At 39.6% G+C, this 223,755-nt stretch overlaps 14 protein-coding genes and 5 pseudogenes across 16 annotated transcripts; 5 read left to right on the forward strand and 14 right to left on the reverse strand.

The window, feature by feature from the left end:
- Positions 1-1,911: 1,911 nt before the first annotated feature.
- Positions 1,912-9,616, forward strand: ywhag2 (3-monooxygenase/tryptophan 5-monooxygenase activation protein, gamma polypeptide 2). Its single transcript, XM_014973225.2, has 2 exons — positions 1,912-2,354; positions 6,576-9,616. Exons 1-2 carry the CDS (start codon positions 2,268-2,270, stop codon positions 7,230-7,232), a joined length of 744 nt encoding a protein of 247 aa, XP_014828711.1. The 5' UTR covers positions 1,912-2,267; the 3' UTR covers positions 7,233-9,616.
- A 23,100-nt stretch (positions 9,617-32,716) lies between these two features.
- On the reverse strand, positions 32,717-44,614 carry camkk1b (calcium/calmodulin-dependent protein kinase kinase 1, alpha b). 2 transcript variants are annotated; one of them, XM_015003440.2, is made up of 17 exons: positions 43,000-44,614; positions 41,633-41,959; positions 41,501-41,548; positions 41,369-41,422; positions 41,236-41,287; positions 40,477-40,610; positions 40,272-40,308; positions 40,162-40,183; positions 39,978-40,066; positions 38,956-39,155; positions 38,824-38,877; positions 38,661-38,734; positions 37,630-37,717; positions 37,370-37,498; positions 35,523-35,626; positions 33,478-33,522; positions 32,717-33,156 (listed from the first exon to the last, which is right to left on the reverse strand). In XM_015003440.2, exons 2-17 carry the CDS (start codon positions 41,885-41,887, stop codon positions 33,075-33,077), a joined length of 1,467 nt encoding a protein of 488 aa, XP_014858926.2. In that variant the 5' UTR covers positions 41,888-41,959; positions 43,000-44,614; the 3' UTR covers positions 32,717-33,074. The 2 variants fall into 2 exon arrangements, with proteins under 2 accessions (XP_014858926.2, XP_014858928.2); XM_015003442.2 differs by lacking the exon at positions 33,478-33,522.
- Positions 44,615-44,684: 70 nt separating this feature from the next.
- LOC106927699 (dicarboxylate carrier UCP2-like) lies at positions 44,685-50,601 on the reverse strand. The gene is made up of 6 exons (XM_015003443.2): positions 50,067-50,601; positions 48,308-48,515; positions 47,581-47,784; positions 46,354-46,455; positions 46,086-46,266; positions 44,685-46,017 (listed from the first exon to the last, which is right to left on the reverse strand). Exons 1-6 carry the CDS (start codon positions 50,190-50,192, stop codon positions 45,894-45,896), a joined length of 945 nt encoding a protein of 314 aa, XP_014858929.2. The 5' UTR covers positions 50,193-50,601; the 3' UTR covers positions 44,685-45,893.
- A 1,452-nt stretch (positions 50,602-52,053) lies between these two features.
- c2cd3 (C2 domain containing 3 centriole elongation regulator) lies at positions 52,054-76,276 on the reverse strand. Its single transcript, XM_015003434.2, has 33 exons — positions 74,055-76,276; positions 73,197-73,466; positions 72,730-72,887; positions 72,054-72,232; positions 71,814-71,959; positions 70,875-71,007; positions 70,659-70,796; positions 69,121-69,268; positions 68,937-69,046; positions 68,658-68,861; positions 68,454-68,569; positions 67,628-67,746; positions 66,579-66,710; positions 66,049-66,492; positions 65,423-65,574; positions 64,657-64,900; positions 64,197-64,380; positions 62,955-63,138; positions 61,519-61,691; positions 61,283-61,418; positions 60,810-61,078; positions 60,601-60,675; positions 59,925-60,512; positions 58,566-58,907; positions 57,923-58,061; positions 57,784-57,848; positions 57,495-57,700; positions 57,275-57,405; positions 57,040-57,204; positions 55,928-56,118; positions 54,323-55,010; positions 53,759-53,867; positions 52,054-52,286 (listed from the first exon to the last, which is right to left on the reverse strand). The coding sequence occupies exons 1-33, from the start codon at positions 74,104-74,106 to the stop codon at positions 52,146-52,148; spliced, it is 6,531 nt and encodes a 2,176-aa protein (XP_014858920.2). The 5' UTR covers positions 74,107-76,276; the 3' UTR covers positions 52,054-52,145.
- An 86-nt stretch (positions 76,277-76,362) lies between these two features.
- On the reverse strand, positions 76,363-90,907 carry p4ha3 (prolyl 4-hydroxylase, alpha polypeptide III). Of its 2 annotated transcripts, XM_015003438.2 has the most exons (14): positions 90,569-90,907; positions 89,022-89,176; positions 88,698-88,921; positions 84,164-84,313; positions 84,044-84,095; positions 83,317-83,474; positions 82,764-82,943; positions 80,893-80,957; positions 80,624-80,783; positions 79,457-79,519; positions 79,094-79,162; positions 77,388-77,484; positions 76,860-76,936; positions 76,363-76,765 (listed from the first exon to the last, which is right to left on the reverse strand). In XM_015003438.2, exons 1-13 carry the CDS (start codon positions 90,754-90,756, stop codon positions 76,866-76,868), a joined length of 1,632 nt encoding a protein of 543 aa, XP_014858924.1. In that variant the 5' UTR covers positions 90,757-90,907; the 3' UTR covers positions 76,363-76,765; positions 76,860-76,865. The 2 variants fall into 2 exon arrangements, with proteins under 2 accessions (XP_014858924.1, XP_014858923.1); XM_015003437.2 differs by having other exon boundaries at positions 76,363-76,936.
- A 2,070-nt stretch (positions 90,908-92,977) lies between these two features.
- LOC106927691 (odorant receptor 131-2-like) lies at positions 92,978-93,920 on the reverse strand (annotated as a pseudogene).
- Positions 93,921-96,298: 2,378 nt separating this feature from the next.
- Positions 96,299-97,693, reverse strand: LOC106927695 (odorant receptor 131-2-like). Its single transcript, XM_015003433.2, has one exon. It carries the CDS (start codon positions 97,691-97,693, stop codon positions 96,758-96,760), a length of 936 nt encoding a protein of 311 aa, XP_014858919.2. The 3' UTR covers positions 96,299-96,757.
- A 3,151-nt stretch (positions 97,694-100,844) lies between these two features.
- LOC106927690 (odorant receptor 131-2-like) lies at positions 100,845-101,777 on the reverse strand. Its single transcript, XM_015003428.2, has one exon. The coding sequence runs from the start codon at positions 101,775-101,777 to the stop codon at positions 100,845-100,847; it is 933 nt and encodes a 310-aa protein (XP_014858914.2).
- A 2,514-nt stretch (positions 101,778-104,291) lies between these two features.
- Positions 104,292-105,227, reverse strand: LOC106927689 (odorant receptor 131-2-like). Its single transcript, XM_088011420.1, has one exon. The coding sequence runs from the start codon at positions 105,225-105,227 to the stop codon at positions 104,292-104,294; it is 936 nt and encodes a 311-aa protein (XP_087867546.1).
- Positions 105,228-107,143: 1,916 nt separating this feature from the next.
- On the reverse strand, positions 107,144-109,114 carry LOC106927694 (odorant receptor 131-2-like). The gene has a single exon (XM_015003432.2). It carries the CDS (start codon positions 108,931-108,933, stop codon positions 107,998-108,000), a length of 936 nt encoding a protein of 311 aa, XP_014858918.2. The 5' UTR covers positions 108,934-109,114; the 3' UTR covers positions 107,144-107,997.
- A 2,929-nt stretch (positions 109,115-112,043) lies between these two features.
- LOC148155911 (diablo IAP-binding mitochondrial protein-like) lies at positions 112,044-113,894 on the forward strand. The gene is made up of 6 exons (XM_088012085.1): positions 112,044-112,360; positions 112,462-112,561; positions 112,669-112,794; positions 112,893-113,003; positions 113,116-113,212; positions 113,317-113,894. The coding sequence occupies exons 1-6, from the start codon at positions 112,245-112,247 to the stop codon at positions 113,520-113,522; spliced, it is 756 nt and encodes a 251-aa protein (XP_087868211.1). The 5' UTR covers positions 112,044-112,244; the 3' UTR covers positions 113,523-113,894.
- An 851-nt stretch (positions 113,895-114,745) lies between these two features.
- LOC148155912 (odorant receptor 131-2 pseudogene) lies at positions 114,746-115,681 on the reverse strand (annotated as a pseudogene).
- A 4,708-nt stretch (positions 115,682-120,389) lies between these two features.
- Positions 120,390-122,241, forward strand: LOC106927688 (diablo IAP-binding mitochondrial protein-like). The gene is made up of 6 exons (XM_015003426.2): positions 120,390-120,707; positions 120,809-120,908; positions 121,016-121,141; positions 121,239-121,349; positions 121,462-121,558; positions 121,663-122,241. The coding sequence occupies exons 1-6, from the start codon at positions 120,592-120,594 to the stop codon at positions 121,866-121,868; spliced, it is 756 nt and encodes a 251-aa protein (XP_014858912.2). The 5' UTR covers positions 120,390-120,591; the 3' UTR covers positions 121,869-122,241.
- A 605-nt stretch (positions 122,242-122,846) lies between these two features.
- Positions 122,847-123,770, reverse strand: LOC106927687 (odorant receptor 131-2 pseudogene; annotated as a pseudogene).
- Positions 123,771-127,811: 4,041 nt separating this feature from the next.
- Positions 127,812-130,008, reverse strand: LOC106905614 (odorant receptor 131-2-like). The gene has a single exon (XM_014970536.2). The coding sequence runs from the start codon at positions 129,529-129,531 to the stop codon at positions 128,605-128,607; it is 927 nt and encodes a 308-aa protein (XP_014826022.1). The 5' UTR covers positions 129,532-130,008; the 3' UTR covers positions 127,812-128,604.
- Positions 130,009-132,248: 2,240 nt separating this feature from the next.
- Positions 132,249-133,178, reverse strand: LOC106905612 (odorant receptor 131-2 pseudogene; annotated as a pseudogene).
- Positions 133,179-138,717: 5,539 nt separating this feature from the next.
- LOC106905611 (odorant receptor 131-2 pseudogene) lies at positions 138,718-139,861 on the reverse strand (annotated as a pseudogene).
- A 4,995-nt stretch (positions 139,862-144,856) lies between these two features.
- On the forward strand, positions 144,857-148,119 carry LOC106905618 (diablo IAP-binding mitochondrial protein-like). Its single transcript, XM_014970538.2, has 6 exons — positions 144,857-144,958; positions 145,225-145,342; positions 145,417-145,539; positions 146,785-146,895; positions 147,007-147,103; positions 147,378-148,119. The coding sequence occupies exons 1-6, from the start codon at positions 144,915-144,917 to the stop codon at positions 147,584-147,586; spliced, it is 702 nt and encodes a 233-aa protein (XP_014826024.2). The 5' UTR covers positions 144,857-144,914; the 3' UTR covers positions 147,587-148,119.
- An 8,605-nt stretch (positions 148,120-156,724) lies between these two features.
- Positions 156,725-219,014, forward strand: nectin3a (nectin cell adhesion molecule 3a). Its single transcript, XM_088012086.1, has 6 exons — positions 156,725-156,936; positions 192,161-192,511; positions 199,467-199,766; positions 202,508-202,625; positions 206,634-206,785; positions 211,592-219,014. Exons 1-6 carry the CDS (start codon positions 156,849-156,851, stop codon positions 212,245-212,247), a joined length of 1,665 nt encoding a protein of 554 aa, XP_087868212.1. The 5' UTR covers positions 156,725-156,848; the 3' UTR covers positions 212,248-219,014.
- The last annotated feature ends 4,741 nt before the right edge of the window (positions 219,015-223,755 follow it).

Below are 223,755 nucleotides of genomic sequence, written 5' to 3' on the forward strand. Positions count from 1 at the left end.
GGTGATTTTAAATTAATCAAATTTTCTACTTTACCCTATATATCAAAATCAAACGATGACAAATCTTGATGACCTAGAGTTGTAATTGAGGCTTAAAATCAAAATTTTAAATAAAATGAGAGATATTAAATATTCTAGTGAGTAGTTGTTCAAGCTGAAATCTTTTATAGAGGTTTACAAATCAGTATCTCTAACCCTGAGTCTTTTTAATTTTTTTTTTTACTTTTTGGTCAATGTTTTGTATTGTAATTTTATGTCACAGACCAACAAAATATGACATCACCTCAATGATAGCTGCAAATACTTTTTGGTAAGTCTGAAGAGTTAACTGAATGGAGAGTGTATGCAAACTAACATATGCCAGTGAATTAATCTAAACTGTCCCTTTGTTCTAATTGTTCTGCTCCTGTAAGGTGAAGTTCTGCTCCTGCTCAAGTCTCAAGTCATTTTGAGCAGGAGCTCAAGAGACTTGAGGAGGACATTATTGGAAAATCTGTCCAATAAGCAGTTTTGTTTTTCAGGACACAACTAAATGTAGCTCCAATCTTCCCATTAAATCTGAAACTTGCTGGGATCTACATGGTTGATTTTCCTCCACTTGTGGTGTTTTGTATGTTGGCCAAAAACTTTGATGTTGGTCTCATCTGACCAGACAGGCTTCTTCCCCAGGTTTACCGTTTCGTCTATGTAGCTATGGGCTGGGATTTTTTTAGATTTAGAATGTCTTTCTTCTTGCTATTCCTCTATATGGATCAGATTTTGAGAGCAAGCAACTTATTGGTGAACTCTCAGCAAATTTTCTTACCAAAAGTGTGAATTTCTGCAGTTTCTCTACAATAATCAGGGACCACCCTCGTGTTATTTAAATCTCTTCTTAATGAGTTGTGGAAGGTTTGTATTTGTGGTGTTAATTTCCCATTTTGTGGCATATACTTTATTATCTCGGGACATAACTTTACAACCTAACTCTACCTTAAACTCCTCCGTAACGTCCTCTCTGACCTGTCTGCTGTGGTACTTGGTCTTCATGATGCCATCTGTTTTCTGATGTTCTCAGACAACTGTTTTTATACTGAGGTTAAATTACACACAGGTGAACTCTGTCTGCTAATTATATGAGCTCTGAAGCCAGTCAGTTGCACTAAGATCTATTTAGATGAGCGCCTGGTTCAACAATCCTGAATCAAAATGGCTCAATTACTTCCTTGGTATGCAAGTACCCAGGCCTGTTGAAGCACATACACAGTGCAGTTTCTGATATGGGTGACATGGGCATCCGTCCAGGGCGACATCTCATCAGGGTCAGCATGAGACCTCCACCCCCTCGAATCCCCGTAACGCCACAAGGCCTCACAACCACACCCTCTTTGGTTGAAGTGAACTCTGCTGTGAACGCTGTGGTTCAGCGTTCACAGCATATGTGAACGCTGAACCACTCAGCTAGAGTTCAGGGCATTCTGGGTAAATACAGCAAGTCTCGCGCTAGCAGGAGAAATGGCTCATGGTCTTTCAGCAAAGACAAAAAGAGAAATTCTACTACTGCTAAAATCGGAGGCCACTCCATCTGTTTACATTTTGTGAAGAAAGGAAGTTGTGCTCATATCTTCTTCAGAGGTTTTCCTCTCGTTTCCTTCAGTGGTTCTTGTTGCAGCGCCACCACAGGCGAGGAGGGGAACATATTTTTCAAAGGGTCTCAAAGCTGAAAATGTAACAAATATTACTGGACTACCAGTGGAGAAAGAACACCCTATAAATGTATTTTATGTTCGATTATGTCTTATAACAGCTTACCATTCACTGTCAGTTGATTCCCTGCTTTCTGCACCAGCATGCTGCTGCCACTTCAATAAACTCCATTTCCCAGAAGGCCTTCAGTGCCATCCATCCCCATCCTCCTGCTCATGTCTGTCTGTCTCCCATGTATGGAGTGTTACATCATTTGCACAGACACCCACCTTCCCGAGTGATGACGCAGCCCATGGAGAGTGTGTGAAGAGGAGGAAGAGGAGGAGGAGGAGAAGGACGAGGAAGGCATGTAGGGAGGGGGGTAGAGAGAGGAGAGAGAGAAAGAGAGGGAGAGGAGAGAGGGTGTCCCGTCTGCGCTGAGCCTCAGACAGACAGCAGGGAACAGCTGCAGCACTCGCTTCGCCTAGGATTTCACTGCATTGCGATTTCAAATATCAGCCGTTTTCATCCACGAAGCCCACGTCGCGCAGCTCGACCGAGCAAAGCCCCCCGTCCCCTCCCAGCACTAACCAGTAGAGAAAATGGTCGACCGCGAGCAGCTGGTGCAGAAAGCCAGGCTGGCCGAGCAGGCAGAGAGATATGATGATATGGCAGCAGCCATGAAGTCGGTAAGTCCAATCCAACAGCAGGGGGGGATGATGATGATGATGATGATGACTGAGGGATGGGTGGGAATGTGCTTCTGGTTCTTGTTAGCTCCGTTTTAACAGCTACCACACTCAGCAGCTGCTGTAATATAGCTGTAAATCTCTTTATTACATTGTCATCAGCTGGATTGCAGCTCACCCCCTCAACCCCCATTTGTCCTCTGAGTTGGGTCCAGCCCCCCCGCCTCCTCCCCCACCCCTACCCCTGTCCTCTGAGTCGGGTCCAGGCCTTGTTCTGCTACTGCCGCTGCTCACTGGGCGGTGCCTTTCTGTCGACTCAGAGGATGTTACAATGAGAACGTGTGCAGGCCCTGATGTTCATCTGTGGACTGAGACAGGAGCCCGGCATCAGAGTGACGGTGCTGCTGCAATGCATCAACAGATTTCTTAATGTCGTATTCATGATTTAATCTTCCGGTACTGCTCTGTCTCATTTTCCTCCGTTTTGGGAGGAAGAGGTGCTGGGAGCAATGTGAGTTTCCTCAGAAATAAAAAAAAGAAAGCCTATCATCTGCTGCTGCCTCCTCCTCCTCCTCTTCCTCCTCCACCATCTCCATCACCACCTCCCTCCCCCCACCTTACTCCCACACCTCCTCCTCCTTCTCCTTGTCTTTGTCATTAATTATACACTACTGCTCCTTTTCAACATGTTTTATCCAACCTTTTACTCAAACACACCCAACAGGAGCTGCTCTCTCCTTTGAAACAAAAGGTAGGATTCAGCAGGTTCTCTCTGGAACATTCTCTGTCATACTGCAGTGAGTCAGTTTGAGCAGATTTCTTCCTCTGCCATCTCCTCGGCGTGCATCTGATGCAGCAATTCAGAGTCGTTTTCAGGTTAACAGCTCCTGATTTAACGGTGTAATAGCTGATGTGAAGTGGATGACATGGATGGGTTGTCTCATATTAGCTCCTCAGCTTTTATTGGTCAGTGCTGAGAACAGATCCTTTGTCTGCTTGCCTCTCTTCCTCCCTTTTTCCTTTTTTCTTCTCCTGCCTCCTTTTATGACATATCAGGATTGAAAAAAAATCGCTGTGTCACTGGTACCGGCAACATTCTTGAGCTGACACCCAGATTAAAACCATCTCTGCTAATTGAAGAAACCGTTTCACTACCTCGTGCATCATTTATCATTGCAAGAAGGGATTCCATTCCCTTCTGTCCAATCTGCTGTGTCAGGCAGGTCCAAACTGGGCCCAAACAGCCTCTAACCAAGGGAAATCCCTATGCCATCGCGGCCCACGGAACGGGGAGGCCCTGTCGCCTTCATGTTAGCCTCATGAGAAATATGCTCTAAAACTAAAGCATATTCACTTGAAATCATCAAAAATATTGATACCAGCACATTTTCTTTTACAGAATATTAAGAATTGAACCAATCAATGGTTTGTTCCTGAACTTAACACTGAGGAGTCGAAGGAAGCTTGGACGAGTCCATCCCCTCTCCACCCACTTGCTGTGATGTCACCTTCCTCCATCCTGAGCACTGAACAGTAAATGAGAAATAATTGCTCCTCCCATAGCAAACAGGCATTACCTGTGTTTTCTGTGTGATCAGTTTTAACCCGACCAGATCTACGGTCCGATCCAACCTATGCAGTCTAAATATAAAGGCTCGGCTCAGAGTGATGTCACTAAAGGTAAAAAGGTCATTTTGAGCCAGAGAGAAGGTCACTGGGACATGTGAACCGCCCGTGTAGTCACGGTTTTCACTTACACTGCAGCCGCCCGCCCCCCCCACCTCCCTGCTCCAGTCCCCGTGAGAGCACATTAACCGTCTCTGTCCCTCCTTCTCTTGCCTTTCCTCTCCCTTCACCCTGCAACCCTTCCTGGTAACCCCCCAACAATCTTGAATATCATTTCTCGCTAGCTGGCATTAGCTGCACACGTGGCAGCTGGAACTACTGGTGCACTAAATGAATGGATTGCCATGGAAACTGGGAATTGCGCATGATGAGTGAAATATTGTTCATCCTCTTTGCCGTGGAAGAAGGACGGTCGGCAGCCAAATGAGTACAGCTAGAAAAATCTAATGATTGCTTCCCTCCAGTGAAATCATTATTAAAGTTCATTCTCAGGGATCTGATTTCATTGGAATCAGAGGAAAAGGAAGCTGGAGGGGAGTTTTTTTCCCCTCCTAAATACATTGGAGGGCTTTGAATGTTCTATAGCCTTTTTAAGGGTGTTTTCACACCTGATAGTGCTGTAGACATGGTTCAACTGGGGACCAAAATCGCAACTTTTGTTACATTTTCAGCTGGTACAGTTCATTTTCACACTGCATTGTATAAAACCCCCCCCAAACCTTTAGAAAAACAGTTTCCCGCCCTTGCCTGTGGTGGCGCTGCACCAAGAACCACTGAAGGAAACACTGGGCGCAAGCTCCTATAAAAAGAAATTGAGTTACATTACACGACTCTCATATTTGTTTTATTTGTATTTACCCAGGATGCCTTGCGGTACAGGCTGCTTCATGCCTTTGGAGTGGACTCTGGTCCGCTTGGCGTTCACATATGCATTCAAACCGCACCAGAGTTCACTTCAACTGAACAGAAGCCTAGGTTTATTAGTGGACCTTTTTATTGGTCACATCACTCCAAACAAACTGCATTTTCTAGGCAAATGAACTAGAGTTGAATTAAAGTGAACTAAACAGGGCTGGTGTGAATGCACCCTTAGTCACTTGAGAAGATTGAGGTGACCCTACTCCTGCCATGGTTGCCAAAACCCCATATCGGCCAACGGAGGTGGAGGTGAGCAGGTTTTGTGGCTCGACAGTGACCATAGGGCCAATAGATTTAAGGTGAGTCAGTAATTCAAACTCACTATTTATCTCCACCAACGCCTACTGGAGATACTGCAGTGAGATGCGTCAAGTCACTGGAATTCAGCCAGAGGACGTTTCATCAATGGAAAATAAAACTGCACTGAAATGATGTGTGCTTAATAAGAGGTTTCTGACTCTTATCTTAGAAATAACACTCAATTGCCCCTGCCTCCTTGGCTACTCCATGGTGGCTTAATTTTGTAAATTACTCTGGGAGATCAAAGGTGATTGAGGGCTTGGAATCAACCTGCCATGGTTACACCTCAGAGACGCCAAGCATAGTAGTAACAGCCCTGTGTCAGTCGATTTATTTAGGATTTAGCTGACTTTGCAGGTTGAGGGTTTGGCATAGTGACGATTGACGGTGTGGTTAGGGTATTTAAGGACCATTGTGTCATACACATACTTTTTTTCCATTAACACACATTGAATGAGTCACACTGAAGTCCATCATTGATGGTAATTAGGCTGGGATTGTTGCTTGCCAGAAAACTGAATCAAACTGAAAAGCTCCTCACCCAACTGGTGTGTTTAAACCTAACCTAGAACGAGTTTCGGTAACACTTTATTTGAAGGGGGTTGAATAAGACTGTCATGACACTGTCATAAACATGTCATAACACATGTCATGAAGATGAATAAGCCTTCATGAATATTTATGACTGTTGTCATAAAGCGTCATTCGGTAAATTATGACACTTTTAATATGAAGTTGACATTATTCAAAATGTCTTTGCTATGACAACTTGACATTAACCAAGAAATCATTACTGTTTAAACTTTACCTTTAATAACATAAAGTTACCTAATTTTTAAAGTGCAATCAGTAATACTTTTATAACAAATTTATATCAGTAACCTCAAGGTGAGCAATGCCGTAAAAGTCTGCTTGGACGCAATATTTGATCAGCTGTCCATACACTAGAAGTTTTTTTCTAATATCTTTAGCGTTCAATGCTAGAATGCGAATGCATTGACTTGATTTCGGTTAGTAACCAAAATCCTGAAGCTCAGGATTTCTTCCATCATCATCTTCCATCATGATGATGGAAAAGGAATGTTTCCTTTTGCTAGTAAAATTTTCATGAAGTACTTTGAATTGATCACTGGACTTCAACCAGTGTAAGTTTTTTCTTTAGCAACTGGAGTTCAACTAAATGCCTCTTTGGTTCCACGAAGTTGACTTGCTTTTTGAAAGCTCATGTCATCAGCTTGGTTGGTGGTTTAATGACCAGAAGCATCTCAGATATGGACTTCTCTGTGTTGGTTTCAGGCAGATCCAGTTTGTGAGAGAGGTTAGTGATTAATTGGCATGGCTCTTCAGAATTAACAGTATTCGCGCTCTGTCTTTCAGGTGACGGAGCTTAATGAGGCTCTGTCCAACGAGGAGAGGAACCTGCTGTCTGTGGCTTACAAGAACGTGGTGGGAGCCCGCCGCTCCTCCTGGAGGGTGATCTCCAGCATAGAGCAGAAAACCTCCGCTGACGGCAATGAGAAGAAGATTGAGATGGTGCGGGCCTACCGGGAGAAAATTGAGAAAGAGCTGGAGGCCGTGTGCCAGGACGTGCTCAACCTCCTGGACAACTTTCTGATCAAGAACTGCAGCGAAACTCAACACGAGAGCAAGGTGTTCTACCTGAAGATGAAGGGCGACTACTACCGGTACCTGGCCGAGGTGGCCACCGGCGAGAAGAGGGCCACGGTGGTGGAGTCCTCGGAGAAGGCCTACAACGAGGCCCATGAGATCAGCAAGGAGCACATGCAGCCCACCCACCCCATCCGCCTGGGCCTGGCTCTCAACTACTCTGTGTTTTACTACGAGATCCAGAACGCCCCAGAGCAGGCCTGCCATCTGGCCAAGACCGCCTTCGATGACGCCATCGCCGAGCTGGACACCCTCAACGAGGACTCCTACAAAGACTCCACTCTCATCATGCAGCTGCTCCGAGACAACTTGACACTGTGGACAAGTGACCAGCAGGACGACGAGGGCGGGGAGGGCAACAACTAAAGGGAAGCCTCACCTCGAAAATCAAAAAGTCAAAAAAATTACGGAGGGCCGGTGGACTTTGGCAGCCGCTTTTGCCGATGAAACTACCGCAGCAGCAGTTCTTTATTTTTCCATGTGTTAAAAGAAAAGAATCCAAAAGAGAGGTGAGAGTGGGAGGTTAAAATCTTAGTTCAAATATATATAGAAATATATATGACAGTTGAGAGGTGGGGCCTCCGTCTTCTTGGTTTTCTCTTTGACATTTGCCAAAAACCACTGATATGTCAGTCAATCAGCCTGAAGTGGTTGTTGTTGGATTGAAATGGCAGCCTCACACTGGCATAGGAACTGATCTTGTTCTGTCAAGATAAGCTGCTTACTTAGATTTTGCGTGATAGAGATGCATTTGAGTCACTTGAGAGAGAAAATGCTTGAATGGGGAATTTAAAAAAAAGGTCTCACTAAAAAAAAACTAGGCTGCATTGGTTCCAGTAGTAGATGAATGGGCCCTGAAAGCTGTTGATGTTATTCTGACAAGTAGAAAAATCAGCAAAAATCCCCTAAATTTTTACACGATTATTTCATTTTGAAAATTAGGTCAAAATTAGCTCCCTTACTGCTAATTTAAATGTTTTTGGCATCTTACGGATAAGTCTGTTGTGTTATTGGAGCCACTGATTCTTTTGGAGGCGAGGGTTACTAAAAGGCAGAGACTTAACGAAATGAATTACAAAAATGGAAAAAAAAAAAAGACAAAAAAAATAACAGATTAAAGCAGCTTCAGAGTTTGTGGTTTACTTCTGTGTTCGTTTTATTAAATGCACATGCCTACTATACTGTTTCTTCAGTGTAAGATGACAACAATAATATTGCTTATTCAATATTGTGCATGCTGGTGATGTATTTATATACAGTAGCTTGACTTTATTAACTTATACTGTGGGTGTTAAGTATTCATATGATTGAGAAAAAAAAACAGGCTTTGTCTAATGTTGATTTTTTTTTTAATTTCTAATTTATTTTTTATTTTATTTTTGATTTGCTATACCAAAATGGTGATCGTAAAAATTGACCTGTAACGGGCGTTGCTTTAGTGACATGCAATATGTGTATTTAATTTGTTAATGAAAGAAAAAAAATGATAATTTACAAAAAAATAGAGAAAAAAAATAACCCACCAGTGCTTACTTAATCTTATCGACTGGTGTTTTTTTTTTTCACTTTGAAGAATGATTGATATATTTTGTTCTTTGAACAGTATCTAAGTACTTTTTTTCTGTCATGCTATCCAGTTTGAAATGACAATGGTGATGTTTCCAGGCTCAATGTTTCCGTTACGAATCCGCCTACATGGACCATATTTTGTTTCTGATTTTTTTTCTATTTGTTTTTATACCTTTTAGCTGTTTTCCTGAGTGACAAAAATATCTTGAATGTGAGTCATTATGTAGCAGTTGCACAAGAACCGGAATAATAGCTATGATAATAAAAAAGAATATGACTAAATTATACATGCACCATTTCCTCAGTGGTCCAGTGTATTGTTGTGTCGTCACCCGTGAGTACACTTTGCTTTTAAGAGGAAGCCCTTCGTCCGTAGCTCGTTTTATTGTTTCATGTGCTTTATTCTCCGTGCCTGTATCGTTTCTACATGCCTCATTTGCGAGTAAATCTCTAGCATTAAAAAAAAGGGAATCTATTGTATTTTGAACATGCATGTTACAGTTATGCACATTAAACACTAATGCACAATGTTACACCACAGAGAACGCTTAGAAAATTTACTAAAGGTTCAGAACAAACACACAAAAAAAGCTGCTAAACAGATTTGTCGTTGTTAATGCTGCTACTTCTATAGATTAATAATATATCACATGGACAGCAGGTTGATCGACTTTTATTATTTTTTTAATTGGTGGTTTGATGGATTTAAGAGGGAAACCAGAAGCCTTAAGGCCAGTAACACAACCTTGTTCATGTGTGCTAATTATGCGTCTCCATCCTGAATCAGCCTGCATGAGCTCACAGTGTGCCACAGCTGCTTTGATTTATTTTTAAATGTATCGAAGCTCCAAAAGCTCGATTTTATTATAATTCAATTTTCTTTTCTTTTTTTTTAAAAGTTATTTGTAAAAGAAAATCATGTCTGGGACTTTCATCGTTGCTAAGAGACTTTGCATTGCTCCTTTTTTTTGTTTTTTACTTTTCATTCAGTTTTTTCTGCTTATTTGGCTTTTATTCTGTTGTTTCTGTGACTCAGCATCATGCATGTACAAGTTATGAGGTAGTTTGATCCAGAGGATCTGATCTAATGCTGAAACTGAGGATACAGCCTGTATGGTTAGAGTTTATTTTATTCTTTTGGTTGCCATCTGTTGTCCATTAAAGTTATTTGTTTATTGCTATCAAGCTATATATTCATTTTTTGTCTATTTTAGCCATGTATTGGCATCATTGCGTCAACGCAGCTCATCCCTCTTTATTTAGTGGCATTAAAGGGTAAGTATTATTAATCAAGCAACTGTTACAGTAACAGTTATAATAAGAAATAGGACGTCTGTCTCTTTAAAAACTCCTGCTCTTTGTGAAACTTCAGGAAGTCATTACAATATGGCTCTTCTATTAAACCTTTAACAATATTTTTACCAGCGTTGCATTGAGAAGTAGCTCCTATAATCTAGCATCTACCAGTTTGCTAACTGCTGCTGGCTAGTCTGAAGGAGCTGAGGTGTGGCCAGGAAGAAGCTTGGAAACTGCAGCACAGAGGAGGAGCTGCAGCTTGTAGGCGGGGCTAGGTCCACCTAGGCGTTTTGCTCAGCTGAATGGTTGCCATGGAGATGAAATAATTCCTCAAACATGCATAAAAGAATCAAAGCAACGCTTCAGGTATATTTTTGATGACATTATAACCTGATGTAAAGTTGTTGTTTTTTTTAAAGTCAATTTTACATAATACTGCTCCTTTAAATCTTCCTTTTGCCCACACACTGCCACACAGTAACTCTCTATGAGTTTACATAGCCCCCTGTGGGTCAAATAACTTGGAGTGTGTGTGTGTGTGTGTGCACGTTTGTGTAGGTGTGTGTGTGTGTGTGTGTGTGTGATATGCAGGCGTGCTCGGAGCTGCATTCAGGTGGGGACCGTGTGTGTTGTGTAAACCTGTGCTGAGTGCTTGTGGGTGAGCGAGTGAGATGGAGTCGGTTTCAGCTGCAGAGCGAAGACACGAGCAGCGAATGCACAGCGAACATCATATTTTTCTTTAAAACCAACTATAGCGCACAATCACCAAACAATTCTGCAAAAAAAAAAAAAAACCCAACAACAATAAATCATAAAGTATCATCCAACATCCAAATAACGACAGGAGAGCATCTTTCCTTTTCACCTGGCCTTTTGTCAGGTACTCAGAAAAGATCAAGGCTGCAGATCTGTGTGTTTCAGACAGGAAGATAGAGCCGTCTGATGATTGATAAACTGAAGTGGACCCCCACCCCTGACCCCCACCACCTCCACCACAACCACCTTCCGACTGCAGCCTCTCCTGCTGCAGCCCGCTGCACTGAAGCTTTCATGAGATGAAATTCTGAGCTTTGAAAGGTCCTCCTCGCCAACCAATAGCTGAAAGGCTCTATCTGCGTGGCCTCCAATCCCGTCTCTGTTGCTAGGGCTATAATAAGTATCCCACCATCAGCCAAGCTCCTTGCTGCAGACACCTTTTGCATCCTGGAATAAAAAAAAGAAAAAGAAAAAAAAAAAAAAACAGAAAGCTCTAAGCACACGAGAAGCGTCGAGGTTCAACATCAACCTACATATGTTCCGGTGTTTTAATGCGGTGCAGCGGTTTCTAGCACGCCTGCATAACGGATATTGGGAAATTGTGGTGACATTAGAAGTCCCTAAACACCCAGGAGCCAGCTGATGGATTTGTAATTGGATCTCCAGCAGCTTCAAACTCAATTTAGTGCTTGCATGACAAATTCTTTTCAATTAAAGCGACACTAAATAGATGTTTGTGCTAGGAATGTATAGATTCCACAACTAACTGTACATTAAACAAGAATTGTAATAACATTTCCCATTATCTTAAGAAATGATTTTTAATCTGGTTTCATGTAAGGGAAAACATTTTGTTCTGCGCTCAGCGCCGACCGGTTCCCATCACAGTGATCACGTAAAGGAAGGTGAGGATGACGGCGCACGTATTACCCACGAAGCAGATGAGATGAGAACGCCTCTGTGGACTCAGGTGAAAGCAGGCAGGTGATTCTTTCACTTTTTGGATTTCAGAAAGTCTTTAATAATCAATAAAAAAAAGGCAAAAGATTGAAATAAAATGTGTGTTTTAAAAAATAGGTTGCCACTGCCAGAACAATAATGTTGAACATTTTTTGTTCTACATAATAAATTAGACAGTAATGATTAGTAGTGATTAACTAATGGGATGCAGGTGTGAGGAGAGAGAGAGAGAGAGAAAATAGCACATAACAGGGGCGATGGAGAGCACACAACCAGGGGAAGTAGGAAAATGAATCAAACTAACAAATAACTAGACACAAACTAGAATAAGAAGGACTGAACTAAACTAAAACAGAACACACTACCAGAATCAATAATTCAAAACTATTGGTTTTACTCAATACTGCTCCTTTTAATGATCATTTTGTGTATCAGAGCAGACATTTTTGCATCAAGGGCTTTCTATGCTGGTAAGGAAAGTGAGGCCTTTGAACTTGTCAGTGAGTAAACATGAGTTAGTAATCACTGCCACTTTAGGAATATTAACATAACTCTGCTGGCTTTCCCTCCGTCTTGTTCTCTGACATTTAAAACACCAGATTATTCGCTTTGTCCCCCATCATCAGTCAGTTTGTGACATTCTGCTGAAAGGTCATCACAAGGTCCAGGCTCTGATGGCGTTGTCTATTGATTTTACTTAACAGCACGCCGCATGATGAAAGCGAGGCCTCGAACCTCCCGCCGCTCATAGATCTCACTGTCCATGTTGAGCCATTCATCATAAACCAAAAAGAAAGCTCAAGGCTGTTGGGGATTACACCGGACCAGCGGCGAGTCTTCACCTCCACAGTCCAAAGACAGATCTACTTGTAATCGACTCCTTATTTGGGCGGTGGCTAGTAACCAAACAGGAAATCAAAAAATGTTGGAATAAAACATTCTGTTGTATTTCTGAGCAGCTCCCCCAAACTAGAGGTGTCAAGTTTTAGAAGATTAAAAAAAAATAAAAAAATAATCCAGCTGGCCATGATCTGCAGCTTATAGATCTTCCGGAAGATTATAGACGTTCAGCTTCAGAAATATCAGGCCATTAGAGGTAAAGAAGGAGGGGAAAAAAGCGATGGAGAGAAAAAAAGGGGGACTGAGAACAGAGACAGATCTATAAATAGGCTTCCCTGCAGCCTGAGAGTAGACAGTGAGTAGACCAGAGACATCAATGTGACAGCCTTCCCACTAAACACACTATAAGCTTCGTTTGTATGGATAGAAAAACATCATATCCTATAACTAAAGATTCATTGTGTGTGTGTTTTTTTCTGAAAAAATAACATAAAATTAGCCCAAACACGGGTAAAGAAATGAGTTTTTTCCTAAGTGATAAATGATAAGATGCAGAAGGCTGCTGAATTTTTTCTGGCACGAACGCAACCGTTATGCTCGACTGCTTCCACATGAATTATTCAAGCTAACATTTAGACATTGTATTATTTATCAAAAAGTGCCACAATACTTAAACCAGAGGGTTTTTATGAAGCTATCTGAGCTAGTATCCCATCGCTAAGCATTTAAAGCTGCTATACGCGACAACCCGGCTGCAGTCCTCAGCACCAGACGCTCACTTTTTTAAAAAGGCTTTAGAAAAAAAAAACAAGAAAACAGTCAGATGTGATTATTTATAACTACAAAGACCTGTGTGATGAGGACAAGTTTGCAAAAGGTGAATCTAAATTTAAGTCCCCACTCGTCTCCCCCTCCCTGCCTCTTGTTGTGTTACATAACAGCTCGCTCCTTGATGGCCTTCCATCTCAGCAGGGACGCAACTGGAACAAAAAACATAACAAAACCAAGTTAAAATGTCATTATGTAAACTATAAATGTTACTCCTTTTAACTTTCCAACTGCAGGAGAAAAAACCCCCCAAAATGAAACATGAACTTCAATATTAGTCAGTTATGATTTTAAGCTCAGTGGGTGTTTGAAGGTTTGAATAATGGATGGGAGGGTTTCTGGTTTAATTCTCTCTCTATAAACTTTTTATGGCCTCCTTGTCCTTGTTTTTCAGTGAAGGATTGACCACTTTTGGTATTTTCACAGAAACAGCTCACCCTCTTCACTGCCAAATGCCCTTAAAGAAGCTTGCAAAATTATTCACACCCCATATTCATATTTTGTCCTGTTACAACCGCAAACTTTGATTTATTTCAATGGGATTTTATGTAATAAAACAGCACAATGCAGTGCATGATTGTAAAGTAGATTACAAGCTATGGGGAATGTAATGTGTTTTCCAGCCATATCATTTTATAAGAACCATCAATTAACTATATATCAAATATGACATAAAATAAATTTTACTTTAGTGTGGTGCCTTGACATAGGGCCTCTGTCGCTTTAAGAAAAATTGAGCCTCTGTCACATCTTTCTGAAACTCAACATGGCTCCTCTAGTAACCCTTTGTTATTTTTATATTTGTTGAACATGAAACCTGAGGTGCTCTGGTGGTGCGGAGGTTAAGCACAACCCATTTATGGAGGCCTTAGTCCTCGACGTGGCGGTCGCAGGCTCGATTCCCGGCCTGGTGACCTTTGATCTCCTTTTCTCATTACCCACTTTCCTGTCAAATAAAGGCCAATAGAGCCAATAAAACCTTGGAAAAAAAAGAAAATGAAACCTGGGTGTACATTCAAACTGGAAGACTCTCTCCACCTCCCAGCCTGTTGCTCCTCATCTCCTCTAACCATCAGGCATCGCTCCCTTCGTAAGGTCCGGCATCCTGTTAACCTACCTTCACCTGTTCTGCACCTTCAGCGCTCAACTTTTTCTGTACCCCTTCAGTCCATCTGCTTCCTCTCCACCAACAGTGTCTGGGTTCTGGGGGGAAGATGTCTCTAATCCTCAGTGGCTCATCCTCTCTGATGGCGGTCATCAGTGCTGTGGTCAGTCAGGGGTCGGAGCCAGGAGGCAGGTCTTAGCATGGTCAATCACCCTCCGTGTGGTGCTGCTCATCCCACCCTCTACCTTCTCATATGCTCTCTGCTATGCTGCAGAATGCAGAACGCTGAATGCTAAGACTAGTTAGCATAGCCACAGTTTTCTCCACAGTCAGCACATTTAGCAACACGTTCAGGAGGTTGATTGACAGCACTAAGACCCTCCTCCTGGCTCAGATTGGTTGTTTTTGGTTAGGAATGGTGCATTTCTGCAGACGGCAATAGCAGCTCAGGGAGGAGGTGGAGGAGATCAATCTTTTCACATATTATTGGTCTCATAACAAACTGTCACAACATGGTGACAGTTTAAACAAAAAAAAATAAAAATAAAATTATATATATATATATATATATATATATATATATATATATATATGCCTATGTGGTGTGCAAATACATCAGCACACCACATAGGCAGTCCCGCCCATAAAAGATAATCAGTAAGACAACGTTAATCAAATAAATATTTTGCCTTTGCTTTTACCATTTATTCCGCGGTGTAAAGTTCCAACTAAAACGCTGGATTTAACTGTGGAGGAAACAGCAGTAGTAGTGGGTATATATATATATATATATATATATATATATATATATATATATATATATATATATATATATATATTAATAAAAGTTACATACTGCAGCTTTAAGAGCCACTTATGGATCCGTAGCCGTAGTTTGGAGAACCTTGACCTATCTCATAAAAACCTGACAAAATAAATAAAATCTTTTTGTTGGGTCTTAGCAAAACGTGGAAAAGTTCAAGTCGCAATAACATTTGATCAAAAGCGCTGTACATGCTCTCACCCTAACAACGTCTAGCCAGTCCCGGTTTGTTTTACAATCAGCTCCCCTGGAGCCAGCTGGTTGACAAATTATACCTCCCCCCCATTTGTGGGTCTGCTGTCTGTTATCTAAGATGGTGACTCATTATGAATGTGGGCACGGGGGATTCCCCACAACGTATGGAAGAAGAATAAGAAGCGTGCTTCTTTCACTTCACCTTCTCTGGGGTGGCGGGGAGGGGGGGAATGTACAGTTCAGCCGGTGGGTTCAGACGTGGGGAACTACACGCAGACGGAGGCCAAAGGCTGAAACCGAAGCGCTGCTACGCAGCGCGGTGACAGGAGCGGAGTGTCGACAGCGAGAGAGAGCCAAGGATTCAGCTGAGGTTCAACTCGCTGGCTTTGTTTGTGGAAACTAAAGGCGGTCTGGGTGTGGGAGCAGACGCTGAAGCAAGTTTCCCCTGACCGCCGCTGAAACAAGGACACCACAGTTACTGCTGCCCCCAAACAAAGACTCCATTGTGCATTTGAGCTTACAGTAGAAAGAACAGAACAGAAACAAGCGGGATGTTGCATGGCTGTATGAGGTAGAGATAGAGATAGAGATAGAGAGAGAGAGAGAGAGAGAGAGCAGCCCATACAGTGAAGTTAGTACTCTGCACAAGCGCTGTATTGTGCTGTTGCATGGCAACTGTTTCCACAGAAATCTTTGCTCAGAAATACTCCTCTTTGGTCGTCACATAACTGCAGCGAGCGGAGAAATGGGCCGACAGCAGGAATACAAATCAACCATTTCGGCCCGCAAAAGCTTAGCAGTTATTAAAATTGCTCTTTAAAAACGTTTACGCCAAAAGCTAACAGTGGAGATTAAACATGTAGTTTCCTCACTGTGCAGTCTAAGCCTGTGTGTTTCTGGTTTTTAATGTATTGCATCAGATGCCTCAGGATACAGAGAATAATGATTGCAGAGAACAGAAGCTGGGTTTGAAATAAATTCCGACTTCGAGTCCTGAAACTGTAACTTTTCTTCAATTTAATTTTGCGTCATAGAATAGCGAGTTGACATGTTGGCCATTCTGGAAAAAAAGTCTAATTAACTAGCCTTAAGTGAGAGAAAAATGAGGACATCCAATGAAATATGTATTTCTCTGTTAAGAAATATTCACATACCAATGTCTTATCTCATTTTTTATTTCTGGAAAAAAAAACTTGAGCGACCCTGTAAGGATAAAGGTGTTCAGATAATGGATGAATGAAGAGAAGACAGAGTTTTAATCATGTAAACAACAGAAAGGTAATTGTGTTTGAATAACATGTGTAAATATTAAACTAAACAAAATGCTGAGACAGGATAGTTAAGATTCTAAAATAATATGCTGCTGTGCAATTTTATTCACTTATGAGGGGATGATGTAGGTGCATCGCCATTTATATCTCACCACAAATTGGCTTTTTTGTTGTTGTTGTACAGTATATTGTTCAGTTTTGAATGTTTAGTCACTTTACTTGAATTCAATATAAGTCATATTAAACACCCCTTTGTCAAAATATGTTAGAAAAAACAGGATTTTAAAAGGGTATAAATTAACTCTAATATAATTTTTTCTACCCGACTGTAGCAATGTAGCGTTACTTTATTTAACCTTATTTGATTTAATTATTGGTTACTTAGCTTTATTAAGATATTGCAGGAAAAAAAAGAAAATCAAACACAGGCATACATTTGAGTTTTCAGGGTTTAATCAAAGTGTTAAGAGGCATTAAACGATCCTGCTCTTGCTACCTAGAAAGTCATGGCTAACTTTGAACTTTAAACTTGACCTAAATAGAGTTAAACATTTTTATTGCCTTAATAAGAATTATTGAAGTGTTTTTCCCAGAGTGGCAGGATCTGTTTTTGGTGTATTTGAAAAGCTTTTTTTCTTGCTAAAAACCTAACTGGCTAATGCTAATGCTATATGTTGGTCAGCATGTAGCAGAATGGATTTATTTTTGGTACGTTTTAGTATTTTTGGCTATATCTGGTGTTAAAACAATCAACAACTGTTTACTTTGTGGCTACATAGTATGTAACATTTCAAAGCAGTTTTTCAAATCTGGTATAACTTTTCTCTCTTTATTAATAACATATTTTGGTACGTATCCTTTAGAACGATTACTAAATAATTTCTGTGATACCAGTTATCTGTTGAACTTATTTTTATCATTTCCACATAGTATATTCTCATCAGAGACAATCTTTTACAAACTGCACAACCTTAGAAAAAAATCCCAGTGCATTTTCCAGAAGTCAGCTCAGAACGATCAATGTGATTTTAGTGCTGATCACGACAGGCTATGCTGGGATAATACTTGCATTGGGTTGCTAAAGGATTTCACATAATGCTGCATCATGCTTCCTCTCAGTTCTCAGAACTGAAGCGTCTATTTTTGCAACATAATCAAAGGAGTAGGAATAAGTGCTTTAGATCAAAGATACCTTGATGGTGACAATAGATTCATATAAATGGGTCAGACAGCAGAACCCTGAACAGAAAGTTATTTCTGTCTACTAATAAGTCACAGTTTATGCTTACAAAAAGCAAATGAACAAATGTTAACATTTGCAAGTTTTTACTTACTGAAAATTTGTATTTTCAACTACACGATCACAAAAAGGAGTCTATGTTTTGTTGTCAACAATGTTATTGAAGGATCAGACCTGGACAATGAAACATCAGCAATACAAATTTGTCCTCATTTTTCTTATGTGAACATAAAACATAAGAAAGACAATACGAAAAACAAAACAGAAATGACATAAGCAAAAACACTCCCATGACCCACCCCCTCCCTTTCCCTAGGACTTATATCTCATCACACCGAGGCTCAGATCAAATCCTCTTCAAATAGAGTTATCATTATATTGCCGAAGGGATTGCCAGTTTTATTAAATTGCTTTAAATTATTTGCTAATGAGAACCGTAATCTTTCCAAATGAGAGAGCCTTACCAGATCCTCAAGCCACAACTTAACGGATGGAACCTCTGCTTTTTTCCAATGATAAAGGCATAAGATAATAATTGTTATTGGCATTTATTAAACTGAAAAAGCTGAACACAAACTCCGAGTACAATCAGAAGTGGGACCAGCTTCAGGTCTGTATGGAACACATCTGATAAAGCTTTGAATACGCCAGACCAAAATGGGGTTAATTTCGAACACAAAGAGTAAGAGTGGAGAAGCGTGGCTTCTTCAATATGGCATTTGTCGCACAATGGGGATGTGTTAGGAAAAATGTTATGTAGCTTCACTTTACAGTAATGAAGTCTGTGAATGATTTTAAATTGAATAAGACAGTGTCGGGAGTTAGCAGAGCACTTATGCATATTCTCTAAAGCAGCCTTCCAGAGATCATCACTTATCTCTGTTCCCAATTCCTGTTCCCAGCTTGTTCTAAGGCCCTATGTGGACGGCGAGAATCTGAATAATAACATATTATAAAACTGAGAGATTAGATGCCTGGTTGGTATAAAACCCGTCTGATCGGGATGAATTAATTTGTCAATTAATAAACTCAACCTATTAGCTAGAATTTTGGCTAGTATCTTTTGATCATAGGTCAACTGTGATATTAGTCTGTAATTACCCACTTCCTCAGGGTCCTTATCTTTTTTTGGTATTAGTATTATAGTGACTACTCTCATAGTAGGAGGTAGAATATTATCTAAATTTTCTTGGGTATACATTTTTAACAAATATGGTGATAAAAGGTCACTAAATTCTTTATAGAATTCCCCGGGGTATCCATCGGGACCAGCCGATTTCCCATTTTTTAATGCTTTAATAGCAACCTGAATATCTATGCAAGAGAGATTTGCATTAAGAGAGCTCTTGTCTTCTTGAGTTAAGGTTGGGAGATTACAGCTATCTAAAAACTTCTGTATAAGTAAGTCATCTTTTTACAGCATTGGAGGAGTACAATGATTCATAAAACTGTTTAAATTTATGATTAATGGCTTTGTGTGAGGTTAAAATTTCCCCATTTTCTGATTTAATTTTGTTAATTGTACGATCACTTTCCATTTTCCTTAATTGTCTTGCCAGTAATTTATTAGGTTTTTCCCCAAATTCAAAATATTTCTGTCGTGTAAAAATGAAAGCTCTAGTAATATTATCTGACAATAATTGATTGTATTTATATCTTAGAGAAAGAATTTTTTTATGAGTTTCTGTAGAGAGGGGTATAGCGTTATCCTTGTCCAGACACTTAATTTGTTGCTCTAAATCTACCAACTCTGCTCGGTTCCTTTTCTTCCTTGCTGCTTGAAAAGATATAATACCTTCCCCTTAAATAGGCCTTCATAGGTTCCCACAATATTCAAGGAGACGTTCCCGGAAGGTCATTCATTTCAAAGAAAAATGTAATCTGCTCTCTGATAAACTTGCAGAATTCTGGTTCTTTCAACAATTTTGGGTTTAATTTCCATGTCCTTTCGGTCTGGTTCAAATTATCTAAATGTAAATCTAAAGAAAGGGGGGCATGATCTGAAATTGCTATATTGTGATATTTTACTTCACTTGTATAGGGCAATAATTTTCCATCCAACATTAGATAATCAATTCGTGTGTTCACATTATGAACATTTGAGTGAAATGAAAAGGCTCTCCCCTGTGGGTTAAAAATCCTCCAGCTATCGAACAAATTAGAATTATTTAGATATTCCTTAAGAAAAATACTAGCATTAGAGGCCGCTGCTCTACGTGTTGATGAACGGTCTAAGTATGGATCTAATACAAGATTTAGGTCCCCTCCAATGATTAGATTAGTCTGCAAAATGTCAGGTATTTGGGCTAAAACATGTTTGTAAAAAAGAGGAGAGTCTGTTTTGGAGCCATATACATTAACCAAAGCTATAGGAACAGAGTATAATTCTCCAATATTAGATATCTGCCTTCCTTGTCGGATATGGTTGACTTATGAATAAAAGATGTGCCTTTCTTGAATAATATTGCCACGTCTCTAGCTCTCACTGCACAAGTAGAATGATAAGCTTGCCCTGACCATCTGCATCTCAGTTTTATGTGCTCATTCTTGTTAAGGTGGGTTTCCTGAAGGAAGATTATGTCGCTAGACAATGTCTTTAGGTGTGCTAATATCTTACCCCTCTTCACAGGATTATTCAAACCTTTAACATTCCATGTGACCAAAGTAACTTGTCCCCCTTCTTTGTTTGTGTTACATCAACCTGCATAACTCAGATTAGAATGAGAAGGAGTATAGAATTCCTCACAAGTGTGATAGAAATGATTATACATGGTATCTAAGTCCCAGCCCACCCTCTTGAACAAAATGCTTACTGTCTTGCCTATGCTAAGAACCTGCAAAGTAAGGCGCAACCCCTCTAAGGAAGTTATAAAGAAAAAAATAAACAAAAGAATTAAATTAAGAGTAGCATTCCTACAACCAAGACACATTAACCTACTCAACTAACAACTTCCCTTACTTTTAACTCCTAATTAGAAGTTGAAAAAGGCTCTGCAAAAATATACAGTTCGAACACCAAACAGACACATGAACAGTTGCAGGGAAACGGTCTGAAAAACATGTCAGGTTATGTAAGCTGGCTATTTGTAGATATCAGACCACCCTAGATTGTCAACGGTATTCAATGCATTTAATTATTTAAGCAACACGAGAGTTCTAAACATTATATAAACTTAACTGGTTAAACATCACAGAACAGTCCAGGCATGGGCTCTTTGCACCTACGGCGTTGACGTCACATCTCCAGGAGCTAATGCGGCTCACTTTTTTCCGCTTTGAGTTACCATGACTGGTAGAAAAGACTAAGTCCTATTTTTGATGCAAAAAAGGTAATACTATGAACATTGTTGTCTTCCTAATATAATGAGCTTTTAAGTTTTCATTAATTTCCAAGCGATCCTGAATTAAGAAGATGGTGGCTTGTAAATATTTGCCACTACCAGTTGAAGCTAACGCTGCACAACACAAAGTTTGCAGCCTTTACTTCACTCCGGATCAGCCTAAAACTACCGGGAATACGGATGGTAAATAAAGGAGCCTCCCTGAGTTATTTCCATGGAATCACTTCTATATTCAGCCTGAAAGAGTTTATGGGAACGAGAGAGCAGACCAGAGCCAGACAGCCGAGCAACCGATCCGCCTGTACATACTGCTGTAAACACCGTCCTATCTGAGCTCTTCACAAGAAACATGCAAAGGTAATAAAACGAAATAACACGGAGACATGAAGCAACACGGTCATATTTCTCTAAAAGCAGCAACTTTGAACCTGAACAGCTGAACCAGATCTCTGACACCAGAGCTGCGCTACTGTTAAGCTATGAGGCTTGTTGAGCTTCGTCAGGCTTCGGAAGCTAAAAGCCCGAACCGTAACCGAACCCCGTTAGTTTCTGACACTAACGACTTGAAAATAAGGTAAAAACATTGTCCCTTAGAATGTTTAGATACTTAAATAGCACATTTTTACAAGAACAATGTCCGAGAATATTGCCTACTAGCATAAGCTAAGGTTAATGTTAGCCACAAAGTTTAAGTAAAACTCACCTTCGCATCAGTGAATGTATAACGAGGCGTACATCTAAAACCTTTCTCCAGCTGACTTGTTGGGGCTTCGGATCGATGTACAAACCTTGGCCAAGCCCTGGTGTAAAATGATATTTTTATTGGATCGGAAACAATCGAGCCGCTTTTCCCCGAACGCGGAAGCTGAGGTGCAAAGAGCCCATTATGTGGAAAACTCCCTGCCGGAACCTGCGTCGTGACATCAGAGACGTTATTAGGAACGTACCACGTGCCTGCGCACATTCATGACCGTTGACTTTAGTGTGTGCTCCGCTAGCAGGCACTTGCAGCTCTGCTTCAGCACCTCTAAAATGTTGAACTCTTTGTGTGTACGTGTGCGTTGATGACAATCTAAGTACATAATTCCTTCGTCTGTTTGTGTTTACTACACGCTGTTAGTTCGGTAACTGTGTAACCTTAGTTACCGCGAGCTCCAATGTATTCAGACGAGGAAATGCCGAACTAACGTTCATTTCTTGGTTTACCGTTACAAGAATAGTTCAGTTTGAGAGCTGTTTAGGAGTACTCCGAATTGTAGTGTTATTTCTACTGTTCTGAAGATGTTTAGGACGGTAAACTAGCTTCCAAATGTAGCATCGAGCGTTTATGGAGCCGTTATGTTCGAGTGGATAATAATTTCTCGACCATACAGCGGGAAGAACCGCTTCTGCCATTCGTGGTCTTTATGCGCCACCCTGTGGTCATTAAGTGTACTGCATCTATATGCTCTGTTTTAACACTTGAGTGCCTAATCCTCACCTATATTATCCTGTTATTACTTGCTACACGCAGTAATTCTGTTCCTTGTTACATTAATGTTACTGAGGTGTTACATAATTGCAATTACAATTATATATATATAGTTAATGTAACTGGATATGTATATTTGATTCCACCTGAAACCGAATATTCTGCATACATTATAATTTGTATATGCATATGTGGAATTTAGATGTACAATATTCTAATTACTCTTTCTGTATATGTCTATCTTGCAGAAACCACACATGTACTCACACACACTCTCACATGATCATCAATAAAGTCCGTAATAACACCTAAAGTCGCAGCTGTTCTCTGACCGGAGCACATAGTCAGTGAGGGAGCGACTAGCTATTAACGTACGCGTCCGTCACAAGTGGTCCTTCGACCCGGAGAAGCTCCGCCCACTGCGCTATGGCGACCTTCCCAGGTGAATACGGAGAGAACAACATCCAAGCCCGTCCTCAGAGAATGAGACAGCTCCCACGGCACCTTGGGGACTACGAACTCGGTTTCCCAGCCAAACAGCTGTCCCCCTTTGACCAACATCTTCATCAGCCTACTGTGAGTCAACCAGCTAGCCAGCTAGTGTCTGCCGACTTCATCACGCCTGTTTCAACTACGCAAAGTGCAAGCAAAGAGGAGCAATGGCATCGTATGGAAGCACGCCACAATGACCTAACCAAGCAACTACAGGAGTTGCAGCTCGCAATGGACAATGTTAAACGACTGTCCTACCCACAAAGTGCTCCAGTGTATCAGCCACCCTATCCTCCACAGTTCACTAGCGTGCCAAAGCTAACCCTGGACAGTCCTGCTAGCAACCATTGGTCAACACCAGTACACAGCCCCACTCGCTACACTACTGTAGTTGATGGAGAGCCCCCACAGCAGCCAATGTCACAGCGCAGCTCCCCATCACGACAGCCCAGTCTTCAACTGCAGACCGAGGAGCCAGGTACACAAGACCAAGCCATGCTTAGCCAGCCAATTAATCAGGCCTCGGCACAAGTACCGGTTGATGACGGATGGATTTCCAATCCCATCTCCGTACCCCATACTCCAAATAGACAGAATGGACAACTGCTATGGTCTGTGTCACAGCCCATTATACCTCAGGCTCCGCCAACACAGCCCATTAACCATCTACCTCCTGTCCAACAGAGTAACCCTTTCCCTCATCCTCCTTTCATATATCAGTCCTACCCTCAGTACCCTGCCTATGCATCTGCAGTTCAACACTACCAGCATTATCCATCAGTCCTGCCAGCTACACAAATGACTACAATGCTAACGCAAACACCTAACAGGCAAACCGTCCTGCCATCGGAACCTACAGCTCCTGGCATCTTGGAAATGGCCATTGCCTCCTCCTACGGCATTCCAAAGCCCAAGCTTATTCCATTCAGCTCTGGCAAGGAGAGTGACTTCATAATGATGAAGAAGGGACTGGACAGTGTGCTAGGTCCACACAAGCACCTAACCGAGGACTACAAATACCAAGTGCTTCTCGACCTCCTCAAACTACCAAACGCCTATCAGGTGGCAAAGAGGTATGTCAACGACCGAACGCCATACACCAGTACTATGCACGCCCTTGAACAGCGCTATGGTCAGCCGCGCCAGCTTGTCCAAGGAGAGCTGAAGGCTATCCTGAACTCTCCCCCTATCAAGCCAGGTGACGCACAGGCCTTTGAGGACTTCTCATATGCTGTCAGCACTTTAGTGGGCCTGCTAAGCACTACCGATGGTTCCTCTCGAGCTGAGCTGAGATGTGGTTCTCATGTGGACACACTGCTGAGCAAGCTGCCCGCCACCTACAGAGACCGCTTCGCAGAGTATTGCATAGCTAAAGGGATCATCCGCAGTGGCAGTGACCGGACATACACACTCCCTGATTTCGCAGATTGGCTGGAACGCAAGGCACAAGCTATTCAGGTGGCAAGACGTGCTACAGAAGCATCCACACCTGAAGTCACTCAGCCCGAGCGCAGGTACAAGACCGCCAAGAGCCAACCACCTAAGTCTGCTACTATCTATGCGACTAACCAGCCTGAGAACTCAAAGCCACCACAAGGTTCTGCTATCCTCCCAGCCAGTTCTAATCCCGGCCAAGCATCCAAGAAGCGAGAGCGCTTTAAGCCCTATTGCCCTTACTGCTCCAACCAAGAACACTACCTCAGTGCCTGTACAGAGTTCGCTAAGCTCAGCACAGCTGAGAAAGGTACTTGGATTAAAGAGAAGAGTAAATGCTGGCGATGTGGGCGTGGACACAAGCCGGAGAGCTGCACATTGAAGAAGCCATGCTCCACCTGCAATGAGCAACACCTTCTTGTCCTGCATGAAGTGGCCACCAAGGCCTTCCAGAGTCTTTTCACAGTTGCTACATCTTCCAGCATGGTGTACGTCAGCCAGTCCAGTCACTCTAGCCGTGTCATGGTGAAGGTCGTCCCTATCCAACTGCACAGCGGAGGCAAGACGCTGGACACTTACGCCATACTAGACGACGGCTCTGAAAGAACTATTCTCCTTCCGGCCGCTGCCAAGTATCTTGGCCTGCAGAGGGAGAATGAGGTTCTATCGCTTCGCACTATCAGACAAGATGTAGTGAAGCTTAACGGAGCATCGGTGTCATTCGAGGTATGCAACTCTAACAACACCCGAGCAAAATACGCCATCAGTCATGCCTTCACTGCAGATGAGCTCAGTCTTGCAGAACAAGACTGAGCTCATCAGTCTTGCAGAGATGCTCAAGAGGAGGTTTAACTACCTCCGTGGAGTTCCAGTGCGAAGCTTCAGCTTAGTTCAGCCTTTACTCCTCATCGGCTCCGATCACCCACATCTGATCACTCCTGTGCGTCCAATACTGAGAGGACCTCAAGGTAGTCCAGTAGCTGTGTGCACTCTGCTAGGATGGGCCATACAAGGACCGACCAACTTTCTGCAAGCCCCCTCCACAGAGACGTCATGCCTCCAAGCAGCATTCCAGTTTCCCAATCAAGATCTACATCAGCATGTTGAGATGCTCTGGCAAGTCGACACCCTGCCGTTTCGTTCTGAGAAAGAAGCAACACGTTCCAAGCAAGATCAGCTGGCTGTCAACACACTGGAACAGCGAACTGTCCGCGTCACTGTAGATGGTATAGCTCGCTACGCTACACCTCTACTTCGCAAGCCAACAGCCCCTAAGTTACATGCACTTCCACTAGCAGTGATGCCCTTGCTACGAGCCACAGAGCGACGCTTATCCGGCAACCCTGATCTGGCTAAGGTCTACAACGAAGAGATCCACAGGTTGGAGAGAGCTGGATACGTTGCCAAAATCAGCAGCGACGAAGCAAGCCAGTCAGAGGAGTCCTGGTACATCCCGCACCACATGGTTCACCACAACGGGAAAGCTAGAGTGGTGTTCAACTGTTCGTTCAAGTACCAGCAGACTGCCCTCAACGACATCTTACTTCCTGGACCTAACCTCGGAGCCTCGCTGCTCAGCGTACTCCTCAGATTCAGAGAGTACCCAGTAGCCATCAGCGGAGACATCCGTGGGATGTTCCATCAGATCCGGTTACTTCCAGAAGACCAACCACTCCTTCGTTTCCTGTGGCGTGACATGGAGAAGGATCGTAGCCCAGACATCTACGAATGGCGTGTTCTACCTTTCGGGACTACCTGCAGTCCGTGCTGTGCTATATATGCACTACAACAGCATGTCAAGACTAACAGTGCCAGCAACGAAGAGGTCCTGAACTCAGTCAACAACGCCTTCTATGTGGATAACTGCCTCCAGTCTGTCTGCACCTCACAACAGGCCAGACAGCTGATAGACAAGATGAGAGCCCTGCTTGCTGCTGGTGGATTCGATATGAGGCAGTGGGCAAGCAACCGACCAGAAGTAATCGCCCACCTTTCGTCAGAGGCAAGGTCTGAAGGCTGCGAGCTGTAACTAACAGCAGAGAGAGCGGATCCTCAGGAATCAACCTTAGGTCTACGGTGGCACTGTCCCTCAGACACGCTTGGCTACAAGTACCGTCAACCAGCTACCTCTGAGCCCACATTGAGGAACGTGTACAGAGTCCTAGCGCCCCAGTATGACCCACTAGGGTACATTATTCCGTATACCACTCGTGCTAAGGTCCTGATCCAAGCCCTCTGGAGGCACGATCAACAGTGGGATGAACCCATCACCGGAGAACTCCTCTCAGCGTGGCAGAATTGGGAGATCGAACTTCCTCACCTTCAGCACGTCAGCATGCCACGCTGCTACATACCTGTCTCCGCGAGTGCTGAACCGTCTAATGTGTCCCTACATGTCTTCTGTGATGCGTCAGAGAAGGCATACGGATCCGTTGCATACCTCCGTATGGAAGATGCAGAAGGACACCCACATGTGTCATTCGTTATGGCACGATCCAGGGTCGCACCACGGAAGCAACTATCCATGCCTCACCTGGAACTCAGCGCTGCGTTGACAGGAGCACAGCTCGCCAAACTACTGCACTTCGAGCTCACTCTAACTATGAGTCACACCGTCATGTGGTCAGACTCTACCACGGTGCTCAGTTGGATCCGGTCTGACTCAGCTCAATACAAGGTGTTTGTTGGAACTCGCATAGCGGAGATCCAAGAACACACAAACACCAGTGACTGGAGGTACGTTCCCTCCGACCAGAACCCAGCTGATGACATCACTCGGGGGAAGTCACTACACCAGCTTGCTCAGCCTACCCGCTGGAACAATGGTCCTGCTTTCCTGTATGAATCCCCCAGCCAGTGGCCAGAGAACTTGGTGGCGAAAGCAGAAGATACAGTAGAGCTCAGGAAGTCCATGTTCTGTGGTCAGGTTACAGTCTCTGACACCTATCCTGATCCACTGCAGTACACGACCTGGTCTCACCTAGTAGATGCTACTTACTGGTCTCAACACGGGGCGGCTGTGGCTCCTATGCCCGCTTCAGCTCGCATAGAGACAGAAGTAGCTCTCCTGAAGCGGGTGCAAGCAGATAGCTTCCCTGAGGAACTCAGTGCTCTACAACACGACCGCCCAATCCGACCTAGCAGTCGCCTCAGCTCTCTCTCACCAGAGTACGACCGGATACTTGGTCTTATTAGGGTAGGAGGTCGCCTCCGCAAAGCTGATGATTTACCCGAAGACTCAATCCACCCGGTCGTCCTAGCACCAGAGCACCCCATCACTCAGCTCCTAGTTAAGGACTTCGATGATCGCCTCCTACACGTTGGTCCAGAGCGAGTCTTCGCGGAGATTAGGAGGTCATACTGGGTCCTCAGAGGCCGACAAGCTATCAAGAAACACCAACGACACTGTGTTGAGTGTCGCAGATGGCGAAGTAAGCCCACGATCCCCAAGATGGCCGATCTACCTGCTGCGCGTCTTCGTATTAACAAGCCGCCATTTTGGTCCACTGGAGTGGACTGTTTCGGCCCATACACTACCAAGTTGGGACGGCGGCACGAGAAACGTTGGGGCATCTTGTTCAAATGTCTCACAACCCGCTGTATCCATCTTGATCTGATGCCCAGTATGGACACGGACTCCTTTCTTCTTGCTCTCCGCCGCTTCATAGCACGTAGGGGCAAACCCTACGAGATACTCTGCGACAGGGGTACCAATTTCCGTGGTGGTGAAAGAGAGCTCCAACAATCCTTTGCCGCACTTGAGCCATCGCTCAAGGAACAGCTGGCCAAACAGTGCATCCTATTCAAATTCAATCCCCCTCTTGCTCCACACTTTGGAGGAGTGTGGGAGAGGGAGATTAAGTCGGCCAAAGCCTCCCTCCAGACAGTCCTGAAGGACCAAGTTCTGCCAGAGGAAGCTCTAATGACTGTACTCATTGAAGTCGAGGGCATCCTCAATTCTAAGCCTTTAGGCTACGCATCTTCCGACTTGGCCGATCCTGACCCGATTACCCCCAATCTCCTCCTCATGGGACGACGAGATGCTTCACTCCCTCAGGCAGTTTACGGCTCCAACGATCTACTAGGACGAAGCCGATGGCGGCATAGTCAGGTACTTGCCGACCTCTTCTGGAGTCACTTCATCCGTAATTACCTGCCTGGCCTACAGCCACGCCAGAAGTGGAGAACTACTACCCCAGACCTGATAGTGGGCACCGTCGTCATGGTACTCGACTCACAGCTCCCAAGGGCGCTATGGCCCGTTGGGCGTATCACCCGTATCATCCCCAGCGACGACGGTAAGGTGCGAGTTGCAGAGGTAGACATCAAGGGTAACTTCTACACCCGTCCCGTCGCCAAGTTGGTCGAACTTCCGGAGATGCCTGACTGAGAACCCAGCTGCGCTGATCCAGCAGAGACTTTCCTGGTCTACGTATTCGCTCCACGAATCCGGGGGCGGCTGTGGAAAACTCCCTGCCGGAACCTGCGTCGTGACATCAGAGACGTTATTAGGAACGTACCACGTGCCTGCGCACATTCATGACCGTTGACTTTAGTGTGTGCTCCGCTAGCAGGCACTTGCAGCTCTGCTTCAGCACCTCTAAAATGTTGAACTCTTTGTGTGTACGTGTGCGTTGATGACAATGTAAGTACATAATTCCTTCGTCTGTTTGTGTTTACTACACGCTGTTAGTTCGGTAACTGTGTAACCTTAGTTACCGCGAGCTCCAATGTATTCAGACGAGGAAATGCCGAACTAACGTTCATTTCTTGGTTTACCGTTACAAGAATAGTTCAGTTTGAGAGCTGTTTAGGAGTACTCCGAATTGTAGTGTTATTTCTACTGTTCTGAAGATGTTTAGGACGGTAAACTAGCTTCCAAATGTAGCATCGAGCGTTTATGGAGCCGTTATGTTCGAGTGGATAATAATTTCTCGACCATACAGCGGGAAGAACCGCTTCTGCCATTCGTGGTCTTTATGCGCCACCCTGTGGTCATTAAGTGTACTGCATCTATATGCTCTGTTTTAACACTTGAGTGCCTAATCCTCACCTATATTATCCTGTTATTACTTGCTACACGCAGTAATTCTGTTCCTTGTTACATTAATGTTACTGAGGTGTTACATAATTGCAATTACAATTATATATATATAGTTAATGTAACTGGATATGTATATTTGATTCCACCTGAAACCAAATATTCTGCATACATTATAATTTGTATATGCATATGTGGAATTTAGATGTACAATATTCTAATTACTCTTTCTGTATATGTCTATCTTGCAGAAACCACACATGTACTCACACACACTCTCACATGATCATCAATAAAGTCCGTAATAACACCTAAAGTCGCAGCTGTTCTCTGACCGGAGCACATAGTCAGTGAGGGAGCGACTAGCTATTAACGTACGCGTCCGTCACACATTAAGTACCACCAGAACCCGGTCACTCCACGTCTGCATCAGGTGTCCGCCGCGGGTCGCCTACATCTTCTCTCCCGACGCCAAAGTGGAGCTCTGCGAATCTCTGGGCTTCTTTCGCGTCTGTGAACATTATTTCTGTTCCTCTGAAAGTCACTCTCAGCTTTGCAGGATATAAAAGTCTATACCAAACTCCAAGCTTGTCCCGAAGAAGTGCTCTGACACCGTTAAATGCAGCTCTGCGTTTTGCGATCTCGGCGGTGAAGTCAGGAAAGATACGGATCTTCTGTCTATGGTAGGCGAGGTCTCTCTGAGTCATGGCCTTCCGTAGGATTGTTGTAACGTCGCGGTAATAATGGAGTCTCACCACCAACGCCCGAGGGGGTCCTGTGTCGTCTGGGCGCCTTCGTAGAACTCTATGAGCGCGATCCACCAGCGGTAAGCCATCCAGAGTCAGCACTTCTTTCAGGAGCTGCGAGACGAATCCGTTCAATTCTGCGCCGTTCTTCTGCCCCTTCTTTTAACATTGCAATCCGTATATTTTGACGTCTGGACCTTCCTTCAAGGTCTATGTGTTTTTCTGTTAGCTGATTCATTTCTGTGCGTAGACGTTTTATCTCCGACTGTAGCGCGGTTACTTCGTCTGCTGACTGTGTGGCCGCTCGCTCGAGCTCAACAATGGATGCGCCATGTTGATCGCTGGACGTTTTCAGACGGTGAATGACATTTTAAGTCTCGGTCTTAAGGTTGAGGAGTTCTCTGATAGTGGTGGACACTCTTCGATGCGAGTATCTATTGTCTGGCAAATTTCGAACTTGGTGACTTGTAGTTCTGTGAGAAGAGAGTTTATAGCCTCTAGGATGTAGCATTAGCCATCAGATAACCACTTTCAGGCGAGTCCGGGGCGGCTGGGCCTCGCTCTCTCGATTTCTTGTCCTTGTTGGCGGTATGCATCCTTAAATTTGCTTTCATCCTGTTCTGATGCAGTTAGTTAAGTCCGGACTGTTCTCACTCACAACCTGTTGTAAGACTGCCTAAATGCCAAGCTAGTGATAAAAATTTGCAGGAGCTCTAGGGAAACGCTGCCTACTTCTCCATCGCTCACTAGCGCCCCAGGAGTCTATTTTTTGATTGTATGCTATACATATACCTTTCAAGAGCATTAAAAGGGAAGATTTTGCAACATGACAAGTTTTTTATATGTGAGACTTGGGCAGATGCCCAGGGTAACATTAGAAATGGGCGACACAAAAGTATCAGATGAAATAGAAAACACCTTTTTATGTTACAACTGGACTCTGCTGATGTGACGTCTTAGTGGAAAGTTGTGTATGAAACATTTGAATGCTTGCCCAGAGCGGCATTCATGCAACAACTGACTGTTTCTAACCTAAAATAAATTAAAATGACTTTAAAGCTTTTAATGTGACGTGAATGTTTTACAATTCACATGAAAAGCAAACAAATCTGTTTGAAGGAAATGCTGCAATAACTTGTTTAAATAAACGTGCACACCTTTAAAGAAATTATTTGCTGAACCGACTTTTGGTATAATATTCACAGGAAACATTTAATTTCACTCTATTTTACAAAAACTCTCCAAATCTCTCAGATTGCTGTTCAGGTGAACCCACCTGAAGAGGTTTTCTGGACTCTTGCTTGGCCTTTCCAAAACCTTACTGGTTTTCTGGTGAGGCAGATTTGGAATTAGGTTTGAACTATCTATAAAAACAAAAAAAGCTAAATCCCTCTCTCCTCCATTCTGAGTTTTCTAAACTGCCTGATGCTGCCAACACCACATTTCACTCTGGGTATAATAGTGTTCCTGTTGGAGATGCACTGTTATATTTCAGTCAAATCGTGGCCCAAAATTTCCTACTTGGTTCTGTCAGACCATGTCATCCTAGACAAAACTATACGTTTTATTTGGAGTGAAAAGCTTTGTTTTGCATATTCAAATTTATTTGTTTGTCCAAAAATATGTAATACAGAAGACCAATGTCACAAGTTGGACCCGGTACTCAGCAAACATCCCTGCACCACTTTCATTGCCCCTTCTTAACAGATTTCTCACACGTTTTTGCCTCGCTTTTTGTAATTTGTGAAGAAGCTGTCCTTCTCCTGACTGATACCTTTGCAGAATGAGATCATTTCTGAAATAAAAAGATCTTTCTGCATAGTCTGGCTGCAGATGAAGGATGTAAATATAAAAATGTCAAGACAATCCTACAAGGATAGCTGAACTTTGTTTAACAAGATTAACCATAATTGAGGTTGGGTTTGTACCCAGGAGGGTTTACTGCTGGAGTTTAATCAAAAGGTGTTTCAACAAAGCTTTTGCTTCCACATGTGAACTTTTATGCTAAATAATGTCACCTTTTTCTTTGCTTTCCTTGTAACAGATTGTTGAATTTCAATTTGAAGATAATTATGAAGTTACATGGGGAAATAATCTCATTATCATTTAGTATTTTTCTATCAGGAAACCCTGGAATTTCTTGCTCTAAGGAACTTCAGGATAGCAGATGCTTGCTGTTTTAGGCAATGGTGGCGCCCCCTTCTCCATTCACAACTCAGAACTTATATATATGTGTGTGTGTGTGTGTGTGTTTTGCTTTAGAAAAAAAGTGAGTTTTAATTTCTGTGTGAGGTTAAATATTATAAACCTTTAAGAAAACATACAAAATTAAAAATAGGTCATAAATAACAAAAGTTATAAAATGCTGCCTTCTAGTGTTCGATATTAAACATTACAGTTGTGGCTGCTGCATTTACACACAACCAAATATTCAAACCTTGGTTGAATATAATGACTTTTACTTTATTTGTTTTAGATGCCGTAGGAAAACATAAAAATACTTTTTTTGTATGATATTTACATTTTGAGTCTATCACTGAAAGTGACATACAAGCCAGCTGGAACAGAAAAAACAGCAGACAAGCACAGTGGACAGAATGACATCACAACTAGTGTGTTATTTAAACTAATGTAATCTCAAGATCTTCTGGACAGAGGTGGAACAGAACAGTCTGCAGGTGAGCACAGCGAGAACGGAACAAGAGGAAGTACAGGGAAATGAAAAAGGAAAAAGAAAAGAAAGGTGCAAAAACTCATCTTTTCCGCTGCCTCCCTGCTGCACTAATCTAAACGTGACACTTTAATCGTTGCTCTCGATGAAGGATTCATCCTCGTACAAGTCCTCCAGCTCTCCTTCTCTACTGCCTTCTCTGCTGATTTTCCTGTGGGAGACGAACATCTGTTAAACCTAAACCTTCCTAATTGAGACGGCACATGAGGCGGGTGAGGAGGAATAGGCGTCGCTATGCTAAGAAAGTCACAAAGTACCTCTGCTTTGCAGCAAAGCTCATCAGTTTTCATCCAAGAGGAGACAAGAAGCAGAAATCACTCAACAGGATTTGAGATTTTTGTTTGGTCCTGTCCAATTTAAATCCTCTTACAGCTAAACAAACCTGATGAGCTGAGCTACGTCTGAAGCGCTACGTATCAAGCTCAGCCTAAAACGCTGTTTTATTTATTTATTTATTTTTTTTACAATTTACCTCAAAGACGGATGAGACGAAGACCCCAGTAAGCCCAAAAGTCCCCTGCAGGAAGGAGACGTGATATAATAAGCCAGAGTTCAAACCCCAACACCCTTCATCAGTCAACTTCAACTGTCGTTTTCCTGCTGCATTTTAAAAGGTGGCATCCAGAAAAACTGGTGTTTTTTAGTTGAGAGATTAATGTGTGACGTTTAAAGTTTAGCAACTAGCGGATTATAGTTTAGGTTAGAATAAAGGCTAGAGATAGAAGAAAGTAAACATTTTGTAGTTTGCTTCTTCTCACAAATGACCAGTGCTTGGTTTTCTGTTTGTGCCTCTGCAGAAACGTTAAAGGGGCGCAACGTTCATTTGTAGCTTTATGACACTAACCGTCAAGGTTGAAATGAGGTAATGAAACTTTTGGGGAAGACCTTTTTTTAATCATTTTTCACCAGGTGCACTTGAAGTACTTTAACATATTTTTACATCGTTAAAAGTAAAAAGTAACCATCCAGGAGATTACTCAAGCAAGAGTAAAAATGATCAAAACATCTGATTTATGTTTTAAAAATGATGTCATCAGACAGACAAAAGGTTTACACCTATGTACCAATTATGTTATTTTAAAATCTTAAAGGAAAATATATAAAAATAAATAACACGATTACAGTAGATTCTGGCATAAGAAACACTTTTAAATCTTTTTTTTTTTCAGACAAAAATCAAACTTATGAAACTAATATAGTTAGAAATGCAGATACGCTTTATGTTAATAAAGAATAAAGTGCTTCTGGTGGCAAAAGGCACAGCAGGCACAAATAAAAAGTATCACTTTCACTTAAATTGTGTCTGTTTGATGCATTTTTTTGTCTTTTCCTCATTCAGTGACATTGGTCAACTTAACTTCACTGTATCTGGAAAGTTTTACTGAAGTAAGAGTTAAAGCAAAATGAAGTATTCAAGAAAAAGTAAAAAGCTAACTTTCTAAAAAACATTATCATGTGCACCACATACTATCTTTCTGTAAATTACTCCTAAAAGTGAAGGTTTTCAAAAAAGTTAATTAAGTAATGTCATTGAGTAAATATAATTAGGTACTACCACCTCTGAACCTTTTAAATATCTGCTGAGATTCTCTGGCCACATTGTATCCATGTACTAATGGTTCCTTCTAGCTGGCGAATGCACCAAAATGGTTTCACGAACATGACCCAGACTTCTGGTCTCCAGAGTAACCCAGACTCAGTCAGAGCATCTATAGTACAATGGGAGACTAACGGCTGACAAATCTGCAGTAAATGTTTGACGTCATCATGTCAACATGAACCAAAATCTCTGAGGAATGTTTCTGACCGCTTGTTGAATCTATGCTGTGAAGAATTATGGCAGTTCTGAAGGCAAAAGGGCGTCAAACCTGCCATTACTACTTAACTATCTAGCTAAAACTAGCTTCTTCTAGCTAGTTAGCTAGAAGCTTTATTATTCTCTTTGGGATTTTCCCTAAGGGACTTTGTCATCTCTGTCTCCCACACAGCACTCTTAAATACTACATAAAACACTTAAAACATTAACTATAACCACCCCAATCTTACAGTTCCTTTTTTTCTGTTGTACTCTTTTTAGTTAAATCAAGTATTTCTTCAGATGGGATGTTACTGAAGAACTGGAAGAAAAGACCAACTTATTCTCTCTCAGAAGGAAATCATCTTGATATTTAAGCATCACTCTGTACTGACTGACAGAATTATAATGAAAAAAATTAAAATCCTCTTTAAGTGCTACGTATGTTACTGGGTGTGCAGGGCAGAGGCTTTCATCAAGTTCATCGCCACATAATGAATGTTTCAATGTACACACACGCACACACACACACAAATACATGATGAAGAGCTCTTTGGAGTGACGGTCTCAGTATGCGTTCTATATGTGAGCCACACTACATGTGAAGTATAGAAGTGATCTATTTTTAATCCAAGCATCTGCTCGCTGCTTTGTTCCGTTAGAGGCCTAATCGCAGAGCTGGCAGAGAGAAGCAGACAGGATTTGCAGAGTAGGCTACTTACGTAAGAAAACCTCCGGGGGCAGACATGGACCTCTCTGCCCGTCTGCCCTGACACTCAAAGGGATTACTGAAAGAGCGCTTCCTCAGCATGGACTTCACCAGAATCTGCAGTGGACATCAGAAAGAGTCTCAGTGGATCTCTGTGAAAGCGCCTTCTGAAGCACACTCAGCAAAAACACTGTGAAAAATGCCAGATTTAATCATGTAATCTGACAATTTACACAGTTAGAGATGATAGCTGATAGTGACAAACCAGTAAACAGTTTCTATTTCTGTTATCTTGACATGCAAATAACACAAATCCACTCATGTAAAGGGAACCATGTTAAAAGATTTTGTTGCTGATTAACAAGTATGTTTATAAAGTATGGTTGTGTGAAGATAAGAAACAAAAAAACGTTTGGTTGACTGAAAATTGATTGCTAATTTATTACCAATTAACAACATAATAAGTTTAGAGCTGCGACTAATAGTTAATTCATTAATCAATTGTTTGATCCATTGTTATGACGATTAATCAGACTACTTAACCTGATTTCATGCAAGATTAGAAACACATAAAAATACAAATAGAAGAATCATTTAATTTGTTTATTCAATAAGAAAATAAACATTTTATTGTCTAAAAGGCAATAACACAGCATTTCTTCATTTCTTTCTTTGTAGTAAAGAATTAATTTGCATAAAAAATGTATTTTTAGCAAAAATATGTGAGAAGCTCAGCCCATTCTCCTAATCTGACGAAATTTTGATGGACAAATTAATACTTGGATAGCAGAAGTTGCTTAATAGAAAATCTTTTTTACAGAATTTGAAGCAAATGAAGCTAAAACTGCAACTTGAGGAGTTCAGGTGAACATATTTACAAAGACGGTTTTTCACTTTAAATGCAATATATATATTGTACAGTTTTATCTTAATTACTGCTCTAAATGTGTTGTTCTTTCAGTCTGTATTCTGAAGTTAACGATTAATCAATTACTAAAGTAGTTGACAATTCTTTCAATAATCGATTCATCACAATTAATCGTTTCAGCCATAAATTGGAAGCACATCCTGAATTGCAAAACTATTTCTGGAACTTTTTTACATTTTGTCACATTTGAGCACAAAGTTCAATGCAAGTCATTGAGGATTTATGCCAAATTCTCTTCAGGTTTGCCTGAACATCTAGAGATTGAATGTTTTAATCAATCATCCTTCTTTGCAAAAATTGTGTGAGTTCATTCTGACTTTATGACAAACATAAATTTGCACAACCTGCAAGAGAGGGGATTTAAGCTGAAACTTTGACTGGACCATTCACATGAACATTTTTTAAGCTTTGCATGTAGGTCAAATAGTTTTAGTTTCATCTCATCTCACTGGATCATCTTTTGCCACCTATTTGATTATAAAGTGCTTAACACTTGAGATATTGTGCTATAACTCACTTATACTTACATTTTAACCCAGGTGGAGTCTGTTCATTAATTAAGTTTGATTTAGGGGTATCAGAGCAAAGAAAGCCAAACAGATATGAATGCCACACTTTGAAAAATGTTGTAAACAAATGCTTTATATTCCTTTCATATTACAATTATCCATTATGTTATATTGGTCGGTCAGAAAAAAACCCCAAAAAGAAAATCCTAACAAAATAGATGGAAGTTTATAGGATATAAATATGTTTGCCAATCAACAAGATGATTATTAAACTTTACAGGAAATTCAGAGAAAACACCAGAAAAGTGTTTTCCAAATTCCAAATTTTTGTTTTTTCTGCCATAAATATCATAGGAGAGTAAATATTAAAACTGGAATATGTGAGCTGGGACTGGTCCTCCCAGCGGGCGCAGTGTGACTCACCACAGCAGACAGGCTGGGGATGAGTTTCACGCTGTTCTGCACCTCCTCATCGGTGACCTCCACCGCCGTGCAGTGCTCCTTCTCCAGAGGGAGAGGACTGGAGCCGTTCTCCGACACCCAAGAATGGAGCTGTAGCAGCCACACACACACACACACACACACACGCACACACACACACACACACACACACACACACACGCAATAATTTCATAAACAAATTCACAGTGTGGTGACGCAGCAATTAATGTTTGCATACTTGCCTTTATTTCAGGGATGGTGATTCTGGTTGCAGGGTTTTTATCCAGCATTCTTTCAATGAGATCCCTCAACTCATTGCTTATTGAAGGGCTGTTGGTAAGAGATCAATAAAGACGTCAGAGCAAAATGTCAAAAACAGAACAGAATGAAACAGAAACATCCTTCGTTGTCCCACAACAGGGAAATTGACAAGCAATCAAAGCCAGTAGATTCACACAAAGATAGAAACATGCAATATATAAAAACAGTACAAAGGAAAACATGCTGTACAATCCTGGAAAATTTTCAACATAAAAGTTATGAAAGAAATATGGTGTCCCTTGATTTTAAAAAATATGCAGTTGAATTTAAAAATGTACCAGGTGTATTTGGGTATTAAACAGACAGATAATTTGCAAAAATACACAATAAAATTTGCAACAGCAGACATATGCAGAAAACCATAACTTTGTGATTAGCAACTCCAAAAATGAAAAGTAGAAGAAGTTCCTGAGTGAGAATAAGGAGTGTGACACTAAAGATTCTGGTTTGTAATTTCAGGTGAATTAAAAAATACTTCATTAATCTCAGAGTGAAATTAAATGTTGTTGTAAAGCATATTAAACAATTTTCTTCAAAGGTATGGAAAGTATGATTGTGGGCAGGAAGGATTTCCTGTAGCGGACTGTATTACAGTGGTTCTGAAGAAGTCTCTGACTGAGGATGCTCAGTTTTATGACAGTTTCTCAAACAGGATGCTCAGCCATTATTAGGCGTTAACAACAAAGCAGAACTCCCTGAAATATACAAAAAGCTCTAAAGTGACAGAATCCAACGTCAAGCTCAACAGCATCAAATAAGATGTAACCATGACAACATGAATAAAGAATAAGGTGTTTTATTCCCTTAATGTCAACATCGTGATGCAAATTACTGGTCCTTGTAACAAAATATAGATAAAAAGTGCTTTAGATCAACATGACTTCATGTTTCAGAGTCTCTACAGTTTAAGTTAATGTTTCGAAGCTTTGGGTCAATATTCAGACATTCTTACGTTTCTGGAAACTCCACAGGTTTGTTCTTGATCTTGTTGTGCAGAGAATAAATGTACTCATCATAAAATGGGCACTGGAACGAGACAAACAGGTTAAAAATAAAAAATGTGCTTAAATGAACTGATAAAACAGTTCATACAAGCGACTTTCGGGCGACATTACCTCCCCGAAGACAAAGCAGTACAGAGTGACCCCCATCGCCCACACGTCTAACGCCTGTGGAACAAACACGCCCACTGTTATGACGGGTCCTCACACCACGTCCTGTCAGTGATCCACAGGTGATCAGCTCACCTTCCCACTGAAGCTCTGCTGGACCTCGCTCATCATCTCAGGGGCCATGAAGGCCGGCGTCCCCGCAGTGCTGGACAGGAGGGCATCGTGGCCCTCAAACTCGTTACTGACACCGAAGTCTGCGATCTTGATGTGACCGTCGTCCCCCAGCAGGAGGTTGGAGGGTTTGATGTCTCGGTGGATGATCTTATGGTAGTGTACTACACACACACACACACACACACACACACACACACACACACACACACACGCAAACACATACGCACACGCATACACATAAATACACACAAATACACACAGGCAGAAGGCTGAATTGTTATTGATCGTTTGAGAAAATTTTTTTTATCCAAGTTTATTCTAAATGTAAATTTTGGTAAATGGCCTGCACTTGTGTAGAGCTCTATCTAATCCAGAGGACACCAAAGCAATTCACACTATATTCATCCAGTCACACAGATATTAACACACTGATGGTGGCAAGATACTGCACTGTAGCCACAGCTGCTCTGGGGCCAGGTTGCAATGGACCGGAGCCACCAGGTCGATCACCTGTCTGAAAAGTCACTAAATATAAGGACAAATTTACTAAGTACCAGTAAAGCAAAATGGGACAGTGGTTGATGTTCAGATCTGTGCGGGGGTAGATCAGATCAGAGGGATCGATTTCAAGTGTGAATATTGGCAGATTGCTGAACTCCCAAAATGAAGAAAACCGGCACCAATTTATCAGTCTATCTCCTAGAACAGCCATGACATTGGAGGTCATGGCTGTTCTGTATCAGTGAAATCAAGCTCAGGCTGCTTGGACAGCGTCTCCCCATCTCCTTTATTTGCTGAGCTCACGCTAGCCTCACTTGGGTTCAGGCTGCTCTTGATTGCATCAATGGGATTCTAGTTTTGTTGACGTATGTGACGTTGCTGTTTTGTGAGATTCAAGTTTCTTACAACCGATATAAATAACAACTTTGTTCCCAAGACATAAATCACATTCAGATTATTCACACGTCCAGTTCTTTACTCACAGTACTCTATTCCCAGGACGACGTCTCTGAAGTAGAAGCGAGCCTGGTCCTCGGTTAACGGGTTGTCTGTGGGCACCTCTATCACCGGCCTGAGGGGCAAAGAAGCAAAAACCACACACAAACATTTTACTGCCACTCCTGCCATCTAACATATCAAAGTGATGGATTAGTATGTAAAACATACCCCTCTTTCATTAGTTCGAAGGCTTAAAGAGAAAATAATTTGAATTTAAAGATCAATTAACTTTGTTTTCTTTTATCATGCTGCAGCAGAAAAGGTGAATGATTCCCTACCCATGTGAAGTCCATCTTCATCAGGGTCATCAAGCACCTGCAAGATACATCAACACTGCTACCTTGTGTTTGTTTAGGTTTATTTTTTTTAAGCTATTTAAACAAATATTATTTCTGATCTTGAAAGGAGTCCATTAAATGTTTTTGGCTGAAGTACGTGGACGCGTTGCTCTGCTGCTTGTTGTTATGGTCATATCTGACGCACCTCTACCAGTTTAACTACGTTCGGATGGTCCAGCTTCTTGAGGATGGCAATCTCTGTGTACACTCTCTCCAGAGGCTGCATAGATTTGGGGAACAGATCCTGCTGAGAGTTTGACCCCTGAGGAGGCGGGCGACCTGGAAGTACAAACACACAGCGCCGGTCTGGATGAAGGCAATTTAAGGAGCTATTTCTTGGTACATAATTTCTTGTTGGAACAAATCTAAACCAACTTGCTGTTGAACTAATACATCCACTTTGTGTGATGCATCGGCAACTTTGACAGCAAACAGCCCGTATCAAAGTGCTTTTAAGTTTAAAAAGATTACTTGACTCCTACAAGCAGACTTTATGACAATGCAGCCAAATCTTGGTGTGTAAACCTTTCCTTCAGCAGGCCTTTGACTGGACCTGGGTTTCTCCTCGCCTGCCACTTGGTCCACACCATTTACTTTGTACAGAGGGTCTGCGTGTGCTGTTACAGATCTCTCTTGGAGACAATGGGAGGAATACTTGCCAGTAATAAAACGTCTTAGAGATTCCTCCTCTTATTAACTGGGTTGCAATTATGTATTTGAACCTCATCTGTAGATTAGTGAAAATTCACAGTAAATTCAAACTGGTGTATCTAGTTCTTGCTTTGAAACTTCTTTAAAAAAAAAAAGAAGTCAACGTTTTGTGAAGATTTTATGTGAATGCAAACCTTTCACTGGAAACGTAAACCACACAGGACTGAAACAATCAAAATGAGACGTTACTCACGCAAAAATCCACACAGCCTCATCAGCTTCTTCTTTGACACTACCTTCATGGCCTAATCAAAGAAAAGAAAAGGGATTAATGACGATTTCATTAAACGACAGTAAGGCTCAAGCAGTTTAAAGCTTCAGCTTACATAGTACTGTTCAGAGTCTTCATTATAGGCTAGTTTCACCACTCCATAAGAGCCCTGCAGGGAACAAATAAAAAGAGCTTTATAATTCAAGAATCAGAAATTAAAACACTGGGTTTCACATTGGTAGGTCACCTTTCCAATCTCTTTCTTCAGTTTATACTGGTTGAGCTGGAGACAGTCCTGTAGAGGTGAAATGGGAAAGTTTTAGTCTCAGAAACGAGGAGCTCAGGTGAATCTTAAGACGAACTGTCTGAGGTTCCTCACGTCAGCATCAGTGATGGAAACCCGTTTGGTCTCGATGGTGGGCTGCCGGGCCACGCGGCTCCCCCTCTCCTGAAGGGACATCTTCCTGTCTGTGAGGCAGGCCCTTTGGCCCACGGTGGACCTGGGTGCTCCTGACCTGTAGCCGTTAGGAGGGGTCAGCCGGTTGGCGGTGGTGTTCATGGACGCCACCATGTCGGCAAGCTCGCCCTGAGGGTCCGACTCCACCTCCGGTTGGAAGACGCTGTCGGAGCTCATGGTTTCCCTGACGATGCTGCCTTGTTTACGGTTGAATGGTTCAGTGGGATGGGCACACGATGCATCACTGCACTGAGAGAAACATGAAGAACTGGATGAGAAAATGATCGATAGAAGCAGGTTTTATTTTTATTGGTCAGGAAATTTTTATTTTTTGTGCTAAAGTCTCATGACTAGCTATGTCTCCTTTAATCACAGAATTGCACAAATTCAAATTACAAAAATAAATTTGGTTAATGGAAAATAAAAATTATATATATATGTGTGTGTGTGTGTGTGTATGCATCAATAGTTCATAGAATAAAAGAAATGAAGAACAAACATATACCTATAGAAAGTGGTCTCTTAATTTTTTCCATATATATAACTATAAATGACCTTAAATTACTTTGAGCTCAATGAAATGAGACTTGCGTCAGCTTTCCCAACACTTATAAGGCCATTTCTAAAAGTGCTGGTGAAAAGTCTTTACTCAGAAATTAAACATTTAATTCCAAGATCTGATGAATTCACTTCAAAAACATTTTTAAAAAGTTGTTCTGTGCAGCATAGCTAAGAATCTGATTTACTGACAGATGAGTTCAGGTCTTTTTTCTTTTAGAACATGCTTCTATAACGTATCTGGACTTTATGTAACAGAAGCATGCCTAATAATGCAGATCATGCAGATTATTTTCTGAACACCAATGGGGCACATTGATTTGCACAGCCTAAAAATAAGAAGGAAGCTGAACAATTACCAATGGACACATAAAAAAGTGAAGTTTCCTGTGACATTAGGCTGCTAGTAGAAAACAATCAGCTTCCTATGAACGAGACTCATTGCTACCTAAAATACAGTACAGAGAACTGAAAAGCCTCTTATGTAACTTAGCGGGAAGCTTTAACAGGCTTGTAACTTCACAATATTTACACAAGCACTGGACTCACACACATGCACACACACAACATTTAAAAATGCAGTCTGATGCTGTGTATAAAGTTATAAAAAAGAGACGTTAAAAGTATTTCTAACAATGTTTTTGCATACACTGGATAAAACAAAAGCCTGAATGTCTCTGAAATATCAGAAACTTCAGCCAGGATAATTGTGAGATGAGGGATGTACTCACAGACTGGAGGCGTCCTGTCTCCAGGGCTGTTTCTGTGAATCTGCATGTTGACGGGGGCTGAAGCTCCTCTCGTTCTGCAGGACGTTCACTGCTGAGCGGTCAGGGACATCAGCAGTGCACGTCTTAGGGATTAACTCAGGCTACATATAGATGAAGCAGAGTTGTTCCCAGGACAGCAGGACGATTGCTTGTGTTTACATGACGGACAGCAGCACAAAAACACAACACTGGCAAAATGTGCCGCTTCACATTAACAGACAGTTAAATAACAGACAGGAGTACCATTTATTTATCGTTTAGTTTTGTCTTACATTATACTGCATTAACTGCATGAAACTGGATAAAAGCAAGGTCCTTTATGTAATTTAGTTCACTATTACATTTTTAGCATATGAAATGTTAAGGAAATTAGTTTTTCTTTAAACAACATGTTACATGATGATTGTGCCTAAAATCCACACACTGCAGCTTCTGTTTGGATTTTGTGGCTTGTTGTTGAGTTGTCGCTTTTTGCATTTTGCTGATCCCGCTGGTCCACTGAACAATAAAAATACACACCACACATTTCAGATTTGTATTTTCCTTTTACAAACACACTAAAACAGGTATTATTTTTCTTTCACTTCACAATAACGCTCCATGTTGGTTTAAAATCACCTCCAGTAGACTAGTTTAAGCTCTAATAGTTTGGGCTCTGCTTAGTTATACTGGCGAATAGCTTTATTGTTGAACTATTTTGCACCAGGACTGTAAGGTGAATATCCACCAGGCTCATTATGTTGAATCTTCATCCTGTAGATCAGTTCTTGCCTTTTGTCTGTGCTTTTGTCTCAAAGGAAAAATGATTTTGCACATTTCTCTTGGTTGGGTTCAGTTCAAAACTAGTTAAAAAGTTATTTGTCTTTCTCAAAAACGAAAATATGAAGGTGCAAAGTTGCAGTGATGTTGTAAAATCTGAATGACCTTAGAAAAATCATTCACAGCAAAACTATGCAAGTTTTGGGACAAGCCATGGTCTTTTTTCTTCTTATTTTACAATGCTTACATGTTTTAAAATTGTGTTTTATTGTGTTGGAAAACCCCAAACCCTTCTTTTAATTCTGCATGTCTGTCTGCAGTGCTGTTTCCCCGATAAGCCCCTCAAATGTTGAAAATAGGGTCAACTTATTACCATTCTATCGTAGGATCACTCCACAAATTAGAGGATGTTTTCAGTGTCACATTAAAGAAATGTGGGTCGTTTTCCTGCTTCAGGATAAAACATGAGGTCTAAAACCGTCTGGCCCAGCTGTAAAAATAAGAAATATTAAAAAAAGAGGGAAAAGGCCTGGAGTCAAATAAAACATATCAGCACAGTTTTTCAAAGTTAAAGGAGCAACGTTTCAGGCATAGCAGTCAGATTCAGTAAATTAGGATATTATGGAAAAGTTCATTTCACATTATATAGATTTATTACACCAGACAGATGTTTTCTAGCCTTTAACTCTGTTAATTATGAAAGAGATTAATAAAATTTATGTTTAATATCTGATTAAAGGTTAATTTCAAATGATACGTTTAATCTGATAAACTCAACAGAATGTATATTCCAATTTATTAAATATAACTGTGTCTCTCTATATATAGGAGTGCATAGCAACAGTGCTCTATTACTTTCTATACAGCCAGAGAAAACGACCAACACATATCTTTAGTCTTTTTTATTTTTGCATGTTCAAAAACAGTTTGAAACAGTTTCTTTAGCAAAAAAAGGATCAACATCAAGCAGCAAATTTCAATTTTAAACTTCTTTTTCTTATGTACATAATGTACTATTTAGTTTTTTTAAAAGAACTTCCTCTTGCTGAATTCTTCATGTGGTCTGAGGTACAAAATGTGAAAAATGCACTTAACATCAGAACCCGTTGTTATCCTGTTCAGCTTGAAGAAGTAAATATACTCTTTGAATTATTCCATGTCTGTGTCATTTTAGAATCAGAAAAAATTGATTCAGAAAGATTTTAACTGGGCTAACATGCTTACTTTAATATTTTAAAATTCCGGCTTAAGATACTCAATTCTTTATTCTTTTTTACTAAGATTATTATTTGGCCGTCCAGACGTTAGATTCCAAAGAACATCAATCATTTCTTTCAGTTTTTCATAATTCAGTGATCACAGAAATCCATGTCCAATCAACAGATCACCACATTTTTTTGGGCTAAAGGAAAACTCTGAGTTTTATTGCAAATTTTCTACATAAATAGTCAAAAACATTGGATTGAAGCCACTGCTACCTGAAGGTGGCAGCATTTCTTACTTTTATGACACAGTTGCCTCAGCCTTACTTGATGTCAAGTGACAGTTCATAATCGATATGGCAAGTAATGAAGAGTCACATTTGAAGTCATACATAAGCACCAATATTACTAAATTATTTACAAATATTTCTAAAGCAGCACCATCAAATCTGTGAATATGCTGGCGAAAAATTACAAAAACAATTACAATAGGCCTTCGCAGCGCTTAGCTGCTCGGGCCTAATTATGAAATCCTACCGAGGGAGATCAACATGAAAAAAAAATCATTATTTAACTTTAAGACACATATTGACACTGACATTTATTGATATTTGAAAAGTTTGTAAATGGGTTTTATCAATACATTCTGGCACAACCGGCCGTGAGGACATTCATGGTCTTGATTTGGGACCAAAATGAGAATAAGTTTCTTAGAGTCAGAGTTTCTCCAAAATGACAAATCTCAGTTGAAAAACAAACGACTGTTTCTGATTATTACCTAAAATAGTAATCATCAATCAAACTTGCAGCTTGCCTTCTCTGGTGAGGTACAAGGTCCGGATTGGCTGCTCACTCTCAGCGCTGCTGCAGATCCAGCTGCACAGCTTCGTTCAGTCAAACTGTTCTGAAGCGAGACTCCCGGGACCGCTGAAGTCTTACCACGGCCCTCTGAATCTGCTCATAGCTGACAAACATCACTATGTTCCAGGACCCCAGGCGAAGGAACGACGGCATGAAGCTGCAAGGAAAGATTGAGATAAATCAGCCGCTGGACTGGGTGTCGTGGTTTTCAACGACGACACCCACCCCTTGTAAAAAGCCGAGGGCCCCTCTTTAAGCAGCATGGTCAGAGCGCAGTTGGCGCCGCCGCCATACTGCCCAGGCACGGAGTTCATGAAGCGGGTTTTCACCACGTCCACTGGAGAGGCCACCAAGGTGGTGCAGAAACCTGCGGCGAACGCGGCAGTGAAGTGACACGGCATGTTGTCTGCAGGACAAAAACGCAGAGAACGCTTTGCTAAAGACCACAAAGACCGGAGAGGGATCAACATGTGTGGGTGTGGGGAGACCCTACCTGTCATCAGTTTGTTCTTCAGGATCTGCTCTTTAATAATGTCATAAGTCACCAGCTCGGAGCAGTTCACAATGGCATTACGAGCTATGTTCAGCAGACAGCCTGAAAAAAACAAACGTTATACCGTCAGAAATTACAAATAAGCTGGAAAAACAATAATAGAGCTGAAACATGACACAACAGCAGACCAGCATGAGTTTGTGTGAATCAGGCCAAAGAAACAGCAGCTAAGATGACTTCAGAACATAGTCATCAAGAACCTGGAGGGTCTTTGCCAGGTACATCAGGGCACAGTGCTGTTAAAGGGGCAGTATTTACATCATGTTCTAATGTTTCCCCTCATCAAAAACATAAGTGGAATGTGGCTCTGATTCTTTCATGCATGTTATGAGAAATCCTTTAATCTATCATGGCAACTGTGCGAAATGTTTCAGTGGACCTAGAGCACCCTTCAAGATGCAGCTCCTTCAGACTAGCTAGCAGCAATTAGCAAACTATGAGTCTGCTAAGCTCATCATAACTTATGATAGTAGCTTATAAAGTATCTCTTTTGATTCATGAGAGCTACTTCTCAGTGCAACGCTGGTAGTAGCCATGCTGGGATAACTCAGTGAAGGCAGAGTTTCAGAAAGAGCAGAGGTTTTTAAAGACACAGAGGTCCAATTTCAAGGTGTTAAATTACAAACTAAACTTTCATTTAAGTCATATTTTATATATATAGTGTTTTTATAACAACTGAAGGTAACATAGTTACTGGATTGTGCTATAAAATGGTGCCATGTTTCCTGGAAAACACATAATACTGCCTTTAAACATGCATGACAGAAGGAGAGTTTTCCCACCGTTTTGAGAAAGTTGAAATGCACAATCTATGCATTGTGTAAATAGATAAAGCATGATGATCAGTGCATGTTGGTTTAGGTCTAGCACCCAGTGAGGGTTCAAAGCTTAACCTGTTCTTGAAATACATCCCAGTAGAATGGGGGAGGAGGAGTGCTCTGACAAATTCAAAGTGTTGTGGATAGAACTGAATCCATTAATAGTAATTATGATAAATTGGTTATCAAAATAATCATTAACTATTTTTCAAAATAAGTCCATTTGCTGAAAGAAATTAAAGCAGTAATTAAGCTAAAACTGTTCAAAAATATATGCTTTTTGAATTTAAGATAAAAAACGAAACATCTTTTTGGTATATATATGCACACATCTTGACTTTGAAAATACCTTTCCAGAGCCCTCTGAGGCCCTCCACCCTGGCGATGGTCCTGTAGGCATCGGTGGTGCTGCTGTACCTCTTGACAGAGCCGTTCTCCGGCTGGTGGGCCTGCGCCTGGAATCTGACCTTTACAACATCGGTGGGCTGAGCAAAAGCCACCGCCATCGCTCCGGTGGTGGAGCCTGCCAGCAGTCGGGTCCCGAGTCCAGGATCTGTCACACAGCAGTTTGTGACAACTAGCGACTACAGGCAACTTTGCAGAAACAAGTCATTGTAGGGTTGGCCATGAAATCTGCTGTCAAAGTTTTACTGGCTACATGTAACATCATGAATTCCTCTTTCCAGACTTGACAGTTCAGGCACACAGAGCCAGTCTTACTGGCTCTTCTTGGCCTGCTAGTCGAACTCATGCTGGCTGCAGTTTCCTTTTTTTGTTTTTTTTTTTAGCATAAACCAGTTTGTTGGACACCAACAAGAGAAACACTGATTGTACTGTACAGCTTTTCAGGATTTTCAAAAGATTCAACATGTTAGATAGGTCTTTCCTTGGTGCAGCTATTGCATCAACAAGCTAAGGTAATTCTGACTTGTTTCTAATTATACCATGAAAGTGCAACACTGAAAGCCTAACACTACTACACTTAATCCAAAACCTTGACTGTTATTTCAAAGTGTTCGTGGCTGAAGCTTGTTGAAGGTTCCCCAGGCATGTGGTGTTGGTCAGAATGCACATACTCTCTGCTCCCTGGGCGTATAGCTGCTTCATGGTGTCGTACAGACCAATCCGGACGGAGGCAAAGCACATCTGTCGGTGCAGCCCCGCCAGGAGCCCATTGTACAGATTCCTTGGCCCCTCGGCCCTCACAATGGTGATGATGGTGCCAAATACACCTCTGTACGTCGCCTTCTGGCCTTTAGGGAGGTCCTTCGATTCTCCTTGGACCTGAATAAATATTACAGGTAAAAGAAATAAATGAATAAAATAAAACTAAGAGATTTATACTTAGAATGCTTTTAGACGTGTCAATATTCAGTGTTTTTCAGCATTTTGTCACGTTAAGAACCACAAATGTCTAAGTATTTTAAAGCGATTTTATGTGAAAACCTACATACAGAATGAGATCATTTATGGTTTTCAGACATTTTGACAAAAGAAACAATTTATTGCAAAATATCTCATTTCAGTCAGATTGAATGGCAAGCATTTATGAACTAAAGGTTTTCAATGCTTGACAATGATTCTCAATTGGATTTAGATATGGGGATTTGACTAAGCCATTCTAACATCTAAATATGCTTTGATGTAAATTAGTTCACCTTAGTTCAATCTATATGTTTAGTGTCATCCTGCTTTAGCTTGAAGGCTTTTAAAGGTTCCAGCAGTTTGGTCTTTTATCAGCATCCCCACAGGATGATTCTGCCACCACCCTGTTTCACTCTGACTATTGTTTCTTCTCCAGCCCAACCTAAATACCAGATTTGTAACATACTCTACTAATAGTCCTCCTGCACACAGATAATCCCAACTAATTATAAGAGGCCTCTTGGCTGCTGTTCTCTGTTCCCAGCCTGTCAGCTTAAATCAGCGGTATTGTCTTGGTAGGTTTGGTCCAAGCAAGGTAACGAGATTGGAATATAAACGCACCACACTTATCAGTTTTTATTTGATGAACAAAAGAAACTGAGTTTTTCTTAAAAAAAAAAAGGGGAAAATAATTCTTTAAAGAAGTTTTTTTCATTCGTGTGAAAGCAACAGCTGAAAGGTTGGAGCAAAAGAAAAAAACAAACATCTTAAAGCCTAAAAAAAGGGAAAAAGTTAATTTTATGTCAATTAACCCATAGAAAATAACACCAAACAAGATTCAGAAAACTGTTGGTCTGGGATTATTTTATAAGATGAGATGACATTAAGTGGATAATAATGACTGAAAAAGTTGAATTCAATTTATTTGGTAAGAATGTGCATTATTAATGCACATTGTTAATTGTGCATTAACAATGCACAATAAACCAGAATTCTGTCTAGAATTAGACAGAATTCTAGTTTCATCTGTAACTTGTCTTGCTAAAGGAAAATTCTTAAAGATTACGAATAAAACAGCATCTTTTACAAATCCTTGTATTTAACTTTAAAGTGCTAAGCTGATAAAATCTTGCATGAAGACCATTAAATAGACGCTTTCTCCAAAACTATTGCACTTGATTTGTTTCAAACAAATGCTGAGGCAAACTACGCCTTTTGAAATACACCACAACCATCAAATCCAAATCTGCAAACTCTTCCAAGGACTTTCATCTTTTAGTACCTTATTGTTATTATTATCCTGAATCCGATCAAATTTAAGGATAAAAAGTTAAAGATAATGAATGACTTTAAGTCACTTCGGCTTGTACTGATAATTATGGAGAGTAGGAGTAGGAGCGTAGCAGTAAATACTGTTTTTGAAACAGAAAAACCCGTTCCACGTGTCCTGGTTGCGATGCTTTTTGTTACCTGCAGTCGTACTTTGGCGGTGTCCAACGGGAAGGTGACAAGGTCAGCCACGCAGCCAGCTGTTCCAGCTGAAAAAATCTTGACAGCAGCTGTAGGTGCCAAGTCAGCTGCTGATCCTCCTGCCATGTTCAAAACGGTAAAGGATCAACGCAGTCTTTAAAGAGCAAAAATCAATCCAAAGCTTTCAGTCATCCCAAAATCTGAAGTTAACACCGGATCCTTTCAGGACTTTATGACCGATAACAAACTGAAGCAAACAATCATGTTCCAGGTAATAAACAGAATGTGTCTTATTAAAGTAGAGTTCTCTTCTTGTGCCATTACTTGTTGTGACTTAGAACTGAAAGCAGGAAAAACAGATAAAATCAGATGCCCTGGCATAAGAACCTGATGGGACGGTGTTAACTGATTTTTCTGAGACTGTTGCACTGCCTCTCCAGAAAAAAAAGGAAGAAAAAGAAAAACAAACAAAATGAACACAGTGTGCAGAACACGCCTGAACAAAATAGCAACCGTCTGGCTGCCGGCGGGCGTGTTTTTAACACCCAACTCACCTGCTTGATGACGCAAAGGTTTGACAGCTGGTCTGACTGGTGACACGCTGGTTTAAACCAGAAATGTTTTGTCGCAGGTTGGAGTATCAGCTCAATATGAACTCAATTTTAATTGCAATAATTACAAAAGCTAAAAATTAATTTATTATGATTAATTACTGAGGTCATGGCAACTATGGTTGCATAACTTCACTCTAGAAGATATTGACAAATCAAACCTTTAATTAAATCAATTTTTTTCAGAGGTAGAGAGGAAAAAAACCCCCCGAATTTTTAAAAAATAAGTGGGGGAATTTTTAAGACCACCGTTGGGTAGTCCACAGTTCTGGAGTGCTGTGGTTCTCTTTGAAAGTCCACAAAAAGAAAAAAAACATTTTCCCTTGATATCAGTCCTCTAAATCTGGTAACAGATATGTGACAAGAGCTGAAGAGAACTATGCATATGAGCATTGAAGATGATTGAGATCTGAACCATGTAAAGAAATTGTGCCAAGAGGAATGTAAGGAGAAGACCAGTGCTGCTCTACCGGCAAACTTGTGTCGTACGAAGCATTTGGAGTGGAGGTGAAACAATATGTCAAGGTACTAAAGGTGGTTTTGTGAAAAGGAATTATTTAACATTTTTCTATATTTAAAGTATGATGTAAAATTGACTTTTTTGATCTTTACATCATGCTTTAATGTTATTACCCCATCAAAAACATACCTGGAGTTTTGCCTTGTTTTTTTCATAAATGTTTGAGAAATTCTTTAGTCTCCCATAGCAACCATTCAGCTGTGCTAAATGTCTGGTTGGATCTAGCTCCGCCTTCGAGTACGCAGCTCCTCTTCGGAGCTTCCGCCTCACAGAGCAGCCCTCACCTGACACCTCCAATCTCCTCCTTCAGACTAACCAGCAGAAATTAGCAAACACCTGGTGGAATGGCACAGCTGCTTCAGTCAATATACGAGCTAATTCTCGTAGCTGGAAAAAGCGTTAAAAGGAGCAATGTTATTATGGCTTTCTGAAGGCAGAGTTTCAGAAAGAGCAGGAGTTTCTTAAAGAGAGAGAGGCCCAATTTCAAGGCGTTCAATTAAAGAGACACATTTCTTTCAAGTCATATTTGATATGTAGAGCAATTTTACAACAAATGAAGGTAACATAGTTGATGATGCTATAAGATGGCACAACATGCCTGGTAAGTACATAATACTACTATTAATACTTCTATTTTGGTGGCCTTCCGAGGTCTAGAGGGCCACATTGGTAGATATGTCGGTCCAGATTTGGTCCGTGGGCCTTGAATTTGCAAACATTGTGCATTAGTACAATAAAAGATTAATCTATTTTTAAACTTTTCACACATCTTTACCAAATCTTCCAACATCATCTGCTTGGTTACATCTAGGGTTTGTAACATTCACTAAACCTCAAGTTCAAAAAACACAAAAGGTTCAAAGTGCAGAACATTTTTCAATATTTATTCATAAAACAAACAAATATAAAAATTAAGTTACATGATTATTGTGGTGTAAAACCACTGAGCTAACTGGACTTATCAAAACGAGCGGCGAATATCTTTGCGATTCTGTCCGTCTGTTTCTTCAGGGACGGAGGGGACATGTCCGGCCGTTGACGGGGACCTCCACGAGGGGGAACGCGGCGGCGGTCTGAGGAGTTCTGACCCTGGAAATATCACACAGAAATACATCTTCAATTATAAAAACATTAGAATCAGGGACATGTCATTGCATGTCAAGAGTTTAAAATAATGACTTGTGTGCTTGTGGTGCGTCACCCCGCTAAGTCAACGAGTCATTCTTTAAATTTTTTAACATGAAAGACTTCCTGCTGAACGCTGTATGTGTGGAACGCACAAAAACAATCATGGATTAAACACTGAGTAACAGGCTTAAGCCGGTTTCTTAGCAATGTTGTGCCGTTCTAATTCCCAGCATTCACTCTAGTAAGAACGTTACTGTAGTAACTAACTGCTGTAACTACAGTAGTTAGTTTTAGCATTGGTCTTGAATGTTTTCTAGTTATTTATGTAACAGAATCAGCTGCTTTATTAGTGCACCAAAAAGCAACCTTATAATTTATCTGGGTATTTTATGTAGCATAGCAAAGGTGAATTTAAACAAAATTCTGCCAACTGTTTGTCAAAATTCAAAATTCTCAAAGCCTTACCTAAAGTTTCGACTCCTGTTATATTATTGATAAACCCAATCTGATAAACAGCAGTAGTCAGTGGGGGAGACAAATGGACAAAATTGTTGGTACCCCTCTGTTAATGACTGAAAAGCCCCACAATGGTCACTGAAATATCATGAAACTGATAAAGCAATAATAATAAAAAGATTTGTTGAAAATTAACCAATGAAAATTAGACATTGCTTTTGAACTGTGGTTCAACAGCAGAGTTAAAAAAACAAAAACTAATGAAACTGGCCTAGACAAAAATGATGGTACCTGTAATTTCACATTCTGTTGCTCATTGACATATTCTGTAGCAGTCAATGAGACTTCTGCACCTGTCCACAGGTGTTTAAATCTTTCTTTATGATTATTTTTGTCAGTTTCAAGTTATTTCAGTGACTAATTTGGGAGTTTTGGTCATTAGCAGAAGGGTACCCACAATTTTGTCCACATATGTATATTTTTAAAAACTGCAAATATTACTAAATTGGTTCTCATTTACTTCTGGAAAATAATTTGAATGCAACTAAAAACTCTACACAATTTTAGGGCTAGAGAAATGTATGGGCTGGAATGCTTACCTTGAGTAGAAATCAGTTCCATGGTGTTTACACAGAAATAAAAAAACAAATTTAACATAATTTTACTTCTTTTATTCAAAACAGAAAAATGCAGCATGTTTCTATTGCTGATAAATTAACTAAACATATTGTTTATTAACTGACTTAACTATCCATGTGCAGCAACAATTAGCAACAACAACTCTCCATTAAGCTGGAGAAAACTCCAATATTTTCTTTGATATATCAGTAAATAGACTTGAGACTCTGGAATGAGCAGGAAAACTGTGAGCATTTCAAAAACCGTAACTTCTAAAACGTTAGTACCATAAACTACCAATACCAATACGAATAACAACAAAGGCTTTAATATCAGAGATAAAGCTGTAAAATACTTACAGATTCATAAGATGTGTTAGAGAAGGATGGAGCTAAACGGATGGCTCTCAGTGACGCCTCCAGTTGGTGAGACGGGAGGAAGAAATTCGGAACTTCCACAGGCAATGAGCTTAAGGTAAGAAGTTTAAAAAAACAACAAGACTTAAAGATAGTGTCCTATATCTCTGTTATAAATGAATATAAAATCTTCATTAGTGCTCAAATCAAAGTCTAAAACTTTTCAAATGCTAAAGCCTTTTAACTAATTTGGTTAAATTAGACTTAAAAAAATTAAGAATCAAATTTGAAAAAGGAATGTACTACAAGTTATTGAAGTCACTGAGCTTTATAAAAGGCTTCTACTCTGAAATGGTGGCATATAGAAGAGATTAGGAAAAGTACATGTTTATGTAAAAATTAAATTATCAAAGTAAACTCTTTGAAAACTCTGTTTCGACAGATAAATGGCCAGTAACCTCCTCCTCACACACTCAACCTTGGAGTCGCTTTCGACTTCCAGCTCCCATTCAGGAATCAAACCGGTTCAATTTCAAAGACCGCCATCTTAGGTTAGGTTAAGGATACGTCTGGAGCTGGTTTTCATCCATGTCCTGAGTTCCTGAAGCACCGTGTGTGTCAGCGGCAGGCTGTGGAGATGATGATGCGTCATCTGAACTGTTGTGGCTGTTTGACTCCTTTGTCTGATGGCCGGATTGTAGCATCCTGTCATCGTCTCTCTCTGTACGGTGAACATTGTCCGTGCGTTTCTCATTGGTAAGACAGCCGTCTCGATTTTCCTCCAGACTTTTTTCCTCATTCTCACTCATGTCTGACTCCTTCTGATCCTCTATGCTCTCTACAGAAACCAGGTCAGGGTCTGACAGGATGCTGGTCCAAGGACTGGTTCTGTCTGTTAGCGATGTCACCTCATTCAGAGGCCTGGGCTGCAGCACCACCTCCTCGAAATCCTCGTCTTCTTCTTCATTATCATCATCGCCAGCTTCCTCGTCCTGTCTAAAATCCTCTTGGTGTTCGTCCTGTGACAGGTTGTCCTGGCTGCTTTGCTCGTCCTTTTTGTCGTCGTGGTCAGAGTCGGTGTCGTCCTCAGACGTATCGGCAGGCAGCGGAGATGCAACATCCAAACGATTATGAATTGCTCTGTTTGGACTGGACTTGCTGTCTGGGTTGGCCGGAGGGCTGCTGCGTTCAACAGGTGAGTCTGATGAGCTCTGAGTGTTGGAAGGAATCGCTTCCAGGAAGTGACCGCGTAGACCTGAAAGACAAGCCAAATTATGAAGAGAGAAGAGAAAAACCAAAACCGCACAATTTCGATTTCTGTTGTCAGATGTGGTTTGATAAAAGAGGTTGATGTTAAAAATATTATCTAATTTATTTATCATTAATATTTTATTGCATAACTGTATTAAAGCTGCAGTAGGTAACTTTTATTTTTTAAAAATGGGTAACACTTTATTTGACAGGGTGTTCATAAGACTGACATGACACTGTCATGAACATGAAGGACTCTTTATGAATATCTATGACTGTTGTCATGAAATGTCATTTGGTAAACAATGACACTTTTAATGCAAAGTTGCTCTAAAAGTTGCAATAAAAATCCCTTATAAGTGCCAACTTTGTATTATTTTGTAAATAATTATACTTTAATGCAAACATATTTGTTAAACCTTTAACTATGTCATGACAGTATAATATGAGACATATAATCGGGCATGTTTGACTGCGCCAAGAAACGCCTCCTGGCTCTGATTGGTTGTTTCTAGTTAGCGCTGATTGAAAGCAGTGGAACTCAATTTTTTTTCCCAGTCTATCCGTCTTGTACCAAACTGTCAAAACATAGAGACAGTTTCAATAAATATGTAAAAAAAAAAAAAAATAAAATAAAAGTTACAAACTGCAGCTTTAAAGCATGTTTTATAGCTTTAATTTATTGTATATCTGTTGTTATGTCTTACTCATTTGTACAGTGCTTTGTAAAATGTTTGAGTCATAACTGCTGGGTATTGTTTTTATTATGTAGGATAAACATTGTTTTTTCTTTTTTTCCAGCTTTTTACCTTGGTATTTTGTAATACATTTGTTTTTATGGAACAAAAAAATCAAATACAAATTGGATCAGAATCGGTTGGCCGATCTTTTTATATTTTTAATATTTGTGAAGAAGCTCACCACTGATGATGTTGTTGACTTCCCCAACAAGCTGGTTGGACTTGAGGAGCAGCTGACTCGTGTCGGTCTCCAGCACCCCCCGATCCACGTCTTGGTTGTGGCCATCTTGTTCAGTCGCAGGCGGGAAAGTAGGAGTGGATAGCTTACGGTTGAAGTATCGCTGAATGTTGTCAAGCTCGCCAAGTTTTCTCCTGTCATAAAAATATGAGTAGTTTTATATTGGTACCGTGAGTTTTTTTTTTTTTTTGAAAAAGTGTCAAATGTAAATGATTATTTTAGTAATTGATTATTGTGACGGTCTATCAATTAATCAGACAAAAAAAAGAAATCACATTCTGAAGATTTCTTTTTAACCACTTTAAAGATTTTTATATACAATATTAAAAATACATTTTCAAAATTTTAAAACATATTTACACACAGAGAAGGGTTTTCTTCTTAAATGCAATATTTTTTTTATAGATTTACTTTAATGACTTGTTTGGGTATACTGTCCGTTCAGCAAACGGCCTTTTATGAGTCTATATAATTATGTTTACGATTAATTGACCACTAAATCACTTGACAATTAGGACTGTCACAATAACAAATTTTACTGGATTATAATTTGTCCCTAAATTTATTGCGATAAGATTGTTATTTTGAGACCATTTTCAAGTAATGTAATAGTAATAATGGCATAATAATGCAAGAACACATTGTCATGGATAAATAAACGTTCAATTCTAATGAACATTTAAACACTGGGACTGGAAGACATTTGAAATATCCGACATAAATAAATAAAACAACAGAAATGACAAATAAAATTAATTTGAAGTCTGTATAAATAAATGTATCTTTCAAAAAAGGGATAGTTGAGACCAAACCACCAGACTGAAAACTTTTATCATTCAGTTTTTGGTAAAAACAGAGAGAAAAGAGAAATGATAAATCAAGAAAATTAAAATGATTGAGTTTCTTTTAATTTATCATTTGATTAATTGATTTATTGTTTATTGTAACAGGCCTATTGACAATTATTCTAATCGATTCATCACAATAACTCTGATTAATTGTTTCAGACCTAATGTAAAGGTAAAGAATGGGAATTAAAAAATTCATCTGAATACCTGAGTGCTGAAAACAAAAATGAGCTGGAGGGATTAACGTCGCCGGTCGGGCCGCCACAGGTCGGGCCACCACAGGCAGAGTGAGACGCCGTTTGTTCTTGCAGATTCTGGTGGTAAAGACGAACTTTGTCCATGTGCTCAAAATGACGATCATTCTCACTTGGCCTGCGACATGAAATAATTAATGAAAAGGACAAAAACTGTTTGGATATCGTCAAGCTGTGAGAGTACTAACCTTTCAGAGAACGGCACGTCGCTGTGGTTTGGCGACGAGATCTTCTGCTCTGGGAATCTGCTGATGTGGGAGGGGAAGCTGCTGTACATGGCTGTGGTTTGATAGCTGAGAGGACTGGTCTGAAACAAAGCCTGGAAATAAACCCGTTCTCAGCTTGAGATTTAGAAACCACAATTTAGAAATCACCAGATATTACATTTCATCAAAAAGGCACACTTACTGATGAGTTTTTGGCAGCTTCATCGTTGGTGCTTTTTCTCTGCGCACGAAGGTCCTGGACTCCCCTCAAAGGAGTTATAGACACTTTAATCTGACCGTGACACTGGCCACTGAAGTCTGTGATGTTGTACCAACCACACACTGATGGGAAACCCCAGAGTAAAGGAGACAGGTCTACAGTGGCAAATCCAATCACCCGCTCCATTTCTGCAGACGTAAAACATCAAAATGGTTAAATAATACCACGAAACAAGCCAAAACATCGTAAATCACTATTCCTCTCACAATACCTCCTTTGTGCCACACTTTGAACACAAGAAACTGATGTGGATCTACCAGCAGCTCCTTTGAAAGCCTGGAAATGTAAAGCAAACACGTTAATTTGTTGCAAATGTGTTGCTTACTTTGAGGTCTGTGTAGAAAGCAGACCTGCACTCGTGCTGATGGTCCCACACAGGACAGTCCGTGTTGGTTACAACAGATGTGCAAACTGGTTCAGACGAGTCAGCGGTGACGTATGAAACACAGCAACAAGGAGTTCCTTCGGTGCGTTCAGTAAGAGGACAAGCTGGGGGAAAATGAAACACTTGTTTGGTCTAGATTCTCTGTCATCTAAACAAGGCAATGTACTTCTGGGGATTTTATGTGATAAACATCCATGTGTACAACATAGTGTACAGAGTGTAAGGAAAATGAATGGTTTCCAAAAGAAAAACATTTTTGCAACATCCGTTCAGAATACCTTTAGAGTTTAAGAACTAAATACAGTTCATAAACTGTAAACTTGCCCGTTTTGAAGAAGAGTGGACAATACTTTCAGTGTTAAACATGCAAGGCTGGTAGTGATGATCCCTGAAAGATTTGTTTCTGTAATGACAGTCAAAGAGAGCCCTACAAAGGATTGACTCAAGGACTTTAAAAACAAATACGCTCCATAGTTTGATTGTTTCTTGATTTTGAAAACTATGCACCATTTTGCCTTTTCATGATGTTGAACTCTGTTGGCTCATCTTATAAAATCTCAATAAAACACAGTAAAGTAAACATTAAATGCTTTACATAACATACTAACCTTTCAGATTGAGGTGCATGGCTCGGTCCACTGCCACAGTCACAGGGAAAGAGTCTTCCACGCTCACCTCTGTGTGATGCGCAGATGTCAGGTCCGGAGTTTCCCTGGAGGGTTTACTCCTGTGTGTGCTCCGGGTGTGTGACGATTTTCTGGGAGCAGACGGGGAGCCATGTGCTTCTTCCATTTCCTCCAATAAGATCTCCTCCTGACTATCAGAGTCCAGCTGGGTGTCATGTGCAGCTAACAGGTTTGTGGGAACGGAACCATCCGATGATGTGATGTGCACCCTGAGAGCTGCGCCTTGTAGATCGGCGGCAGAGCGCATGAACAATGGGTACACTCCTGCAGAAACATAATAAACAGAGTTTCTACATGTTTCACCAACTCAAAAATAAGACTTTTTAAGAGCTTTTTAAGAGCATTATGAATGAAATTTAAGACCAGTATCATGACAGAAATATACAAAAGAAAATTAAGTATATGTTGCACAGAATACATGTACTACTGTACGGGTTGGCAACAAAAGTAAGCCAGTGGCAAAGACAAGTGTCCAGCCAACTAATGACAAATGTACACTGTACCCATAAAAGATGCAAAAAAGCTAGCGAGCTAGCAAGGGTTTTGGGAGGCTGATTAGTGGTAGGGCTGGACGATATGGCTGATATGGTAGCGATATAAGCATTTTTTATCAGTCGATATCAATAATTAATTAGTTTCTTGTTTTAAATATCTGAAATACTGCCAAACTGGTGACATGACCTCTTCTGTTTTATCCACAGTTTTCACTTGGAGGCGAAACCTTAAATCGTTGCTGTGCAAGTTAAACAAGTTGTTGCTAGGTAACCAAAGAGTGACTGAGTTACTTGAATACCATTCACTTTGCTGCTTAACCGGCCGTGAGAGACTGAGCGGCTAAAGTCTCTCCTTTGCCTACATCCCCCAGAATGCTGTGCGTCTAGATCAGAGTTCAGTGAATATTACATATGTATTTAACATTCTGACGTGTTATCTATTGATATTGATCAAGTGTCTATCCTGATATATCTTGTTACTGATTTACTGGCCAGCCCTAGTTAGCTTTAGCCTCAACCTCCTCGAGTCACAGAACCTAATGACCTAATGTCCGGCAGAACTTAAGACTTCTGCCAGACAAAATAGTTCCAAGAGAAAAATAAACTACAGAGATTTAATAGTTCTGCCACAACAAAATGTAAGACCTGCAATTCATGTATTTTAGGCTAACTTACATTTTTCTAATGTATTTCAATTATAAGGCTAATTTTTAGCTTCATGAATGTAAGACTTTTTAAGGATGTGTGGTCACCCTGAATTAGGCAATAAGTAATTTTTTTTACATACCACTCAGTGACTGCTTCTGCTTGGGAGTCTTTGCAAGAGAAGCCAGATCAACAAATGCAGACCCCACCAGTCGGTCTGAATCGCTTGGCCTTGTAGTCCTGTTTTTAGAGAAGGTGACCCAGACCTGGACCTCCAGTTTCTCCTCTCGCAGATACCACACCAAAGGCTGAGTGACTCTCAGCTCCACCGTTCTACTTCCTTCAAAGCTCACCGTGGCTTGGTCGCCCTCAACACACGGGTGTTTCAGTCGGGAGCAGACGGCGTCCTGGTCGAAGAACTTGTATCTGATGTAGCAGTAGGTAGAGCGCTGAAGCTCGCTCATCCCCGGAGGAAGAAGACAATGGACAGGAAGCCACACTTTAGGCATCGAAAAAGTCAGTGAGAGTTTTCTCATGCCTTCTTCCCAGGATTCTTCATCATCTTGCTGTGCCATTTCCCAGCCCAAACCCTCGGCAGCTTTAATGACCCTTTCTCTATCTGAGTGGTGAGCGAAGCTGATGGAAAGCTCCAGGCCACCGACCAAGATGTGCTCCGACTGTGAAGGACGTTTTTTACGAACTAAATACAGCCCGAACCAGCCAGAAATACCTAAATGTTTGAGAAAAACATGAATTAACTTCTGTGTTTATTAAAGAGAGCAGCTTGCCCCATCATACTTTTTAAATAAGTAACAGACCTGTTCTTTTATGAATGAGATCAACCAGTGGTATTTTCACAGAACCCAACATGATCTGTGTTTGCTCAGGAGATGCTGCAAGAGAACAGAACAGAAATGTTAGAAACACAAACTCACCTTTGTGAGCTCAGATCACAAAGGTGAGCTAACTCAGACCCAAATAAGACTCTCATCAAATTTGGGTCTGAGGTAAGCTGAGCTCCTCTAACCTTTTTGACTGTCTCTGTTCCAGACAGTAAAGACGGCAGACGCATGCTCCAGCTGCTCAGCCAGGCTGCAGGTTTCCCCGCTGCTCATGTGCAGCAACAGATCACAGGTCACCTCCATGTGGTGGTCAAAGTCGGGGCAGAAGGTCCTGGCTGCAGTGCGGGTACACCTCCTCTCGCTGTCAGGTAAGAAGGACAGGTGGACCGTGACGAAAGGGTTCACCCCGACCTCCGTTAAATGGCTGAATTGATTGTTTTCTTCTGATATTGCTCTGGAAAGATTGAAAAGAGGAAGAAGGAAAAAGAACCAGGAGTTACTGTACTAGTACAAAAATGCTCGGCTTTAACTTGAATATGTTTCTAAAGCTTTATATACGTAAGCATTTATCACTTTATGACCTTCCGTTTGTGAACATTACATAGATGAATCACAGTAAAACACTACAATCTGTTGTGAGGCGGGTTTGATAGTGTACCTTGCTGCTGCCTTCAGCCCAGACGCTCTGTGCACTTGAACCACAAGCATCACAACACGGGAAGCAGCTCCTCTACCAGCCTGTCCTTCAGGTCGGACAGGCCTGTGCTTGTAGCGAATGCAAATATCCAGCAAACCTGAGGGGGGAAAAAAAACAAACAAAAAAAACAGGCTAGACACATTGTTATTGTTGTTATTGTTCATCTGGATCACCTTTATAGATGTGCATGTGCTTACCTGAAGGCTGAGGTTGAAATCCTGAGTGGTCCTCAGTCCTTGGAACCAGGGGAAGGGAGAACATCTGAGCCTCGTTAGGATGTTGTTTCTGCATGGTTGCCATGGCACATAATTTGGACAGGGGAAGCAATCCTCTGGCCACAAGCTGATCTCTGACATTTGGATAATAATATCTGCAAAGAAACATGATGAGAATCAAGTAAACAAACCAGCAGCTGTCAGAATGGGAAATGTTGGAGTTTTAATGTTACTAAATGAGAACAGCAACTTAGGGACATGTGTACAGTGTAACCATATTATGTCAAAGCCAAGACAAAATACTCAGCCTGTAAAGGTGATTCTTTCAACAGGTTAGGATAGGTCAATGGCCTATGCAAAACATATTCATTAATTTTTTTTTAACAAAATCATTCTTGGATCATTAAATTTCAGTTTGCTCAGCCCTGTCTATCTTGAGCTCCATTCAAAACAAGCTGTTTCAGGGCATCTTGTCACTATAAATGTAAATACACGCCCCCCAACTAAAGTGTGTACTCGCATGTGAAAATGGCTGCAAACAGATGCGCAGTTATACAACCGTACATCTTTGAAAAGCAGAAGTGGAGCTTCCTGCTCAACCATAAAAAATACAGCAAGTGGTTTCTGGCTAGGAAGTCAACAACAAATCGCAGTAGCACTTTATTTGAAGGGGTGTGCATAATACTGACATGACACTGTCATAAACATGACACAACACCTGTCATGAACATAAAGAAGTCTTTATGAATGTTTATGACAGTTGTCATGAAGTGTCACTTGGTAAATAATGACACTTTTAATGCAGAGTTGCATTAAAAGTCCATTAAAAGTGAAAACTTTGCATGATTTTGTAAATAATGACAATTAAATCAAAGTTGGCATTTTTAATGGACTTTCAATGCAACTTTTAGAGCAACTTTGCATTAAAAGTGTCATTATTTACCGAATGACACTTCCTGACAACTGTCATAAACATTCCTAAAGACTTCTTTATGTTCATGACAGGTGTTATGTTATGTTTATGACAGTGTCATGTCAGTCTTATGCACACCCCTTCAAATAAAGTGTTACCCAAATCGCTTGTGTTTTCCAGCAGCCATTGCACAGCGCATACAATGGTAAAAACCAGCTGACCAAACCTCCTGGAGCTCCACTTAGGTTGCTAGGTGACAGACAGCATGTCGCTGGGATTGTTAGGAGAAGGGCAATGCCTACTGATATGTGACATTGCAACGGAAGTTTTTGAAAAAAAAAAAAGAATTCCAGACACCAAAAAACATTAACTTATTGCCAAAAAAGAGCTAGGTGTTTTTTAAGCACTTAGGCTATTTTTAGTAGCAGTCAAAAGCCAAATGGAAGTACAAAAACATGCAAAATGGGAATTTTGAATAACATGTCCCTTTTAATATGACACTTACCTGCACCAAACTTCAAAGTGGACGCCTCCTCCACTACTCAGGCCTTGACTCGACAGCGAGCTGAGCAGCAGTCGCTGGACAGGAACTCCTTCAGGAGCGAGAAGGACGTGAGTCTCGGTGTGACCAAACACCGGATCCGGGACGCAAAGAGTGGTAATGGTACGATATGGCTTCAGGTTCAAATCTGGTGGAGGAAGAATTAGGGCTAAGAGGAAGGTAACATGTTGGGTTTAAATAGCCTGTCGCAATGACAAATTTTACTGGATGATAAACTGTCCCAGAAATGATGGCGATAAGAGGTAATGTTGTAGTTATCGCTAATAATAACAATAAGCTCAATGGTTTTGAGACCATTTTTAAGTACCTTAATATACTGATGCATACAATTACAAATTTGCCCTCTCAAAGACAAACTTTAATTCTACAAAGAACACTTAACACTGGAAGATATTCTAAGTATCGAAAATAAAACGGAACAAACAAAACCAATTAAAAAAACGGAAATAAAAACTAGAGGTTGACCAATACATCTCCCAACCAATATTTTGGGATGATATTTGTGTTTTGTTCTTATACCAATGTCGGCTGTTACGAGTATGCATTCACTGATCCATGAGTGCATCCAGAAGCCATGCCTTAAGATAAGACCAAACGCTTTTCCGATCCCTCCATGCTAGAGAGCAGCTGGTAACGTTACAAGACTAAATGTCAACAACAACAAGGGCAAGTTTTCAACTTTCATTGTATTTTTAACTGTCTCGTTTAGCTCCATCTGCACTTTGAAAGCCTGTCTCTGTCTCAGTGGTGTCAAATGTTCCATATTGTTTGCCACCAATTCTTAATATGTTACATTAATAAATTGAGACTTGTGTAACATTCGTTATGATTGTGTGATTTTTTATCATGTAAATGAACAATGAAAAAGCAATACTGGCTTCCAGATGAAAAAAAAAATTGGCAGCACATATCGGGATCAGTTGGATTGATGTAAAAAGAATCGGTAATGGCCTTAAAAAAAACAAACAAACAAAAAAAAACCTTCATTGGTCAATCTCTAATAAAAACGCGAACAACCGAAACCATAAATAAAATGGATTATGATGCTTCTGTGAGGAAAATTGCCCTTCAAAAAATACTAATCATCAGAATGTAAATTATCGTTTATCATACAATTAATCCATTAACTGCTTATTGCGACAGACTTAGGTTTAAAGTTTTATTTTTATTTAAGGGCGGCCTTACTGCTCTCTACAAGGCTCGGATCAACGTTGGAGGCAGTGCTGAACTCCTGGGAGGGGAAACTGTACTGAACGTAGCAGTCAGCCTCTCCCCACACTGTGGACTGCAGAGGGGTCAGCCCGCTGACTTTCTCCACTCTTAGAACAAACACATGCTCCCTCATAATCCTCACTTGTGCTGCATTCACCTGAAAGACAAAGGCTGGGGTTAAAGGTTATTTAAGAAAAGTAATTGAAGCAAAGGTGTCACAATATTTCAGTATTTGTGCATTGACATAATTGTACAAGTGCCTTTATGCAGCATAAGCAGAAGAAGAGGGTGAGGCTCTGAGTCTGTTTAAAGTTCTTCACTGATGTAATCAGCAATTCTACTTTTCACATCAGTAAGCAAATATGTTTAATATGAATAAGTGAAAGCAGAGTAACAGCTCTTATATTACATATTTGAAGTGCTGAGTACATACCTTTGTTTGTGGGTGTGGCTGGTGATCGAGCATGTGAACCGGTCTCACCAGGTGAAGAGACGAGTCGTACTCCTCATCTCTGGTGCGCTGGAGGGAGATGATCTGCTCTGCCCGACCCATAGCCAGAACAACCCTGAGGTTTCCCCTGCAGCAGCCTGAGAACACGTCGACGACAGGCATATAGCAGTCGACCCCTAAAACTGGGTACTGCGCCTGCAGAAGGAGCTGGGTGATCTTTGGGTCCCTGAAAGTAAGAAAAGGAAGGAAAATATCGAATACCATTAAAAGGGTTTCCTGCTGCCCAGTTTGCAGTCAGTTCTGGCAAGTTATCATATTGATGGCATGTGTGACACAGCTCACAATTAAGTGTTAAATTGCACAACAGCGCCCCTCAAAGGAGAAAGTAAATAAGGTAACTTTCAGCTTGTTTACTGCTAACAAGAGTTTGAATGGATGTAGGTCTGTCATAATAACAAATTTTGCTGGACAATAAATTCTCCCAGTAATTATTGAGATAAAAAATAATATTGTTGTTTTGAGATCATTTTCAAGCATTATATTGATGATGCAATAATAATGCAGGTTTGCCCTCTCAAAGACTAATAAACTTTTTTTTAGTAAAACCACTCCACACTGAACCTCAAAATTCTAGGTATGTTTTTGTGAGGGCTAATATTATAGCATGACATAAAGCTCAAAAAGACAATTTTGCTTAATAACTCCCTGTACAGTTGTAAAAAAAATGGACTTGTTTTTGTTGTCTTACCTAAATGACACGTAGAACTGATGTAAAGGTAGTTTAACGAGGCCGAAGAGTCGATCGTTCCCAGAGCTTCCAGTTTTCTGCCATACTTCAATCACCATCATGTTATCCTTCATACGCTCTAAAAGTTTTGTTGTTAATCCCACTGGTGTTACCTTTTACACAAAAACAACAACAACAAAAAAGACAATCATATTTGGTTTATTTTGTAATCTGTTTTTTGTTTTACATTTTCACTGAAATGTGTGTCCCAGCAAATCTACTCGCTTCTCTCCTCATACATCACAATGAGAGCACCTTTACATCCCTCTGTACATTATTTGATGCACAATTAAATTAAAACCACAAAGTAGGTTGTGATGTCTAAATGTTCACAGAAAATTATTTAAAGTGCTTGGACAAAAATAGAGAAGTAGGACAGCAAAAGCTATTTAAAATATAAATACAGTGAAAAACACATGACTTTCTAAATATTCACTGAGGAAAAGCAGATTTCTTAGTGATTTAAGTCTTCAAAAATTAAATCAGAAAAGATGGTTAGCAACAAACAGACACGTTTAGCAAGAATGGCAGTGAAATGAAATTAAGTGATTCAGACCGATGGAGACGGCTGAGTTTCTTGAACCCACCTGAACAAAGTTGAAGGTGGGGTTTGACCGGCCCCAGCTGACCGTGGATCTGGCCGCCTCATCGCACCAGAACAGCTTACAGTTCAAGAAGACGTTTGGAGCCTGCTGCAGCCCGCAGCTGAACTTCTTCCCATCTGGAACCATGAGTAAAGCATGCAGAAGGACTTGGGGCTCCTCTTCGGCCTGAGAAGATTTAAGCGGAGATCTTCGGATCTTGGGAGGATTCGAAGGTTCCCTCATATGTGTCTGAAGAGTCCAAACATTCAGCCTGGGATGATCCATCGCTGGAGCCGATAAGGCCTCCATGTCAGAACGCTGAGATCTTACAACATGTTCTCTTTCGGGGTTGGCTGCGATTTTCAAAGGCAGCGTGTCTTTCGCAACCACGTTCCCTGTTTTTTCATTAGAGGAACTTTTGCTGTGTGTTCCTAGTTCTATGGAAACCTGCAAAATATATAGCAACTGGGTCACAACCCCTTAACTTTGTTGCTTACAAAAATAAACAAGTAAAATAAAAAGCTAAAAATTACTGTGAGAGGTCCAATGTGCCACGTTTCTTTGGTTCCCTCAGAGCCGCAAACTGGCAAAACAACAGACTGACTCAGCTCCTGGCTCTGCAGTAGACTGCGCAGAGCGTGAACGGCCTTACCAATAAAAACAGGCTGCAAAAACAGAGAGAAAACATTTTTAGCACCTGTTACACCAGCAAATGATCAATATCTTGAGCTGCTTTAATTAACCTTATTATAAAAAGGTATCTTAAATTAATAAAGTAGCAAAAATTTAAAAAATGGGGAAAAAAATAAAAAATGCATTTATGTTTAAAATTTGTACACCACCAGCAGGTTACTGATCATACATTTAAAAAACTCTACAAATCAGCCTAAAAATTAATCAGCTTCTTAGAGCCAAAAACATATAGATTTTACTTTTGTTGTTATTATTATAGTTAGGATTAAAATACATTTTCAAGGGCTTTAGAATTTTTATTAAATAATCTCGTGCTTCGCTTTTTCTCTTCAGGGGTTGCCACGGCAATTCACCATCTCTCTCTCCCTCCTCTTAGTCCTATCCTCTACAGTGATATCCTCAGAATTTCTCATAATTAATTTTACTTTAATCCGAACTTAGTCACATATCTACTGTTTACTCCTTAAATTTTGACTGTTTCATCAGTTTTACATTATAATTGACGGTTTTGATCGGTTTTCTATTATTATTTCACTTAGATCTCATGCTGTTTGCACACTCGTCATTTTATTTTTAACTTCTGTAAAACATTTTGATACATTTGCTTACAACTGGGAAAAGTATCTGTATGGCTATCAAATGGTTGAGAGTTTATTTCCTGTCTTCCAGTATCTGTATAACGTACAAATGGGTAAATGATTAGGATGTTTAAGGGTGAATGAGGCTTGTTGTGTACCTGTAAACTGAGTGGTCAGATGGGATAGAAAAATTAGAATTAGTATTTATCTTAATGTGTACATCTCACTGCCTGTTATGTGCTTGCTTTCTATAAATAAAATTGTTTGTAGAAGCTAACTAAAGTAGTAATCAAAGTGTCTGAGTAACTTACTTTTTTCTGGTCACTCTTTCTTGAGTAAATCTTGAAAGTGAGCTCGCTTTCCCACCACAGCTTGATCGCTGCGGTGTTGAAGTGGACAGGAAACACAGAGAGCTGGTGGAACTTCACAGCTTAAAGAAACACACAGAGAAGCTGCATCAGAAACAAACACCATAAGGAAAAGTTTTACAAAGCAGGGCCGCAGCTAACGTATATTTTAGTAATGATTATTATGGATTATTCGGATACAAAAAATGGCAGATTCTGTAGATTTTTTTTAACCTTTCTTTATACAACATTGAAATGCAAATAATCAAATTAATCAATATCTTTTTTCAAATGAGAATAAAACGTTTTACTGCAATAACAGCATTTCTTTGTGAAAGCTTGATCATTTGTAGCAAAGAATATATCTGCAGATAAAAAATACTTTTAAAGTCAACATGTTAAAAGCTCTGCACTTTCTGCTTTACTTTACATTAACACAGTGTAGGGCAGATCTGTTGATTTTCTGCATTAACCGATTAATAACTGGACTCCAAAAGATGCTTATTAAGACATTTTTTACTAAATTCAAACCTAAAACTGAAGCTAAAACTACCACTAGATGAATTCTGCGTGGAACATATTTACTAATTAATGTTTATTTTTTTAAAAGAAAAATGTAGATATTTTTGTACAGCTTTGGGTTAATTATTGCTCCGAGTGTGTTGTTCTTTCAGAAATTTTTAAAGTCTCTATATATTCCAGTTAACGATTAATCGATTGCTTCAATAACCAATTCATCAAGATCAATCTGACTAATGGCTCAGTTACAAATAACAACAGGAAGAGTTACCTCCAAAAGCGATTTTACTGGAAACGGCTCTGGTCACGTCTACATCTCCACCTTTACTCCGCCCAAACTGACCCGAGGCTGAAGTCATTGGAAAAACATACTCCACAAAATATGTGCTATAAAAAAAGAGAAGAGATTCAGAGATTCTCAAATACAAATGCTAAGATGAGCTTTAGCTAAAAATAACATTACTAATTGTTTTACCATTTCTTGCTGGGCAATGGGCGGGGAGGTTTCCCTTTGACGGCCTTCTTGGTTGTGGTGGCTGAGCCGCCTGCAGGAACGGCGAGCGACTCAACGGTAACTCTTGCTATTCGGATGAGACTCAGCAACTTGAGCTGCTCTGCACTGAATGAAGAGTAGAGATCATCGCCACGATCTGCAAACTGCTGCTCATCTAAATTTGGACTGAAAAAAGTCAAAATGTGGGTCAGAACAGCCTTTGCTGTTTGTAGATGAAATGTTGTTTTTTGGGGCTCTTACCTTTGGCTGATCCCAGGTTCAGACTGCCTTGGTTTCTCTGGATGAGTTTTATTGGATGTTGTTGCTCCCTGACTGTTGTCCCCTGCCAAATCTGGTGCAGTGTCTGAGTGCTTAAAAACAATAACTTCAATAAGCTGTCACCTGAAAAAAATGGCTAAAACTAAAAGATAGAGTAAATACTCACAGGAGTTTTGTAAAACAGATTTTCCAGTAAGCTCTGATCGTAAAGCGGATCGTTCAGCTCGCTGTCTCCACACACACTGCTGTGGCCGGAGAGAGATTCAGGAGGTGACCCCTGGATGTCCCACAGAGGCAATTCAGATGTCACAGAGCTGGGGGAAAACAGAAAACAAATTAAAAAATGCTGGAAACAATTCAAATTTATTCTAAGACAAAAAGGGAAATCTTATGAAACCGGCTCTTCTTTTTAGCTCATATTTTATTGGCTTATCTAATTAAGTCAAATTTCTTAATTGCTTGTTTTGTTGCTTCATTTGTAATTTTATTTTATAAAAACAGGAATCTATTGTAAATGGGATTTTGGATCTCAGTCAGACAACCTGTATAAATAAAGGTCAAATAAAGAAATAAAAAACACAATATTTGCAAAAGGTTTGTCACATTAACATAACAAATGCAATTTTTTTTATTCCATTGCATTTTATTGGAACTTTATGCGATAGACTAGATTTATCTGGCTGTGATCGTCATGTTAACAGAGTTTAAAACGTCCAGCAGCTCAGGGGGGAGAGGAAAGGTTTGTCATTGCACCATTGCAGGCGGAGAAAATGCAACAATTTGGGAAAATCTGAACGGGTCTGTTTGTATTGATTTTAACACAAAAAAAATGAATGATAATTTTTTTTTCCAGTAACCATTATATTGAGATATTGATTGTTTTTGACAAAATGGTTGCTGCAAAGTTTATATACATACTCTAAGACTTCCAGCTTGACTCGTACTTAAAGGGGCAGTATTTTGTATTTTCCAGGCACATAGTGACATTTCATAGCAGAATCAATTGGCTATGTTACCTTCAGTTAGTATAAATATGATGCCTTTATCAAATATGGCTTAAAACAAATTTGACTTTGTAATTTAACAACTTAAAATTCAGCCTGTGTCTCTTTAAAAACTCCTGGTCATTCTGAAACTTCGCCTTCAGAAAGTCATCACACCATCACTCCTCTATTAACCCTTTAACAATGATTTTACCAGCGTTGCACTGAGAAGTAGCTCATATAATGAGCTTAGCAGATGCGCAGTACCATCAAGTGCTTGCTAATTGCTGCTGGCTAGTCTAGAGGAGCTGAGAGAGGGAGTCACAGGGGAGAGCTGCTCTGTAATACAGAAGCTGGGAAGATTGGAAACTGCAGGTCAGAGGATGAGCTGCGTATCCAAGGTGGTGCTTGGTCCATCTGGACGTTTTGTACAGCTGAATGGTTACCATGGAGATAAAAGGATTTCTCAAACATGCATGAAAGAGTCATATCAACACTCCAGTATGTTTTTGATGAGGCAATAACATTTTAACATAATGTAAAGCACAAAAAAGTTGATATTATATAAAACCACCCCTTTAAAAGTGGTTCTACAAATTACTAATTTAAAATTGGGGTAAATACAAAACTACTCAATCCCAATAAAATGCATTGCCATTTGTGATTGTAAAGTGATAACACTAGGTGAAAAATGTAAGTGGCACAAATCCAGTGAGTCTACCTGCCAAGCAGCAGATCCACAGCTCTTTTGTCCATGTCTGGCAGACAGTCCAGGCCACTGTCTGAGGGGAAGGCTCCATCCCCAGAGTCTGCATGCAGGATATCCTGAAGAAACATACGTGATGTAGAAGGGAACACACTGCAAACATAAAGAAGGGTAGTAGGTATTAAAAAACATGTGCATTTCTGGAATCTTTAAAAAATAAAAGCCACTGACTCTCTAGGTGTTTGGATGTTGTCCTTGGGGAGAGGTAGAGGACTGTCCTTCAGAGGCACAGAAGAGACGACGTCACAATTCAGAGCCGACTCCACCATTGCATTCCTGAGCTTGTTTCCCCGCTCCAAAATGACTGCAACCAGAAAAAGGTTAACAGTCATGACTGGACATTTTTGCTTTTGCACATTAGTGATTGACTAGCTGTGTTTCTATTAACCATAAAATTGTGCAAACTGAAATTATGAAAATAAATACACCCAATGAAAACATGTCAATTTAGAAAAAACTCAAGTTTTTTGAAAAAAGTTTTTGAGCTAGAATGAGGTGGTTTTTTGACCATAGCTAAATAGTTGTATTTCACAAAACTGCAAAGGAAACACTTTTTATGGGTCACATGAGTCACGTAATAAACAGCTGAATGTTACTATTTATGAAAACGACTAAGAAGATAACAGGAAGTAGTAGTGGGATGATGGCTTGTTTTTGTTTTGTTTTTGTTTTTTTGGTACAATGTGCAGCTGGCTCCAGAGCTCTCACAGCATCACACAGTTCATACAAATGTGTCATTTAAATGTGTTGAATCCATAGCTCTACTCTAAAAGGTCAGACTACAATTTCCTTAAAATGGCCGTTCCCAAGTCTAAGCAGCTTGTCGCTCCAACACTTGAGTAAGACACCAACGTCTCCTCTGATGGCTGATAGATGATGAGCTAAATGGCTAAATTATGAATGCATCTCATGTAACTGTTTACATCTGTCGCTGCCATGATTTTTAATGACATCGGGTGAACAAGCTTTTTCACATGTTATTTTAATTTAATTTCTTATTTAATGGAAATGTTGCCATTGCAATGTTGTGTTTTTTTCAAATTAGCAGAATATCGACAAAGATTTGTGCTCATTTGGAATGGAAACGCAGTTAATGATGCTGCTGCTGACCTGAGATGATGTCATTATTTCTCGTCTCTGCTGTCGAGGGATTCCCAACAATTTCACTGTTTTGAAGTTTACTGCACGTAGGAACCTGATTCTCTAGCGTCGTCTTATCCTTCTGGACATTTTGAAAATACAAGTGGTCTTTTCCTCTAAAATGAACAAATCAAGGAACACAAGAGATTAACAGAGGAGAAAAGCAAGGGGTTGTTTTGTACAGGTATTTGTTCAGTAACTCTCCCAAACCTTGGTGTGTTTCCACCACTGCTCCCGCCGGATTCTTTCCCACCTCCAGCGGTGACGAGTACTGGCGGCGGGAGGGCCGTCAGTTTGGGTACCTGCAGCTTATCGATGCTGGTGTCTGTGGCGGGGGCCGAGCTGCTGCTGTCGTAGGCTTCAGTCAGAGGCTCCAGATTCAGGGAGACCTAAGAAGTCAAGATTGGAGATGAAAAACAACATATTTTAGTATTACAGAATATTTCAGTTACACTTAAGCCTGTAAAAGGCAACTGAACAATTAATTGCTTGCATGATAAATTAAAATGAGCTTGATAATTTCCATGTTAAGGACTAATATTTTTTGAAGGGCAATTTTGTTTACAGAAACATCATAATCCATTTTATTTGTGGTTTTAGTTGTGTGTGTTTTGGTTTCCTTTTTTTATTGTTGTTTTTGGTTGCTGTTTTTTATTTCGGATTTTTAAAATATCTTCCAGTTCCAGTGTTGAGTGTTCTGTACAAAAATAAAGTTTGTTAGTCTTTTTGAGGGAGAACTTGCATCATTATGCCATGATCATTATATTACTTGAAAATTGTCTCAAAACAACAATATCATCATTTATCGCAATAATTACTAGGACAGTTTATCATCCAGTAAAGTTTGTTATTGCACACAAAGTTTTAAATTGATCAGTCTGCTCACCTGGACTTCTCCCAGCTTTTCTGAGGTTGGCGACACTAGAGTGTAAAATCCACTAATAGGCTGCGACAGAGACAGACGGGAGATCCCAGCAACTTGAGCCCGAGCGACTGGTAAATGATTCGGCTTAGTCAGAACCTCCAGCACCAAAGAGCCCATATCTGTTTAGAAAAAATAGCTATTGATTTGTAAAGACAAAAACCTGACCGATATCCATCCATTCATCATCTAAACACGATTATCCTGGGCCACTAGAGCCAATAAAGCCTTTAAAAAAAAGTAATAATAAACACTTATTCTGGGAGCTGGCACTTATTTCTAACACTAGCAGTAATTGGGCAAGAATCAGGGTACACACTGGACAGACTACCAGAGACACAGAAAACGACTGTGCACGCAGAACGATGAACCTAACAGTCATGTTTTGGAGTGCGGGAGGAAGCTAGAGGACCTGGAGAGAAAATATTCACCTGTAAGGTATGAGGTGAACTGCTTTGGGCCGCAGCGGATCGCATAGCGAGCTGTGCTCTTGATGGTCCTCTGAGCCACCTGGGATGCATCTCTTGGAAAGAAGTGCGTGCCATTGGACGACTCACCCCACCAGCGCAGCCTGATGAACGTTGAAGACGGAGGCTTGTGGACTGTCCATAAGACCCTGCTCACTGTTACACACAGGAAGCACCTCAGCTGGCCCTCAACAAGAGGGGGTAGGCTTGTTGAGGGAGACACATCGCTGGGGACTGACAGAGTTATGTCAGGTTACACCAAGCCAGAGACACAACACACAGTTACTTAAAAAGTTAGCTAAAATTTATTGCAGTCCAAGCTGGTCTTTGCTACGCGTCATGCAGACCTGAAAGAAACATGTTCAATAGATCTGAGACAGAAAAAAGCTTGTGTAGAAACAAGAGGTCTTACTTTAACAGTGTGTATCTCTGTCTGCTGTATTTGTATTCATTTCATTTATTCAAGTAATTCACAGTATTGAGAAATTTGACTCAGTAAAAGTACTGACTCTTACTAATATTCAAGTAAAAAGTACGTTATCATAAAAGTACATTTCCCCCAAAAAAGTTACTGACGTAGATGTAACTGAGTAAATACCATCTCTGGCTGTAAAGGATAAAATACCGAGTTATAACATATTAAATATTGTTGTGAGACATTTTATTGAATCAAAAATGTCAGTACGGTGCAGAATGAGAAATTACATAATTTATATGTGAAAATTTTCAAAGCGTTCGTATATGTTCTTACGAAAGTGACAGTTGGTTGGACGAGCTACCCATAAGTAGCATAACATTAGCATTTAGCTACGTTACATTTACCTTTCTTTTTGTTGCTTGCAGCTTTGGCAGACTTGTGTTTCTTACTCTTCATTCCTCAGTTCAGTAAAAACAGACCGTAACTGGCAGTCTCTCCGAAACAGAGCCTGAACCCTTCGCTGACATGTTTATTATCGCTCTTCCAGTTTAACTGGAGCTAAACTAGCCGCGCGCACACACAAGTACACACAAACCGAACAAGCGCGGAAAACTGTCTCCGAGCAACAAGACACTTCCGCTACCCAGAATGCCTTACTGATGCATTCTGGGAAATAGAGTCTGTTTCTTTTTTCTTTCTTCCTCTTTTCCTTTCCTTCCTTCTTTCTGTCTTTACTTCTTTTTCTGTTTTTTTTTTACTTAGTTGTTTCTTTCACTGCGACATCAAGGTTACAAGGATGATAATTAAAAATTATTACATCGATTGCCCTTTTTTTCAATTAGCTACTCCACCCTCCCAAGTTCTTTTTAGGGGCTCTTATGAACAGTGTATTAATATGCATGCAAAATGTTGCACTATGTAGCTTAGATACATATAAATTACATCTTACTGTCAAACAGTTCTTAATTTAGGTTACTAATAATTGAATTAATTAAGTTCCCAATACTGTTGTTTATATATCTAAAACATGAGGCATCACAAAGACTCCATCTTGTGGGCATGTGATGGACCGAGCAGTTAAGGAACAGCCAGGCACCGGTTTAAAGTCAAAATAGTTGTTTTTTATTTAACCCAAAACAAAACTTGGGTAAATAATAGAAAAAATGACAAAATTTGGGCCCATAAAAGAGGTCAAAGTAACAGACATCAACTCAGACTAACTCAAAAAACAGACCTAACAAACAGAGACAAAAGGGGACTTAAATACTGGCTGATCAGGCCACATACAAAACACAAAAAGGGGAAAATACACAGAAACCTAACTGAAACTAACATAGCAAAATCCCATTCCCCCCCTCTGGATGATGAGTAATGGTGTGAACCAATTTGCAGTCTCAGCTGGCTTGCTCCACCCCTTCTCCACCTCTCTGCTCTCCTAAGGATTGGGGCAGCCAGCACTTAAGAAACTCAGAAACAAAACAAAGATTAAATCAAGCAAAACACAACAATATAAACTAGAATGTGCGCACTTATTCTAGAATACAATGTGATGTGTTGCTTTCTAAACAAAACCAGTTATTCTGTAAATTAAATCCTAAACTTAAAGAAATCCAAATATAAATGAGATAAACCTATTGCGTGTGGTGAGAGTGAATATTACCACATTTGTGTGGCTGTAACTGCAGCCATCACAGGGCACCACCAGCAGAGGGAAGCACTGGTCTGTCACATTATTTCTATAAAAACGGAGGAGATGCAGAAAGACCGTTATGACATGAATGATTTAAACCCACTCACATGAGGAAATTTAATCAGGTTGACAACGAAATGAATTGCAGATTCAAATTTTTGGCGGATCACTTTAAGCTTCTATTTTTCTCCAGTATTTGTTTTTGACAGTTTGTTGCAGAATACCAAAAATCTTCTCGTGTGTTTTAGGTAGTTTGAACAGCCGCTGATAGTCACTCTGCATGTTTGCTGTGGTAACAGTGAGAGGTGCACTGTGTGTGTAGGGAGAGGGAAAAAATAAATATCACATAAACTTGTGATATTAAAAATAATGTCACATCAGTGACTTGGGAGTTTTCCAAACTTTCTGGTTTATTCGATTGCAGATCGAACATCCTAACAGCATAATTTCTAATCTTAATAAAAGCCCATAGTGTATGTAAACCACATGATTACCACTTATAAATAATATAAGCTCCAAAATGTGAGTTTTTAAACAATGCCGTCAAAGTCCAAGGATCATTTTTGTTGTACATTCAAGCTTTTTACTATGGCCTCCAGTGAAACAATACAGAACAACCTTCCTCTCTTTAACAGCTCCATGGGAAAATATTGCTCAGTGTGTGCGCAGGAATGTGCAATAGAGATCTGTTACACGCTCTCTTCATATATTTTCTGTGTGTCTGTCTGTGGCTGGAAAGACTGCCTCAGCTGGAAAGAAAATGTATGTCTCTGTGGGAATGAAAAAGTATGAAGTTAAGATCTCTGCCAGTCAAGCGGCAGGACTTTCCCCACAACATTTCCATGCAGAAGGGTTCGATGGATTTGAGATTTTAATACTGAACCAGCCTCAACCTGTTTTCAGGTGGCTTGAAAAGTATTTTCTCACATATCAGAGAAATATGCACACAAGGTCAGCTGTGTTTGATCAGAGGGATTTAAAAATGGTCAGACTAACAGGGATATAAGTACGAGGCATAGAAAGAGGCTGATTTAATAGTTTATTTGTTTCGTTTGACCACATCTTCATCGGTCTGAGTCAGAAAAAGTGACAGTGACGACACTCTTCCATCAGGCATGATAGAATGAGATGTTTAATGCAGTCTGAGCTTCACATTGTCAATGATTACCAAATTTAGGACACGTTTCATTTGATAATTTACGTCCAACGCAGATCGTGCACGTCTTCCAGCATTCTTGCGAAATGCAAGAAATGTAAACACATCAGTCACTTCACTAGCATGAAGTGACTGATGGAAACAGTTGGTTTCCCTGGGCAGATTTTGCTCCACCTTCACCTCCACATCCACAGAAGGGGTGTCCAGGTTCCCTGGGGCCCTGGGCTCCAATCAAAGACGCAGGCTGGCCCCTCCGATATCTCTCTCATCTGTACACACACACACACACGCACACATGCTCTTTCTCTGGCTGCTGCCTCGTCTTTCCTTGCCAACGTGCCTGGCAGTAGTAAAGGCTCGTACTCCCTCTCACTCCTCAGGATTCAGGCTGCAGCGACGCTCAAACTCTTGGCCGTACTCGTGGATCCATTTGTTGGCCACTGTGGCACAGAGACATATTGGAACTGCTGTCAAACAAAAATAAGCAAACAGCGTTGACCAATGCGTCTCTTTTTCAGCCTCTCCAAACACGTATCCAACAAGCATTCCCACCTGTTTTTGCAGTGCAAGTTGTTGTTGACCTACTCAGCAACTTCTTTTGCAGCTGCTTCCCAATTATTATCATCGTTATTATTATTATCCTTAGGTCGGTTTAAATAGCCTGCGAAACAGATTTTGCTTGTCTGAGCCAACCGGCAGCAGATGTTCACTTTCCAAGATGAGCCCTCAGAGTCTGAACTGCAGGCTGTAATATCGCTATACTCAAACTCAAAATGAAACACAGATGGGCTCTAGCTCCCCTACATGAGGAGATTAGATTAATGTTTCGAGAAGCAGACGGCATTTTCTTGGCTTTTACCAAAAGTCTCGAGTGGGAACACCAAGTCTTACCCCACTTGTCACCGATGAGCACCGGGCAGCCAGCATGCAGAGTGTCTTCGTCTCCCTGACCATTTCTGCGGAGGTTCCACCAGAAGATAGCAGCTTTCTGAGAAATACCATAAAGAACAGATTTTAATACATGCCAAACATGCTGCTTATGGATTATTTTTATTTTGATCAGGGACAGATTTAGTAAAATGTGGGCCCCTCATGGGCTAAGGCATATTTTGGTTTCCTACCAACATTAATTTAATTTGAATATCCAAATTAGACTGAAAGGCAGAACTACCCATTAGTGGATATGAGCTGATGGACGGTCGGCTTTATATGACGGCGTATTAGACCCAGGTGAAAGAAAAGGAGGAGTAAATTTCTGCCAAATTTTTTAAGATTAATCGCTGAAATTTTTTAGAAAAATAATGGAAACTTCTGAGCTTCAAAGGAAAAAAAATAGCTCGAAAAACACTCATAAATTTTGAGATTAAGCTCAGAAATGAAAAAAAAACAAAAAAAACAAGAAAAAACCAACGACATTAATTTCTGAGTTAGAAAAGTTAAAAGATCGCAAAAAATTTGAGATTAATCTCAAAGATTTTCAAAAGTTTTCTGTCACAGCTGCTGCTGAGCGGTGACCACTCACACCTGATCATCATCAGTCTGATCCCCAGCTGCTGCCATATAAGGACGGAGCTTCCCCCTGCACAGCATCAGATTGTTGCGAAACCCTCAGTGGTAACACCTTCAGGCCTGCTGTAGAAACTTGAGCTAACTGCCCAGTAACTAACCTGTCCGTCTCTTCCTTCTGCCTAGTTGCCTCTCCTGTCCCCGATCCTGACCCTCTCCACTGGATTAGGACCTCCCGGCTTTGACCCCCTGTCTGTCTGACCCTGAGATCAGGAACCGCCTGACCCCGATTTGGATCCCCTGGTTCTGACCCTGGCCTGTCTGACTAAGAACAAGTTTATTTCCTAATAAACACCTGTTTTTGTATTCTCTGTTCAGTCCCTGCGTCCATCAGTGTCTGATCATGTCATTTTCAACTTTTAGAACTCAGAAAATTTCAAGTTTTTTTTATAAAATGTATTAAATTAATCTCAAAATTATGATGCCCCTAATACGCTGTCACATTTTGACACATCCTTTGTCAGATGGTTTTGTTTCTCCCAAAAACATGTAGCGCAGTCCAAAATTTATTTTCAACCAAATAAAAAACCTCATTCATTTTAACGGGAGACACTATTTCATTTTTACAGCAATTACTAAATTAATTCTAATTAATACCAAATTACTTGAATTTATCCAGTTTTCTGAGAGGTCAAACACGTTCTCATAATTTGTAACTGGAGTTTCTAGCAGCACATCTGTATGTGTGATTCCTTATTTTTTTAAGATTCCAATTACAAGACGTAAAGTAAACACTATGAAACGTTCACATCGTTTCCACTCAGAGAAAACATGTTGGTAAAATTAAAAGATTACTTTAAACCCAAACCTGCCAAGAATATGAATGATTGTGCGACTTAATGGAGTTACATAAAATAGTTTCCTGGCAACCAGAAAAGAAAACCTCGACTTGGACGCAGAGCTGTTGGTAAGAAAACCTCTCCATTTATAGTTTTCACACAGCTGGATTAGAAGCATATGAATGTAATTCAGCCTTGACATCAAAATGTGAAGATAGGAGAAACATCTTGATGATAACCGAAGTATTTTACCTCCACAACTGGAGCACTGAAGTTGGCATATATGAAGGCTGTGGAACCGCCAGCTTCCACTGAGCTGAGCTGTGGAAAACAACATTCCTTTAGAGCAGCGTCTTGTGTTTATGCCTTGTTGCAATAAATGCAAGTGAAATTTGCCAGTCGAAATGATTTAGGGATCATTATTTCTCACAGCTATCACGTTTTACGATCAGTTTATTCCAATGTAAAAAGGAAATCACTGAGAACAGTTCTAAAGTAGCTGGAAAAGCAGCATCAGATAAAAAGCTTACTCCAGGGCAACTGCCGGATGAGCCCACAGTAAAACTACAGGAATCTGACCTGCAACCTCAAGCTAAAAGCGTAGATTTGACTTACGTAGATCATAAAGGTCGCCATGCGGTTCCCAGTTCTCAGCTTGAAAACAGGACTGGTGGGTGACTGGTTTTAAAACGACATGGAAACTCTGTCAACATTTAACCAACACACGCGGCACCTTGCAAACGTGACATTTGCCCTTCAACTTTTTCATGTGTTGTCATGTTACGGCAACAAACTTCAGTTTATTTTATTGGTGTGTCAATTTACACATAGAATAGTGCTGAATAGTGATATGGAGAGAAAATAACATGTGGTTTTCCAAACTTTTTCCAGATAAAAATCTGAAACAAATGACCTCAAACTGAAGTTGTGGTTCACTTTCCAGCAGGACAGTGATCCTAAATATACAGCCAGGCTTACATTAGAACAGCTTAGATAAAAGTGCTTGAATGGCCTAGTCAATGTCCAGATGTAAATCCAACTGAAAATCTGCCTACTCATGAAAACTCCCCAGGCAATCTGACTGAGCACGATTAGTTTGACGAAGAATTAGCAAAGATGTTGACTCTCAATGAGGCAGACTGCTACAGACAAACAGCCACAGAGTTAGAGGTGTAACCATGGTGATGAGAGCGATAAGAGAAAAAGGGCATGAATAGAAACGAATGCTACACTCAGTGGCGCAAAAAGTGGCTATGCAGCGCATGCAACGCATAGGGGCGCAGCACCAAAGGGGGCGCCAAAACCCCGTCTGGAGGGGTTTTGGCGTCCCCTCTGGTTTTGGCGCCCCCTCCGATTATGTTTTCCCATACACTTCAGCGCGCCTTACGCTCCTTCACCTAACGCACATAATGAGGTAAATCTAGCGCGAGTTTCACACTTAACGTATCCTCGCCTGTGGGGTGGAGGGGGGTGGGGGTTGGAGCGAGCGTATGTTTTCTACGCTGACGTTCCTTCCTTGGGGCGGGGGGCCGCCGATTTATGTTTTTGCATCCACCTGAATAATGTGCAGTTGCGGCACTGGCTACACTTTTCAAATTTTAATTGGTAAAAGACTTTGAAGTCCATTCACCCTTCAATTCACTCTTCAAATTCATGCATCACTTTGTGTTGCTCTCCCAAATAAAATCCCAAATAAATACAAGTTATTGCTCGAAATGTGGAAAAATGCAGAAAAGGTTAAAGGGAATGAACATAAACCTAACCGCAACTTTGTCGACTTACTGTGGCGTGGTCAAAATGAGGTTCATAGTGTCCACCAATCCCATAATTCACCACCTGAAGGAACTCGGCGTACGGGTGCATCACGTTCAAACCCGTTACCACGGAAATCCTTTGGTCCAACCTCCCAACGGTGGAGCTCTCCGAGCCTTTCAGCCACGCACTAGAGATCAAACATACCCAATCGGTTCGTTATGCCTTCGGATGTTCGGATGCACACCAGCAGCAGGAAAAATAGTTTTAAAACTTTTTATTTATTTAATTTTTTTTACCTCTTGCTGATTCGATAATCTGCTGTTTCCTGCTTTTCTCCAGCTGCCACCACGGATCTCTTCAACTTGTTATGAAAGGGCAGAAAATAAAATATGAGCAGCTTTATTTGGGCTTGTTTTTTTTTTTTTGGTTTTTTTATTGCTCAAGCTGTTGAAGTGAACCACAAACTGTGTCACTGCACATATTTTTGGACTGACTCTCTCCACTTCTCTAAGCCACTAAAAGCAGTTGGCAATCACTTTGCCTTCTGCTGAATTTATGTTTACCAATCTCCAACAGAAATATAAAACGGCCCCACTTTGAAGAACAAGCAACCTGATATTCAAATCAACAACAGAAACAAATTGCAGCTTAAACTGTTTGGACACTGAAGCGGACAGTCTCCTTTCGTGAAAACTGGTGAAATATGCTGAAAACCTCTAAACTGAGAAACCTGTCGAAAAACGACTCCAGGGAAGTAAAGAGCCGTCCAGCTCAGTACCACAGGCCTGCTTCCAATTAGCCCACAAGCTGACGTAGCGCTGACATGGAAACCGAGCTTTCCATCTGACCAGCGGATGGAAAGCTCTCAGATAAACCTCAAAGAGACTAAAGAGGCATCATCCTAGTTAATCCATCAAACAGTTCCTGAAGCACATGAGTCAGCAGGCTGAGAGTTAGGAGAAAGGTTTCTGTTAAATGTCATCTTCGCATGAGGCTCACAGTGTTTTCCTGGCAAAGCTCAGGGAGATTGTTTGCTCTGCTGGAGGAATTTGGCTTAAAAAAAGGGGGGGATTCATGCTTCAGGAAGTAGCATGAGATTTGCCTTTGAAGGAAGCTGAGAATGGATTGCAGTGTACCATCTTGAAAAGTGGAAGAGCATTTCTAATCTGACTGAGATGCTGAACTGGTGATTTGATTTCATGAAAAAGAAACACAGCTACGGTATCTGGTTAAATGGCCAGGAGGAAATTAAAAAGGGCTGGAATAAAAATAATAACTTTGAGCTTATTCCTCAGGAGGGTCACATTAATGTAAGGGGCCAAAATAATGGAATATGACGACAAAGCAATAAAACAGACAGCATGAGGAGGTAGAAGAAATTAAAAAACAAACAAGCATGAAAATAAACACAATTTTCTTCAGATTGGGTATGTTAAGAGCAGCATTATGTACTTTCCAGGCACATGGTGCCATTATATAGCACAATAAAATAACTGTGTTACCCTGAGTTGTTGTTATAATAATGCTGTAGATGTCAAACATGACTTTAAAGAAGCTGGACTTTATAATTTGATGCCTTGAAGTTGGGCTTCTGTGTCTTTAAGAAACCCGTCCTCTTTCCAACAGTCCGCCTCCAGCATATCATCATAGCAATACTCCTCATTATGCCATTTACAACCGTTCTTAGGAGCACTGCACTGAAAACAGTTCCTATAATAAACTCAGCAGGCATTTAGTTCCATCAGGTGTTTGCTAATTGCTGCTGCTGCTAGTCTGGAGGAGCTGAGAGGGGAAGGAGTGTGGGAGAGGTGTTCTGCACCCCGAATGGTTGCCACGGGAGACTCCAGGGTTCCCCAAACACACACAAAAAAATTAAAGCAACACTCAGAGTATATTTTTGATTATAGAATAACATTATAGCATTATATAATGCTCAAAAAAGTTGATCTTACATAAAACCCACCTTTTGAAAGATAAATGTAGGTCAAAATGTTACTAGTTCTTATCTTTGATAATTCAAACTAATAAAAAAAAACTGTCTTAAATTCTGCTTCAGAATCACTAGACTAACCCAGACAGACAAACATTTGGGAATAAAAGCAAATAAAAGTCAGACGTTTATGCTGGAAACCCTAGACCTGGGTATGCTCAAGCGACGATCACCTACTCCAGGCTGGGCGAGCCTCTTGATGTCATCCGCCTCGGCGTCTGTGATGAAGTTGTGGTAAAGCTCCACATGAGGCTGCAGGCTCAGGACCTCCCGCCTCACAGGCTGCAGCAGCAGTGCAGGGCTGTGGTTGTTGGTAAAAAGGTCACAGAACAGTCCGGGGTTTTCAAAGTGCATCGGCTGCAAGAGGGAAAACAGGCATCATGAGTCCGTTAATGAGATCGAACAAGGATCAAAATTTGTTGCATACATTCACCTAAAAGGTTGACGGTCACAGAAATGTATATAGATGTACATGTGAGTATACGTCTATACTCACATGTATTATATGTGTGTATATACATATATACTGCAACACCAAGCAATCCCACACCATGCATGAATCCTTAATTCATGATCACAAGATTTAGCAGTTTTTATTTGAATCCACTCTCCTTATTTTACTGGTTCAAAATAATGCAAGAGCAGACAATGTACACATTGACATCTGTCTGCAGGATGAGCCATATGTCACTTTGGGACACTACGTGAAGAGTCCTATGCTGATGAATACCTGGGAGCCCTGAGTCAGGCACAGTCTCTCATAAGTGTCCCGTGTCGTTAAGGAGGAGGAGCCAGGTCTTCTTAAGCTGCGTTCCCCGGTTGGACCTGCAGAACCCAGCAGCTTCTCATATTTCTCAATATTCTGCAACACCCGTCCATTCATTGGATCTGAGAAAACAAAACGCGTGCAAAGAGTCACCGAGGCTGGATACAGTATTATTACAAATCATTCATTCGTCTTGAAATCTCCCGTAGATTGTCAAAGATACAGAGTTTGCAAAAACAAAAAGCAGTTTCTGCAAATTTTCAATTTTCTCTTGTTATAAGTGAAATAATCTGTCAGTGGAGTTAGTACTTTTTATCAATATTCAAGAATAATTGACTTAAAACATGCTGTACATTAGTTTTGCCTTATTTCAGTTACAATAAGATATTTGCACCAAAAACTAGACAAAAATACTTGGTAAGATTTTCTGTTTTTGCTGTTTCTACCGGGAGCAAATTTCTTATGTGAATGAAAATAAATCTAAAGCCACAGATAATTTGGGGTTTAGCTGTAACTTGTGGCAAACTTAAAAATGAGATCATGGATTTTCCTTCCACTTTATAATTACGCAATATTTTGTGTCGGTCTATCACAAAGAATTAAGGTTTTAAAACAGCAAAATATTGAAAACAAAAAAAGGTGCAGGCACTGTTCTTATTGTCTTGCATGGGAAATGGAGGCGTGGACTCACCGTGATGCAGTAACTCATGAGACAAACTCAAGGCATACGAAACATTTCCTGTCTGAATCAAACAGAGGGATTTATAGCAGTCAAACATGGGACCAACGTGTGTTTTCTCTGCTCTCCTACCTTAAAGTGGGAGAAGGCCAGGTGATCCAGAGCGTCCTCTAAGGTCCCTTCGTTCTCAGGACTCCACTCTCCCGCGGCTCCCCTGAAGAGACGTACCGACTCCTCCAACCAGTGCACCGAGTGGTAGTAGTCTTCCTGCTCATAGGCCACCTGTGCACAAGGAAAGAGTTTCTTTATTCTGATATTAACATGATGTGTTAAGTCAGTATTTTATAAATTATATCAGATATTCTGTTCCAGCATTCAGGCAAAATTTTAGTCATGAGTCAAACAAGAGCAACAACTGAACCAGAGCTCCTTCAGAGTCTCCCTGTGCTGCGGTGGATCTTTCATAGAAGAACAAATAACAATGCTGTGAGATTTTGACTCCTTCCCATTGAGACAGTCATAATCAATTGCCCATATAATATTTCTACAGAGTATATGCACATGTCTATTGCTATTGGCTCAAAAAAGATAAATTATCACATTTATGAAGCTGGAAGCTGGAGCAGTGCTTCACGGACCCTCCCCTCCCCCAGAGCTCCTTAAGACTAGCCAGGAGAAATTAGCAAATATCTGGTGAAACTTAACATCTGATAGGAGCCACTTGTCAGAGCAATGCTGATGAAAATGTTATTAAAAATGTTGCGATGAATTCCTGAAAGCAGAGGGTCAGAAAGAGTTTTTAAAGAGACAGGCCCAATTTCAAGGTGTTAAATTACAAAGTCAAACTTCTTCTAAGTCATATATATATATATATATATATATATATATATATATATATATATATATATATATATATATATATATATATATATATATATATATATATATATATATATATATATATGATTTTTATAACAACCAAAGGAAACATAGTTACTTGACTGTGGTATAAGATGCCAATATAGATAATCACGCCTCTTTAAACAAAGCAGTGAATGTGTTTCTGGTCTCTTTGTGATTTCTGGATCATCTACGGCACAGCTGAGGAGAAATCTGCAACAACAAACATCTAACTGCGGCTCCAGGGAGAAGATCAACTAAATCTGGTCTAGGGCCAGATGTGAAGCCATCTGTGGAGCAATCAAGATGTAATTATATAGGCTTTTGCATATTTATCAGGATGCAGCTAAACATGCATCAAAATCAGTTCTAGGACTGACTTATTGTTGTGGGGCCTAACATAGGCACACTTAAGTTGAAATAAATTGCTCCCTGTAATAAATCATTTTGTCAACGATTCCCTTATGACGCCTCAGTTCCCTTCAATGTGTGTAAAGATAACAAGTTTGAGCATCTGAACCACTACAAGGCACGTGAAACTCCCATCAGAGACTCAGGCTGGGATCTGGTGAAACCTAGAGCTGAGGACATTACATGCTATACTTTAGGAACCAATACATTTTTATGAGAAAAGAACTGCTAAAGCAGTTGTTGCCCACTCTCTCTTTTTTTTCTCTCTCTCTCAGTTAAATTTCTACATGTATATTCAATACAACCCACCTGTTTCCAAAGAGCCATTTAAAAAGCGCATGTAAAGCCGTAAAACAAATCATCTGTCCTTTTGATAATCATGACCTCAGTAACAGAAGGTTCTCTGTGTTCATTGCTCATCAGCATGAGGTAATGTCTTTTCCATAGCAGAGTGTCTTTCCCACACAGTGCCCTACCCTTTCATAACACCGCAGTTATAGTAAAAAAAAAAGTAGCATGGAAACACCTTTCTCTCTTTTCTCATCCCAGAACAGCTGGGGGATTTGCTCTCTCATAACAGAGATGATTAAGTGAGTTGTTGGAAGAATCCCAGTTCTGAGTGTCTGAACCCCAACACACATGACTGACAGGCCTGGAATAGAGGCGCTGCAGACCTTAAGAAAAGGAAATTATTCATGCAAAGGGACATTTATTGAGTAAATTTATTTTTATTCTCTTTTTATTAAAAGATCTAGTCTTTCTATTTGAGTCTCAAGAGAATTTAACAAAGCTGTGCATCCAGCAAATGACAGATAACCACCAGAGATTTGTTTCCTAAGCTCAAAAAATTATATGTTGCAATTTCTTTTGTCACCATTAAATGCAGATTTAAGTTGCAGTAAATTTAAGTTGCAGAATCAAATTTTTTAGAAAAATCTGCTTTTTCCCATATTTATTAAAACTGTCACCATGTGTGGTCTGAGACAGATAATCTGAAAAATAAATAAATAAATAAATAAATAAATACATAAATAAATAAATAAAAATAAAACTGAGCTCCTTCATCTACTCCCAGTGTGTCTATTACAGTCTGAAAACTGCACTGGTCTTGGTCAAAAACAGCCAATCAGAGCCAGGAGGAGGGTCTCAGCGCTGTCAGTCAACCTAATGTATGCTGCTCAATGTGCTAAAGATAGAAAACAACTTACCGTTACAGGAAAACATTTAATCCATCTTCGTCGGAAACTATGCTAAATTAGCGAACGTTGTGGTGAACACTGGCTTGGTTCGGCTAGCTATAGCTATTTGCTAGCTGTTTAGAAATAGCAAGTGGAAGGGGTGAGCATGGGAGTGATTGACAGCGCTAAAACCCTCCTCCTCCTGGCTGTGACTGACTGGTGTATTTCTGCAGTTGACACTTGGAGCACTGGGAGAAGGCAGAGGAGCTCAGTTTTTTCACGCATTCTCTGTCTTAAATTATACTGTCGTGACATATAGTGCAGCTTTAACAGTGGAAATGTATGACTGTTGTTTTTTTTTTGTTTGTTTAATATTTTCCTTCTCTCCTCAGGCAGCTTGTTGTTCTGTTATTTCATATTCTGTCTTTGGCCTGATGTTCATATTAGCCGTTGGCCCACTTCTGCGAAGCCCACAGTGAAGTTATAGAAAACATGTGCGAGGTCTTTGTCTTGCTAAAACCCTGAAAGTTTTGTTCCATTGTGTCACATCCTCACCACAAACCTAAGGGTATTTACTGGGATTCTATGTAAACGAACATGTATAGCATAATTTAAAGACGGACACAAAATGCACGAGTTTCATAGCGCATAAAAATCTGAAAGGTGCGGCGTGCATTAAGATAGATCTGATCTCAAGACTTTGTAGTAGCACCTTTCGTTGCAGGAACTCTCTACCACATTTGTCCAGACATTTCCATTCTTTGCAAATTATCTCAAGCTCACAAAGTGAGTGGAAAGAGTTTATAGATATACTCCTCAGGTCTGGACTTTGACTGAGACATTCAAACACATGAACATGTTTGAACCCAAACCATTCCATTCCAGTTCTGGCTGTTTCTTTAGGGGAACTGTCTTTCAGTATGGTGAACCTATGTCCTGGTCTCTTTTGCCTCCATGTATTTAACTCCAGTCATCTTCCAGTCAACTTTGAATTGCTTCAATGAAGAAAAGCATCTCCAGAACATGATGCTGCCACCGCCAGTTTTGGTTTGTGAAGGAATGCCTGGGAATGACTGTGGGAAGTAAAGTATGTATCTTTTTGTTAATTAACTTTTTTATATTTGCTAAAACTATCATGATGTAGTGACAGTAAAAGGCAGATAATCTGTGAAAAGTTCAATCTCCTCCAACTTCTCCTCGAGCTGTTATTGTCATCTGAAGAAATGCACCGCTTTCAATCAAAAACAACCAATCAGAAGAGCCAGAAGGGGGGCCTCAGCGCTGCAAATCATGGTAGTGTACTCGCTATAGTACTCGTGCTATTGATGAACAAACAACTTACTGTTACAGGAAAACCATTTATCCGCCATTATCGGTGGCTCTGCTAGCTAGCTAGCCTGAGCATTCACAAGAGGCTATGCTAGCTCCAGCGTAGCAGAGAGCAAAGGTGGGTTGAGCAGTGCAACATGGAGGGTGATTGACAGTACTAAGCCACGCCTCCTGGCTCTGATTGGTTGTTTTTAATTAACACTGGGAGAAGGTATAGGAGCTCAATTGTTTCACATTATCGGTGGCTCTGCTAGCTAGCTAGCCTGAGCATTCACAAGAGGCTATGCTAGCTCCAGCGTAGCAGAGAGCAAAGGTGGGTTGAGCAGTGCAACATGGAGGGTGATTGACAGTACTAAGCCACGCCTCCTGGCTCTGATTGGTTGTTTTTAATTAACACTGGGAGAAGGTATAGGAGCTCAATTGTTTCACATTATCGGTGTCATTCCATTTGGTCACAACATGGTGACAGTTTTTTTTTAAAAAACAACATTTTATTAAACATTAACTATGCAGCTTTGACACTGCTTTAAGTTCCCCCACAACTTTATACGAAACACATTGAAGTTTGTGGTAGTGATGTGAAAAAATGTGGAAAGCCTCAGGGGGTGTGAATACTTTTGCATGTGTTGTAGTTACCATCTATCTCAGTTTTTAACACTTTTTATTTCTTCAAAATTTTACTTTTTCCTCCTGGGCTGTGAAGAGTTTGACGGGTAAAGTTTTGATTGACGGGACTAAACCACAAGTTTGCACCTGAACAAAGCGATCTCACTGATTCACTACAGAGCTGATATCAACAGGATATGATCTAATGGAGAAAGAATCAGTTTCTCTGTGCGATGGATCACCTTCCCAACCAGGAAGCAGTCGTCACCAGACAGCGAGACGGACACAGCAGGCGAGCAGACGTCAATCACACCTCCACCGCTGGCCCTCTGGAAGCGGCCCTCTACCAGACTTGAAACTTGGAGGGAGTACACATCCTGGAGCCTCATCAGCCCCTTTGCAGCCCCCCGGAGGTCTTCCACTTTGGGCAAGTGAGCCTCCTCTTCCTTGTATCTGGACCTGAGGGCTGAACAGAGTGTTATTGAAGGCTGAAGTTTGCTTTTGATGGCTAAAAAGCGGAAGAAGTTCAGGTATCATTAGGCAGGAGGGAGAGAGATAGAGCTCACTTTGAACGTTTTCTTGAGCTTCATTGCTGTAGACGACGTTCAGCCACTCCGAATGCAGCCGCTTGACGAGCGTGAAGGCCACCAGTGGGTTGGCTGTTGCAGCTGCAGGGCCTTTGTAGAGCTCTGAGTGGAGGTCGGACACTCTGGCATGAAACCTGTGCAAAAGATGAGATCGTGGGTCACAGAAAGGTGAACACATATGGTCCTCATTAGACTGGAAAGACTAGAAATGAAAGATATACTGAACCTGGGTAACACCTGACACCTTCCACAAATACTTCTTACTCTCTAAACCCATTTGATGTCACAATGCAGCTGTAAGCGTCGATGTATCTTGTTAGCACTTTACATAACGGACCAAAAGAATAATACATGATTCTAAAATTGGTTTTATTAAAAAAAAAAAAAAAAAAAAAAGATTTTTGAAAGTGTGGCTTGGGTTTGTAGTCACCATACCTGACTCCATCACCACTCAGATGGTCTGGTTCTGGTCTACTTTGAATCCCCACATAGAGAAGCAGCATTCAGCTTCTATGCACTACAAATCTGGAACAAACTTCCAGAAAACTGCAAAGATGCTGAAACACTGAGTTCCTTTAAGTCAAGGCTAAAACCCCACCTGTTTACAGATGCCTTTGATAACTAGTAACTGGAACACTGATCAATATATTTTATGAATATTTGCTTGAATATTTGACAAAGGATATATTGCATGTTTCATAATTCATTGCTGTGAAATGTTTTCTACGGTGGGAAGCTTTTTGAACAGCCTGTTTCTGAAATGTGCTAAACACATAAACGTGACTTGACTTTGGATCATTGGCTGGTTCTGGACACAGAGAGAGGAAAATGTGTGCAGCTATTTTAATACTGGAGAAAACACATAAAGAACACATAAAGTGTAGTTTGTTTGTTTTTTTCCTTTCTCGAGGCCCTTGCATAGTTCTGCGTCAAAGCATGACAATAATGACTTTAATTATGTCACACTTTACAACAAAGCCACTTCTTTTTAGTGGTTAAAAAGAAGAGAAAAACGACAGGACACATAAATGAAACAGTTTTTTAAAAAAAGAAACAAAAGTAGAAATAGAAGTAGTTAAGCCAAGAAATCATTACTGATATAAATTTGTTATAAAAGTATTACTGATTGCACTTTAAAAATTAGGTAACTTTATGCTATTAAAGGTAAAGTTTAAACAGTAATGATTTCCTGGTTAATGTCAAGTTGTCATAACAAAGACATTTTGAATAATGTCAACTTTGTATTAAAAGTGTCAGAATTTACCGAATGACGCTTTATGACAACAGTCATTAATATTCATGAAGGCTTATTGATGTTCATGACATGTGTTATGTCATGTTTATGAAAGTGTCATGTCAGTCTTATTCACCCCCCTTCAAATAAAGTGTTACCTAATTCATAAACCAAAAGGGTGGAGGCGGCTGCGACAGAGAAATAAACAGATTTCTCCTTTTCTATCCTGATGAAAAGTCCTCGACACTGAGTGTGTGTACCCAACCTCAGCTCCGGTTTCGCCATCACTCACCGCTTGATGTCCTCCAGTCTCTGCTGCTCGCTGTCGATATACATTCTCAGATAATCAATCAGTTTCCTCTCAACGTCAATGGCTTGCCTCACGTTTTGGAGCGACGTATACATTTCTCCTTCGGCCTGGAAAGCGAGAGCAGCGACGAGGAAGCAGCAGAGACAGAAAGCAGCCGGAGGAGCCTCCATCCCCTCGAAAAGTGAACTCTGTCGTTATCATGGGATGAGCTGAGCTTCTCACGGCTCCTCATCTGATGACTCGGTTCTGATCTGGGATCGGCTTCTCCCCTCTCTCTGTGAGGAACTTCACCGGAATTAACTTCCAATAGGAGCCCTATTGAAAGTTGTGTTGGGGCAACAATATTTTAAACTCTTTAATTTATTAACCGAGGTTTTAATCACAATTGTAAAAAAAAAAAAAAAAAAAAAATCTTCCAAAAGTAAGAGCGCCTTTAACCAGTTTCTTCTCTACAGCGACGTCTGCTGGTCAAACTGTGCCAGTACTACTAAATTTACTAGCATCTGGCAACACCAGGTACTCTGTTACTGATCTGTGGAGGACAACAAATAATCAATACAGCCAGACAGGACAGCAAATACCCACAGTTAGCAGACTATATAGTTGATGTCGTAAAAAAACCCCCACAGAGATCAATTAAAATATAAAAAAATTATGCCTTTTCTGTGCAAACACTTTAATAAATAAATTAAACCTCTGACTCATGTAGTGCAGCCGGCACATCACACCTGTTCACCCAGCAAGACAAGTAAAGCAAGTTTACTTTAAATTTATTTTTAATTTATTGCCACTTTCTATTTTTATCTGTACTGTACAACAATAACACAAAAACATAATATTTCAACAAAGATAACAGATAAAGGAACACTACTCAAGTTTCATATCAAAACATCGTAGCCGACTATGAGAAATATTGAACTGGGACTCAGAAAAGTAAGAGGAAAGAACAATATTGATCAAACAGGAACAGAATCAAGAAGGAACAGAATAAAAGAATGAATAAAGGAATAAATGAAGTAAACTAATGGAAAGGAATGAACGGACATGGTGAGATCAAGCAAAGTAAAGTAATTAAGTGAGGAAATGATCAAAACAGAAAAATAAATTAAATTAAAACACCCACAGATCACAACATATTTACTCAATAAACATATATTGCTTTGTCTTTGACCTATAAAAATGAACATTGAATTCTTGTCTGTGTGACACAATGTTGAAAGTTAAAATATGTTATAGACTTTAAAATATATAGATTTTAGCCTGAAATTTTTATTTGGTTTTCTCTAACTGATTTACAGCTGACAAACAGCTCTGCACCTTCAGCTGTTCAGTTGACCGGCGAAAGGGTGAGAGGATGAACAGTTGACATGGAGCAATGTAAGCACAGATACGCCTCCGTGGGGTTTATGTTTAACAGACTGCCAAAGTTTCTTATCTTTTTCTGCAGAAACTGTGCGCATGTTTGCATAGGTCAAAGTATGGTTACGGTCAAAGTTTCTGGCTGCAGGGAAGCGAGAGTTTGATCTCTTTTTAATTATTTCTTAGTCCCAATTTAGATTCATTCATTGGTGTTGCAGGACATTTTATTTGTTGTTGTTAAGATTTAAAATAAAAAATTATGTTTCAGCCAGTTAGCAAAAATGTTTTCTAAATCTGATTGGCCCAGAATGCCATGTAGGTCCAAAGACATGATGGCAGTTAGCACTAGCTTGCGTTGAAAGTTAAAAATATCGGACAATCCATCAAAAACACAGAAAAAAGGTGTCCTTTGAGTACTGAAATGAATCTCTGAGATTTCTCAATAATCTTCATCCTGCATGTCTATGTCTCTCCTCCAAACCTGACTAATTCACAGGCTGAGTTACCTCCCCAACATGTCACTGAGTTCTACAGAGACTTACTGCAGTTCTATGGTTTTGCACATCGCTTTTATTTTCCTTTGTTTCCTTTATCATCAATCAACTTAAGAGTCACAAAAATCCATGGAGTAAACATGACAAGTTTGCTTCATATTAAATGTTAGGAGTAGCTCACACAAGTGTGCGAAATTGGCAAAAGCTGGTTAAAAACTGTTCAGAAAAGTTCATTGGCTTGCACTCTGTTGTATAATATTTTCTATAATGGTTGTGCTTCATTGCTTTCATGATTTCACTATCAAATAAACAATGATTATTACATACAACCCACAGAAGTCAAGAATGTGGCCCCTATAAAACAAAAACATCTTGGAGTCACATGAAATCAGATACAATTAACAATAACATTTCATGTTTTTATTGCCGTTTGATTGTTGTTTTAAAACAGACTTGGTTAACAGCAGTCTAACTTTAAGATCTGAACATTGTACAGGACTAAAACAATTTATTTTCAAACTGTCAGTTTATATTTGAGTCACCATTTGAAAAATGTTTTGCCTTTCTTTGACCAGCAGAGAAACCTTTTCTCAATGTGCTTTCTCAGACTCTGATCCCTGAAGCCATAAATTAGCGGGCTGAGAAAGCGAGGTATGAGGATGAAGCAGAAGAAATTAAAAAGGCGACATCCTCAGGTGGCCAGTTTGTGTGGAGCACAATTAGAGTTTCGGAGATGGGCTGGGTGAAAGCCAGCAAGCATAGCAGCAGCTGGAAGCCGTGCAGCAGCACGGTGTGCATGGCTTTGCTCACTGAAGCTCTGTCCTGCCGCATCTTCCTGGTATCCATCACAATCCTCACATAGGTGAGGATTGTAAGAGGATGATAACACCTACCACTGCAAAGGAAAGTACATACACAGCAAGCCGATAAACTCCCTGGATTGGAGACTGGTTGATAACTGTAAGTTTGCAAATCATGCTGGTAGAGAGGACATCTACAGGACTGTGGTTCCCAATGAAAAGCTCATTAATGGCGAATATGAAGCTGATGATCCACAGAGGCAGAATAATGATCCAGATACGGTCTGAGCGCCAGGAGGCCGGGCGCTGCAGAGGGTAGAAAATGGCAACATAACGCTCCAGTGACATGGCAGCCAGAATAAAGGTGGTGTTCTGAAAGGTACAGGAACACACTAAGAGCAGAGGGATACAGAACAGAAGAGGTAACTTGACCCGACTCATCACACAGAGGAAGAGTAGCACAGATGATAGGATCTGCAGGGCGTCGTTGATCAGCATGTGTGTAAACAGGATGTAACGAGATGTGTCCAAAAACTGTTTATGAGAGGCAAAGATCTGCAGCATGACAACGATGAAGCACAGGAAGATGCAGAAAAACGGGATTACCACACACACCTTGACGATCACAGAGAAGCTTTTTGGGGACGTTGCATTGATAGAAACCACAGTCAGATTCTGCATTTTGCTGCTGTGAACAAATAATTCCTGTCAGTGAAAAACATAGACATTCAGTTGGCTTGAACATAATGAAAGAACACAGAACACAATCTATTAATATTCAACATTTTCCCCATTGACTAGACTTCACTCCTGTAACAATCCCCTCACCAGTCAGTGGAGCTCAGACGTTTCTACTTTTCACTGCCTTTGAGGAGAAGCATTTAAGGAGGAGTCTCCTCAGTAAGTGAATTTCAGGACACATTCCAGTATGTAGACGTGGACCTTAGTCCTCCAGAGAAACACTGCTGTCGCCAAGTGTTATGATTCCCATTAGTGATGGACTTCACAGGGGAGAAAGACAAACAACAAAGGTTGGCAACTTCTTATAAAAGTGAAACCTTCCGACCAGTAAAACTATTAAGAACATTTCTTTTCATTTTCTCTGCAAACATCCTCCTTAGAAAACGCTACACAATACACTGAAAGAAAGTTGATCCAAATTACGTTTTGCTGCAAGTGTTGATAGCCATGAACTTTTCTTATTTTTAAACCACATCATCCAAAGGTGTGGAAAAGGTGTGATACCTGATGCCATGTGTTGGTGTGCAACACTCATGGTCACAACCATTTACAAGACGTAAAATATGATGAGCAAGTGATGCGGCTTTTATACTTGATGCGTTGGTTGGCACAATATTCTCTGAAAAGACAGCCCTCATATAAAGGATTTATATAAGTGCCTGAACAGATGACCCTGCTGTGCACCTTCCAAATAGACCATTTAGAGTGAAAGATGGCATGCTTAATCTGCACCAAGTTATTAAAAAAAATGATAATATGCACACCAAGGTGCATAGACTGAGGAAAAGATGTGATAAGTACCAAATCAAATCTCTACACTACAGGCACTGCTATGTCACATATGTGAACATTAGGCATACTCAGATGTTGATCATTTTTAATAGAAAAAGTCCATCATATCTCTCTGTACACAGGAAGGCTTCAGTCACTGTGACAGAACTCCTTTGTTTCAGTTGCATTTACAAGACCTTTTCTATGGCCATTGAGATTGAGGCTGCCGTATGTTTTTAGTTGTTTAATAAAAGATCATGTCCGTTTGACAGCTTCGGTGGATAATAATAATGATAAGAGCTGGAGATCAACCCTGGTTTCCCCAGCAACACAGCCTGCAAGTACCCCACTATGAATCGATGTCACAGCATGTCCAGGTCTTTGGAAAAAGTTAATCATTCCTAAGACCAAAACAATTACTCCTTCTCCGTCAACCATTTTGGACATTAAAAAAATAAAAATAGATAAATAAAAAATCACAGGTATTAATTTGTGCAGTGCAGGCTGCCAAGGATGCTGTGCACATTAATACTTGCTTGCTTGCAAAACTTGGGGATGATACATTCAATCTAACTATCCACTTAGAGGGCAGAGGCCTTCTGATGTCTGTGTGAACCTTCTAGGGACCCCAGTGAATTTAATTTGAACTCTGAAAGAAAAAAAAATAATAAACTGGTGACCTGTCCAGGGTGTGGACACAGGGTGTGGACAGGTTGCCATTGGCTGACAGGCACCAGGTGAATTGCATAAGGGTAAGAGGATGATCAGTCATCATGGAGCAATGTTAGCGCAGATACACCTCTGTGGGGTTCATGTTTAACAGATGCCGACCTGCAAAAGTTGTTAAGCTTATCTGCAGAAACTGTGCACATATTTGCATAAATCAAAGTAAAGCAAACTGCCTGATTTCAAGGGTTCAGCCTGTTCTTGTTTGTTTTAATCTAAAATGATATTTAGTCCTATAAATTACAGAGCCTTTAAGTTTTTAAACTTTTTTGAGCTTCATATTAGGTTATGATGAACTACTTAGGTCAGGTGTAGACAGCATCACGGAGAAGCACTGTTGTGTCAGAAAGAATAGGAGTTTCTTAAAGAGACAGAGGCCAATTTCAAGCCATCAGATACGACCATGATGCGAAGTCAAAAATGATGTGCTATATTTGATATGTAGTGTTTTCATAACAACTGAATGTAACATAGTTAGAGGATTTTGTTATAAAATATGTGCCGGAACCATGTCCCCCTTTAAGGATGAAAATAATATTCTGTTTCAGTTTGTTTAACAAAATATTTTCTGAATCTGCTTGGCCCAGAATGTGATGTAGGTCTGAAGAGTAGCGCCTGCAGCTGTACGGCTGTACGGCTGTACGCGCTGAGATTTTCCTTAAGAACATAAGAAGGAAAATTTATTGGATTCTTTATTATCTAATCTGTTTGCTATTAACAAAATTGTGGAGACAGAAAAAAATATATTTTGTGTCAAAACATCCTGTACGTAGCCCACATCTGTGTAAATCTCTGGGGGTGGGGACCTGTACATCCTAAAACTAAATGCTATGGGTCAGTTGATGTTTGTTTATTAATTGATTGTGAAAAGCATAGGGTAAGCAGAGAAAAGTTAAAACAAGAAATTAGGAAATATGATGTGGAGACACTAAGAATGATTAAGATATCAGTTAAACATTATAAGATAAACGAAGAAGTTATAAATTTTTAGTTTTATTTTTTTTTAACAAATTAATTATCATGTCACCAAATAAGATCAAGAAAAAATTTTTTTTTACAGTAAATCTATTGAAGTACAGCAGCAGAGAAGGATTAACGCAGAGGTTAATCATTGTTTTAACTTTTAAAAATGTCACACAGTCAATCTGTAGGAAGTTTTTCACACCATGAAAGCCTTTACATAGTCAGTGAGCAGATTTCTTTCAGGTCTGTAGCAAAAGAGGATAAATACTCAGTACTAAAACAATTTATTTTCAAACTGTCAGTTTATATTTGAGTCACTATTTGAAAAAGGGTTTGCCTTTCTTTGAGCAGCAGAGGAACCAGCTTCCAATGTGCTTTCTCAGACTCTGATCCCTGAAGCCATAAATCAGTGGACTGAGAAAGCGAGGTATCAGGATGAAGCAGAAGAAATTTAAGAAAACAATGTCCTCACCCAGCCACTTTGTGTGGAGCCCAATGAGAGTTATAAATATAGGCTGAGTGAAACCCAGCAAGCACAGCAGCAGCTGGAAGCCGTGCAGCAGCACGGTGTGCATGGCTTTGCTCACTGAAGCTCTGTCCTGCCGCATCTTCCTGGTTTCCATCAAAATCCTCACATAGGTGAAGAGGATGATAACACCTACCACTGCAAATGAAAGTACATTCACAAAAAGCCGATACAGTTCATGGACTGGGGATGAATTCATGACAGTATTTTTGCAAAGCATGTTTGTAGAGAGGACATCTACAGATTGACCATCTTTCCCGATGAAATACTCAGTGATGGGGAATATGAAGCTGATGATCCACAGAGGTAGAGTAATGATCCAGACACGGTCTGAGCGCCAGGAGGCCGGGCGATGAAGAGGGTAGAAAATGGCAACATAACGCTCCAGTGACATGGCAGCCAGAATCAAAGTGGTGTTCAGAAAGGTACCAGTAGACACAAAGAACAGAGGGACACAGAACAGAAGAGGTAACTTGACCTGACCCATCAGAGTGAGAAACGTTAACACAGAACACACAATGTGTATGGTGTCATTGATCAACAAATGTGCAAACAGAATGTAACGGGAAGTGTCCAAAAACTGTCTGTGAGAGGCAAAGATCTGCAGCATGATGGCGACGAAGCACAGGAAGACACAGAAAAACGGGATCACCACACACACCTTGATGATCACAGAGAAGCTTTTTGGGGAAGTAGCATTGATAGAAACCACGGCCCGATTCTGCATTTTGCTGCTTTGAAGAGATAATTCCTATTTAAGAAAAACATAGTAAGTAAGTAAGTAAGTAAGTAAGTAAACTTTATTTATATAGCACCTTTCACAGACATGAAAATCACAAAGTGCTTTACAAAAATGGAAACACATCAATAATAAAAGAATATAAAATCAGTGACAATAAACATCATAAATTTGAGTTTGCACAAAAAGAACGGACGAATACAAAATAGAATCTATTAATGCTCAACATTTTCCCCATTGACCGTATTTCGCTCACCTACCAATCCCTTTATCAGTCAGAGGAGTTCAGACTTTTCTACTTCTCATGGTGTCTTTGTAGAGATGTGTTTCAGGTTGGATCCCCTCCTGCTCAGGTTATGTTCCATTATGTAGACTTGGACTTGGACACACCACCATCGCCAAGTGTTACTATTCCCATTGGTGACAGATTTCAGAGGGGAGAAAGACTAATGACAGAAGTTCACAAAACCTCTTAAAAAAGTGAAACTTTCCTTCTTATAAAACTAAGAAGAAAACATGATTTAATCTTCCCTGTATTCTGGTTAATAAACATACATAAACTTACATTCTGAAAGGAAATTTACCCAAAATACATTATGCTGCAAATGCAGTTAGCCATAAACTTTTTCACATTTCCAACCTCAATAAAGACAACCGGGGTCCCAGAATTGAACCTTGGGGTACACCACATGTTACTCTGATGAACAGTTACTTATCAAGAGAACAAAGTCCCTATTCTTTAGCTAAAATTCAAACCACTTTAATTACTGTGCCAGACAGTCCGACTCAGCTTTGTGGTCACATAAGTAATATTTCATGTTCAGCTGTGTCAAATCCTGTGCTGAGGTGTAACAGAAGCGACACTGTGGTTCTTCCGCAGTCTGTATTTTTGTGGATGTCACTGAACATTTTGACTAGATTGGTCTCAGTATTATGATGAGCGGTACTGAAAGCAGGAAAACCAAACTCAAAGATGTCAAAGGATTAATCATTGCTTAGAAGGCAGTTATCTATTGAAACACAGTTGCTTCAATAGTTTTGCTGATGAATGTAAGTTTGGACATTGGCCTGTAATTCTGCAGTAGTGATTTGTCCAAATTGTTCTTTCTGATCAGTGATTTGATAATTGCTCTTGATGCAGCCTGGGTTGACAACACCTGATGAGAGGAATGAGTTTACAATTTAATCAGGTCAGATGCAATAAAATCCTAGCTGTGCAGCAGTTAAATAATGATTTTAGGCATTATTTTTGCCTAAAACCATCTCACTACTGACCTTCGGTCAAGCGGTTTTTAGGCAGTTGAATTTTTACATCAGCATCGCTTCCGTATCTATACTTTTGCAGTTTTTCGGCCATTCAGGATGATTTTGTTCGGGTTGTCCAACTGTTTGTGGTCCTAAGGTTTTCTCTCCAGTTGTTCGACTAATATTAAATTGGTTAATGCTGTTTTTTTATGTAATTTTTACGGATTTTGCAGGAGCTCTGAAAAGTACGTCTTACGCCATATCTTGCTCACCAGCGCCCCCAGTTGTAGTTTCTGAAAATAAAAAATGGCAAGACGAGTCTGAAAAATCGATAAATACAGCGACAAAGTGGATAAGTTGACGACATCGCTTCTTTTGTTCTTATCACAGTCCCACTCATCCCCACACTCAGCTGTGTCTCTTGGCTCCGCCCATTTTGCTGGAATTTTTCAAAATTTGCCAGGGGTGGGGTCTAGCTTTCAGTGGTTGGTTAGTTACACAGTAACAAAAGTTGTGGGGAGGATAACCAGAGGAGGAGCTTAATTAATTTATAATTTATTCTAAGTTTTCATGGCTGATTTGGTGACTTTTAGCCATTTGATCAACATTGATTGGTTGTTTAATATTTTCATGGTTTATTTTGTAGAGCACAGCAATAAAGACTCAAGACCTTCACTGACTGGAAGGTCAGCTATGCTTTTAGGAAACAGTTGGAGCTGGCACTGTTTCCATTTCATCGGTGATGAAATGGTGTTTCTGTTTAACAAACACTTTCAGATCAGGATTATTGCATAACAGCATGGTCTTGTAAAATGTTCTTTGAAAACTACTTGGTAATACAGGACTTTGGGGCATGAGCCATTCTAGCTGCTGAGTTAGATCAGTAAGATAAAGCATTGTGACCATCTGTTTAGTAGTATTTAGGCCCCTTTTTTACTTCAAAAACAACCCTAATCTGTTCAGGCAATAGTGCCCAGGTCCAGTCCTCAAGAGCCTTCATCCTGCAACTTTTAGATGCATCCCTTCTCCAAAACACCTGAATCAAATGAACCGTTCATTACTGGGTCACTGCAGAGCTGAAGGACTCCTGCTGAGTGAAATCAGCTGTTTGGTGTTCCTGTCAAAAGGGGGCAACAGCGTTGCCAGGAATGCCTAACAGAGAACACCACCTTACCCCTGTTTTAAACAACCTTCCCCTGCTTTACTTAACAGAGTGTTAGTTGTAGTATTTACACCAGAAGGCTGCCGATTGACCAATGGAGACTTATGTTTCAGTTATGAATCAAAAGCAACTCTAAACTCTTGGCTTTTTAACCTTTATTTAAAGAAACTCACTGTAGGGCTGGGAAATAAATCAATACAACTTATATTGAGATATGACATCTTTTTATTCCTTTTATTAAAGTTCCGTAGCTTTGCACATCACATTTATTTTCATTTATTTCCCTTAACATCATCAATCAAGATAAACTTGTACTTTACTTAATTGGTTAAAGTTTTACTTATTAAATGTTAGCTGTACCTCACCCGAGCGTGTAAAATTTGTAAAAGTTGATTACAAATTATTCAGAAATGTTCTTTGGCTTGGAAAGCAAATATATTTTCTATAATGGTAGTGCTTCATTGATGCCTTAATTATTTTACTATCAAACAAATATATTTTTGACTTGCATCCAACTTAAGTCTAAGTGCACGGTCAAAAATGTGGCCCTTGTACGTTTTTGATACCAATAACTCTGAAAAAACAAACAGTATTTGAGTCGTACAAAATCCTCCAGAATTAACAGTAAAACGCATGTTCTTATTATTTAATTATGTCAAAGTAGACTTAGTTATAATTACTCAATGTTAAAACATTTTATTTACAGTTTATATGTGATTAAAACTTGAATCACTATTTGAAAACTATTTTTTTCTTTGAGCAGCAGAGGAATCTGTTTTCAATGTGCTTTCTCAGGCTTTGATCCCTGACACCATAAATGAGCAGGCTGAGAAAGCGAGGCACCAGGATGAAGCAGAAGAAATTAAAAAAAGCGACATCCTCAGCCAGCCAGTTTGTGTGGAGACCAATGAGAGTTTCAGCAATAGGCTGAGTAAAAGCCAGCAAGCACAGCAGCAGCTGGAAGCCGTGCAGCAGCACGGTGTGCATGGCTTTGTTCACTGAAGCTCTGTCCTGCCGCATCTTCCTGGTTTCCATCACGATCCTCACATAGGTGAAGAGGATGATAACACCTACCACTGCAAAGAAAAGTACATTCATAGCAAGCCGAAACAGTCCGTGGATCGGAGTTGGGTTAATAACAACAGGTTTGCAAAGGATGTTTGTAGAAAGGACGTCTACACTGGAACTATGGTCCCCCATGGAAAACTGAATGATGGGGAATGCAAAGCTGATGATCCACAGAGGCAGAGTAATGATCCAGATACGGTCTGAGCGCCAGGAGGCCGGACGCTGCAGAGGGTAGAAAATGGCAACATAACGCTCCAGTGACATGGCAGCCAGAATCAAAGTGGTGTTCAAAAAGGTGCTGGTAGACACGAAGAACACGGGGACACAAAACAGAAGAGGTAACTTGACCTGACCTATCACAAAAAGGAAGAATAGGACAGAGGAAATGAAGTGCATGGTATCGTTAATTAGCAGGTGTGCAAACAGGATATAACGGGAAGTGTCCAAAAACTGTCTGTGAGAGGCAAAGATCTGCAGCATGACAGCGATAAAGCACAGGAAGGCACAGAGCAATGGGGTCACTACACACACCTTGATGATCACAGAGAAGCTTTTTGGGAAAGTTGTATTGATAGACATCTCAGACCGATTCTGCATTTTTCAGCATTGAATAGATATTTCCTATTTAAGAAAAACATAGTAAATTTGAGTTTGCACAAGAAGAATGTAACAATATAAAACATAATCAATTAATGCTTGACATTTTCCCATTGACTGTATTTCACTCACCTATCGATCCCTTTATCACCCACAGGAGCTTAGAGTTCTCTACTTCTCATGTCTTTGTAGAGACACGTTTCAGGAGAAAACTCCTGCTTATCTGAAATGCTGAGGTTACGTTCCAATATGTAGACTTAGACCTCAGTCCTCTAAGGACGCACCATCATGGCCAAGTGTTATGATTCCCATTAGCCACAGAGTGGAGAAAAGCTAACAACAGAGGTTCATAAAACTTTAAAAAGTGAAACTGACAAAATTAAGAAGAAAACATGATTTTCTGCATTCTGGTTAATAAACTCTACACAGTACATTCTGAATGGAAATTTACCCAAAATACATTGTGCTGCAAGTGAAGCTAGCCTTGAACTCTTTTTTTTTCCAACAACAAACCTCAGTGGCTTTTATTGGGATTTGTGTGATCTTTGATAAAGTTAAAGTTGGTTGATACGTTTTTACAGAACTATTACAAATATGCCCAAAATTTAAGTCACGTTTATTAGTATAGCACCTTTCAGCATCAAAGCAGTACAAAGTGCTTTACAACATAAAAACATCATACAGAAACTAACTATGAAAGTGTCATGGTGTGTAGTTTGTAAGTGGACAGAAATGCAGATGACAGAGGCATTGAGTGGATGGTGAAGAATAATTAAGTGAAAATATAAAAAATACACAAGAAGGAAATCAGCAAGGGGCATGAGAACTCTGACAAAACTAGAGATCATAATACAAGAGTCTGCTGGCCTGGCAACGAAGAGGCAGGAACCTTTTACTGGAGGACAACGGTGGCAGAGGCACTTGAAGCATGGAGGACTTTGGCAATCCAGGAGCCCACGAAGAGGCTCTGGAGGTGGAGGGATCCCGGAGGGACCCACAAAGAGAATCTAGAGGGCAACCTTTTGGACGGTGGAAAGCACGAAATGGATAAAGAGGCCGGCCTCTCGACCAGTGGTGCTTGTTGCCCGCAGCACTGTGGCAGCTGGAGAGCTTCAAGCTAGGGGCCTGGCATCAGAGGAGCTTGGAGTTTGACTGCCGACGTCAGAGGAGCTAGGAGCTTGGGGATCAGCGTCTGCTGAAGGCCCTTAAAATTCTCCCCTTAAGATTGGGGTATGTCTTAAACCCATGTAGGGGCTCAGGAAGGCAACCCAATTAGGAGTTTGGGTCCAGGGGACCCACTTACTGGCACTGGTTAACCACTCACAGGCACAGAGGACTGAGGCGGGTCGTCCTCGACCGCCTCGGAGACTGGAGAACATTATGGAGTTCAGGGGATGAGTAGCCTGGACCCCAGGAGCTAGCCATGCAGCCTGGGAGTTTGGTTGGGGTACCGACCCTTTGGCTGTTAAGTCCAGTGTCAGAGTCTGGTCCGCATTGCCGGCAGTTAGTCGGGCTCGTTTCTGGTGAGAGTTGGACTCCGCCAAGGCAAGCATACACTTGAACTCTAAACACAAACATAATTTATTTCTACAACAACAAAGCTCAGATTAACCTTAGTTTTGCTTTATAATTAACATTTTACTAATTATTTTTCTCTAAGTCATAAAGGAGATGTTGGGCTTTCTTCAAGCAAATGTATTTATTTCAAACAGGTTTTAAAAAACAATTGAACAGGCAAGAAGTAGGACAGAGAAAAACATGTGCATACATAACCAAGAACAAAATAATTTGTTTACCACTACTTCTCTGTTTGAAAAGGAAATATTAACTTATAAAAAACATTTTTATAGGAAGTGCAGAGAGGGGCCAGCAACACAGCAGGAAGATTTCATTTTAATGGCATCACACAGTTAATTTATAAGACTTTTCCACACAATGAAAACTTTTGCCTTGTAACTTATTAGATTTTCTTATAATTACAAAAAGACTAATTTTGCAAACAAGTAAGACTTGAAGTAAACTTGTTATTGTTAACTCTTGGCTATACATCATTAAAGTGTGTAAAATTAGCAAAAACTTGTCAGAAGTTTTTGCTACTCGAAGATAGTGTAGGAACATTGTTGTTAATTATATTATATGATGTTTTTTTCTATTAAGGCAGTGTTTTTATGTTACTTCAAATGATCTTGCTATCAAAATATGTATATATTTTTGACATACCTCCCACCTAAGGGTAAGAATACAGCAGAGAATGCGTGCCATTTGGTACTTGTACCGAAAGACTCTGTAGTTACAAAATGATGAAAAATATCATTTGCAAGTAACTAAATTCTCCATAATTAACTGTACAACTTCCGTAATGATGTTACTGTCATTTAATTACAATAACAAGTCTATTGTTTCAAAATAGACTTGGTTAACAGCTGTCTTGCTTAAGGATCTGCACATATTGTGTTTGTACAGGACTGAAACATATTTTTAAACTCAGTTCATAACTGATTAAAATCTGAGTCACTATTTGAAGAAAGGCTTATCTCTCTTTGACCAGCAGAGAAACCTATTCTCAATGTGCCTTTTCAGACTCTGATCCCTGAAGCCATAAATTAGTGGACTGAGAAAGCGAGGTATCAGGATGAAGCAGAAATAATTAAAAAAAGCGACATCCTCAGCCAGCCAGTTTGTGTGGAGACCAATGAGAGTTTCAGCAATAGGCTGAGTGAAAGCCAGCAAGCACAGCAGCAGCTGGAAGCCGTGCAGCAGCACGGTGTGCATGGCTTTGTTCACTGAAGCTCTGTCCTGCCGCATCTTCCTGGTTTCCATCACAATCCTCACATAGGTGAAGAGGATGATAACACCTACCACTGCAAAGAAAAGTACATTCACAACAAACCGATATAGTCCCTGGATCGGCGACGAGTTAATGACAGCAGGTTTGCAAAGGATGTTGGTAGAGAAGACATCTACAGTGAGAGTAAACTTCCCGATGGAAAACTCAATGACGGGGAATATGAAGCTGATGATCCACAGAGGCAGAATAATGATCCAGATACGGTCTGAGCGCCAGGAGGCCGGGCGCTGCAGAGGGTAGAAAATGGAAACATAACGCTCCAGTGACATGGCAGCCAGAATCAAAGTGGTATTCTGAAAAGTACCGGTAGATACAAAGAGCATCGGGACACAGAACAGAAGAGGTAACTTGACCCGACCCATCACACAGAGGAAGAGTAGCACAGAGGATAGGATCTGCAGGGTGTCATTGATCAACATGTGTGCAAACAGGATGTAACGGGATGTGTCCAAAAACTGTCTGTGAGAGGCAAAGATCTGCAACATGACAGTGATGAAGTACAGGAAGACGCAGAACAATGGGATTACCACACACACCTTGATGATCACAGAGAAGCTTTTTGGGGACGTTTCATTGACAGAAAGTTCAGTCCGATTCTGCATTTTGCTGCTCTGAACAGATAATTCCTGTTTCAGAAAAACACAGTAAATTTCAGTTTACACAAAAAGAATTAAAGAATACGTATGCTCAACATTTTCCCCATTGACCGTACTTCACTCACCTATCAATCCCTTTATCAGCCAGAGGAGCTCAGACTGTTCTGCTTCACATGACGTCTTTGTAGAGATGTGTTTCAGGAGGTATCACCTCCTTAACTCAGATGTTTAAGTCATTTTCCACTATGTAGGCTTGGACCCGATTCCTCTAGAGACACACCACCATTGCCAAGTGTTGTGATTCTAATTAGCAACAGATTTCAGAGGAGAGAACAGCTAACAACAAAGTTTCACAAAACATAAAAATGAAACTTTTCATCCAGCTGATAAAACTAGGAAGAAGTTATCTCCTCTGCAAATATCCTGGTAAGACAACCCTACACTTTACATTCTGAAAGGAAATTTATCCAAATACTTTGTGATGCAAATGTAGATATCCATAATATATATATATTTTTAAATTTCAAGCACAAACCTAAATGGGTTTTAATGGGATTTATGTGATACCTGATAAAGGACAAGTAGATTAATACCTGGCTTATTTTAAGACCAGGACTATAAAATATAGGATTTTCTTTAAATGTTAGAGATGGAAACTGATTCACATAATAAATAAATATTAGATAGATGGATAGATAGGGGTTCGATTCCAGCTTGGGCAAGGCACTTAACCCCAAATTGCCTACCGATCTGCGTATCGGTGTATAAATGTGTGAGCGTTTTGTGAGTGTGAACGGGTGAATGTGACTCTAGTATAAAGCGCTTTGAGTGGTCAAAAATGACTGGAAAAACACTAATAAGTTCAGTCCATTTACCAAAGATAGATTTATCTTCTAAAATGTACTTTGAGAATAAGTGAGCCATTCAAGCTGTGGCGATACATCAATCACGCATTATGACCATCTGCCTAATAGTACTTAGGCCCCTCTTTCACTTTATAAACAGCCCTCAATTGTTAAATAAACAGTACTGTGAAAAAAAAATACATGTACATCATGGTAAAATGTTATTCCCTCATCGAAAACATAATGTATGTCACCCCCATTCATACTTCATGTGAATTGTCTGCTGATAAAGTTTGGCCTTTTTCAGAGCACAAAAACAACTCAGAGAAAGTTGAGGGTTTGATTCTTTTTTGTTTTTGCTGAAGGTCCATGAGTATAGGGTACTGTTCCAACAACCCCTACAAAAATGTGTGAGAAGAGGCCCGACAGCATCACTGCTTGATGTTTTAACTCTTTTTACAGTGAGGAGTAAAGCTACTCAAAGAACATTTCTGGGCAATGGTGGCGACGGTGGAAGAAGTTTCCAATTCCTGAACAAGAAGTTTGTCCAGGAATCGTGGACAAACTGATCCCTCCTATGGTGTGTCCGTAAATAAGGTGGCACAGGGGTAAAGCACACAACCCGTGTACAGAGGCCTCAGTACTCTGTTGTCATGGGCTCAAGTCCCAGTCTGTTGACTTTTACCGCATGTGTTCCCCCTCTGTCTTTCAACTCAGGCTTCAAGCACAAATTTAAACTATTTCAAACAGGTTTTTAAAAACAGTTGAACAAACAATACATACAAGCAGAGAAAAACATGTGCATACATAACCAAGAGCAAAGTTATTCGTTTACCACTACTTTTCTGTTTGAAAAGGAGTAGGAAGCATTAAACAACTACTGAAGAATATTTTTACAGTATATCTATTGAAATACAGTGACGGGACAGCAACATCGCAAGAGGACTTTACTTCAAAAACATAACACAATAAATTTACAGGATGTTTTCCACACAATGAAAGCATTTAAATAGTCATTTAGCAGACTTTCTCAATGTCAAGAGCAAAAGAGGACTAATGCTGCACTTGAGGGCAAACTGGAAATCAGAATTTTTAATGTTTGGTGAAATAAAAAAACAGTGATATTTTGAACAAATTTCAAATTTGAAATAATTTCCTTATAAGGTCTCTATCTGCAGAATTTATATTTTAGTTCTTGTCATTTATAAATGAAAGAAATTGTCACCTCCCTAAAGTAATAACCTGTCATTTTTGCTAAAATGATTTTGGCAAAAAAAAAGGAAAAAAAAATCACTGCCTCTTCATTACTAAAAGACGATGTATGCATCGACAACAAAAAAAAATCACTTGTCAAAAAATGACTTAAGTCATTGCTTTAAGAAGGTGGCAATATGACAATATTAAATTGTGAAGGAACAGAACATGTTGACAATTTGCAAAAGCAGAAAAATTGAAATATCTTTGCAAATTACATATTTATGTCAGATCTATATTTCTGCACAGATGCATTTCTTATTTTCCTTTGCTTCTTATATGATCATACATCAATTTCAGAGTTGAAAAATCCATGTATATTTTATGACTTTGGGGAAACATTGTATTAACTGTTAGCTGTACCTAGCGGTGTAAAAATGTCAAAAACCTGGTTAAAAGCTGTTCAGAAGTGTTTGTGGTCTGAATCTTGTTAAATGATCCTTGCCAGTGTTTTTTATTATTACTGAATGATATGACTATAAAACATCAACATTGTCAACCTTTTAAGATGTTTCCCACCCCAGTCTAAGTGCACAGTAGAGAATGCGGTCCTTGGGTCTTATGGGTACCAGTAACTCTGAAAAAACATCTTTGAGTTGCATCTGTCCAGCTTTAGGACCTGCACCAACCAATATCGTATAGGAATATAACACATTATTAAGATTAAATCCAAGTCACTATTTGAAATAGGGTTTGTCTTTCTTTGAGCAGCAGAGGAATCTGTTCCCAATGTGCTTTCTCAGATTCTGATCCCTGAAGCCGTAAATTAGTGGGCTGAGAAAGCGAGGTATCAGAATGAAACAGAAATAATTAAAAAAGGTGACATCCTCATCTAGCCAGTTTGTGTGGAGCCCAATAAGAGTTTCAGAGATAGGCAGAGTAAAAGCCAGCAAGCACAGCAGCAGCTGGAAGCCGTGCAGCAGCACGGTGTGCATGGCTTTGTTCACTGAAGCTCTGTCCTGCCGCATCTTCCTGGTTTCCATCACAATCCTCATATAGGTGAAGAGGATGATAACACCCACCACTGCAAAGAAAAGTACATAGACAGCAAGCCGATACAGTCCCTGGATTGGCGATGAGTTAATAACAGTATTTTTGCAAAGCATGTTTGTAGAGAGGACATCTACATTGGGACTGTGCTTCCCGATGGAAAACTCAATAATGGGGAATGTGAAGCTGATGATCCACAGAGGCAGAATAATGATCCAGATACGGTCTGAGCGCCAGGAGGCCGGGCGCTGCAGAGGATAGAAAATGGAAACATAACGCTCCAGTGACATGGCAGCCAGAATCAAAGTGGTATTCTGAAAAGTACCGGTAGATACAAAGAGCATTGGGACACAGAACAAAAGAGGTAACTTGACCCGACTCATCACACAGAGGAAGAGTAGCACAGAGGATAGGATCTGCAGGGTGTCATTGATCAACATGTGTGCAAACAGGATGTAACGGGATGTGTCCAAAAACTGTCTGTGAGAGGCAAAGATCTGCAGCATGACAGTGATGAAGTACAGGAAGACGCAGAACAATGGGATTACCACACACACCTTGATGATCACAGAGAAGCTTTTTGGGGACGTTTCATTGACAGAAAGTTCAGTCAGATTCTGCATTGTGCTCCTCTGAACAAAGAATTTATGTTTCTGAAAAACAGTAACAAAACATTAAGTTTCAGTTTATACAAAAAGAATGTAAAAATACAAAATACAATCTATTAATGCTCGACATTTTACTATTGACCGTACTTCACTCACCTACCAATCCCTTAATCAGGCAGAAGAGCTTACATTTTTCTACTTCTCATGGTGTCTTTGTGGAGAAACATTTCAGGATAAATCTCCGTCTTAACTGAAATGTTTAGGTCATGTTCCATTATGTAGGCTTGGACTTGATTTCTCTGAAGACACACCCCCATCACCAAGTGACTCTGTGATATTCTTGTTTGAAAACCTTACACATTACCTTCAGAAAGGAATGCATGCTCGATAGCCATAAACTTTTTTGTGTGATATGTGATAAAGTAACAAGAGACTGATGAATATCTTATTTTAAGAATAAAGCAGCAGAAAAGTTTAGGATTTTCTTCAAATATTGAAAATCACAACTGATGCACACAAAAGAAATATCAAGAATAAATCCACGCAGTCCCTTCACGGGCTGCCACATTATCATGGTGGAGGGGTTTGAGTGTCCCAGTGACCCGAGGAGCTATGCTACCTAAGGCAGACATGGTATAGGTGTGGAACCAGACAAAGTGCAGGCCAAAGACCCCTTATGATGCAATGCACACAATCATTGAAAACAATGTTCCCTTGCCTGGAAGTGAGTCACCGGGGCCCCACTCTGGAGCTAGGTAAGGAGGTGGGGCACATTGGCGAGTGCAGGCGGCCAGACTTTCACCCATGGAGTCCACCCTGGCACAGCCCAAAGAGGAGATGGGGTTCACCTTCTCATGGGTTGGGTGCAGTGTGAGATGGGTGGTGGTCGAGGGTGGGGATCTTGGCGATCTGATCCTTGGCTAGAAGCTGGTTCTTGGGACATGGAATGTCACCTCTCTGGTGGGGAAGGAGCCTAAGCTAATGTGTGAGGTTGAGAGGTTCTGATTAAAAATAGCCGGTCTCACCTCAGCGCATTTTCTCTGGTTCTGGAACTAGTCTCCTTGAGAGGAGTTGGACTCTGTTTCACTCTGGAGTTGTCCCTGGTGAGAGATGCCATGCAGGAGTGGGCATACTTGCTGCACCCCATCTTGGTGTCTGTACAATGGGGTTCACTCTGGTGAGTGAGAGGGTAGCCTCCCTCTGCCTATGAGTGGGGTAAAGGTTCTGACTGTTTGTGCTTATGCGCCAAACAACAGTTCAGATTGCCCACCATTTTTGGAGTCCTTGGAGGGGGTACTGGACAGTACCCCTCCTGGGGACACCCTTGTTCTGCTTGGTGACTTCAACTTTCACGTGGGCAATGACAGTGAGACCACAACCTTGTGGTGAGTTGGTTCCATTGGTCTGCTGGGAGCATCTGGCAGAGTCTCCCATGAGACAGAGCTTTAACTACCACCTCCAGGGGAGTTGGGGGACATTGAGTCTGAGTGGACAATATTCCATGCTTCCATTGTCGAGGCGGCTTATTGGAACTGTGGCTGCAAGGTTGTCAGTGGCTGTCCCTTCGGTGAAGGATGCTGTCAGGCTGAAGAAGGAATCCTATCAGGCATTTTCGGCCTGTGGGACCCCAGAAGCAGTTCACAGGTACCTGCAGTAGCATGTAGCATAATACATGACATTCGGTCAAAAATGTGACTGAAACATTAAAGTCTGAGAGTGTACCCTGGTCTCTAGAACATTTCAAAAAGCACTGAAGTGACAAAAAAGTGCTATATTTGGTGCATTGCATTATCTCCTTGGGCCATTTTCCAGTGTCACCCTCTTGCACAGCTACATCGAGGTCAGTGATCAGAGCTCAGGATTCCAGGGTTGAAAGAAGGTGATTCAATCTGCCAAGAAAGATACGAAGTAGATAGTTTGGTAAATCCCCCACAGTTGAAGAGTAAATCTTGAGTCGTAAGATTCCAAATGATTAATATAAATCTCTTGGGCTTAGTTGTTCAACCTGAAGGTTTAACCCAAAGACTTAACCCGTTTGGTAAACAAGCAGAGTTTAGAGAGTGCTTGCTGGGTTTCGTCAGCTATTTACGTCCATTCTGCGTCAGTAAAAAGGGATGGACAGGGGTTGGACTGTAATCTGTCCAAAGCAAACTTTCTCCATCTGAACTTTGAATGAAACAACATAACTATATTTGGCTGGGAGACAAAATTTACGCTCTTCAGATCAACAGGATTCTTGGTTATACATTAAATGACACAGAAAAAAGACAAACAAAAAAGTTAATTTCACGACATACAGCAATGCCTTGAAAGGCCACTTGGTTGATTTATTCCCAGTGGTATTGTTTTCACTTGAATTCAATTTGCAATTCAGGCTTGACTGAACAATGAGTGGCACTTACAAAACACCTTTTCTTTTACTTTGCAGCAAGGTAACCTGAGATTAGATTTAAATGTAAAAGGTTTGATTTGAAACAGAAACTAAAGATTAGATAATGTTGGAACCTGTGACTTGACACTGAGATTGTACTTTCATTTTGCATGTCTGGGTAAGTACATTATATACATTTTATAAAAGTTATCGTACTCAGCTGGGATCTCTTGACTCATGATTATATCTATTATTGTAACCGTGCACTAGTTTTATTTTATAATTTTGTGCAGTATGTTATAATTACTGTTGTTCCTAATATCACTATTGTTTCTATATACACATTTGGAACTTCTGTGTGAAACTATATATATCTTGTAGATGAAGGCCAGTTGCTGAAGGGATTGCATACATGTTGATAGATGAAGGTCATGTTCTAAAAGGGACTGTATGCAAGGCATAATTACTTGCGTTAGATTGGCATCAAACATATCGTCTACAAACTTGGGCTTGGTAATGCTGGGTTGTTTAGGCCTGATCTGAACTAAAGCAGGGATACAACCTCCAAGTGAGCAACAAGAAGTACACAGAGAATGAAGTACAACGAACAGGGAAAGTGTTGTCCAAACTGTCACTGCCCGCCTCTTTGTCCTGCACGTATCAGTAGGACTTTAGATAAAGCCAAATACGTACATTTGCAAGCAACGTCAACAGATCAATACCTTTTACGTAATCAACAGGGGCTGAGGCTTTATAAATATCCTAAGGGTGGAACTGTCAGCACTCACTCAACAGACTTCAAACTTTCTGGATTCTTTTCTTCATTCTACAAAGTCAAGCCATCAATAAGTGAGCAGGACTTCCTTTAACTTTTTTAAAAACAGAAAATCAGCACTTATCGCTCAACAAATCTTAAAAAGAGTCAGCTAGAGCAGCTAAACTAAAACTCTTCAAGATGCAAGCCGTTCGTCAGTGTTCAGCGTGTGCAAAACGTGCTGCAGGAGGACTGGTGCGAAACCAAGAGGTCTCCCTGTTGCAAAGGAGAGGTGCAGCCTGCATCCGCTACCTCAGGTGAGTTACTTTGTAAACAGGAAACGGTAGCAATTTAAGTTCTTATTTGTTGTCTATAACTTTAGATCTCTAAATGTTTCTTGTATCTTTTTCCTCTGCAGTACTTCTGAGAAGAGGAGGTCTGGAGTTCAGAAACCTGGAGAGATGACAAACCCGACTCACATTAGCCTGGCCTCATTAAGTGTCGGCCATGGGCTTTGGGTAAGTCAAAGACTCAATGTAAAAACTGTAAAAATAAAAAAATTCACAATCCATTGTACCTTACAAGAAGAAAAATATTAAAACAAATGTTCTTTTCTTTTTTGCAGCAGGTTGAGGATCTTTCCCATAACTCTCTGATCAGGAGAGCTGCCTCAGTGCTGACAGACAGCTCCAGTTCCTTCCTCTCTCAGGCCACCCTGGCTCTCACCGATGCGCTGACAGATTACTCGAAGGTACATGTTCATCTGCATTTGTATAAAATATCAAAATTGTTGCAATTAATTCATCACAGGAATATTAAATATGTTTCTTTTTTTTTTTTTTTCAAAAGGCTGTGCACTCACGCATCATTTTCCAAAAGAGATATCTTGCATCGCTGGGCAAGATGAGTCCATCAGAGGAGGAGTCCCTCCGGCGGGCGATCAGTGGCTGGCGTTCAGAGGTAGGCCTGAGAAACGGTGTTTGAAAAAGATCTGAATACACTTCTAACATTTTTGTTTCTTGCAAAAACATGGATTTGTTATATTGATTATTTCTTGTATGTGTCCTGACAGGCTGCTGAGAGACTGAATGAATGTAAGCACTATGACTCGACCTGGATTAATGCTGTCAACCTCTCTAAAATGGCAGCTGAGGCAGCATACTCCTCAGGTGAGGGAAATTAGAGCAGTGTACTCAAATATTTATCATTTATTTTTTACCGTTTCCATATTGTTCAGAAAATGATGTGCATGTTTGGGTCTCTAATTATGCAGGAGCCCATCAGGCGTCCATCCTGGTCCAAACAAATATTCAGGTGGCCCAGTCACAAGTGGAGGAGACACGGAAACTGTCAGCAGAGGCAGATAAGAAGCTGGCCGAGACTAAAGTGGAGGAGATCCAGAGAATGGCCGAATATTCAGCTTTTCTAGAGGGCAGCGAGGAGCATGAAGTGCATGAGGCTTATCTACGGGAGGACTGAGTCAACCACAGCAGAAACATGTCAAAGTGCAATTAATTTTCTTCTGAAACGTTCATCTATTAAACATTTGTTTTCTCTTCACTTTAACTTCATTTGGAGTTTGTAGCATTGTATAGATTGTATATATTTATATTTACAAGATGGAAGAAGATAAATAAGATAAATAGCAATTTTTGGAGTATTATCTACTGTATCACTTGTTAAGTTATTTATTTGATTCGTGCCGTTTCCACGATTAAATCATCAGTGAGTATGGAGAAAGAGAACAACAACAAAAGCTGATGTTTTACTGTAGCAGGTCTGTTTTTGCTTTTATGTTGATCATTTTTGTTATGTTGAAAAAATAAAAAGATATTTTAAAAAGTATAGAAACACTGTTGTGGGGATTTTTCTTTTTTGAGTTATGCGTTGCCTTTTCACATTTCCCCGAAGCTGTGATGATTTGATCTTGCTGACAAAGCAAAGGCTGAGACATCACTGAGCTAATGAGCAGGTCACAAAACAAAAACAGACTATTTGATTGAAAAGCTTTTGATTATGAGTTTATTTTGATCTCAAATTTTTTTTTCATATTACAGATGTCACAATCATTTAAAAAAAGAGAGAGAGAACTTTATGATGGCTTGAATCTGCAAGATTTGTGTCAAGATTTACCAAGATTAAGAAATATGCAGTTTTAAAATAGTTTGCAGTACATTCCCATTCATACTGTTCTTACAATTTAAAGTCCATTTAAAATGAAGTCAGAGGTAATTATTTTTTCTTATTTTAGCAGCAAAAGTAATAATTTAGGTTTTCCTACATATGTGGAAAGTTTTACTCAAAACTTTTTCATTTCAAAGAGTTTTTGCTCTTAAAAACATATTTCTTTTCTCAAAGTTATACTGTGATGCTCATATTGGCAGGTCAGGGAATATAGAAGCATCATTGAATATTTACATCATGAACACACTTTCATTTTTACACAGAATTACCAATTATGTTGGGATAATTGTACATAGCTGCACTGTCATTGTATTTCAAAATGTAGAACTGAACTGATTGAAAAACAATTAACTTATTTTAGATACATGCAAGCAACTCAATGGGAGAAAGATTTAGAAATGTAAGTATAATTTCAAAGTTAATTTCTTACAATTTAGAACAATTCATGCATAAAATAAAAGCAAAAGCAAAAAGATATTATTATTGAATAATAATATCATTCAATAATTTCTGTACTTATATGTAATTTAACTCAGACTTAATCTTTTACAAAAACAGAAGCAAATATAATTTTTAAGTGCAAGAAAAAACATTTCATCCCTGAGCCCATAAACCAGAGGACTCAGACATCTTGGTGCGAGACTAAATACTATGTAATTAAAGTATCGGATATTCAAAAATAAATTAACATCAACTTTAAGCGCAGCAGCTTCAGTGAACGGGCTCCATAGCAGGATGAGGCAGAGCAGCAGCTGGAAGGTGTGAAGAATCACCGTTCTCATTCCTCTCTGTGTCGACTGTTTATTCTCTCCAGATGCAGCTTTGGCCACTTTGACAATCTGAATATAGCAGAAAACTATGATGATGCACATGATGAAAAAGTAAAGTTGACTTATAGCAGACCTAAAGTGGCGCTGCCACGGTTGCAAAAGGAACATGTCCACTGAACACAACGCCCTTGTTTCGTAAAGGCCCAATGACGCCGTTGCAAAGAATATGGAGAGATTCAACATGGAGGGAACGGAGCTGATGCCATGAATGACGAGGATGCAGTGCATTGACCTGCGTGTGGAGCAGAGCTCCGAGTGCCGCAGTGGCAGGCAAATGGCCACATAACGCTCCAGGGTCATAGCTGTCAGAGTCACAGGTGTGGCCATAACATAGAGCAATGTGACAATGGAAATGACGGTACACAACCAGACCTGTATGGTGAACTGAAGAAAGTTTATAATTACCAAAACATTAGATAGGATTAGCACAAAACTGTCTGACATCAACATCACAGCAAACAAAATGTACCGAGCGCTGGTGTGGAAGCACTCCTTTTTGAAAAACGTCACAATGAGCAACATGTTGATGCACAGAAACATAACCACCAAAATCTGAATGAGCAAAACACGGAAGTTTGTCTGTAGCTGGAAAGAGCCAACAGCAACAGAGCTGTTATTAGACATTTTCCTTTTAAAGAAATAGAGATTCAATCAAATGATGCAACAACTAATTTTTGCTTTATGTTTAAATATTACTACAAAAAACAGTATTCCTTTAAAAATAAATACAAAATCAAAGTCCAACCAAAATGCTCAGATGAAATACAGCATTTTAAAAATCTCTGATTCTGCTCCAATGCAAATAGTTTTAAACAGCCTGGTCACAAAGATCTATTTGCATGAAGGCTTTAAATACAAGACATCCAAGAGCAATATCTAATGAAAATTAACTCTGTGGTGTCGTCATCGCCACTTGCTGTTTGTGCACCTCAGTAGTTCTCAAGAGGGAACAGAAGAAGAAAAGAGTTCTTGATGTTTGTCTCAAACTTGTTAAAAGAAAAAAAACTTTCTTGCAAATTGATACCATTAGGCTGAAATAGAGTTTCTCAAGTGAAAAGAAAAAGTACAGTTTAAGAAAAAGCTTAAGAGGCTTTTGATTGAAAAATTGTGCACTGATGGAAATTTAGATTTGTCAGTAGCCTGCATCTCAGTAATTAGTTTAACCTTTTCATCTCAGATTGGTAGCCTGAACAAAATTCCTTCATGTAACATAACATATCCGATGATCTCCAGTGAAAATTGTGACTGAGGTGTGAGCTACAGGGCTGAATGGCTGTAGACCAGTCTTGAGACAAAAACTGACTTGATCTGTTTTTTTCTTGATCTTTTTCTTGGTCTCTGTCTTGGTTTTGGGCTCATTAGACAAAATGGGTGAACGTTAGTTTGACACTCTTCATCTTCACCCTCAGACGTACAACAAACTGAACGTAAATTAAATCAACATAAGTGATCAGAGTACACAGGTTTTTCTGGTTGGCCAAGCACAACTTCCAGATGGATTGGGCATCTGAACGGATTTTCTCATGGAGTATGGATTGTAGAAAGAAAAAGTGGTTTCTCAGCTTCTGACCCTTCCTCCTCCTCAGATACAATTAATTCTTCTAAGGAAGCTACCAATGACCAAGTGAATTGCCCTGACCTCTCCAGAGTACCTGGAGTAGTTCTCTGTGAGGTCTTCAACAAGTCTAAAGCCACTGTATGGCTGCAGCATCGCCCTTCAGATTATACCATCCATCTTCTGCCTGGTACTTCACCACCCAGGGGAAGATTAAATTCTCTGTTAGGAGGCAATGAAAATTCATTCATCATTCGACCGTCCTCATCTCCTGCAGATGCTGATTTTCACTTGTGGAGAAAAAGGATAAGACAATTTGCACATGCATTGACTGCCAGGACCTTGATGACTTCACAGTAAAGAACAGGGACCTACTTCTTCTTTTCTCTACAGCTCTTGAACTGCTGCATGGTGCTAAAATGTTCACAAAGCTGGACTTGCTTACCATCTAGTGAGAGTATGAGGAGATGAGTGAAGGACTGCTTTTAATAGACCCAGTGTTCATTATGAGTATTTAGAAATGCCTATTGAATTGACTGCACTTGCTTTTTTTCAGGCCCTAGTAAATTATGTCTTTCGAGATTTTCTCAAGATGCCTTTGTTTATCTTGATGATGATTTTATTCTCTGGTGAGCAGACAAGACAAGCAAGTGCTCCAATGACTCCTTGGCAAGACTGAAAAGGGTGATGTTCATGTACCCACAGTTTCCTTCCTTAGTTTGATCATTTCTGAGGGTAAGGTAAAGATGGCAAAGTTAGTGCCACGACTGAGTGGCCCACAACCTCTAGCCATAAGCAGCTGCAAAGATTCCTTGATTTTGCAAATTTTTACAAAAAGTTCATTTGCGGCTTCAGCTCATTTCAGCTCCTCTGCATCAAACAATGTAAGGCCTGAGTGGTCTACAGGACCTGTTCACATCTGTCTCTGACCTCACACTACCACATCCTCACTGCCAGTTGATTTTTGGAGATGGATCTCAGCGAGCTGTGAAGAACAATAGCCTTCACTCCTTTGCTTTTCTTTACATAATGTTGTCCTGTTCAGAAAGAAACTATGAACATGAAGACGGCAATGGAGGAGTGGAGACATTGGCTGGAGGGGACAGAACACCCCTTCTTGGTCTGGACTGATCACAAAAATCTTGAGTATATAGAGAAGGCAACGATACTCAGTTTTTTCAACTTTTCACGCTGTTTTATGCCTTCGTCTTGTTTTGTTGCTGCTGTGACCTGGGGGATCGAGTCTTGGCTCCATCCCTGTTGAGCTTGGACCTGGGTGTCTCTGGACAGGAGTTGAAAAGTTACAGAACATTTTGAAAAACACTGATGTGACACAAACAGGGGGTATGTTTGATGCACTGCATTATCTCTTTTGAGCGTTCTCCAGTGTCACTCTCTTGCACAATTACGCCGAGGTCAGTGATCAGAACTCAGGGTTCCAGGATTGAAAGAAAGTGATTCAATCAGCCAAGAAAGATCCAAAGTAGATAGAGAGCAAGCACAATGGTTCGGTAAATCCCCCACAATTTAAGAGTAAATCTTGAGTCGTAAGGTTTGAACTGATTAGCGTGAATCACTTGGGCTCAGTTGTTCAGGCTGAAGGTTTAACCGGATTCGTAAACAGACAGAGTGTAGGGAGCAGCTCGTTGGGTTTCGTCAGCTATTTACGTCCATTCTGCGTCAGTGAAAAGGGATTGGACTGTAACCCTTCCAAAGCAAACTTTCTCCGTTTGACCTCTGAATGGAAAAACATACGTATTTTTGGTTGGGAGCCAGAAAACATGCTTTTCAAATCAACAGCGATCTCGGTTAAACATTAAATGACACAGAAAAAGGAAACAAATCAGGCTGTTCTCAGTTAGATGTAGAAAAAAGTGGATTTGACAAAGTCAGACCAGACCAGTGGGTTGACATGCATATTGCCTTAATAAATAAATAAATAAATAAATAAATAAATAAATAAATAAATAAATAAATAAATAAATAAATAAATAAAAATTATATATAGGAGACTACACTTTATTAAATTAATGAAAAAAAATAAAGCAGATTCACAATTCTTAGTTAAAACATGTTTTCCACTTTATTTATTAATAATATGATGGAATATGTGAAGTAAACCATTGTAAATATGAGCTCAGATGTTAAAAACATTTGATTTGATTTTAAACTTAGAAACTGTAAAGTTTTTTAAAACCCTGAACTTAACAGAGGTTGCAATTTCACTTATCTATGTCCACATTATATATTGTATAGTTAAAATAATGACAATTAACTTTTTGATCAACATATTCACATAAGGCGTTTTAGCTACTTATTAAAACTAGGCTTTTCTTTATAAATAGGAATGAAATCTATGAGAATGAACTGATTGCTGAGTTGATCATTGGACTTCTGTCATCAACTATTTATGGCAAACCCAAAGATAAAAAGGGTGTACTTCAGATATGTAAGGACAAAATATCTGATTTTGTCTTTGTTGCGATTCTGAGGTTTTTGCATTTTGTTTTTCTTCTGTGTTTGATTTAGATCATTTTCTTTTTTGTTTACTTTATTAAGTCCTTCCATATTCCACTAAGTTCCTTCAGTCATTATTGCTCTACAAGTCTTGCCATATTCAGCAGTTAGTATCATCTTGAAGCTCTTGCCATATCTGTTATTGCTTTTGTATTAAGTTTTCTGGTTTATTCGGGTGTTCTATTTCTCATATTTCAGGATGTATTTCTGCATCCTGTTTGTAGTCAACCATCTGCATCTTGTCAGTCTTCAAACTCCCCGGTAACCAGGTTTGTTATTTTCCATTCCCTGCTGGATTCTTCCATTCCCTCCTGCTCCCTGGTCTGTTGTTTTCCTGCCTTCTCTTTGTTTTGATGCTGTAAGTTTACGTTTATTTTATTAAAGACGTTCACTTTACTTTGGCCTCCAGTTTTGCCTGCACTTGGTTCCCATTTTAACATAACCCTCATAGCTGGCAGATTTGTATTTGATCGTTGATCTTAAAAAATGTCAAACAATCGTTGGTTGGGATGGAAAGAAAAATATATTTTTACACACTGTATGTGTGAGTGTGTTTAACCCAGTTATTTCATTAGAACTATGATCATAAAACCTCAACACCTAACTTAATGTTGTCATTCTGCATATTTTCTACAACCTTTTGTGTTATTTGGACACAAATGACAGAAGGTTCTTTACCCACCATGATCAGAGAAGACTGAGGACAGATAACCTCATTACATAATTGCTTAAGTGATATTTTGGTCAAATTGAGATACCTGTGTAATGTTGATATTCTTATACTATTACATCATCCTGTCTAATTGCACATGTCCTGAACCTACCAGAGCACTTGTTACAGTCCAAAAAAAACCCATATTTTCTTCACTTTTTTTTAAATATATTTTATTCATTATTTTTTCCTGTTTTCCCAATTAGGTCTTTTAATTATATTTAATTCCTTGAAAAAAAATCAGCACATTCTTTTTCTATTGAATATCAGAATGAAGAGAGAGTTACGACGACACGATTAAATTATTTTTAAAGTTTTGATCAAATGTTTTTCTGCCAACACTAGCATACCGTTAAACACATGTGCAACAACAAGAGGTGCACAGAGAATGAAGTACAACGAACAGGGAAAGTGTTGTCCAAACTGTCACTGCCCGCCTCTTTGTCCTGCACGTATCAGTAGGACTTTAGATAAAGCCAAATACGTACATTTGCAAGCAACGTCAACAGATCAATACCTTTTACGTAATCAACAGGGGCTGAGGCTTTATAAATATCCTAAGGGTGGAACTGTCAGCACTCACTCAACAGACTTCAAACTTTCTGGATTCTTTTCTTCATTCTACAAAGTCAAGCCATCAATAAGTGAGCAGGACTTCCTTTAACTTTTTTAAAAACAGAAAATCAGCACTTATCGCTCAACAAATCTTAAAAAGAGTCAGCTAGAGCAGCTAAACTAAAACTCTTCAACATGCAAGCCGTTCGTCAGTGTTCAGCGTGTGCAAAACGTGCTGCAGGAGGACTGGTGCGAAACCAAGAGGTCTCCCTGTTGCAAAGGAGAGGTGCAGCCTGCATCCGCTACCTCAGGTGAGTTACTTTGTAAACAGGAAACGGTAGCAATTTAAGTTCTTATTTGTTGTCTATAACTTTAGATCTCTAAGTGTTTCTTGTATCTTTTTCCTCTGCAGTACTTCTGAGAAGAGGAGGTCTGGAGTTCAGAAACCTGGAGAGATGACAAACCCGACTCACATTAGCCTGGCCTCATTAAGTGTCGGCCATGGGCTTTGGGTAAGTCAAAGACTCAATGTAAAAACTGTAAAAATAAAAAAATTCACAATCCATTGTACCTTACAAGAAGAAAAATATTAAAACAAATGTTCTTTTCTTTTTTGCAGCAGGTTGAGGATCTTTCCCATAACTCTCTGATCAGGAGAGCTGCCTCAGTGCTGACAGACAGCTCCAGTTCCTTCCTCTCTCAGGCCACCCTGGCTCTCACCGATGCGCTGACAGATTACTCGAAGGTACATGTTCATCTGCATTTGTATAAAATATCAAAATTGTTGCAATTAATTCATCACAGGAATATTAAATATGTTTCTTTTTTTTTTTTTTCAAAAGGCTGTGCACTCACGCATCATTTTCCAAAAGAGATATCTTGCATCGCTGGGCAAGATGAGTCCATCAGAGGAGGAGTCCCTCCGGCGGGCGATCAGTGGCTGGCGTTCAGAGGTAGGCCTGAGAAACGGTGTTTGAAAAAGATCTGAATACACTTCTAACATTTTTGTTTCTTGCAAAAACATGGATTTGTTATATTGATTATTTCTTGTATGTGTCCTGACAGGCTGCTGAGAGACTGAATGAATGTAAGCACTATGACTCGACCTGGATTAATGCTGTCAACCTCTCTAAAATGGCAGCTGAGGCAGCATACTCCTCAGGTGAGGGAAATTAGAGCAGTGTACTCAAATATTTATCATTTATTTTTTACCGTTTCCATATTGTTCAGAAAATGATGTGCATGTTTGGGTCTCTAATTATGCAGGAGCCCATCAGGCGTCCATCCTGGTCCAAACAAATATTCAGGTGGCCCAGTCACAAGTGGAGGAGACACGGAAACTGTCAGCAGAGGCAGATAAGAAGCTGGCCGAGACTAAAGTGGAGGAGATCCAGAGAATGGCCGAATATTCAGCTTTTCTAGAGGGCAGCGAGGAGCATGAAGTGCATGAGGCTTATCTACGGGAGGACTGAGTCAACCACAGCAGAAACATGTCAAAGTGCAATTAATTTTCTTCTGAAACGTTCATCTATTAAACATTTGTTTTCTCTTCACTTTAACTTCATTTGGAGTTTGTAGCATTGTATAGATTGTATATATTTATATTTACAAGATGGAAGAAGATAAATAAGATAAATAGCAATTTTTGGAGTATTATCTACTGTATCACTTGTTAAGTTATTTATTTGATTCGTGCCGTTTCCACGATTAAATCATCAGTGAGTATGGAGAAAGAGAACAACAACAAAAGCTGATGTTTTACTGTAGCAATTTTTTTTTCTATTATGTTCATCATATTTGTTATGTTGAAAAAATAAAAAGGCATTTTAAAAAGTCTAAAAAAAATCTGTTGTGGCGATTTTTTTATGATGATGATGATGATGATGAAGATGATTATTTGATTTGGGTGGTGCTGCAAAGGTTGAGACATAACTGAGCCTATGAGCAGGTCACAAAACAAAAACAGACTATTTGATTGAAAATTTTTCAATTATGAGTTTATTTTTTCTCTATTGTGACTTCTGCTAATTATATTACAGAAGTCACAACTTAATAAAGAAAAGACAGAGTGAACCTTATCATCATAACTTTAATCTGCAAGATTTGAAGATTTGTGTCAAAGTTTACCAAGATTAAGACATATACAGTTTTTTTTATACAAAAGAGATTACAGTGCATTCTCAGTCATATTTTCCTACAATGTTTTCCTTTTAACAAGAAAAATTTCAGGCATTGGAAAAAAATATAAAACAAGGTAAAACATTATTAGAAGTTACAACAAATCTTTTGTTTTGTTCTTTTGTTTTTTTTTTGTTTTGTTTTGTTTTTTAAAAAGACATCACATTTGTGTTAAACATAATTTTTTACAAAGGATGCTTTAAATATGAATAGAGTAAAAATGACTTTCTGTGCTTACTTTCACACTTTGTACTCATTATCCTTAGTACCATTTAGAATGTGTTTTTTGTATCAAATCTGAGGCAAATATTGTTTTTAAGTGCAAGAAAAAAAAATTCATCCCTGAGCCCATAAATCAGAGGACTCAGACATCTCGGTGCGAGACTGAATAATAAGTAGTTACAGTATCGGATGTCCATGAACAAATTAACATCAGCTTTAAGTGCAGCAGCTTCAGTGAACGGGCTCCACAGCTGGATGAGGCAGAGCAGCAGCTGGAAGGTGTGAAGAATCACCGTTCTCATTCCTCTCTGTGTCGACTGTTTATTCTCTCCAGATGCAGCTTTGGCCACTTTGACAATCTGAATATAGCAGAAAACTAAGATGATGCACATGATCAAAAAGTAAAACTGACTTATAGCAGACCTAAAGTGGCGCTGCCACGGTTGCAAAAGGAACATCTCCACTGAACACAACGCCTTTTGTTGGTAGAGATCAAAAGAAGCTGTTGCACAGAATATAGAGAGAATCAGTAAACAGGGAACGGAGCTGATACCATGAATGACGAGGATGCAGTGCATTGACCTGCGTGTGGAGCAGAGCTCCGAGTGCCGCAGTGGCAGGCAAATGGCCACATAACGCTCCAGGGTCATAGCTGTCAGAGTCACAGGTGTGGCCATAACATAGAGCAATGTGACAATGGAAATGACGGTACACAACCAGACCTGTATGGTGAACTGAAGAAAGTTTACAACCACCATAAGATTAGAAAGTATAAGTACAAAGCTGTCTGACATCAACATCACAGCAAACAAAATGTACCGAGCGCTGGTGTGGAAGCACTCCTTTTTGAAAAATGTCACAATGAGCAACATGTTGATGCACAGAAACATAACCACCAAAATCTGAACAAGCAAAACACGGAAGCTTATCTGTTGCTGGAAAGAGCCAACAGCAACAGAGCTGTTATTAGACATTTTTCTGTTAAAGAAAATAAAATGATTTAGTCAATTGATGCAACAACTCATTGAGTGCATTGTGTTAAAATAATAAACTGCAACAACAAAAATTGAATTATTTCAATAAAATACAAAGTATAAGTCCAATGAAGGCGCTCAGATGAAATACAGCAATTTAATAACCTCTGGTTCTGTTCCAATGCAAATAGTTTTAAACAGCCTGGTCACAAAGATCTCCTTGTATGAAGGCTTTAAATACAAGACATCCAAGAGCAATATCTAATGAAAGTTAACTCTGTGGTGTCGTCATCGCCACTTGCTGTTTGTGCACCTCAGTTGTTCTCAAGAGGGAACAGAAGAAAAAACAAAAATCAGGATATTCATTTCAAATTTGATTGTAAGAAAATACTGTAAGAAAAGACTTTTGGTATTCTTTTGATTAAAAAAAATGTGTATTAGTGATTTTTCTAAAAGAAAAAGTCAAGTGGATACCAACTTGGTTAAATAAAGTTTTTTTATAGCCTGCCAGAGAAATGACATGGGCCAGCTGTGTTGAAACCATTTGTAATTGGTGTACTGAGGGGCGCTGAAGAAAGAGAGAGTTTCTTTTTGAATCTGTGTCTTTAACTCCATTAAGTAGTGAGAACCATGGTAACAGGTAAAAAGCCTATACTTTGTATGGAGCTTTATCTTGTCTGGAGGATTCCAAAGCACCGTACACAACATTCAGAACTATTCAGTCATTGACACACACGCACAGTGGCCCCATGTTTTCGGTACGAGTATGGATACCACCATAGCTCATTCTCCACAGGCTGAGTTGCACCTGTTCAACACCTTTTGGAATCCGTAGGTATCAAAGATGCACAGAGGCTCCCAGAAACGACCACAGCTGTTGCTTCAGTGAGCCAATGGCAGGAGAAACCCAGTCTGACATCAACATCACACCTACACTCAAACACTAAGAGGCAGAAATCGTTTATCATAAACTCTTGACATGGAAATAGCAGGATGGATCCTTGACCCCCTAACCAAGGAGTTTGTCCTGCAACATGTGGGTCGCCGGGTTGATCCACCAAGTGTAGCCACATGTTGCACTTGGGCTGTGGCTGTGATCCACTAGCTTGCCATCATCGATATGCAAATGTGTGCGTGAATGGGAATGACTGATTTCACTGTAAAGTGTCCTTGAGTGAATATAAGTCTGATGTCATTTCATTTCTTTTAAAACATGCAGGACAGTGGTTGGCCCTTGACCACCAGGGTTGGGATCCACTGGGTTAGACAAACAACCTCCAACATCTGTCTTTGTGACATTGTGTGACTCGCTGCAGCTGCCTGCAAAGGTGAGTACAACTTTGGCTCTTCCTCTCTTTGAAGACTCTAGTACTTGCTCTTACAAGTCAAGGTTTGCCTACTATCATACTTTAAGCCAGCAGCGCCGCATGAGTTGCCACACAAACCCAGTAAACAGTGGAAATATAGATTGACCAGTCATTTAAAGTTATTTAAACTTTAGGGTTCAGTATTTTAACTATTGAGTCTTCAATGGCCAGAAGTTTCAATTCATGTATTTATATAGCACCAATTCACAGCAAATGTTGTTTCAAGGCACCTGAAAAAAAATAATTTCTATTAAATCGTACATAGATTCCAATTGATCCTAGTTATTAAACAATTAATTATTCATAGTAGTGCTTTGTTTCCATCTTCCATGATCCGTGTTTCTGTGTATTTATTTTAAGGTTTTTCTGTGTTCAGTTTCTGTCCTGTGAGTCTCTGTTTCTGCGTCTTCCCCGCTGATTGATCCCTGTGTCTCGTTCCTGTGATTACCCTCCCAGTGTATTTAGTCCCACCTGTTGTCTGTGTTCCTCGTCAGTTCCTCATCTAACGTCATGTGTACGTCACTGTCAAGTCCTGTGTTGGCATAGCTCTCACTTCAGTCCTCAGTCTTTTCCGTTGCTACCGGTATTTAGCTGTGTGCTATCTTTCTGCCGTGCTGCCTGATCGGGACTGTTTTGAGCGTCTTCATTAAATTCATCATTTTCTTCTTCAAATTGAGTCTCTGCATCTCTCCTCACACCCCTCACTCGCCGTTCATGACACCATCTAAGGAAGCCCAGCAGATTGCATCGAGTCATTGACTTGCAGTATATTCACCCTCCTCAACCAGCTTGTATCGCTTGCATTGTGTCGTTAGCTTTACAGCAATCTCTCAAACTGAGCATGGATAAAGAGACCAGTTAATAATCAGCAGCAATTTTGGGAGATGGGTGACTGGCTGATTTTTACATGTGAAGCCAATCTTATCCACTGATATTATTTACCTCAGCAAACGTCTAAAAAATCACCCACTGTCCTCTTCTGCTGTACTGTGAGAGAGATTTGACTGATAGATCAGCCCACTGGCTCAGGTCTGCATGTTTGCAGTTAATAGTTGTTACCAACTAAGCAATATTCCTGCTCTATATAGAGCAATTAAATATATCTAATGACATTTCAGATAAAAATATTATTATATATGGTATTGACTGAAAATGGCAATCAGTGCATCCCTGTGTGTGTATGTGTGTGTGCACGTGTGTGTGTGTATATATATACATATATATATATGTTTCTGTGTTCAGTTTCTGTCCTGTGAGTCTCTGTTTCTGCGTCTGATATATATCAGTGACATGTGGTCAGGGGAGGCAGGTGAGGCAGAGCCTCATCTGTCATCATGGAAAAATAATATATAATAATAAAACCATTTATATTGCTATTTTCACCCTGTGGTTTGTACTATAAAGTATCTATTTTTTACTTAGCTTAACCAATTCTGATTATTTTTGTCTTCAAAATCGCTGGATTTTCGCATTTTTCCATTCAAATGCTCAGAAGCGAAGCCGGTGAGGCAGCAGCGAGCTGAGCCTCACCTGGGATTGCGCAACCTCTCGCTAACTGCACTGGCTGCCATTCTATGGGAGCATGCTCCTCCTGCCTGTACGCCGGCAATAAAATGGCTAAAAAACATTTAATATATGGACTGATTTTCCATAATTTAGCTTATGTATATAATGTACAGTGTTTTTTGTCACTAACTGTGTGTATCGTGTTTTGTGTGCGGAGGAGCGATCAGAAACGGGAGAGAACAGATTCGAGGTGAGGCAGGCAGTTCTCTTGCCTCATGGCAGGGGGTGCTCATGATCCCAGATATTGTGATTCCACAATTGCAGAATAAGACACAGTGAGCTAGCCATGGAGCTAGCCATGCAGTAAATAAGTAAAGTACAGCGATATATTTGTTTTCTCATATCTTCCGACATCAACATGAAAGACTACATCTCTACACTTAAACAGTTTTCTAAACTGGATTTTCAATTGAAACAGGAGATAATAACTAAAGGAAGACCAACCGGAGCTGAAAGTTTTGCTTCGAGACAGTTTGATGATTCTCAAACGGAGTAGAAAAGACATGCCGAGGAGAGACTTGGCTTTGGATGAACGGATATATTTGTGCAGAATTAGCGGTGCATGGATTTCATTGATAAGTAAAGGTAAGACAGCAATAAGATGTTTGTTTTTTTTTTATTAAATGTGCGTTTTGTGGGCTACAGTTTGTATGTCTAAATAATTCAGTAGAATAGAGCGGTAGCTAATCTACCACAGCAATTTTTTATTAATAAAACATTAAGCCTAAAACGTACTACAACAACAGACTAAATGTTCTGTTCTGTGTGCAAAATTCTTATAGATCACTTTGCTGTGGATCATAGCACGAAATCAATACCTACATTTCTAAGTTTCACTGAGTTAACGCGGCTATGGATGACATGTAAAAGGTTAGTCTTTTTGCCCCCCAGCGTTGTACGCCTGCGCGAAATTTCCGTACGTCCAATAACGTGCATGGTGTCTATGTCAGTGCCTCACCAGCAATGAACCTCACCGCATGTCACTGATATATATATACATATATATATATATATATATATATATATATATATATATATATATATATATATATATATATATATATATATATATATATATGTATGTATGTATGTATGTATGTATGTATATGCACTGCTTTGTGTTTCTAATATATACTATCAAAAAGGTCAAAGATTATAAATATTTTTTTCAGGATGCATGTATATGTGTAGTGTTAAGATAATTATTCACTGTAGATTTCAAACAGATGTTTTTAAAAACCTCTTAAAAACAGAAATTAATTTTATGATATGGAAACGTGTCCAGCTAATATTGCACATCTGAAAAAAAAACACACTGCACATGGTGGGAAAATATTAACAAAAGATATAACCAATCCTTCAAAAAAATTGCTTCAAGTTTACGTCATGCGTGTTCACTGTCAGAGGGACTCTTCTTTAAACAATAAAAAATGGTGCTAAGCCAAACAAGAAGGATTACATTTGTCCAAAATTTCCTAATTTTATATTTCACATATGGAAAAAATATGCTGATAAGCATCCTAATTGTTTCAAGTGTGCTTCTTGATTGATTCTAATAAAAAGTTGCTTAAACTGCGATAAATATAAAATAAGAGGCTGATCACATAAATTGAATGGAAGAGAGGATGTGTATGAAATCATGACTTCTAAATGTTCATCAGTTTGTGTGTCTGAGCAATACTCTTAAAAAAAAAACTAAAAAATAACCAACAATGTCTGACTTAAAATGTTTATAGAGCAGAGGGCACAAAGTGTTTCTTGTATCTATTCCACGAAAAATCATCCAAAAAAAGATTTATTTTCAATTTTATTTAAAATATTTGTACAAGTATAAGCAAAGATGATCAGTTGTAGTATATACCCCGTCACTAACATGAATCAGACATAAATATATGCTTTCCTCAACATGATGGCTGTTTCTTGTACAAACCACAGAGAGCATAGTAACTGACCGCCTGAAAAAATAAATCATCCCTGAGACCATAGATCAGAGGACTCAAGCATCTGGGAGCTATAATAAAAGTTATGTAATTGAAGTACCTTACATTAATAAATAACATGAAATCAACCTGAAGCACAGCAGCTTCAATGAAGGGACACCACAGCTGGATGAGACAGAGCAGCAGCTGGAAAGCGTGGAGAATCACAGTTCTGAGGCCTTTCCACGTCGACTTTTTATTCTGCCCTGATGCGACTTTGGCCACCTTCATGATCTGAATGTAGCTGAACACAATCACAACGCACATGATCAGGAAGTAAAACTGACTGATGGCCGATCGCAGGTGACCCTGCCATCTGTACAGGATGAACATCTCCACGGAGCATATCCGGCCTGCGGTGTAGAAAGAAAGAGCAGAGGACGCGAAAAATATAGAGATGATAACAACACAGGGCACAGAGCTGAGACTGTGGATAATGAGGACAAGATGGAGGGTGGTGCGGGTGGTGCACAGCTCCGCGTGCCGCAGGGGCATGCAGATTGCCACGTAACGCTCCAGGACCATCGCAGTGAGCGTGAACGGTGTAACAAATGTGTACACCGACAAAACAATGTAGATAATAAGACACAGCCACATCTGGATGGTTAAACCAAAGTAGCTCAGTATGAGCAGCACGTCCGTCATTATCAGAAACAGGCAGTCAGAGAACAGTGAAACGGCAAATAAGACGTAGCGCGTGGTGGTGTAAAAGTAATCTTTCAGAAAAAAAGTTGTGATCAGGAAAAGGTTTATGCAGAGAAAAACACATACTAAAGCCTGAACTAAAATGACTTTGTAGTTAATGTTTATGGAATAAGCTTGCTCTGTAAGTGAGTTATTGGATGCCATGTAAGCAAAAAAACAGACATATATCAAACAGTAGATCTAAACATAAAGGTGATGCTGCCTTGTTTTATAATCTTTTTTGAGAGATAAGCTAAAACAGATGTTTATATTTTCTTTGCTGCAGATGAAATAGTCACAAATATGTTCATTGCACCCAGTCAACAACCGTCTGAGCACAACATACCCCCTGATGTCTTCAGTCGAGTCTGGTGGAGTCGTCTGAGAGAGCAGCAGAAACTCTTTATAGGAGAAGTTCAGATAACAGGGACCTCGTGACCTCAGTGGTACAACGTGTTCTCACAGCGCCGCCTTTCACGTTCACATTGCAACTCATAATGATAAACTAAATTTAGCAAAAAAATAATAATAAAAATGCTCACGTTCACACAGTCAGGTCTTATCCTTAGCGCCATTGTTTAAAACTAGATGCCGACATTATGCACCTCTTTACAAAATATGTGCTATTTTCAACTGTAGAGCACTTTTTTACCCTTTGTAAAAAAAAAAGTGACTCATATTTGAATAAAACTAAATAGCAAAATAATATGTTGATAGTTGAACATAAAAAGTTGCCAAATGTTGATGAACTCCATCAAGAACTTAAGCCCAGTCACCATCACTGGCTGTTCACAGCTTCAAAATACTTTGATTGGTCAAAATGGGTCCTTCCTTCTGTCACCCACTTCTACAGTATCTCCTCTTTTGGACTGCAGTAATGACGTGAAGATTATTGTCAGCATTGGAGTCCATTTCAAACTTATTTCATGATTGGTAAACCCTGGAGGAAGGTATTTCTGAGCAGCTTTGACTCTTTTTAGTATGTAGGTATCCAGGTGAAAGGATAACCTTCAAACCATTAACTAATGTAGCTAACTTTTTCAATTATTTTAGTGGCATTGCTTAATCATTGTGGAAGACCTTCAACATGACAACTCCCAAGACAAAGGTTAAGTTTTATTCAACCAAGAAAAAACTAATTTGAGATTAATAAGGGAGAGCAAATAAGGAAACTAAAGATGCTTTTCCACTGGCAAGTTGCGCACTAACCGGTTAATGTTCAATTCGTGTCTACCCCAGGTAGTGAGCTTTTCCATTATATGCTCTGTTCCTTGTTATTGTGGGCGGTCCATAAGCAGCAGCAGCTGTGGTCAACTCTCTGCTAATGTTTGCAGCAACACTCAGTGATGGAGAACCTTCAAGTTGTGGTTCTGATGGACTCAAACTGTGGAGATTATGGAAAGGTTTCCCATCTTATTTGTGAATAAACCTATCAATTGAACTGATTGTAGATGTCGCATGATTATATGAAATACACAGTGATATCCATCCTGTGATCCAGTTTGAGAACTAAGAAGTCAGAAATGAAGGAGACAGCATGGTCCCCCTTACTGTTAGCCCAATGGCCTCCTGGTGAGAAAAAGAAGAAAACAAAAACATTTATAAATTTATACTTTTTCAACATAAAACGAAAAAATTCCAAGATAATTTTCCTTTGAAGCTCTACCATAATCAAAATGTTTTTAAAAACCGACTTGTAGCAGCGAGTATTGATAGAACCCTGTAACAAGCTTTAAAATATGAATGAGTTGGTCACTCTAGATCAGTGTTTCTCAAACCTTTTGCGGTACTCTGCTCAGTTTTTCAAATTACTAACCTTCGTACATCCCAGCGGTGCCTCCAGATTGTAGAGATTATCCCTTTTCCATTTAGGTTCTTACAGTATGAGGTTCAAGAAGAGTCAATGAGTTGAATTTATGAATTTGATTTATTGAGATTAAATGCAGAGCTGGTCCATTGTCATGCTTTTGGGCTAACTCAGCAAAATGGCCTCTAAAAACAGTTTCTGTTTCCTTTTGTGGGCCTCTATCTAAGCTACGCCCTAAAGGGTTTGTCACTTCCGTTAACCTTAGCTAAGAGAGTGTGCACTAAGTGTGTGTGTGTGTGTGTATACATGAGTATGCAAGCAGCTAAAAAAGATAGAGGAAAACAGAATTATTTATTCCCAACAAAACCCATATTGTCTTATAAAAATTCATGGCTAGCCCAAACATAATGATACAGATTTGCTATACATATAAATAGAATTACATTCTGGCACTTTACTTTTTGAAATGTGCAACATTTTGGATTTAGGCAATACAGTCAAATGTTGCAAACCAATAGCCACGCATAAACTTTTTTTAATCCAAAGGAAAAGTAAAATTCACATCCCAAGTTAATATTATAGTTCCAGTGTTTCACACTGTCGGAGCAATGAATGCTATCAGCTGTCAATTAAATAGTTTCGGTGTTGTACCCTTCTCATTCCTCTGTTAGTACCATCCTGAAGTAGTTAGGAAAATCAGGCTGTGCCGGCTCTGCTAATGGAAAATGAATCTGGCCAAAGCGGACCGAACCAAATCAGTTAGAGGAATAATGGAAAAGCGCCTTGAGAAAATTAATTTCAGTTTAACAAAGAATGATTAGACACAAGAAAGAAATAAAACTAGAATCACTAAAAAACTTAACTAAGTTAAGCTATAACAAGGCTGATCTGAGCAAGGACAGAGACTAAAGAACACAGAATAATTAAACTAGAATCAATATATCAAACCCCAAAACAACACAGTACCTGAAACCTACCAACAACTCTACTGACACACCAGGTAAAATATTTGAACATTTATTTTTTATGAATCACATTCACATCTATGTTCAATAAATTTCAGCTTCTTCTGTTGTTATCGTTTTACTGTGTCTATAAATGGACAGCAGAACACGTAATGCTTCAGAGCAACTAAAAACACCTCGTCCCTGAGGCCGTAGATAAGAGGACTCAGACACCGTGGAACAAGATTTAAACAAATGTAATTAAAATATCTAACTTTTACATATAAATTAAGATCAATCTGAAGCACAGCAGCTTCAATGAAGGGCGCCAACAACTGGATGAGACAGAGAAACAGCTGGACAGCATGGAGGATCACGGTCCTGAGTCCTTTTCGTGTCAACTCTTTGTTTTCTCCTGATGCAGCTTTGGCGACTTTCATTATTTGAACATAGGAAAAAGCGATGAGGATACACATGATCAGGAAGTAAAACTGACTGACCGCAGACCTAACATGACCCTGCCACCTGTGCAAAATGAACACTTCTGCAGTGCATAGTGCATATTGTTTAAAGAAGCTCACAGTGACTGAAGAAAAAAAGATTAAAAGAACCACAATGAAGGGTATGATGCTGAGGCTGTGAATGATGAGGATGCCCTGCAGGGCTCTGGCTGCAGTGCACAGCTCTGCATGACGCAGTGGCAGGCAGATAGCCACATAGCGCTCCAGGCTCATCGCTGTCAGAGTCAGAGGAGTGACATAATTATACATAGACGACAGAATGAAAAAGAAAAGGCACGACCATGTTTGTAAAGGGACAGAAAAATAGACAAAGAGCAGCAACAGATTTGTCATTATTAAATTGATGCAATCAGAAAATAATGCATTGGCAAACAAAATATAGCGCATGTTTGTGTAGAAGATTTCCTTCATAAAAAATGTTAAAATTAGCATCAAGTTAATGCAAAGAAGAACAGCAACCAACACTTGAACAAAAATCACTTGGTCATTAATCAGTCGACCTGAAGGTTTACCAGCATAAAGAGAACTGTTGTTAGTCATTGAAATGATACATTCAAATGCAGAAATACTATTAAAAAATAATTTACAAGATGTCAGATTCCTGAATCAAAATATCCTCAATACTTTGTTAGTGACCTTACAATTTCTCTTAATAACCTTTAAACTTACTCTGATTAGCACAAAGACATTTTTAAGGTATTTGATGTCAACTTATCTTTCATAGAGACCATCTGCAACACTTTTCAACTTTAATGTGGCATAAAGGCTCATTGTGAGCACAAATGCCCTCCTTTGAGCTGTCTCTGTCTCTTAAACTTATATAATCATCCAGCTCACTCGTGGAAACAATGTTGTCATAATAACACACCTCTGAGCTGTCTGATCATGAGGTAATTGGAAAGTACTGTAAAACCTTTACTGACAAGATTAATCCATGGAGTTTCAACCACAGTGTAAAGAAACACTAAATACAAAAAAGAAGTTTCTTAAATTGTTTGTGTGCTATTGTCTTTTTCTAGAAGTGATTGAATAGGAACGGGTCCCAGGACTGAATCCTGGGGTACATCTATTTGAGGCCAGCTGCACCAAACTCACTATGACTGATTCTTATCAACCCCCTCAACAGGAATGCAGTCCAATATTTGGTGGGCATGGCCTAATTCCTCCACCACACTCCCAAAAATTGAAAACAAAAATCAGCCCCAAGCCAAGTTTTGGCCTACAATCATGAAATTTGGTACACATGTATCTTGACAGGACTCACAAAAGAGTCTCTTGGAGCCATGGTCCAAACCCCGCAGGAAATCGGCCATTTTGGATCAAAGCCACTATTTTGTTTCACATGTTGTATCTGAACAAACTCCTCCTATAGCTTTGGAGATGCAGGCGTCAGAATCAGTCAGCACAGTCCTTAGACATTGAAGATCAAACATTATCAAATTCCTTTGGCTAGATCAAAGTATATGGATATGGCAAAGCTTCAAATCTTACCATTTGCCTTAAAATATATAGGTGGTATAACATTCACACATGGGCTCCCAACTGCCTCAGACTTTGTCTGTCATAACCAACCAGCACTGATCAAATTCACATCGTCAGTTGGTGACATCACCATTGCCCTGTACCCTTTGAAAAGGAAGTCACCTGTTTTCTTACTGGTTCACTTCTGTTGACTCTATGATTCATACACATTTGAACCTGTGTTTAATGACATAGAACAACATAATGTTGAATCATCTCAATACTAGCTGATGCCTGAACCATGTGTGCATGGGTGAATATGGCCAATTCCAATCCCTCGCCGTTTGCATATGGTTGGCTCTAAATCACACATGTATCATCCGATTTGCACCAAACTGGATGTAAATGACCGTGGTAAACCTTTGAAGATGCCAATATGGGAATTTGACTCCAGTGGAATAGTTATATCTCCATGATACAATTAATAATCTGCACCAGATTTTTGGTGTGTCATTAGGGAGCACTGCTAAACACATTGGTGTGCACCGCCTAGCGGACCGATGCAGGAACTGCATGAGAGAGTTGACGATGAGTGGGTGATATTGCTGAAGCTCCCACAGTCGTCACGAGGCCGGAGTGGCGCTGAGCTGTGAGGGCCTTCAATGCTGCCTGTAGCCTTACTTTCATGTTGTCTTTCTATAGATACATTGTAACATGTCTGTGTTAAACCCAGTCTCTCTTTTAGAAAAAGCAAGTGAATGAGCTACTGCTAGGAAAAATTTCATTCTATAGACATCTTTTAGGGATTTCTGCAAAGTCAACAACACAAAGCAACTGTCCACTGTCAATTGTATATGTAATATGTAATTACAGCTATTATACCATAAGTTCCAAACACAGAATTACAGCAACACCACAAGAAATAACGTGTATTTGTGTTATTTGAAGTCTCTCAGGTTTGCTGTATTTTTCTTCTTTCATGTTATGCATAGAACCTGAGCAAGAGTTGTTTTGTGTCAGGTTTATTTTGCTTTTGATTGCACTGTTTGTGTGTACAGCTATGGGAAGCACAAATGGATAGAGAGAATAATGTTGCAATAATGTTATTTTTATACGATTTTTTTTCTTTTTGATTTTGGGTGCATTAGAGAACACAGAAAAGACAACAGTTGAAAATATCTTTAGTGTGACGTTACTTTTATTTCCCCCAATTAAAAAAAAAACTAAGATAGGTGTGTTTTTTAACTACTATATTGTGCAACTAAAATGTCATGTCCGTTTCTCTACCCTATCACATTCCTAGCAAGTGCTCACAAATGAAACATTGGAAAAATAAAACTACTCTATAATATGCATGGTATCCTACAAAAATGTCAAAATTAAATTTTAACTTTGATACACAACTCATGTTTCTTTACTTTGAACGATACAAACATTAAGCTTCCACACATAAAGATTATAAAGACAAAATATGGTGTTTTTAATTATTGAATTCAAAGGTTTCATATTTAAACAGGTCGGTTGAAATGTTTGAAGTTGAACACATACACTAGATATGAACTTTGCTCTTAGCTTCATTACTTTTGGACATTTTCCATCCACAGTTTTCTGGAGGAAAGCATAGATGTTTGTCATAGCACTATCATAACGAACAGAAATATGGGGAAGTTTAATTAGTTTAATTTCTGCCAAGGATGTGGTCACTCTGCAGGGGATGAGCTTCTTGTCCAACACAGTGTAGCATGGCCTGACCATCTTTTAGTTGGTTCCAGATACAAGGAGGTATGACTGACATCGCTTTTTCTTGGACACAAGATCATCACAACCCTTACATGACTGCAACAAGAAACCACATACTGCCTATGGAGATTTTGCCTAGTGTACTTTGCAACAAAATGTTAAGTTATCCAGTAATTACCTTGTGAAACACAACAAGATGCTCCATGGCCTCTTGGAACACCACCGATCTTCAGCACTTCTGTCGTTGCAGGCTGAGGTGGCAGAATACGCAGCAGCCACAAGAATGTCCAACTCTGGCTAAACTGACAAAACAAAGCAAAAAAAAATATCTTAGCCAGTCTCCCATGTCCTGATGGCATGACAACCAGATGACTGAAATACGGTTCAGTCAATACCTGGTTGGTCATCCAATGATTCATCTGCATCCTGGTTCCTGGCAGATAATGGAGTAACTGTCAGGCTCTCAGTTTCTCATAACACTTTTACTTTGAAGGATGTATGTCACATCTTCCACAGTAGACCTCTCTGGTCCAAAGCCCAGTGTAAAATCTTGTATTTGCAGCAATAATGTGACATTGCATAGCTACTTTTAATCATTTCCAAGTGTGTGACAATCACAAGCAGCTGTGCATACCAGCCTCTAATTATATATGTATTTACAGACAGACAGACATACTTAAAATTCAGCATCTTACAAAGTTTGAATATTGTGAAAAGGTTAGATATTGAAGATACCTGGAGTCACACTATAATTAGCTAATGAACTCAAAACATCTGCAAAGGCCTTTAAAATGCCTCTCCGTCTAGTTTTGTAGGCTACACAATCATGGGGAAGACTGCTGACTTGGTGTCAATGGTCTAAAACACATATGTCAGAGTCAAGGCCCGCGGGCCACATCCGGCCCGCGAGAAGGTTTTTTGCGGCCCCTGGGATGATCTTGATTTATTATTAGAACCGGCCCGCAGACCGCAGCAAGCCGGCACCCCGTCTGAAAAAAAATATCTTCCTTATTTGAACTGTAAGCAGTTCTTTAAATGTTCTGTGAGATTATGTACTTACCCATGTATCCATAACAACCGGAACTTTCAATATCCACCAAGTTATTGCCGAAATATACCGTCTATTAAACGAGTGCCCCCCGGATTAATTACATTCTCTGCAGCTGCAGCTGCGAAGTTACCGTATTAACCCGATACTTGCTGGAAAGTGCAACGTCTCCCCTTTCAGAAACCGTTGGAATTTTTCCACTTAGCGCTACGTGTGGCGGAATTACGGTACTGCAAATTTAGATGTGTCGCCGGCGACACATCTAAATTTGCAGTACCGTAATTCGCCGGCGACACATCTAAATGCCTTGACTCTGACATATGTGGATTAATAGATTTTTGCACTTTATTTTATTGTATTTCAATCCAATTATATTTTAAAAATATTTCAGTTGTGTCTGTTGAAAATTAAAGATTACTGACAGAGCCATAAGAAAATATTGCTTTATTTATCTGATCATATTGGAATATATTTGTTAGGTTTTCAGTAGGTTCAATTAGGTTCACTAGACTATATGAGTCATTTAAAAAAATTTCAATGAACATTCGATCAGTCCGGCCCTCGGCTTGTAGCTAAATTTTTTATTTGGCCCTCCGTCCATTTGACTTTGACACCCCTGGTCTAAAATATGACCATTGACACCTTGCGCAAGGAGGGCAGGTCACAAAAGGTCATTGCTAAAGAGGCTGGCTGTTCACAGAGCTCTGTGTCCAAGCACATTCATAGAGAAGCGACAGGAAGGAAAATTTTGTAGTAGAAAAAAAACGTGTACAAGCAATCAGGATAACCACACCCTGAGAATTGTGAAACAAAACTCATTGAAAAATGTGCATAAAATTCACTAAAAGTGGACTGCTGCTGGAGTCAGTGATTCAAGAACCACTAGTTGTATTCAAGACACTGGTTCCAGGTGTCGGATTCCAAGCCACTCTTGAATGAGAGATGACATCAGAAGCATCTCGACTGGGCTGAAGACAAACAGGACTGGTTTGAGATGTCAGGTCATCTCCTGGTGTTGGTCCACTGTGTTTTCTGAGATCAAAGGTCAGTGCAGCCATCTACCAGGACGTTTTAGAACATTTTATGCTTCTGGATACTTTATGGAGATTCAGATTTAATTTTCCAACAGGAGTTAGCATTCACACACAGAGCCAAAGCTACCACTACCTGGTTTAAGAACCATGGTAAATGAACTGAAATAGTGTTTTTCCAGTCATTTTGACAACTCAAAGCACTTTACATTAGAGTCATATTCACCCATTCGCACATCGGTAGGCAATTTGGGGTTAAGTGCCTTGCCCAAGGGGAATTATTGACATTCCCGTGATATTCTACTTTCATGGCCAGTACCTGTATGTTCTACCCAGATGACTTAGTTTTAGTTTCACACTGTCCACATTCTGAAAAAAGAAAAATGCACCTGTTGCTATCCAAATATTAAATGATTAATTCAAAAAATAATCAACAGGCCAGCCCTTCACTGCATTGGTGTTTGGTCAAGCAGAAGGAACTAAACTTTTCTCATGTTGATGTTAGAAGAAACTTTTTACCATCCTTTGCAACAAATGATCCAGCAATCACTGAAGGAATAAGATGTCATTGCATTTTAGGCAATAAAGTGTGTATTTTCTTACTTAAAAAAGGAAATGAATAATTTATTGATATGCATTTTCTAATGTATTCCTAATATTGTCTGAAATGAGCTAGTGATTAAATGAAAAAGAAACATAAAATGTGCTTTTTAAAAAAAATCTGATTAATCAATTATTCATTAGAAAAATTATTAAAACCTAAAATAATTGCGAGCTGCAGCCCTAACATTCAGTGATGTTTCTTTGCTTCGAACCGCACAAAGTTTTCACACATACAGATTCAAAAGACAGAGGAACTGTCATGCTTTTTAATGATCAATTCATAAAGAAATTCAGACGTTTCATGTTTACGTTTCGGTTGAAATGTTTTTTTTGTTGTTTTTTTTTACATCATTGCATATTATACATCTTTAAAACACATTTCTAGACAAAGATTATCTTTTCCAGAATCACAGTTTTAACATGTTGGCCTTGAATGGGCAGCAGAACAGCCAGTGTTTCAGCGCAAGTAGAAACACTTCGTCTCTGAGGCCATAGATAAGAGGACTCAGGCATCGAGGAGAAAGAATAAACAGAATATAGTTAATGTATCTGACATTTCTAAATACATTGAAATTAATCTCAAGAATAGCAGCTTCAATGAAGGGGGTCCACAGGTGGATGAGACAGAGAAACAGCTGGAAAGCATGGAGGATCACAGTTCTGAGTCCTTTTTGTGTCGACTCTTTGTTGTTTCCAGATGCAGCTTTGGCCACTTTTATTATTTGAACATAGGAGAAAGCGATGAGGATACACATGATCAGGAAGTAAAACTGACTGACCGCAGACCTAACATGACCCTGCCACCTGTGCAAAGTTAAAGATTCCACAGAGCAGATGATGTGTTGTGTGAAGAAGCTAAAGGTGACTGAAGAAAGCAACATAAAAAAAATCACAATGTAGGGAATAAAGCTGAGGCTGTGAATGATGAGGACACTCTGCAGGGCTCTGGCTGTGCTGCACAGCTCTGCATGACGCAGTGGCATGCAGATAGCCACATAGCGCTCCAGGCTCATCGCTGTCAGAGTCAGAGAAGTGACATGATCACACATATATGACAGGAGGAAAAGGAAAAGGCACGACCATGTTTGTATAGGAACAGCAAAATAGCTCAAGATCAGCAACAAATTTGACATGATTAAATATACACAATCAGAAAATAGTGTGGTGACAAATAAAATGTAACGCATGTTTGTGTAGAAGATTTCCTTAGTAAAAAATGTTGCAATCAGCATGGAGTTAATGCAAAGAAAAATACCCACCAGAATCTGTACAATTATCACCTGGTCATTAATTTTTCGCTGTGAAATTTGACCACCAACAACAGAGGTGTTGTTACTCATTTCAGTGCTAAATACAGAAAAACTCTCGGAACCTTAAATCATTTTTTTTAACTCACTCTGATTAGAACAAAGTACATTTGCAGTGTTCTAAGACACCAAAGCATTTCTTAAACAGTTCCTTTTCAACTCTGATGTGGCTTCATGGCTCATTGTGAGCACAAATGCTCTCTGAACATTCTTTGTAAACCTTGATATGCACATAGGAATCACGTGAAAACAACGTTGTCATGGCAACACACCTCTGGAGTTCATCATCATCACACAACGGCAATTATCATGACGGAAATCATTTTTAGCTTTTTTTCAACATAAAAGCTAAAAGCTTAGCATTTTGTTGGATTTCACCTACAATGCAATGAAAACTTAATGCATATAAAGAGTTAAAGAGAGAGACGAATCACTCCTACTGAATGGTGTGCTGTCATATCTTTAGCACTGAACCTAATTAACATGCCTGATGCACACATTTATTTACAAACTGTCAGATCCTGGTTGTTAGTTGTTGATTCAAAACAACTACCAACATTTTAGTTGTTTTGCCATTTTGATTATTTGATTCAGCTCTTTCTATGATTAGATCAGCCCTATTTCTGGTTTTGGGACAACGGTGTCAACGGTGGTAAGAATTCATCCCTAAATCTGTGGGTTCCCCCGTGACAGACTGGCGACCTGTCCAGGGTGTAGCCCGCCTCTCGCCCGAAACGTTCACTAGAGAAAGGCACCAGCACCCCACCCAACCCCACTAGGGACAAGTGTGTACAGAAAATGGATGGATGGAATCAGTGGGTTGCTAGTTGGATTCCCACTGCATTGGCCTCTGTTGGTGAAGTGTCCTTCAGCAAGACACTTCACTCCCCATGCCTGCTGGTGGTGGTCAGAGGGCCATGTGCTCCTGTGGGGTTTTTTGTATCTTTTTAATTTTAATCTAAAAAAAAAAATCATATCACAATGTATGATTTTTTTAATAATTTTACTTTTACTGCTGCAAATGAACACCTGTGGAAATCAATGTAAATGTGTGGTACAGTAGCTTTTGTTTGCAATTACAGAGGTCAGTCGTTTCCTGTAGTTTCTCACCAGGTTTGCACTGCAGCAGGGATTTTGGCCCTTTCCTTCACAGAGATCGTCTCTAGAACAGCCAGGTTTCTGGGCTGTGGCTGAGAAGCACAGAGTTTGAGCTCCCTCCAAATATTTTCTGTAGGGTTTAGATCTGGAGATTGGCTGATTGGCAGGTGTTCAAATACTTATTTGCAGCAGTAACACACAAGTAATACAGTAATTATTTTGAAAAATCATACATTGTGATTTCCGGGTTTTATTATTATTTTTTAGATTATGTCTCTCACAGTGGACATGCACCTAGGATGAAACTTTCAGACCCCTCCATGATTTCTAAGTGGGAGAACTTGCAAAGTCGCAGGGTGTTCAAATACTTATTTTCCTTGCTGTATATAAAGAAAGTCAATATGGATGATGGATAAAGTATATAAACTAAGGTAAAAAATTAAAACAAATTGAGAAAATTAATTGTCCAATAAGTAGGAATTAATATTTGATATAAAGCTTGATATAAAGTCCAAAATTATTCATAAAGGAAATTAATATTGTTTAGTTTTACCAGCATGTTTCATTTGACAAGAAGTAAAATGTATGTTTTTGGTGTGACTGAGGGAGACCTGACATTAATCTGATGGAGAATCGTTTAATGGAGCTCCAGATTAGTGTGATGGCAAAGAGGCCTTCCAGCCTGAAAGACACAAAGTGCAAATGCATAAGGCTGGTCAGCATAAGACAGGTTTGATTGTGAAACAACCAGTAACGATTTTATTAATATTATTAATAAAATAATAAAGAATTTTTGACATTCTTTATTTTGACAAAATGTAAAAGAAAAATAATAATAATTTACATTTTTTCTTTTTTCTTTTTTTTTTGTTTTTGTTTCTACCTTGGATCAAGGCTGACCTCAAACCTAACCTTTCACTCTTATTCCCCACTTTGTGTTTATCTGTCACATAAAATCCCAGTGAAATTGGCAAATTGCAGAGAAGCTTAAGGGTATGAATACTTTTGCAAGCCACTGTTAAGACAACCAGAAGGTAAACAAAAAATAGTGTATGTGTTTAACTTTGGCTGTGTATTTAGAGTCTTGTACAGTTGTAAAGACTTTAAGGTGTCATGGGGCAGAGTTAGACTCTGAAGATCTTACTTTGTTTTTCAACCAAAGTTGTTTTTGTCCATGCGATAATGATGATAATAATTAGCCTGTTGACTGTGCTCCTCTGTGTGTTAATAAGCTCCTCTGAAGCTCATTAAAGCGATGCTTAAAGATTGTCATTAATTATTCAAAGAACATCCTGTTTACCATCTCCAAACATGAGAAAAACAACCTGGACATGAATACAAACAAGAACAACTTTGTATGCTTGTAGTGTTTTCATAAAACGTATTTTAAACAAAACCTTTGCATTATTGGTCATTTGAACTGATTGAACTTAAAAATAAAAATTAAACGTGTTCAAAATGAGAATTTCATTCATTGGTGAAGACAAATAACCATTCTTTTGTTTTTTTCCAGGTCAGATCAATTAACAAGTATTTTATATATTTTTCTAAAAAATTAATTTGATGCACAAGTTTAATTTTAGTGTGGATTTTCGATTATCCACGAAAAGTGAAATTCAAACATGTTTTGGTTGCATCATGCATTGCCCACACTCCCTGTGTTGATATCTGCCAGTTTCTGGAATTATTCTGGTTGAGATGTTGACTTATTTTAACTAAGCATTTGACTTTTGGGCATAGTCCACAATTTACAGAAGGGTTAATTCAAAGTTTTTGGATTCTGAAAGCTCAATGATAGTTTTCTTTTTCAAACTAACACAAGTGTAGATCTGGATTTGGTATCACTGTTATGCTTAAAGAGGCAATATTATCTAAAATTGAGCTCCAAAAGCTCTAAACATGCTTTAGAGCTTCTGGAGCTCATGTCATAAAGATGTCATAAAGTTATTCCCTTATCAAAAACATACCTGGAGTGTTGCTTTGATTCTTTCATACATATTTGAGAAATCCTTTACTCTTCCATGGCAACCATTCATTTTGCAAAACACCTGGGTGGACCTAGCTCTGCCTTTAAGGACAAAACTCCTACATAGAGCTACAATTTGCAAGCTTCCAAGCTTCCACTTCACAGAGCAGCTTTCCCCTGTGAACCCCCACTCAACTCCTTCAGACTAGCCAGCAGCAATTAGCAAACACCCGGTTGAACTGCACATCTGCTGAGCTCATTATAGGAGCTACTTGTCAGTGCAATGCTGGTAAAAAAAAAAAAAACATTACTAAAGGGTTAATAAAGGAGCCATCTTGTGATGACTTCCTGAAGTTGGAGTTTCAGAAAGGGCAGGAGTTTTAAAGAGACAGAGGCCCAATTTCAAGGCGTTAAATTACAAAGTCAAATTTATTTGGTTCTATTAAACCAGCCAGTTTAACAGAACTCTACAACCAGCCAAAGTTATTCCAGGAGTTTGTTGATGCCTATGAAACGTTTGCTTTTGTGAAACTTATTATGGGAGATTTAACCAGATATAAGAGAGGGTGTATGTATATATTTGAACCTGTAGCTTTGGGTGTTCATTCCAGCCTGGAAATGGAAATCATGAAGAGGCCAAACTGAATATTGCATTCACGCCCCTGATGTAAACAACTCACCGCATCCAGAAACATTTTGCTTGATAAGACAAGCATCTGAATTAAACTCAGTTATTCAACACATCCAGTACTTTTTTGCGAAACAATAAAACATCGAGGTCACAAGTCTAGATCAAAAGTTTGGTTCAGCTTTCTGTATAAATATTTATTTTATGCAATAAACAACAAAAATTAGCAACCCTATTGAGATCATAAAACAGTAAAAACAATTCAGAGTCAAGGGCATCTTGTGATAAAACTGACATAAAATTTTTAGCCAAAGCATGTGCAGGTTTCAGACAAATACCTTTAAAAGTTTCTGTTGATTCAAAGGTGCTCCAGCTTCAGTACTTTTTTGGAGTTTGTTCCAGTATTTTGCTGCTGTGTAATGTAAAATATAATCCTCCATATGTGCATTTTAATTTCAGAACAATGAGCATAATGTTTATGTTCTTATTATTGTACAAATTTCACATTTCAAAGTGTTGGTTTTGCTTTCCGAGTTCTTTTAAAACATTTTGATGAGGGGATAGAAATGTGTTAACAATTGTAAAGTTTTATGTATTGTTCTTAAACTGTTTTATATTAATCGCAGCCTTTGAACACTTTGTAAACACACAGAATAGTTAGCTGCTCCATTGTGAAATAAAATAAGCATATTTGCATATATTAGCATATTTTTATACAAAAAAGAGAACATTAGGTCTAGAGATATGTATATTTGGTTCTTTTTCATCTTAATTTTCTCTGACGTTTATTATTCCTTCTTAATGTCTGTATACTGTGGGTGCAAAAATAAGGCCAAATTTCTTGTTTGTTCACGCAATCTCTGTCAATAAAGTTGATTCAGATATGAGGTTTTTATTTTTGTTTGCTTGAAGCAGCAAAACAAAAGAACAAAAAACAGTGAAATGAAAAATCAGTGCTTTGTCCATTTGTTGAGTTTATGCACAGAGCTGAAAATGATTTAATCTGCATCTGAAGAGGTTTTAGCCCCAGTTATGAAATTGATCATATGTGTTATATAGATATATTATGAATTAAGCTCATCTAATGCTACCTGTGTGTATTTCACTTGAACCTTTTAACACCTTGCCGTGAAACTAATGATTTTATCAATAATATTTAAAACATTAATGAAAGAAGAGACATGATTTTATTGTAGCATGATGCCGGTTTACCACACACAAAATGAGCAATCTCAGAGAGACAGAATAAATGATTTGAAGGAGAGGGTTGCATTACAATTAAGAACCACGTGATGGCGACAATGCACCACCCAACGCTGTAAAATGATCAGGAAGAAGACGGGGGGAACCTTTGTTCTGCTGTAGGGCAGAACAGTTTATTGTGGCGGACCAGCATGGCCGCGCTCTGGAGGAGGTCCCTGTATCTCAGTTTCCTCAGGTTGGTCGTGTTTACATTTAGATATTGTGACACAATCATTAGTTTGTTATTTAATACATGGCACTTCTTTTGATTTATTTATTTTTTGACTTCTTTATGGAAATATGAGCGAATAAACAGCAGTTGTTTGATTGCCCCAATTCTCAGATTTGTTTTGAGATTGTCAGTAGGGCAGCGCCAGTCAACAAGGAAGTTAAATCAGTGTTACTCCCTCGCTGTTTTCTGATTTATTTATCTGTATATAACTCAATTTTATTTCTGTTCAGAAATTCCTTTCGATACCTGTCCAGGATAAAACCTGCTGTCCGGAAATCTCCCAGATGGACAAGTGTCCTGGCTTCTCTCGCCGTCGGCGGAAGTCTTTGTGCTGTACCTTTTAAACAGGCGAGTCTGACAGCCGAAAATGTGCATATTTGGAAGTTGAAGCTGCTGTAAACTCATTGAACCCCCTGCTGCAGGTTGAAAACCTCTCTCATGACTCCCTGGTGAGACGAGCAGCCTCTCTGGTGACAGACAGTTCAAGCACTTTTCTCTCTCAGGCCACTCTGGCTCTGACGGATGCCCTTACAGAGTATGCAAAGGTATGGCTTCGTGTTATGGCTACCATTTCTCCTAACTGTTAGAACTGATTGATACTTTACATGTGCTGAAGCCCTTAATGGACCATAACCAAAAGTTTAAATGAAGATATGTGGTCTTCACCCCCCGCACCCCTTTCTACAATACAGACTTCTGCTTTATCGCAGCAATAAAAAAAATCTTTGTAACGGCAGTTCAAGTCAAATTACAGACACAATGTCAAGCTGCCTGTATTAACCAGCTGCAGATGAGTACACCTACATAGTTATTTACCGTTTTTAATCTTCGAACGACAAAACGACTCGATTATAATTTTTATTTGAGGTAATTGCAGGGTTTCTGATTAATTAGTTGCAATTAAGCCCATTTTAATCTGCAACTTTATCAACAATATAAGTTATATCAATTCAAGATGCGTCTTTGCTGATACATTGCTGATAAATAGGCATATTAGCTTAAGAACAAAACTATGTATTATTTTCACAGAATTATTTTTAGGCTATTCAACCAACAGATTGATGTAAAGTGCTATTCTACAAATTCAGCTTTCCAGTGCTTTAAGAACGTTTGATCATTCACAGAACGTCCTTAGAAATGTGGACTGTAGACGCTGGCACTAGCGCTGGGGACGTCGCTGCTGCTGCTACATGTTTAGCTTTGAGATCTTATTTTAGGCTTGAATCTCTTCGCTGATAGGCTAACTGAAGCTTAGCACAACTTGAAAACAACACACTTTTCCAGCGTCCCTTCAGATCTTTATTTAGAAGCAAAAATGAACACCCAGTCGGCCAAGAGAAGCGGGCTTGTTGTCCGTCGCTGTTGTTTGCAGAGTTTGCTTGTGCGCCACATGTGCAATTTTTAATATGTCAAATCTATGTAGTTAGATTATTGAAATTAACATGTTGAATTTTTGGCACTGCAAAAAGACCAAAAAAAAGGGGGGGGCAAATGACAGATAAAATTACCCCAAAAAGGTGCATATGGACATAAATAAAATCACAAAGCTTTGATTTATTATATTTTCTAATTAAACCAAATAGCTCATTTATGTTATTTACACTAATAATACTTCTCTTGCTTGTAATACCACATCAAGAGTGCAGTCTTCACCAACTAACAACTTACAAGGTCTCTAAATAAATCCCTTCATGTTTCTGAAAATCCTCCAGGTTTTAAATATTTCTCTATAAATGTCTCTTTGCTTTTGAGTGTAAACAGTGAAAATTGTCCCCCTTGCCTCCTCACAGGCTGTGCACACACTCATCGCCCTGCAAAGGCAATATTTAGCTTCCCTGGGGAAACTGAGTCCAGCAGAAGAAGATACGGTCTGGCAGGTGATCATTAGCCAGCGTGCAGAGGTCAGTTTCTGTGTCTCTGTGTCTCTTTCCATGGTTTTTGGTCCATCCCAACTAAAAACCTTAAATCAAAGCAGGCGGCTGTAAATTTCTTTTTGCATCTTTTTGTGACAGGTTGTCCACAGACAAGACGAACAGAAGCGCTTCGAGCTGACCTGGGTCACCGCCATCAGGCTGTGCGAGGCAGCGGCAGAGGCTGCGTACATATCAGGTGTGTGACTCGAAGTGTTCTTCGCCCGTTCCGTTTCATCTCCCGTCTCTCCAGACGGCAGACGGATCGTTTGCCGTCACTCTGTGGGTCCTTTGGGCGAAAACACAAAAGGAGATGACAGACGAGTCGGGCCCGGCTAACAACCCGCTTTTCAAGTCTGAACATATGTTTGACATATGTTTGAGCGTTGTGTACCTATGTGTGTGTGTGTGTGTGTGTGTGTGTGTGTGTGTGTGCGCGTGTGTGTGTGTGTATGTGTGTGTGTGTTTCTCAGGAGCTGAGAACGCGTCCATCACGGTTAGGACAAACATTCAGCTGGCTCAGTCCCAGGTGGAGGAGGCCCAGAAAATCTCAGTGGATGCAGAAAAGAAGCTGGCAGAGACTAAAGTCATGGAGGTCGAGAGGATGACGCAGCACGCCGCCGCCCTCGAGGGGAGTAACGACGAAGAGGAGACACCCGAGGCCTACCTGAGAGAGGACTGAGAATCACCACATCATTTTACCAAATCTGTACCGACTTCTGTTTGTTTTTCTTGTCGCGTGAGGTGATGAAAGTTAATTGTTTGTTTGTACTAAAATTAAAAGAAAGCATGAAAATATTGTTTTCTTTTCTTTTTGGAATTCAAACTACATAAGAAGTGTTTTATGCACTACAGAAGCAGAGTCTTACCAATCATTTCGGTTTCATTTCTTGTGAAAATATCTGAGTACACTTGAAATAATACATAACTAATTTGCAAGATATAGGAGCTTGTTTTAAATCAATATTTCCTTAATATCAATGAAAAAAAGAAATGGTCTCATTTGCAGAGTATTCCATTTACAATAAGATTCTGGTTTTGCAGCGCAACCCAAAGTGTTGTGTTAAACATTTGGTCTTTTGATGTGATTGATTTGATAACTGATCAGGTTGCAAACTGCAGTAATGAAGTCTGGTCTCTTAGAGTGACTTACCAACAGGTTTCTGTGTTGATATTTAGTCTGAGTTATTTTAATAAACATAAGATGCAACTAAAGTTATACTTTGCCTTTTGCTTAAACAGATTCTTCAAAGATGAATTCAGTTTATTTCTTGGACTTAAGGCCTTTCTATCTCTAGCAACTATTTACTTTTCTAACGAACTTTATCATTATTTAGACTAGTGGTGTAACTATAAAGGACATAATTCCTCTTAAAGCACATAGTGCTGTTTTATAACTCATTCTAGTACCTATGTTACCTTCAGTTGTTAAAATGAGATACACCTCTGGAAAAACTGAAGAGCCCACTGCACTGAACGCTTTTAAAACCTCCTGGTTATCCCACCAAATATTGATTTCTGAGCTCTAACTGAGTTCAAACATTAGTTTTGTTGTTTCTAAGTGAATATGAACGTTCTCATTTTCTATAAATAAATACTACATTTTTGCTCAGAACTTTGGAGACATGTCAGTAGTTCTTAGAATAAAACAACAATGTTCATTTTGCTCAAACACATATACCTATAAAAAGTAAAATCAGAGAAACTGATAATTTTAAGTGTCCTCTTAATTTTTTCCCAGCGCTGTTTACCAAACACGTCTTTAAATGAAATTTCATTTTGCTTTCTGACACCTTGAAATTGAGTCTCTGTCTCTTTAAGAAGCACCTGCTCTTTCCTACACACCTCATTACAACAATGCTTCTCCTTTTGCCATTTACAGCCGTTGTAAGGAACCTTCCCATAGTTTTATGACATACATCAGAAGGCTCCAGCCAGCAGGATGATGCAGCTGCTTAACGCTGTCGTATCAAAGTGAACCAAAATCTATAAAGAATGTTTCTGAGATCTTGTTGAATCGATGCCATAAAGAATTTGCATTAAATGTTAGGATGATTTTTATTCATCCGTGTCACTCTGTTGGTAATTGATGGGAGTTGGAAAGCTTTTCACATTTGGAATAACTTCTTTTTTTTTTTTATTGAAAACAAATGACATCTATGAGATCTGTTATTGGCAGAGACACAACCCCCCCTCTGGTCATTCTGGGTGAATACCCAGTTCAGTCATGGTTGGATCACACCACTGGTTGTGCAACAGCCTCCATGTCAGGCTTCATCTTTTTACATTCACTTCTGTGAGTAAGAAACCACAACCAGTGCAGTTGAATCCAAACATTTGGCCATTGTTTATAGATAATGTCCCCAAAACTGAATCAAACAGGACAGGTTTATCTAGAGGACAATTTCTAAAAAAAATATTATTATCATTATTATCTTAATCATTTAGTTTTTTTAATCAGAAACCATTTACGTCTTTTTTGGCACCCAGCATGCTTAGTGCTGAACACCACACCCTTTGGCAAGAACCACAGTTTGTAAGTATTTTTGTTGGAGCCGAGGGTTTTTCAGCTCTTGCTTCGGAAGGTTTTTGTAAATTGTTCTGCCACAAAAGTTGTTGGTTTCAGTGAGATAAGCTGCTACATATCCAGGTGCCTCTTTTTGTCTAATGCTATTTAGGTTGATAAGAGCTCCACTGCAGTCAACCACTGCAGTTTATGGTTGCATGTTGAGTTATTTGTTGAAGTTCTCCTTCGGATTTTATGTCTCAAGATTTCTCCAAGTTTCAGATTATTATCAGCTGAATAAGGTTGACGGTTGAAATCTCTTTTAGTCAAATGTGTTTTTTCTGTCTTATCAACCTAACCCACATTCTTTCTGAACTTTGTTTTGGTTCTTTCAAAAAATAAACATGAAAATACTTTTCTAAACTCTACTGATATGTTCTCTTTATTTGTGCTAACTACTAAAAGCAATGAAATGACAATTATGAATAAACCAAAATCTGCATCAGCTAACAGTTCCAAATAATGTCACAGAACTGGGATCTGCTCTAAAAAGATTTTTAAAATCTTAAACTCGTTTCTATTCATTTGTATAAATACGCAAGTAGGTTTATTTGTTCAGCATTCACATGATGAAATATTTTTGATTAATCCTGCAGAAGTGCACACGTCACTGTATTCCTTTAAAGACATTTTTAAAAACACGGCTCACCTGCGTATCATTCCTGCCTTTCTGTTTCACTCAGCAATGTCGCCTTTGCCGTAAATTACCCGTGTCCTGACCGTCTCCGTAGCTTTTAGGTGCTTTCTCCCTGTCGTCACTTCATCTGCAGTGTCCCATCTTTCCACACGACACAAAACATGCAGCAGGAAACATGAAGGCCTTCATCTGGGCAGCGTGAGCAACTGGACGTGTTTTTGTTGGTCTTTGTTTAATAGCAGTTGCTTGGCAACCGCATGAAAATGTTTCCTTTGCAGAAACTGGCATTTTCTGCAAATGACGGCAGCTGGTCGGCTTAGAAAATCACTTAAATACAATATAAGTGATGTTTCCTCTACGTAGAGATGTCATCCATCCATCCATCCATTTTTTTTACACCCTTGTCCCTTAGTGGGTTCGGGAGGGTTGCTGGTGCCTATCTCTAGGTAGGCGGGGTACACCCTGGACAGGTCGCCAGTCTGTCGCAGTAGAGAGGTCAAAGAGTGGAAAAAATGTGTTTGAAATGGAACGTCAAACTTTAGAATAAATACTAATGTAGTTGATAAAAGCATCCAAGCATCTTTAATGCACTGATATTTTGTCTCACCATGTGTCACATGACTGTAAAGAAGAGGAGAAATGATAGATGGTAGTGGCAGTATCATGCTGTGGGGATGATGCTCTTTCACATACTCTGTGAATCCAACCTGAAGGGATTCATGGCAGCTCTTATGCAAAATCAACTTTATTGAAATTCATACCATGTTGTAATATTATTCCGTCATCAAAAACATGACTGGACTGTTTGCTTTGACTCATTCAAGCATGTTAGAAAACTTATGGGATTTATTTCTAAACGCTGAAAGTCAAGGCTAACTGCTAAGCAAAACAAATATACAGACCCATTCTGTAGATTAGAATATTTTTGGAAAGCTGATTTATTTTAGGGGTTAGGGCTAGGGTTAAAACTCGTTATTTAGATTAATGATGATTAATGTATGCAAGCCTTTATTTCTGTTGATTATGATTATTTTCCACTTATAGGTGAATTACATCAGATCTGTTGTTGATTGGTTTCATTCGGTTTCTCTGATCATTTCTCTAACTTTAAACTCATAAGTTTCAACGTTTAGTTTAAATTTACCACAGAGATAAACCACAGCCCTCTGTAACGTTTGGCATAACCCGACAACCTAAATAAAGGCCAATTCCTATGTGTACTTCTGTTTATATTTTATTTTATTTTTTTTAGAAAGTCGTATAAAGACAGTTGTGTTTGGAAAACCAGCATCAAGTGGTTCCTTTAACAAAAACCATAGAAACCATCGGTTTAGATCAAAGCTGTTAGGACGGCCCAGCCCAAATCCAAATGAGAATCTGAGAGAAAGTCTCCTCAGACATTTTGAAAAACATGAATTAGAAATAATCTCTTACTTTAGATATACAAAATTCTTAAAATACATTTATTTATATGAAAAAAGTTAAAGGACTACAAATGCTTTAGCAAGACATTGCTGTTCCTGTTGCTCCTTCTCTTTAACTTAGTATTTGCTCCAGCAGATGGCGATCTAAACTCATTCTTATATTTTCATCTGTGTATTCTTCAATAGAGTTAACTGCGGCTTCAAATTATGTAACTTTTATATCTTTATTTTTTTTTCTAACTAGCCCTAATGCATCTGAATACTTGGTGTTTATGGGTACAGTGTGAGCTCCAGATCAGTAAAAATCAAACACTGATACGAGTGTTTGTTGTGTCATCTGGTGCAAATGCAAATACTTCTGTGTGACATGTTTGGCTCTAATCGTACAACTTCATGCTAAAATCTTCCAGTCACAAAACACTTGTGCCACCTTCAGTCCATCCTGGAAAAATAATTAACTGATGACATTTAAAAATATATATATATCTTAAAACATCTGCCCCACTTACTATAAGCAACAGTTATTTTTTTCAACACTGTGGATGTGCTCTGTAACAGGTATACCATCTTAATTTACTTCACACACACCCTCTAAAGGTCAGTGTGTGCTGCGGTGGGTCATTTCAGTGCAAGCTCATTATGGGGACATTATGGGGAAGAGGCTTCTGAGCTGCAAAACAAGAGTGTGTAGCGTCAGCAGTTAGGTGACCTCTCTGTGCTGTAGACGGCCGTGCTTTGGCAGGGGATGGGACCGTAAGTGTGGCTACATGAGGGGTATGTGTGTGTGCATGTATATGGTGGGAATGGGAGTGGGGGGTGGAGGGTTGAGGTGTACAATGACTGGCTCACCAGTGTGAGTCGTGAGGAATGCTGTTGTTTAACAAAGGCTGTTTTCACAGGCCGTGAAAGCCAAACGCCCCAGACGGTCCGCGTTGTGTGTGGATGTGCAACCACTGGTCACAGGGGAGTCGGTGCCTCACCATGAAGGAGCAAGCTCTTTTTTTTTTTTTTTTTTTTTCTTATTTGCAGCACAAAACCCTCCAGTGAGGCAACCACAATTACAAAGGTTATGCATCATAAATGGTCCAAGTCTATTTCCTGCCACAGAGGCTGAAGCATTTACAAATCATTATGTAGTTATGCAAGCGGCGCAAAATAGGGCTTTTAGGTCATTAAGTGTTTGGTGACAGCAACAAAAAGAAAAAAAAAAAAAAAGGAAAATAGGGGTGTAAATACTCAGCTCATGCCAGTGGCGCCACCAGAAAAAATTTTTGGTAGCGGTGCCCACACCAGGCCACCGCTACCAAAGGCAAAGACAAAGAGACAATAAGAGACAAAGCTTATTCTCAGAGCTGTAGCTTCCAAGCTTCCACCTCAGAGAGGAGCTCTCCCCTGCAAACCCTGACTCTGCTCCTTTAGACTAGCCAGCAGCAATTAGCAAACACCTGGTAGAACTGTGGATTTGCAGGGCTCATTTCTCAGTGCGGTGCTATAAAAGCTTTGATAAAGTGTTAATAGAGGAGCCATGTTGAAATGACTTCCTGAAGGCGGAGTTTCAGAAAGAGAAGGAGTTTTTTTAAAGCGACAGATGGGGGCATTAGATTACAAAGTCAATTTAAGTCATTAAATTTAGAGCATTTTTTTTAACAACTGAAGGTAACATATTTACTCAATGTGCAATAAAAAGGCAACATGTTGTAAAACACATAACACTGCCCCTTTAATTGTACTAATTAATTTATTTATTGTGTATTTTTGTGTTTCCCAGAAAGCGCTATATAAATGCAATTCAATTCAATACATTTCATAACATTTAAATTATCCCCAGAGGTGTAATTAAAGGAGGTAGGTAGAGCTTACATAAAAATAAATTCAAGATAAAATACATAAATAGAAAGAAAGTGCAATATTCATTAGCAAGATTCGAATAGGTCATGAGGAAAGTAAGTCCTTTTGGCAACTAATGTATGTGTCTATGTACGTGTAAGTGTAATGTATCATTAATATTATTAAGTTTTGCATTTATGTCTTGATTAAAGAAGACGACTCTGCATGCCTTTCTATGACCTGAACATGTTTCTCTGGAGGGGTTGTCATTTTTGAAGAGGGGCCATGGCCCCCCTGTGGCCTCCCACTGGGAGCGCCACTGGCTCAGGGAGACACAAACTCTCCCTGCTGCACAATCCAATGTGAAGGGGCTCGGGAAAAAGATTGATTATCAAAAGGGCAGCATTCTCACCTGGGGAGACTTGTAGCTCTTTGAGGATATAAATAAGTCACCGGAGGGAATAAAAGCAGGGCAACATATCATAGGTCACGCTTTTATTTCACTAAGAAGAGGTTCCAATGTCTCCTGATGGGGAGTCACCGTATAAGAGGAAGTTACAAAAGGTAAAATAAAAATAAAAATAAATAAAATAACGGTGACTGGATGCGAAGGGGCCACACTGAGACTAGCATTTCTGCTTATCTTCACTGAATAAATATGATGTCCGCCCCCAACTGCTGAGGTTAGCAAGTTTAACACTTCAGGCCTCAGCGCACGATAATAACACTGCTGCACACAGCTCGGGATTCCTGAATGAGTAAAAGCTGTAATTATCTCAGGGGAAAAGGAACAATGCGAGAATGCTTTATTACCGCTTTGTTTCAGGACGGCGGCGCAAACGAGACGAAGCCGTCGGGAGAAAACGTTTTACCGACGCGATTGCTTTGTCCTTCACGAGATCCTCTCCGGGGCTTCACAGGAACTTTTTTCCTGCTCGCACTTCCTTATTTCTTTTCCTTATTTGTTTATAATAAAACACCGGTTACATATTCCATGCAAAACGACGGTATAAAAGTAAACTCATGTGAATTTTCATAACCACATCTCTTTTAACAGAAGCGCCTCATGTTTACCTTCTCTACAGGACGCACATCAACGAACCGTTTATGACCTCCAGTGACTTCGCAGAAGTGTGAAACTTTTCACATTCTTTTCTAGTTACAAGCAGAAATGTCTGTGTGTTTTATTGGGGTTTTATGTGACAGACCAACACAAAGGAGCGCATAGCTGCTGAGTGGAAGGAGCGGGTTACTTGGTTTTGACTTTTTGGAGTGCGGCATGTATTTGCCCTCCTTTGGTCCGTCCGACCTCCTAAAGAGGCCTTGCTGTAACGAACCATCATTTGACTCAGATATGTTGGGACACTGAGAGAACTAAAATATGCACACCAGCGTATTTTTAGATGGTTCTGCACACCAAATTAGTGAGGCCGAATACAAGCTGAATACACTTTCTAGATTTGTATTTGTAAAACTTTTAAAATCAGGCATCATTTTCTCCCCATGCTTCAAATTTATGCACTTTTTGTGTTGATTAGCAGTAAAATACATCAAAGTTTAGGGGTTTAAGTTGATAAAGGGGTGTGTCTGCTTTTGGAAGGCACTGTGTGTCTTAATATGTAATCTATAAACATGCCTGACACCGTGGATGGAGACACTGCAGAGGAATCAGTAGCTTAGGGTTGATACAACTCCTCTGGGATCTGCCAAAACCAGAAGAAGACTCAGTGTTGTCTTGAGCAACTCAATGCAACACTTCTTTTTTTTTCTTTTTTTTTCTTTTTTTTCCCAGTTGTTGCTGCAAGAGCAATAATCATCAGTAAAAAGTAAATGGTAATTTGAACAATGAGAGGTTTTACAACAGTTTTTACTTAATTTTAACTTGTGGCTTGCATCTGAGAGTGCATCTGAAAAACTAGATTTTCTGCCTTTTGTACTGGAAATCTTACCAGCTCTTATTTATGTCACTGGATATTGATTTATTACCATACATATGGTCAGTAAATTAGAACTTTTATTTACTTGCTTACCAAGCAGGAAACCTCTTTTTTTTAAATAAAGTCAGTGCACATCTTTGAGGAGTTTTAATCCTTATTGTATCACTGGGAGAACGTTTGATTTGTCTGATATTTGATATTTGATTTGAGATGGTACAGTTCTCACGAGCTGTGATATTTATTATTTGTAATTTTAGATATAAACTAGTTATAAATTCACAAAGGACTGACATGACCTAACAGAACGCCCTTTAGAGTAGACAAAGCTATGTTTCTTTTTGCTAATTGATACAAATGTTATATTTTGGATGTTATATTGACCAGATAGTGAAAGTAAATGGATTTATATAGTACACCACTTAGAATTTATTTAAAGGAGGCGTATTGTGTGTTTTTGCTTATGATTTATAGTAAAATCAAGAAACTATGTTGCTTTCAGTTATTATAAAAATGCTGTATGTATCAAAAACAACATAAAAAATGTTTGACTTTGTGTCATATTTGACACCTTGAAATTGGTCTCTGTCTCTTTAAGGACCTCCTACCCTTTCTGACACTCCTTCTTTAGAAAGTCATCACAACAACATTGGTTTCTTTACAACTGTTGTAGGAAGCATTGTTCAGCAGCAGACATGCAGTTCTGCCAGGTGTTTCCTGTGATGCTGCCTAGTCTAGTGTATATGTGTGGAGGATGCACAGGTGATGGGTGGAGCTTTGAGTAAATAGGCAGGGTTAAGGCATCCCCAGATGCAAGGATTTCTCAGAAACACATGAATGAGACAAAGCAACACTCCAGGATCTGTTTTTTTATGAGGGAATGACATCATAGCATGATATGAAGAAAAAAGACCCTGTTGATTTTGCATAGTACCCCAACGATCCTTAAAATTGTTGATGTAAACTAAAATAAATACAGCTTGCTATTTTAAGTCAGTGTCATTATTTCTAAAATAAATAAATAAATAAATAAATAAATAAATAAATAAATAAATAAATAAATAAAGAAGTTAGTTAATGAAAAACAAAGTTTTGACCAACTTTCACTTTATATTTTTTCATTAAAAATATGCCAATAAATCAAGATAAAGACTTTAATGTAAATAATGCTAAATTGTAAAATCTTTTACATTTTTTATGTAAAATATTTTAAAATTTGTAATATTGTGATTATTATTATTATTATTATTATTACTACTACTACTACTACTACTACTACTACTACTACTACTAATAATAATAATAATAATAATAATAATAATAATAATAATAATTATAATAATACTTCGTTGTATTTGTAGTTTTTCGTAGTTTGTATATGTTTTGGATCTGTTTGTTGTCCTGTTAAAAGTGGTACAGCCCATGCGGCTTCGTTGCTATGGAGAGCAGTTCCACAGGAGCGCGAGCCGAACCATCCTGAAAGAGAGAGAAGGCACGAGCGAGGAGAAAGGAGGACATACTGAAAGTGCCGAATCGCACAGACACACGGAGAAACCATGGAGACTAGACCCACGAACCGGAGGACAGTACCTAATAACGGAATGCGACTTTTAACGTCCTTTTTCATCCTGTGCGGAGCCGTCGGTGAGTTAACGGTTTCTCTGCTTGTTTTCGCTCGAGCTACTTTTCTTGGTAGCGGAGAGAAGTTGCAGTGGCGCTGCTCTCGGTCCATTCTTTACTTTGAATCGGCACAGCTGAACTGACCAGCACTGCACTGATTAACATTTCATACCGTGTTATACTCTTTCAGGCTCCTGGTAGTTGTATGTGTTAGTTAACTATAAAATAGGACCAGTCGTCGTCTCCTGACGGCCACTGTTTGAGAGCGACAGAAAGTCACCGCAGGCATCCGTTGACCGTTAGCTAAACCTTGATTCTTCATCCATTTGAATGCCACTCCGGTACCATCTCTGTAAAACGGTGTTAATCTCGGAGCGGCTGCATACTAAATACGAGCCACCTCAAGCAAGATCTAAATGAGTTCGAGTGACAACTTTTGTCCGCTAACTCTGATTTAACAGTTACTTGTAGCTAACATCATGCGGGGAATCTGAGGGAAATACCGGCTGGGATTTCTCCCACTCAGATGGCTTTGGAGCCCATTAAGCAGCAGTACCAGCACAGTTTTTTTTCTTTTCTTTTTGCGGTTGGACAAAAATAGAAACGACACGAAATAATCTGGGCGTCACTTATAGTAGGCAAAGAGGGTTTGCTCCTGATGTGAAAAGTTTGCCAAGATGTTGGTTGCAGATGGGGAGGGGGCTGGATAAAGAGACGTTATGTGATACAGAAAAGGAGGGGATGCAGCTCCGACTCCTCTGTGTGGCAGGGTGGAGGGGTGGTGGGGTTGAGGGGGAGGGAAGACTTATTTTAAGGCAGAGCCACTGCTGCAGCCGCAAAGTCTCTGGAAGTATTGACCTGAAGTTGGGCTGCCTGCCAGCCAGAGCACCTTCCCGTCCCAAGCTGTCCCGGGCAGAGCAGCTGGAGAACTTTGCTGTGTCCCACCCTTGAGCTGGGATTACAGGACACGGCGGAACAGGGGACAAACACAGGCGGCTGTTGAGTAAATACCACCTTACAGTGCACTGCCGGATTCATCAATGAATCCAAGGGCAGGGGGAAAAAAAGAGAATAGAGATAAATGCCAGCAAACCTGTGAAATAGGGAGTAGTTTTCCTGTATGCCTTGCTTGATTGTTTACTCACTAACTGAATTAATTCAGAGTATATGGCACTAAACACAACAGATATTTTAAATTAACTTTTACAAACAGGCATAGGTTGTTTGACAGAAACCCCAAAAAGTTGCTATTATTTACAGTCCCAGAATTTTTAGCGCAGATTTCCATATCCGCATAAATAATCTGTTTTGGCGCAAATGGTGGAAAAGAAACCATCAGCTCACTAAATAACTCTGCTTGGTGAATCGTTGCTTTCGTTTTCTCATGTTGTCTTGCCAGAAAATCTGCAAAATTTAGCTTGTAATTAGAGCTGGGTTGAAATCGTGAAGCCCCCCCCCCCCCCTGAGGAAATCTTCTGACATTAGTCAAAACTGTTCATATAATGAGTACTTTTTTCTAACCAACCCCATTTCTGTATCTCGCTCTCTCTCTCCCTCGCTCTCTGTCTCTCTCTATATCTCACATAGACACACACTCTTCAGACACGTTTTTTTGCAGGATCTTCTTCATACCGTTCTTTTTCTGTCTGTACCCACAAAATACGCCATCATAAATCAACGTGGAGAGCTGATAAACAACACACTGTTGCAATCTCAGCCGATCAGCATCCAAACACGCTGCTCGCTCGGTGCCTCGTGGATGCAGGCATAGTCACCTTCATGGTCAAGTTTGTTAAAAACCGAGCCGAAAAGAACCAGCTATAGTGGAAAAAAAAAAACTGTACGGCTTGCTGGAAATGCGAGTTTGAAAGGGAATTTTGGTGACAGAGGCGCTGCTTGACTTTCTGGTTCGGAGGAGACGGAACTGTGAGGAGGGGATTTGTCTGAGGCGTAGCTACAGACTGTGAGGTCTGTAATTGAAGAGCAACGTCGTGTGGTTTCTTCTTCAGGGGCCGCGTGATTCACAATATAAATAAATAATGGAGTAATGGAGCCACCGAAATTACAGAGTCAGAAATAGATTTGGAAAAAAAAAGAGGAATTACTGACAGAGCAGATATGATCCCTGGAGAGGTTAATAGCATCATCACCACATGGCGCAGGGCATCTGAGGTCAGGACCTTTTGTTTGACACGATAGTCCCATAACTTAATACAGATAATCACCTTCTGGCTTGTCTGGCTATTGTAGTGTTAATGCTGAGATGCCATTTGTACTTTAAATCTACTTTGAGTAATAGTCTGTTTTAAGCAATAGTATAGGTAGGGAAAATGATCTGCTTCTACACGCTGGTTGTTTGTTGTTACAATTATTCACAGAAAGGGATTTTAAAGTACACTGTAAAATATTGGAATTTGGTTTAACTTGAAAGTGAAAGTTCACTTGTTGCCTTGAAAAGGCAAATAAAGTCAACTACTCAAATATTTAGTTTGAACAGAACTTAAGCATTTTGAGAAGACATTATCCTCAACCACTGCAAATTGATAGTTTTAACATGAATATGGCAGTATTATGTAAAATAAACTTAATTTATAAACAATAAAAGCATAACTGGAGTGATGCCTTGATTCCTTCATACATGCTTGAGAAATTCTCTAATCTCCTGTGGCAACCATTCAGCTGTTCAAAACGCCTTGGTGGACCTAGCTCCACCTATGAGGCACATCTCCTCCTTGGAATTTTAACCTCACAGGTCAGCCTTCCCTGGTGACTCCCCTACTCAGCTCCTTCAGACTAGCCAATAGCAATTAGCAAACACCTGGTGGAACTGCACATCTGCTGAGCTCATAACAACAAGCTGCTTCTCAGTGGTACACTGGCAGAAACGTTAAAGGATTAATAGAGCTGTGATGACAACTGTTGTGATGACTTACCAGAAGCTACTATGAATGTTTTTATGGGCCTGGGAAACACATAATGCTGGCCCTTTAAAAACTTACATGACATAGGTCAAAGTTGCAAGCCTCCATCTCATTCACGGTGCAGCACAACAAACAAAAACTTACCGCTAAGCACCCTGGGAAATAGTCTACACTTCTGCCTTTTTCTTATTTCAGTTTTTTAAGTGCTAACTTAAAACCGCTAGATTACTTAACTCTTGATATGGCAAAATTAATAACAAGTTAACACAACTTAATTACTGTAAGTTTATCTTCCACAAACCTCACATATTTAAGATAAAAATATGAAAATTGCAAGATTTATTTGGCTCAAAGAGCAGAAGTTAGTGGACAAATGAATGTTTTAGAGTGTAAGTTTGAAAGCACAGCTGTCCCGCCCATCTTGCTCCTTCTAATTTGATCCTAAAACTCGGTTTGTGCTGCGGCTGATTGAATGGTCTTAATCACTTTAAACGCAGGCAGGGTTTTATCTGCCAGGAGCAGATGAGTGGGGGGCTTTGTTGTGGGGACATTGAATTTTTTTGTGTGGGGTTCAGGGAGCAGGCTGTGGTTACCAGCTTCTGTTGACTCCACCCTTTGCTTCCTTTTTCCACGACAGATGTGACTGACTGTCAGACGTTGGGAACTCCCTGGTGGTCCATTAATGAAATTGGAGCTAAAAACTCCAGAGTTTAGCTCACTCTATCAGTTCTTGATCAAGATTGTGTTCATTAAAATATTTTAAGCAGTGGTTTCCTTTGATATTTTGATCCTCTATGTATACATTACTGTAGCCTGGGCTCTGATGATGCTACGTATTCAGATTTATTCTTGTATGAACATTTAAGTGGGGTTAGGGGTCAGTTTTGGGATGCTAAATGTGGTGGATATCCATCAGTCATGGAGTGAATGTAAATTGTTTGCATAAACATTTCAACATGAGGACATGCAACATTGATAGATGTATTATTATAAATCCAACATCAAATACAAAGTCCTAATTTTGTTTAGTTTATCTACAAGAAAATAAAAAAAATCATTCATCATGCCTCAGTAATCAGCTGTATACTGAAACAGATTTTGCAAGCCTGGCTTAATATTAGGGTAAGGACTTTAATATCTTAGTTTTGATTAATTAACATTTTAACATGCTCAGATTTTAATGCAACTAATCGCATTTTTGTTCCGGACAAAACTTTTATATTCACGTGTTTTGAGTACACAATCGACATACTTCAAATTTGTAGTGCAATAATCAAATTTTCTTTCTTTTTTTTTTTTACATACAAAAGTCCTAAGTTGGAACCTTTGCATTGTGTTTCTGGTACGCCCGCAAGTCTCATGCACAAGTGGCATCAGCAGACAATAGTGATGGACAACAAAGCCACTTTCCTTGGCCCATTTTTGCTTCAAAAACAACCTGATGGGACGCTGGAAAAGACTGTTGTTGTGTTGAAGCTGTGCTAAAAGGAGCTAGCCTATCAGCGAAGCTATTCAAGCCTAAAATAGCATCTCAATTTTAAACATGTAGCAGCTGTACCGACTTCCCTATAGCTGGATTTTCTTTATGGGTATCAGACTTAAAGGGACTGAAAACAAATTCATGATACACCTTTCAGATTTTCACTTGTAAAAATTGTTGAGCATCATATGGGTTCCTTTGACTTCAAAGTCAAAGGAACTTTGGAAATTAAAGTAAATAAAAGTAAAGGAAATTACGTCCTTTACTTTTGTCTATCGAATCCACAAACATCACACAATCACACAAACCAACAAATCCCACAAAACAAAATGGTTGCAAAGTTGCAAATGTAAAAAAAACAACAAAAAACAGAAGGGGTTTGAATACTTTTACAAGGCGCCTAAAGTATATTCAAAAAACCCAAGCAAATGTTAGGGGGAGTGGTTCCTTATTTTTATTTGATTTTGTCTACTTTTATCTACAACAGAGGCCACACCCTGCCACAAAGCTCGTGCAGACACACCCAGTTGAACACATGAAGTCTAAAACTGTATCAGCAGTCACCCAAACAGTCATTCACACTTCTCCTTTCCTAAATAACTGGTGTTTATTTACAAAACGATCTAGTCCTCAAAGAGTCTACTACTGTACCTCCAGTCTATTGATTTGGTTGAATGCATTTTGTAGCTCCAAAAGTTTCATTTTAGTTTGCACATAAAAGTATTTTTACTGCATGGTATTTTACTGCCCTGCTTGAACAGGGCATTTCTTTGTTGGTGTACTTTGCTGAAACAGATATACACTGTTTCAGCAAAATACTGCATGTATTCAGAAAATACATGCAGTATTTTATTAATTTTATATTCATAAAATACTGCATGATGCCAGGCTAGCTTTTGCAGAATTTTAGATATCTTACTCTAATAACTATTTTTCTTCAAAAATTTGGAAACTAACGCAAAGGTTTGTTACCATGACAACTATCACTCTTCTGGTGTCACAGAAAACATTTTTACCCATACTTTTGATTTTCTATGCAAGCCTTTCAATTTTTCACTTCCTCTACTGAAAATCCTGCCACTACAAAATGGACATTTAAATGTGATTAAGGTAAAATAGCATATCTAAATGTAGTAATGTTTATGTTTTGAATGTGTTAAGATAAATAACAGTTTAATTTATGTACCAGAAATTAGTCTGTGTTTAGGAAGAAGTACTGCAATGTGTAAACAATCACTCTGTCATGGTGAAGTCAAGACAACATTTATCTGCAAATAGTCAGATGATGATGATAATAATAATAATAATAATGAGTATTATCATAAAAATAAGATAACCTCTGTAAGTAATGGAAGCCAAATGAGTCAAACCTCAAATATGGCCATGCTTTTTATATGGAAATTGCCCATAAAAGTGGCATCGTGGGAGACTGAAGAGAAGACGGAAACGATGCAAGCTAAAGCTAAAAAAGCTCATTAACATTAGGCAGTCTCTTAATAGTAAAAGACTAACACAGTGAAGGAAAAACTTGAAACAAGAAGACAGAAAAAGCAACACTTTCTGGATATTAATTAGAACTTTTAATCCAATGCTTCATTTTGTATGCACTTCATTCTTCAGCTGGCAATTTTGCAGCCTGCTGAAAACGAGAAGAACAATTTGCGAGTTCAACTTGGACTGGAAAAAAGGTTACAGTTTGGCAGTTTTTATCAATAAAAAGAAGACAGGAACAGCTATAACAAAGGTTGACACAGTGGAAGAAAAAGAAGAGCAGACTAGAAATAATGGAGATACTGTGGTTCACGAAGATGGCCGAATCAATACACTGATAGAACAATTCCTTACAACAGAAAAAAACATGACTTGCAACCTTTTGAGTCTTCAACAGAGATACATTGATCAGAATTTTTTGACTGATTCTGTTGTTTTTGTTTTTTTTGTTAGGTTTTGACCTGCCACCACCAATTTTACCCATTTCTGATTTCTTTTAGTTGCTAATAACAGGAAAATATTATAGCGACACTCAAAATGTTTTGTCAAGCCTTTCTTTGGCAATTACGTTAGGGTAGTTAAAATTACAAGAACAACAGCTTTTAAAGAATTTAATAGATCCTTAGTCATGAAGTTTCCAACATTTCCAAATTCAGCACATTCCATAGCTGATAGAGATTGACAACTCAAAATGATACAACACAAAACTTTGCTGTCCTACCACTTACCTGCAGAAATCTTTGCTCTCTCTCTTACAACCTGAACTGCAGACATGTCTTGCCATATTGTAAAAAATAATGCTTCCTCTTAGGTCGTTTCTTGCATCTCTGTGCATTTTCTGACTTAATTGTAAGTACCTCAGTACTTAGTAATGGGCAATAAGGCTGAAAAATGTATCATGATATAAGCGTTTCATATCTATGGTAATTATTGATTAATGTTTTGTTTTAAATATCCAAACCTTTAAATTTGGATATCCAAAGTACTGCCAATCTAGTGACATGACCTTTCCTCTTTTGTCCACAGCTTCCTCTTGAACTCTCTAGTTAACCAAAGATGAGTGAGTTAGTTCATCCCACCTCCCTTGTTTAGCTGGAACTTAGAGTTTGAGCGGTTAAAACCTTTCATCTGCCTAAATTCCCCAGAATGCGGTGCGGTCAGGCCTGTCGCAATAACCAATAATAAACTGAACACATCATAAATTAAAACAAGCTCAATAATTTTCATTTGCATGATTTATTGTTTTTCTCTTTTTTCTCTTTCTTCCCACCAAAATTGAATGATAAAGTCTCAATTAAACTTTCTTTTAAGGACAATTTTGTTTAGAGACTTTCTAATTTATTTTATTTGTTGTTACTGTTGCTTTGTTTATTTATTTGGGATATTTAAAATGTTCCAGTGTTACATGTTCATTAGAATCAAACTTTTATTGCACTTTGAGAATGTGTTCTCGCATTGTCTTGATATTACTTGAAAATGATCTCAAAACAACAATATTATCACTTATCACAATCTCTTCTGGGACAATTTGTCGTCTAGCAAAATTTGTTAGGGTGACAGGCCCACGCGCAGTTCTGGATAGAAGTTCAGGCATATTTTCTGTTGATATTGATAATGCAATACATATTGTTTCAGCCCTTAACAACTTTTATCCATGACATAAGGAAAGTAAAACAACTGGACCATGGCCTTCATCTAAACATATAAGGTTACAAATGAATGAAAATGCAAATTAAATACAACGTAATACAGTGTCATATGCTTGTTGAGGCTGACAGAAATACTCATATTTTTAAGGGAAGCTTTAACTTTATATGGCCCAGTTCTTTGTAGATTTGATCTTGTGTGAGAAGGTTGCAATGTACTGGAAACTTCAACCTTTTTTAACATAGAAAAAGCTTTCCAAATGGGTCTTAATGTCTTTGAGTTTGCCCTTAGAGATATACATCTTCTGTCTGAATAAATGAGCTCAGGAGCAAAAGACAGATTAGGAAAATAAATACTAATAATTTAAATATAGAATCACGCCAGCCATTGCTTTTAACCTCAACTTTGGTTCTGATTCCATGCATTAATATGTAATTAACTAGGCATTTTAAATGGAAAGGGACATGATAGAATGCTATGAAAACACATTGAAATGCTAATATTAGCAGCAATATTTTCTCACTCTGATTTATGCTATGTCCTGTCAAACAAAAAAAATCTTGGACAGACAGGATCTTACTGTTTTAGTCACTGAGTCATAGGAAACTTGGCTATATAAATGGCTTCCAGATATTTCCTTGGTTAATTACCTGCTGTGAATGAACAGAGGGAGACATTTTTTAACTCCTTTTTTTCTGATGTTTTCAGGAATCAGGGTTTTTCCCTAAAAGAAAAGATCATGCTTTGTGACTTACACGAGGGTCACTGGGACACGCTGTGGTTTATAGTCCGTATTAAAGAGTTATACTTGCAGGATGTGCACAGTCAGCAGTCAAACCCCCCAGGAGAGGAACACAAAGGTTATGGGAAACAGGTGTGGCTGAGTTTCACCTCTCAATCTTATTTGTTTCAGTCCTTTGAGCTGTGGGATGGGCAGACAGTGAGTTGTGTGCGCTGACCCACCCCCTACCACCCAAGTGGGAGATTATTAACACCCACCAGTCAAAAACTGGGCTCTGCTATCTGCTGGGCTATCTCTCATGGAAGTACACGAATAATGTTGACATACATCTTACTGTAGTAGGTAAAACAATAGCTACCCCTGCCTACTTTTCTCACCTGCTCTGTCTAGCTTGAATTAAACAATCATCTTCAGTAATCAAACCCTTGAGTTGCACAGAAAACAACACGTTCATTTAGTTGAAATGAGAACAACCTTCACTGCAAAAACTCAAAATATTACTAAGTATTTTTGATCTAGTTTCTAATGCAAGTATATTGGTACAATTTAAATAAGACACAACTAATTTATAGGTAACGTTTGAATAATTCCTTAATATTAATGAAAAAGTACTAGTTCTGGCAGATTATTTCACTTAAAACAAGACATTTCCCCATGTTATAAGTAAAATAATCTTGACCTGACTCTGATCACATTAAAGTAAAATAGAGCAATAACTTTCTGGATTGTTGTGGTAATGCATCTGAGTAGGGCTTATTATTGTTCAGATGCTTAGTTTATCACCACCGCTTTTCTAGAAAAAAAGTTCTTAGTTTATCGTCGCGTTGGATCAAATCTATTATGTGCATAACAAGTGTTATTGTTTGACACACAACTGAACTTAACAACAAAAAACACAAAATGCGCTAATATTATGCCAGAACTGAAACTATAAATAAGACTGTAAGTGGAGTAATGAGAAGGTTTTAAAACTTCTGAATGTGACTTGGAATTATCCATATCTTACATATTGTACAGAAAGACCTTCTCTAATGTGAGTTGTTTAACAAATCTAAGCTCAGATGCATATGTTGCATTAAAAATTGCAGCTGGACCTTGCACACCTGGATGCTGAAACATTTTTTTTTATCAAATAACTGTACTATGATTTCATTTTACAAGTTTCCCAGTAATCTTGTTTTCAGACAGACTGAACCTGCATACATTTCCCCCTCCTGATCAAAGTGTTTTACAGGGAGAACAAATAAACTGCAGTTTTCATTTCTGTTAAATATTTATAAAGGAAAGTGGAAGACATTTCTCTGTTGTCCTCTTTTTCAACTTGCCTGGCTGCTATGACATAGAGTCCTTCTCACTTCTGGCAAAATTTGGAGTTCTATTTTTTGCCTCTACTTGGATTGCAGCAAAACAACTGTCTAGTCCTTTCGTGGCTCTAAAAGAGTGTTGGAATATCAGACATTGCACTGATTGCATTACATGTCACACAACAGGGTAGTTTACTGAAAGGCAATTCCAGTAAACTACCCTGTTGCTAGAATTGCTAGATGATTAACAATTATGTTGTATTTATGCATTTCAATGTATTCTTTTTTAAGTTAAAATGATTCACAGGGTTTCCCCCCAGAAATTTTGCTGAGCCTTTTGGTAGAGCACCAGGAGGCATGAAAAGCCAGGCTTACAGTGCACTGAGGGAAACCCTGATTCAAGTTGAGTTTCAAGGCAGAAATCAAACTACGGTACAAACTTGACTATTGGTAAAGTTTATATTAGCATTAAACATCTGTGGTCAGATATAGAACATTTCAAAAAAGCAGTATATCCACTCTGAAGTCTAGACATAAATGGAAAATTAGCAAAAATAACGTCAGACTACAGTGAATTAACATTAAAGAATAGCTGAAGAAATTTTGTTCCTGTGAAATCACAATGGTTGTGTTTCAGTTTAAACACATCTGGAAGACCTGGGTACTGTACTGTGTTCAGAGTAGGTGGTAGACGTGAATCGAGGTTAGCTCTTTGATATCTGACTTAACCCTTGTATGTAGAAATGGGGTCGAACCGACCCCACTCATGTAAAACTTGTATTATTTGTCATAGTCCTCTACGTTTGCCTCAGTCCTCGCATGCACAAGGGTTAAAAAGACAGAGTTCTGCATGTGTCTGGAAAGGTGGGCGGCTGAGAAAATTAACTTCCTTTGACCATGATAATGTTGGCAATGCCACACTGACCAACCTGCATCCTGTTTCTATTGACTGCTGAAAACAGGTTTCTCATAGTTTGCTTCATTTCCGTCCTCTGTTGAAAAGTGGTTACTGCTAATGTGCTGATGACTCAACTCTCAAAAAAACAAAAACAAAACAAAAAAAAACCCTGATGCTGTTTGCATAAAAAAATAGTTTCTTGGCTGATTCGGGTTTAATTGAATTTCTATCTCTTATATACGTATTTTTTGTTGTTATGCCAAAGTAGCTACTTTCATGTTTCAAGCTCTGTGTCTTATTCATAAATGCGTCTTATAAATCAGATTCCAGTTAAGTCTCCTATGAAGTTGTTTGCTCTGTGGTTATTATTGTAAAAATGCTTTGCACTGAACAACATCACTAGTATAAATCTTTTGCACCACAGTATCAAATATTAGTTTATTGACACTATATTAACCCTTTGGCAAGACTGTCCAAAAATTTGGGCAATCTTGCAAATCTTGCTAATCATTTTAAAAGGAAACACTTCAATTTCCCCTCTGGGTCCCTGCATAATGTGGGAAGCTGTGTTTTCACTATTTTAGAGTGACCTAATAAAATTACAGTAGTCTATTTAGTTCCAGAGGAGGACAGTGGGCTCTGTTCACTGTATCACTGAATGATGACTACGCTTGGCCTTACATATCTTTTTAGTGAGAATATTTAGGAGGAAAAAGCGGATAGGATGAAAATAATGAGATTTTGGTTGGTTTATGGCTTGGTTTTCTTTTGAGAGTTTGGAAGCCTGTGTTTTCTTCTTGCTGCTTATGCAGTAAAGACAGGAAGTTGTGTGATTGACTCGAGATAACGTGATTAAAAGCTTAGATAAAATGAAAAGACAACATTTGCCTAATCTTTTAATGCACGCAATACTAGTTTAAGACTATTCATAACAGTAAGTATTCTGTGTTTAGCCTCATGGATGAATTTAACAAATGCGTAGCCACATGTTAACTAATTACATTATAAGCTGTTTTAAAGTTGTAATTTTAAGGTGAACCTTTAAAACAGTTCTAGTGTCTTGGTGCTGGCTGAAACTCTAAACTCAGACATGTAACTCATAGTAAATACCATAATTTCACCTATCCATACTTAAATTTTGTTAATGCGTCCATCCATCTATGGGTTTTGCAGAATTTCAGCCACTATGAAATGTTGTATTTACCATTTGAAATGTTAAAACATGATTCAGAACTGAGTCTGGAAGTTATGGAATTCCAACATTAAATATTTATAGATGTATTCCTATATTGTAGTCCGTTCCTGATTAGCTTTAGGGATTCACTGATCTACTTTTTTCACTTCCGATACCAATACAGATATCTGAGGTTTAATATTATCCGGAACTGATCCGATACAAAAACATAGAACTGAACTGACTTAAGATATTTCTTAAGTCAATTAATTCACTGACATAAATGTACTGATTTACTAATGTGTTTGATAACTCTGCACCAGTACAGAAAACTTAAGATACATCAACAGCTTCACAAGCTTGGTCTAACACATTGGCTTAACTCCGGTAGCTCTGGCTTCATTCAAAATATGAATACTACACTTGGACTATGTTAGCCAACTAACTGTCTTCTAATTTTTCCTTTGTTGCCTATACTTATTCCACAATGCATTTAGGCATTTGATATATTGTTCAGCGCTAATGTAAACCTATCAAAGACATTTTTAGTATATGTTTAAAAAAGGATATTCTTTATGGCCAAACTTATGGTTATGTCCCCAGACAAGAAGAAAATAATTATGGTCAAGCTTTGCAATGTTTTCAGTTCCTGTTTGTCCTATGTGGTTTTGTGATAACAACCTAGACAAAGTTTGTTTCGTGTGCTCTGTTTGTGTAATCTGGTCTTATGGGGAAGTGTTTGTAAACGTTGCCTCATCCACCTCTATGCTATATATGGCTGTAATGTTTGGTTACATGGCCCAGCTGTTAGTGCTGTCCTGTAAGTCTATTAATAAGATACTATAAAATACTGTCAAAGAAAAACACCTGCATTCAGTTTTTAGAGGTGAAAAGTGACAAAAAAGAAGTACCGTTACTCTACTTACTTACTCAACACTGTTTCAAGGTGCATTGTTTAATTATGATGGACCATTCATAATAATTTTTACATTAGATTTGCTGCAATTTAGATAAAAAAAACATTGTTCTAAGTGCTCTGATTTAAGTTAAAAAGGTCACACATTTGTGTAGCTTTGTGGCAAAAGGTTTTTTAAGATCAACAGAATTTTGCAAAAACGCCTAAACAGCTGCCATATCTATGTGATTTTATATAAAGCGCAATTATATTTTAGAAAAAAGGCGAAGACTTTTCACAGCACATAGACATTCTGTGATTTTTGTTGCCATCTTTGATGTTTCCAAATTGTTCCTTTGTTTTACGCATGCATGGAAAAATAACATTGCCGCCCACCTCCAGAGCCGCGGTGCTGTGTGGACATACTAAAAACCCCAGGCCCCCACACACAACAAACAATAACAAATCCCACTCTCTAAGACAGGACGCTAAAGGCCTGTTTGTGTTCCTTTGGTACACAGTGGCAGACATTGTCCTTCCTACGTCCTACAGCAGAGTTATAGTTTGACTCTGAGAGGTTTCTGTCTATACCAACATTATTGATCTTTTTTTTTTTTTTCTCCTTTTAAGCTCCGATCTTTTAATCAAATGTGACTTAGATGAGAAGGGCACCTAAGTCCAAATCGCGACAGGGGGAGTGAAGAGAGAAAGGTTTTTGAAGAGGACAGTGACATGTGAAAGAGGCCCCCCTGCCCCTTATTTAAAGGCCTGTCAGCCTGTGTTTGTCTCCACCATCAATTAGCTCTCTAAAGAACCTCACACCCTCACAAAATACAATGCAAGGAAGGAAGGGGGTAGATGAGAGCTGGTGTGGAGACTAATGTTTTCTTCACCCTGCACAAATATTTCTTACAATAAAGGCATGCTATAAAACATCCAATTCACCACTTGGCCTATCCTGTTTCTGACTGATCGTTGGAGTTAATGGCCTTACAAAAGTGGAGGTCTGTGAGGCTTGTGTTAGTCGTGTCATGTTGGCCAACCTCAAGCTGATGCATTCAAAGAAGCCAGTCATAGTGGTGGAAAAAGACAGTATAACTCCCATGCCTTCTAAAGTTTTAACATTTAAATAATCTTGCCTTTACCAAATTGTGAAGTTATTCAGATCTACTGATAAAGCAAAATGGATTTGTGTGTGTGAAAATAATGTACTTAAAAATACCACCACATGTAGAATTTGTAAAAGCTTATTCTTTGCTTTCTTTTTTTTTTTTTGTTGCAATGACTGTATGCCGAACTATTGACTTTAGTCTACCTTGGTGCCTTTGTTGTCTTTGGAGCAATAAGTCGGTTACATTAGCATAGTTTTGGGAATCATTAGCTCTGGAACCATTAGAAACTGGCTTATTTCATAAGTCCGGCATGGCTTGGTTTAGGACAGTCAACCAATAGCTTTTTGAGTTAGAAAATGTTTAAAGTTGACAGGAAATTTGAAAATGTAGGTAGTTATATGTTATTGGAAGACATTAACAATATCTAAAGACCAGTGCACTTTAGTTGTTTAATTGGGGCCTGCCATAGCAATGCATTGCTAAATAAGTCATTCACTGCTTCCCATGCAATGCATGGCTGGCACCTATTGTTCTACACTTCAAAATAACTGCTGCTTCCTACTACTGTTAATGTGACTCGTACTGCTTCATGCCCCCTTACAATGTATATATATCAACACATGCGGCTCGTTCCTGTGAGGGGAGCTATTACTTTTGTTGGCATTTCGAGTAATTGTGGCGACATAATTAACAAAAAACGAGCCAAATTCAACTCAAAACAAAAGTCTAACTGACACAAAACAGTGTCAGTAAGGGTGAATTCACACTGCAGCATGAAATGACCCAATTCTGATTTTTTTGACGTAATGCGACCTGTATCCGATCTTTTCATGGCAGTGTGAACAGCACAGGTCGGATTCTTTTTCGAATGTGACCCATATCCGATACGTATCCTTTTCAAACGCGACCTAACGTTCAGGTCACATTCATCCAAAATGAACGTCACTGATTCTCAACAAATCTCACTATTCTGCATCCTGATACGCGCAAGCGGGAAGGAAAACAACAACCATGACGGACTATATGCGGATTAAGTTGTTAATATACTGCTCCTGCCAAACAACAACTTCAAATATGTAAGCTATTCTCCACCGTTAGCCTCCATGTTTACTTCCGCAAACACTGAGCACTTCTTTTTATTGCAGTTGGCAGAACACTGAGAACACTGACGTTATTGCGCCCTCTAGTGCGCATGCAGGACACTTTCAGGTCGTTTGCCCATTCACACTGCAGAACGCATACAGGTCGCATTTACCTGCAGTCTGAACGGCCCCGGCAAAAAAATCGGAATTGGGTCACTTCAGTAGCCCTGTGTGAATTCACCCTTAGACTCAAAATAGACATATAATTTTGTCTGCCCCTCTGAGCTGCTTTTTAGAACGACAGAGATGGTGGGATGTCAGAACTACAGACATGGTGGAACACTCAGTTACTAGTCCTTTTGTGTTTTATTTACCGTTGTCATAGCAGCTGAACTAAAGGGCGCCGTGAGGACAAAGAGCAATGGTGGTTTAGTTAGCTGAGTTATAAACCTACTGAACAGGAGCTGTTGCTATCTGTTTTTATGTACAAATTGCTTAATGTACCGTCAATTATCAGCTATGAAATAAAAAGGTTCTGAAAGTTGTTGAAAAGTAATATTATGTAAGTAATATTAAGTTGTTTAGATCTTTTTTACGTTACATTTTTTTACGGTTTAGCCATATTGTGTCTTTCAGTGAACATGTTGGTGTACAAATAAAAAAAATACAAATATATTGTATATTCTTTATGCAGTAGCATATGGGGTAACAAATGGGGGTTATTCTGAGACTTTAGTGTGTGACATAAGCTGTACCTTTGTATTAAAGGATCTAAAACTGTTTATTACGGGAATAAGTATATCTAGAATGAAATAAGTTGTCTAGAATAAAAAATAAAATAACATGGACACAATGATTATTTTGAAGAAAGATCATATCTGGTGCTGTTTGGAAATGTTTAATAAATGTTTAATAAGAACAGATTCCAGGAGGATTAGTGAAGCACATATTTGTTTCTGCCTCATTACTCCTACCTATTCTATACCTTTTATAGGAAAATCAGCATCTGTTACACTGACACCAGTCCTGGCGTGTGTAACACATGCCACAATCACAATCTTTAATATGTTTTGTGGAGATGTTGGCATTAGCGCCGCTGGCTCAAGCCTCCATGGGGACAAAGCGGAATTTTATTTTGGGGCCCTCTATATCTGCTATTAACGTAGATTGCTGCAAATCAACAGATGATTAGATAATTCGAACTGCTATAAACTTATTGCATCTCTGAATATGTTATATCTTATATGGACATCATCTAGTGGGAGCAAAAGCAACAAAAAAACTAGTATGCTCTGGACTTAAGATGGAGTACATGAACACATGACATGCTTTGATTTAAATTAATTTATCTTTGGTGTAATTCCAGTATCGAAAAATTAACTATACCAGATGAGTCTCTCTCACCTGAGAATGTGAACCTGTACTGGGCTAATTCTGTGCCTTCAAATAATTTTAACAATGCTCCTGTAGAATATTCATAACTTATAAGTCTGAAACAGGAACAGGTCTGAAAAAACAGTCTGCATGCTACTCGAGCAGGGGCCTCAAACTCAATTTACCCAGGGGCTGCTGGAGGCAGAGTCTGGGTGAGGCTGGGCCACATTTAAAAAATATCCTCAAATGTCATCAACATTTAATTATTTCTCCAATACATGAACTGCAGGCTTTGGCTTTGACAAAGACATGATGAGGGTGTGACAAAATTTAGGGTGCATTCACACTGCAGCCTGAAGTGACCCAATTCCAATTTTTTGTCAAATCGGTTTTTCTTTGCCGGGCCGTTCACACTGCTACACATATGCCACCTCTATGTGTTCCGCAGTCTGAATGGGCAAACGACCTGAAAGTGTCCCGCATGCACAGTAGAAGGCGCAGTAGCGTCAGTGGTCTCAATATTCTGTCAACCGCCATAAAAAGAAGTGCTCAGTGTTTGCAGAAGTAAACATGGAGGCTAATGGTGGAGCATAGCTTGCACATTTGATGTTGTTGTCCAACCGGATCAGCATATTAACAACTTAATCCTCATTATAGTCCGTCATGGTTGTTTTTCTTCCCACTTGCGCGTATCAGGACGCAGAATTTAACTATCAGTGACGTTCAGTTCGGATGAATGCGGACGTTAGGTCGCATTTGAATTTGATATGTATTGTATATGGGTCGCATTTGAAAATAATCTGACCTGTGCTGTTCAGACTGTCATGAAAAGATCAGATACAGGTCGCATTACGTCAAAAAAAAGAAAAGAAAAAAAAATCAGAATTGGGTCACTTTAGGCTGCAGTATGTGCAGTATGAACGCACTCTAAGTTTATTCCACTTGGCGTCGCTCTTGTTCTACGTTTTATAGAACTCTTTAGCCAGCTAGCAACGTATTTAGAACGTCTCGACGCGTAGCGTCATTACCGCTTCTACTTGTCACAACAGTGGATGACGAACAGCCCGGTAGCAGTCGCCCTTCTCTGCGTTTGATCGTGAGATTTGTTAATGGTAGAAAGTACTGGAATGGCAACTGTAGGGAAGGGCAACTGGTAGCGGACTGTGTTCCAACATCCGCCACACTATTGTTACAAGAGTAGTGTGCATGAAGTCAGTGTAGCTTAGCCTAGCACCGAATGTCAGACATGACGAGGATTGGCGGGCGGGACTTCCTTCAGAGGTCCGCTCACCCTGTGGGCCGCACTAATATTATACTTTTATACCAGGGTGGGGGCCATGAGACATTGTACTGCAGGCCGCAATTGGCCCACGGGCCAATTGCTTGGCCCGTCTCATTCTCAGAGGAGAATGAGACCTCTGCTCAAGAGAGATTCATTTAATGCATCAAAGAGTGATGTCATCACTGCTGATGTCATTATTACCAGTGGAACTGAAAATTCTAATTGTGCATTTGTTACACCGCAGAAAATGATGGGCCGGGTCACTCCTCGTGTAGCATATTTATTCAGTCTTTGTTCTGTCATTCCGTACCCATCAGAGGCTACTAGCGTTATGAGCCTTACATTCTAATACTCAGCTTACCTGCGAACAGAAAATACAGCGGTTACAGTAGCTGCTCCTAATATCCGCTGCAACAAGCTGTCCTCTTGGCAATGGCAGACTCCCCCTCAGCCCACCAGAGTGTCACCCGCTGTTGCATATGGTGCTGAGCGCCCTCCGATGGCGAAACCCAAACATTGTTAACTCTAATAAATTCTAACGCTAGTTTCTGGGTGTGAGTGATCATCACAAAAACAAAATGGGGGGCTACTAGTTTCATGACTCACTTTCATAGTGCCACACATTCACATCAAACACGTTTTGAGCGTCAGGATAGTCTGGTTTATATTCAAAGTCTGTGGAGTGTTGGATGCGCTAGATGTGTTAAACTCTCCAAACGGTTCAAATCGCACTGCGCTAGACACTCGAAGCGCACCGCAATAGCCCTAGACGCGACTCAACACGGACTTTGAATTCAAACCAGATGCCCCTGACCCTTAAAATGCATTTGGTGTGAATGCACCATTATATGTCCAGTGTCATATTATGTCCATCATATTAGGAACAAAGCCCAGTCCTAATATGATGGACTCATTGCTTTGGATCAGGGATAACGTTTAGAGGTAAGATATGCAAATTAAGTCTTAGTTAATGTTAGGGTTAGGGAAAATGTGTGGTTTAGGCAAAATCGCAGCGACTAAAATGAAGGGAAATCAAATCAAAGTTCTAATACGGGTCGAAATAGTTTTGACAAACCTGTACAGCATTTTGTTTTTTTAAATCATTCTATAAATAATGACAATATAATGTCAGGTTGTTTTTCTGCCAATTTCATAGCTGCAGTACACTAGAAACATTTACCTCACCTTTACACTTAACGAAAAAAAAAATTCTCATCTGAATGTTGTCTCTGTGCTGGACTGGCCGACAGCAGAACTACCGCTGTGGCAGGCAGGATTTCCCGGCTGGAGCGACACGAGATGCGGAAATCCCCTCGTTCACAGCATAGCCGACTTCTGATCGGTTCACTGGAGAAATGTTATGTACATTTACCATTAAAATCTTTGGCTGAAGAGGTGATTGTAATCGCAGTGTAGGGTAAGAATAGATTATGATGGGAATTTATTGATGCAGCATATTGAAATGACAGCCATAGAGAAAGTCTAGTGCTCCTCTGATCCAGAGATCTGACCTGCCCCCACAGCCAATGAACCAATCAACAACTAACTCCAAACTGGCCCGGTCTGGCCGGCCCGATTGGAACCGCAGCTCTTGGGGTTCCAGGGAGCCGGGCGGTACCGGGCTGGAGTGCTAAAACAGTCGGCCCGGCTTCGAAGCCGGGCTGACCCAGGTCCAGCTGTACAGTTCGAAAGGGGCTTAGTAGTCTTATGTGTTGAATGTGCTCAAACACATTCAGTGCATTAGAAACCAATCAGAACCAAAAGTGATTGGTTGTTTCTGGACAGCAGCAGAGCAAGATGCATTTCATTCTCTGTTTCATATCTACTGTCAGACACTTTTAACAAATATTCATCCATCCATCATCTAACATACTTATCCTTGCGCACACACATTCACACCTTAGGACAATTTAGAGACACCAATTAATCAATGAATTTTGAGAAATTTTACCAGTTTTAGCAAAACCTAGGTAACCTATAGTGACCTATGTTAGTGCCACCCGGGTGTAGGTTAGTGTAAAGGCAGAGCCGGGCATAAATTGGCCTTCACGCCAATGCCAACATGAAGGCCCTCCACGCAACCACTGGAGGTTGGTCGCATGGAGGTCTGTCTTTCCTCTGACCTCCATGTTTGTGTGGAAGTTTGGCTTTGCGTGGACTCCTCTGTTTGCAACCTGGGTGTGGGTCGACGCAAAGGCCGAGCCAGGCTATGCAGGGAGACCCCTGGTTGATTCAAGGTTTGTCTTTCCTCGGACCTACCTGGTTGATTGGAAGTCTGTCTTTCCTCAGACCTCACTGATTGGTTGGAGGTCTGTTTTTCCTAGGTCTTACATGGTTGATAGAAGGTCTGTCTTTCCTTGGGCTCCTCTGTTTGTAGGGAGCCTTCTGTTTGCAACCTGGGAGTGGGTCGGCGCAAAGGCCGAGGCAGATTATGCATGGAGACCCCTCGTTGATTCAAGGTCTGTCTTTGCTTGGACTCCTCTGTTTGTAGGGAGCCTTCTGTTTGCAGGGGGGCCTCTGGTTGGGTGGAGACTCTAGGATTGTTATTTTCCGGAGCAAGTTTCAATTTCACCTTCAGGTCTGCAACCTGACCCTGCTGAGATTTCACTGTTTCTGACTGTACTTTGATTTTGAAAGCTTGCTCAATGTGACTTTTGAGCTGCTCCTCATATTTGAGTCTCACTCTGTATTCTTCAACCATGACTTCGATCAGACCTTTATTGCGGGAGGCATATTTTTCAGCCTCCCTCTTGAAGTACTCCAGCTGTTGAAGAATGCTCTTGTCGGCTGTAACTTTGGAAGAGCAATAAACCTTTGATACATCTTTAAACTCTGGCACGTTTCTTCCATGTTCATGTTTGACTTGCATGTGACGTTCTTTTTCCAACATTTTTTGCAGTTTTTGAATCTCCTCCTGCTGTGATTTAACTTCAGCCTGATATGCAATCCTTCGGTCTCTTTCTTCATGGAGATCAAAAATCTAACTCTGCAATTCTGTTTTAAGATCAATGATGTGTTGGCTTGTCTCTTCCACGACTTCCACTGAGGAGGTAATCTCAAAGCCAGCAGAAGGAGTTGTTTCCTGCTCAACTTCCAATGATGTTGGACTCCCAAAGTCGCCGGAAGGACTGATTCCTGATTCCTTCTAGATCTTTACTGATTCACCTTCTGGCTTAATGGGGCTGTCGCTGTTATCTTCGAAAGGGAAAATGACAGCGTCGTAGTCAACTTGGATGTTGAGGTCCATCATGTCGACCCATGTAAGCTTAGCTAGAAAAGCTTCATGTTCACAAGCAATCTGTTGTTGCTTCATGTCTATATTCTGGTAAATTCTTGCTTCTCTGAAAGGCGTGTAATATCTGGAATCGATATCCCCCTCGTTTCGATTAATTTCAAACGTGCTCTGAAGAGTGATCTGTCGCAATTCCTTTGTGATATCATAGAGTGATGTCGTGCTGATGTCATTGATACCATTGGAACTGAACATTCTATACACCTTATTCCTGGGAGGCTTACTGGGGAAAGGATTATGGGTCTTCCGGCGCCCACCGGAAGTAGCAGTAGCACTTGGTAAGACCTCAGTCTTACTATTCACATACTGGCTATACTATATTGCCATTGCTCTTCCAATTGTGTCACCAAAGAAATTTTTAACCCATCTTTGCTACTGGTACTGGCGTACAAAAAGCCTAATAAATAAAACAATCCATGCTTAGCCTGGTGGGGCGCAAGTAAAGTCAGGTGGCCCACCAGACTTATAATACACTGAGGGAAACCCTGGACATTTTTGGTTGCCATGGAAGTTATTTTGTCTGCTGTGTCTTCCTTTTTCGCTTTCTGATTGGCTACAAGTCACATTCAACAAGGTGTGCTCTCATTTATCCTCAAGGAACACCACACACACTGCAATACAACTGTTAAATATCTCCAATTTTAGATCGGAGCAGAATCATTTGATTGCTAACAGTACTGATGTAAAGGAGGCTAACCAATGCCACAGACATTTTTATGTTAAGGGCTTTAACATAAAAATGTTTTATTGAACAACTATTGTAACCCTCCCTGAGTAATGTTTTTAAGAAGCACACTACATGTATGTTCTTTTTTTTACTTAATTCCAAAGCCAAGAAAACATACAAATGTGTTGGAAAAAGGAGAGTTGAGTAAATCTTATTTCTTTTTTTCCTTTTTTTTTTTTTTTACAAAGCTTGTCTCAGGTAGGATTTTTTTTCCTTTCTTGTTTCTTGCTGTGCTGTGTAAAGACAGTGTAACAATGACTATAGATACATCAATCACAATTTCTGGCTTTCTTTGAAGTTTGACCTGCCAATTCAGTATGTATTTTCCTAGACTGTAGAACCTAAGGTGAAGGAATTGCAAGATTAATCCCATTTATCCATCAGAGCTTATATTTGTCTTTTCTGTCTATCTACATTTATTAATCTCAAAAAGTTAAAAGTATATGCAAAGTTTATGCAGCTTCAGACCGAAAATGATGGCACTCTACTTCTGATTCATTTAATGAATAGGGGGAGTCACATATTTAATTATTTCACCAATAGATCACTTATCAAACCAATCCAGGAACATTTTTATCTCTCTTCGGTGCTTCTCTGCTTTAGGCTAACAGTGGATGTAGTCCTCTGCTTCAAGATGTTCAAGCTGAGTAACAATAGATCTTTACAGGAGACTGGGTGGAACAAAGAGACACAATGTCACAATTTAGACTTAATTGAGGCCCTGTATACATGGAGACGAGCACAGTAAACTTTTGTAAACAATAAAAAATATGTGCGTCTATTCAACAGGTTAAGGCGCTACAGCGAATGATGTAGTAGGTATGCTGGGCAAATTGGTGGTGCTGTAACTCTGTCAGAGAATGACACAAAAACAACAAACAGCACCATGTTTGGTTATCGTCAGAGTGAGACACATGCAGGACAGAGAGACATGGAGATACAACATCATCAAAAGAGAAAAGTACAGAAAATATTTCTGTTTCTTACAGTTTTTAATCTCTCTACCTTGTTGAAATGTTTTCCTTTCCTCATCCATGCCTCTTTTGTGTCCTTCCTTCTTTCTTTCCTTTGTCATGTCCTTTCTTCCTTTGGCCTTTACTTCCCACTTGTCTTTCTGTCTTTCACTTTACCCTTCTCCTTGTCCTTTCTTTTACCTTTTTTATTCTTTTTGCGTCTTTCCTTCCTTCTGTTCTTCCATTCTTGTCATACATATTTTCTTTTTTCTTTCCTTTCTCTCTTCCTTTCTTTCATTATGGAAATTCAACATGAAAATGGTGTTCTGAAATTAATCCACTCTGGAACCCAGTTTCAAAAACCGGGTTCGCTTCTGGTTTCCCAAAAAGTCAAAGCTGTATGGGTAAACAACAAAAAACTTTTGTGGATACTCCTGAAATCCTCTCTGTGCGGACAGGGCCTGAATTCTTCTCTGAAGCATCAGTGTCTGAAACAGAAACTTGAAATCTTCCATAAAGCAAACGGATTGAAGAGGCACAGATTTTAGTTTGTAAAAAATACTGAGAAACGGCTTCACTCCCTGGAAAGACACCATTAATAAAATGTGCACCCAAGTCTGGGGCTTTTTCCCCAGACTTGGGTGCATTAAAAAAACATTTGTTTCAGACCTAACTTTTGGAAAAGCTGCTTCATCATTCAAAGCCTTCAGACTACAACTTAGGGTAATGTCCCAAAAACTCTTTCCAGATAAACCGATTTAAGTCATCTCGTAAACAACTTGTGTCATTTAACATCACAATAAGTTGCAGAAACTGAAGACTGTGATCTCAGTTCTCCTCAAATCGGCGAGGCCTTCCAGCATATTGTATTTATTTCTGTACATATGTAGAAATGATCGGCCTGGCCAGGCACATTTTTTGGTCCTTGCGTAGCTCTGCGTGTTGCGGCGTTATCTTCCTGTCAATTTGTTTCCGTACTTTGTCCATACCTGACCTAGTTCTTGCTTCTTTTTTTTGTCCTTATCCATTCTTTACTCAACTCAGTTTCCTTTTGCTTTTGGTCCTAAAACCACACTCTCTCTTGCAACGATCTCATGTCTGCATTCTTCTCCTATGAGGTCTTTAGATTAGTCCCTGGTGAGTGCTGTTTGACATGATAATCTATGGATGGAGTTTGTCTACATGAACATGACATATTGTGTGTTTTGTTAACTGCTTGTGAGTGAATCCCTGTGAATCCCCACTCTCGTCCCTCGGCGTCTCTCGCGGTCCTGACATTCTACGCGTGTCTTCTCATCGGCCAGAAGACGGCCCCTCTCCTGGGGAGGTCAGGGCTGGAGCCGGGTCAGGTCTCGGTAGGTGGAGATTTTTTTTGGCTCGCCAAACGGGCCAAAGGGGGGATGTTTGAGCCGGTTGCCAGGCAAAAAGGAAGGTTTTGATTTTACCCCTCGTGTCTGTCGAGCAGCTTGTCGCAATTAGTGATGTCAGAAGGGAAAGAAACAAATATGAAGCATTTTCTTCAAAGAGCAAGCATTTCCTGCCCATGAGTTCATTCTTTCCTCAGGTTTCTCGCCGAAGAGAGGGTAAAAGTCCAGCCAATTTCTTATTAGTCATGATAGATTTTTCAGGTTGGGGCTCTTCTTTTTCATCATAACCCAACATCAAACGTGTCAACTGTCAAAGTCCTTTTTTTTCCCTTGTTTATTCTTTATAAAGATCTGAACTTTTGTGTTTACTCAACAAGATGGATCACTGGTAATAAATCCAGTGACACTTGTGAACTGTACCTCACTGGTATGCCTATTCCTCTGATGAAATTAAATGACAGCTTTGTTTAGCATGCTGCTTAGATTTCATTTGCCTGCAGTATTTTAGATAATATGTCACAGTGCTCTAGTTTATGAGGCCCGACTGTGTTCTTGCGGCAGAGCAATGCCAAGTTTTCCCCCCTCTAACTCTCCTCCTGGCTGAAGGTATCCCATGCAGCGGCCATCTGTCTACCGCCTCAACTAATGATAAAGGGTGGAGTCCCTTTTCCTTGGTCTCGTTACTTCCCAATGCTTTACTGTTAAACAAACAGGGCATAGCACGCATGGAGTTTAGTTTCTCCTTGCGCTTCGACAGGCCTCGAAAGCCGACACACCTAAACCAACGCCTGTCGTCGTACGGTGAGCATTTGGAGCGGCGTGTCAGGTAGCTTCACTATGTAGGGCACGCTACGGAGAAATCTGGTCTCAGGACACTTGTCCACAGGCATCAGTGCGATGTCGCATGCCAAACATGGCGCTTTACTACTCGAGCAAACATTTTTATCCATCTGTCCTGTTATAGACACATTGTAAATCTTTATGGCTGTACAGCTGTTGGCATTGTTTCAAAGCTTTGCCTTTTTTTTTCAACTAAAATAACAAAGTTGAACAAATAGTGTGACAGCAAACAGTTGTTGTGTCAGCTCAGATGACCATGAGGCAGAAAATGCTCTGACCTCGACGGCCCCTGACTCCCCTCACTGCAATGCACCCTGGTGACTATGACAGAAGCAATGCAAACAGAGAGCAACACATGCACTGGAAAACAGATTATAGCACCAACAGGTCTTTTTTTTTTTTTCAGACCAGGTCATGAATCAAATGCAGGGAATAGACGTTTATTCGTGTCTAAACTATTGTGGTGAAATGTTATAATCCAAAGTGACTTTTCCAAATGTCTGTGCAAGTGGATGACAAATAAGGCAAGACCGGTTTATTTTTCTGAGGGAAATGTGTTAGCCTTAGTGCAGTTCGTAGCAGAACTATTCATGTCTTGCACGTTTTGTCATATTACGACCTTAATGTAGTGTTTTTGGGATTGTCATTAGTCCATTAAATGTAGCGTGCATATGTGAACTGGAGGGTTAATGTCAAAAGATGTTCAGAACGTTTTGCTATTAAAACACTTTAATGTGTGCTTTATAGAACTAACTTTTGTTGCAATTGCAGCTACAGTCTTCATATTTAGAAGACTTTTGCTCATTCTTCTTTGCAATGCAGTTCAAGCTAAGCAATTTTGAAGTCTTTCCACTGATTTTCTTAATTAGATTTAGGCCTAGACTTTGACTGAGCCATTCTAATACACCTAAACCAGTGTTGCCCAACCCTGGTCCTCAAGGCACACTGCCCTGCATGTTTTAGGTATTTCATTGCTTCAGTCGAGCTGATTTCAGTAGATGGCTGATTAACAGGCATTTGCTGAACTGCAATCAGTTGAATTAGGCACATTAAAGCAGGGAAACTTCTAAAACTCGTAGGACAGTGTGCCTTGAGGACCAGGGTTGGGAAATACTGACCTAAACTAATGTTTGTTTATGGGACAAAGCTGATTCTCTTTCCCACTCTGAAGTCTTGTGAAGTTTTCTTTCAGTATTACCCTCTATTTAGCTCCATCCATATTCCCATCAGCTCTGTGCAAAAGTATTTGCCCAACATGACAGCATGAGTCACCAAGGAGACGGGGCATTGTGGTTGATGTCCAGTGAAAAGTTTCTATCGGGTCTTGGCCCCTATGTGGCGTATAGCATTACACAATGTTTAGTCGTGAATTGCACGACTAAACATTGACTTGTCAGCAGATTCTCATACCTAAACTGTGGCTCTTTGCAGCCAATGCTTTGGTGGTCTTGGCTGTTTCTTTGATTTACACTGTCCTTGGTCAGACTTTTCCCTTAAGGTGTATGGTCATGTCTTGGTAAAATAGCACTTGAGTCATACTCTTTAATGCGATTTCAATTATATTTACTAATTCACCTTCCTAAACTAATGCCCTAAGTCAGTTTTTTGCCAAAAGTTTTCTTTTTTTTTTTTTCCTAAATCATGTTTTGACAAAAATGGCTTAAGCCATTGTTTCGGAAGGTGACAATTTGATATTGTTCTACAATATAACAATTTTTAAACATTCCTTATCTGTTCCTGGGACATCTGACACTGATTAGAAGATCAAGGTCTGTTCTATGATGTTCATCAACTTTTATTTAGCGAGTAGACAGGGCAAATCCATACCATGCTTTTCAGACTGTTGTTCTTAAATTATAATTTTTTTGTCCACCATTCATCTATTCAGTTATGAGCTACTTTGTGATACTCTTCATTGTAAAATAAATAAAAGTTTATTGATTCATCAAGTTACAAAACCTTACAGAGTCCAATAGGTGTGAATACTTTTTTGGAGCGCTAACATGCAGAGCCTGACCACTATTCATTGAAAGCAAAACATAATGTTAACTGCAGATGCTCTGATCTTATATCAATATTTGTACCTGATCCGATATTGAAAAATTATTTTAGATGTGGTATTGGTCATCTATTCTGGTCCATAAAGGCAGATCTATTCAGTCTAAAGCAGGGGTGTCAAACTCAATTTCACCGAGGGCCACTTCAGCATATTGGCCACCCTCAACGGGCCACATTGACGATACAAATCAGGAGTGCCCAGGTGCAGTCCTTCAGACTGCAACTTTTAGATGTATCCCTGCTAAAACACACCCCAGACAAAAGGTTGACTTCCCTCATTAGCAGCAACTCAGTTCTGTAGAGCCTTATAATGAGTCAATGATCCAGGTGTGTTAGAGAAGGAACACATCTAAAGTTGCAGATGGTAGCTCTGGAAAACTAGACTTGGGCAACCCTAGCATAAAATGTATGAAAATACAATGTTAAAAATAAATTAAACACCTCATATTGTTAAATAACGCTTTGGAGCTTCTGGTTAGGAAGCGCATTACAAACCTTTGGTTGAAATGGTGCGTTAAATTCAAGTCTCCATTACAGACCAGAGAAAACTAAAGAGAATCTGAGGCGCAAAAAGTGGGTATGCAGCGTATGCAACGCATAGGGGCACAGCACCAGAGGGGGCGCCAAAACCCCGTCTGGAGGGGGCGACGCGCCGATTATGTTTTCCCATACAGTTCAGCGCGCCTCACGCTCCTTCACCTCTGGCACATACATAACGAGGTACATGTAGCGATTCTTACACTTCACCCTGACGTTCCATCCCTGGGTGGGGGTTGGGGGGCGCCGATTTATGTTTTCGCATCCACCTGAATAATGTGTAGTTGCGCCACTGAAGAGAATGCAACACTGTGTTAATCCATTTGAGGAGCCTGCAGTTTATCTTGAGGAAATAAATGACGATGCAGAAGTTAATTAGACTGTAACATACGCAGTTCGCTGCTCAACCACTGCGGACGTGGCTCCGCCGCTGCGAAGTAACTCATCCAGAAGATTTAACAAATGGAGCCTTCTGGGTTCACGTTACCCAGGAGAGCTGCGTTCTGGAGGAGCTGCAGACATAACATCTGTCCGTTTCGGAGAAGCGAAACCACGCAAAAAATAAAAAATAAAACAAAAAATTCCGGAAAAAGCTCACACCGGACCGCGCAGGGTAAAATACTCACACAGTTCAGTTGATCTGTTTGGATCAGACAGATCCAACTGACTGATGAATTAGCGCAGATTTTTCTGCAGATGGGAACCAGGAGGAAGTGCGTTCAGACCCCAGCGGGTTGAAGTGATGCTAATTTAAGTGAAGTCCCTTAGTTTAATTTATTAAAAGTTATTGGGGCCTCAGTCAGTGGTTTTTATCACTACGGAGAAAAATGTAGATGCATTTATCTGCTTAATTTGTGATGGGATCTGGATTCACGGTGAATATTAACAAAACCGCATAAAATCCGGCTAAATGGCCGATGTTAATATGATTGTAATTTCACAGATAAAAATAGTACATGGCCGATTTTTTTAATGTTGTCAGTCAAGATAATGGATAACAAAAAAAAGTCTAGCGCGACCTGCCGCCCTGACACCACCTCACACACATCTTCATTCACAGTCTTACTTGTAAATCGATGTTTCTTTTCTTGGACGTTTTGTTGTTAGCTTGTCGATGTCTCAGTTTTATTCGCTGGGAAAATCAATAAGCAGCTTGAGGCGACTCTGCTGCTCTCTAGTGGCGAGAAGCCGTAATGTTGGCTAGTAACAATCGGAATGCATTATGGGAGATGTAGTTTGTAGTCAATTCGTGCTCAAAACCTATTTTAAGTCAATCATGGGCCTATAAAACGCTGGAGGGGCCACATAAATTGACGTGGCGGGCCACATGTGGCCCGCGGGCCTTGAGTTTGACACATGTGGTCTAAAGCATCGTTTACACCGCAGCCTAAAGAGACCCAATTCCAAATTTTTTGACATAATGCGACTTGTATCTGATCTTTTCATGACAGTCTAAATAACACAACGGGTTCTTTTCGAATGTGACACAGGCCACTTGGGTGTCGGATACGTATCCGATTCAAATGTGACCTAACACCCAGGTTGCATTCATCCGACCTGAACGTCACAGATACTCGACAAATGTCACTATTCTGTGTCCTAATATGTGCCAGCGGGAAGAAAAACTACAACCATGGTGGACTATAATGAGGATTAAGTTGTTAATATGCTACTCCGGTCAGACAACAACTTCAAATGTTTAAGCTATGCTCCACCGTTGGCCTCCATGTTTACTTCCACAAACACTGAACACTTCTTCTTTTTATGGCGGTTGGCAAAACACTGAGAACTCTGATATTATTGCACCCTCCACTATGCACTCGAGACACTTTCAGGTCGTTTGCTTGTTCACACTGCAGAACACGTACAGGTTACATATATTTGGAAGTGTGAACGGCCACAGCAAAAAATCCGATTTGACAAAAAATCAGGACCGGGTCACTTTAGGCTGCAGTGTGAACGCAGCCTAAGTCTGTGGTTTGTGTCTGTGCTGAATGATGTCATGCTTATTTATTTATTTTAGGGCTGTTGTAAACGAATATTTTAGTAATCGAGTAATCTATCGATTATTCTTACGATTAATCGAGTAATCGGATAAAAAAAATTACAAAATGAAATATTGGTAAATCTGGCATAATACCGGTGTTACTATCAGATATCAATATCAGTCCAATTTTTCATATTTGAGCATCCCTAACAGTTGCTTTTTTGTAGTTTAGAAAACTAGCCTGTAACAATAATAGCTCACTTTCTAAGTTAACCAGAAGAAAAGTTATAGAAAAATCTGAAATTATATTGAATTTAATAACAAAGAGGCAGGCTCACAAATATGCTTATAAAAAATGTCTACAATCCAGCTTTTAGTTTATGTATTCATCTTCAGTGAGTTTAATAGATTAATTAAACTCACCTTGCCACCTAACCTGTCACGCTTTGGGTTTGAAAATACGGGAAATGCCGCCTGGAGTGGGAGGAGAGGGCGAATGAACGAACGTAAGATGGGGTGGAGGGGAGGAAATAGACCAGCGGACTGACGAACCGTTAGACCGGGGGACGAACACGGGGGGAAGCAATACGGGATATTTACGACACCTTCACTGGTCACACTCAGAAACTCATCTACCAGCCATGTACGATGCGCTCCGCCACCCGTTTCTTCAGACCGGGATATGAAATTTATTGTGCGGTTCGTCGGTAAAGCTACATTTACACGGTAAGCATCAGCTACTCAGCCGCCCGCCCTGTTCAGGCTATCCGCTCACCTCAGCGCTCTTCCCGCCGTTCGCTTTCAACCAGCAGCCCCGGAGGAGAAATGCTGCCGTACTCCAGGCATTCCCCCAGTCATTTTAAGGATGCTTATTGGCATGGGCGTAGGTTTGGGTAGGAACGGTAGGGACATGTCCCGACCAATATTCACGGGATATGAAAAAGTCCCGACCAATATTGGCTCAAAGAACGTGGATCTACGATCTTTGATTAGCAGCAACAGGCGGTGCGCGGAACGGAAGCTTCTTAGTTTGACATTTATTATGAGCCTCCGAGACCGTGTCGGAACGGTGCTGTCGGGGGGCGTGGGGGGAGGGGGAGTCAGTTGAATCGTCGGACCTTCTTTGATTAGCAGCAACAGGCGGCGGCTAGCTGGGTACACGCGTCTCCTTCTGAGTCTCCGAGACCATGTCGCCACCAAAAAAGAAAAGGACAGACATTAGAAGTTATTTCGCTACGTCGGCTGTAAGTACAGTGAGTGGACCCATAAGTTAGATATCTATCACGCAACGCATTTGTTGTAAAGTCCGGTGTTTAGTAAGGTCAGCACTGAATGTGAGGTAGAATAGGTCTGTTAATTATGTAATATTTTTTCTTTTTTCTTTTATTATTGATTTCTTCTTATCTGCAATTGTGTTTGCAAGGTCCCCACCAAAACTTAGACCGAACCTACGCCCTTGCTTATTGGTTCCCCAAAAACGATAAAAAGTCGGGCATTATCATCAATCAATTAAATCCCCACGGGCCAATCTTGAAGATTGGACTTTATGCCGCTGAGACTTAGCTTTTGTCAACAACTCAGAGGCGGAAGTGAGAGCTCCGCGCAACGCAAATGAAGTCCCGGCCGGAACACGGTGCGCTAACTAATAAAACATAAATTAACGAAGCTTCGAGGCAGGTAAATTTTCCTCGAGGAATTTTAGTAATCGAGGTACTCGAATCATTCGAGGAATCGTTTCAGCCCTAATTTATTTTACATTATTTAATATAATTCCTAATTGCACTTCCTAAACCATTTGAAAGAAGGTTTGTTGCAGTTTATTTTTGTGTTTGACCAAGGTAGTCGACCTATTGTTTTTGTCAGTTCCAGTTTCTTTATTTATTTTACATTTGCTGTTGCACTGATTGAACAAATAAAACTTGGGTTGTTTTTACATGTTTGACTACGTTTGCACTGGCGCAGAGTTATCAAAAAATATAATTCAGTACATTTATGTCTGTTTTTATAAAAAAAAAAAAAAGAAAAGTTTAAAGTCAATTCAGCACTGTTTTTTCTGTATCGTATCGGATATGTATCGGCTGATGCTGAACCTCTTATAACCAGAAGTGAAAAGAGTGTATCAGTGCATATATGTTGTTAGCGTGTGGATAGTACTCAGGACAGGAGAATAAAACTACCCTTCGCAATCCTTCACATGCTGAAGCTTGAGCAGCTATTCAAACTGAGGGTCCTACTTTTGCACAGATGGTCACACACTTATTTCTTATTTTGGGAGAGAGAGAAATACTCCATTTATATGTGTGTGTGTGTGTGTGTGCGCGTGTGTGTGTGAGTGTGAGCGTAATCACTAAAATTACAGGGGACGTAATGGAGCTCAGGGAGCGTCAGCCTCCTTGGCAATATTGCTCACAAACCATGATAGCATTGCTGTGGTTTACCACTCATATTCATGCCAAAGACTTGAAATACCCGCTAGTGGACCACTTTTATAAGTTTTACCCCATACACATCTTTGACGGTGTACAAAGTGGAAATTTGCGGCTCCCAAATTTAGTTTATTCTGACTGCAGCCGTGTCGGGGAAGCCGAGATTTAACGTTGGAATATTTCAAATAAAATCAGCTCAGAGTAATATTTTACCGTTTTGGGATTTTTTTTCTAATAAAAGAAAACATTTATTATGAAGGTTTAAGACCGGTCTACTCTGCTGCTCAGTAGGGTACAGTGTTGTAAATTATTGCCTCTTAAAAAAAAAGCATATGTGATTCTATCAATGAGTCATTCTCAGAAAAAGTGGAAAGAAAACAGACTGAGATGGCTTTTTTTGTCCCAGCAGCTGCCTCAACCTGTAATTTAGGATTTATTTCAGGTTAGTTTTCCAAGATACGGCCCATACCACCACCGAGCTGGAAGTGTTTGTTTGTTCTGCTACAACCACGTAGCACATCTGTCAACATGTGGACTATCAAATCAGAAACAGTTTTGATTTAATTCATAAAGCAGAAGAGAGTTCAAGTAGGTCTTACTCCAAAACAGATTTTCAAAAGCTGTGATCTCTCTTATTGACCAATTAGACAGAATAGACTTCCAAGTGGTCTTTATTAGAACCATTTAAGACGTTTTCAAATCCTGCAAGGTTTTATTTTGTGACTTTAAGTTTATTCCTTCTTTTTTTTTTTTTCTTACTACAAACTTCAGTCTGATTTCACCTCCTACACAACCGGCTGCTATTCAAGCTGACACTGGCCAAAAGGCAGGGTGCACTCCGGTTTACAGTCCATCACACAGTTGACGTAAAACTGATAGACAACACCTTAGGATCACAGTAATTGACCTGACTGTGTGTGATTTTGTGTATGTGTGTCTTTTGACCGTGGGAGTAAAACCTACACATCCACAAGGAGAAAATGCTGCTCACAGAAAAGAACCAGCCATCAGGCCAAAAACCAAAATGCATTTTCAGTGCAGTCCTTGGACAGAAGCCTGTTGCAATGAATCAATTAATCACATGATGAATTAAAATGAGATCGTTAATGTCCATTCTGATGATTAGTTGTTGTTTTTTTTATGTTTACAGTGATTTCATATTCCGTTTTATTTATGGCTTCTGTTGTGCGTAGTTTTTATTTCAGTTTTATTTATTATTTTTGGTTTATGTGTTTTTTTGGATATGTAAAGTATATTCCATGTCCATTGTTTAATATTCTTTACAAAATTAAATCAAATTAGTCTTTGAGATGGCGAACTTGTATAATTATGCCATCGTCAATATATTACTTCTCAAAACAACCATATTATCGTTTATCGCACTAATTACTGGGACAGTTTATCGTCCAGCAGAATTTGTTGTCGTCACAGGTCTGGTTGGGCATGAAAGTCATGATCATCATTTTACTTTGAATGTATTGCAGTTAAATGTTTAAAACTGGAACTCAGGTCAGTCTGCAAGACCTACAGAGTGAGAAACCCTCACTTCACTCAAATGAACACATCACAGTCCAAAAATGTAAACCAAGAACTAATTATTGTCACTTAAAACAGAAAACAATTATTTCTACTGCTGCTGCTAAAATACTATCTACATGTTGATTGCAACAGCTATTGTTCTTAAACGTTTCATAATACCACATTTTCAGGTTTGCTGTTTTATATCATAGAAAATAAACCAAAACAAAAGCATTCTGATGAATTTGATGGACACAGTTTGGTTATTCGGGGATGCATGGTGGTTCAGTTAATACCACTGTTTCCACAGTAGAGAGAAAATTGGAAATTTAACATCGGTGATTGGCCAAAAAAACCGCAATCGGTGCACTTCCACTTGGTACACTTTGGTACTAGTAACAGTTCATTACTTCTCTGGAACCACATTCATTGTCACATTCTCCATTTGTTTCTCTCTACAGGACTAACATGGTCTTTAATGTTCAAAGCCTGTTTTATGTGTCTCAAAACAAGACAACAAAAGCTATGGGGTGGGCCCAGAGTCAAATTAGTGGGCTCATAAAAAAGCAGGAATAAAGTTAATCTATTGCTTCCCTTGTTTCATCTCCGTCCAGAAAATTGTACCTGCTAGTTAATAAGGTTCTCTGACAATTAGCAAGAGGAGCAGTCTGAGTACCCCGTGGTGAAAGTGTGCAGCTTCAGAGGCAGAGCAGAACCCACAGTCACGCACAAGAAATCTGCTTCGTCTTACATTAGGAAACAAAGCCACGCATTAAACACAGAAGTTACTTCTACCGAGGGAAGGCAAATCAAACAAAAAATCCTTGGCATGCATTATTTATATGAGGGTAATCTAGTGTGTCTTTCTTTGTAGTTTTAGCATAGATGATCTCTCCAGAAATGCTGAAAGTTAACTTGTTTTTGTAGAATGCAGCTGCTGTGAATTTTAACTTGATGTGAAAGTCATACAGTATTAGGAACCCTGGATTTCAGCGATGAGGAAAACACAATAAAACACGGAATTTTACAGATATACAGTGGTACTTTGGCCGCTGCAGCTCCTGTACCACCCATTACCTAGTTACGCAGACTCGGCTTGTGCATCTGTTTGGCTCTCCCTTCGACACAGACAGAATGAACCAGTCACCCATGGTGGAAACTCTCTCAACTCTGACGTCTTCCCCAAAAAATAAATTCATACCTCGTAGCTTAACGCAAGCTTCAGGGCCACCAAGTTTTATAAATGAGAGAAAATGTTTGTGAACGTTTTGTCAGCATGTGGTTGATTGGAGGCACAAGGATACAATGACTACTCAGAGACACACAGGGGAAGCTAGCTAGCTGCAACACCTCAGTCCAGTTGATGGCGATAACATAAGAAGATCGTAAGCTGCCAATAAACTCTATAGAAGAAGTAACTAGCTACAGGCAGTCATGTTTGCTAACTCTTGAACATGCAAATAGAGTTGACGATACTTATTGCTCTGTGCCTCAAATCAGATATTCCTTTGAGGAAAAAAGGCAAACAAACTTCCATCAGTTTTGGCAAAGCAGTGAAAACGGAATAAATGGGAGCTACATAAGTATTTTGGTGTTGAGTTCAACTCTAAGGCATTTTTAAAAGGCATATTTTCTTTATTTAAAAAAATGAGATTCATGCCAGCCCTGTTTAGTCCGCTTTAATCGAACTCTGGTGTGTTTGCCTAGAAAGTTGGGTCAGCTTAGGAAGGTGTGAATCAAACCAATCAGTTGACCAAAAATGCGAAGTCTGGTCCACCTACAAACCGAGGTCTTGGTCCGGTTGAAGTGAACTCTGGTGCAATTTGAATGCGTATGTGGATGCAAGAGGACCAAAGGCCGCATTGAAAGCAGGAAGCGAACTACAGCGCAGGGCATTCTGGGTCAACAGAGCCTGAGTCTAGCAATACAGGCAGAAAAGGCTTATAGCCTTTTGCCAAGGAAAAAAGCGAAATCCTACAACTGCTAAAAGAAATGATGGGGAAACAGTTTAACGTCTTTTAAACCTCTCCTTGACATCTATTTTCCCACTTAATTAACAAACCATGACAGACAATTTTCCTGTTTAATTTCTGCTGCGACAATAACATTGGAACTTCATTTTTTGTGTCTTTTTAATTCAGTAGGTGTAAGCAGTAACCAGGTGGTCGTCCCTGACAAAGTGAACGCGGTGCTGGGAAAGAACATCACGCTTGGCTGCAGGATCCTGGTGGAGCCCAACCTGAGTCTGACGCAGATCTCCTGGGAACGCCGTCTTCCGTCGGGTACCATCACCTTGGCAGTGTTCAACCCCGAGTACGGAACCTCGTACGGCCAAGAATACGGCAAGCGCATCTCGTTTGTTTCCCCGTCCATACGGGACGCCACTATCATCATCGAAGGAGTTGGTTTTTCTGATATCGGGTCATACACCTGCAAAGTGGCGACTTTTCCTCTGGGCAACACACAAGCGTCGACCTTTGTTAACGTTTCAGGTAATGTAGAATCCTACTGTCGGCTAATACATCAGGGTTATTTTATTTTTAATATAAAAAATTTACAGAGCAGTTAACAGCACAGCAGTGTGGTAGAACAAAGCTTGACAGACCGCTAAGCGTTTTCTCTGGAGAAATGAACCGCTCCCTAACCGCTGCCTCCTTAGAAAGATGCCAGTTGTTCTTAAGAATCTGCAGCTGAGAGAAGCACCTCTTGTCTGACCTCAAATGTCTCAAATTTGAATCATTCAAAAACTTATGTCACTGCTGCCTGAAAACACTATTTTAAATGTTTTGGTGTGTCTGACCTGCTGCCCTTAGAACAGAATGCAGGAACTTCAGACTGAATCTGAATCAGACACAGCAACAAGTTAATTGCAGGGTGTGATACAAAATGAGTCTCATAACATTCAGTTACATTTTACCAACTTGGATGAAAATGAGATTTGGGAAGGGGAAAAAAAAACATTTGCTCTATTCTGACTTTTAGTTTTCTTCTTTAAACATTTTTAGCATCCACTTGTGATCCGAATTGTTGATTTTCAACTGAAACAATGATGAGAAGCGATTTTAAAAATAAGCTGTGCACCTCCTAAAGATAGTTTTCATCTTAAAATCATTTTGTCACTTTTAAAATGAGCAAAACTATGTTTTGCAGTGGCTAAAAAAAGCAGTTTCAGGCTGTTTGTTTTTGTTCTTGAAGAAAACTTGGCTTTAATATATATGACAAGGTAACAAAGCTCTGATCAGTTCACTTTGTGCTTTTAATTTTACTAAATACTTTCTCCCCTTTGTTGGAAATAACAAATTCATAACCATATAAAAATACAGTCATTTGGAGTATGAATGTATTTGAACTGAATGACCACATTTCCCAAGAATCCTATTGTTGAACTCCTGCTAATTAAATGTTAAACTGCAGTGTCCTCATATTTCTGTGTGGAATACTCATTCTTTAATCTTCTTTGCTTTCTCGACACTCAGCATATGCTTTAAGCTCTAAATGTGACTCGGTGTCGAGAGTAGGAGATTGCGCTATTGGCTTCAGCTTCTTGTCCTCCTCCAGAGACAGGAGGAGACTCTGATGTTTAATGAGCGGCACATTAAGTATTGCTGCAACAGCCGCAGTGTCTGAAACCTCGTGGAGCTCAATTACACCTTACTGTCTTCTCTGAGCAGATTCTCAGGCTGTTTTATTTATTTTTTTGTGCTCATAGGGAAAAATGTACACACATACCCAAACACATACCTTCTTTACAATTCAGATGTAATTAGGGTGTGATTACAGAGGAAGTATGTGTCCTTTTCAGTCTGATATGCAGCGTGTGGGAATTAGGTTACCCCACTGGGTAATTTTCTCAGACATTGGAACATCACAGTTTGAAGAGTTAAACGCAGTAAGTTTATATTCCCAAGCGCCCTTTTTATGTCCTTCGTGTTTGTTTTGACGTGTATGTTTAAAATTCCTCTTTTCATTATAATGAAGTTCATAATTCCTCTGCAGCTGTGTGATACAGCAACAGCAGTGCCTTGCAAGATTATTTGTACCTCGCTTTTCAGAATTTCTGGCAAATGAAAATCTGAATTGTATGATGTGCATGTATTCACTCTTTGATAGCTTAAATAAAACCTGGTTCAATCAGTTCAGAAGTCACTTAAAGTGAAACTGTTTGTGGCTGTGTGATGTAAACCCGTACCGTTTCAAACAGCTGCTCAGTTCACCTCAGGAGGCCAGCACTGTGATGGGGTCAGGCAAAAAATAATGCAGAACTAAACCAATTTAGACGAAAACGTCAAAATTCACACAGAAACATAAAGATAGAACCCCAAGTAACCTATTTAGACAGTCTATCAACAAAAGATAGGTTGATTCGGGGTTAATTACACTTTAAATAGTAAGCAGAGAGCAGCACCTCTGTGTTTTTAGCTGTAGTGTAAATCAAGTTGGAAGATGGATGGAGCTAAACACACAGAAGAAAACCTGTTAGATGCTGCAAAAGACTCACAAAGTGGGATATAGTTTCACATTCCAGTGTGACAACAACTCTAAACACACGGCTGGAGCTACAGTGGAATGGTTTAGATCAAGGCATATTCATATATTAGAACAGCCTAGAAAGTCCAGGCCTAAATCCAATGTCGGATCTCTGACAAGAAACAAAGGTTGCTATAAAAATATCAATTCATCAATGTATCGCAATCCATTTTTTTCCAATTCAGTATGGATTCGGGTAAACTGATTGCATCCCACTAGTCAGAGGGTTCACAACACGGTTAGCAACGAGATCCGCGTGCTGTTTTATAGTAAATCATTCCCCTTCGTACATTTCCCACACTTTCTGTTTGTTGGACAAAGATGGGAATTAGACTGCAGCAATGTTGATTAGCTAGCTGAGCAGCTAGCACCTTTTCTTAGACACCAGGAACCCATCGGATACCTGTCAGTGCGGACACCAAATACTCAAAAGTGAAGTCGTCTTCTTCTTGAGTTTACTGGCGGTTGGCAGAGAGGTGTGCAGTTCCACCACCTGTTGGTGAGGTGTGTGGGTCAGAACTGCAGTATCGTTCAAATATGCTTTAAAATGATGGTTCGTAAATGATGTGAACTATCTCACTTTCTACAATTTTTCACGTTTACATACACTCTATGTCAACTTTAATACCATACTGTCATGTTTTAATTTGACACAAGCGTTACTGTGCTACTGTTTTACTTTCAGATATTTTACTTCTCCAAAATGTTGACGTATGCACCGTTAAAGTAATGAATACAACCACGACGGTTTATACAGGCAGGAAAAACAAAAAAATACAGTTATTCATTTGTCTTCCAGTGAACTGGTTATATGCTACTTTCTACTAAATCAACACTGAAGTATTTAAAGCAATATTGAAGGGATATCTAATTGAACTATGATCCAAACACAAATGCATTCCTGAAATTTCTGACTTTAATGATTAAAAACATTTAAAATCATGTATTAATTTCATAAAAGTGTAATAAATTCTTCCCACATCTTATTTTCATTAGCTGCACCTTTGTGCCCACTACCACTAATTCAGATAAGTCAAACGAATTGCAACTTTTTGAATCTACTAAAAAAAGAAATAAAGAACGAAGGAAACCTCCTAAATACGACCATGAACATAGAAAAGGACTGTTTTTAAAGCCCTTGACCTCTAACGTACCCTTCGATACTTGATTTATGCCATGTGTGTTGTATTTACTTCCTTTTCTACCCATTGCTTTTATATTTTCCCCTACTGCGATTCCGTGTTTGATTCCTGTTTATATTTTGAGGATCATGAAAAGCACACGGCTGCATTTTCATTCCTTTCAAATTAACTACAGTAACAACATGGAACAGCCAAGCCCGTGAGTAATGGACGAAAGTCACGGCACGCGTTGTAATGTTTAACAGGTGCAGTGGATATTGGCTTTATTTCAGAAGTCACACTCTCCATCCAAAACATCTCCAATATGAGCAATGTCACGAGAGAGAAACACAAATATTTACCCATACATTAGCTCTTCTGGCTTGGGTTTTCTTTTCTCCTCTAGTCGACAACAGGAAAGGACAAAAATATTTAGGCAAAGGTTTAGTCGGCGAAACCTCTCTCGTGTAAGCAGAAGGAAGGAAAATATTACCCTAAGTGAATAAGCTACAATGACCCCTTTGTTTTTAACTACTGGTAGGTCAATGGAAATCTACTGAGCAGTTCAGTTACTTGAAAACAAAACAAGGATGCAATTAGGTTTAGAAAGTGGATTTTACAGATAAGGAAACTACCGCTGTGTTTTTGCAAGGCGTGTAAGCGCCGAGAACCTATTTTCGTCCCAAAGCGCTCTCTCCTTTGCCCTCTTCATGATTGGACTCTTTACTCAGTCTTTAAATGGAGGTTTTAAGTCGGCTCAAAATGAGCTAAGTGTCGTATAATTTGCTTGCAATAAAGTACTTTCAGATCTGCCTTAACAGAATTCTGGATTTTCCCCGAGTCAAAATGTCGCATGCAAAACGTTGCTGCTTTGTTATAGCATCGCAAGTTGTTTTTTGTTTGTTTGTTTGCTTTTTCTTACATAACATAAATACTTTTCTACCGGTTTGCTTCTTTTTCACGCATCCTTTTTTGTTAAAAGTGCACTTTCCCAACGGGTTCAGATGTTGTGTGTGAATCGAAGAGTCATTGTAGGCATATTACTGAAGGGAAATTATTGGCCTTTTCCCACCCAACACTTTTCCACTCATCCAGAGGGTTCTCTTCGCCACTCCCCAAAATGAACACGTCCGTCTAATTTGGTTATTCTGATGTTTCAGCTGGCCGGCCTGCCAGCATAGAGCAGCTACTGTTTTAAAGGTCAGAGGGCTGCAAGGAGGGGCAGAGAGAAGTGAGTGAAGAATGTGAGGGCGGAGCCAGGAGGTCAGCATCCCCGCCCCTTCCAAAGGGGTACATGAGGTGGATGGTTATTTTTGGAAAAGAAGGAAAACGGGGTAACAGTTGTTTTTTTTTTTTCTTGTTGTTCGGAATTTGCTGCTGCACCTCCTTGTTGGCTAACGATAAGGAGCAAGATGGGAGATTTTTAATCCAACAGCTTGTAGGATTTAGCAGGCAGCGAAAGAGGAGGCGGTGTACTGCAACACGATGCAGACAAAATAAACCAGAGCACACTGTAACCTGCTTTTAACCGGGCCTGTTGTTTATTCAGTTCCCCTCCAGTAAACGTTTTCTTCTCTTGTCTCCTTTTTGTCCTTAACTTTCCCAACTGTCAGCGCTGACAGTGTGTGGTATGTTGTTTTATTTTTCTTCTCATTCTTTCTGTCCAGAGCATGGTTGAGACGAGTTTGCTCTTTGCACAAAAGGAAGCGCGGTTGCATAATTCTGGTCACGTTCCTCCTACATAGACCTGCTTGTCGAGTCATTCTCAGAGAAATGGTGTAACATCGTCCCAGCGCAGAAATGGTCAGACGGAGGGCGACTATTGTGTTATATGTAGTCGAAAATAAACAGCACAGAGCAGAGCCCCTATGCAATCTTTAAAAAATATGAAGTCGGAATTTAATAGCTGTCTATATAGTCCAACTGATTAAGTTAGAATATTATTGGTAAGCCTTTTGATTTCAGGAGCTTTATCACTGAGTGAAACACTTTAAGTTGTTCCTTTAATGCCAAATGTGTCATTTTTGATACGAATATTTCTCTAACAAAGTACTTTCCTTAAAAAAATCCACTACAATAAAGTAAACATTTTGTGTTTTTAGTTATAACGACTAAATCAACACAAAAGCCTGATAAATTAATTATGGTACAAACAAATTTAGAAAACAAGCCCAGGAGTCCAAAATGGTTTCTTTTCTGTAATGAAACACTTTCAATGTTTAATTTTGAAAAGAATCAGAATTTTTATTAACTAATTGTTTAAGTTACCAGGTTTTAAAGGGTTAATTATACACAGATGGAGTAGGGATATGGACAATAAATCAATAGCAATACAATTCACAAAAGACAAATGATGAATACCAATAGATAATATGCCTGATAGAATATTCAATATGTAGACTATCAATGTAGGCAGAGGAAAAGCTTTAGCTGCTCTACGTTGAACTGACTTGACCTTTGGTTACTGAGCAACAACTTGCTGAGTAACTTGCGTAGAAGCTGTTTCAAGTTTCTCCACCAAGCCTCATGACTGCTTAAAATAAAAGAAAAAACAGGAAAGTTCATGCCACCAGTTTTTAAATATCTTGAATATTTCTGATGTTTAAAACAAAAAGTCTAATCTATAACTATCAATATTGACCGATATGAAATGCTTATATCATAATGCTTTTTTCAGCCAGATTGTCCAGCCCTAAAGTGGATGTTTGAAAGCCTTTATTTCTGTTAATTATTTTGATTTTTAACTTACAGCAAATAAAAAAAACATGACATTTGAAATCCCACCAATAGAAAGACTCTTTCTAAAAACAGAAATGTGGGCTTAATGAAAGGTATCTCTACAGGATTTTATTTTAGAAAGGTACTTTTAATCTGACAAATGAGACTCATTGGAGTGTGTATTCTAATTTACTGAATATGACGGTAAGCATAAGTAAGGAAAAATAAAATAATGCATCAAATATTACTATTTACTTGATAGTATTAATAGTTTTTAAAATTAATGAGCATTGGAATTTTGAGCTGGAAAGAATATGGAATATTGACCTGAGAGCCTCAGGTTTTTTCTCTCCTTTAAATGTTATGGAAACCTCTGACAGTTATGGACTTCACTGAAACCAGCTAGTTATGTGTTTCAGCTGTAGATCACAATAAAAAGAAACAGTACACAGTAGTAAGTTTACATTTTTTTTTCACCAAAGTCCTAATTGGCAGCATTCCTTCTTTTCCCATGTCTCAGCCTTATGATTAATATATTTTGAAGGGCAGGTTTGCTTACAGACTTCATAATCCATTTTATTTGCTTTTGGTTTGTTTATTTATTTCAGACATTTAAAATGTCTTCCCGTTCCAGAATTAAATGCTCTTTATAGATTAGTTTATTGATCTTCGAGAGTGTGTACTTGCATTGTTATGCCATTTTTGTGCTGTTAATTAACAATGCTCTCAAAACGATAATATTATCGTTTATCGCTGTCATTTCTGGGATAATTTATGGCCCAGCAAAATTTATTGTGACAGGTCTACTTCTTGCTGCGAGTGCTCCCAGCTGCACCACTGTTCAGTCCACAATGAGAAACTCTCCACCTTAATGTAGACGGCTGTGTAGAACTGTTTGTCAATTTTTAATGTGTGCACTCTGGGTGAAAGACGGAAATCAATGTTTTCTCTTTTAGCAGTTAAGTACACTAAGGTGACCGGACATTATTAATTCATACATGAACACGAAAAGATCACTAATAATTGTTTCATCATCTATTCAGTTTTTGTTGTTGTTGTTGTTTTCTCCTCCTGTAAACAGTGGAGCCCAAGGTGTACGTGTCTGCAGGCCCCGCGGCTCTTCTTGACGGCGGGGACGAGGCGCTGGTGGCCACCTGCATCGCGGAGCGCGGGCGGCCTGCCGCTGAGGTGTTCTGGGAGGCCGAGCTGTACGGGCGATCTGAGAAGCAAACTCAGGAGGAAGTCAACGGCACCACCACGGTGCGCGTCAACTACATGTGGAAGCCCCAGAGCTACGCCCAGGGAAAGATGCTCACCTGCGTGGTGCGCCACCCAACGCTGCAGACAGAGTTCCGCATACGCTACAAGCTAAATGTGCAATGTAAGTCCTGAATTAAGACAACTCACATAGTTCTATCTGAGAAAAATCATGATAATTTTCTTTTGATACAGTTGAAATCAGAAATTTAGATACACTGAATAAAAAGACATTTTTTTCTCACAGTCTTTTATTGTATTATCTTAGTGAGAATTACCAAAATGACTTCTATTTGCTACATGGCACAAAACTTGGCAAGAAGATTTTTTTGATATCTGTTTGTAACTTGCCTTAAATTCAAAAGTAGAGTTAAATACAATTAACACAGTCAATGCTCAATTTGATATATAAAACTTTATTAGATATGGCCTTGACTTTATTTGAAATATAATGGACACAGAGGACAAAAATGAAAGGAGAAAGCAAAGTGAGACAGGTGGGGAAAAGGTTTAAAGGAGATGGGAGTACAGGAGAGGAAGAAGCATAGAGAGAACACAAGTCGACACCCTAGAAGTCTCCCTCCACACCTGCAGAAAGAGAGAAAACCAGAACCACAAACAACATATATGTAACAATAGTTATAACATTACTGAAAATCACACGGTACAAGTTAGTACGAGGTGTTTTTAGTGGCAACTGCCTTCCAACATTCATTGTATCTGAAAAACATCTGAATCTAAATGTTTAGAAACATTTGTCAGTTGAGCGCTCTGACTCTGTGTTTTTCGAAATGGGAAAATACTTTCAGTACAGTTGAATTTCTCCATTTGTTTTGTCTTGAGGAAAAAAATATCAGGGTCTTTTTTCATTCAGCTGACTGGTAGTGGAGAGCAACATGTGGGGGAGGGGCAGCATTGTGTTTCGCTAAGCTGCATTCACCCCAAAAAAGTTTCAGTTGCTCAGGGACGTTCTCCGCCGTCTCATCAGAAGAACTTCAAGCTATAAGATAATGTTTGTAAATGTATGAGTTAAGTTTTAAAACTGTTTAAAATCTTAATGTCAGGAAAGGTTTAATGCCTCCCTGCAACAATAGTTACAACAATCCCCTTTATTTTTGTAAGAAAGCAATAGTGTCAACTAAAAGTAAACTGAAAGCATCAGCTAAAGTATGGATTTGAAGGAAGTAATTTCGATGAAATTAAAGTCAGAATTGCAAAGGTGCCCCATGCTTCCTTAACAAGCAGACTGTTAGTCTGTTTGTTCTGTGTGAGTGGAGACTAATGAAGGTGTTTTATGAAATATTGATCAAGCCTTTAGAGCAACACAAGTAGCAAGAGGCTGCCGGGCACAGCGGATGTAGACACACGGAAACCAAGGTTAATGCAGGAAGAAAGAGGCTCTCTAGTTCAATAAATCATGTCAAGTGCAGAGGCAAGAGGTTTTAAGTGCAAAAGAAGCACAATTTTGAACTGTGTGGAATAGGTTCAGTGGACGCAGCAAGTAGTGACATCTTCGCCTGGAATGCAAACAGTTCCTTCATCTGCCCTCTAGAGAAATCAAAAGGAAAAATTAGATATCTGTGTCACTATTTGCCATGTTTTATTACAGTGGCGTGCGTTGCGCTTCAGTTATTTCTTCCCAGTGACGGTGCAGGTCTGGGTTATTATGTGGCAGGCTGGATCTGCTGACTGACTCTGCTGTTTTCTAACTTTCCATCAACGAACGCTCATTTGTTTGCTCTCCCAGCTTGAGTGATTACAATACATGCTTTGTTTCTTCTGGAAAAGCTCATTTGTCACCTGGCTGCTTGAATTACAGAGACTAACTGTGAAGCTTTAGTCTTCTATCGCTGGAAAAATGATTTGATTAAGTACAAGACATGATTCAATTCTGTTCAATTCAAATGTACTTTATTTATACTAAAGGGAAATGTAAATGTCATGACTCATATCTTCCAAATATCTCTAAAGGGTTCTTGCAGATGAAGATTCTGTGGGCAGGAAGAATCTCCAGTAGCAGTCTTGCTCATAGTCTGATGACACCTCTGATTGAAGACTGTTGCTCCTGACTTTTATGACATGTTAGCAGCTCAATTTCCGAACAGCAGAGATGATATTCCACGGCAACATATGTTTAATGACACCATTAATTTACACCTCCTTTGCTTATGACACTCCTATTTATATCTGTAGGTGTTGTCATATCAGCCCTTATTGGTCCGCTTTAATCAAACTCCAGTTCATTTGCCTAGAAAGTTTGGTTTATTTGAGAAGGTGTGAATGTGTCATCAAGGTCTGATGTGGATCAGGCAAGGCGAGGCAAACCTTTGCGATTTCTCAAAGGTTTTGGTTCATTTGACTCAGTGCAGTTTGAAAGCGAACTGCAGCAGATGAAAATGTAAAATAAGTTGTAATTTTGGTCCCCAATCGAACCAAGACTACCAGGCTGTCAGGAGTGAAAACACCGTCTGTCTGTCCGTCTGGCTAGAAAGCTGGGCAGAGAGACCTTGGAGTCCATATGATCCTCACCCATTGTGATCGAGGGAAGACATGGTTTGAACTTCCTCCTTCTCTTTCTGCTCTTTGGTCTGCATCCATGAAGCCTCCTGTTGAACCTCTCTGGGATTTGGGGTCATAGTTCAGAAGTTAATTGAACTTTGAAATTCTAGCAAGCTTTGAGTTGTAAAAGCAATGAATTGTTGCCACGGTCAAGAAGAAATATCCATTAATGAAACATTAATGGATATTTATATATATATATATATATATATATATATATATATATATATATATATATATATATATATATATATATATATATATTGAACCATATCTAACTATGAAAAAAAATTTGTTTGTCTACAGTTGCACCAAATATATCCATACAAGGAATTGATAAAATCTGGTATGTTGGTCAAACAAACGTGAGAATCACCTGCACAGCCAAAGCCAACCCTCCTGCCCATGACTACAAATGGATCAGGTCAGTGTCTACAACACATTCCTGCTTTTACAAAAAAACTACTATTTCTGTATCTCGAGACCAGGGGTGTCCAAAGTCGGTCCTCAAAGGCTGACATCCTGCATGTTTTAGTTCTCTCCCTAGTGATAGTAACAATCTCCTCAGCAAGTCAATGTTCTGCTTAGGCCTTGTAATAAGCCATCATTTGATGCAGGTGTGTAAAACCAGGGAGAGAACTAAAACATGCAGGATGCCGGCCCTCGAGGACAGACTTTGGACACCCCTGCTCTAGACTCTAATGTTGCAAAGCTTTCTGCATGAGAACATTCAGTCACTTGCACATACAGTTCATCCATTTTAGGTTCAGCACCTTAAGCAGTTATTCTAGTAAAGATTTGCAAAATAAATTGTTGTATGACTCTGGCGATCCACCAAAAGAAAAGAAGAAGAAGCCTTAAAATATGTTGATCTTTTATTCCAGGTGCACAATCTCACATTTAATTAATTTGTGTACATTTATTCATTCGAAGAGAATTAATTTTTACAGTTTCTATGAAACAAATAAAGCATTTTTGGTCATTTATTATCCTTTCTAAGTTAATCAGTGTGTGGAGGAACTTTTTCCTGGAGGTTAATTATGGCGTGATTCAGAGAACAATTTCTCCTTTTTTTTCTTTGTTGTATAGGGAAGATGATGTAATGATTATTTTGGAATTGATTATTTTGACGATTAATTGATTAATCAGATGAAAAATTGGCACATTCTGTAAATCTTTCATTTAACCACTTGTGCATTTTTTAATAAAATATTAGAAATGCATTAAAAGATTGAAATAAGCATAATTCAGTTCCTTTTCTAAAAGAAACATTTTATTGCCTAAAATGCAATAACATCTCATTCCTTTAGTGAACACTTTATCATTTGTAGTAAATGACACATCTACAGCTAAAGAAATACTTCTGACAGTGAAAATCTCAGTCTTTTTTGCTTGACTACACCAATAGAGTAGGGCTGATCTGTTGACTAATTTTTAACTAACCAATTAATAACTGAAAAGCAACCAGTGCATAATAGGATGTTTTTTTATTTACAGAATTTGAGCAGTGTCAGACTTCTGCGTAGAACATATTTACAGAAAAAAAGTTTTTTTTAAACTTAAATCCAAAATATATAGACTTCTTGTGCTGTTTTGGGCTAATTACTGCTCTTAGTATGTTGTTCCTTCAACAAATTGACTTTTTTTTAGTCTGTGTAGTCTAGTTAACAATTTCTCATTTACTAAATTAGTCTATGATTATTTCAACAATCGATTCATCATGATTAGTCAAATGAATCTTTTCAGCTGTAGCTGTGAGCCTGTTTCCCTTGTAGATGCCTTTTGTACCGGGACATTTTACATTAAAACTGGGTGAACGTATGTCTTTTACTTGGGAAATGATTCACTAAAGAGAAGACCAGACACCGGAGAAAGAGGAATGGGCAAAGATTCTTCAATTACGATGCTGAAATCTCATGAAATATAGAAAATAAACCAAGCTCTGCCCTGTTGACAGAATGTGGGTTTGTACTGGTATTCACAGCAACTGTAACATTCACAGCAATATTAACACAATTTATTTTAAATATTGTTTTTTTTGTTTGTTTGTTTGTTTGTTTTTTGGTTGTTGTTTTTTTTTTTTCAAATTTATAAAAATTCAGATTCTAAATCCTTTATTATTATATTATGATGCATTGCTAAAATGTTATTTCAAAGATTTTACAGAGGGGTGCATAGAAAATGTAGAGCATGCTGTATTTTGAAATACTTTGGCATTTTAAATGAAAGCTTGATAAAGGGATTCTTGACATATTATTATATTGCTAAAATAAAGTGCTGCACACATCCAGAGTTGGTTTGAGTTATCCAGGACCTAATTAATACTTCCTATTGGAGCTACATTCTCGAAAAGGCCCCAGATACTCATCATGTGAAACTGTCTCAGCAGGTATGGAGTCTGGAAAAATGTTTTAATATATAAATTCACAATGCCCTAAAAACCTTTGAGATGTTGTTAAATATTTCCCTGTTGTATAACATGACAATAAACACTTTAAGAATCATATTCAGGTTAAATCTTCCACTGGAGTACAGTAAAAACGTTATTGAATATATTGGTAGTTTGAGCTGGTTGGCAGCTAGCAAATATGAAGATGCCAAAATCTGCAAGTATTTCTGATATATGCAGACCAAAAAATATGTTCCACAACGTCAAAACAAGCATGACGTGGGAGACAGGCTGCTGCAGTCATCCCAGATTGGCTTATTAAACCTGCCTGGCTGTAAAAGAAGAAGTTTGTATCTATAAATTACTGATAGTCTAACCCTGGAGCCTGGACACTGGAGCTGTTGCATGTAGTGCTGAACCCTTTGGGAAGACTCCCTGCTATAAATAAAAGACTCTAAACGGTAGTTCCCGTTTAAAGCAACCGGCCTGTTGGCAGCTTTCCGTCATCATTAAAAGCTTCATGCTTACTGTTTGCTCTGGTGGCTCTGACCTTTTCAGCTAGGTGTTCTGTCACAGATTTTAGCTGAAGCTGCTTTATATCCACAATATTTTATCTATGGAAATCTTTTTTTTTTTTTTGTTAATTTGTGCACAGATTTACAATAATGTAAATAGAGATGATTGTATCATTGTTGTTTTGTTTAAGTTAATTGTGATTGTCTATTAGGATTTTGTAAAGCATATGTTGATACTGTACTATAGGTGAATACTGAATTTGCATGAAGAGATTATTAGTATTTTTTTCACTTTACTAAATTCATTGTCCAGACAAATATTTTTCACCAATGCTCTCCTGGTGTCTTCTATATAGTTTTAAAACTTTTATTGTGAAAGTTTGACAGTTTGAATACCATACTTTGTGTTAAGAAATGTGCAGTGGTGGTTAGTGTTGTTTTTTGATTATTACTTATTCCACTTGGTAAGAAAAAAAAAACATTTTTCTGCAAATTAGAAAAAGAAAAATTCAGTCAGAGAAGCACTACTTTAACATATTTTTGCTGAGGTAAAAGTATTTCATAAAAAAGCTAGTCTGAATAACTGATCATAACGTCTTATTAAATATTTAAAAATGAAATCAGACAGGCACAAGTTTTGTGTACCAAATGTTGGTATCTTAAAATGAAAAAAATAATTCCAAATCAGGTTCAGCGGATAAAACATAATGTGAGAACAACAAAGTTTGTATAGAAACAAAGTCTGTCTTGTGTGTCTGGTTCATTTTTGAATTAAACAAACTTGTTCTCCATTTAGTTACTCTCAGTGGATAGAGTATCCAGCAATTTTAAAGTAAAGTAGCCTTATTTCATAACAATATTAGGAAAAAGTGAAAGGTGCAGTGTAGTAAAACTAGTGCAGAACATTTTTTTATCCCAAAATGTTACTCACTCCCAAAAGTGTTCATATCTTGTGAACACTTATTTTTGTTTAGCAGGATACAAAGTAAAGTTAGAATGCTTAAAAAAACTTATTATTATGATATTGTTAATATTTTAGCTGGGTAATCCTACAAATCTTATCAGCTGATTACATGTTAAACGGTAACCAGGGTCTGATTCTGAAAAACTGTTTCCTGCTGTTTGCTGACCTTCTTAGCATTAGTTCCAGGTCAGCTAAGTGGAGGTGACTGCTAGCTGAAAAAAATTTGAAAATTTAGATGCACCATTTTGAGCAGGATAAAACCTGGTGTCATGTGAATTCTATCATTGTGCTTTAAAAGTTAGAAATCTGATGTTCCTTCATTTGTCATTACTCAGCCTACAACTTAGCTAATTTAATGGGTTTTTTTTTTGCCTAAACACTGAAACTATTTCCTTTATAGACAATTTCCTTACATCTGAAGGAAGAATCCATGTAATTTATCTGACATAATAATAGTTACCAAAATACAAATCAATACAAGGTCGAGCCAGTTGGATTTTTCTTTTCAGTTTTTGTCTGTTAAATGACGCAGACTAAAATATGTCACCTCTGGTTTCTGTGCAGGTTGGATGGAGCCATGCCAGAGGGTGTTAAGATTTCAAACAACAGCCTTTCTTTCACACGCCCGCTAGAGCGCAATGATTCTGCAATCTATTGCTGCGAGGTGACTAATGACATTGATCGCAGCACTCACAATGTCAACTTCTGGGTTCAAGGTACTTTTAACTTTTTTCTCACAGTTTGGTTACGTATTACCAGATCTTCTCAACTGTGTTTTTTTTTTGTTTGTTTGTTTTGCTTCAAGTTTTTCTCATGTAGGATAAAATTCAGTAATTAATGTCCCTAGAACAACTAAGCTTTAGTGTAAATGTAAATGTCCCTGCCAGTATTCACTTTCACACATCCCCGGCAACAGAGGAGGAGCACGGGCCCCAGATAAAGAGTATCAGGACTGAAAGTTTCCAGTGTTGTGGTTTTGGCAACATTAGATGACTCAGATAAGAAAGAAGCTGTTTATCCCTGCTGGTTCAGCAAAGTATTCACTCATGTAGCCTTTTTACTGTGCTTTGTTAAGGTCAGGTTACACAGCAGGACATAATGAATTGGGTTGAGAGATTTGCAGCACACAGAAGTCTGTGTTTATACTCCATAAAACATCTTTGTTCAGCAGTAGATTGTGCCCCTACAGCACTGGAGCACCAGCAGCTCCGATTATTTAGCTCAGCTCAACACCTATAGATTAAACTGTGAAGTAATGGGAGAGTGGAGTTCACTGACTCTCCAAACAGGATTTACTTTCATTTGAATTTGATCCTGTTGATGCAATTAGAAGGCTTTGTTCACACTTAATTTTTTTATATGTTTGGCCATTTTGCAACCACAAACCTCTCTTAAATTTGTAAGGATTTTTTGTTTATAATTTCTGATCCTTAGTTTCTATTCATTGATTAGATCAGCTCTATTTTACCTTAATTCAGTCCTGTATTTGCTTTAGTTGTATTATCTTCCTAATGTCTACTTATTGGTTAATGTTATATTTGTTTTCCTAGTTACTCAGTTTATGTGCTCTCCTTTGCCCCTGGGCTATTTTCCCACTCTCTCCTCAGTCTCCCTTCCGCTCTCTTCCCTCACACTGCCACCCGTTTTTAATCATCAACCCGTTACTTGTTCAAGTAATCAACCTCACCAGTATAAATACAACTCATTCTCAGTCACTCCTTGCTGGTTTCTCTCATTAAATCCCATCACTTCCCCTTTGACTCCAGACTGTCATTTTTCCCTGGATTCCTGTTTTTGTTTTTCTCTGGCTCCATGTTATTTTTGTAAGTTTTATTCTTCATTTTTTATTAAACATTTTTCATCTACTTGCTGTCTCTGTCTTTCTATGTTTGAGTCCAACGCTCCTGCAGCGCCACTCCTCCCACACGACTCCCCCACTCAGCTCCTTTAGACTAGCCAACAGCAATTAGCAGCTGGTGGAACCGAGCATCTGCTGAGCTCATTATAGGAGCTACTTCTCAGTGAAAAGCTGGTCAAAACGTTGTTAATAGAGTAGAGTTAATGAAGGAGCCATGTTGTTATGACTTCCTGAAAACAGAGTTTCAGAAAAAGCAAGAGTTTTTAAAGAGACAGAAGCCCAAATTCAAGGTGTTAATTTGCAAAGACAAATTTCTTCATAAGTCATGTTAGATACATATGTTAAATATGACATTTTTATAACAAATGAAGGCAACATAGTAACTCAATAGGGTTATATACTGTGTCTGGAAAATACATAATCTTTAAATAAAGTTCATATGTGGAAATTGTACATCTTTTGACTGCATTACCTGAATCCAAAAGGCTGCACATATTTAAAATTATTTCTATAAAGTGCCACAACATAGATGTATGTGTCTGTATGTGTCCATATATCAGTCTGGTCTGAACTGTTTTCATTATGTTTGGGCCAGCAATGAATTTCAATTAGACCAAATGAAATATCTTGGTTTATTTGAGTCTTTAAAAACCACAACCTCCATGTTCTCCATTGCTCAGTGTCGCTGCTAACGACATCAGAGCATCGACCACAGCTTCTGCACTCTCAAGCCCCACCCATGTTTCCACTTTCCTGCCCATATTCACACCCACTGTAGCAAAGAACATACTCTAATGGAGACACTCCCAACTTGACCAGAACCAAACCAGACTTTAACCGGTCAGAGTGAGAATCGACAACGGAGAAGCAGCAAAACGGTTTGTGAAGTGGAACGTAAAAGATACATCAGCCAACATGTGGCAAAATGTTCAGGAGGGCACGAATACTTTTTGTGATTTACGTCATGATGAAACAAAACCTCTAGAAAACTGAGCTGCTCCCATCTGCTTCCTGTGTTTTTATTAGATTGGGTTCATCATTATAAAGTTAGGGCGTGGATCCTGAGGACTCTCCATTGCTTGTGTTGCTTTATTTTTACTTTTCCTCTCTCCTTTATATTCTGCTTCTCTTCAACCCAGTTTTGGACTTTGCTTTCCTCTAACGATCACAGTCCTTCTGGCTTCTTCGCCGTTGAGAGACCTTGAGGAGTCCCGAAAGGCGCCGCCAGGCTCCGTCTGCAAACGGCCTGCTTTGGGAAGGTCCTGCTCCAAATGAAAGCACAGCTGACATCCTGTCCAGAACGGACTTGCACAGAGCAATTATCTTGTTTTTCTTGTCAAATCTGGAGTGTTGGGCATGCATTCTCTTGCCTCCATCCCCTGTGGAGATGACCCGTTTGAGCTCAATAATACTCCCTGCCCCCTTCAAGCATTTCACATTCCCATTTCATCTCTGCAGCTTTGTGGTTTCTACCCACGTCGCTCACGGTCAACTACATGGATTCTAGTCCCTACATGAAATTATGCTAATTGAAAAAGCAAAGTGAACTGATAACGATTCAGTTCACCAACCTTATTCTGGGTCTACCTTTGCATTCCCTCTGATCCCCTCGTGCAATTTCAGGTAATTAGATTCTTACTCAACCAATTGTGGCAATAATTGTGGCTCTACAAAGGCCCAGACTGTGTCTTAAATGCACTCAGGCTTATGATCTGCCTGTCAACCCATCAAGTAGTGTTAGACCTGCAGGCTCCAGGTCAGTATAGAGGCACTTAGCGTGACCTTGAGCTCCAGGCAGCACTGATTGTGTTCAGAAGAGCTGAAGGACAAAATCAGATTCAGGAACCTTGCATCGATCTCTCCAGGTTTTGTCTTCTCACATATCTTTCCTACGGCTGGTTTTAGAAAAGGAAGCAGGTAGACCATCTCTGTCTGTCTCTCATCCTGACACAGCCTGACATTGAATACTTACGGCATCTCCCAAATCTATTCATTCTGCTCCTTCACATTTTTATTGCATTATTATGACAACATTCAGTGTGTTGTGTTGATACTGTATTTGTAAGGAACATAATACATGGTTTCAGATTTTTTTTTAAAGAAACAAATGATATCTTGATGGTATGAGTTTGTTTTCAGGACCTCATCGAATACTTAGAACTACCTTATGTTGCAGTTGGAAGTGTTTTAGTAGAAAGTTTATACTAGATTAACTCTGCTGGAGATTTTAGGATTTAGGATTTTACCTGTTCTTTGCAATTAGCCTAAAATCAGTGGGATTGGATGAACATTGATTTGTCACAGATTATCATTTGGCTTTAGCTCTGTACTTTGACTGGGCCCTTGGAACATGAACATGCTTTGATCTAAAGAACTTCCTTGTCTTTTTGTCTTTCTGGAAGCTGAACCAGTCTGAACCAACCAACCTTAAATCTGTATATTCAGGCAAGGGCTGGGCAATAAAACAATATCAACATCTATCGTGATAGGCACATGATCAGTATCAATGGAAAATGGGTCAAAAGAATGTTAATAATTTCACTGAACTCTGGCATTCTGGGGGATGTAAGCAGAGGACAGTTTTTAACCGCTCAACCTCTCATGACCAGCGAAGCTAGCTACTTGGTTGCATCAACTCACTCACTCACTCTTTGGTTACCTAGCAACAACTGCCCTGCTGGAGAAGAAATGGGGACAGGCGCCCGACAAGCTCATCAAACTTGCTAATGTCCATTTGGATTGTGGGAAATGAAGGAATTTGTCACAAGAAATGTATGCAGTGGGTACACTCGACTATGAAACCTCAACCGTCTGTGATTCACAGAATACACACAGTGTGCCTGAGTATGTTGGAGCAGTTTTAGGTTTTACCACTGTGCCTCATAGCTGCTTAAAAATAAAAAAGATTGGACAGGAGCGAAAGAAGAAAATGAGTACAACCGTTTAAGAGGAAATTGTGAATAAAAGAGGAAAGGTCACATCACCAGTTTGGCAGTATTTTGGATATTTAGAAGAAAAACCAAAGCACTAATTATTGATATTGAGAATGCTTACATTGACACATTTCTCAGCCAAATTGCCCTGCTCTAATTCAGGCTGAGGTTCAGCGTTAGTTTTCCTCCACAAATAACATTTTGCAAGTGGGTCAAAATGTTTGCTCAAGTCTGACCAGAATATCTTCTTTCACATTGACTGTGTCCCCTCCATGGCTTCTAAAAAACTATAAACAGGACTTCTAATGGCTTTCATTTCACTTTTCTGTCATAGCCAGATTTATAGGGTGAGTTGAGTATCAGTTGTCCAGTCTTCAATGTCCCACATGAGCTGTAGATCTCTACACCCTGTTCAGTTGATCATTTTTATGCCACTTCACAACTTCACATTTCCATGAGTTGACACACTACATCCATGTAGCGTGTCAGTGTAATGTGACAAAATCTGATAAACATAAAAGTTGAGTGTGTGTACATCTGCTGTACAGCTCTGCCTTAAGTTTCAGATCTTCAGAGGAAGCTCCATCTCTCCACAGGGTTATAAATTCATATAACAGCCACATTTGCTTTGTCAGTTGCTACAGGAGACAAAGTGCAGCCTTCCTCTGCTCCAGTTTTTATGACTCTCCTCTCATTCTCTTCGCTGTCTTTTCTCTCTGTTTCACCTGCAGATCCCCCCCCCACCACCGCGGCTCCCAGCACCACCGCCTCCCCCATCCGCTACGCGTCCGGAACCGGAACAGACGTGGACCGTCGCCGAGCCCTGTTCACCTCCCCCACCCTGGCCTCGGTCCATGACAGCAGCCTGGGCACCATAATCGGCGGGGCAGTGGGCGGCATTCTCTTCCTGGTCCTCCTGCTGATCCTCGGGGGCGCTTGTTTTATGCGCCAGCGCAGGACCTTCAGAGGGGACTACTACACCAAGCAGTACCTGGGACCCTCCGACATGCAGAAGGAGTCTCAGCTAGACGTCCTACAGCCACACGAGCTGCAGGAGGTTTACGGGGACAAGACGAGCAAGGGCAGCCAGGAGCTGAAGCCCAAACTGGGCGGGGACATCATTTACCCCGACTACACTCAGGAGCGCAAGGACAGGGACGACTGGAACGACAGGGGGGACTGCCCCAGGGTCACCAAGGAGGGGAACTATTACCCAGACCACTACAACAACCAAAACATGCACCCCTGCGGGCCTCCCGTGCACAGCCCCATTGTTAACAACGGCTCCCCCTACCTTCCGGAGGACTGCTATGAAAACGGTACAGACAGTGACTACGTGTCGCACATGGACGGATCTGTGATTTCACGCAGGGAGTGGTATGTTTGAGGACAACTAGGGACAAAACGGCGAACATCCAAATGAGATTAAGTGAACAAGTGACAGACTTCAAAGGATGCATCATTTTATTTTAGAAGCAGAAATGAAACTTCTAAGCTTTCATATTGAGCTTCTTGAATTGTTTTGCTCTGCCTTGATTGTAACCACTTAACCTTAAGGATGTTTTCTGGGGATTGTACTTCCAAGTTTGTAGCGATGAGCTGCAACGAAGCTGGAACGCCTCAAAAGATATGACCTGTTTTTGCTTTGGCCTACAGTGACGTGTCGAACCAATGTGAACGAGGTTTTGTTGCCCTCTGGTTTGTGTTTGCAGCTGTTTTGTACACGGTCGGCTGTTCCGCGCCCTCTTTGTCCAAGTATTTATTCCGCAGACCGAACGGGCTTTTCTCTCCTGAAGCCTCACAACTTCTGCCGCGTTTAGAAAAACTATCTCATGAGATCGTTGTGCATTTTCACACACAAGTGAAGAGTTTATTATGGCTGAAACCAGTATTTAAAGCAAATTATATTGCATGCTTTCTAAAAAACAAAGGTATCATTAAGTGAAAGGGAAGTTTACAAGATGAAAAGGGAGACTTGCTGGGGCGTCGTACAAAGGGTGAAGCAAAGCAATGGATCTCAGTATGTAGCAGTGTAGGCATGGGCCGGTATGAGAATCTCAGGGTTTCCTAACTGGAGGGGGAAAAAATGGCACAACATCATGCTATTTATTCAGAAAAGTAAATTATATGATTGCTTTCATTTAAAAACAAAAAGCAACAATTTTTGTCATTTTGTGGTGAAAAGATATCGTAAAGCTGCTCTATGTATCTTTTCTATAAAAATTTATTTTTTATTTTTTTACATATTTATTCAAACTGTTACTTTTCGTGACAGTATAACATGAGACAGATAATCTTTGAAAAATTCTGGCTCCTCCCAGTCGTCCTACTGCCCAAGCAAAGCAGCATTTACACAAGGATGATTCACTGCGCCAAGACCCTCCTCCTGGCTCCGATTGGCTGAGTGGGAGCGGTGTGTTTCTGCAGATGGCTGTAAGACCACAAGGAGGATGTGGAGGAACTTGATTTTTTCATAGACTATCTGTCTCATATTATACTGTTAGAACACAGTAGCAGTTTTGACAAATGTAAAAAAACATATTTTTTATGAAAGTGACATACTCCAGTTTTAATACAAGAGGTGGGGCACTCAGTTTTCTTTAAGTGAGAGAAAAGCATTAGAAAGTTGTTGTTTTTTTCAGCTTGCTGACTGGTGGGACTTAGCAACAAGTGCAGGAGGGGCAACGCTATGCTCTCTTTCTTTCTTGGGCATCGTTTTGAAAAGGCTTTAAACAATAGGTTTTTTGTGTCATTTTAAAGTGTTTTTAGAACCCTGTTCCACCCTGATCGTGGTACCAGCTCATGCCTAACACACACCCTGACTGAACAATGTTTGGGATCATAACTCAGTCATCAGCCGTTCACCATGTCACCTACACACCTCAAGATCAAGACACTGTGGAAAACACCTTTATTCTGTCAGCTGCTCCCAAAACTTTAACACCCACAGTTGTCATAACAGCAATTTTTTTTTTTTTTTTTGGTAGTGCTTTTGTTTTTTCTAGTTCAAAAGAAGTGTGCAAAGGACATAGTCTCAGGTTGCTCTTTGAAGCAGTTTATTAAAAATAAGTTCTGTCACCAGAATCTGACTTTAAGTCTGAGTCAGACGGCTGCAGGACTCAGTCAAAGCATCTCAGCCTGTGGAGACGTGCAGCACGTCACTGGCAGCTCCTCCTCGTCCTCCAGCTGTTTCCTATCGTTGTCGCTTCATCGAAAAACTCAAACGGATAAGCTGATGAAAAAGCAATGATTGCAAGAGTCGACTGTGCCTGACTACGGAGAATAATCAATTTTGTTTCAACCTTAACTCTGCCTGAACACTTATCAGCTTGGGCTTTGCTTGGGCTTTTTTTGTTGTTGTTGTTGTTGGGAGTTTTTTCTACCTTGGAAATCACAAGCACATATCTGCCAGAAGTTCTTGTTATTTTGACTAAGTACAGATGTGTAGCCATGTCAAGGAGACAAAAGAGTTTTGATCTGGTTCTAAGAGTGGAGCAGGGGAAGACAAATCTGTTAGTTATTGTCTATTTTTTCTTCGGTATCCATACTTTAGAAGTGCTTTATTTGCTGAAAGTGTCAGTGAACTCATTCTGACTATTGTCTGGTTTCGATCATTTGCTCTCAGTATTTTCAGCTGCCCCAAAATTTTCAACGGACTCTCCTGTCAGGTGAACACTGACATGGTTTAAAGTCTAGTGTAATCTACAGATTGTGTTTTTAAAACTTCCACATGCCAAGAAGATTTAGTTCACATAATAGTTTTCAAAATACTTCCTTGTTCCTCAATCATTAGTTATCTATGTTTGGGATCAGTAGGGGTGTAACATGTGAGAGAGCTACAATAATATTATACTAGGGATGCACCATAAATCGGAACTAACAACGGTAATCAGCCATAACAATATTAATACTGGATGTCGATATGGGCCCAAATTGTTATACTTGTGCATCCCTTTAAAGACAGTTTACTAAAGAATTTCAAAATAAAAATAAAACAGTCATAGACTTTTCTTTGGCATCTTGAATTAGTGCCTTTAACGGCAGTCTGTGATCCTATTCAAAAGAATGTAAATCCTTACATTTAGGCTGAGACTTCCAGAAAACATTTCCAAATTCAACATTTTCTATAACAGAGGTTAAAAACTCCAAAGAACCAATCAGAGCACCTGTTGTGTTTTCTCTTTAGCCGTCCTCCTATCACTTTAAAATGATTTCCTGGTTCTTATAACTCTGTTCTGCCGCTGTCTTCACTTTTAAACACCTCGCTGATGCTGAAAATAGCTTCCTAGCTTTTCCTCACCCACTAACAACTTCCACACTAAAGAGTGTTGTCAACACAAAATGATAGCATCTAAGCTCACCCATCGAAAAACTGTTTTTCTTTTGAAAGTCGGCTGACACATTCAAGCAGAAAACTATCTCATTCTGGGAACCAGCAAATCTTTCTGTGCAAACTGATGAAATGAAGCTTGATTATATGTAAGGATCTGGTAATAAGATGTCAGATCTGAATCCAAAACACTAAAGCCAAATCCAAACTATTACACAGCGGTGGCTATTATAGAAACACCATTAATCTCAAGTTGTGTAAAACTGAGGTTTGATAGTAACTGAAACCAAATTGACTGATATGGCTATTGACATAAGATCATGCAGTCATAAAAAAGTGCAGCTGTTATTAAACTTCTCAGTAAGTTTCAGAACCGCCCCTGTTTCCCTGCTGAGGCCTGATACCAGGCTACGCTGCTGTCTTTTACGTTTTCCCTCCTAAATATTTTCTGATTTCTGTCCCTAAGACCAATTGGACATTAAAGTTATTTTATTTATTTTTATTTTTTTTACAACTGCAGATCAAAGGAATCTGTTATAAATACCAGATGCGAGCGGTACGGCTGCCATCATCTGACATTATGTGGGCTGCGTAAACCACCAGCCGTTTGACTGCTGCTGCTCCTCACTCTGCCGTCGAGGTTCAGGATCTCCAACTTGCAACAAAAAGAGAGGCAGAAGTGCCAAACGGATCCCAGTGTTTTTAGCTTTTTTTGAAAATAGGATTATTGAGATGTGAGAAGCTGACATCACTGCAGAGCATATTTTAATGTTGGGGTTTGGCTCCTCTTGAGGATGTGTAGCGGCCATGGAAACAAGAAACTTAATCTGTGAGTAAAAAAAAGAGAAATCTGAACCGTGGAGGTCAGGGATGGATGTGTAACGGCTCCCTGTGGAAGAGATACATGTTTCTTTCTTTCCCCACAAGCAGCATTTCTTGTGAAACTAAGTTGAAACAAGAGCTGACATCATCAGCGATCTCATCTTTTCCTGCTTGGTTTGTCCCAACACTTTTCCACTCAAAGCTTTAGCTCTGTTTCCTCAGGATTGATACAGAGATCAGAGTGGCCTTTGCTAAGTTTCACCGCAACCAAAAAGAAAGGAAAATCTTTCTTTTGCCAAACAAGTGTTTCTCAAGTGTTGGTATCAGACAAACATGGCAAGATCAAAACACAGCTATCCAAAACAATCTGGTTCTTTCTGTCAATGACATTTCATCCTTTGTTAAGTCACAAATTGCCTGCCAGAGCTGCAGAATTGTGAAATCACTTTAATAGAACTTGTTTGACAACATGAACTAGTCTAAAATTGAATGAACATCTACTAGTTAGAAACAATTTCACTGAGATCTATCAGCCCTGAAAAACCTACAGTCATGTCTAAGGCTTTGGGACTCCAGCTAACTGTGCTATCACATATGGAGGTGACATGGAACAGTGGTGACCCTTCTAGAATAACTTTAAAGCTATCCAGGCCTCAGCTAACTCACTTAATGTAAGAGTTCATGATTTCATCATAACAATCAAACTGAGTAAAAATGGCTTTCACAAGAGAGCTGAAAAGAACACTAAACCCTCTCACTTTAGAAGAATATTGTCACCTTCCTAAAATAAAGGTCTGTCATTTTTTGACAAAAGTTTTGTTTTTGTTTTGTTTTTGTTTGTTTTTTTGCCTAAATCATCTTTTGACAAAATGAGGCAGTGATTTGACTTAGGCCATTATTTTAGGAAGGTGACAAAATGATAAAACCAAAGACTTTTAGAAGGATATTCTGTGAACTGGCTAAATAAAAGTGGAGCTTCGTGGAGGATGTGTATCCTGTTACTTCTGTTGTTAAACTAATAAAATACTTCATAAAAACAACAATAAGCAGCCCTCAGATGTTTGTAGTGTGACGTTCAGGTCCTGCCCTTGCTTCTTCAGGACCTGAATGGCTTGCTGAGTTTGGTTGAACCAGGAACTTAGCACAACAGCTGAAGGAAAATGTTCAGCTGACAGTTAGCGACCCTAATAATTAATTGAACCTTATTCAGGTGAAAAATAAATTGGAAACTGAATACAAAAACCACAAAAGCAAGTTCACCTCTAAATGGCACAACTAAAAAAAGCAACAAATCAAGTGAAGTTTTTGGAATGCCCTGATCAAATTCTAGTCTTTAATTCAATTGAGATGTTGTGATATTAACTTAATTCTCCCACAGTCTTATGAGATCCATCAAACCCTGCAAGTTATTTTTACCCTGTGCGCGGTTTGGCGGGGAAGCACTGATCCTGGATGCGCTTTTACAGGATTTTACTCATGTGTGGTTTCAGGAACTGACGATCTGACCGGACAACCCTCCCCAACTCCTCACTGTCCGACCGTGGCACACTCCTCCTGAGCATGGCGCTAAGACTGCAGGAGGGACGATTAAGTTGCCCATTTGTGCTCTAACACCGTATGAGGTGGCCAAGTTAAAAACAAATCTGCAAAGAAGAGCGGACCAAAATTACTCTAGAGGCGACGTGAAAGACTTAATGCTGGTTCCTGCCAACAGTTGTTGAAGCCAAAAGCAGCAAACCAGCTCTTAAGTTTAATGGGCAATTCCAATTTCTGGTTTAATAAATAAAATTCCTTGAAATTAACTTTTTTTATTATTATTATTGAGCTTATCTTAGTCAGATATAAAAATGTTTGATTAAGACTTTTAATTTGACCAAACAAAGCTAAAACCAGAAGGCATACATCATAATGGATTCAGGTCGAGGCCTCTGTTTTTGTCAGGGGGGGGTTGAAAGATTTCCGGCGCACGTCTCCACCCCTGGTTTTCTCATGGCACGGCTCCGGGTCGAAGGGTTTAGATGTCTCAGAATAAACTGCTTTAATCTCGGCTCTTACTTGCGCCGTCGCCACACATCTGCCACTGCGGCCCCACATGGAAGGAGCTGTCCTCACCTCAAAACCTTCAGCTTTTTAATCAGCTTTTATACCCGCCAGCCTTGGTTTGGGTTTTAAAGCAACACTGATTTAATGGATGATTTTTATTTTAAATTATGTTCTTGCTTTACCTTTTTTGTGTTTTTCGGTTTCTTGCTCACCAGCTGGTTGCGTGTGCAGCTATTTGCTGCCAGTTCCATCACTAATGTTTATATTACATGTACATATTATGTCTAGTATTAGCGTGGGATTAGTTGTTCTCTGTCGTTCTGGGTTTGTTCTGGACTCCCCTACTGAATAGCTGGTGCCTTAAATGGGCTGAGCAATGCACAGAAACTTTAAAAGCTGACAGATACTGAAAGCATTAATGTAAAGATTATTATTATTATTCAAAAAAGGGCAGATGTGCCTTTTTTAATACGTATACCAACTTTCATATTTAAGATTTGCTGTTGCCAAGGCAGCAGAGTTGACAAAAGGTTTATTATCATGCCTTACAGAGTTTAAAAAGGACACATGTAACAAGTTGGTTACTGGGAAAATTGTAATAAAGCAATGTTTCACTGGGAATTTTGGCGAGCCAGGTTCATAGAAAATATTATTTTCCTGTAAATATGCTGGCTTTTTTATTATTATTATTATTATTGAAGAAAAACCTTATTTTTTTTGTATGAGGTCGGTAATTTTCACAGACTATTAGTTATCTTACAAGCTTTCAGCGGGCTCCTGTCTCACAATAAGGCAGAGACCCGGTTTTCACTGCATTTTGTATCGGTTTGCAAGAGTTGGTGACCAATTATTTTGTATGGTGTTCTTTGAATGATTGAGGTCTCACAGGAATCAGAGATGAGCGGGTGGTAGATTTTATCTTCTGTTCTTTCGTTTGCAATAAAAATGTCATCGTTTCACTTTGTGTCCTGGAGTCCTGCTTTCAGAGAACATGTTTTGAATCTCTTTTTTAATTTGCTGTTATCAGTGTCTAAGGAGTGGCTCAGAGCTTAGCGTAGAGTTTAGATTTAGATGCAATAACCCTTCAGGTAAGTGTTTGACTTTGAGGTTTATGAGGTGAATCTTTTTCCTTTGTTATGCAGTCAATCAAAAAAAACAATACATTTTAATTGCTCGTCTATAGACGTCTTTCCAGTACTTTTTAAGAACCTTTTTTTAAAACACTCATTCACCAATTACCCTACTCATGTTAATTGCTTTTCTAAATGTGCTTCAGTAATGAGTATTTACATATTACAAACTATTTGAGGACTGAGTCATCTGAGATGGAGTGTTTGTGTTCTCCAGTTTTTCTCATCTTTGCAGTTTGACCTTGGAGTGTGTTTGCTGGGATGTCGACTCCTGGGAAGATTGGCAGCTGTCCTACGTTTTTTTTCCCCCCGGCATAATTCTCTCTCCTTCACTGTAAAACGGTGACCTTCAGTCATCATGGGTTTGAAGATGGCCTTGTAACCCATCCGAGGTTGATGGGCTGCATCACTGAACTCCTTCTTGGCATCTTTTCTACTTCACATCCTGACAACACACACCTGTGTGTTCCAGGTCAAAACCCCTGCTTTCATAGAAATGGCAGTTAACACAACATCAAGTCAAGTTTATTAGTGCAGCACATTTCATCAACAAAGCCTTTCAAAGCGCTTTGTAACCAATTCTGAAACAGGTAATAAACATATTCTGTCAAATTCCATCATTAAGATTAATCATCATCAAACACATTGATCAACGTTCCAGTTATTAATCAAAGGCAACTCTAAGCAGGTGGGTCTCCAGCCTTGACTTTAAGGCTTTATATCTGGTTCTGACTCTGGGAATTCAGAGCAGAACCAGAACCAGAAGACCTGAGAGGTCTGGACAGCAACAGCAGATCTTAAATTTTGTGCTAAACTGTTCAGTGATTTATAAACTAACAGTATTTTAAAGTCTGTTCTCTGAGCTACAGTAAGGACTTTAAAACTGGGGAGATGTGCTCTTTCTTCTTATCTATTCTTAACATCGGGTCAGTTTTACTTGCCGGACCGAAGCCAACATGTTAAAAAATGACTAATGCCTCTGTGAATGCTAACATATCGCTAAACAGACAGTTTTTTAGATAAAGATTAATTTTTAGTCATTTTAGGAAGCCGGTATGCGCTGCATCATTTTTAGGTCGCCTTTGATGGGTGAGATGCTGGAATCAAACAAAGGAGGCAATTTATATTGCTGTGGATGTCAGCATCCCAACAAACTGTCACGATTCGTAATTTTGCTTCTTTTAATGCTCCTCCTTCATGTGGGGTTCTGCAAGGCTCCGTTTTCGGTCCTCTTCTATTTTCACTTCATTTGCTGAGGAATTAGAACCAACTGTCGTTCCACTGATAAGCAGTAAACCTACAGACCTACTTCACTGTGAAGCCTGAGGGCTCTGATGTCCTTATGTCTCCTTATTCAGATGTTTTAAAGTATTTTCCTGATTATTTAATCAATAAATGAAATAAAAATGAAAAACAGAACCTTTTCAGAATGGACCTTAAATCACAATAACAGCCCACGCTCTCCAGTAGCACTGAGGGTATTTTTCGGGTCACTACAGGAAGAAACAGGCTGAGTTTTAATAGATTAAAGCTTTGCTGAAACATTAATCCGGTCTGGTGACTATTGATTTCATTTGGGTGTGACAGACTAATGGTTAGCAAAGTTAAATCTCTGTTTTATGGCTGAGTGAGCCGAAGAGTTAATGTGCATAAAGTCAAATGTTCCTCACGGCGTTTCATATCACCTGGTACGGTTCACCGAGTTCAGTCTTATGTCTGATCACGCTTTTTGTTTATGTTGCTGGTTTGGCTAAGATAGTTGAGTCCAGTTGCTTGCTTTTACATAAACAGTCCTCAATCCTGGAGTTTATTCAGTCATTTGCACAATAATCTGATAATTATTTTAAACGTTCATAATATTTTCTCCCACATTAGTTTTTCTGTTTCTTGTCCAATAGTTATTACCTCCAGCTTTCCAATAATAAAATAAACCATTATTTCCATGTTACCATGATTCATGTGTTTTAATGATTTTTAGTCTCAAAATACAAAAGAAAAGCGAGATTAGAGATCCAAAACTTGTTTATGATGCTTTTATGTTTTCACTTCGAAGTGCCTTGTTGCTGAAATGTGCTATACAAATAAACTTGAATGATTGAACATCATTGCAGATCCTGTAGAAAACACCTGATCCTGGCTGCACATCCTCTGACTTAAGCATCGATCTTCATTCATCAGAGGAAATGTTGGAGTTCATCTCAATCAACCGGAAACCAACAGGCATTGATTTGAGATCTGATTTTGTTAACAGTCCAAAAGACAAAATCAACTTGTTTTGATGCTACCTCCCAACAATGAAAACACTCAGACTGTCCCTGGACTGCTAACCACTGGTGGATCAGAACCGAAAGTGACAGAATGGTGATTAAAAACAGAAAGTCAGCGCCTTTCTCTTTGTTTGAAGTGGAAGTCACCGAATCCAGAGAGCATCGGTCTCTGTCACCTCCAGCCTCTTCCACGGTTCACACCCTGCATTGGGGCTAAGTGACCCGTTGGACGCCGCTCTCCATCCCGTCCACATCAGCACCCTCTTCATCACCAGCTCACCAACTCACGCCGGCCACCCACATCCAGCCCCCCGCCCCCTCCCACCCTCTCGTCACCTGTCTCTCCTGGAGATCTGTGGTTTTCGAAACAAAACTGTGAACTTCTCACACTAAAATTACGCCCTGAGAACACTCACAAAGGAATTCACAATGGCATCCCTAATCCAGGCCCTCCTGCTCTAAGTGCACGGCCCTAATCCCCAGAGTTAACCTGGCTTTGGAGGTGCGGCGCACACAGTGTCAGAAAGGGTCGCTCAGGAAAGGTGACAATCGTCCCCTCCGGTCCAGATTAGGAGGCAGGAGAAGAAACCAGATACATAATCCCTTGAGGCATGCTAGGGGGAAAAATCTGCCCTCTTTTCTGGCTTCAGCGTGCAGCTCTGTCCTGGTACACTCGCTCTGTTATCACCGCAACTGGGATAACCCCGGCCTAATCCATCACGGTTAGCATCTGCGTGTTTGTGCAGGCAGGGTGGGTAAATAAGGCCGTGTTGGTGGGCTTGGGTTACGGCTTGTTCCTTTTTTTTTCTTAAGTTTTGGGCAGATGGTTGCAAAGGAGTGGGAGTGAGTGGGGGCGGGGGGCATTTCTTCTTTTTTCTCACAGGTAATGAATCAGTCAGCAAATGTGTTTGGTTTTGTGACCTCGTAAAACAGCAGCGGTTCCTTTCAGCAGCCTTTAAAGACGGGAACATCGGCGTCAGATCTCCACGGCTTCTATTTTCCTAGTCTTTCACTCAGCAGTGTTGATCACATATGTTGCTTCACACCACATATTGAGAGAGAAGAAGAGAGAGAACTGTCCACCTCTCCAAAATCTGAAGCCACCAAACAGGACCCGGAGCATCAGAGGGAGTTCACATCAAAGGCGGTTGCTGACTGAGCTGCAGCGACAAGTTGTTTGAGCTCATGGGTTTGGAAGTAATGAAATGTCGCAGAGGGTGGGAGAGCACGACGCAGCTAAAACAAACCTGTTGTCACATGGCCCCCGCAGCCTCTGCTGGTCTTTGTCTCCGTGTGACACGTTGGAGGCTGAGGGACGGCAGCGGCCTGCGGGAAGGGAGCCCCAGTCACAGGTTTGAAGTCTGTTTATGTGGATGAGCGTCTCTTTTATGTAGAGGCTTCAGTGGATCTGTTTCAACGCATAACCCAATGAAATACAACAACAGCGAAAGGCCACAGACCGATTTTAGTGATTGAATTCACAAACGTCTTGGTTCAGTTGAAGTGAACTCTGGTGCAGTTTGAATGAGCATGTGAATGCCAAGCAAATGGAAGACAGCTCTAAAAGGAGGGAAGTGGACTATAGAGCAGGGATTCTGGGTAAGTACAACAAAAACAAATAGGTGACTCTTGCCTAGCTAGAAATGGATCAGGGTGTTTTGCCAATGAAAAAAGAGAAATCCTGCAATCATTCGTGAAGAAGGAAGTTGCGCTCAATGTCTTCTTCTGAGGTTTTTATGTCGTTCCCGTCAGTGGTTTTAGTGAAGCGTCATGCAGGGACAGATTCTTCAAAGGGTTTGGATAGTCTGACGCTGTGCTGTGTGGAAGAGAACCACACCTGCTGAAAATGTAACAACTGTCTCAATTTTGGTCCCCAATCAAACAGAGGTGAGAAAACTCCCTGAAACTCATTATTCAGCTTCATTACACACAGTGATTGATTTAAAGAATTTATTTCTGTTCATTTTGATGACATGGCTGACAGCACGGGTCTACAAAGTCAGTTGGTGTCTTGTCTGTTTCAGTTTGTTTCGAGGTTCATCAGCAGAACTTTGACGTGCTGAGGAGATAGTTGGACCATTTGAATCAACAGCAGAGGCACATCTAAGGCTGGCTGGACACACAGAATGCAGAATTGATTTTCTCTGAAAATTCGACTAATAAAAAGTTATTTAATGGCCAATGTTGTCATGGGAAAGACTGCTGACTGGACAGGAGTCCAGAACACAGTGATGGACAGCAGGGTTTGCCACAAACAGACGTTGTAAGAGTCACGTCTCTTACTGGGGTGCTGTGGTGCTGTG

The sequence above is a fragment of the Poecilia mexicana genome, unplaced genomic scaffold (genome assembly GCF_051168715.1).
Source record: "Poecilia mexicana isolate PSO_F unplaced genomic scaffold, ASM5116871v1 scaffold_13, whole genome shotgun sequence".
Lineage (NCBI taxonomy): Eukaryota > Metazoa > Chordata > Actinopteri > Cyprinodontiformes > Poeciliidae > Poecilia > Poecilia mexicana.

Excerpts from the sequence above, each read along its gene's own strand:
- LOC148155911 (XM_088012085.1), top strand. The coding sequence starts at position 112,245 with ATGCAAGCCGTTCGTCAGTGTTCAGCGTGTGCAAAACGTGCTGCAGGA. Across the intron at positions 112,361-112,461 it reads GCCTGCATCCGCTACCTCAG|TACTTCTGAGAAGAGGAGGT; the intron begins GTGAGTTACTTT and ends TTTCCTCTGCAG. Across the intron at positions 112,795-112,892 it reads CGCTGACAGATTACTCGAAG|GCTGTGCACTCACGCATCAT; the intron begins GTACATGTTCAT and ends TTTTTTCAAAAG.
- LOC106905618 (XM_014970538.2), top strand. The coding sequence starts at position 144,915 with ATGGCCGCGCTCTGGAGGAGGTCCCTGTATCTCAGTTTCCTCAG. Across the intron at positions 145,343-145,416 it reads GTGCTGTACCTTTTAAACAG|GTTGAAAACCTCTCTCATGA; the intron begins GCGAGTCTGACA and ends CCCCTGCTGCAG. Across the intron at positions 146,896-147,006 it reads TCATTAGCCAGCGTGCAGAG|GTTGTCCACAGACAAGACGA; the intron begins GTCAGTTTCTGT and ends TTTTTGTGACAG.
- LOC106905614 (XM_014970536.2), bottom strand. The coding sequence starts at position 129,531 with ATGGCATCCAATAACTCACTTACAGAGCAAGCTTATTCCATAAACATT.
- LOC106927690 (XM_015003428.2), bottom strand. The coding sequence starts at position 101,777 with ATGCAGAATCGGTCTGAGATGTCTATCAATACAACTTTCCCAAAAAGC.
- LOC106927688 (XM_015003426.2), top strand. The coding sequence starts at position 120,592 with ATGCAAGCCGTTCGTCAGTGTTCAGCGTGTGCAAAACGTGCTGCAGGA. Across the intron at positions 121,350-121,461 it reads TCAGTGGCTGGCGTTCAGAG|GCTGCTGAGAGACTGAATGA; the intron begins GTAGGCCTGAGA and ends GTGTCCTGACAG. Across the intron at positions 121,559-121,662 it reads TGAGGCAGCATACTCCTCAG|GAGCCCATCAGGCGTCCATC; the intron begins GTGAGGGAAATT and ends CTAATTATGCAG.
- nectin3a (XM_088012086.1), top strand. The coding sequence starts at position 156,849 with ATGGAGACTAGACCCACGAACCGGAGGACAGTACCTAATAACGGAATG. Across the intron at positions 156,937-192,160 it reads CATCCTGTGCGGAGCCGTCG|TAGGTGTAAGCAGTAACCAG; the intron begins GTGAGTTAACGG and ends TTTTTAATTCAG. Across the intron at positions 199,767-202,507 it reads CTACAAGCTAAATGTGCAAT|TTGCACCAAATATATCCATA; the intron begins GTAAGTCCTGAA and ends GTTTGTCTACAG.
- LOC106927694 (XM_015003432.2), bottom strand. The coding sequence starts at position 108,933 with ATGCAGAATCTGACTGAACTTTCTGTCAATGAAACGTCCCCAAAAAGC.
- ywhag2 (XM_014973225.2), top strand. The coding sequence starts at position 2,268 with ATGGTCGACCGCGAGCAGCTGGTGCAGAAAGCCAGGCTGGCCGAGCAG. Across the intron at positions 2,355-6,575 it reads TGGCAGCAGCCATGAAGTCG|GTGACGGAGCTTAATGAGGC; the intron begins GTAAGTCCAATC and ends TCTGTCTTTCAG.
- p4ha3 (XM_015003438.2), bottom strand. The coding sequence starts at position 90,756 with ATGGAGGCTCCTCCGGCTGCTTTCTGTCTCTGCTGCTTCCTCGTCGCT. Across the intron at positions 83,475-84,043 it reads TCATGAGTTACTGCATCACG|ATCCAATGAATGGACGGGTG; the intron begins GTGAGTCCACGC and ends TTGTTTTCTCAG. Across the intron at positions 79,520-80,623 it reads CTCATTTTGACCACGCCACA|TCACCCACCAGTCCTGTTTT; the intron begins GTAAGTCGACAA and ends TTTTAAAACCAG.
- camkk1b (XM_015003440.2), bottom strand. The coding sequence starts at position 41,887 with ATGAGCTCCGACAGCGTCTTCCAACCGGAGGTGGAGTCGGACCCTCAG. Across the intron at positions 41,549-41,632 it reads TTTCCATCACTGATGCTGAC|GACTGTCTCCAGCTCAACCA; the intron begins GTGAGGAACCTC and ends TCACCTCTACAG. Across the intron at positions 40,067-40,161 it reads TTCGAACTAATGAAAGAGGG|GCCGGTGATAGAGGTGCCCA; the intron begins GTATGTTTTACA and ends TTTGCCCCTCAG.
- LOC106927695 (XM_015003433.2), bottom strand. The coding sequence starts at position 97,693 with ATGCAGAATCGGGCCGTGGTTTCTATCAATGCTACTTCCCCAAAAAGC.
- c2cd3 (XM_015003434.2), bottom strand. The coding sequence starts at position 74,106 with ATGAAGAGTAAGAAACACAAGTCTGCCAAAGCTGCAAGCAACAAAAAG. Across the intron at positions 66,493-66,578 it reads GGCACATTGGACCTCTCACA|GTTTCCATAGAACTAGGAAC; the intron begins GTAATTTTTAGC and ends TATATTTTGCAG. Across the intron at positions 57,205-57,274 it reads GACGTGCCGTTCTCTGAAAG|GCCAAGTGAGAATGATCGTC; the intron begins GTTAGTACTCTC and ends TTCATGTCGCAG.
- LOC106927689 (XM_088011420.1), bottom strand. The coding sequence starts at position 105,227 with ATGCAGAATCGGACTGAACTTTCTGTCAATGAAACGTCCCCAAAAAGC.
- LOC106927699 (XM_015003443.2), bottom strand. The coding sequence starts at position 50,192 with ATGGCAGGAGGATCAGCAGCTGACTTGGCACCTACAGCTGCTGTCAAG. Across the intron at positions 48,516-50,066 it reads CCGCCAAAGTACGACTGCAG|GTCCAAGGAGAATCGAAGGA; the intron begins GTAACAAAAAGC and ends ATATTTATTCAG. Across the intron at positions 46,018-46,085 it reads CCCTCGGCTTTTTACAAGGG|CTTCATGCCGTCGTTCCTTC; the intron begins GTGGGTGTCGTC and ends CTTTCCTTGCAG.